At 39.1% G+C, this 272,581-nt stretch overlaps 13 protein-coding genes and 2 long non-coding RNA genes across 21 annotated transcripts; 13 read left to right on the top strand and 2 right to left on the bottom strand.

Moving 5' to 3' along the window:
• Positions 1–7,750: 7,750 nt before the first annotated feature.
• On the bottom strand, positions 7,751–9,335 carry LOC125280394. Its single transcript, XM_048210911.1, has 2 exons — positions 8,103–9,335; positions 7,751–7,825 (listed from the first exon to the last, which is right to left on the bottom strand). The coding sequence occupies exon 1, from the start codon at positions 9,278–9,280 to the stop codon at positions 8,321–8,323; it is 960 nt and encodes a 319-aa protein (XP_048066868.1). The 5' UTR covers positions 9,281–9,335; the 3' UTR covers positions 7,751–7,825; positions 8,103–8,320.
• A 1,884-nt stretch (positions 9,336–11,219) lies between these two features.
• On the bottom strand, positions 11,220–14,820 carry LOC125274030. Its single transcript, XM_048200097.1, has 2 exons — positions 14,760–14,820; positions 11,220–14,482 (listed from the first exon to the last, which is right to left on the bottom strand). Exon 2 carries the CDS (start codon positions 14,364–14,366, stop codon positions 11,220–11,222), a length of 3,147 nt encoding a protein of 1,048 aa, XP_048056054.1. The 5' UTR covers positions 14,367–14,482; positions 14,760–14,820.
• A 33,411-nt stretch (positions 14,821–48,231) lies between these two features.
• Positions 48,232–57,619, top strand: LOC125280184 (oocyte zinc finger protein XlCOF6-like). 3 transcript variants are annotated; one of them, XM_048210532.1, is made up of 3 exons: positions 48,232–48,344; positions 54,153–54,361; positions 55,171–57,619. In XM_048210532.1, the coding sequence occupies exons 1-3, from the start codon at positions 48,316–48,318 to the stop codon at positions 57,090–57,092; spliced, it is 2,160 nt and encodes a 719-aa protein (XP_048066489.1). In that variant the 5' UTR covers positions 48,232–48,315; the 3' UTR covers positions 57,093–57,619. The 3 variants fall into 3 exon arrangements, with proteins under 3 accessions (XP_048066489.1, XP_048066500.1, XP_048066493.1); XM_048210543.1 differs by having other exon boundaries at positions 48,237–48,344; positions 54,158–54,361; XM_048210536.1 differs by having other exon boundaries at positions 48,302–48,363.
• Positions 57,620–73,118: 15,499 nt separating this feature from the next.
• On the top strand, positions 73,119–111,557 carry LOC125273983. Its single transcript, XM_048199973.1, has 13 exons — positions 73,119–73,176; positions 82,487–84,422; positions 89,955–90,081; positions 90,820–91,101; positions 91,250–91,369; positions 92,146–92,330; positions 92,389–92,514; positions 92,614–92,830; positions 93,549–93,621; positions 93,692–93,796; positions 96,445–96,554; positions 99,727–99,769; positions 108,607–111,557. Exons 1-13 carry the CDS (start codon positions 73,119–73,121, stop codon positions 110,166–110,168), a joined length of 4,944 nt encoding a protein of 1,647 aa, XP_048055930.1. The 3' UTR covers positions 110,169–111,557.
• On the top strand, positions 86,765–99,707 carry LOC125280251 (proline-rich protein 36-like). Of its 3 annotated transcripts, none has more exons than XM_048210665.1 (3): positions 86,765–96,554; positions 96,788–96,859; positions 99,564–99,707. In XM_048210665.1, exon 1 carries the CDS (start codon positions 88,421–88,423, stop codon positions 90,083–90,085), a length of 1,665 nt encoding a protein of 554 aa, XP_048066622.1. In that variant the 5' UTR covers positions 86,765–88,420; the 3' UTR covers positions 90,086–96,554; positions 96,788–96,859; positions 99,564–99,707. The 3 variants fall into 3 exon arrangements, with proteins under 3 accessions (XP_048066622.1, XP_048066606.1, XP_048066614.1); XM_048210649.1 differs by having other exon boundaries at positions 99,559–99,707; XM_048210657.1 differs by having other exon boundaries at positions 86,765–96,573; positions 99,559–99,707.
• A 3,151-nt stretch (positions 111,558–114,708) lies between the features above and the next one.
• Positions 114,709–121,787, top strand: LOC125280515. The gene is made up of 3 exons (XR_007187635.1): positions 114,709–115,239; positions 115,486–115,558; positions 121,649–121,787. It is a non-coding gene; the product is annotated as an uncharacterized LOC125280515 (long non-coding RNA).
• Positions 121,788–121,804: 17 nt separating this feature from the next.
• On the top strand, positions 121,805–140,106 carry LOC125280238 (gastrula zinc finger protein XlCGF26.1-like). Of its 2 annotated transcripts, XM_048210636.1 has the most exons (3): positions 121,827–121,885; positions 122,528–122,663; positions 137,786–140,106. In XM_048210636.1, exon 3 carries the CDS (start codon positions 137,791–137,793, stop codon positions 139,441–139,443), a length of 1,653 nt encoding a protein of 550 aa, XP_048066593.1. In that variant the 5' UTR covers positions 121,827–121,885; positions 122,528–122,663; positions 137,786–137,790; the 3' UTR covers positions 139,444–140,106. The 2 variants fall into 2 exon arrangements, with proteins under 2 accessions (XP_048066587.1, XP_048066593.1); XM_048210630.1 differs by lacking the exon at positions 122,528–122,663 and having other exon boundaries at positions 121,805–121,885.
• A 5,115-nt stretch (positions 140,107–145,221) lies between these two features.
• On the top strand, positions 145,222–152,969 carry LOC125280322 (gastrula zinc finger protein XlCGF57.1-like). The gene is made up of 2 exons (XM_048210797.1): positions 145,222–145,670; positions 151,223–152,969. Exon 2 carries the CDS (start codon positions 151,228–151,230, stop codon positions 152,638–152,640), a length of 1,413 nt encoding a protein of 470 aa, XP_048066754.1. The 5' UTR covers positions 145,222–145,670; positions 151,223–151,227; the 3' UTR covers positions 152,641–152,969.
• Positions 152,970–167,429: 14,460 nt separating this feature from the next.
• LOC125273947 (zinc finger protein 850-like) lies at positions 167,430–184,729 on the top strand. Its single transcript, XM_048199834.1, has 3 exons — positions 167,430–168,686; positions 171,651–171,761; positions 182,985–184,729. The coding sequence occupies exons 1-3, from the start codon at positions 167,492–167,494 to the stop codon at positions 183,989–183,991; spliced, it is 2,313 nt and encodes a 770-aa protein (XP_048055791.1). The 5' UTR covers positions 167,430–167,491; the 3' UTR covers positions 183,992–184,729.
• Positions 184,730–194,126: 9,397 nt separating this feature from the next.
• On the top strand, positions 194,127–198,995 carry LOC125280328 (gastrula zinc finger protein XlCGF57.1-like). Its single transcript, XM_048210811.1, has 2 exons — positions 194,127–194,184; positions 197,209–198,995. Exons 1-2 carry the CDS (start codon positions 194,127–194,129, stop codon positions 198,540–198,542), a joined length of 1,392 nt encoding a protein of 463 aa, XP_048066768.1. The 3' UTR covers positions 198,543–198,995.
• Positions 198,996–204,980: 5,985 nt separating this feature from the next.
• Positions 204,981–207,415, top strand: LOC125280351 (uncharacterized protein K02A2.6-like). The gene has a single exon (XM_048210844.1). The coding sequence runs from the start codon at positions 206,168–206,170 to the stop codon at positions 207,299–207,301; it is 1,134 nt and encodes a 377-aa protein (XP_048066801.1). The 5' UTR covers positions 204,981–206,167; the 3' UTR covers positions 207,302–207,415.
• A 5,619-nt stretch (positions 207,416–213,034) lies between these two features.
• On the top strand, positions 213,035–222,316 carry LOC125280288 (gastrula zinc finger protein XlCGF57.1-like). Its single transcript, XM_048210728.1, has 3 exons — positions 213,035–213,886; positions 215,517–215,728; positions 220,135–222,316. The coding sequence occupies exons 2-3, from the start codon at positions 215,680–215,682 to the stop codon at positions 221,610–221,612; spliced, it is 1,527 nt and encodes a 508-aa protein (XP_048066685.1). The 5' UTR covers positions 213,035–213,886; positions 215,517–215,679; the 3' UTR covers positions 221,613–222,316.
• An 8,273-nt stretch (positions 222,317–230,589) lies between these two features.
• On the top strand, positions 230,590–259,499 carry LOC125280196 (gastrula zinc finger protein XlCGF57.1-like). Of its 2 annotated transcripts, none has more exons than XM_048210557.1 (3): positions 230,590–230,718; positions 231,547–231,767; positions 255,487–259,499. In XM_048210557.1, the coding sequence occupies exons 1-3, from the start codon at positions 230,606–230,608 to the stop codon at positions 257,304–257,306; spliced, it is 2,154 nt and encodes a 717-aa protein (XP_048066514.1). In that variant the 5' UTR covers positions 230,590–230,605; the 3' UTR covers positions 257,307–259,499. The 2 variants fall into 2 exon arrangements, with proteins under 2 accessions (XP_048066514.1, XP_048066522.1); XM_048210565.1 differs by having other exon boundaries at positions 230,641–230,699.
• Positions 250,526–251,276, top strand: LOC125280529. Its single transcript, XR_007187641.1, has 2 exons — positions 250,526–250,707; positions 251,044–251,276. It is a non-coding gene; the product is annotated as an uncharacterized LOC125280529 (long non-coding RNA).
• A 9,961-nt stretch (positions 259,500–269,460) lies between the features above and the next one.
• On the top strand, positions 269,461–271,929 carry LOC125280270 (gastrula zinc finger protein XlCGF57.1-like). The gene has a single exon (XM_048210676.1). The coding sequence runs from the start codon at positions 269,943–269,945 to the stop codon at positions 271,593–271,595; it is 1,653 nt and encodes a 550-aa protein (XP_048066633.1). The 5' UTR covers positions 269,461–269,942; the 3' UTR covers positions 271,596–271,929.
• The last annotated feature ends 652 nt before the right edge of the window (positions 271,930–272,581 follow it).

The following is a 272,581-nucleotide window of genomic DNA, read 5'->3' as shown; positions in this document are numbered from 1 at the left end:
CAATGATTCATTATAAAATGTCATCTGGTTTTCCTTGAATTAAGGATATGAGATTGAAAGTTGCATAGATGCCATGCCCTTTAAATAAAGGCACACAAAGCATGGCTACTGACATTGTTATGGATAAATCTGTTCTTCTCAAGATAGATTTATTAGAGTGTACACCATGCCTTCGATAGGACCATAGAATACACAAAAGTATTGCTAAAGACCTGGGTGTTCATCAATCCACAGAAAGATAAGTTTGTCATTTAATTTAATGTATAAAATAAAATAATAAACAGTGAATTAACCATTCCTTGACAACAGTAGTGACTTGAATAAAGAAAAAAAGGTCCAACTTTATATTAAGTGGCCTTAACTACTATGTACTTACATCAAAAAATAAGTACAATGTACTTATTGGGTTCATATTGAATTGCAAAACACTTTTGCAGCTATTGAGGTGGATACAGGTAAGGTTAGGGACAGGTTTGGTGGTATGGGTAGGTTTAAGGGTAGGGTTAAGGGATGGGTCAACAGTGTAATTATAAATGTAATTACAGAAATTAATTACAGATGTAATTAAAGCTGCAAGCAGCGATGAAAGGGCCCTCGCACCCGGGCTCACCGCCACCCATTGGCCTTAGGAAAACAGTGAACAGTGGGCGACATGCATGTAAGCGAGTGAATACAGGAGAATTATGCCAAAGTCATTTCGAAATGCCACACTTCCTGTGGCCAACAGGTGGCGCTTTGAACGTCACTGAATATTGCCACGTTGATGTCTTCAGGCAAGGACTATCATCGAACGTGAAGTTTGAAACAAATCGGACATTGTATGCCTGAGTTACAACAACTTCCTGTTTCTTTCGTGGCGTTATTTGCAAACATTAGCACTCAGCCAAGTGTTGCATGATTTAACGTGTTTCTAGCATGTTTGGTACTTTGTGGCATAATGAAACGTGAATCTGGTAGTGAATTACAGTGTAAAGCATGCCATTTCCTGTTGCCAGCAGGTGGCGCTATGGCTAACTGAATATTGTCATATAGATGTCTTTAGGCCAGGACTCTTATCACACATGTGAAGTTTGGAGCAGAACTCTAGATCTTCGCAATTTAATGTCTCAAAGGCCTTTAGATTAGACTAACCAAATATGATGTTGATCTTATTAAAGCTCTAGGAGGAGTTCGTTAAAGTACAACGTCTGGAAATGGCAAAAACTGCACAAATTTTGCAAAGAAAATTCAAAATATCTCACTTTTAGTTGGTTTTCAGATTTCACTCCAAGAGACTTTTTTGTAGGTATTGGGCTGTTAGATGTGTGTACCAAATTTCATACCTGTTCGTGAAATGTAGTGTCAGGGGCACTTCGTTGAAATTTTTTAGGTGGCGCTATTGAGCCATTTTGCCACACTTAATTCTGAAACCCATATCAGACGTACATTTTCACCACTTCTGATGCATCTGCAAAGTTTCATGAGTTTTCGAGTATGTTTCGGCCCTCAAAAAAGTGATTCACCTTACATGGCGAAACATCAGACTTTGTTGGTCACCACGGACACGCCCTTCAACGAAAACTCAAGATCTTTGCAATTTAACATCTCAAAGGCCTTAAGATTAGACTGGCCATATATGATGTGCTTCTGGTTTAATCTCTATGAGGAGTTAATCACAGTGTAAAACATGTCATTTCCTGTTGCCCCCAGGTGGCGCTATGACTGTTACTGAACATTGTCATGAAGATGTCTTCAGGCCAGGACTCTAATAAAACATGTGAAGTTTGGGGCAGATCAGACATTGTATGCCCGAGTTACAACAACTTCCTGTTTCATGGCGAAACATCGAACTTTGCCAGGCCGCCACGGACACGTACTTCAGCGAAAACTCTAGATCTTCGCAATTTAACGTCACAAAGGCCTTTAGATTAGACTGACCAAATATGATGTTGATCTGATTAAAGCTCTAGGAGGAGTTTGTTAAAGTACAACATGTGGAAATGGCAAAAACTGCCAAAATTTTGTAGAGAAAATTCAAAATATCTCACTTCCTGTTGGGTTTACAAACTTTGCACCCGGGGCTTTTTTGTAGGTATTGGGCTTTTACATCTGTCTACCGAATTTCATAACTGTACATGAAACGTAGCACGAAGGGCGCTTAATTGAAATTTTGTAGGTGGCGCTATCGAGCCATTTTGCCACACCTAATTCTGAAACCCATACCAGATGTAAATTTTCACCACTTCTGACACGTGTGCAAAGTTTCATGAGTTTTTGAGAACATTTAGCCCCTCAAAAATGCGATTCATTTTGGAGAAGAAGAATAATTGGCTGAGCAATTCCAATAGGGTCCTCACACCATCGGTGCTCGGGCCCTAATTACATGCAGGTGTTTTTAAAATATAAGTACAATGTAAAAACATGTACGTACACAATAAGTGCATTGTATCAAATGATTAATTTAAATGCAAGTAGTAAGGCCACTTAATATAAAGTGGGTCCGAAAAAAAAGTAAATAAATAAAAGAAGTAGAAAGAAAATGCATACAGCATTATGTGAAAATCAAATAATACAACAGGAAATAAGTAAAAGTTCCTTACAGATCAATTGATTTTCAATGCATCCAGATATGTAATGGGTGTCCACCTTTGTATGAAGATGTCCAGTTTCAGTTGCAGTTGGCCAGTCAAATTTTCCATTTTCAAAATAGATTCAAGTTTTTCTATCCACTGGGCAATTTTTGGAGAGTGTGGCTTCATCCAATTGTTATGATTTTTTTGTGCTCTTAATAAGACTACATGCAAAATATCTATTGTTTTACTATACCAATCCCAGGGTATCCCTTCTCCCTTCAAGCAAGAAAATCAGGGGAGTAAAAGGCATGTCTATATGCAGAATGTTCATGATCTCAACTTTTACCCCTTGTCAAAATGTAGATATTTTCAGATAACAAATTAACAATTCATTGTTAACAAATTTTGATATCACCAATGATGTTCTAAAAAATATATATATATTTTTTGTTTTCCAGTCAAGCTTTTTCCAGTTATGACTATTGATACCCTTATGACATTCTGTACATACACCAATCAGACATAACATTATGACCACCTTCCTAATATTGTGTTGGTCCCCCTTTTGCTGCCAGAACAGCCCTGACCCGTCGAGGCATGGACTCCTCTAGACCCCTGAAGGTGTGCTGTGGTATCTGCACCAAGATGTTAGCAGCAGATCCTTTAAGTCCTGTAAGTTGTGAGGTGGATCCTCCATGGATCAGACTTGTTTGTTCAGCACATCCCACAGATGCTCCATTGGATTGAGATCTGAGGAATTTGGAGGCCAAGTCAACACCTCAAACTCGTTGTCGTGCTCCTCAAACCATTCCTGAGCCATTTCTGCTTTGTGGCAGGAGCATTATCCTGCTGAAAGAGGACACAGACACCAGGGAATACCGTTTCCATGAAAGGGTGAACATGGTCTCAACAATTCTTAGGTAGGTGGTACGTGTCAAAGTAACATCCACATGGATGGCAGGACCCAAGGTTTCCCAGCAGAACATTGCCCAAAGCATCACACTGCCTCCGCCGGCTTGCCTTCTTCCCATAGTGCATCCTGATGCCATGTGTTCCCCAGGTAAGAGACTCACACGCACACGGCCATCCACGTGATGTAAAAGAAAACATGATTCATCAGACCAGACCACCTTCTTCCATTGCTCCGTGGTCCAGTTCTGATGCTCACGTGTCCACTGTTGGCTCTTTCGGCGGTGGACAGGGGTCAGCATGGGCACCCTGACTGGTCTGCGGCTATGCAGCTACATACGCAACAAACTGTGATGCACTGTATATTCTGTTGGATCGGATCACACGGGCCAGCCTTTGCTCCCCACATGCATCAATGAGCCTCGGCCACACATGACCCTGTCTCCGGTTCACCACTGTTCCTTCCTTGGAGCACTTTTGACACTGACCACTGCAGACCGGGAACACCCCACAAGAGCTGCAGTTTTGGAGATGCTCTGACCCAGTCGTCTAGACATCACAATTTGGCCCTTGTCAAACTCGTTCAAATCCTTCCGCTTGCCCATTTTTCCTTCTTCTAACACATCAACTTTGAGGACAAAATGTTCACTTGCTGCCTGATATATCCACCCACTAACAAGTGCCGTGATGAAGAGATAATCAGTGTTGTTCACTTCACCTGTCAGTGTTCATAATGTTATGCCTGATCGGCGGATGTTTTCCCAAGTCTCAATAATTTCATTTAGTCAGCTCAAGTCAAGTCACCTTTATTTATATAGCACTTTTTACAATGCAGATTGTGTCAACGAAGCTTTACAGTGATAGAGGGAACATAATTTTGGCTGCAAAACAGCTCTATGAGAAAATGGTGTCATTGTCCAGCTTAAGTAAGATCAGTATTTATTCATTTTGTTGTAAAAATCATTAGTTATTAATTTAGTTAATTTATCTATACAGCGAAAAACAGCGAGAAAACAGTATTGTCATCATCCAGCTCAGTTCAGTTCGCATACAATGGTGTCAATGCAGGCAGATCAAAACATTGTTGAATATCAAGTGTCCTCAACTAAGCAAGACAAAGGCTACAGTGGCAAGGAACCCAAACTCCATCAGTTGACAAAAATGGAGGAAAAGTAGTTTTCCTCTGGCCAACAACAAACAGTGCATGATTGATTCAGGCAGGTCAAAATATTTAATCCAGTTCCATCTAGATGAGGATCGTATTCATCACACCAGTATGGATGGTTGTTGAGGAACTGTGTCACTGGTTGTTGTATCGATGAGGCCTTCACAATGGATGATCTAGTCGACTCGATCTCTGCTGATACTTCAGGGCTGCGTTGTGGTCGTGCCATGGCACCGGTCCTTGGTCTCAGCTGGATACGGCCCGGATCCGGTTGACTACGGTAAACCTCGGGATAAACAGAAAGACTAATCCCAGCCAGCAATGACATGTGGGGCCCAGATGAGGGCTTCATGGGCGGCAAATGTGGGCCCCATTATGGGCTTGCACCCGGGATCCACATTGGGGCAAGCCGTGGAAGCCCAGACGTACTAAAAGTGGGACCTGTAAGGGTACTGCATGGGTCTTAATTGGGCAATTCATGTCAGACCCATTTGGGCCCCACCTGCCCAAAGGGGTCCAAAGTGGGCTTTGCAACATGGCTACACAGATGGGCTTTAAATGGGATCTGTAAGGGTCTTATGTGGGTCCTAACTGGGCAATTCATGCCAAACCCATTTGGGCCCCACCTGCCCAAAGGGGTTTAAAGTGGGTTTGCAACCGGGATCCACATGGGGGCCAGCTGTGGATGCCCAGATGGGTTTTAAGTGGGATCTGTAACAGTCTTATGTGGGTCCTAACTGGGCAATTCATGTCAGACCCATTTGGGTCCCACCAGTCTGAAGGGGTTTAAAGTGGGTTTGCACCCGGGATCCACATGGGGGCCAGCCATGGATGCCCAGGTGGGTTTTAAGTGGGATCTGTAAGGGTCTTATGTGGGTCTTAACCGGGCAATTCATGACACACCCATTTGGGCCCCACCTGCCTAAAGGGGTTTAAAGTGGGCTTGCACCAGGATTCAACTGTGAATGCCCATATGGGCTTAAAGTGGGCTCTGTAAGGATCTTATGTTGGTCCTAACTGGGCAATTCATGCAAGGTAAGCCCAACCATTCATTTAAGGAAACAATCTAAGAGAAATTAAAAACGAAGAATGAATGTAAGTACAAGATAAATACAAGACACTTGATGCTTTGAACTGCAAGAAATATATTAAATTGAACAACAAAAATTATCTTTAAAAAACAATGTCACAACATACAGTAAACTAAAAAATATATTTTAAAAAAATCTCTGAAAAAAAACCCCTCCAAAAATACAATACAAAATACACTCATTATATAATACATTGAACAACAAACATAATCTTTAACAATTTAAATTAAAGCCTTATCCCAGGAACATCACGGTTGATGCTCATGATGCCAAACCACTCAGATGTTCCTGGGAGTCATAAGGCTGATATTAATTCAGCTCCATCAAATTGGCTGTGCTTGTTTTACTTTCATATACTTAAAATGTAGGTAATTATATTATTATTATACAATTATCATTTATTTAGCTCCTTTGTCAGAATATTTTAAGAGTTTTAATAATTCTTATATTTTTATAATAAGATATCTGCAGCTATATTTGCTCTTTGGGTTATGCAAGCAAACAAAATTCAACCTTAGTCAATATTTATCCTTCATTTTGTATTAGCTGCTAGTGCAGTTGTAACTGCAACACTACAACTAACGATAGAAGCCAGCAAGATGCACAGGGAGACCGGGGAGACCGACATTATGATGTTTACAAGCCCAAAACATTTGAGACTGTTTGCTTACACATTTAGTTTGATTTGATTTGTTCCAATTTATTCTTAGAGCAAAAGGTGGGGACAGTGCAATATGTTGAAGTATGTGTTATGCAACATGTGCAATATGTTTTTATGTTTAAAGCATGAGGAAGGGTTCGGGAAGGAACCAAACTTTGAATCTGATATTGACTCAGATGAATTTGAAGTGAAATAATGATGAATATATTTTATATCATATCACCGTTATTGAATAAAAGTATATTGTGATATATTGATACTGAATTATTGTCCAGCCCTATAGCTAAACCAAACCCGCTGTTTTTCCTTTTGGTTAGATTCTACATCAGATTAAACAGCACAAACCAAAAATACAGACTACTGTACAATCTGCAGTGTTATTTTTATGGCAACATAATATTTCAACTTACCTTAATTTTATGGAAATTCGGCGTTGGTCGGAAGAAATATGCATTTCACCTCCAAGTCACAGCCAGCTTGCTTTCCGATTCCGAATGGACTGTTAACGTTTTGAATGCGAAACACGGCCTTTGCATACAGGCCCCAGAGATGTCCGAACTGCCTGACCAAATAACAATTTAATACAGTAAAATTCGTAATATATTCATAATAAGGATATGTGAGAGAATTAACAAACGACTTAACTGCTTCGCTGGCTTCATTATGAATGAGCCTAATTAGGTGTTATTGTGCATAACAGGCAGTGGTGGAGAGTACTGAAAATCTGTAGTCAAGTACAATTAAGTGCATTGCTAAAATATTACTCAATTACGAGTAAAAGTACCGGTGTTAGAGAAATACTCAAGTAAAAGTACAGTTTGTAAAAAAACAAACAAACAAACAAACAAAAAAAAATTTAAAAGAAAATATTCAGAGTATTAGTTACTTTTAACCACTGATGTCACCGTCACTTCTCCAGACTAGGGCTGGAAATTGTGTGTTTTCCTTTACCAGAAGTTAACATCCCAACAATCTATTAATCATTAAAGGTCCCATTCTTCGTGATCCCATGTTTCCAACTTTAGTTAGTGTGTAATGTTGTTGTTAGAGTATAAATAAAATCTGTAAAATTTTAAAGCTCAAAGTTCAATGCCAAGCGAGATATTTTATTTAACAGAAATAGCCTACAACGAACGGCCTGTTTGGACTACATCCCTCTACTTCCTTCTTTAATGACGTCACTTAAACTGTGTTTTGACTAACCTCCGCCCACAGGAATACACAAAAAAGGGGGCGTGGTCTTGTTGCGCTCCCACGGAGAAGAGCAAAAGTTGCGTTTGTAGAGTGTTGAAAAGAACTATAACCAATAATATAGGTAGGTGAATGCTCATCCACTACGGGGCTCCGGTAAGAAGCGTGACAGGAGACATGGAACAGTTCAACTCTTTATATTTGTTTGCATATTTGGCATCATTCAGTTATGTGCAAGGTATTAAATGTGGTCTTTCTGAAATGAACAAAATAAAAATATACATCAGTGTATGTCCAATAACATTAAGTTACATAAACAAACAGTAACACACTACTGACAAGTTATACATGTACCAATGTCACAGAGAGGGGATTAACAGCAGTGAACATATGCACGTGAATCACTGTATATAGCTCTCATATTATAACATAGTGCACAATGTAAAATTCGGTTGCACAAACTGAATATTTAAACACAACAACATAATAAACATGTATCACTTATAATTTGTATAATTAAATAATAAACTTACATTCAATCACGCACATTAACACCTGAAGAAATGGCGGAGCAAACGGCTGGCAAAAGTGAAAGTAAAAACACAATAGCGGAATAGCGGAAACTAGCGCCGCCCAGTGGAAATACACTATAAGATGTTTCATGACAAAAGTCCTTCCCGTATACTCTTACAGGGAATTTAGAACAGCCGCCCCCAGATTAGCATAGCTAATATGTGTGAGAATAAATTCCCTAGTCCTTGGGGTCAGCGTCACCTCCATCCGGAAGTGCTGGAAGTCTGACGAGTTTGGCCACAGGTCGTATGTATAAGCGATCACTGACCTTGATTTGAGCTGACCTAATGTGTCCATCAGCACTGGGTATCAACTTGACTACCTGACCAGTTGGCCAATGGGCTCTGGGAAGCTGCGGATCCATAATCATCACTACCATATTCTCAGTTAAATCTTGGGTTTCTCGCTGCCACTTCTGGCGAGTCTGAAGGCTTGGGAGGTAATGCCGGGTGTAGTATGACCAGAAGTGATCCACAATGGTTTGAGAGTGACGCCAGCGACGCTTGGATAGCGGTTCAGGAGTGTAGATTACCTGGGGGAGTGAGGCGTCTCGCCGCCCCATGAGCAGCATGTTAGGGGTAACCGGGTCTATGTCTGCCACATCGGATGAGACATATCCCAATGGCTTGCTGTTAAGGATGCCCTCGACTTCGATCAGTACTGTGCGTAGTACTTCCTCTGGAACCGACTGGCTACCAACAACTACCTGCAGGGCAGACTTTACTGATCTGATCTCCCTTTCCCATGCACCTCCGAAGTGTGGTGCGGCGGGAGGATTCATCCTAAAGTTGATCTGATAGTTAGCCAACAACTCTTGCAGTTTGGGTTCCATTACTTTGAAGGCTTCCCGTAATTCAGTTGCAGCTCCTCGGAAATTGGTCCCCTGATCCGAGAAAATTTCGGATGGGGTTCCTCTGCGAGCTATAAACCGTCTAAGTGCCAACAAAAATGCATCGGTATCAATGCTATTGAGGAGGTCAAGGTGAATGCATCTGGTCGTCAAGCACTTGAAGATGACTCCCCATCGTTTTTCAGTGCGACGGCCAATCTTCACAATGAAGGGCCCAAAGCAGTCAACTCCAGTTGAGAAAAAAGGCGGTTGGTATAGTCGCAGACGAGCTAAAGGTAAGTCAGCCATGATAGGCACAGTCGGCTTGGCTCTCCACTTTTGGCATTCTACACACTCTCTCTGATGTTGCCTTACCGCCTTGTCTGCCTCTCAGGATCCAGTAGTGGCGACGGAGTTCGGCGAAAACCCTGTCAGGTCCTGGGTGGAGAAGGCGTTCATCAAAGTGCTTTATAAGAAGTTTAGTTACTTTATGGTGCGGGTCTAAAACCACTGGGTGGATCTCGAATTTGACTTAAGTCATCCAGTTTCCGCAGTCTTCCTCCCACACGGATCAATCTCAGTGTGGAATCCAACTCTGGTGCAAGTGTGTTCAGACGACTGGAAACAGGCACAGGTTTCGCTGACTTCAGGGCTCTAAGCTCCTCTGGGAAGGTCTCCTCCTGACATTGACTCAATATGAGTACTTCCGCACTCTGGTAGTCAGGGTGTTGTGTGCTCATGGTTTGGGTAGCTGCCCCGTGAAGAAACTGGTAAGTAGCATTTACCAAGTCTCTCCAGGAAGTATACTGGGATGCATCAGGAATCCCAGAACTTTGATCCCCATTCCCAACCAGACCACAGAAGACAGCTTTCCTTTTCTCTGATATGTCATCTTGGGCCTCTAACAAGGGCGTGACTGGCCAGTGATCTGGTGGTTCACAAAGGAATTTTGGACCCTGACTCCATCTACCTGGGTTTGCCAGCTCTGTAAGTTTCCTCCCTCTGGTGATATCATCCGCCGGGTTATTGGAGGAATCTACATACCTCCATGAGTGAAGCTCGGTCAACTCTTGGATTTCCGCCACTCTTGTCCCAACAAAAACTTTATATTTACAAGACTCTGACTGTATCCATGTCAGGACAGTAGTAGAGTCAGTCCATAATGTCACCTTCTCTATGGCGATGGTCAGTTCCTGACTGAGGAAATTGGCAAGCTGGGCACTGGTCAGAGCCGCGCAAAGTTCGAGACGTGGCATTGACAGCTGCCGTTTGGGGGCTACCCTAGAGCGGGCCATAACAAAGGAGGTGTGGATCTTCCCATGCTGCTCAATAAGGAGGTAAGCCACCGATCCATAGGCCACTTCCGATGCATCACCGAACACATGCAAATTAAATTTTGATGTCTCCACATCAAAGTTGGAAGGGATGTAGCATCTGGGAAGCTTGATCTTGCTGAGGTCGGGCAACTCCTCCTCCCACCTATTCCATTTCTCTAGCAAGTCTGTGGGAAGGTTTGGATCATCCCAATTCCTTGGTTTGGCCCAGAGCTTCTGGACAAGAATCTTGGCCCGTGTGGTAAAGGGGATGATAAACCCCAGGGGGTCATATTGTGATGCCAAGACCTTATAAATGTGTCTCATTGTTGGGGGGTGATTTATCATTTCACGATTCCGGAAGCCCACATGGTCTTCTAGACAGTGCCACACCAAGCCCAGAAGCTGGTTCCAGGGGATCCAAATTATACTGCTGCAACCACAGTTCAATGCTCTCTGAGCGAGCTGTGGAAGGTAAGTGCTGAATGACTGAAGGTACATTAGAAGCCCACTGTCTTATTTCAAAGCCCCCTGAGGCTAGTAGAGGTCTCATCTTGTCGATCAGTTGCTTAGCTTCCATAGCAGTGGCGAAACTCTGCAGACAATTGTCTACATAAAAACTCCGCTCTATGGACTGCAGCACTTCTTCATTTCCGGGCTGTTGGCTGCGCACATGTCTCTGTAGAGCAAAGGTGGCGCAGCAGGGACTGCAGGTCGTCCCAAAGGGCAAGACTTGCCACTCGTAAATGTCAGGTGGATCCTCCCTACGCATGTTCCTCCAAATAAACCTCAACAGGGGTTTGTCTTCGGGTAGGAGTCTCACCTGGTGAAACATACCACGTATGTCACCACTGATGGCAACCGCATACTGCCGAAACCGAAGGAGAACTCCCAACAATGAGGCACTGAGGCTGGGACCAGGAAGCAGCTGCTGATTAAGAGGAAACACCTAGATGCACAAAGGAGCAATTAAAAACCAGCCGATCCTTGCCATTGTGGTGTACGAGGTGATGTGGTATGAACCATGACTCCTCAATGGGCTGAAGATTCTCCAGGGGTATCTTGACAACATACCCTGAATCAAGGAGTTTCTGTATCTCAGCTTCATACATCTTTGCCTTTTCTGTGTCTTTGCTGAGACGCCTCTCAGTGTTTCTGAGGCTGGACAAAACTGACTCTTTGATTCCTCTCAAAGGTGGGGCATCCCGTGCACGAAGGAGTGGAGTAGCGTAACGCAAGATGCCATTAACTTCCACACGTCGTGTTCTGGTCTCCAGCATATTCACAGCTGCTTGATCCTGTTTTGATCGTGTTACCAGCTTTTCACTGCGGTATGGGAGGACATCCAGTTGCCACAGTCGCTCAACATGTTGGTAAACAGGATCGCGAATTGGAGTAAGGGAAGTGAATAAGCACTGTGGTGAAGGTACCTGATGTGGCAGAAGTCCATCTGGTCCCTGGAGAACCCAACCGAGCTGCGTACGAACAGCTGCCGGTCCACCAGCTGGCCCTAGTCTGATGGGCTCCTTGGCTGTGATCAGGTTTGGGTAGTCAGACCCAATTAGGAGAAGGGGCTGCACCTTATCAAAGGTTGGAAGAGGAATCCCTCTGAGATGGTAATAGCATCGCTGGAGTCTCTGGATGGGATACGTTTGGTCAGTTAACGTAAGGAGAGGAGCAGTAAATACATTTGTGAGGCTGTACTTCTCCTTTGGACTTGACTGTGTGGAAAGTAGCAGATCGATTGACTGTCCCTTTAACTCAGTGACATCATGTCGGATGGTGCGAAGGGCCATATGCTCTTCCCTACCCACAAGTCCTAGCTGCTGAACTGCTGCTGGAAGAACAATACTCCGCTGGGCCCCGTCATCCAGGATAGCATATGTTGGTACAGATCTTTTGCCTTTCCACAGCAGCACTGGGACGACTTTCAGGTAAACACGTCCTGTTGAGCTAGGGGAAGTCAGATATGCTCGATCTCCAGACGTCGTAAGTAGCACAAGGTTGGGACCATCTTTGGCAATGGAATGCAGCACACTGAGGTGTATATTACCACATTCTCTGCAAGGTTTCTTTAGCGTGCATTCCTCACATTTATGACTTGTACGTCCACATTTCCAACATCTCTTACTGTCCTTTATCCACTTGAAAATCTGTTCCGGTGAGCGCTCAGTGATTTCACTACACTGCGACAAATAGTGCTCTTGACTTTTACAGAACAGACATAGACGTTTCAGCTTCTTAACTGATTGCTGGGCATGAGCAGGCTCTGTATGGGCATAATTTACTGTACTGACCTCTTTGGGTTGGTTGCTGCCATGATACACTGCAGTGAGTCGAGTTTGGGGCTTCGGAATGGGTTGACGTTCTCTACGTGGGACTTGAACTCTCTCAGTCTGGTAGCGCTGTACCATTTTAGATGACAGACGCTGAGCCTCTGCTTTCACTTTCAACCAGTCAGCAAGATCATGAAGGTTATACGGGTTGAGGCTGTCAGTGCTCAGTCTGCCTCGTAACTGGAGGTGCTCAATAAAACTATCTCTGTAATGCTTGGGTAGCTTACTGAGTAGTCTGTCAACATGCCCCGTGCAAGTGAGTTCTCGTCCCTGTGGCCCCTCAAGTGACATCAGCATGCCTACTAACAAGTCAACATTGAGCGCAAAACTCTGGAAAGCCTTTGCATCCCCAGCTCTAATATCAGGCGAATTTAACAAAGATGCAATTTCACTTTGAGCCAGCTGATGAGGTTGGCCATACTGACGTTGTAATGCTGTCATAGCTGCTGCATAGGGTGCAGGATGATGCCGGCATGCTTGGACGATAAGCCTTGCTTCCTCCAGGACTAACTGTTCCATTAACACCCTATATTTATAATGTTCAGTGAGCTCAGTGTGAGGATTGAGGAGATTATCCAAAGCCATCTTCAGATCTGTAAACTCTCTCTCACTATCATTCACAAGTTTAGGTAATGTTGGGATTGGAACTGGCTGGAGTGGAAGCGCTGCAGGTATTGGCTGGTAAACAGGGGTTGGAGGTAGTGGCGGGTACATTGCTGGAGAGCCATACCAGGTCTGTCCTGGAATGTGAATAGACGGCTGAGTGACATAATACCCTGGGACTGATGGTGGAGGTCGATATGGGTCTGGCATGGTGAATGACTGCCATTGTGGTTGGCATGGAACAGTAGTCTGTAACTGATAGACAGGTGGCACACAAGTGGTGTGGGCTGTTGTAACTAAAGGCAGCTTCACTGATGTAACAGTACGTGGCAATGATGAGGTAAGTTGGCATGAAGGACGAAAATCTAGTGTACTGGATGAAGTTTGCTGATGCAGCATTGCATGTGGAGCGGATGAAGGTGAGACACCAAGATATGGCGCAGTCGTACCATATGCGGCATTAGGCATCGTTTGTGTCATATGCCATGGAGCTGACTGTTGAGAAATGTCTCGGGTGACTACAGCAGCATGGAATGGCTGAAGTGGGATAGATGGTGTCGCAGTAGCTTTTGGTCTGACCACAGGTGGTGAGATGGCTCTAGCCTGTTCTTCATCACGGAGTGAAGGTGAAACAGCACCACTGCTAAGAGACTCACGTTCGGATAGACTGTGATATTCTCGCTGAACTACAGGTGATCTAGAATGACTATAGGATCTGTCATCATCTAGCTGTCTTGCAAAAACACCAGATCCATTATCAACGCTGCCCAAATGACCTGTAGCTTGACCTACTCCATACTGCACCAGAGATAACTCACTCATAGGAAGCTGCTCCACAGTCGAGACTGGCTCGGCCTGTCCACTGAGGTTTAGCTGTGATGCTGGGTGATTCATCCTTGGCTGGTGGTATGAACTGTCGTACAGCGCAGGGTCTGGTATGAGAGATTTAGGCAATGTTATGTCATAAGCTTGCAGACGTGTTGAGAGCTGACGTGCTCTGGCCTGTGGTCGAACAGGATGTGTGGTATCAGGAGAGTAATATTGGCTCCATTGCTCCATATCACCGTAATGAGTGTAGCATCCGGCTCGAAGGACCAAAATGAAAAGAACTATAACCAATAATATAGGTAGGTGAATGCTCATCCACTACGGGGCTCCGGTAAGAAGCGTGACAGGAGACATGGAACAGTTCAACTCTTTATATTTGTTTGCATATTTGGCATCATTCAGTTATGTGCAAGGTATTAAATGTGGTCTTTCTGAAATGAACAAAATAAAAATATACATCAGTGTATGTCCAATAACATTAAGTTACATAAACAAACAGTAACACACTACTGACAAGTTATACATGTACCAATGTCACAGAGAGGGGATTAACAGCAGTGAACATATGCACGTGAATCACTGTATATAGCTCTCATATTATAACATAGTGCACAATGTAAAATTCGGTTGCACAAACTGAATATTTAAACACAACAACATAATAAACATGTATCACTTATAATTTGTATAATTAAATAATAAACTTACATTCAATCACGCACATTAACACCTGAAGAAATGGCGGAGCAAACGGCTGGCAAAAGTGAAAGTAAAAACACAATAGCGGAATAGCGGAAACTAGCGCCGCCCAGTGGAAATACACTATAAGATGTTTCATGACAAAAGTCCTTCCCGTATACTCTTACAGGGAATTTAGAACAAGTGTGTTTGTCGCCATGTCGTCGAAACGCTGTTATTTTCATCCCGCAGTCCAATCACCTTTGTTTGGTCTTCCCAGGGACGCTGTACTTAGAAATCAGTGGTTACAATTCATGTTTAACTCGGTTCCCGAAAATTATAATCCACATGTTAAACTATGTGCAGCACATTTTACTGAGGACAGCTTCCTCAATCTCAGTCAGTTTAATGCCGGATTCGCACAAAGATTATTTTGGAAAGATGGAGCAGTTCCCTCTTTGTCTGGAGAAGGCGTTGTTTGTGGACCACAACAGGTAAGTGTATTTTATTATTTACGTTGGTGCGTTTAACAGTTTCTGTAACTTATCACACAAAGGGCAGCGCTGTTTAGCTTTGTTAACTAGATGGCAACTGAAACTTATCCGACCAAAACTTTTAAAAAGTGTAGTAATTCAACCGTACACCATCGATTGTTGGTGTTTGTTATGATCAGTTTAAATTATTTGTTGATTATATCTGTTGTTTACTGTTTAACCACATGCTGGTTTAGCTGCAGCCACACAAATCATTGTTCTATGTTTAGGCCTATGTAACGTTACCTACTGTAAATAAACAGCTTACCATTGTGACACATCCTGTAAAAGACGTGTTTGCACAGGTTCTACTCGATCCTCTTCATCTATGTTCTCCGGGTCTGATTCCGGCTCAAATTGATAGGGTAAAATTAAAGACATGTTTACGATAACACTGAGCGCATGCATCTCCACGTTATGGTAAGAGGCGTGATCTTTCCGGGCACGGTTTGCTCAGAACTGTCGAATCACAACACAGGAACCGCTGGCACAATCAGAACTCGTTACGTATTTCTGAAGGAGGGACTTCATAGAACAAGGAAGTCATCAGCCCGTTTTTATGACAGTGGAAACAGCGGTATACAGATAAGTAAATTATGTGAAAAATACTGTGTTTTTTTACACACGAAACATGAACACATGTTATATTGCACACTATAAACACAATCAAAGCTTCAAAAAACCACGAAGAACGGGACCTTTAATAATTGATAAGATGCAAAACAAGTGTTTTTCCCTCATTTTTTTCTCATTTAAGTTTTTATTTCCTTATTAAGCAAATGTCTCTGGCAGACAAAAAACTAAATTACATGAGGAGCCACGACTATTGATTAAATATCCATGAATACATTTTTAACTGGTTAAATTCTTCATTCAGAATCAATGAAAGATCAATCATTAACGTCCTTTTTTTGTTTTGTTTTGTTTTCCGTCCTCATGACCCGGTTTTCATCGGCTTGTTTGCTATCAAATCACCTTACTGGCTACAGAAATGCAGATAAAAGGTTTGGATATGAATTAAAATTGTACTCAGTACTCAACTATGATTTTAAAAGTAACTTAGTAGATTACATGTATTAATGAATATTACAAGTAAAAGTACAGGCTTGAAAATCTACTCATAAAAGTACAAGTACCCCAAAAAACTACTTAATTACAGTAATCTGAGTATTTGTAATTAATGACTTCCACCTCTGATACCAGAAACCACTCCCCAAGTGGGTCTTGAATCTGGGTATCCGGCGTGGTAGATGGATGTGCAAACTGACCAAAAGCCAATTGGGTAGCAAAATGGGTCCTGTGAGGCATCAGGGAGGGATTTACCCAACATTCTACAGGCAACTATATGTTATAAGCAACTTATGTTAAGTTAGCAAAATATTCATACAATATAAATATTGTAAATATTCAAATGCCAGCAGTAGCAATGCTGTCTCCTTTACACTTATCCCCATAAATCTGTCCCAATCTGGGTCACTGCACCAATGAAAGTGTTTATGTGAATGCTCCATGCACTGTCGGAAGGCTTTCTGCAGCTTTATTCTTTTACTTAAATTGAAAGGGCCTCTGTCCTTACAGGCCTACTTCTTTAACTACCTCAGCCCCTCCCTTTACCGTCTTAAACCATAAACCATGTATATGTCAATGCATCCTAAAGATCTTCAGATAGCCTAACCAAACAGATCTACTGTACCTTTTACAGCCAACACATCAGTCATTGTTGGTGTATGAGCTACACCTTGATAGAAACACATGCTACTCCTTGGTCCAAGGACATCTAACAACACAGAAGTGGCAGACAGATTGATGATGAGGCCTCCTGCAAGTCCTTTTTTTTCTTTTTTCCTCTTGTTCTGTCCAGCATCGAAGCAAGCAGAATGATGCTCTGTCTGCCATGTTGTGACGAGCAGATTTTGCTTTGCCAAGAGGAGCTTGAATGATAAGGCTCCCCTTGATATGGGCCAAAAATAAAATAAAATAAAATAAAATAAGCTTAACTTATTAAGCTTATTTTATTTTATTTTATTTTATTTTTGATGCTTGTTTGTAGATGAGCATTACATAATATTGCTGGACCTGAACCAATCACCCAAACCCATGCCCACTTGGCCCATAAATATGCCATTCAAGACCCATATATGTGTTCCCAGTTCAAACCCATGCCCACTTGGCCCATAAATATGCCATGCAAGACCCATATATGTGTTCCCAGTTCAAACCCATGCCCACTTGGCCCATAAATATGCCATTCAAGACCCATATATGTGTTCCCAGATCAAACCCATGCCCACTTGGCCCATAAAAATTCTATGCAGGACCCATATGTGCATTCCCAGTTCAAACCCATGCCCACTTGGCCCATAAATATGCCATGCAAGACCCATATATGTGTTCCCAGATCAAATCCATGCCCACTTGGCCCATAAATATGTCATGCAAGACCCATATATGTGTTCCCAGATCAAACCCATGCCCACTTGGCCCATAAATATGCCATTCAAGACCCATATATGTGTTCCCAGGTCAAACCCATGCCCACTTGGCCCATAAATATGTCATGCAAGACCCATATATGTGTTCCCAGATCAAACCCATGCCCACTTGGCCCATGCCTGTCCCTTATGGGGCCCATGTAATCAGCTCATATGGGCTTCCTATGTGGGACTCGTACTACAAAACCTACATGGGACCCGCTGATTTCACCCAGCCAAAGCCCATGCCCACACAGTACCCATGGAACCCGTAGTTAACCCATCTGGGCCCCACGTGTCATTGCTGGCTGGGATAATAGCATAGATGCCATTCTTTTTCAGATGTAACGAGTACATCTGGTGTTATAGGAAGCGTTCCCGGTTCCGGCTGACCTAATTTATGCAGTGTCAGATAAAATAATTTGAAGATCAAATATTTAGAGAAAATGTTTTAGGTTGAGCAATTCGGCACAGAAAAGCAGGTACCTGGATGCCAAAAAATGAGAGAGACACAGAGTCCAGTTCAATCATTTGGCACACACTTTATTGTCCAGAGTTGCATTATATAATTAGAATATAAGAAGTGAAACTAGCAGTTCAGTGACTGAAGTACATAAAAGGAATATAAGGTCACTCATTACTGTGACGTGAGGCCTGCATCTCTTTAAGGTGTACAGAGAAAGATCACATGATGAAAAGAAATAGGGCACAATATGTTTCTAGAATCTCACAATGGCCACTTTAAGACAGAATGTCTTACCATTAAAACATCATTGTGCACACAAAACTTGATTATTGTAGACATAGACACACATATCCTTTTTTTTTGGTGTTAGTTCGAGTATATATCAAACTAATTAAAAATCTGATTGGTTACTTAAAAGTTAATTAGATAATCTTTAAGTATTAAATTCTATCTTTTTATTAAAGATTATAACTCATAAACAATCACTTTTGATTAAAGATTATAACTCATAAACAATCACTTCTGATTAGAAATTGTAACTCATAAACAATCACTTCTGATTAAAGATTGTAACTCATAAACAATCACTTCTGATTAAAGATTGTAACTCATAAACAATCACTTTTGATTAAAAAATTATAACTCATAAACACGGGCATAATCACAGTCACTGGCATCAGTATCATCATCGAACTCACGTTCGTTTGGCTGAACAACAGTTGGACGAGAAGATGTCTGGGTATGTTGAATATTTAGCATCACTTGGTATGTATCTCTTGATGTAATAGCTGTAACCCAGCCAGCAATGACACGTGGGGCCCAGATGGGTTAACTACGGGTTCCATGGGTACTGTGTGGGCATGGGCTTTGGCTGGGTGAAATCAGCGGGTCCCATGTAGGTTTTGTAATACAAGTCCCACATAGGAAGCCCATATGAGCTGATTACATAGGCCCCATAAGGGACAGGCATGGGCCAAGTGGGCTTGGGTTTGATCTGGGAATACATATATGGGTCTTGAATGGCATATTTATGGGTCAAGTGGGCATGGGTTTGAACTGGGAATGCACATATGGGCCCTGCATAGAATTTTTATGGGCCAAGTGGGCATGGGTTTGAACTGGGAACACATATATGGGTCTTGCATGACATATTTATGGGCCAAGTGGGCATGGATTTGATCTGGGAACACATATATGGGTCTTCAATGGCATATTTATGGGCCAAGTGGACATGGGTTTGAACTGGGAATGCACATATGGGTCCTGCATAGAAATTTTATGGGCCAAGTGGGCATGGGTTTGAACTGGGAACACATATATGGGTCTTGCATGACATATTTATGGGCCAAGTGGGCATGGGTTTGAACTGGGAATACATATATGGGTCTTGAATGGCATATTTATGGGTCAAGTGGGCATGGGTTTGAACTGGGAATGCACATATGGGCCCTGCATAGAATTTTTATGGGCCAAGTGGGCATGGGTTTGAACTGGGAACACATATATGGGTCTTGCATGACATATTTATGGGCCAAGTGGGCATGGGTTTGATCTGGGAACACATATATGGGTCTTCAATGGCATATTTATGGGCCAAGTGGACATGGGTTTGAACTGGGAATGCACATATGGGTCCTGCATAGAAATTTTATGGGCCAAGTGGGCATGGGTTTGAACTGGGAACACATATATGGGTCTTGCATGACATATTTATGGGCCAAGTGGGCATGGGTTTGATCTGGGAACACATATATGGGTCTTGCATGACATATTTATGGGCCAAGTGGGCATGGGTTTGATCTGGGAACACATATATGGGTCTTGAATGGCATATTTGTGGGCCAAGTGGGCATGGGTTTGATCTGGGAACACATATATGGGTCTTGCATGACATATTTATGGGCCAAGTGGGCATGGGTTTGATCTGGGAACACATATATGGGTCTTGCATGACATATTTATGGGTCAAGTGGGCATGGGTTTGATCTGGGAACACATATATGGGTCTTGCATGACATATTTATGGGTCAAGTGGGCATGGGTTTGAACTGGGAACACATATATGGGTCTTGCATGACATATTTATGGGCCAAGTGGGCATGGGTTTGATCTGGGAACACATATATGGGTCTTGAATGGCATATTTATGGGCCAAGTGGGCATGGGTTTGAACTGGGAATGCACATATGGGTCCTGCATAGAATTTTTATGGGCCAAGTTGGCATGGGTTTGAACTGGGAACACATATATGGGTCTTATATATATTTATACAACAGTTCTGTCTGGTTCTCGAATCTGATTGGCTGATAGCCATGCGATATTTCAGCGATAACAGCACTCCTCCTACCTTTTCACCGTTTGTATCACTCCGCTTGAAGTGACCGTCATGGCGGCCGACCAAATCAACTGTAATTTTTACAAATACTACTTGTTGTACCACAAACTGTAGTTTTAATAGTTTTTTTAGGCGAGAATGTTGTTGTTTAGACCTGAAATATGTGACTCATATTTAATAACAGCGCCTATTTTACAACTTGTTTTGACGTTTTCGGAGATGTGAGCTCCAGGGCGTCAGCGGCCGTTCAGTGCTTCTGTAACCGCCGAGAACAGCTTAATCTCGGCCAGTGCTTCGTGGATTTGCCGCTGGCTCTTATAGTGGTTAAACATGAGACATTATTCAATTCGAGTACACAGAACAGGCAGTCTTTGGTCGTTATTAATCTATTATTTGTTCCAGAGCAAGTCGAATTGTGCTATGTTAAATTTGATAATAATAAACGACGTTATGTAACATCATTATGTATAGCATATTGGCTTCAACTAGACGGGACATATCAGACGAAGACTCTTCTCCGCTTTTCAAATACGTAAAACATTGAACTTTATAAACATAGGGTTTTTTGAGTAAAGAAAACGCTTTACAATTTTTTTTTCAAACATCAGATCTTTATTTACCTTGGCATTGCATAGAGGAGATGTCCAAACTGCGTGCGCACTTCATTCACGAGGGGAGGCGGATTAATGTAATGAGGTTTGATTGACAGTTTGAGGATCCAATGGAGTTGAGAGGTTTTGTCACAAGCTCTTTAAAATCCTTTTCATTCGTTAAATATTTGTAAAACCCACATACAAGCGTAAATGTTTTTTTTTTGTTTTTGTTTTTTGTAAATAACTAGTGCTTTGTTTGACTGAACTGTACAATTGTGCTTATTTGTTGTTCAATAAATATTATTTTATATAAATATGTCCATTAGTAAGTAATATGGATTGAGTGAAAGTTACCCCAGGTAAAAAAGTAGTATACTTTAGTGTATTTGAAATATGAATGAAGTACATGAATTATAAAACAAGTATACTTCTACTTGTTGTACTTTATTTAAAGAGTATTTGATTTGTACTTTTTAAAAGTATACTTCAAAAAAGATGTAATTAAGTTCAACTTAATAGTCCAAACAGTAAGTATACTAATTTATCAGTAATCAAATTATTTTTTAAATGTACTTTTTGAAAGTGTACTTTGTTGTTAATGTATTTTAAATTGTATTGAAGTTTATTTTTTTTTAAGTGTATTAAATTTGACACACTTAGAGTGGCAATTCAGTGTACTTATGGGAAGTATATTTTTTGGAAATTAATTGTTAGTATACTTTTTAAGTGTACTATGTTCTCACTTCATTAGAAGTGTGACTTCTGTACACTTTATACAGTACACTCTAAAATAAGTGTATTTTTAGTGGCATATCAGAGTACTCTCATAAAATATGTTAAAATACAAAAATGTATAGTGGTAATTTAGTGTACTTTTAGTAAGTATGCTTATTTGTAATACAAAGTATAATTTACACTGATTTCACTTCATCTGTAGTGTAATCTTAGAGTCAGTCTGTTGTTCGTTATCTGGCTCGGCTCGGTGTTCATCTTCAGTTCTCTCTTCACAGCAGTTCAGTCAGTGTACTGTTTGAGTACATGAATTACTCGGGGATATTGGTTTGTTTGAACTCAGAGGGAGTGTCAGCCACATTAAAAAAGTTAACAGCTTAAGCCATTTGTGGATTAATGCGTATTGGAGACGCGAACCGTTTAAAACGATTCAGTTCGATTTGGTGAACTGGTTCAAAAAGATCCGGTTACATCGAATGATTCGTTCGCGAACCGGATATCACAAACTGCTTTGTTTTGAACTCTCTCTCACAACAGACACGGAAAAGAAGACAATGGTGAATAAAGTCGTAGTTTTTGCTATTTTTGGACCAAAATGTATTTTCGATGCTTCAAAAAATTCTAACTGACCTTCTGATGTCACATGGACTACTTTGATGATGTTTTTCTTACCTTTAGAGCTCTCGGACTAAATCTAAAATATCTTAAACTTTGTTCCTAAGATAAACGGAGGTCTACGGGTTTGGAACAACATGAGGGTAAGTTATTAATGACATAATTTTGCTATTTGGGTGAACTAACCCTTTAATTTGAAGAACATGCATGTTCACGTTATGTCTTGGAATACAGACCTGACTTCCCAGTTTACAAATTTGAAAATCCACTTAACTCTGCCATTTTTGCCGTCATTGACTAACGTTACTGTTAATACTTCTTGTTTGAATTTCACTGATTAAGCAATAGCCTATGGTAAAAGTGACAGTGGGTTGGTACGGATTAGGGCTGGGATAAACGATCATTTTTTTTAATGATTAATTTAGCGATTATTTTTCGGTGCATCGATTAATCTAACGACTCTTTTTTGATTTTGTTTTTTTCAGTCCGATTCTATTTCGGTTTGATTCGATTATCGATAATCTCCCCATTAACTGACTAATACCAATTTATAAAAAGTCCAAAATAAAAGACTATACAAGTGCAAAGTAATGCATTCTTAGTCAGAGGTAGCGTTCGATAAAACTTTGAAGCCTTAAACACATAGCTTACTAAAAAAAAAGTGCATCTTGTAATTCTTCTTTCAGATGAAAATAACAACAAATTGATGTCTAGCATTCAATAAAAAAAAGGTCACCCAAAATACTTGTTTAGAGCAATTGAAAGAATACAGTAACCAATGTAAACTTGAGGGCTTTAAGCTAACACAGAGAGTGCTTTTCCAACAAAAAATCAATAAAAATTAACAGCGACAGTGGGAGCCAGCAGCCTGTCATGGTGTCCTTCCTGAACCAACAGAATTTAACATTTGTTGAAAACACATAGCTTACTGAAAAAAGTGCATCTTTTAATTCTTCATTCACATAAAAATAACAACAATGTATAGTAGTAATACACTCTGCCACTCACCTTTTTCTTAAAAAAAAAATACTAATGTAGGTAACTAGAATTTAATAAATGGAACATTATGGTAAAGTGTACCGATTTGTTATACACCGATTCAGACGTCTCATGAGTTCAGTGTTGGACAGATCAGTTGTTTTAACCATTCATTTAAGTGAATCAGTTCAAATGAGTCATTAGTTTGCGAATCGGACATGTCATTATTGGACGTGTAGCCTACGGCAAGCGTTGTGTGATTATCCCGGCAGTTTATTTTTTAGCACAACTTACACTCCGCAGTAATTCAGCAAAAAAAATATCTCAGAATGCTCCACGTGAAACTTTGTTCATCCCAGCCCTGGTACGGATATAACTACAAGGCCTCTGGCAAATTGGCGCAGGTACCAATACTGTGACCACAAGTGACATATTGCGTTTATAGGCAACCCTCACAGGGAAAGCTTGAGCCAGAAAAAAACAACGCAATTTTAGGTACAGTAATATCATAGTTATGAATCCAAATCCATTGTCATGATTGATTGACAAATCCATTATAATCAATGATTGTATTTCAATGTTATACATTGTCTATCCTGTTTTAATTCATCCCCATGTCTCTTTCCTGTTTTCACAGATGCAGTGAGGGAGCGATTCCCCAACACCGAGGTGGCAGAGATCCGGGCCCTTCTACGGAGGAAGTGCAACAATGGGAGCTACAAGGCCTCTAGTAACTCAAGTCAGAGCTAGTCATATAATTAGAATATTGTGAAAAAGTTCATTTTTTTATTGTAAATTATTTTTAAAAATGAAACTTTCATATATTCTAGATTCCCTACATGTAAAGTAAAACATTTCAAAAGTTTTTTTTTTTTTTTTTTTTAAATTTTGATGATTAGAGCGTACAGCTCATGAAAGTCCAAAATCCAGTATCTCAAAATATTAGAATATTTTCTAAGATCAATCAAAAAAAGGATTTTCAAAACAGAAAAGTTCAAGTTCTTTAAAGTATGTTCATTTGTGCACTCAATACTTGGTCGGCAGCACATATTACAGCAAATGACTTGCTCCTAGCACAAATTACAGCATCAGTGAAGTGTGGCATGGAAGTGATCAGCCTGTGGCACTGCTGAGGCACTATTGAGCCTTCAGATCATCTGTATATTGTTGGATCGCCTGTTTCTCATCTTTCTCTTGAAAATATCCCATAGATTCAGGTCAGGCATGTTGGCTGGCCAATAAAACACAGTAATATCATGGTCAGCAAACCACTTGGAAGTGTTTTTTGCACTGTAGGCAGGTGCTAAAGTCCTGCTGGAAAAGGAAATCAGCATCTCCATAAAGCTTGTCAGCAGATGGAAGCATAAAGTGCTCCAAAATCTCCTGGAAGATGGCTGTATTGACTTTGCACTTGATAAAACACAATGGACCAACACCAGCAGACGTCATGGCCCCCCAAATCATTACTAACTTCAGAAACTTCCCACTAGACTTCAAGCAGCTTGGATTCTGTGCCTCTCCAGTCTTCCTTCAGACTCTGGGACCATGATTTCAACATGAAATGCAAAATTTACTTTTATCTGAAAAGAGGACTTTCAACCACTGTTCACTGTCCAGTTCTTTTTCTCCTTAGCCCAGGTAAGATGCTTCTGACATTGTTTCTGTTTCAGAAGTGGCTTGGTAGTCCTTTTCCTGAAGATGTCTGAGTGTGGTGACTCTTGATGCGCTGACTCCGGCTTCATTCTCCTCATTGTGAAGCTCTCCCAAGTGTTTGAATCGGCTTTACTTGACAGTATTCTCAAGCTTGTGGTCATCCCTGTTGCTTGTGTACCTTTGCCTACCCAATTTCTTCCTTCTAGTCAACTTTGCATTTAATATGCTTTGATACATCACTCTGTAAACAGCCACCACATTCAGTAATGACCTTCTGTGACGTACTCTCTTTGTGGAGGGTGTCAATGATTGTCTCCTGGACCACTGCCATGTCAGCAGTCTTCCCCATTAGTGTGGTTTCAAAGAACAAGAGATACCCGGAATTTATACTGTAGGGATGGTCATTTAATGAAACTCAAATGCAAATATTCTAATATTTTGAGATACTGGATTTTGGACTTTCATGAGCTGTACGCTCTAATCAACAAATTTAAAAAAAAACAAAAACTTTTGAAATGTTTTACTTTACATGTAGGGAATCTAGTATAAATGAAAGTTTCATTTTTTAAAATAATTTACAATGAAAAAATGAACTTTTTCACGATATTCTAATTATATGACCAGCACCTGTAGATATGCATGTGTAGTAAGTTGTTTGCCATTGTTCTGTTCCCGGCATTTCAGAGAAAGTCGACTGTTCAAGGTTCCTCCTTTTGCCAATATCTGCTTTTGTTTGTGACTTTTGTGTTAATAATAAAGATCCTTTTCTGAAATGCAATTTGTAATCTGTTGATTTAATGTACTTGAACTGAATTGTAATGTAATACACTTGTAGTGTAATAACAACATTCATGCTTAAGTATAACAAAATGGGGATAAAATTACAAATGAAATGTACTTTCAATTTGTTTCTACCTTACACTATAATAACATTGCACTGAAAGTATGTGTCTATGATGTTTAGGTTGTAATTGAACTTCACTTCAAAAACATTACTATTGTCATAGTGGGACACTTTAAAAGCACTAAATATAGTTAGGAAGTGCATTTGTAGATCACTTGAAATGTTACAGAGGCATACTAAATTAACTGTTCATAGTAATTATAAGTATGATAGAAGTATGCACAAAATGTACTTAAACACAACTATAATTTGCACTGCAATGCCTTTTTAAGTGTATTTCCATTAGAATGGCAATACAATGCAATTGTACTGTAAGTGTGCTTAATTGCTCATGAATCTTGATTTTCATTAGTGTATTTTAGTGCACTTGAAGTTTAAAAAAAGTTGTTCCATTTTAGTATACTATTTACACTAGAAGTGTAGTTAAATAGATGTTAAGTTGAAGTTAATACAAAATTGAATACACTTAACTATACTTGGATTTGACGAAAATAGTACAAAATGTAGAAAATATACTTAGTACACTTTATTAAAGTATATTTTTAATAGAATTCTTTTTCACCTGGGACATTAATACGCCATTAGATGGGGGCAACACTTTACAGGAGAATGAGTCAGTGAAGCACAAGAGACTTTTAAATTGAAAGGAACTTTTGCAAAGGAAGTTGTTTTTAGCGCTGTGGTGTTATACAAAGATCGCTTTCCTCAGAAGACATTCAAACGGACTTTTATAATGGATATAATATTATGGACATCGACTTGAAGAATGAATGTAATGCAATATATCAGACACAGGTAATAGCCTACTCTCTCTCTCTCTCTAATACTGTATAAAATTCAATGTGTTTCAATGAAGCGACTCGACGTTCCTTCGTTACTAGTTCTAAAGTGACGTTTTAGAGTTAGTAACGGAGGCTTTGTCCAACTGACAACTTGAGATTTGGATCCGTGGCGGAAGGAAGTAGTGCTGCACAAAAGAGGGTTTTAAAGACACTCCGTTGTTGTTCTTATTTATTTACACACTCCTGCCGTCGAACTGTTGTATAAACGCAATATCACACTCGTAGCCGTGCGATATGGCTGTATATCAGCACGCTGTGATTACCTACAGCACTTGGCCTGCGGCCATATCGCACGGCTACGAGTGTGATATTGCTCATATATCTATGGGTAAAAAAAGAACATCGACAACATAAACGCTATGACTGTTTTTGATGTATTTTTTGGAGAGATGTTTTGTTTTCTTTTTTTCAGACATTTTTAAAAATATATATATATATTTTATTTATTTACCGGTACGTTGTAAAATTTAAATTGTTAAAGATTATGTTTGTTGTTCAATGTATTATATAATGAGTGTATTTTGTATTGTATTTTTGGAGGGTTTTTTTCAGAGATTTTTTTAAAATATATTTTTTAGTTTACCGTATGTTGTGACATTGTTTTTTAAAGATAATTTTTGTTGTTCAATTTAATATATTTCTTGCAGTTCAAAGCATCAAGTGTCTTGTATTTATCTTGTACTTACATTCATTCTTCATTTTTAATTTTTCTTAGATTGTTTCATTAAATAAATGGTTGGGCTTACCTTGCATGAATTGCCCAGTTAGGACCAACATAAGATCCTTACAGAGCCCACTTTAAGCCCATATGGGCATTCACGGTTGAATCCTGGTGCAAGCCCACTTTAAACCCCTTTGGGCAGGTGGGGCCCAAATGGGTCTGTCATGAATTGCCCAGTTAAGACCCACATAAGACCCTTACAGATCCCACTTAAAACACACCTGGGCATCCACGGCTGGCCCCCATGTGGATCCCGGGTGCAAGCCCACTTTAAACCCCTTCAGACTGGTGGGCCCCAAATGGGTTTGGCATGAATTGCCCAGTTAGGACCCACATAAGACCCTTACAGATCCCACTTAAAACACATCTGGGCATCCACGGCTGGCCCCCATGTGGATCCCGGTTGCAAACCCACTTTAAACCCCTTTGGGCAGGTGGGGCCCAAATGGGTTTGGCATAAATTGCCCAGTTAGGACCCACATAAGACTCTTACAGATCCCATTTAAAGCCCATCTGTGTAGCCATGTTGCAAAGCCAACTTTGGACCCCTTTGGGCAGGTGGGGCCCAAATGGGTCTGACATGAATTGCCCAATTAAGACCCATGCAGTACCCTTACAGGTCCCACTTTTAGTACGTCTGGGCTTCCACGGCTTGCCCCAATGTGGATCCCGGGTGCAAGCCCATAATGGGGCCCACATTTGCCGCCCATGAAGCCCTCATCTGGGCCCCACATGTCATTGCTGGCTGGGATGGCTTCCTCTTTCGTTGACCTTTCCATGCCCTACAATCACGCCGTAGATGGCCCTCTCGCCCACAATAATAACAAACTATTACTGAATTTCTTTGTTGGGCTGAGGGTTGTCTTACTTCTGCTTTTTGGTCATGAACTTTCACTTGAGGCTTCTGCTCTGCAAACATTGCGGTCTCAGTTTTAACTGTGAAACCTCCAGACGAGTCTAGTTCCCTAATTCGCTGTCCCAATGCATCTATTTCCATATTGAACAGATTAGTTGTTGTAATTCTGATCAGTTGGGCTTGTTTGCTTTGCATATTGTTCAAGAAAGTATTTGTGAACAAAGCCTTCATTTCATTATTTATTGGAAGTTTAGATTCTTCCACCCATGCCTTCTTAAACCGCATGTAAAAGTCTGAAGCAGACTCTCTCGGCTTCTGCTTAGTATTAGCAGCAAAGGATAAATCTTGCCTTGCACCTATGCGCTTGTCTAAGAAAGCTCTTAGCTCTTTGAAAAAGATATCGTGATTTTCAGGCTCTTCCCAGAAATAAACATGGGGTGAGGCAGCTGTGCCCGAGCCGGTTGGTTTATCATTGTCACGTTTTAGAGTTGGACATTCATCCATTAACAATGCCTCAGTGACATCTTCTTGCAATGTTCTCAACAAAACTGCTCTGTAATCTGCCCCTGTAAGGTGAGCATATTTTGTATGTGTTTGCAGAACAGTCACAAATTTACTAGGATTCTGAGGAGAAGGCAGGCTTTTGCATATTGACTCCATATCAGACATTTTTAATGGTTTCATAGATATTGCATTTCCAGCTCTAAGCCACACCATTGCATTCTGACTGGGCGCCTCAGTTTCGCTTCCCCCCCTTTTTACAACTTTCGAATCATTCTGCAACTTTTTTGGTTTTATCACAGAAGGTGCAGATGGTTCAATACCCATACAATAGGGTGGGGGATTTTCTGCTACGAGTGCTTTTTTCTGGGCTACATAAGCAGCTATCTGTTTCTTTTCTGGCCCCTCATCCCAAATTTTCTTTATTTCTTTCCAGACATTAAAACTTTTTGTCATATAATCATAATCCCATTGCGGGTCACCCCATCCCTCCTTCACTTAACGTTTAGCCAATTGCATATTTTCTTCTGTAAACGAACCCTCTCGGGGGTATGATACTTCAATTTGTGGTTTCATTTGTTCTGACCACCCTGCCATATTACTGATATATGGTTCAGTGTAAAATCCCTGATTGTTTCTAAACATGAATTCAACTGGCGTTTCATTAAGTAGTGGTCTAGAGACTGAACCCCCCATCTTCCACTTCAATGTATTAATAATTGATTTCAGCGTTAGTAAGCGTGTGCAAATTTCTGTACTCAATTGCCCAACCTTCAACCGCTTTACATGTATCGTATCTGTGACATGGGTGATGGTCCTATGTTAGGCTCGCACAAGACTTTTCGTCCTGATTGCCTCTATATTCACCTTCTTTTGTTTGGGTGTTTTAATCTAATTTTGGGCTCTCGCCAAACTGAATTCGGGTCGCCCCTAAAAACACCTTCTTCTTATGTCACGATATATCAACATGCAATAGCGACTGAAATTATTTTCATGCTCAATTTCTGAACCTCAATTGCTTTACATGTATCGTATTTGTGACGTGGGTGATGGTCCTAGGTTAGGCTCACACAAGACTTTTCGTCCTGATTGCCTCTATATTCACCTTCTTTTGTTTGGGTGTTTTAATCTAATTTTGGGCTCTCGCCAAATTAGTCCGGCTCTCGCCAAACTGAATTCGGGTTGCCCCTAAAAACACCTTCTTATGTCACAATATATCAACATGCAATAGCAATTGAAATTATTTCATCAATATGAAATATTAAAAGTTTTTTTTTTTTTTTTCACGAACTAGTATACGCTGCCGTGATCCGAAGTACAGTTTGATCAGTACTGCACTTCCAACCACCCTAAGTTAATAGCTTAATCAAAGCTACTGTTGCCAGCCGTAGTGTCACAACAATGGAACTATCAGTCCACTAACATCTGGTGATTAAAACCCAATCCTCACGTTAATAGTTTATTAAAACTACTGTTGCCAGCCGAAGTGTAACAACAATGGAAAATAAATTCCACTAACAATTGGTGATTCAACCCAATCACTCTTACGCTAATAGTTAATTAAAACTACTGTTGCCAGCCGTAGTGTAACAACAATGGATATATTCCACTAGCTACTAGTGATTACAAAAAAACCTCTTGTATTTCCACGAGATGTTATAATAGGATCCTACAGGGGTAAGTGCATACTTCATTTAAGAAATATCCAAAAAAACACTTACCCCCTTTTCCGTAGGTCCTCCAATCCCCGGCGCGCTTTTCTCTTTTCCCAGTTCTTCAGGGAGAATCCCCCCGTTTCGCGGACGAGCCCTCAAACTGTCAGATAAAATAATTTGAAAATCAAATATTTAGAGAAAATGTTTTAGGTTGAGCAATTCGGCACAGAAAAGCAGGTACCTGGATGCCAAAAAATGAGACAGACACAGAGTCCAGTTCAATCATTTGGCACACACTTTATTGTCCAGAGTTGCATTATATAATTAGAATATAAGAAGTGAAACTAGCAGTTCAGTGACTGAAGTACATAAAAGGAATATAAGGTCACTCATTACTGTGACGTGAGGCCTGCATCTCTTTAAGGTGTACAGAGAAAGATCACATGATGAAAAGAAATAGGGCACAATATGTTTCTAGAATCTCACAAGCAGCCTAATAATCCTTTAACGGATTTGAAAATATAAATTGATAATGTGTTATGTGTATGCCAGGTTAAAGAGATGCGTTTTTAGTCTAGATTTAAACTGACAGAGTGTGTCTGCTTCCTGAACAATGCTAGGAAGATTGTTCCAGAGTTTAGGTGCCAAATAGGAGAAGGATCTACCGCCTGTGGTTGATTTTGATATTCTAGGTATTATCAGCTGGCCTGAATTCTGAGATCGCAATAGACATGAAGGACTATAAAGCTTAAAGAGCTCGTTCAGGTACTGGGGAGCTAAACCATTTAGTGCTTTGTAAGTAATTAGCAAGATTTTAAAATCTATATGATGTGTAACAGGAACCCAATGCAGTGATGACAGAGCCGGTCTAAAATGGTTCTAGTAACAACTCTAGCTGCTGCATTTTGGACCAGCTGTAGTTGTCTAGTGCATGAGTGCAATTTACTTACCTTAAATAACTGATCAATTATAAGACCCTTCTCAATCAATCTTTTAAAAGTATCATCCCACCTAGGGTAGAAACTCAGGGCTATCTGCTATAGACATGGCTCTTGATAAGTTTGCCACTCCTCTCAGTTTTTTTTAGGGGTTTAAGTGCTGAAACTCCATTGAAACTGCTCAGATTTTTATTATTTTTCTTCTTTCCTAAAACTGATCGGGCAGCCCAAACCATAAGGCAGAGAGACTTGAAATTTCAGATGGTTGTAGTCTTGCTCGCTACTCAGATACCCAGATTCGTCCAAATCGGCTAATAGGTGGCGCTACGGCGATCAAAAGCATGAAATGGCTCATAACTCCTAAACCAGACTCAAGTGTCTAATATTATTGGAAAGTTGAGCCCAGGACAAACAAACAAAATGTATATCTCCGATTTAATTTCTGCCTAGAAGACTTTTGTCAAAAACCTACTTTTGTGAACTAGTCCTAGGTTTTTCACCCGATCAGAACCAAACCAGAGCAGAAATGTTCTCTGGAGTCTGAATATCAATAATTATCAAAAAGTTACAAGTTTGATTTACGGACGCTAAGAGTGCCAAAAAGAAAGATCTAGGAGGAGCCACTTTTAGTAAAATAACTCAAGAACTAAATCAGATATTTGCACCAAACTTGGTACACGTATGTAGGGGCTCAATCTTTGGTAACAATAAAAATGGCATCAATTGGACTCTAGGTGGCACTATAACTTGGAAAAAAACATGAAAACAGCTATAACTATGCAACCGTTAGTCCGATTGACTTGAAATTTGGCATGCAGTGTCTTGGTCCAAGGGGGCATGATAGTCTATGTGGACTTTGGCGTATCTTTTGAAAGAAATTGGCCACTAGTTGGCGCTAACTAGTTTTATGCATCTGTAATGGTGTTTCACAGATCCACAAAATATGCATATCATTTGATAGATCTCCTCATGCTAAAAAATTTACTTTTACGAACTAGTCCTAGGTTTTTCGCCCGAACGGAACCAAACCAGTGCTGGACAATCCTCTGGACTCTCTAGATCAATAATTATCAAAGAAAAGTTGAACTTTTCCCCTTGGCTCGCTATACCAGGGTCATTTACATAATGATCATGGCCAAATATACTCAAAAGCCTATAAATTGTAGGAACTGTGGACGAACCAGACAATCATTCAGATGATTCTTTTAAACTAAAGATCTAATTCAGAATCAAGTTCCGACTCCAGCTCGTCTGCAGAGTAAACCCAGGAGGATTAATTTTATGACACCCCATGCTTCCTGATAGCAGGAGAAGTGACAAACCAAATGGTCACCAGGAAGATTAAGAGCCTTTGATCACCAAATCAAAGAAACAGAGAAAACAATGCAGGCCCCATTTGTTCTCTAAAGGACCTAACTTCACAGAAAACTCAACAGAGACTGTTATACAACTAAAACTGCATCAAAATTGTTCCAAACAATTTTAAATGGACTTATCAAACATCTTTTAACTACATACATTTTACATTATGTGTTCACAAATAGTTATGCTTCAAAACACTCAACAATTCATGTAAATGTGTTAATTCTCGACTGAATGAATGAAAGTATGCTTTATTTTGTCTCTTTCCCCCTTTCCTATATCCTGACTTGAATGAAATCTGTTTAAAATGTATTGTATTCCATTTAATAGAAATTATGTTAAATTGACACTCTCTGCCGAAGCAGACCAGGATGTAACACCCATGTTTTATTGGGGGCAGAGAAAGCCCTTTTGAAACAGGACAATATCTGATTGGCCAAGACTCTGCTGAGGTGTGAAAACAACTAAGTTAAATAGTCAAACTGCAAGAGAAGTTGGAGTTTTTTTTGTTTTTAGTTTAGTCATAGTTTTGTTGTTGTCGTAAGCAGAACCATGGAGTAACAAGAAGAACAGACAAGCCGCTCATTCAAGCCATTCAAGTTTCACTCACTTTTCTTTTCTTTGCTTTTACTTAATTTTCTTTTCCGTTGAAAGTCTCTTGTTTTAAGTATTACCGCAAAGTTCAACAAACGACTTTTGCCGCGTCAACTCCAACGACAAAGAGACTTCCTTCCACACAGACCGAACCTGGACTGCCCCGATGTTTTCTGAGCTGGCATCAACTGAGAGTGTCACTGGTTTCTGTACATCAAAGAACTTTAATGTCTGAGCATTTGTGAGCAAATTCTTCATTTTTGTGAAGCTTTTTTGTTGCTCTTCCTCGCAGTGCCACTGAACATCATCTTCTAGCAACTTTCGAAGAGGAGCACTGACGTCAGATAAGTTTGGAATGAATTTGGATAGGTATTGCAGCATACCCATGAATCTCATAAGTGCTTGTTTATTTTCAGGTGGTGGCATTTGCACAATGGCTCTCACCTTTTCATCATCTGGCTTAAGACCTTCCTCTGAAATCATGTGTCCAAGATATCTTATTTTTTATGTTATTATCTGTCACTTGCTCTTGTTTAGTTTTAGATTCCATTCTCTTACTTTTTCCAGCAGCTTGATGATCAGCAGCTCCCCATACTATGTCATCTATGATATTGACCACACCCTCAAGACCTTCTAGCATAGTGTTTCTCAATGGGGGCATTCAGAGAACAACGGGGAGTGTTGGAAGTAAGATTTTTGAAAGGGGGGTGTTCAGGTGTTCTTGGGGGGTGTTCACGAGTTTACACTAAAGATCCAGGCAAGACCAGATTAAATTTGTAATTACTTGCAAAAGAAAAAAGTTTAAGAAACTTAGAAGGTTAAAAGTTTATGAAACGTAAAATCTGCTTGTGGCAGCTACAGTGTCAGTGATACAATTTACAAAATCATATTAATGCATAAATTCAATCTTATCCTCCATGTGAAGAATATAATATATTTCTATTGATTAAATAACAGTTCAAAACAAGACATGGTTTGTAGTATTGACATCCATTCATCCGTCTTCCGTGCCGCTGCATGTTATCAGTATGTTTTGGTAAAGTTTTCTGCTCAGATCAGAGTTCAGATCAACTTCAACCTTGAAGAAGCTGTGAATCATGTGTATCTGGGTATGTGCGCTAAGTGTTCTGTGCAGGTCCTTTGTACTGGTGGACAATTGGTATTCTGCTTGAGACCATCAGACGCCATGTCATGACCCCAAAAGGACATCCAGTACCTAAATCCAGAGTCAGAATCATTCAACCGGAAGTAATTACATAGTTAAATTTGAAAGAAATGTCTTTTAATTTTATAGTATATATTTATATCTAGTTTATTTGATGTATGACGCAAACATTCATGAAAAACAAGTTATTAAAGTAATGTTTAAAGTCAAGCCTGATGCCTTGCACAAAGGAATGATCCTTGGAATGATCAAAAGAAGAACATTTTACATCAAGTAATTTTAGATGTAACCACATGGAGCACATTATTTAGGTTACCATTTTTGTAGTGTGCCAATCAACGTTATATGGTGTTTATGTGTGTGTGAATACTGAAAAAAATTGTGTGTTGCAATTTCATTGGATAAAAACATTGTGTGTATATATATATATATATATATATATATATAGATAGATAGATAGATAGATAGATATACAAACCCAATTCCAAAAAAGTTGGGACACTGTACAAGTTGTGAATAAAAAGGAATGCAATAATTTACAAATCTCATAAACTTATATTTTATTCACAATAGAATATAGATAACATATCAAATGTTGAAAGTGAGACATTTTGAAATGTCATGCCAAATATTGGCTCATTTTGGATTTCATGAGAGCTACACATTCCAAAAAAGTTGGGACAGGTAGCAATAAGAGGCCGGAAAAGTTAAATGTACACGTAAGGAACAGCTGGAGGACCAATTTGCAACTTATTAGGTCAATTGGCAACATGATTGGGTATAAAAAGAGCCTCTCAGAGTGGCAGTGTCTTTCAGAAGTCAAAATGGGCCGAGGATCACCAATTCCCCCAATGCTGTGGCGAAAAATAGTGGAGCAATATCAGAAAGGAGTTTCTCAGAGAAAAATTGCAAAAAGTTTGAAGTTATCATCATCTACAGTGCATAATATCATCCAAAGATTCAGAGAATCTGGAACAATCTCTGTGCGTAAGGGTCAAGGCCGGAAAACCATACTGGATGCCCGTGATCTTCGGGCCCTTAGACGGCACTGCATCACATACAGGAATGCTACTGTAATGGAAATCCCAACATGGGCTCAGGAATACTTCCAGAAAACATTGTCAGTGAACACAATCCACCGTGCCATTCGCCGTTGCCGGCTAAATCTCTATAGGTCAAAAAAGAAGCCATATCTAAACATGATCCAGAAGCACAGGCGTTTTCTCTGGGCCAAGGCTAATTTAAAATGGACTGTGGCAAAGTGGAAAACTGTTCTGTGGTCAGACGAATCCAAATTTGAAGTTCTTTTTGGAAAACTGGGACACCATGTCATCCGGACTAAAGAGGACAAGGACAACCCAAGCTGTTATCAGCGCTCAGTTCAGAAGCCTGCATCTGATGGTATGGGGTTGCATGAGTGCGTGTGGCATGGGCAGCTTACACATCTGGAAAGGCACCATCAATGCTGAAAGGTATATCCAAGTTCTAGAACAACATATGCTCCCATCCAGATGTCGTCTCTTTCAGGGAAGACCTTACATTTTCCAACATGACGATGCCAGACCACATACTGCATCAATTACAACATCATGGCTGCATAAAAGGATCCGGGTACTGAAATGGCCAGCCTGCAGTCCAGATCTTTCACCCATAGAAAACATTTGGCGCATCATAAAGAGGAAGATGCGACAAAGAAGACCTAAGTCAGTTGAGCAACTAGAAGCCTGTATTAGACAAGAAAGGGACAACATTCCTATTCCTAAACTTGAGCAACTTGTCTCCTCAGTCCCCAGACGTTTGCAGACTGTTATAAAAAGAAGAGGGGATGCCACACAGTGGTAAACACAGCCTTGTCCCAACTTTTTTAAGATGTAATGTTGCCATGGAATTTAAAATCAACTTATTTTTCCCTTAAAATGATACATTTTCTCAGTTTAAACATTTGATGTGTCATCTATGTTGTATTCTGAATAAAACATTGAAATTTGAAACTTCCACATCATTGCATTCTGTTTTTATTCACAATTTGTACAGTGTCCCAACTTTTTTGGAATCGGGGCTTTAAAGGGCTGGAGCTGAACTCTGCAGGAAGGTAGATCTCCAGGAACAGGGTTGGGCACCCCTGGCTAGAATAGCCAGGGAGACTTGTAAAAGTGCTGTAGACTTGTAAAGCTGTAGAGCTGTAGACTTGTAAAATTGAGTTGAAGTAGGGGTGCCTAGTTCAAGTTCATTGCTTTGAACTTGATGCGAGCAGCAAGTGGTAGCCAGTGCAGAGAGATGAAGAGAGGCGTGACCTGGGCCCTTTTGGGATCGTTAAAGACGAGACATGCTGCAGCGTTCTGAATCATTTGTAGAGGCTTGATTGTGCATGATGGCAGCCCAGCCAGAAGAACATGACCAGGGCCTGGACAAGAAGTTGTGTTGCATGTTCTGATAGAAAAGGCTGGATTTTCCTGATGTTGTGTAGTGCAAATCTGCATGACCAGATGCTTTCTCCGGCAAGGTAAGCAGGATAATGAACAAAGAAACTTGACACCAGGACACCAGGTAGGAGAGCGATGAGTGTCGCATCCTCTCGGCATGATGGAATGCGATCCTTCCACCTAAGATTTAATGTCGAGTAGAGTTTGGAACAGAGGAACAGGAACAGATGGCACGCCATATACATCAGCGCCATCTTTGATGTTGGTGTCTACTTGATTAGTTGTCTATTTACTACTGGTAGTTCTTTACTATCAGTTGTCTACTTAGGCCATTACATCAGGGCTCACTTTTAAGGCATTTTCAATTCAAGTTTCTCTCTTTGAATTATTTTGATGTTCTGTAAATAAATTAATTATTTTTTTATTGATTTCAGACCTGATAAAAAAGAGCGAGGAGAGCAAAGTGGCGGAGAAACGTCATGTCAAACCTGGAGAAAAACCTTTGAGTTGCTCAAAGACTAAAAGACATTTTTAAAGAAAAGAAGAGCCAAGAAATCTACAACCTGCACTCAGTGTGGAAAGAGTTTGACAACCAAACAGGGTCTTGAGATTCACACAAGGATCCACATTGGAGAGAAGCCGTTCACATGTGATCAGTGCAGGAAGAGTTTCTCAGAGAAACAAAGTCTTTACACTCACTTGAGACTTCATGGAGAGAAGCTGTTCACATGTGATCAGTGTGGGAAGAGTTTCAGACAAAAAATACACCTTAAGGTTCACATGATGATCCACACTGGAGAGAAGCCACATGCATGTGATAAATGTGGGTAGAGTTTCATAGATTCAACACGCCTTAAAAGACACATGAGAATCTACACCGGAGAAAAGCCGTTCATGTGTGATCAGTGTGAAAAGAGTTTCACATACAAAGATAGTCTTGAGCGTCACCTGAGAGTTCATACTGAAGAGAGACCGTTCACATGTGATCAGTGCGGGAAGAGTTTCAGGGATTCTTCAAAACATAAAAGACACATGAAAATCCACACTGGAGAGAAGCCATACGGATGTGATAAATGTGGGATGAGTTTCACGGATTCAGGATACCTTAAGAGTGTGATGGAATTTTTGAACTAATTAATAATGAACTAACATTTCTTTTCTTCAGAGTTCGAGGCAGGCAGCAATACAGTACAAGGTCGATACACAGGCACAGATCAGGGTAGGCAGCAGAGGTTCGAGAGAGGTAAACAGTCCAGGTCGTAACAAGAATTCAGTCCACAGAATAAACGCTCAGAAATTATCACTAACAGCAAATCAAGACTTCGCGGTGTGTGTGTGTATGCGTCTTAAATAGTGTGAGGTGATATGGTGCAGGTATCAGTCCCAGGAATGCGGGCCTATGGGAAATGGAGTCCAGATGGATATGAGTCAATATTCCGGTGAGGGCTCCCTCCGGTGGTCCGGTTTTAACCTATTGAGTAATCTGAACTATTAACCCTGAGACATTTTTTGATAATCTTGTGATTCAGTTGTTCTAATCTAAATTTATGCAGGACAGAGGAACTGAGATGTTTTTCTTAAATCTGAACCAATCGTATTAAGACTGATGATAATGAGTAATAGATCATGCCATACTGACTGTAAAGTGTACCTGAAATCCTATAAAACCTGTTGTATTCCTTTGTTCGGAGAGAGATTCTCTGGAATGATGAGAACTCTCCCGGCCGTGATTAAAGCATATTCTGAGGCATAGACTGGAGTCTGTCTGGTTTTTAGGCTGCAGCAAACCTAAGCACTAGAGATCTTACTTCTATACTATAGTGATAGTGTTTAGTGGAGGTGAGGAGCACTAAAGAGCTTAGTATCAGGTGATAGTGCCCCAAACAGGCCGAGACGTCGGCCGACTCGAACAGGTATCGAAGTACGCTTAGTAGAGTATAAATTTATATGTTCCGCATGGGTGTCTGGGACACCCGGATTAACTTAAGTCAGGTGCGTAGGGAAAAATCTACTACAAGAGACACATGAAAATCCACACTGGAGAGAAGCCGTTCATATGCGATAAATGTGGGAAGAGTTTCAGGGATTCAGGATGCCTGAAGAGTCACATGAGAATCCACACTGGAGAAAAGCCTTTCATGTGTGAACAGTGTGAAAAGAGATTTGCAAACAAACAAAATCTTAAGCTTCACATGAGAATCCACACTGGAGAAAAGCCTTTCATGTGTGAACAGTGTGAAAATAGATTCACAAACAAACAAAATCTTAAGCTTCACATGAGGATCCACACTGGAGAGAGACCGTTCACATGTGATCAATGTGGGAAGAGCTTCAAAAATAAACCAAGTCTTGAGCTTCACATGAGAGTTCACACCGGAGAGAAGCCATACATGTGTGTTCAGTGTGAAAAGAGATTCACTCACAGACAAAATCTTAATGCTCACATAAGGATCCACACTGGAGAGAAGCCATTCACATGTGACCACTGCGGCAAAACATTTATTAGGTCATCAAACCTGAAGAAACACCTGACAGTTCATACGAAGGAGAAGCCACATTCATGTTCTGTGTGTGGAAAGTGTTTTTCGCTGCTGCAAAGTTTACAGGAACATCAGAATATGCATACTGGTGTAAAAGCTTATATGTGCTTTGTGTGTGAGAAGACTTTTACTCATGCAAGTGCTTTAAGGCAGCATAAGAGGATCCACACTGGAGAAAAACCTTACAAGTGTTCACACTGTGACAAGAGATTCAGTTGTTCATCACATCTGAAAACACATGAGAAGATCCACAGCAGAGAGAAGCCACACACGTGTGATCAGTGCAGAAAGAGTTTCTCTTATAAAAGTCACCTGAAAATACACATGAAGATCCATACAGTGGAGAAACCACTTTGTGGCAAAACCAATTAGTTTCCTAACAGCCATGATGAGTGACAGGACATTTTGTTGGTGGATTGTAGGGGTGGATGATCTAATCTTGACCAATATTTTATATTGTGATCAATCTTGAAAACGTCAACTATTTTTCAGGAGAATCATGGAGATTGTGATCTTATATGTATTACAAATTGTTTCATCCCTATGGGTGTGCCCGTGTTTTCTCTCTCACTCGCTTTGTCATTTTCTTAGGCTCCACTAATTTAATCTGTTGTTAGTTTGATAACATGTCAATCTCTGTCAACGGCATGACATTGTCTCCTCCGCTGCCAATCAAGGTTCCCACCAGCATTTAAAAGGATGCCAAAATGAACATCTTCAGATCAGATCCTTAAGCTCTGCTGATCAGTATCTCTTATATGTCCTTTGATCACATTTAAAAAACCAAGGGCAACAAAGCTTTTTCAGTTGCTGCCCCTCACTTATGGAATCAGTTGCCACTGGATATTCACCTTGCACCTTCTATTACCATTTTGAGAAAATGTCTCTTTTCTCCCAGGCATTTTAATATCATTTTAGCATTGTGTTATTGTAGTATATTCATCTATGTTGTTTTATTTTGATTTTATTTTATTTATTTTTTCTATACTCTGTTCAGCACTTTGGTCAGCTTTGCTGTGTTTAAATGTGCTATATAAATAAAATTTACTTACTTACAAATATGTTAAACTGTATTTGCAGCCGCGTTTAAAATGCATTGATATGCTTGCATCAGGGAACCCCTGGTATTACAACTTGTATGGCTTAATATAATGTAAATGATGTCTGCTGCAAGAAAAAGTATGTGAACTGCTTGCAGAATCTGTGAAAATGTGAGTAATTTAAACTAAATAAAGGAGATAATACAAAATGCATGTTGTTTTTTTAGTTAGTAGTCAAGTCAAGTCACCTTTATTTATATAGCGCTTTTTACAATGCAGATTGTGTCAAAGCAGCTTTACATTGATAACTGGTATATCATTTTGGCTGCACAGCAGCTCTTAAAGAATAGTGTCAATGCAGGCAGATCAAAAGCACTATTGAATAAATGTCAAGAATACTGTCGAATATCGAATATCAAGTCAAATGTCAAGTGTCCCCAACTAAGCAAGCCAAAGGCGACAGCGGCAAGGAACCCAAACTCCAACAGGTGACATCAGGTTGCAAATAGGTGTTAAAATGGAGAAAAAAAATCTTGGGAGAAACCAGGCTAGTACTCTCCTGAGTAAGATATTTTACGTAAAAGATGTTTACATATAATCCACAAGACAAAATAATAGCTGAATTTATTAAAATAGCCCCATTCATAAGCATGTGAACCACTGATTCTTAATACTGTGTGTGGTTACCTGGATGATCTACAGCTGTTTTTTTGTTCTGTGATGAAAACTTTTGAACAGGATGAAGATGTCCAAATTTTTTTTATTTTGTTTAAATATAATTTTTTTTTTCATTTAGTAGTACCCTTCAGAAGCAACAGAAGATACTTGCATGTTTCCTGGAAGACAAATCAAATACAATTTACCTTGATCTTCAAATTCCAAACTAACATGGTGCATATGGCTCAACGCAATCATTATAAAGGTGTTTAAAGAGCAAAACACATCCACTTGCACATATTTGACAATCAGAATATCAGATATTTTGTGTGATTTATCTGTCAATCATCTGTCAATATGCGATAGAGCTGTAGTTCTGGATGAATCTTCTGTATTAATCTCTGGAGTTCTTTGATGGTAGATGGAGTAGGCCAGGTCTTCATGGCTTCAACCTTCCCCTCGTCTATTTGGATGCCGCTGCTTATGTTGTATCCAAGGAACTGCACTGAGGGTTTATGGAAGGAGCATTTTTCAGCCTTGAGGAATAGCTGGAACTCTCTCAGGTGTTTCAGGACCTCTGCAACGTGGTGGCAATGTTTGCCCATGCTCCGAGAGTAAAGCAGTATTTCATTGATGTAGACCAGGAGTACCTCATGGATGAAGTCCTGAAATACAGAGGGGGCATTGACCAGGCCATATGGCATAATGCAGTACTCATAGTGTCCAGTAGGGGTCACAAAAGCTGTCTTCCACTCGTCCCCCTCATGTATTCAGATGAGATTGTTGACGATGTGGAGATCTAACTTGGTGAAGACAGTGGCACCACAGAGATGTTCCAGAGCCGCTGGGATGAGGGGAAGAGGATAGCAGAACTTTACAGTTATTTTGTTTAAAACAAAGCAACACATGAGAGGTAGACGAGGGAAACAGTTCAGGAAACACTTCAGGATTTTGCCGGTGGTCCAAGAGATGATGGGATTGTGCTGCTCCAAATGAACCCATTTTCGTCTGACTGCTTTGCCAGTTATTGAGTGGATCTGGTAGATGGACGGCAACATTCTGGTCTTCAGCTTGAGCTGGCAGCAGAGGGCACCAGAGATGAAGTTACAGGCTGACCCGAAGTTGAGGAGAGCATTGACTGGAATGGAAACATCGACAGCTGTAAGCATTACAATAGTAGTGAGTGGCTTCATTTTCTTAATGGAAGGAATAATGGCACTCACCATGGGACGAGAATGACGAATGAGACATGCTGAGATGACATGCCCTGTGGTTCCACAGTACAAACACAACCCCCGGGTCAGCTGCCTCTGCCACTTAACAAGTGTCAATCTGTTGTTCTCCAGATGCATGGGTTCATGAACTGGTTCTGGAGGGCTGATGGATTCTGGCTGGTGGAGAGATGGTGTGCATAGCTACTGGCCTGGTGTTCTTCTAGACACAACTGCATACGAGTGGCGAATCGAATGGAGAGTGGATGAATCGTTCGAGCCAGATGTAATCCTCATATACAGGTCCTTCTCAAAAAATTAGCATATTGTGATAAAGTTCATTATTTTCCATAATGTAATGATAAAAATTAAACTTTCATATATTTTAGATTCATTGCACACCAACTGAAATATTTCAGGTCTTTTATTGTTTTAATACTGATGATTTTGGCATACAGCTCATGAAAACCCAAAATTCCTATCTCAAAAAATTAGCATATTTCATCCGACCAATAAAAGAAAAGTGTTTTTAATACAAAGAAAGTCAACCTTCAAATAATTATGTTCAGTTATGCACTCAATACTTGGTCGGGAATCCTTTTGCAGAAATGACTGCTTCAATGCGGCGTGGCATGGAGGCAATCAGCCTGTGGCACTGCTGAGGTGTTATGGAGGCCCAGGATGCTTCGATAGCGGCCTTAAGCTCATCCAGAGTGTTGGGTCTTGCGTCTCTCAACTTTCTCTTCACAATATCCCACAGATTCTCTATGGGGTTCAGGTCAGGAGAGTTGGCAGGCCAATTGAGCACAGTAATACCATGGTCAGTAAACCATTTACCAGTGGTTTTGGCACTGTGAGCAGGTGCCAGGTCGTGCTGAAAAAACGAAATCTTCATCTCCATAAAGCTTTTCAGCAGATGGAAGCATGAAGTGCTCCAAAATCTCCTGATAGCTAGCTGCATTGACCCTGCCCTTGATAAAACACAGTGGACCAACACCAGCAGCTGACATGGCACCCCAGACCATCACTGACTGTGGGTACTTGACACTGGACTTCAGGCATTTTGGCATTTCCTTCTCCCCAGTCTTCCTCCAGACTCTGGCACCTTGATTTCCGAATGACATGCAAAATTTGCTTTCATCCGAAAAAAGTACTTTGGACCACTGAGCAACAGTCCAGTGCTGCTTCTCTGTAGCCCAGGTCAGGCACTTCTGCCGCTGTTTCTGGTTCAAAAGTGGCTTGACCTGGGGAATGCGGCACCTGTCCACCTGTCTGACTCAGTCCACTGCTTCCGCAGGTCCCCCAAGGTCTGGAATCGGTCCTTCTCCACAATCTTCCTCAGGGTCCAGTCACCTCTTCTCGTTGTGCAGCGTTTTTTGCCACACTTTTTCCTTCCCACAGACTTCCCACTGCGGTGCCTTGATACAGCACTCTGGGAACAGCCTATTCGTTCAGAAATTTCTTTCTGTGTCTTACCCTCTCGCTTGAGGGTGTCAATGATGGCCTTCTGGACAGCAGTCAGGTCGGCAGTCTTACCCATGATTGCGGTTTTGAGTAATGAACCAGGCTGGGAGTTTTTAAAAGCCTCAGGAATCTTTTGCAGGTGTTTAGAGTTAATTAGTTGATTCAGATGATTAGGTTAATAGCTCGTTTAGAGAACCTTTTCATGATATGCTAATTTTTTGAGATAGGAATTTTGGGTTTTCATGAGCTGTATGCCAAAATCATCAGTATTAAAACAATAAAAGACCTGAAATATTTCAGTTGGTGTGCAATGAATCTAAAATATATGAAAGTTTAATTTTTATCATTACATTATGGAAAATAATGAATTTTATCACAATATGCTAATTTTTTGAGAAGGACCTGTAGAGCGAGATGCAACTGCACCTGGGGATCCAGACCCTGATGATAGGTAGTGAGCAACGACTGTTTATTCCATCCACTGGCAGCCGCAATAGTCCTGAATTTAAGGGCATATTCATTAACAGACATGGAAATTTGTTTCAAATGGTAAAGTTGTTCACCAGCAGATGAATCACCGGCAGGTCTACCGAAAACTTCCTTGAAATGGGTAATGAAGTTGGTGAGAGACTGAGTAACAGGTCCATCTTGCGACCCAACAGTTTCCGCCCATTGGAGTGCTCTACCATTCAACTGGGAGATAATAAAAGCTACCTTGGAGTGGTTGTTAGGGTACAGGTGCGGTTGCATCTCCAGGACCAGCGAACACTGCAGGAGAAAGTCATTGCAATGCTCCGGCGAGCCAGAGAAGGGCGCTGGTTTGGCCATGGGACTGGCATAAGCTGGTGGTGAAGGAGTGACAGCGGTGTTGATGGAGGTGATCGCTGGTGGAGATGCAGGTGGATTGGTGGTGAGTATTTGGCGCAGACCATCCACTAGGTCCTGGGAGGGATCCGGTGAACTCATGCTGTCGCCTATTGTGTTGGTCCGGTCTTCTGTTACAAACAGAAGGGTCGGAGACAACAGGAATACAAGGAGGTGGTATTTATTCGACAGACAGCAGTTACAAGCAGTGAAGCAGGTAAGTGTATAGCAGATATAGTCTGTGACAGGATAATGTATCAGAGATAGGATATTAAGAAGAGGAGAAATCAGAACAAAAATTCTGCTGAAGCTTTAGATGCATGTATTAAAGACGGCTCTAGGGGGAGTTAAACATTTATCTCCTGGAAGAGATGATATATGTTATGTAATGATTCAACATTCATCAGATAGATCTTTTAAGTATTTTAAATCTTTTCAACAAGTTATGGAATGCAGGAAAGATTCCTTCTTCATGGAAGCATGGAATAATAGTATCAGTTGGCAAACAAATCTAATCCAATTATAGGCCAATTGCTTTAACTTCTAATTTATGTAAACTGATGAAAAAAAATTATCATATGTAGACTAAATTATATATTGGAAATAAAAGGTCTTCCATATCAGAAATCAGGGCATGTCAGATACAAGGGATGCTGTTTTAAGCTTAGAAGCCAATATCAGGAAAGCCGGTAGAAAAGCAGTTGAGCCCAGAATTTGAACGCAACATGTTTAAATTCACAAGCATTTTCCTCATATAGAAAACTGTTATAAAGAAAATGTTTAACGTCGCTTAATGTTAATATTAAAAGATCAAATTCGGCACAAACCAATTTTTCTGTATATTATGCTTTAATATATTGTTTACTAAGTTTGGTCTTTTAATGGCACTGTCTTTTTTATGGGAGGAAACACTTAATTAAATGTGTCGTTAATAACACTGCAGGGGAATTTAAAATAATGCTCTAAAATAATGATCACCTTAATATAGTATATAATATTATACAGAATTATGAATATATATACACTAATATATATTAGTGTAGTAGAATTTAGATAAATTAATTTAATAATAATATAATTAATTTAATAATAATAATTTACTTATATTATACTTATTTAAAATGTTCCTGTCAGATGTTAAATAAACATTTATTAAGAGAATTTATGATGTAGCCTATATGGTTTATAATTCATGTAAATCCACTTTGAAGATGAACATGTGCTTACTGAAGCTCTCCTGTTAGCTGTACATAATAAAACATGTTTTTACAGCAAAATCACAAAGTACTATACTTTCTAGCGTCTTTACACCTTTAACAGTTACTCTACAGTAGTTCAACAAATGCGATTTTACGAGAACGTGTTTCTTGTTTTCAGTACTCACATTTAAAAACTTTTGAGCACAACTGTATGTGTGTGTGATACAGCAGGCTAACATCAGTGAGATATCAAGGGGTCTATCATCCTCTACCATGTCCTTTCTCGTCCTGTGGAAACTGCCACTGGTGTTTCAAAAGGTTCTCGTCACCCACCACAGTCCTTCAGATGACTGGTTGGAGCTGGGAATGGAGGATCCTGTGACCAAACAAATAAATAAAAAAATATTTTTTAATACATTACAGTTATCATTGGTTAAAATGATGCAACATGTTATGTCATACGCGACAGGTCATTATTTTTAACCTTGTCAAAGAATTATTTCACCTGTCACCAAATACGTTCCTCTCCAATGTATTTCTTATTTAATATGACCTGTTGTGCTCTGTCTCATGCCTGTATCCACCTTTGTGTCCTTAAACATTCGATTCATTTTTGGGGGGTCGACAGCTTATAAAAACTTAGTTCTGGGGTTTTTAGCTTGTTTGCTGTACACCATGTCAAATAGCAGCTTTAGACATCGTTCTGTTTTTTGTTATAAGTCAGCAATTATAAGGAGGCAGCCTCACGGACACCACAAAGCCCGACTGCAAAAGATGTTACAAAATAAGGCAAGCGAAGGGAGTCAAAAGCATCTTGCCGACAAACATCCCGATTTGTACAAAGAATTTAAAATACGACGGGTTAGTGAATGTGATACCAGCATTATGATTATGCTCTCAAACATTAAATGAGTGTTATTTATTTATTTTACTCGTGCAAGCAGAACTCCGCAAAGAGGTGTATTTTGAGTTTAATAAGTGATATCTGGTTGCAAAAATAAAATTAATTTAAAAATACATAAATTTGAAGGGTATATACAGTTATTTTAAACCAATTTATGCTTTATAACATTGCTCTAATTATTTACAGTAATATAATTTTTACAATAATCTTACTGTCAAAAACACCTAAATTTATAAAAAAAAAAACATAACAGCAAATAATTTACAATTTTATTGAGCATGAAAATAATAAACATTAAAAATTATATTAAATCTAGCTCAAATCCAGATTTATCAGCCTGCACACTGAAAGAAGTTCTGTCATATGTTATTTACTTTTTCTGCTGTTTTAGGCCATAGTATCGTTTAAGTATCGGTATCGTGATATTTAAGTTGGGTATCGTATCGAAGTCAAAATTTTGGTATCGTCACAATACTAGTTCATTGTTTATTTCTTTTATGCAACTTGCAATTTTTCATGAAAAATTATACATATATAATATTTTTCTCATCATGTAAATTAAATGTTTTTACATTAAATACATAGTTCTAAAGCTACATTACATAAAGTACCTTTTACAACTATATAGGCTACAACAGAACTTAGATTTACTTTTTAAATTATCAGTATATAAAACAGAACAAAACATATTTGTGTACACTTTCATTCGACTGAGAAGGGAGACGCTGATGGAGCGCATTATATAATTATATAAAAATGGAATCAGAAATATTTGAACATACAAAACAAATCTATGGTATATTCAAATTTTGTCTTGGTCATCATTGCTTTAAAATTCATGCCTGTTACAAGCCGTCATGCTCAGCAGGTATATTTTAAGATGTCAGTGTGCAAGTTTCTTTTAGTTAAAACAACTTACACAGTTAACGTTTCATTTAACATAAAAACAAACAAGGTTAACTAATTGCTAACGATATAAAACTAACATTACATAGTTTAACCATACATATTTTGGTCTAGTGTCCTGTCGTCGTCGGCAGTGAACGTGTCAAAACCCAATAGTCATACAACTTTAAAATGCAACACAAATGTAAACTGTGAGCCGTCTGTCACACAGCCGCTAGCCATGTAACGACGCTCGGCTCATTGTTGCCACGTCTGGGATTGGGATACTTTTACACTGTGCTGTGACTGCGCTACTTTTTGTTGCGCAGACCTGGCAACCCTCCACTCCAAAACCCCACCCCTTTAATGCTCTTCGAAGTGCGTGGCCCCTGTGGGCGTGGCCTAAATTTGCTCTGTCTCTGTGAGAACCCAAAACATTTTTTTAAAACTTGGACACGCCCATTACTCCGAGCTGCAGCCAGTTCATGTTCCGTTCAGTTAAAAGTCTTCTGAGGTGAGGAGAGCATTTTACGGTATTTTTCATGTCTACACATCTTTCAAACATACATAGGCCTACAGTTTGTTTAAGCGATATTTTACAGCCTCATTTCTGTGTTGTTTTCATCGAGCACAGGGCTACTTGTGCGTCTTTTCTGGCGTCTTCCTACTGAAACAAACATTTAGTGCAGCAGCAGGGAACATGTGAGGAAAATATTGAATTAATTCAGACCAGAGCGATTTTGTGTTCGTGTGTGTGATTGTTTTGATGTTTGGAATGAGATTTTTTACTGAATGTAAAGTCAAAGTTTGAGATCTGTTGGGAATATTGACCGATATAAAGTTGGTTTGACGTTGGACGTTTGACTCGCCAGAGATTCAGCTTCAAATCACTTCAGTAGACCAATAACGTTTCAGCATAAGAACAAAAAGCAAGTTGTGCTCGAATTGTTTTAAAATGTGGAAGATGTAGTTTGTGTTTTAATCTGCTTCGCTGTATTAGAAACCCATACCTTTTTTAATGTAAAATAGCAGATAGGGACCGTCTATAAAGTACAAAACGAAGAGGGAAACGCTTAATTTTTCCATCCTTATGTTTTACTCTTGGAAAAAAAGGCAATTGAATTGTGCACACAAAACTTTGAAACACACACACACTCATCTGGTAAAAACACCGTAAATGTTAATGTGATTTTATGGACTAAACTTACCTAAAAACAGTGGAAACAACAGCGAGACGGAGTTTCCATGGCAACTCGGATCGGTATCAGCCGATACTGAATCAGTGTTGCCAACTATTTTCAAAGTAGCTAAAGCCTGCCCCAAAAGTCGCTAAATGTCGCTAGATGACGTAATGCGGCAACTAGCATATTCGTGACGTCATCACATCGGTAGCGTTCTGCCTTCCTAGTGTGTTTTCTCTCCTAATCTGTGCTCACATACTGTATTTTAATACAATATAACATAATATAGCCGAATATCAAATAAAGCTGCTCTCATTTCACATATTTATTTATTTATTTGTTTATTTTAAATATATTTTTTTTATTTTTTTTTTGTCAGGCAACAGAACGAGTATGATATAGTGAATGACTACATTTTTATATATATTTGTAAATTACATGAATTCAGAGAGTTCGGAAACTGCATGAACTAAAGCTCTGTGATAGTGAGTAATATAAGTGATAAGCACACGAGAAAAATGGAAATCAAAACGGTAAAATTAAATTCTTTAAATATAAAACAAAAGAGAATCAGAAACAGTGTTTGGTCCGTGACAACACTGTGTGCTCGTGTGTAGCTCGCTCATTCACGTCTGTCAGATGTCGTGCACTCAATGGTGCTGCTGCTTCTCTCAGCCACTCACTGAACAGAGTAGACGCTGAGAGAGGAGTGACAGCAGCGGGAAAGCAAGACCTCGCGCTCACAGGACAGTGCTGGTGACATTTGGAAAGTTTCTGAGGTTTGTCCAAAAAGTTGCTAGATTTGTCGCTAGGCGCTTTTTTGAAAAATAGTCGCTAAAGGGGTCTGAAAAGTCGCTAAATCTAGCGACAAAGTCGCTAAGTTGGCAACACTGTACTGAATACCAGGGAGCATCCCTAGTTTATTTGTTGGTTAATTTAATGCTTTTTAAATGTTAAATAACATTTGTGTGTGTATGAAAAATTGTGTGGTCAACACCATACCATAGGCGATTTAATTTATTTTTAAAAAACAAAAAATGTTTTCTGCTATTCTGACATAAATATATAGAAATGTAGGTCCACCTAACAAGACACACCCTTTAAATTTGAGATGGAAAATATGAATTTTGAATGCAAATGCATTTAAATTTTGAATTTCAAACTAAGTCAAAACAACTGCAACATGTTCCTCCAGGGGGCAGTAATACCGCAGTCTTTTTTTATTGTAGAAAGAAACACGTACAATATGAATAAGAATCTTAAGAAAATCCAATAGAGCACAGCACAACAAAATATAAAAGATGAGAGAGAAAAATAAGCAAAAAAACTTTAGGGTCTTCTAGTTTAAATTTCCTTAACTCTTTCGCACGTAAGTTTCAAATATTTTGTCTGACCCCCCAGCGTGAGTTTTTTTTAAGGCGACCGTTATTTAGAACGTATCACTTTATGGTTTCCATGGTGACACGTCATTGCTTGTTATGTGACACACAGCAGCACTGTATGAATGATGATCTGCTTTCATTTAATTTTTCCTTTTTTATTCAAAATATTCACAAATTTGTTAACTATAGCATGAAATATCTAATATTCCGATTGCCAAATATGTGCAAGTGGATGTGTTTTGCTGTTTAAACACCTTTATAACGATCGCGTTAGTTGAGCCATATGAGCGATGGGCGCCGCCATGTTAGTTTGCACCGCGCAGAGAATCGGATCTGTTGGATTTACAAGCCGTGAATTTATCCACTTCTCCTGAAATACATGAAAGTAAGTGTGCCGGTGAACTGGGGAAGAATAGAGTAAGCTTTTAAGTTACTTTCACAATGTATATCTGATATGAATTAAACGTGTTGTCAAGTTATAATGGAAAGGGTTGTTATTTCCGCTTCTATAGACATCATTGTGTATTTTACAAACTCTAAATATATTGTTTTGTTAGTACTCATGTGCATTTAAATGTCTGAAACCTGAAATGAACATTATTTGGTTGAAAACACTGCATATATGTGATATGAAAAGCGCTGCGCGCGTCCGTCTCTGGTTTAGCGCCAGTTAAAGCGCGCACGCACATTTGAATTTGGCAGTTGATCACGTAATGCGCTGAACGTTCTAATCACACCGGTGTGATCGTACGCTCCTGGGGCCAGCCAAGACTGATCACACCGGTGTGATCGTACGTGTTAAAGGGTTAATAAGCTAAGTAGTCTTCTTCATGTAATGCATTTTTACAGTACACCCAAAATTCTTTTTGAAAGATAGAAAATAATGGTTTTGTCTTAAGGCACTTACATTTGTGAATGAAAATTTTTCCCAAAATAAGAAAAGTATTCAGCAAAAATTGAATTTGTATTTAATTTTTAGAAAATTGAGAATTCACCTTAAAAGGAACTTTAAGCCACTTATACATATCAGACCAAAAAGCTCTACTATACAGTCAACGAAAAGATGTACAGTAATTTCAATGTCAAAACAACAGAAAGTACAATTACTGTGGTCAATATTAAATGTATGTCTAAGAAATTCTGACGACGGATAGATATCATTATAAATTTTAAAGTGTACTTCCTTGGCTTTGGGAGGTATGGGAAAAGAGAGATATAAAGTTCTTAATTTATGAATGGAGCTCGATACCGCACAGACTTTAGAGATTTATAACAATTGTTGCACTTCAATAACATATAGCAATAGCATCACTTCTTACAGTAAAAACAACATCAAAACATCTTTTTTTTTTTTTTCATTGCCACTGTGACATTGGGCTTGCTTGGCTGGAGTTTAAAAGATTCTTATATTTAGCTTAGTAATATCATTAAAGGTGCATAATAGCTTACTCAAAATTTCTTTCATAATTGATTAACTCTGCTACATCAATCCTGATATTGAACTGAATTAACATTGAACTAACTTGAGTTGAATAATGACACTATTCCCACTAAGCAAAATCATGTCCAGAAGACGTCTTTGTCACAAAAGTCATATGTTGAAAAGACGACCGCTGAGGAGCCAGAATGAACTTTTTTTTTTTGACGTCTTCTGAATGTCCAATATAGACATTCGTGGAACCTCCGTACAAGGTTAAAATAAAAACCCAGCCTCTGCTCCATCCACAGGCAGTAAAACACACGTTCACACATTTAGTCCACTTAGCATCTGTAATTCACACATCATTGGATTGTGAGGGAAACCAGATCTGAACAAAGACTTTCTGGCTCAGCTGAGACTCGAACCAGAAACCTTCTTGTTGTGAGGAGACAGCGTTTCCCACTGAGACACTTGTTCTGGTTTCTCTCACAATCCAATGATGTGTGAATTACATATGGTGTGAATGTGTGTTTTACTGCCTATGGATGGATCCATGGATCCAGCATATACTTTGTAGACGGTCCCTATCTGGCCTAAGCGCTAGCGTGTCACTGCTAGAGATAAAATACCTTGCTACACATTGAGAAGGATTAAAACTGTGATGTGTGTTTAGTTCTACATTATAACTCTTTTCAAATACGCCACTTTTACATTTATAATTATTCACAAAGAATCTATTGAACATTTTCGTGGCTGAATATCTAACATATCCAACATCTAACGTCAAACCAACTTTATATCAGTAATTTATGGGAATCGATCTCAAGTGTTGCTGCTGCCATTTTATTTCTACTCTTCTGACATCTTTGGCAGATCAAACTTGTTTCTTTATTGTAATTTATTAATTTAGCGACATAAGTGAGGAATACAATAAGCGAGTAATTGTAAAGAGGCAAATAGACACAAGAAGTGCTCACAATACAAGTTAAGACTTTCTGTCATATTGTGATAAATTACAGTATTATCTTTTAATATAGAGCATTTTTATATGCTTTTAGCATCCTGACTCAATCAGTTTCTAACAGCAAACAATAAGAATAAAATGAGATGATCTGCTGATAATCCTGAATGATTTCATGTCAATAGTTCCTGTTTTCACCTCATTTATTATGCTGATGTCTTCAGATCTGCTGTAAATTGACACTTAAGGCTATTTCATTGCTGTAAACAGACTGATGGGATTTGTTGGTGCTTTCAATTGTTTTTCTTTCCAATATTTATTTTAGCCCGAATTGACATTTATTTATATTCTGTTGTCTATTAGTATAAAAATAATTGTATGCTTAGGGCTATGTTGACTTTGTTCTTTCTGTTTTAAATTCTCTTAACAGATTATATATTATAAATTCTTCAACAAGTTAGTTCAAATGTACCACAGTAAATACAAGAGTATGTGATAAATTCTTGTAAAGGTGGTCATGATCATTTTTTCTCCTCTTTTCATCAGTCTTTTTAGTGGCTGTTTTCATTTTCTTAGGCTATTGAGAGAATAAAACACAGAAATTACTTAATTTCCCTAAAAAAAACAAAAAACAATTTGAACTGGAACATTTAGGAAAAATGATTTATTTATTGAATTTATATTTGAAATAACACAAGAACATTTAATAAAACCAAAAGGTAGAATAACAATCAAAAATCGAATGTCTATGATGATTAAATTCTGGAATCTGAGTATAATAACATGGAAGAAGAACATCAGAAGTGGTGCCACGAGAGACAGCAAGATGCAAGTCAAGATAAGTGTAAGGGTTGAAAAAACAAGCCAGTTATGTACCTTAAGCATTAGGAAAAACTTACATCAGACCCTTCCAGGTCTGTTTGGATAGATGAGAGAGGTCAGCTTGAACCTTTCCATTGTTTTGGATAATTTAAAGGATTTATGACATTTTATGGTTTCCTGCTATCAAGCCAGTCATTTGGATAATTTTATGGTCCCGTGACTGTTGATATTACTAGATAGAGTAAAAAAATAGCACCCAAAGTGTGGGTTAACACCACAGAATAGCAACGTTAACACATTTCAAATGTCATGTATCATTTGAATACAAAATATTATTACAGGAAAAGGTACATGGAACAGGAACATCGATTCTGAGAATATCTTCGCTTTGGCAGAATATGGCAAGCGTCCAACATCAACCACAAGTGTCACCATAACCATAAGTCATAAATGATAATTAATGATTAATATAGGATATGAATAAAATGCATAATATGAATATTGACCATTTTGTATTCACCAAAAACCGTTAAATTATACATTTTTGTTTTGTCAGATCAGCTCTGCCCACAATCACATCATCAGTGAAGCTCCTCTCACATAAATTCTCCAATAAATACTGGAATATTCCCATCAGACGAGCATCAAAGCATCAGGAAATGCTGAAATCTGCAAAGACTGAGTTTATTAAAGAGGACAGTGAGAACATGAGTGATCCAGAACCCTGCAGAATGAAACACAATGAAGATACTGAAGAACAAAGAGGTTGGTGTTTATTCTTCATTCATTCATGATGCTGAACAACATTCATGATAGAAAGATTCAAAAACACTTTAGCACATTTAGATAAACAGTTGAACGGAAATGGGTACAAAATGTCCTTGTTTGTTTTTAACAAATGTTCAGTAAAGGGAAGTTTAGAGAAACTTTAATTTGTGACTGTCAACGTCAGTTCAAACTAAATATTAGTTTTGCTGTTATCAAGTAGATGAACTTTCCAAAATGGCCGACAGGGTTGTAAGCATACTTTAAGTAAAACCTGGAGCTGTAAGTATAAAGCAGCTCAGAGTAAAATTTTAGTTTTAATTCTCTGGGGTCTGAGGATTTTGACCATGTTCTATTTCAAATCTGAAGATAACTCTGAAGATAAATGTTTTTCAAGACCATGTCATGTGATTTTATTTTGAGGAGATTAAATCCCTAATTTCTTTCAAACTACTCACTTGAGCTTCCTTGAAAGCGTATCAAATGCACTTCATGAAAAAAAAAAATAATAATTTCAGTGAGCTTTACACTTCAAAATTATTTGTAACAATAACAGCTAGGGGGCAGGTGCATCTAGGACTAGCATTTCAGCTTAGTGTGCCATCAATATAATGTAGCCCTAAAAGGCCTTTCATGAGAGAAACAGTGTATAAAAATCATAAAAACAAAACAATTAATGATTACAATATCACTTTATTAAATTATTGATCATGGGCAAGAAAAACATTTTCATTTTCAGTCTTCACTTTAAAATATATATATTATTTCTATAAAATTCTGAAAATTAATTGTTTTTTCTTCCATTTTAGATATGTTTAAAGAGGAGGAGGACAGTAAAGAACTGAGTGAAGTGGAAGAGAAACATCATGTCAAACCTGGAGAAAAACCTTTGAGTCGCTCAAAGACTAAAAAGACATTTTTAAAGAAAAGAACAGCAAATAAATCTTTCACCTGCACTCAGTGTGGAAAGAGTGTGACAACCAAACAAAGTCTTGAGCATCACATGAGGATCCACAACGGAGAGAAGCCGTTCACATGTAATCAGTGTGGAAAGAGTTTCTCAGAGAAACGAAATCTTGAGGTTCATGTAAGAGTTCATACTGGAGAAAAGCCATTCAAATGTGATCAGTGTGAAAAGAGATTCTCAAGAAAAGATAATCTAGAGATTCACATGAGGATCCACACTGGAGAGAAACCATTCACATGTGATCAGTGTGGGAAGAGTTTCACACAAAAACCAAATCTTAGGAAACACATGAAGAGCCACACTGGAGTGAAGCCATTCACATGTGATCAATGTGGGACAAGCTTCGCATCAAAAGTATGTCTTCGGGAACACATGAGGATCCACACTGGAGAGAAGCCGTTCACATGTGATCGATGTGGGAAGAGTTTCCCGTACAAACGAAGTCTTAACACGCACTTGAGACTTCATACTGGAGAGAAGGTGTTCACATGTGATCAGTGTGGGAAGAGTTTCACACAAAAAATACACCTTAAGGTTCACATGATGATCCACACTGGAGAGAAGCCGCATGTATGTGATAAATGTGGGAAGAGTTTCATAGGTTCAGCACGCCTTAAAAGTCACATGAGAATCCACACAGGAGAGAAGCCGTTCATGTGTGTTCTGTGTGAAAAGAGTTTCACATGCAAAGAAAGTCTTGATCATCACCTGAAAGTTCATACTGGAGAGAGACCGTTCACATGTGATCAATGTGGGAAGAGTTTCATGGATTCTTCAAAACATAAAAGACACATGAAAATCCACACTGGAGAGAAGCCGTACGCATGTGATAAATGTGGGATGAGTTTCACAGAATCAGGAAACCTTAAGAGTCACATGAGAGTCCACACCGGAGAGAAGCCGTTGGCATGTGATAAATGTGGGAAGAGCTTCGGGGATTCAGGACACCTTAAGAGACACATGAGAATCCACACTGGAGAAAAGCCTTTCATGTGTGAACAGTGTGAAAAGAGATTCTCAAACAAATATAATCTTAAGCTTCACATGAGAATCCACACTGGAGAGAAACCGTTCACATGTGATCAGTGCGGGACAAGCTTCAAAGATAAACCAAGTCTTGAGCTTCACATGAGAGTTCACACCGGAGAGAAGCCATACATGTGTGTTCATTGTGAAAAGAGATTCACTCACAGACAAAATCTTAATGCTCACTTGAGGATCCACACCGGAGAGAAGCCATTCACATGTGATCACTGCGGCAAAACATTTATTGTGTCATCAAACCTGAAGAAACACCTGACAGTTCATACGAAGCAGAAGCCACATTCATGTTCTGTGTGTGGAAAGAGTTTTTCACTGCTGCAAAGTTTACAAACACATGAGAAAATACATACTGGTGTAAAACCTTATATGTGCTTTGAGTGTGAGAAGCCTTTTACTCATGCAAGTGCTCTAAGGCAGCATAAGAAGATTCACACTGGAGAAAGACCTCACAAGTGTTCATACTGTGAAAAGAGATTCAATAAGTCAGCAGATCTGAAAACACATGAGAGGATTCACACTGGAGAAAGACCTTACAAGTGTTCACACTGTGACAAGAGATTCATTCGGTCAGCAGATCTGAAAACACATGAGAGGATTCACAGCAGAGAGAAGCCGCACACGTGTGATCAATGTGGAAATAGTTTCTCTTATAAAAGTCACCTGAAGCTTCACATGAAGATCCATGCAGTGAAGAAACCACTTAATGGAGAAACCAATTAGTTTCCTAACAGCCATGATGAGTGATGGGACATTTTGTTGGTTGATTTTAGGGGTGGGCAATCTGATTGTGATCAATCTTGAAAATGTCTACGAACTACTTTTCAAGAGAATCATGGAGATTGTGAACTTATATATATTACAAATTGTTAGAACCCTATGGGTGTGCCTGTGTTTTCTCTCTCACTCGCTTTGTCATTTTTTTTAGGCTCCACCAATTTAATCTGCTGTTAGTTTGGTAACATGTCAATCTCTATCAATGGCATGACGTAATCTCCTCCGCTGCCTCTCCTGCCACTCTGCCTTGTTTTGTTGTTTAGTATCTTTAATAGTGAAGCACACGTGACACTCGCTGTGTTTTCAGCCTCTACCGTCTGTCTATTTGAGGACATTAATGCACAAACTTTAATGAAATGTGTATCTCAGTCAGTATGTCCGTCACCACATTGGTGTGGATACTGTACTTATACGTCTTGGAAGGATGTATAATTGGGGTACAAGGGTAAATAAAGTACTGGTTGTTTCAATAAGTACTGTACAGTGTTCCCTTTACTCTTTAGTTTAAAAACTATGTCTATAAAAGGTAATATTTTATATATTTGAGGTCTGAGATGTGGGAACCGAAAGGGCATACAGTTTGCAGTTCAGCTCAGTATTGCTGTCTAATCAGCCAATATTCTCTTAAAAAGCCTGCATAGCACCATATCATGGTTTAAAGTGTTAGTTCACCAAAAAATAAAAATGTTGTCATTTATTACTTAACCTCATGCCGTTCCACACCCGCAAGACCTTCATTAATCTTCGGAACACAAATTAAGATATTTTTGTTCAAATCCGATGGCTCAGTGAGGCCTTCATAGGGAACAATGACATTTCCTCTCTCAAGATCCATCATCATCAGTTGGCTGCAAATATTTGTGGTTTGCAGGCATCAACAATCTTTTTCCATTCCGTTCTCTTTCTTGCTGCTGTTCTCATTTCTTCAACTGATGGTAGTATCTCACTGTTGATCAATTTGCCTATGTACTGCGGGTAGAGAAGATTTGGTTTACCATGCTTTCTTCACCTGTGTCTTTCGATTGGTTGGTAGAGAACGTACTTGTTGATCAGCTCGAACTCTGACAATGACCGATATATCTAAGTTGCCTCCGTTGTATCTGGAGGTCAAACGTTTGGTATATCACTGCGTTTGTGACTTTGTCCAAGTGCTTGATGTTGAGCATTACTCTGTAGCAGTTGGTGGCAAAACTGTTGAGGCTTTGTTTGAGCTTCTCTGTTATAATCCAGCTTTCGCAACTGAACAGAAGTATTGATAGGCATGCTGCTTGGAAAATGTTTATTTTGAGACGGATAGGAAGGTTCTTTGAGCGAAATATGTCCTTCATTTTCCAGAAGGCTGCCCACGCTACGGCCTTTCTTGTGCTGATGTCCATTTCGCTCGACTTGACCATTGATCCCAGGTACTTATAATCTCAAGAGCCATAAAGCTACTAAAAACACATCTAAATCCGTTCATGTGAGTACAGTGGTTCAATATTAATAAAGTGACGAGAATATTTTTGGTGTGCCAAAATAACGACTTATATAGTGATGGCCGATTTCAAAACACTGCTTCAAGGAAGATTCGGAGCGTAATGAATCAGTGTATCGAATCATGATTCGGAGCGCCAAAGTCTAAATAAGTCTTTGTTTTGTTTTTTTGGTGCACCAAAAATATTCTCATCACTTTATAATATAAATATTGAACCACTGTACTCACTCACATGAACTGATTTTGATGTGTTTTTAGTACATTAATGGATCTTGAGAGAGTAAATGTCATTGCTCCCTATGCAGGCCTCACAGAGCCATCGGATTTCAACTAAAATATATTCATTTGTGTTCTAAAGATTAACGAAGGTCTTACGTGTGTGGAACGATATGGGGGTAAGTAATAAATGACAGAATTTTCATTTTTGGGTGAACTATCCCTTTAAGTCATTTAATATCACCCCAATGGAAGGCATGGGGTGATGGGGGTGATGTACAGTGGGTATGGAAAGTATTCAGACCCCCTTACATTTTTCACTCTTTGTTATATTGCAGCTACTTGCTAAAATCATTTGTTCATTTTTTTCCTCATCAATGTACACACAGCACCCAATATTGACAGAAAAACACAGAATTGTTGGCATTTTTGCAGATTTATTAAAAAAGAAAAACTGAAATATCACATGGTCCTAATTATTCAGACCCTTTGCTGTGACACTCATATATTTAACTCAGGTGCTGTCCATTTCTTCTGATCATCCTTGAGATGGTTCTACTTGAGTCCAGCTGTGTTTGTTTATACTGATTGGACTTGATTAGGAAAGCCACACACCTGTCTATAATAAGACCTTACTGCTCACAGTGCATGTCAGAGTAAATGAGAATCATGAGGTCAAAGTAACTGCCTGAAGAGCTCAGAAACAGAATTGTGGCAAGGCACAGATCTGGCCAAGGTTACAAAAAAAAATTCTGCTGCACTTAAGGTTCCTAAGAGCACAGTGGCCTCCATAATTCTTAAATGGAAGACGTTTGCGATGACCAGAACCCTTCCTAGAGCTGGCCGTCCGGCCAAACTGAGCTATCGGGGGAGAAGAGCCTTGGTGAGAGAGGTAAAGAAGAACCTAAAGATCACTGTGGCTGAGCTCCAGAGATGCAGTCGGGAGATGAGAGAAAGTTGTAGAAAGTCAACCATCACTGCAGCCCTCCACCAGTCGGGGCTCTATGGCCGAGTGGCCCGACGGAAGCCTCTCCTCAGTGCAAGACAGGGGCGCCGTTGGCACGGGGGACAGGGGGGTCAGGACCAGGGATGGAAATTAGCACCCGCCACCAGCCAAATGCGGGTGATTTTGTGTTGTGGCGGGTAAACTCGCTTCACCTACCAGCCACCGTGGCGGGTAAATAAAAAGAGCATACTGTTTCACCTGGACGGCGGACACTTTTAGAGGAGGCACACCTTCAAAAAAAAATGTGGCGTTACATCGCACGCGTTGTGTTCACACCGCCGGCCGCGAGAGCGTCAAAGTGACAGGAAGTCATTCATTTTCAATGTGAGCTGGCGGCGAGCTCCGGCGAGAGCGGCGCGTCCTGGACGTTGAGAGCGTCGAGGAGAGTTGAAGTCAGGTCAACTTTATGGTAATGAGCTATGACGCGGTTCGGCGGCAACCAATCGGAATGTACAGGTCCTCGCTTGAGAGGCTTCCGATTGGTTGCCGCAACTTGTCATTCACTTTGACCCTCCCGCCGGTGGCGGTTTGAATGAACAGTACTGAAATGTATATCAGTTCATGGTTTGTGTGTGTATAAGAGAGAAAGAGAAAATGTCAGTATTTCATTGAGACTTGAGATTAAATAAACTGCTTAAGTATTGTAGATCTTGTAGTATTAATTTTCACATGCAGTTACACATTGTTGGTTAAAAACAAGAAAGTGGCTGGTAAAAACATTGAGTGGCTGGTAGATTTTGAAATCCACCAGCCATAGTGGCCGGTGGACAAAAAAGTTAATTTCCATCCCTGGTCAGGACCCCCGCAGTTTTGAAAAGATAGAAGTCGACCCCCACACTTTTGATAAGGGCTGCTTCAATTAGTCACACTATATAATCTTTTAGCTTAGGATATTTTCTTTCAAATGAGACCATTTTCACGTTTCTGTGAGCTTCCGTTCGTAAATAATCAGCTGTTTTGTCACGGATGTGAACAGGAAATGCGCTCTCGAATGGAGAAACACGCGATCTCCAAACCATCGATCAAAGCGTGCTACGTTTTAGGACAGGTCGATGGTATATAAATCAGGCCCGAACGTTAGCGTTTGTCAATCAAGCCAAACCGTCCATTCAGAAACCGAGAAATTTTACACTTTAAGGTAAGGAGGCTGATCTCTCAGGTTGACGCGCAAACTGGCTTGACTGAAGTTTTCGTGAGGATTTATAGTTTATGGACTGTTTTGATTTCGGTAATTACATCTTGAAAGGCAAAAGCATTGATGGCATCTATAAAAGAGATATCTGAAATAGAAACGAAAGTGATATTGCCTCATCCAGTGGAGGACGCACGAGAGGAGATCTGTACGTTTACTTGGTATGTGTATACTGTAATACTTAATTACAATTTAGAGCAGTTAAGACCTGGGTATACTTCATTTCCCACGTTCCGTTCAGTCTCGCGCGAGCCTTTCTGAGAAACTTCTTTGCATATGTGCACCGCCCGTTGTCATAAGCACACAGCTAAAATAACAAAGGAGTGGCTTCACAACAACTCCGTGAATGTTCTTGAATGGCCCAGCCAGAGCCCTGACTTAAACACAATTGAGCATCTCTGGAGAGACCTAAAAATGGCTGTCCACCAATGTTTACCATCCAACTTGACAGAACTGGAGAGGATCCGCAAGGAGGAATGGTAGAGGTTTCCCAAATCCAGGTGTGAAAAACTTGTTGCATCTTTCCCAGAAAGACTCATGGCTGTATTAGATCAAAAGGGTGCTTCTACTAAATACTGAGCAAGGGGTTGAATACTTAGGACAGTGGTCTCAAACTCAATTCCTGGAGGGCCACAGCTCTGCACAGTTTAGCTCCAACCGGCTCCAACTCACACCTGCTTGGAAGTTAGTAATCCTGAAGATCTTGATTAGCTGGATCAGGTGTGTTTGATTAGGGTTGGATCAAAACTGTGCAGAGCTGTGGCCCTCCAGGAATTGAGTTTGAGACCACTGACTTAGGACCATGTGATATTTCAGTTTTTATTTTTTAATAAATCTGCAAAAATGTCAACAATTCTGTGTTTTTCTGTCAATATGGGGTGCTGTGTGTACATTAATGAGGAAAAAAATGAACTTAAATGATTTTAGCAAAAGGCTGCAATACAACAAAGACTGAAAAATTTAAGGGGGTCTGAATACTTTCCGTACCCACTGTATATAGGGTTACCATTTTTATTCTGCACATGGCTGAAAAACATTGACCCGTCGGGATTTCTAAAATGTCTTGGCACACATCATAGGCGCCGATCCCGTGGATGCTTGGGGACTGGAGCACCCACGGAAATGGTCGTGCACCCATGGAAAAATACAAGATATTCTCCATTGATTTTAAAGAACTCGATTGGAGCTTTCAGACACTATCTTAACCCTTTTTTAATAGTTTATTTAAGGACGTTTCTATGGCGATATTTTCATGGCAAATGGCAAGAGCACATCCAAGTGATTATTGGTTGCGCGAGCACAAATGGTTTTGCTCTCCATCAGATACATGCGCACGCTCAAACTCTACTTGCATCAGATAACAGCGAGAGCATGACTCGCGACAACACTCGTGAAAAGTATGTGTTTTTGGGTCAAAATTGTCATCTTGCTGTACGGATATAATGCAAATAAAACCTCCAGGAAAAAAAAAACTATTACGTTTATTGTCTGATAAAAAGAAAAGAGAAAAAATAGCATTTTATTTAAAATGAAAATAACCAAGACCCTTGATCACACCACAATTTATTCATACAAGTCTATGCAGTGCTCTAAATTGTAGTGAACATAAGCCAGTTTCACCCTAAAATAACCTCTGAATAGTTTTTTGAACTGGTTCACTGTCACTGAACCAGTGAACCAGTTTTTTTTTTTTTTTTTTTTCAAAAAAAAAAAAAAAAAAATTTCAGTAAATATCGGACTTCCAATTACTATTATTAGCAAGCAAGAGGCAAATTTAAGATCTGTTTATGGCTATTCCCCTTTATTCCAACCTCTCGATTCTTTTTGGAATCGATTCCCAGCCCTAGTCCCAACAAGAACTAGAAGGTCCTTTCACCATTGAGAAACCAAAAAAAGAAGAAAAAAAAAACTTGGACACGCCCATTACTCCGAGCTGCAGCGCCCCGTTTGCGTTCAGTTTCAGTCAGCGTCGAGTCTTCTAAGGTGAGGAGAGCAGCTCACGGTATTTCTCATATTTACACAACCATCAAACACACTTTATACAGTTTGGTTTGGCGACATTTTACAGTCTCGTTTCTGTATTATTTTAATCGAGCACAGCGCCTCTTGTGCGTCTTTTCTGGTGTCTTTCTACTGAAACAAACATTTAGAGGAGCAGCAGGGAACATGTGAGGAAATATGTTTAATTCATTCAGACCTCAGCGATTTTGTGTGCTTTTGTGTGTGTATGTGTGTGTGTTTTAAATTGTGATAAGTTTTACTAAATGTCAGGTAAAAAGTCAAAGTTTGAGATCTGATGGGAATTTATGGGAATTGATCTCCTAGTGTTGCCGCCATTTAATTTCTACTCTTCTGACATCTTTGGCAGATCGAACTTACATTAATGTCAAATTGTGGTAAATTATTACAGTATTAACTTTTAATAGAGCACTTTTAGATTTTAGCATCCTGATCAGTTTTTAACAGCAAAAGGGGCGGGCTAAAGCCCTATATAAGTGAGCATTTCGCCATAGGCCATCAGTCCTTTCTCCTTCAGCGATGACAACGCATCTCTCCGCTGATCCCCGCTGAAGCCTGCTTGCTGCCTGGAAAGAAGCACAAATGTTGCGTCCTCACACACCGCCGTTTTCACGGCGACCAATTTTTTACTTAATCCAAAAAAGAGCAAATTTCCTCTTCCACTCAACTCGGTGTATGGCTCCCTTCCCGGCGGCCCGTCATCCGACATCATTCTACCCCTTGCCACTCGGGCCGAGGCTTGGCAGGCCATCCCCGGGGTGTCAAGTTGGATTCTAGGGACCATAAGTCAGGGCTACTTGCTCCAGTTTGCCCGAAGGCCCCCACGCTTCTGCGGGGTGCTTCAAACCTCTGTAAATTTGGACGACGCTCACGTCCTCTGAGCCGAGGTCATGACTTTGTTGGGGAAAGGGGCTATAGAAATAGTTCCCTTCTCGGAGAGTGAGTCAGGCTTTTACAGCCGCTACTTCCTGGTCCTCAAGAAAGATGGCGGTCTCAGACCCATCCTGGACCTCAGGCTCTTGAACTGTTCCCTCATGAAACGGAAGTTTAAGATGCTAACGCTGAAGAAGATCCTTGCGCAGATATGTCACGAGGACTGGTTTTGCTCACTGGATCTGAAAGACGCATACTTTCACATCCAGATAGCCCCCCCATCACAGGCGATTCTTGAGATTCGCATTCGAGAGTGTGGCGTACCAATATACGGTCCTTCCCTTCGGGCTGTCTCTGGCTCCTCGCACTTTTACCAAGTGCATGAACGTGGCGCTTTCCTCTCTGAGACAGATGGGAATCCAGGTTCTGAATTATCTCAACGACTGGCTCATTCTGGTCAGTTCACGAGCAGAGCTGGAACACCACAGGTCCGTGCTCCTCAGCCACCTAGAGTGCCTAGGTCTCAGGGTCAACCTAGCCAAGAGCTCACTGCTTCCCACTCAACGTATCTCGCCAGAGCTCGTTCTGGCCATTCAGCAGCTCGCGGCTTCCATCAGGAACAAAGCCTATCTCCCTCTGAAGCTTTTCCAGAGGTTGCTAGGGCTGATAGCTTCTGCCTCCCCAGTTCTTCAGCTCGGCCTTCTTCGCATGCGACCTCTGTAGTACTGGCTGAAGTTTCGGGTCCCTCCTTACGCTTGGCGGCGCGGCCGCCTGCGTCTCAAGGTCAATCAGGCTTGCCTTTCAGCCCTGAAACCTTGGACGAACCCTGCTTGGTTCAGTCTTGGGGTATCCCTACAGGTGGTTTCGGGAGGACGGTGCTTTCGACAGATGCGTCCAACTCGGATTGGGGCGCTCTGTGCGAGGGCAGACCGGCCTTCGGCTCGTGGTCCCACGAGGAAAGCCATCTACACATCAACTGCCTCGAGATGCTGGCAGTGATGCGAGCCCTTCACTTCTTTCAGGCTCATCTGACGGGATGCCACGTCTTAGTCCAATCAGACAGTATGACAGTGGTGTCATACATAAATCGCCAGGGAGGTCTTTCGTCCAGCCGCTTATGCACACTGGCGAAGCATCTCCTGGAATGGCCATTACCAAGGGTTCAGTCGCTCAGGGCGACGCATATACCTGAGAAGAACAATCTGGGAGCAGATATGCTATCTCGGAGCAATGTCCCCTCAGACGGGTGGATGCTCTACCCCCAGACAGTTCTCACGATATGGGAGTCCTTCGGGAAGGTGGAGGTAGACCTCTTTGCCTCAGAAGACAACTCTCATTGCCCAACTTTTTTTTCGAAGGAGGACGATGCGTTGGCCCACGTTTGGCCCAACACCCTCCTTTACGCTTTTCACCCAATCGCTCTGATCCCGCAGGTCATCAGACGAATCTGGGAAGACAGACTCAGAGTCCTCATAGTGGCCCTGCTCTGGAGGAGCCAAGTTTGGACCTCAGAGCTGTTCAGGCTTTCCACGAAAGCTCCATGGCCCATTCCCCTGAGACAGGACCTCTTGTCTCAGGCAAACAGGACAATCTGGCACTCGCAGCCAGAGCTTTGGGCTCTGCACCTGTGGTCCCTCAATGGGAGCCAGTTGCTAGATACCATTTCTCAAGCAAGAGCTCCGTCCACGAGACGCCTCTATGCTCAGAAGTGGTCGGTCTTTGTTGACTGGTGTTCTACACTTAACATAGACCCAGTGGAGTGTGACGTGTCTCCGATACTGCCATCGCAGGGTTTCATTCTCCTATCACGTGCCAGTCAGTGGGACGAAACAGCCTTATAGTGCGTTTTCTGAGGGGTTCTAGGCGATTGAATCCACCTCGTCCCCTCACCGTTCCCGCCTGGGACCTTTCACTGGTCCTCAGAGCCACTGCGCTTAGCGGATCTCAGGCCCCTGATGCTCAAAACCGCTCTGCTACTTGCGTTAGCATTGGTCAAGCGTGTTGGTGACTTGCAGGCCCTCTCTGTGAGCCCTGCTTGCCTTGAGTTTTGGCCCGGTGACTCTAAGGTCGTTTTGAAACCTAGGCTTGGCTACATTCCCAAGGTGCTCTCGACTCCGTTCAGAGCACAGTAGGCATGTGACCATTGTGACGGTATCAAATTTTCATGTTGCGATTAATTGATTAAGCTTTTATCACGGTATACGGTATTATCATGATATTAAAATAAGTTGCAAAACCATTTTTTGTCATAGTTTAACAGGTTTAAGAACTCTTTTTGTAATAAAACAACTCTGACTGAAATTTCCAAACAGATTAAAATGCAAAAGAATTAGGCTATAAAGAACAACAGATAACACTTTACTCTATTTAAGCATTGACTAAGATTAAGCAATAGCTACATTTGTTACAGAAAGTGTTGTTTTTTGTTAATGTTAGTTTAGAAACACAACTGATCATTGTTAGTTTTATCTCAGGTCCATTAAATAAGTTATTTTGATTTTAGTAATGTTATTAAATAGTAACTAAGAAATTAACATTAATTAATAATAATTAATACTTTATAAGTATTTTTATTGTCAGTTTAGTGATAATGAATTAACATGTTAACTAATGAAGCTGTATGTTTTAAAAGTTTACTGAACAATAACAAATAATCAGAACATTTCTAATCATTAGGGCATGTTGTAGTCCAGATTAAAATATAAAAATGTTTAGATTTGAAAATAAATATCCTTTTAAGTCTTTTTAAAGTATTCAGTATTTGGTGCTGTGATGAACAACACTGAGATTACAAAAAAATGAATAGCTGTTTGAAGCATTTTAAAAACTTAATCAGTGCAGTTACTTTGTTTGCACGGTTTCTGTGGTAACCGCTGCATTCTGCTGTTCCATCAGCGCCCTCTGCTGTCAGAGAGTGAACGCGCACTTTCATTCAGCTCGTCTCCTTAACTCGTTCTGCCATGTGCCACATGCACGTTGGGATTGTTTACATCTGAGCGTGTGTCCTTTTGATGCAGAATACAGCGGTGTTGTGCATTTTATACGATTGATGGGTAAAGTATTCTTAATTGCCTTATAAAAAATTAATAATTGGTAATAAATTATTATTTACGGTATTCTGAAGTGCCGACGATTACAATATCGTGCATATTCATTATCGCGATTTATCGCATTACAGAATATCGGCACAAGTCTAGAGCACAGGTCATTTCGCTCTCTGCGCTCCCTCCTTCATCGAATGAGCAAGAGCTGGAGTTGCTATGCCCCGTCAGGGCATTGCGGACCTATGTTGAGCGATCGCAGCCTTTCCAGCAGTCATATCAGCTCTTTGTTTGTTTTGGCAGCCGCACCAAAGGGTCTTCGTCTAAAAACAGCGTCTCTCGCGTTGGATAGTCGACGCCATTGCTCTCTGCTACTCCTCTGTGGGCATGGATTGCCCCATTGGAGTTAGATCCCACTCCACTAGAGGAATGGCTTCATCTTGGGCCTGGTCCAGTGGGGTTTCGATTAAAGATATCTGTGAGGCAGCCGGCTGGTCCTCGCCGTCGACTTTTGTCAGGTTTTATCAGTTGGACGTTCCGACCTTCCAAGCTCGGGTCCTTTCGGTGTGACTACCTCCATAGAGCTCCGCTTCTTGCACAATCAGGAGTTTTCTCCACTTGTAGTGTAACAGGGTTCAGCGGCTCCGGCCTTCTTACTTGTCCTCTGGGCCCCTTATGGCGCCCGGACAAGTCCAGTTGTTCCCAGCCGTGGCACAGCGCGGTTGAATTCGTTCCCCATACGCAGTACGAGTGAAGTATAGAAAGGGAACGTACTCGGTTACTAACATAACCTTGGTTCCCTGAGATACGGAATGAGTACTGCGTTACTTGCCGTGCCACGAGGCTGCGGCTTCAGTGTCGTCGCTTCAGTCGATATGGCCTGATGGCCTATGGCGAAATTCTCACTTATATAAGGCTTTACCCCGCCCCTTTCGGCGGGAAAGTTTGCGCGCTTTGTCGCCATAGGCGGCGCAGCTATGCCACGCCGTCATTGGTTCAACAACTTGTCTATGATTGAACCAATGACGGTGCAGTTACACTGCGTTATTGAAAAGGCTTCAGTAGCGGGGAAAAAGGAAGGCTTTTCCCATAAGCAGTACTTGTTCCGTATCTCAGGGAACCGAGGTTACGTTAGTAACCGAGTACGATCATCAATATTAACGGAGCTGCTGAAAAACTTCTTTATTGTTTTCACCTCATTTATTATGCTGATGTATTCAGATATGTATTGTTGCTGCTTTCAGTTTTTTTTCTTTTATTTATTTTTGCAAGAGTTTAAAATATATATATATATATATATATATATATATATATATATGTATATGTATATGTATGTATATATATATATATATATATATATATATATATATATATATATATATATATATATATATGCTCTTCTCTGTACCTCCTACAGGATGTGACAATTGTGTCGTGGTCACTTCTTCTACTAACCCGGGTAAAATAAAAAAAGTAAATGTCTATAATGTACTTAAATTGCTCTATTTTCGTGCACTAATTTTGTATTTAATATATTAAAAATTGTTCTATAGTACTTCTTAAGATCATCTTAAGAACTTCTTAAGAACTTCTAAACTGTACTCAACTGTGCTATTTTGAGACAGCATTAAATATGAACTAAAATGTGCTTTTAATATACTATGTCTGTATTTAAAAAAATATATTTAAATACCACTTATAGTACATTTGAACCCATAATGTAAAACAAGTGGTAGCTAAATATATATTTTTTTTAAAAAACAGAGATAGTATATTTAATGCACATTTAAGTTCATATTTCATGCTGTCTCAAAATAGCACAGCTGAGTACACTTAGATGTTCTTAAGATTATCTAAAGAAGAATTTTTAGTATATTAAGTAACTAAGTACATTATAGAAATGTACTTTTTTTCACCTGGGAATGCTAAGGTGACAGTTTCACTTCCTATATTATCCATACCTCTAGACAATAAAATGTACCTTGATTGAACTACAATCCCTGGACCTGTTTACACCTGGTCACTGGATATAAATCCGATCACTCAAACCACTTCAGGAGGTGGTCTAGGATGCATTCCAGTCAAAAAAGAACAGGTCTAAATGCATCTGGTTGTTGAAACCATGTGTAAATTTAACTCCTCACAAAAATACTAAAAAACATGTTATAGTCAGATATGACAGCGCTACTGCAGCACGCAACGCCGCATATGAGCAGCTGAATATCTATTCAGCAAGACTGCGCAAACTGCCACAAATCAAACTGAAAGTAAGTCGCAGGCTCTGAAAACATAATCATCTTCATTAAAAGTAATGAGACTAAATTATCTTACCAGTGTTGTGGCCATGCTTTCTCCTATTGCGGTCTTTGATTTTTAAATTAGCTGATGATCAATAAATTAGAGCTCATATTTGTTACTTTCAGTGATGTGCCAGAGTATAAAAAAAGGTTTTAGGACAGATTTAAAAGTAGGAAGTGTTTGAGCATGTTTAATGTAGAAAGGCAAACTATTAAAAAGCTTCAGGGCCACTGCTACAACAGGCCATACAACAGGGAACCGGCTTTACTGACGAAATGCGCGTGACAATCGCATGCGATATATCAGTCAGCCCGAGTTCAAATGTACTATAAGATATTTAAATATATTTTTTTAAATGGCATCTTGATGATGCCAAGTTTAAGTGGAATATTGGGACGTGGTCTCCATCTCAACAGACGGTGCAAAAGAATAGGGATAGAAATTGGGAAGAAATCATGTTCATGGATGTGATTAAGTGGGATGTTTTAAGTACTCAAGTGAACAAAATATATTACACTGGACTAGTGGTTTTTGGATATTTTACTGCAAAATTGTTACATATTGCACCTTTAAAGAACATCTAGGTTACTATTGAGAAGTTATGTCGGTACTGACGTAATGGGGTCTCGCTTGGGAGCCCAATCACCTCCAATGGTACAAAACAAGCCAATGGGAATTGGCTAGTGAGATTTACATGCTGGGCCACACCCTGGCGTCTGGATATAAATAGGACCGGCATACTCACGAGCCAGTCATCGAGGTAGTTGAGTATGCGAACGCCCACTTCCCTGAGCGGAGCAAGGGTCCCCTCTGTGACTTTGGTAAAGACGCGAGGTGACAGGGACAGCCCAAAGGGTAGGACCTTGTACTGATATGCTGGACCCTCGAATGCAAAGCGTAGAAACGATCCGTGTCGAGGGAGGATCGAAAAATGAAAGTACGCGACATATAGCAATACGATGATGCATATTTTAATAAGGTTTGAATAAAATAAACCTCTTTGAATGGGCATGATGCTTCTGTGTACGGATCTAGGGGTGTTCGATTCCAGGTTTTTTTGGAGTGGACTCCGACTCCCACTGTAGAAGTTGATGGAATCGACTCCTCGACTACATTTTTTTTTTTTACATCAAAACGGTCATAAATAAGACAAGATGGCAGTCCTTACACAATTAATTAATTTTTCCCGGCACTAAAAGCACATGATCATTGTCTTAAAAGTGCTTGGACAGGACAGTTAAAGATACTAAAATTAAAACAATGCATACAAAAATGCATAAAATAATGTACACTTATGAATGTGTTTTTTGTTGCTGAAGTGAGTTTTTATTTTAATGTTTATTGTTAGTTTAACGATTATGAACATGGTTAACCATGGAAAATCAAATCGATATTTAGTGCATTAATTTAGGCCTAAGCTACCATCATTACTAAAGCTGACACAGAGGTATATAGGCTATAATTACAAACTATGACAGTTATCTATCTCTAAAGTAAGCTACATATAGAATAAATGTATGTGACAAAGTTTCTGCGACAGCTCTGTGACACAAATTCATCTCCTCATTTCGTTCACTCCTTGCTTCGAGTGCACTTAACTGCCATGCACTATAGGCTATGGATTTGAGAATCAGTAAACAAGTGAGCGATTTCGGACACAGCAACAGAGTCGACACCAAGAGATGACCCCACCTATGGGACTATTCATAGTCGAGGAATTGAGTCTTTTTGAGTCGACTCCCCATCACTAATCTACAATGCATGGCGTGAGATGGGTCTCTCACTAGCTGCGTTTACCTAATTGATGGCTTATGATTAATCAGTAGGCTATCTAAGAGCAGTATCTATGACAAATTAGATTAGATTATTGCAACTCATTATATTTGGGCCTTCCTCAGTCATCCCTTGCTCGCCTCCAGATGGTTCAAAATGCAGCTGCAAGGATGTTAACCAGAGCAAAGAAATTTGACCACATCACCCCAATCTTAGCATCGCTCCCTTGGCTTCCAGTCCATTTAAGGATCCAGTTTAAAATTTTGATCAATGCTATTATGATGATGAAGATCACCTGTAAATTGACACTTAAAGTTCATTTCATTTGGTGTTAACAGACAGAGTATATTATATTAAATTGTAAGATTCTAGAACATCCTGTGCTCTTCTCTGTACCTCCTAAAGGATGTGACCAGTTCATCATGGTCATAAGACATGTTGTCTCTCTTCCTCTACTAATGTTGAGCTGACAGTTTCACTTCCTAGGCTATATTATTTTTAAAATTATGTTTTATTTAATATTTTTTTGTTTTGTTTTGGTTGCCAGTTTTTTTTTTTTTACTTATTTTTAATTTATTTGTTGTTTATTTGTTCTATAAGAGGCCAAACTGGCTTTAAACAAAAATATGTGTAGCCATTTGGTATACAGGCACCACTGCATTTTAACTTGAGCAGTTGTTTTTGATTGTATAATTTCAAGATTTACAGAAAAAAAAAAAAAAACAGCAGGACTGACTTTATAGCTTTGTGAAATAATGCTACATAAAACACCTGCACAAAACAAAAATAGCAGATGGACTGAATGAAAACAGCAGTGATATAGCGTTTTCTCGGTTACCGCTGTACACAAAGCAGCAAAACATTTCTGAAGACGGTTCCCTTCTAAGTTACATTCATATAAAATTCAATATTTATATTTTTCTCCCTATATTTCACAAAGAGTGAGCTTGGCCTGGTACGGTATTTGCTCTGCTGGCGCATCTGTGTTCTTTGTGTCCGTATTCAGCGTGTGGCTGTGTTAACGTCCTGTTTACAGACTTTGTAATATTTCCACACAAATGAGAGTTTGGGAAATGATTGCAAAGCAGTTTGCAAGTCCAGAATAGATATTGGCCAAAATAAAACTAATAACTGTTCGGATTTATGGGCGGTGGACCATACATAACTGTTTTTTATTATTGTTCAAATCATCCCCCGGGCCGGATTGGACACCTTTTTGGGCCGTATTCGGCCTGTGGGCCTTGTGTTTGACACCTGTGATCTAGACCAGTGTTTCTCAACTCCAGTCCTCGGGACCCACTGCTCTGCACATTTTGTATGTATCCCTTATTTAACACACCTGATTTAGATCATCAGCTCATTAGGAGAGTCTGCATGAACTGAATTGAGTGTGTCAGATAAGAGAGACATACAAAATGTGCAGAGCAGTGGGTCCCGAGGACTGGAGTTGAGAAACACTGATCTAGACAACAAACCTGTGTACCATGATTGAACTGCACTCTCTGTGTCTGTTACCCCAACAAGATGAACAGAAACTTGTGACCGCCATTTTTGAAATAGCAGCTAATTAAGCTAATAGCAGCTCGATTGTAATCTCCGTATATACAAAAAACAGCGAGCTGCACAAACATGTTGGATTCGCCGTGTTTGGATGCTGATGTAGGTTCGCAAAGCCATGAGCATCAATAGTAATGCAGTGTCCACCATTGTTGATGGAAGGCTTGTTCGAGATGCATCGAGAACATATGACTTTATACAAGCTTGATAAAAATGCTCATTTTAGAAGAAATTTCAGATGGCACTTAAAGGCTTTTTTATCTGAAGTCTTCATATATAAATATATATATATAATTAAAAACTGATAAATGATACATTTTTGATTTGTCAGAGCAGCTCCTCCCAGGACATGTTTCATCAGTGAAGCTCCTCCCACATCACTCACATCATCAGTGAAGCTCCTCCCACAGCAGTTCATCAATAAATGCTGGAATATTCCCATCAGAGGAGCATCAGAGCATCAGAGCATCAGGAGGAGCTGAAATCTGCAAAGACTGAGTTTATTAAAGAGGACAGTGAGAACATGAGTGATCCAGAACCCTGCAGAATGAAACACACTGAAGATACTGAAGAACAAAGAGGTTGGTGTTTATTCTTCATTCATTCATGATGCTGAACAACATTCATGCTAGAAAGATTTAAGCACTTCTGCACATTTAGATAAACAGTCAAACTATAAAATAGGTACTGAATTTTCAGCAAATGTTCAGTAAAGGGAGGTTTGAGAAACTTTCATCTTGACTGTCAACACCAGTTCAAACGAAATATTATTTTAGCCGTTTCATTTTACATTTTATATCTGCTTCACAATTTTTTGCAACAGTGTTACTAGAATTTTGGACATTTTTCAATATAATTTACAACATTGTGATTTTTTTTTAAGCGATAAACATTGAACACCGAACTGTATCAATTGAATTGGTCGACTACTTTAGTAAAGCCTGGGGCTGCATGTGTTAGATTCTACAACATCCTGTGCTCTCTCTCAGTTCCTCCTAAAGGATATAACCGTTGCATTATGGTCAAGAGGGCATGTTGCTTTTCTTAGAATAGCGTATAGTCCCCTCTTCGTCTTTAAATCTGAGCTGTTTCACTTCCTATATTTTCCATGTATATTGCACCTCTAGACAATAAACTTGTGTGCCATAGTAAATTTTCTTTTAATGTTCGTTGGTTGAAGGGTGAGTAGAATAATGTCATCTCATTGTACCCAGTTTAAAACTAAACATATTATTGCGTTCATAGAGCGAGTCTTTCACTGACTGTTTACATCTTAACGGAAGTTACACCCATAACTCGCGCAAAGCATCATGGGGCGCTGGAATAAGGTGGATAAAGCACAATTAAAACAACATAATGTTGACCAATGTGCTGCACAATCACACAATAAAATAAAATGACAAAATTAACTTTCAAACAAACAGTGACATACAAACATCTGTTAAGAGCCTCTTGACTAAATCCAGCAAATGTAATTTCAGGTTTAATTTAAAATAACTTAGAGAAGGAGCCAGTCTAAGATGTAGAGGTAGATTATTATAGTGCTTTGGAGCTGCTACTGCAAATGGCTTGTCACCACTCAGTTTTACTCTGAATGTCTAGGATCATCTTATTTGCTGATCTGACAGACCTAGATGGTTTATGAATATGAAGGAGTTGTACTAAATATGGTGGGGCGAAGTTATGCAATGCTTTATATACAATAATCAAATATTTACAATCAATTCTGTACTGGACAGGCACCCAATAGAGTGAGGCTAAAACCAATGTTACAAGCTGATTTTTGCAAGTGCCGAAGACACACGATACACCCATATACAGTATAATCTAGTTTTAAGAAATGAAAGCATGAATAATCCTTTCAAAATCACTGGAGGACAAAAATGGTTTAACCTTTGCTATGGATCTTAAATAGAAGAAACAAGATTTGGCCACTGAATTGATCTGTTTATCAAATTTCAAAGAACTATCAAATTGGACACCAAGGTTTGTAACTACAGATTTACAGAAAGGAGCTAACTTGCCCAGATCAAATAAGCTTTGAGTGTCAGGGGCTCCGAACCAGATTATTTCAGTTTTGCTTTCATTCAAATTCAGAAACTTGTGTGACATCCAAGATTTAACTTCATGAAAACATCTGAATAGTGACTCAAAAGAACTTCTGTCATGTTTCTGTAAAGGTAGGTACACCTGACTGATATCTGTGAAACAATGAAAAGATTCTCCATGCTTATGAAATGTAGAACCTAAGGGTAACATATATAATGGAAAAAAAAATGGGGCCAAGAATGTATCATTGTGGGTCCATAATCAGAGTATCTTCCATTCATTCATGTTTTGATTTGATATTGAAATCAGAAAAATGAGAAAACCACACTTTTTTCGTTTTTCATTTTTAAAATGAAAACGAAAAAACAAAAAACTGGCCTGGAAACAAATAAGAAGTTTGAAAATTCGATCTCTACATGTGGGCGGGAATGAAACGCCTCTTTCCGCTGATTGGTCAACGAGACGTCAAACCATGTCGTCATCAGTTGTCCATCGGTTCTGCTCAACAGAATAAAAGTCTTTTTATTTAGTGTTTTTTGTTTTTGTTTTCATAGAGAAGTGTAGGACGTCAAATGTCAAATATTCAGTTATCCTATTCTGTATCATATATGTATATAATAGGGAACATGCTATTTTTTTCCTTTTCTTAAAGTTATAACTTTTGTTTAAGGCAATATTTTGAGTTTATTTCATTAATATTGAGTATTAATGAATGTCACACAAACCGTTGTTTTAATTTCTCTGCCGACTAAACTTCCAATGCATATCAGAACCGTTGTGTGACTGACTCCTAGCGCAGAGAGCAGTGTTTCATTCCTGAATGAATCAGAGTCTTTGAACAAATCAGTTGACTGAGTGATTCAGTGGCCCAAAAGATTATAGAGATCCAATTGATATTATTCTTGAATGAATCAGCGTTTTGAACGAATCGCTTAAAATGACTCAATGACTTAAATGACTCAATCATTAACACAAAGACTTGCTGACACCTACTGGCAACATTAATTTCATAATCCAATTATCGTTTCATTTTGTCATTTAAAATTTTCTGTATTCAAAATGATGTGTAAAACATTAGTATCATTACATTATGCAATTGTAATTCCTACACATATACTGCCCTCTCTGAGCAATCTAACAACTCATAAATCTCAAAGCAACTTCAGGTGGTGCTTCTTTGACACCTCTGCAAGCCTTTGTTTGATACTGATTTAATTGGTAACAACCTATAGCATCATATTATTCTAATTTAATTGACTAAATTTAAGAACTTAACATTAAATAAAGCATACATATTTAATAAGATTAGGAAAAAATCCCAAAATCCCCTGAAAATCAATTAATCAATTAAATCAATTACAGTTAATTTCTGACACAGACAGATGGCAACAAATAGGCTATAAAAATACTCTTTATCTCATTATTGTTAGTGTTATTTCAGGGTTTTGATATATAGCCTAATATTGATAAAGTATAATTGATATCTTAAGAGAGCACTATAATGGTTATTTTTTAACACTGTTTTAACTTTTTCCCCTTTATTTATTTATTTTACTTTTTTTAAATGTGTGATAGCCTATTTCAAATTGGCATAAACGAGTTCACCTCCGTCATCAAATCATCGAATTCACATTTTAAGTCCATCTCTCTATAGCACTGCTTTGATGAACTAATAACATGTAATATATTTTCATATATTTCAAATTCATCCCATGTCCAAAACTCAGGGTGTCAAAAAAACAGAGGTGTAAAGTACTTGAGTAATTTTACTTGATTACTGTACTTAAGTATTATTTTTGTATTATATTATTTATTACTTTACTTGAGTACATTTAAAAATCAATACTTTTACTTGATTACATTTTTTGAGAAAAGAGAGTACTTTTTACTCCTTACAATTTCATTTACAGTCAAAAAGTACTTATTTTTTGGAGATCACTTCATTCTATTTTCCTTTGCTATTACCAAACCAATTGAATTGCGCGGATGTCCAGTTTAATTTAAAGGTTATTTATTCAAGGAGATTCATTTTCACATTCCATGAAATTGGTCAGACATGTTCATTGGTCCTTTGGAAGTGAGGTCATGTCACATCAATTACCACAATGCACAGCACCTTGACCTCAAAGTATATACACTAACAAGAAGCGACACTCAACAGAATGTTCCATTGCAACACCTGCGCCAGCAGCGGCCTTGCATTTCCGCCATTTTGGGGTGAAGGCGACTAGTTTTTATGGCAATATCAGCTGCTTTGTTAAAAAAAAAAAAAAAAAAAACTTTTCACAAAACCTTTTTGCTCTCAGTCAGTTTGGGTTAAACCTCTTTAAAAGATCTAGTATTCGTATTAGACTTATAAACACTGAATTAATTACCGACATATGAAATTAAATTATGACATGCATCAGAAAAATTGGTAATGTTGGACAATAAATATATGAATATAACAGCTTGATTTTGCAGTGTTGTCTAATGTCCGTTAAAGCAAAAGTGTCCAAAAGTGGGAATAATGCGATAACGGACACATCAATGCATCATGCATTATAAGATCATTATGTTTGTAGCGTGATCCATTAAAATGTACAATATATATATATATATATTTCAATTCAGACCTAGATATTATTACTATTACTCCACTAGGTCTGAAATATACTGCTCACTGTAAATAAGAGATCTTAAATGTATTAATTATTAATTTACTATTAATAAATGTGTAAAGTTTCATAAAATGGAAATACTCAATAAAGTAGGCTAACTACGTTACCTCAGATGGATGAATGGTTGGATTCCACAACTGGTAAAATAAAACATATATAAGATGATACAACATTTACTGTAGGATCATACAATTTACTGGTGACTTAATTTAAAAAACTGTTCTACTGTGCTTCTGATTTGGCAGTGAAATTCGCCGATTTTGGGTGTGTAAGATGTGAAGGATTCAATGCTCCAGTTAGTATCTTCACCCCATAATGGCGGCCGCGCTACCGGAGCGCCATCTAGTGACTGTTGCCTAAAAAGTATCAGAGTGTCGCCTCTTTGGTTCTATACTCTTTGTTGACCTGGAAATTATGGTGCGTTCACGCAGCCTTGTAATTCCTGTAGTTAAGAGATTCTAGCTTGTAAAAAGCATTCACGTCCTCGTAGAGATCGTAATTACAGCTTGTAAGCTGGGAGTTTTCTGAAAGCTCACAAATGTACCACGTGGCCGCTGTACCACCTGACCGCTGTAGATTCATTTAGGCGTTGATAGTGGTGCCATGGAAACGCAGTCCAAGGACCAAAAGGACGTGAACAGCTCCGAATATAATGTCACGTGTTGTCATTTCAAGATACCGGTAAATACAAGGTGACGTGAACGCAGCATTATAACAGTCAGTGGAAGAAAATGCAGGAAGTCAAAAACTAGTCTGCTGTGTTCACACTGCACGATGGATCGGCGATAGAAGGTTTCACACTGTTTGACTTTACAATAGGAACAATCGCCGACAACTCTGTCTGGCACGCAAACAATGTTTCACAACCAAACACATGCGAGATGTGACAAGGAAACAACGCGATATCACTCAAAGACGTGTTCTGTGTGAATGGCCCCTAACTCCTCCCCGAACTCCCCGCTGCTCTGTATCTCACTCTCTCATTGGCTGTCGGTCACCGCCGATGTAGTTTTCAGTCAGAACACTTTTACTTTCATATTTAGCATGCCAAATATCTCACAGGCGTCGGTGACTCGTCAGCGTTTCTCTCAGATCGCGTCTTTGCTCATTCACACTGCGTGATTGTCACTCGCGTGAACGAGCACCAATTTGCCTGTGATTTCGGGCATTTGTCGGCAATTTCTCAAAACCTGTCGGCGAGCCAAAATCGGGGCTAAAATCGTGCAGTCTGAACTCGGCTTAAGTTAAATCCGAGGTTTTGCAACTTTGAGTAGCATGTTGCATATTGGCATTAGGTAGTAGTCTTATAGTTTGATAATTAAATACAATTAAACACAAACAGTTCTAAAGGAGGATAAAACTTTGTATGTGGTTCATTCACTTCATGTTTTTCATGTTTTTAGAGATTAAAAGCTTAAACAAGAATCTCTAGTTTTCATTCTTGCTGTTACTTTTACTTTTTTAATACTCAAGTACAATTTTAATGTAGTACTTTTTTACTTTTACTCAAGTATGATTCTGGCCAGATACTTTTACTTTTAATTGAGTAAAATTTTCACTCAGTACTTGTACTTTCACTTGAGTAACATTTTTGAGTACTTTTTACACCTCTGTCTAAAACAAAAGTTATGACTGCTGCATATTTACATTGATAGGCTACAGATTTGCACTTTTTAATTCAATACATTCACTGCCCAGTGCGTCGAGCAGCTTCGCTAGATTTTTATAGTTGGTCACTTCAATAAAACAGTCATTGTGCTAACGTTGTAGAATGGGAGTAATTGTGTGCAGCTGCAAAGTACATTAATATTTGATGAGAGAGAGATAAAATGTAGAATAAAAGTGTTAAGAACCCATACAGCTGTAGAGCGAAGGACTTTTATTTTGTTGAGCAGAACCGATGAACAACTGATGACGACATGGTTTGACATCTGGTTGACCAATCAGCGGAAAGAGGCATTTCATTCCCGCCCACATGTAGAGATCGAATATACAAACTAGTTATTTGTTTCCAACCCTAGAACGAAAAAAGAAAAATCAAGCCAATTTTTTGTTTTTTTGTTTTCATTTTAAAAATGAAAAATGAAAAAAAGTGTGGTTTTCTCATTTTTCTGATTTCAATATTAAATCAAAACATGAATGAATGGAAGATACCCTGATTGTTGTCCATGTATCTTTTGGTCATTCGTTTTAATTTAATATTGAAATCGGAAAATGAAAAAAAGTTTTTTTTCAAACAAAATGAAAATCAAGAATTCGGCTTGATTTTTTGTTTTTCGTTCAGGGGTGAAAATGAATAAACAACTTGGATATTTGATATCAACACGTGGGTGGGAATGAAACACCCCTTTCCGCTGATTGGTCAACCAAACATTAAACAGTGCCGTCGTCAGTTCTTCCGCAGTTCAGCGCTGCAGAATAATAGTCCTTCACTGCGATAGATTTAACGCGTTTATTGCAACTACACATAATCTCTTTTAAATGTACATTTAATCTTAATCTCAATCTCTTTCTCATCAAACAGCCAGACTAACGAATGACTTGACACATACCATATTGAGGCAGAGGCTATAGAGGCTTTCTTCTGTGTGTCCATAAATTTGGCAACTTATGCGTGTTCATTATACTAGTTTATCTCAGAAATAACAATTTACTTAGCACCTGCACTCACAACTACCTAATAACCAACACCTTTGGCACACTGCCTGTTTTATTATTGCTGACCACCTATCAAAAACTGTGGCAACGCTTCGCAACTCACGCGACAGCACAGAGATAGTGAAGCCCAGACCTGTGTCAATTTAAGTCATACACAGATGTCATAACTTTTTGTTTTAGGCAATACACTGAGATTATTCAATTAATATTAAGTATTGTCCGGCTAACTGATGGCAGACAGAATGGTTATTTTCTCTGCCAACTAAACTTCCAAAGCAAATAAAGTCACAGAACCGTTGAGCAACTGACTCGCAGTAGGCACACAGAGTTGATTCATTCCTGAATGAATAAGAGTCTTTGAACAACCCATTAATATAGACGATGATTCAGTGACCAATTAATATAGACAGCCACTTGATTTTATTCCTGAATGAATCAGCGCTTTGAACAAATCGACAAATGAATAAATGACTCCTTCTTTAATACAATGACTTACCGCCACCTAGTGGTGATATTACTTTCATAATCCAAGTATCATGCCTGGAGCCCTGGAGACCTACAGGCAGGTGTGGGGGTTGCAGACGGGTGCGGAGGTCTCCAGGACTGTTCTAGGACCTCGGGCCGTGGACAGCCATGGCGGGTCAGGGGCCATGGGCCACCATGGTGGGTCAGGTGACTTGGACGGTCCTGGCGGGTTTCGAGCCCCACCCATGGGTACATATTTTTGGGAGACTTAGGGGAGGCTGGATGGGCTCGTGGCATGGTGTGGGTTTGTGGGCTGAAGTGGACTTGTGGGCTGATTGGGTGGGCTCATAGGTTGCTGGGGTGAGCTCGTGTGTTGCTTAGGTGAGCTCATGGGCTGTTGGAGCTGGCTGGTTGACTGCTGGAGCTGGCTCAACGGCTGCTGGAGCTGGCTCGTCGACTGCTGGAGTTGACTTGGGAACACTTGGAACAGAATCGTGGACAGCGGGAGTGGACTCGTGGGCAGCCGAGGCAGACTAGTTGGCAGCTGGGGTGGGAGCGTGGTTGGCGAGGGCTGGAGCGGGCTCGGCGAAGGCTGGGGCGGGCTCAGCAAAGGCTGGTGAGGGGTCTGGAGACGGAGTCCATGACATGCCCTCATATTTAATTATAAGCTCCACTGGTACTGAAGCGGGCTCATGGAAGATGGAGCGGGCTCGTTGGAGACCGGAGCAAGATCGAAGAGGCTGGGAGCAGGTTCAGCCCAAAAGTCTATTAACCAGTCCTCTTTATCAATGACTGGCATTTTGGGCTCTTTGTCGGCAGAAAACTCAGGAGACTGGGACTGCACGGAGGCAGAAAACTCAGGACACTGGGATTGCTTGGTGGCCTTTTTCTTTTTTCTCCTTGGCCATCTGAGCTCAACGGAGGATCTATCTTTGGCCCTCACAGGGTTTGGGTCCGGCAGGACACCAGGGGAATACCCACTGGAGGGGCAGGCGGAGGAAAGCGGCGATTGGCGAACTGGCCAGGCCGCCTGTGTTTCTGTGGGGACTGGACAAGGATTACACGATCTATCAAGAACCTCCTCAATGACAAAATCAGAACAATTTAAAAAACAAAATCAGATTAATTGCTTCGACTAGGGAAAAATAACAGGCAGGTTCTTTGAAACGGATCGTGTCCTTGTCCAGCCCCACCAAAAAACAGGCATTCAACGGGGCATCTGGCCAATTCTGTAGAAAATCCTTATTATATTAGGAGGCCAATAAATAATCGTCCTCCATCTGAAGCACGGGAATACCCCATCCGTGTGCAGCCCAAATTTCGAGACCGTGCAAACGGTGTGCATGCAACAGCACATGTGCAAGCAGGACAGAGGAGTCTACTAGGTGGCAATATGCAGAATACTGAGCAAAATGTGCAGTTGTCGAAGAAGAGTGTATAAATAGCGATTCAAAAACAAGACGAGTAAACTCAGAAGCATGCTTTCTCTATCGTTTTTGATTCCTGTTTTGATTCTTCTCTGCTCCTGCACAGTGAATGTCTAGTTGATGACACGATGTCTGGTAAAAGTATAGAAAAAAATGCACTGCGCACGTGTCGGACTCGGTCATCCGCGCGCATCCGTGGTTTAGTATACTTTGAAAGATGAGCGGACACAACTGCGCACGAGACGCATCCGGGCATGGAAAGTGCAGTATATCCGGGGGTTGAGACGCAAGGGCAGACCAGGAATTTACTATCAAGGCCTGAGACAGATGTAATCAGTTGACATGGCATCTCCATAGAATGAATTGTGATGAAATAGTCTTTCTCCTTAATTTGATCTAATAACGGAGAATATGCTGTGACCGTCTGGGTTGATAGACTTGCCTTCAGCTTTACTAAAAAGACACCTCAGTTTCCACTTCTTCTACTACGCTTTCTCTGGCAAAGTAAGCAGGATAATAAAAAAAAAAAAAAAAAAACTTCGGGAATGGCTCACTTTTATGTCTTTACTTCAAATTCCTCTTTAAATTATTTTGATGTACTGAAAATGAAATTATTTTTTCATTGATTTCAGACCCGATGGAAGAGAGTAGTGAGGAGAGTGAAGAACTGAGTGAAGTGGAGGAGGAACATCATGACAAACCTGAAGAAAAATCTTTGAGTCGCTCGAAGACTAAAAAGACATTTTTAAAGAAAAGAAGAGCAAAGAAATCTTTCACCTGCACTCAGTGTGGAAAGAGTTTGACAACCAAACAAAGTCTTGAGGATCACATGAGAATCCACACTGGAGAGAGGCCGCATGCATGTGATCAGTGTGGGAAGAGCTTCACACAAAAACCAAATCTTAGGAAACACATGAGGATCCACACTGGAGAGAAGCCGTTCACATGTGATCAATGTGGGACTAGCTTTGCACTAAAAGTATGTCATAAGGAACACATGAGGATCCACACTGGAGAGAAGCCGTTCACATGCAATCAGTGCGGGAAGAGTTTCCCATACAAACGAAGTCTTAACATTCACTTGAGAGTTCATGGAGAGAAGCCGTTCACGTGTGATCAGTGCAGGAAGAGTTTCACACAAAAAATTCACCTTAAGATTCACATAAGGAGCCACACTGGAGAGAAGCCATACCCATGTGATAAATGTGGGAAGAGTTTCACGTGTTCAGCACACCTTAAAAGTCACATGATGATCCACACAGGAGAAAAGCCATTCATGTGTGAACAGTGTGAAAAGAGTTTCTCAATCAAAACAAATCTTGAGCGTCACATGAGAATCCACACTGGAGAGAAGCCGTTCACATGTGATCAATGCGGGAAGAGCTTCATGGATTCTTCACAACATAAAAAACACATGAAAATCCACACCGGAGAGAAGCCGTACGCATGTGATAAATGTGGGTATAGTTTCACAGACTCAGTTACACTTAAGAGACACATGATGATCCACACTGGAGAGAAGCCATTCACATGCGATCAATGTGGGAAGAGTTTCAGGGATTCAGGATACCTTAAGAGACACATGAGAAACCACACTGGAGAAAAGCCTTTCATGTGTGAACAGTGTGAAAAGAGATTCTCAAACAAACAAAATCTTAAGCTTCACATGAGAATCCACACTGGAGAGAGACCGTTCACATGTGATCAGTGTGGGAAGAGTTTCAAAGATAAATCAAGTCTTGAGCTTCACATGAGAGTTCACACTGGAGAGAAGCCATACATATGTGTTCAGTGTGAAAAGAGATTCACTCACAGACAAAATCTTAATGCTCACATGAGGATCCACACTAGAGAGAAGCCGTTCACATGTGATCACTGCGGCAAAACATTTATTGGGTCATCAACCCTGAAGAAACACCTGACAGTTCATACGAAGGAGAAGCCACATTCATGTTCTGTGTGTGGAAAGAGTTTTTCACTGCTGCAAAGTTTACAGGAACATCAGAATATACACACTGGTGTAAAAGCTTATATGTGCTTTGAATGTGAGAAGACTTTTACTCATGCAAGTGCTTTAAGGCAGCATAAGAAGATTCACACTGGAGAAAAACCTTACAAGTGTTCACACTGTGACAAGAGATTCGGTTGTTCAGGAAATCTAAAAGCACATGAGAGGATCCACACTGGAGAAAAACCTTACAAGTGTTCACACAGTGACAAGAGTTTTAAATGTTCATCTACTCTGAAAACACATGAGATGATCCACACTGGAGAAGTCCACAATAGAGAGAAGCCGCACACATGTGATCAGTGCGGAATGAGTTTCTTTAAGAAAGGTCACCTGAAGCAACACATGAGGATCCACACTGGAGAAAAACCTTACAAGTGTTCACACTGTGACAAGAGATTCAGTCGGTCATCACATCTGAAAACACATGAGATGATCCACAGCAGAGAGAAGCCGCACACGTGTGATCAGTGTGGAAAGAGTTTCTCTTGTAAAAGTCAATTGAAGCTTCACATGAAGATCCATGCAGTGGAGAAACCACTTAGTGCAGAAACCAATTAGTTTCCTAACAGCCATGATGAGTGATGGGATATTTTGTTGATTGATTGTAGGGGTGGGCAATCTCATGAGTTTATATTGTGATCTTGAAGATGTCCACAAACTACTTTTCAAGAGAATCATGGAGATTGTGATCTTATATGTATTCGTAATTGTTACATTTCTTTGGGTGTGGCCGTGTTTTCTCTCTCGCTCGCTTCGTTATTTTCTTAGGCTCCACCTCTTTAATCTACTGTTGGTTTGGGAACTGCCAATCAAGGTTCCCGCCAGCATTTAAAAGGATGCCAAAATGAACATCTCCTGCCACTCTGCCTTGTTTTGTTGTTTAGTATCTTTAATAGTGTTCTGTGACAGTCTTAACCATATCACTTTTAGTTTGCCATCTAGTTTTGGATATTATTTTGCTACTTTTCCCCTTTAGTTTTCTTTCTTTTGATGCCATTGTTCTCTGCCCATGAGTAAGGTGAACAAGTTAAATGTCACCTGACTTACAGTGGTGTGAAAAAGTGCTTGCCCCCCCCCCCCCTCGATTTTTTTTTTTTTTTGCATGTTTGTCACACTTCAGTGTTTCAGATCATCAATCAAATTTAAATATGAATCAAAGATAACACAAGTAAACACAACATTCAATTTTTAAATGAAGGTTTTTATTATGAAGGGAAAACAAAATACAAACACACATGGCCCTGTGTGAAAAAGTGCTTGCCCCCTAAACCTAATAACTGGTTAGGTCACTCTCAGGAGCAACAACTGCAATCAAGCGTTTGCAATAAGTTGCCATGAGTCTGTTACAGCCCTGTGAAGGAATTTTGGCCCACTCATCTTTGCAGAATTGTTGTAAGTCAGCCACATTGGAGGCTTTTCGAGCATGAACCGCCTTTTTAAGGTCAATAGGATTGAGGTCAGGACTTTGACTAGGCCACTCCAAAGTCTTCATTTTGTTTTTCTTCAGCCATTCAGAGGAGGACTTGCTGGTGTGTTTTGGATCATTGTCTTGCTACAGAACCCAAGTTCGCTTCAGCTTGAGGTCATGAGCAGACAGAGCCGGCCCAAGGCATAAGCGGACTAAGCGGCTGCTTAGGGCCCCCGTAGCCACCAGGGGGCCCCCAAGAGCATATGAAATGACAGCTTGATCAGTTTCAGTTCTAGTGCCTCCGTCCCAATAATACTGTACAACTCGACGTACATTCATATCACATTAGGGCTGCACAATGCATCGTTTTAGCATCAATATTGCGATGTGCGTATCCACGATAGTCATATCAAAGGAATTGCAATGATTAACCAAAGTTACACGTGTTTAGGTCCTGTCACACGGATCCGCGCAGACGCACATGAACACCGAATTGCGTTCAGACCAGTTCCGCATATTTGTGTTTGAACGGACATATACACGCAAAATTATGTCAAAATGTCCTTGTAAACACAGTTTCTTATGGCTTAGGTAATGCAAACAAAGAAAACGGATGTGTCTTAAAGTCACAGCAGGCTTGCTGCTTTCTGTTTCATGAATGTTAACAAACAAAATACAAAGAGAAAATTTGCTTTAACAGATTAATTATATTCAATTCATACAGTGAAGACTATGCAGTGTTATTTTACATTTGATTATTCATTTTCTGGACCTGAATACTTACCTGAAAAATATAAAACACTCATTTATTTCATTTAAATCACCCCAATCGTTCTAGAATTATTCTTTCCAAATAGAGCTATTCAAGTAATCTGTTAAATTTATTTCATATCGCAACATATATTGCAGAAAAACAAAAATCACAATGTCAGTTTTTTCCAATACTGTGCAGCCCTACATCACATGTTAACGCAGCAATACAGTTACACTCACGGGACACTGCACTTATTCACAATCACAAAAGTTCATTATTTGCATATGCTTTAAAGCCTTGCCGGTTAAACATTTCATTCATATGCTGTTCTGACATGCGCTTTTTCCGATTATGTCTGATTGCGCTAATATTGTCAAATACTCACTATGTTTACATAAACACAGTTGGTTATGTCTAAAGTAATCATTTCAGAAAAAAATGTGTCTTTTTGTTACATGCGTGCAGGTCTTAAAGTGACAGCAGCTTAATATTAAACATGCTGCCGCTTGTCCTTAAAGGGATAGTTCACCCAAAAAATGAAAAATTATTATTTACTCTTTCTCATGTTGTTCCAAACCTGTATTAACTTCTTTCTTCTGCTGAACATTTTGAAGAATGTGGGTAACCAAACAGTTGTTGGTCCCCATTGACTTAATAGAAAAAATACACTATAGAAGTCAATGAGGACCAGCAACTGTTTAGTTACCCACATTCTTCAAAATAACTTTTATGTTCAACAGAAGAAAGAAACTCATTCAGGTTAAAAACAACCTGAGAGTGAGGAAATGACAGAATTTTCATTTTTGGGTGAACTATTCCTTTAATGTTAATACATTTATTATTGTTATCTTGTTACAGATCCACCTGATCTGTTCATTTTATGTCTTTATTTAAGTATGTGATTTAATATTGTGCGTTTTGTAAATTAACATTTATTTTTTATATAATAAGATACTGTTTATCTTAAGTTATTCTAACGAGGGGCCCCCAAATAAAATTCTGCTTAGGGCCCAATAAAGTGTTGGGCCAGCCCTGCGAGCAGATGGCCGGACATTGTCCTTCAGGATTTTTTGGTAGACAGCAGAATTAAGCAGATGCACTTTTTCAAACAGGGCCATGTGGGTTTGGATTTTGTTTTCCCTTCAGATTACAGATACAGATTACATGTCAAGCCTACGCCATATTGAGTTTCATGATTAAACTAGTGATTAAAAACACACTTCATGACATTAAAATAGATCATAATCGTGACACAGCAGTTGTCGACCACATTTGATGGGATTAAAAAGACTACTGAAATCATCAGTGATCTTGACTTTGGGCTTCACTTTCAGTTTCACACAAAGGATATTAATATTACAGCAGAAAAGACACAGCGGTGTGTTTAAGTGCATGAAGTCCTTTACTACAGATGATGAACTGAAAGAGCACCAGCAGAAGAAGAGGCCATAACCCTTTTAAGAGAGACATGAATCTGATATTATTTTTTACTCTTTTTTTTCATTATCTTTCATTAGAACATCTAGTTTCCCTTCCACTTCTACTCTTCCATGCAAATGCAATGTATCTTTGAAACTGGGGACTTTGCTTCTCTTGAGATGCTTTGACTCTCTTATATAAATCTGTCCTATTCAGTTTCATTTTTACTTCATTTTTGTATTTGCTTTAAGTAATGATTGATTAAACTCTAATCATTTTATTTTTTGTCTGTTTTCATTTTCTACTGATTCTGCTTGCATCAGGAATAATTTAATAATTTTAGTTCTGAAAGTCATTTACCTTTGGGGCTTTCCATGTTTTAAATTTGGAAAAGGTTATAGGTGTCACGATCACCATCTGTTCCTGTCACGTTCCTGTTCACTCCGGACTCCATTTCCCATAATCCTCCCTGTCAATCACATGCACTCACTCCACCAATCACCTGTTGCCACATACAGCCATGCACACTCCACACTAATCACCACACCCAGCTGATACTCATTACCAGGACTATAAAGGACTCACACACACACCACCTCACCGCGAAGTCTTGATTACCCTGGTATCACTTCTGAGCGTTTATATTCCTGTCTGCCTGTCTGTTGCCGTTACTGTCTGTTCCCTGTTATTGACCCGTTGCTGCCTGTCCTGACCCTTGCCTTGTCTACCGTCCTGTGAATGATATCTGCCTGTCCTCGATCTACTGCCTGTACTCTGACCACGACTCTGCCTGTTCCTTGCTGTTCCTGTCTTATCCTGATTGACCCTGCCTGTACGACTACTCTTACTTCTAATAAACGCTGCATTTGGATCTTACTCTGAGTCCCGCCTTCGTTACAGAAGACTTCGCCACTACCAAGATCCAGCAGCTACCGTGAGTGTTCAGATATGACAGATCCATTGAGAACTATGTCATGGACTTTATTGAACTGGCACCGTTAACCTGTTTTAATGAGGAGTGCCTAATGATATTTTTTCGTGGTGGACTATCTGATCCGCTCAGTGCTGTCATGCCGCTACACGATCCAAACGGGACGTTGGAACAGTATATTGAACAGGCTTTACTACTGAGCGGATCTCCCTTTACTGTGGGTGTCGCAGAAGAACGCGACACTATGCTTAATAACATAATGGCCGCCGCATCAAAGAACACTCACAAAATGGCGGCCACCATCACAACAACACCAGTCTATGTCCCAGCTGATCTCCATGAGCAACGTCACGCCTTCGCTGATCGCCCAGAGCAACGTCACGCCTTCGCTGATCGCCCAGAGCAACGTCACACCTTCGCTGATCGCCCAGAGCAACGTCACGTCGCCGCTGATCGCCCAGAGTCACGTCACGTCTCTAGATCAGTCCGGGAGCGGAGAGGGTTGCGTTCCAGTGTGACTGATCTACCGCTGATTTCAGCACGAGCGGCTGGCATTCCTAAGCCTCCGCCGGCCGCTTCGCTCTCAAGCCCGGCGGCCGCTTCGCACTCAAGCCCGGCGGCCGCTTCGCACTCAAGCCAGCCTGTATCTGACCCGCTCAGTGCTGTCATGCCGCTACACGATCCAAACGGGACGTTGGAACAGTATATTGAACAGGCTTTACTACTGAGCGGATCTCCCTTTACTGTGGGTGTCGCAGAAGAACGCGACACTATGCTTAATCACGTAATGGCCGCCGCATCAAAGAACACTCACAAAATGGCGGCCACCATCACAACAACACCAGTCTATGTCCCAGCTGATCTCCATGAGCAACGTCACGCCTTCGCTGATCGCCCAGAGCAACGTCACGCCTTCGCTGATCGCCCAGAGCAACGTCACGCCTTCGCTGATCGCCCAGAGCAACGTCACGTCGCCGCTGATCGCCCAGAGTCACGTCACGTCTCTAGATCAGTCCGGGAGCGGAGAGGGTTGCGTTCCAGTGTGACTGATCCACCGCTGATTTCAGCACGAGCGGCTGACATTCCTAAGCCTCCGCCGGCCGCTTCGCACTCAAGCCCGGCGACCGCTTCGCACTCAAGCCCGGCGGCCGCTTCGCACTCAAGCCCGGCGGCCGCTTCGCACTCAAGCCCGGCGGCCGCTTCGCACTCAAGCCCGGCGGCCGCTTCGCACTCAAGCCAGCCTGTTGCAACGCTTTCAAGCCAGCCGGTTGCAACGCTCTCAAGCCAGCCTGTTGCAACGCTCTCAAGTTCGCCGGTTGCAACGCTCTCAAGTTCCCTGGATGCGATGGATGAGATGGCTGCTTTGCCAGTGCCCACGGGCAAGATGGCCGCCCCCTCGGAGCTTAAGGATATAGGGGGCGTTCCAGCCATTGAGTCCGCTCCAGAACCCGCTCCAACCGGCGAACCCTCGCCTCAGCCTCGGAAGAGGAGGAGGAAGAAGGCTCCTTCTGTTCTTCCTCCTCTTACACCTGCGCTTCTTGCCCTGCCGGCGCTACCTGAATTCCTTGCCCTGCCAGCACCACCCAAGCTCCTGGCCCTGCCGGCGCCACCCGAGCTCCTAGCCCTGCCAGCGCCATCCAAGCTCCTAGCCCTCCTAACCCCGGCTTCCTCCAAATACGCACGAAACAAACAGCCATCTCTGACGTGAGTGTGCACGTATTGAGCAGACGATTTTCATGAACACATCCACAAACTCTTTCATGTTCAGCATTTTCACACATAGAGCTTGTTAGTGTATAATACAGTTATAATTAAGGAAGTCAGGAAAAGCATCCTCCCCCTTGTACTTAACAATGAATCCGTTTGAACTGCCGACCATCGCCTGTGCTCCGTCAGTGTTGACTGACACCAGTTTAGACATTGGCAGCTGTGTTTTGTTGACAAAGATTATGTGAAACTGTCTAATTCTATTCAGTGTAAGTCATTAGAATAAGGCAAATGCCCTGGGTAATGTAATCTGTTGTGCTGTAAGTATTATTTTGAGTTTAGTGCTAAAATTTGAAAATTGTTGAATATCAAACAATGAACATTTATTTTTATTTTCCTAAATTCCATGTAGAGATTCATGCAGTACTAGCAACAAGCATTTGAAATTAAGCTGTTTTTTTTTTGGTTGGTAGATCTCATTTAGTTGATCATTTTAAAAGTAGATCATCAGGCAAAAAAGTGTAGGCACCCCTGAGTTAGTTTGTCTAAATGATGGTAGAAACACAAGAATAGATTTGGTACATGGTATTGAGTCAGCTATAGTTTTAACATTGGTTTCTGAAGGTATAGCTAGTAAATGTGTATGGGACATTTGGGAAGATAATAATATGGGTAGTGATCACTATATAATTTTGTGTAAGGTTGGTTTGAGTGTAATAGAACATGTGATTTTAGCTGATGGTCGTCCTCTTCCATGAGGGGCAGGTCTGTTGGGATGGGCAGAGTGGAAGGTTTCCAGCAGGTTTGGATCGAGTATGTTGTTGCGTGGTACCCATGAGCGTTCCTCAGGTCCATAGCCTTCCCAGTGTACCAGGTACTCGAGCTGACGACCACGGCTCCCGGAGTCCAGAATTTCTCGCACCTCGTAGGCAGCTCCATCATCCAGTAGGAGTGGGAGGGGGGGTTTGGCTGCGTCAACGCCAGGCTCTGTGGAAAGAGGAACAGAGGGATGGTGAGGTTTGAGAAGTGACACATGGAATGTGGGGTGAATGCGATACTCAGGTGGAAGTTGGAGTTTGTAGGTGACAGGGTTGATCTGCTCCAGGATGGTGAATGGGTCAATGAACCTGGGACTCAGCTTGGTGTAGATGGATGTCCCTTGTAGACAGCCAGACCTTCTGTCCAGTTTGATAAGCGGGTGCCTCGGAGCGACGAAGGTGGGCTGTCAGTCTACATCGACGTAGAGCACGTTGCAGTTGGTGATGTGCTGGTGATGTGCCTGCACGTACCTTCTGACATCAGATGCCATGCTGGGCCACCAGAAGCAATCTTTTAGCAGCGAGAGGGTTTCATTGATCCCCGGGTGACCAGTGCCAAGTGATGTATGGGCGGAGTGGATGAGTGGGGTGCGTCGTGCTCTGGTAATGTATTGCAAGCCTGGTGGGCAACCTGGCAGAGTGTTGGTGGAGGCATTGGTAGAGGGAAGGATCTCCTCTGACCAGGTGATGGGGCTGACAATGACCTTCTCAGGCAGGATGGTTTCAGGTTCATCTGTGCTCTCTTCAGGAGTGTAAAGTCGAGATAGGGCATCAGCCTTAATGTTACTGGATCCAGGTCTGTAGGAAATGGTTAAATTGAAGCGGGTGAAGAAAAGAGCCCAGGGGGCCTGTCGTGGGTTGAGTCTTTTGGCAGCTCAAAGATATTCCAGGTTTTTGTGATCTGTGAGTACCAGAAATGGATGTCTAGCTCCCTCCAGCCAATGCCTCCACTCCTTGAGGGCCAACTTAACAGCTTGCAGTTCTTGGTTGCCGATGTCGTAGTTCACCTCTGCCGGGTTGAGCTTGCGGGAGAAGAAGCACATGGATGGAGGCGGCTTGGATTCCCCTGCTGCTGCAACAGGACCGCTCCTACTCCTGTTGTGGAGGCATCCACTTCCACTATGAAGGGCTTGTCTGGATCGGGATGGACCAGGAGAGGAGCGGTCGTGAAGGCTTCTTTTAAGGTGTTGAATGCTTCTTCGGCAGATGTTGTCCAGGACAGATACTTGGGCTTGTTTCTCAGGAGACTGGTGAGAGGATTGGAGATGGAGCTGTAGTTTTGGATGAACCGTCTTCAGAAGTTTGCGAAGCCGAGGAAACGTTGAAGTTCCTTCAGAGTGGTGGGAGTTGGCCAGTTCTTGATGGCGGCCATCTTCCCCTCGTCCATCCAGATGCCACTGCTGTTGATGTTATAGCCAAGGAACTGCAGTGAGGGTTGATGGAAGGAGCATTTTTCGGCTTTGAAGAACAACTGGAACTCTCTCAGGCTCTCCCTCCGCAACGTGGTGGCGATGTTCGGCCATGCTCCAGGAATAAATAAGGATATCATCGATGTAAAACAGGTGTCGCCCCACTTCAGGACTTTGCCGGTCTTCCAGGAGAGGATGGGATTGTGCTGCTTCAACCACGGACGCCCTAAAATGACGTTAGCGGTGGATTCCTCCAGAACCAGCAATGAGATATTTTCCACATGAAGTACACCGATTTGTAGTAATGGGCCGACACTCCGACAAACTTGTCGTCTGCTTACTGGCTTTCCAGTTACCGAGTGGATCTGGTATGTAGCAGGCATAGCCGTGGTCTTGAGGTTGAGCTTACGGCAGAGGGCACCGGAGATGAAATTGCCTGCTGACCAGGAGCACCACAGTACAGACACCGATTCATGGGCTGGTTCTGGAGGGCTGACGGATTCTGGCCAGCAGAGGAAGGTGTTGTACTGAGACTGGCCCTGGTGCTCTTCGAGACACGACTGCATACGAGTGGCGAAGCGGATGGAGAGTTGAATAAACCGTTCAAGCCCGATGGAATCCTCGTATGCAGCGAGATGCAACCGCACTTGTGGATCCAATCCTTGACGATATGTAGTAAGCAGCGCTTGTTCATTCCATCCACTCTTGGCAATGTTCTGAATTGAAGAGCATATTCGTTAACAGACATTTTTCCTTGTTTGTTATTTTTCCAAGTTTCTCACCAATAGAAGAAACCCAGGAGGGTTTTCCAAACACTTATTTGAAATGATCGACAAAACTGGAGTAGGACTGGATAGCTGGATGATTTTGAGACCAGATGGAATCGGCCCATTGAAGTGCTTTGCCGCTCAGTTGTGTGATCAGGAACGCCACTTTAGACTGTTCGGTGGGGAACATGTGCGGTTGCATCTTCAGGACCAGTGAGCATTGCAGGAGGAAACCATTGCAATCTTCCGCCAAACCAGAGTAGGGCGCCAGTTTGGCCATGGGACTGGCGTACAACAGTGTTGAAGAAGTGATGGCAGTGTTTACGGAAGTGATGGCAGGTGGAGCTGGCGTGGGTGCTGGGTGCTGGGTGCATGGTGAGTGTTCGACGTAGAGCATCGATCAGGTCTTGGAATGGGTCGGAATGGCTCATGCTTGCGTCTAACGGTGTTGGTCCGGTCTTCTGTTACAGTACAAATGGCTCGGAGACAGAAGATCACAGTTCAGGTATTTATTGACACAAGCAGAGGGATTGTCGAACACAGGTGAGTAATAGTGCAGTAATTCAGAGTGATAGATGAATGGGTAATGATACTGTCCTTTTGTGAATTGCAGGGTGGATATCGGTGAAGATTGCTGGAGCAGTTGAGAAGCTGGAGACAGGTGACACTCACACACATGAAGGAGACACACGAGGTAACTTGGGATCGCTGGAGACAGGTAAGTAACAATGGAAGCCCTTAAGGTAAGCATTCAGGAATAGTCCTTGCTGTGAACGAGACCGGATGGTGAGTGACTGTGTGAGTCTTTTATGTGAGGGTTGATTGATGAGGTGATTGCATGCGGGTGTGAGTGATCAGTACTCAGGAGAGGGAGTGCTCTGTGATTGGTTGGTGTTGGAGCCTGGCGTGTCTGTGACACTCACGTCACCGCCGACATTGTGATTTTTAGATCACACGTCTCTTTAAGGGGTGGTTATGAGTACATCATATGACTACTTCCACCAGGGTTGCCAGGTTTTCACAACAAACTCTCAACTTCCCAAAACTAGCCCAATCGCATTTATGTATTGATCCCATTATATAATCGCTTTCCAGGGGTAATATTTGCATTTTTGGCGGGGCTCCCCTGGTAAAATTTGCATTGCAGGGGCTAAATATCACATTATCTTGGGTCGATTCAAACTGCAGACATAAAAAACAACCTGCAGCAACAGTAGCCCAATTCCACAGGAAAGCCACAGACTTGGCAACACTGACTTCCACCCTTTACCTAGTTTAGGGCACCAGTCTCAGGACAACTCTCTCAACAGGGGCTTTTCATTCATTAGAATTGATGTAATGTACCCAGAGCCTCTTCTGTATTATCAGCACAAGGAAGAGACAAGTGTAATACAATAAACAAAAGATAAACAAGAATAACTAACACAACCACTAAATGAATAGCATTGATGGTTTAGGAATAAAGTGTGTAAGATACATCAAATACAAGTAATTAAATTTGGTGTGGCTATGGAAGAGTTGCATTATCTTATGGAAAGATAAATTGCTTTATTGAAAATAAGGTGGAACCTTATTATGCACCAAACAAATAAACGAAAATGTATTTGTTACATCAGCAATATTGCATCCATTGTGAATTAGGAAATTATATACTGATAATGTACAACAATGCCAAGGTCTCTGGAAAGAGGTTTGGTTAGGTGATATTTACGTTCTTCGTGGCTTATTCTGATGATGGATACGACTTCCACTGGTTGTGCAGGGAGAGGAACCAGAATCTATTTAAACATCCTTGAACACGAAGCTCTGTGGGATGCTGATCTCCTGGAGCACCAAAGGGTCCTAAAATTTGAAACTCAGATGAAGGTCACCTAGAGAGAGGGCTTGGGATTTATTTCTGGCTCTCTTCCTGGGCCTGAACAAACACCATATATGTTTTTCAATTATATAGGTAGTGTATAAGAGGGGATGACTGTCACATGACAGGCTTCTCTTCTTTTCTTGTGATGCTTTCGCTCTTACATCTCATAAAAGAGATTTGTCATATTCAGTTATACTTTTACTTCATTTTTGTATTCACTTCAAGTAATGATTGATTAAACTCATTAATAATTTTATTTAAAAAGTGTTATTGTCTGTTTTCACTTTCTGCTGATTCTGCTCACATCAGGAATAATTTCATAATTTTAGTTTTGAAAGCCATTTACTTTCCATGTTTTAAAAAGCCTCAGTTTTTTAAATGCCTAATAAATTATATTTCACCCACACAAGACTGACATTGAATGAGATGCTGTTTGTCTACATTATTAACAGTTTCACTCTTGATATCCAGTATCATATATATACATTTCAATGAGTTTGTTCTAGTCAGTTTGATGTTCATTCACACCATGAGGCTTCATGAAGTCAGAACAATTACTATGAACATTAAACACAGTTTTTACAAAATAAAATGATTACTGTCTCCATTTCACTACAGCTTTACACAACAAGCATTGGTGGCAAATAAGTATCACCGCATAAGAGACAAACAATTGTCTTTCAAAAGTTTATTCCTTACAAGAAAGGTCAGACAGTCTTACAGAGACAAAAGTTGCTGCGGAGTGTGTGACAAGGAAGGGAAGGCTTCCTATCATATATCATATATATATATATAACAGCTGCAGCTTTTCACACATGGCCACAGTCAAAAACACATTTCCATACCATATCTTGTTCTTTAGGCTCCAAACCATATTTTGTTTTTCCACTACTTCAAAATAGATCTACGTAAAGCAAACATTACACAATGTCCCATAGAATATGAGTAAAAGCATGAAAAATTAACAAAAAATGAGTTTTTCTTTCACAATGTCACTACTAGTGCCTTCACTTCCATAGATATTATTTTGCGCTGTGTACTTTGATCTTAACACCTTTAGCCTTATTATTTATTATTCTCACGTTAGGTAAAATAAGTTGAGTCTGGCCTAAATTATACGCATTAATTTGACCTCCAGTAAACTCAACCAATTGTCTGCATGATTTCCTTTTAAGTTTCTAAGAGTAAACAACAGTAGGATTCACTGTTGTTTCATCTCTTTAACAGGAAGTCCCCACACCCACTGAAGCGTTAAATGCGTTATATGAATCAATATGAATTATATATATGAAGCGTTATATATGAATCAGTAGTGCTCATAAACGGCTGTTGATAGTATTCTCAAGCAAAACTAAGGCTTTTTGCCCGGAAACAGCATTCCTTATAATGTTTTTATTAATAATGTTATTATTAAGTGTTTTGGACAGCTCCATGTTATCTCTGCAGCTGCACTGTTATTTTTTCAGACACGTGACATCGCTAACAGATTCCGATTGGCCAACAAGAAGCTCCTTTCACCAATGAGAAACCTGAAACAAACCTTGGACACGCCCATTACTCCGAGCTGCAGCGCCCCGTTTATGTGTTCAGTTTCGGTCAGAGTCGATCTTCTGAGGTGAGGAGAGCAGCTCACGGTATTTCATCAAACATCAAACACACTTTATACAGTTTGATTGAGCGATTTTGTATGTTCGTTTAAGTTGTTTCTTTGTTTGGGGTGAGAACTTTTACTGAATGTCAAAAGTCAAAGTTTGAGATCTGTGAGGGGAATTGATGCGAATAGTGTTGCTGTTGCCATTTCATTTCTATCTTTTGATTTCTGAATTTATCTTTCTATCTCTTTGGCAGATCAACTTAATTACTTTACATTATTAAACTGGAACAGAGACTGCTAAATACATCGAACCTGTAATGAGTCAGGTGAGACATTTTAAAACTATATAAATGTTCATATAGTTTGACTCTGGAAACATTAAATGTTGCTTTGTGGTGCTCTTTTTTTCTCTCTTTCTAAAGTTTTTATGATCATCATCAGTTTCTGTACAAAACTAATAAGTTAATGATCGCATTACCTTATTTAGATTATATAATCTAAAACTATATTCTGATTAATAGTGTTGTAGAGTAGTTATTTATCTATCTTGTTAGTGTAGTGTTTCTGTATTATTGTTGTTTTAAAGTCATATTGTGATAAATTACAGTATTTTTTTTAGTAACTGTTAAATAATTTCTTATTTCTTGGGCTTCACTTTTTGACTCTCTCTCTGTCTTGGGATTTTTCCATTGTGCACATCATGTATCTTCCTAGACAAAACAAGAAGTAGTAGTCCTTGGACACACTAACACTCTCACGCGTAACCAGAAGTTGAAGACGCACACACATTTGTGACCAGTCACGGAAAGTAGGGACACAAGTCGGTTCTGGGGCATTTTGAGTTATTCACAGATTCTGAAAGTGTAGTCTCCAAGCTTTCCAACGATGTGTAACACATGGAAATCTGATAATATTTGGAGAAGTTGTGGCCATTTGAAGATGACCTAAAGATGTTGCAGTTCTCACCTGTTCTCACCTGCTGGGAGTGACAATAGGGCTCATTTACATCTCATTTAGATAAGCCATGCCCCCTGTAAAGCTGCATGGTTGCATAGCAACAACAGACGCAACAGGAAAAATCGGACCGCATACTATTAATAATAAAGCATAATGTGCATTGTAAATGTCAGTAATTTATCTTTTTTGACATTAGAACTTTTTTAACAGGATTCTGTGATAACCGTGATCATTTTGGTCACTATAGTCCTGGTTTAGACCTCAGTTAGTGGTTAGACCTGGTTTGAGTCAAAGGATTAAAAAATCATTTGCATTAAACTCTTCAATACTTTTGACTTATAACGCACATTTTACGGCTACGGATACTTTATACTTTTACTTACGTAGGAATTTAATCTGATACATTTACTATTACATTAGTAAATCCTTGTTAAGTAGTAGTAACTGGCTAAAATTATTAGCGTCACATTCAATTCAAGAATAGTAAGGTTTACATGAGCTAAGTCATTCACACCAGTCAATTCAAGCAGTTGAAGCGTTATTCAAATTAACATGCTAACATTACCATCTAAAAGCCCATTATAGTAATGGGGGTTTTTGGCAAGTGATACAATGCTAACGATTACAATTAAAACTAAACTCCTGAGCTAGCTAATAGCAAAAGACACATGAGATAACGTGTAGCCTACGTGTTCTTAGAATGAACACAAAACAACAAACTTTGATGTTTATGGAAACTCACCCCATAAGAAACAGAGAAGATCTTGTTGCCTCCAATGAATTAAGTTTTTCGGGCACACTTTCTCTTTGTCGGGGTCTTCTTTGTGGATGTCCGAAAATGTTTGAAGTACAACATACGGCTGGATTCTTTAGCTGCGGAAAAAGAGTGGCAGGACATGCAAATTATTGGACATTTAGAGGCAAACAGACACATAGTGCAAACTTCGGAGATGGTTACGGTGTAACGGCCACGGTTCAGCTCGTCTGCGATATTCTTTGCGGCATCCATCTTCATTAAATTTTGATATCAGCTAGAGCCGGCCAGAGCGCTGCATACTAAGTAGCCACGCTTCCCTTGGAGGGCGGCGGCAATAACAAAAGAAACAAAAGCCGGCGTATCCGATTCCAGTATGGAAATATAAACAGACAATGACACGCCCCTACTGTGAGATAGAATCTCTGAAAAACAAGCCGATTTCAACCTCAGAATGTACGCTTTTAAATAAATCAATACTGCTATATAAAACACTTAGATGCTTCTTCATGATCTCAACTAACAGATTCTGCAAAAAAACGAAAATCACCAATTTTGAAAAAAAAAGCTTCTTTCTCAGTTTGCTCAATAGTTGTGCTGCCGACTTGTGTCCCTGGTTTCCGTGACGGGTCACATTTACTCACATACATTAATTATTTGTTATTATATTTCTTGAAATGCCAAAAAATGATAAGGTTTGATTCTTAAGTCGTATGATTGGATGCTCAAGCCATTCTGGAGATTGTTGTTTGACCTATGTCTATAAATATGACCCTTCTTCCTGAATAAATCTGAGAATGCTTTGTACCACACTTGATCTGTGTCTGCTTGGTCATTCTCCTGAGATCTCGCACTGCTGCTGCCACACATCACAGGGGTTGAGGCACCTGTTTCTTAACTGATGACTGAGACTACAAATATTCTACCTAAGATTGAGATTTTGATCTAACAGTAACTCATCTGTATAGTTGTGGCCATCATTCGGACGGTACAACAGTCTTGTAGTAATATAGTGGATAAAAACAATATAAACACATAAAAAGGTATTATATTTTATTCAGCAAGCCTGTAAACACTTCGATCATAGATGGAAAAGACTATTTACAGATAATAGAGGCAATTTAATAAGGAATAGTAAATAGTCTTTTCCATCTTTGATCTAATTAGTGTTTACATGTTTGCTGAATAAAATATAATACCTTTTTATGTGCTTAAAGGCCTTAAATGCTCGAACCCCAATAAATGCTGCTTGCAGCTTTTATTATTATCATTATTAAAAAAACTTAGCAACTGATATATTTTTGATTTTATTAGAGCAGGTCTTCCCACATCAGTTCATCATCAGTGAAGCTCCTCCCACAGCAGTTCATCAATAAATGCTGGAATATTCCCATCAGACGAGCATCAGAGCTTCAGGAAGAGCTGAAATCTGCAAAGACTGAGTTTATTAAAGAGGACAGTGAGAACATGAGTGATCCAGAACCCTGCAGAATGAAACACACTGAAGATACTGAAGAACAAAGAGGTTGGTGTTTATTCTTCATTCATTCATGATGCTGAACAACATTCATGTTAGAAAGATTCAAACACTTCTGCACATTTAGATAAACAGTCAAACTATAAAATAGGTACTGATTTTTCAACAAATGTTCACTAAAGGGAGGTTTGAGAAACTTTCATCTGTCAAAATCAGTTCAAACTAAACATTATTTTAGATGTTTAATTTTGCACATTTTATATCTGCTTCACAGTTTTTTGCAACAATGTTGGACATTTCTCAATATAGTTTACAACATTGTTTTGTTTGTTGTTGTTTTTTTAGCAATAAACACTCCTACATTACTGTCGGTACTAGAGAAATTAAGAAAATACACATGCTGTTTATTATTGCTATATAGACGTTATCTTACCAGCCGTTTCTATATGCAATAATTAAAAAAATTAAACCATTTGTCTGTGATGCATTTTTGCTATTCGCAGTCAAGAAGAGAGAGAGATCTCTTATACTGAGCCATCTCTTACGACATCACCCTCATGTCGTTCCACACCCTGTAAGGCATTCATTTTTCTTCAGAACACAAATTAAGATATTTTTGATAAAATCTGATGGCTCAGTGAGGCCTGCATCGCCAGCAATAATATTAATAAATATTATAAAGCGACAATAATGCTTTTTATTAGGTATTAGGGGTGCAACGGTTCAGATTACTCATGGTTTCGGTACGGTTCGGTATGTCAAATAAAAATGTAGAAAATAAGAACATAATCAAACAGCACAAATAAATAAAGTAAAGCAAAGATACAAATAAATAAAGCTTTTCAGGTTTTTCATGTATCCAGGTTTAAGGTACAGAAATTTAATAAAGAAGCTAATAAAATGTAAAACAACATTGCATGCAATCTTCACTGTATAAATTAAATAAAGATCAATCATTATTAATTGATAAGTTACTATTCAGCCATGAGCAATGAGTGATTTCCTTGTCTTTTGTTGTTTGACTAACATTAAAAACACCTTCAGATTGCAGGAATGCAAGGGCTGCTGTCTCTTTATGACATAACACGGATCAGTAGTACACTGATACTGAACACATGCCTTCTTTCTCAAGTGTATAAGTTCACTTAACCCTTGTGCGGTCTTCGTTTAAGGGACTACACTCGTGGTGAAATTTCTCACTCTGGAGAAATAAATATTTTTTTTTTTTTTTTTTGTTTTTTAAATAGGTTTTTATGCAAAAGCAGCTTTTTATGTAAAATTCACTTTATAAAAGGCCCAGATTTCTAACTTTCATTCATGTGGATAACATGGATAATTTGACATGGTTTAGTGTAAGATTTTTGCCCATCTTTTGGAAAATGCAGTTATAAAACTAACATTTTTACCAGTAGATGGCTGCAGAGCTCCGCTATTTGCTATGTGCTATTTGAATGACTGAAAGACATCTTTTCACAAGTTTTTTTCAGTTGGATTCATATCTAAATGTTATGAAATCACAATTATAACAATAAAAATTACTTTTTGTCAAAAGATAGCATTTTTTTGTACTGAAAAAAATCAGTTTTTCTGATAAGCCACGCAATATCACGTTCATATCGCAGATGAATCGCCTTCGATAATGAACCCGATATTTGCGTGGCTTATCAGTGAACTACAGCTCTGTCTGTTAAATGACGCTCCATTTGAAAGCAGGTGATGGCGATTTAGCGGTAATCAGGGAACCGGCTTTACTGACGAAATGCGCGTGAGAATCGCATGCGATATATCGCCCAGCCCTAAGACTGATTCGATTTCGCCCGGCAACTCAGTCTGGAAACCCTTGCATTCATTTCTACTGCTTCTGTTACACTTTTGCGGGAACCAATCACAGACTGGCTTATCCACATTGGCGGGTAACATGATGACGATAGAGAAGCGACGGCAAGCAGCTTTTTGTTTACACTGAACATGGCGGCCACCGAAGTGCAGCAACCAGTTGATGCCACTGTCGATGCTGTTTTAAAAGATTTCAAAGGCAAGTTTACTTTGAAAATGGAACAGAGACTTGCCCTGGAACAATTCATAAAAAAGAAGGATGTGTGTGCCTTACTACCGACCGGCTTTGGTAAAAGCCTAATTTACCAGCTAGTTCCGCTGCAAAGTACGTCACCCGGATCATTGATCTGATTGGTTGAAGGACTATCCAATTGCGTGAATAATGCTCGTTGATCACACCTCTTGTGCAGTAGAAAATACATAGCAGGCTCCCCAGACCAATGTTCAATTTTAAATTGAGCTTGGTCTGGTGATAGCCACACAACTTTTTGTGACATTTGGTTGCACAGTTTTCATTCAGGAGAAAAAACTCATAATACACTCATAATGTACATATACTACATATATGCATACATTTACCGCACGGACACATTATACAGATGCACACACCAAATGCGAAATGCGAGTCTCACTTAGGCTCCTCCCAAGTCTTATCAAAAATCATCACAATCGACTGTGTACTCCTTCATAATGTTTAGAGCAGCGTTAGACACAGATAATACCTTTTGATCATTTAGATACACAACAATGTCATCTGAAACACAACTTTTAAAATCCTCTAACAGTTTTCGTAATTGTTCAAATGTTGTAACTCTACTAGCGGTACACCATTTGTCAAACAACACAATTTTTTTCACGAGCAAACTTACTAAATGTTTGTCTGGCAATTTTCTGATGATTTCTGAATTTCTGGCGATAAGCTTCAGGTACCAATTCGTACGCTCTCCACACAGCAGCTTTAACCGTATCATAGTTTAGACTTTGCTCAATAGGCAAGGCTGTACACACTTCCTGGGCTTTACCCACTAGTTTACATTGCAATAGCAACGGCCACAACTCTTTTGGCCAGCGTAATGCAGCCGCAATACGCTCGAAAGCGACGAAATAAGAGTCTGTCTCTGTCTCTCTAAAAGGAGGAACAAGTGTAACGTATTTACTCACATCAAAGCTGGTCACAGACTCACCAACAGATGGAGAGGTAGTGGGTGGCAGACTTTGGCTCGGTACAGGTGAAACGGGCACATTCACTGGTGAACGAGGAGATGGAGGTCTAGAGCTAGGCACAGGCACATTAGATTGTGATTTGGCTTGTAGTTCCAAACTACGTAACTTAAGTTTATGATCAGCCTCTAACTCCAGAGTTCGATAATGAAGAAGCTGCGCATCGTAATCCTGCTTCTTTAACTGCTGATCCAACTCCTTCAATTTAATAGCTAGCAGAATATCAAAACAGGGATGACTAGGATCTATACTAAGAAAAAGAAAAAGTATCCTCACCTACCGCAGTTCCAACACTCTTCCCTGCTAACCCTTCCGCAGACTCATCCGGCAAAATTCCAGCCTCCACCAATTTGCTGTATAACTTTTCTTTAACAACCTGTTTTGGCCCCTCGCTAGGAACAGGAATATTAAAGAAATCTGCAATTTGCAATAAATCAGCTTTACCACACCTATTAAATTCCTCCGTCGTAGGAGACAACGTAAATGACGTCAAATCAAACTCCATATTTGTCCATAAACTCGTCCCACACCAAAGGAAAATTACCAGACAAACAAACGCGTGTTTAACGATACCAATTACCTTCATTGATACGGAACGGACGAGCCCCCAATTTATGTTATGATCCCTGGTCTAGGTCAAGGTCGCAACATAAATGACACAACAATGATTACTTCATGATTTCCTTTCGAAAGGGAACTTCTACTCTGCGCTGACTGCGCTAGGGGAACGTCCTCCGTGACCCGTGCTCGAAATGGCAAAAATCCTTTTGTCTTTTCGCGACTGCTTTTGCTCGTGCCTTTTTCACTCTGCCAAAAGAAAATATGTCTGCTAAATCGTTCAGGAAGTGTGCTGATCCTTGTCCCAGGTTTTCTGACACCGGAGGACACACACAACTTGTGCATTTTCTGTCTGGGCGAGGAGCACGCACGGTCAGTACTCGAGGGTGCTGCCTGTGCTAACTGTGAGCGTTTTTCTATGAAAACGCTCCGTTCTCGTTTGGCCCTCTTCTTGAGGGGAGAAGTGCCACCACCGCTGCCTGGTGGTTCCGGCCCCGCTCGTGCTGAGGCTCAGCGGCGATTGAAATCATGGGGCTCGCAGGTGGAACTCGCTGAAGAATTTGAGAGGGATGTCTGTCTTTCTCAGGCTGAAGCGACTGACGAGGACGCGCTTCTGGCGGATGACGACAATGTTTTATCTTTAACATCCTCGGACCCAGGAGCGAGTGCTCTCTTGGTCCAAGCCCCGGAGACCAGAAGATGGCCGAGGTGGGAGACGCGGGCGAGCCCGCGGCTCCCGCTCGGCCTCCCTGCGCGGCGTTTTTCGGAGTGACTGGAGGTTATGGAACACGCCTCGAGCAGACTGCAGCTGCCCTGGGAGCGCGTGAGGAGGGAACCCGCTCGCAGCAGGTTAGACGATCGTTTTTTCTCTACCCATGGCCCGGCAACTCCGGCGAGGGCCCTGCCATCCAGAGCGTTGAAGGTGACGTCACGTTTGAATGGCAGGGCTTACGCCGCTGCAGGTCAGGCTGGTGCGGCGTTGCGCACTATGACGGTGCTTCTGGCGTACCAGGCTGATCTGCTTACGGATCTTGATCAGGGAGGCGAAGACGTGCTAGATCTTGCATACCGCTCAGATCCAGCTCTGGGCCCAGACAGCCAGGAGATCCCGGGCTGTCTCGAGCCGAGGCTCAGAGGCAGGCCCAGAGGGAAAGTGTCGCCGCTCGTGCGCCTCCTCCTCCTTGGAGTAAGTCGCAGAGACGGCGAGACGCTAGAAGGAAGAAGCAACACCTGAGGGAGGTGATCGAGGAGCGGCGCCAGCAGCGCCGGTAATCGATCCCCTCTCTTGCGAGGGCTTTTCTCGCCCTCGCTCTTCCTTCGCCTCCCGGTAGCATTTGTAACATCTATATGCTGCGGGCTTTATAGTCGGGCTGATGTTGCGAGCCTATGATGAATATATTCCTGACGGCCCGCCGTCTGGCTTGATAGTGAAAGTGCTTTTGGGCTTATGGGACTTTGGATTTTCCCCTCCGTGTGACGAATCGGGGAGGAATCTGCGTTCTACGAGCCGCAGGAGGTAAGCCAGGTCCATTTTTCATTCTCAATATAGACCTTGCTTTTCCTGTATAGCTTCCCGTGCATATAGTTGTCATCTGTTCATGTTTTAAGGGGTTATTTGGGCAAATAACTGTATGTTAGGCTGACTGTTACAGGCAGGCTCTTTATGGCCGCTTTGTTGTTTAGCGTTGGTGTAGTTTCTCGGCCGATACTGTGTATAGCTAGAACTAGTTTTCGCTATTGTCAGTTATGTGTTGGCCGGTTTTTCGGCCACCTAATGCTGTCGCTCGCGCTGCTTTCTCCGTGTGTTTGGGAATTTGTAGCCCGAGTGTAGCTTGGTCTACATACAGTCCTTAGCTAGCGGCTAGGCTAGAACTAGGTTAGGTGTGTGTTTGTTTACATCCCCCTGTTATGACTATCCCCCTGCGGTTGTATAGTTCTTAATTCTGGCCTCCTTCTGAGGAAGTTGCTGGCCGTTTTTTGCCCATATTTCCCCTTCATATGTTTATGCAGGCGTGTTATGTGAGCGTGCTTGTGCTGCCACAGGTTACACCTGTTTTTTTATGATAGCAGGCTTTATCTGGCCTCTATATATGAATACGGTGTTGTTGTTGTACTCCCCGGTTAGGGTTTGTGTTTCACTGAGTGCATCACCTGTTGGATCGCACACTCAGGATGAGTGTAGGGAATTTTGTTTACCCGACCTCTCCCGGTCGTTTGCACCACAGCATCTGGGGTTCATTGCTGTTTGATTGTTGGCTATTTGTTTTTAGCCTCTCTGTATGCAGCTTGTTTGGATACAGCGCTGTTGGTCTACGATGCTGGTTACGCTCACGCTGTTTAGCATGATTTACATTGCCTGCTGGAATGTGTATGCCTAGGCTCAGGTTGTGTAGCTAGTTCCCTTAAATTTGTCATTTTATGTTATACTGGCCCTTCCTTGTAGTTAGGGCCCTTTCATGACGACGGGCCGGTGCCACATGGTTCTTTAAGCAGCAGGCCTCTCCAGGCTTCTCTTATAGCTTCCTGTTGGCCCAGCTACGCTGGTCGTGTACGGGCATCATTCCATGATTGAATAAATGCACTAGCGCGCTTTTAAGGTTACAGGCCGCTTTCAGGCCTTCCTTTGCTAGCATGTCGGAGTTTAGCTTGATACTCCTCTCGCTGAGAGTAAAAGATGTTTTTACTGAGTATTTTGTGCGTTTATTCCCTTTAGCTCTAGTCGAGCTAAAATATTTTCCCTGTCTAATTAACGGGTTCTATTTTTGCTCCTAGAACTTTAGTGGCCGCTGGCTGATGTCGCGTGTGACGGGTAGGCCGTAAAGGCCTCCTGTGGAGCATGCGGACCTTCGACAGCAAAAGGGATGGTTTCGCCGGCTGGCCGGGTCTCGGGTTGACTATGACCTCCTGTGTAGTCGGTCTGTTCAGCCTGAACCCTGATAACACTGCCACGAGCTGATGCCACGTGCCTGCTGGGATTATAGGCCCATGGGGCCTTTCCTTAGCGCATGATGGCGTATGTTGTACTCCTCTTGCTTAAAGAGTAGAAAGGTACTTCACCGAGTGCACTGCTCGTTGGTTTGTGTTGGACGGGCTGTCTCGTGGGCACTTGCAGCTGTTATGTCTTGGTGTTTGCTCCACCTTGATATGCAATAGGGTGTGGCCCTACAGGCCATCCTGGGCTACCGCCGTCTGCATTCAGTTCTCTGGTGAACTCTGGTTATGTTGCAGGCCCTTTTTCCCGGCCTCCATGACTATGTGCCCGCTACGGTCTGTCTGTTAGGTTGAGCTTTGTACTTCCCTTCGGGGTTAACTGCGTAATTGTGCTTAGCTCCCTAAGCTGGTTTGGTTGTAGACTTCTATGAAGTCTCCCGTTAGACCGGCCCCCAGGCTGGTTTGTGCTCCCCTGGGTCAGGGGTCTTTAGCGCACAGCCTCCTCAGCACCTTGTTAACGGCTGAGTAGATCCTTGGATGAGTGGTTGTACTCCCCTCATACGAGGGTCCATAGCGTTTAGCTGAGTTCCGCTCTCCAGGATGCCCATCTCTGCGTGTGGGTTTGAGTTGCTTACTGCCTTTCGCAGTCGCTCTTTCCTGCTCTCCTCTTTGGAGTTTGGGCTTGGAGATTCTGTATATCAGACAAGGTTGGCCAGGCCAGATTTAGCTTCGCTGGATCTGGCTAGGCCTCCTTGGTGGCAGCGGGATGGATTTTCCCCCGAGTGACTGACCGAGGTTCCTTTTGGTTCCTTGGCCACATTCCCTTAAAGGGACCACCCCCTCTCGGGGTGTTGGTTCCAGATGCTCGAGCAGCCTTGGTAGGCTTTTTGCGGAAGGCCTCTTTTAGGCTCAGCTTGGGCTGTTGGCCGTAGGGAATGCTGGCACTGACAGCCTTGGAGTTCTGCCCCCGGTTTTTCCCTGGAACTGCCGGATATGTGTCCAGACATTTGGACTGGCATTCTCCTCTAGCATGGCGGCATGGGTATATCGTTCCCCTAGCGCAGTCAGCGCAGAGTAGAAGTTCCCTTTCGAAAGGGAACGTCTCAGGTTACGTATGTAACCATGGTTCCCTGAGAACAGGGAACGAGACTCTGCGCTTTCATGCCATGCTGCGGGATGCCTGCTACAGTCGCTCAAAGACAAGAAGATGTCGGCTGTTTCCCCAGGCGCTCCCTTTATACGTCACGGTTCGCGCCGTTTGACGTGATAGGCTGTCGCCGGCCAATAGGATTGGAGTGTGGTGATTTTTGGCATTTCGGGCACGGGTCGCGGAGGACGTTCCCCTAGCGCAGTCAGCGCAGAGTCTCGTTCCCTGTTCTCAGGGAACCATGGTTACATACGTAACCTGAGACGTTACTCCTCTTTATTTAAGTGTTCTCTTCATTTCTTTTCTTTTTTTGTGTTTTTTTTTTTTTTTTCAATGCGGGATTGTTGCAAGTAAATACAAAAACCATTTCATAACAGAGAAAGAAACACAAAGATTCTGAGGCAAATAAACAGGGGTGAGCTATTGCCAAAACAACAAACAAACAGAACTAACTTCCCAAAAAAAAAAAAGAAACTAGCTTCCCTGTAACCCGAAATAAAGAAACAAAATATACAAAAACATAACCTAACTCCTTAACTGCCCCAAAACAGGAGAAAAGCTGGTGGCCTGTTGGCCAATAAAAGAAACAAGGCACTCACCCCCTTCGGCTTCTCAAATTGATTAAGACGTTACAAGCATGGTCAATAGGGCACTGAGGATATTTTACAAACAAATTACAAACAATACAACAAATACTATAGAGATACAAATTAAATAATCTTGTTTTTCAGATACAGTAGGTTTATTTACCATGTTTACATTAATTTAACATATTTTGTTGTTTTATTAACATTAATGACAAATATAAGCCATGGTCCCTTTAAGACCAAATCTATGAATTCTTTTTACTTTTTTGAGCACTTTTTACTGTTTTAGCCTTTTTTTCACTTGGCAAAAAGAACAATGCACACAGACATTCATGTCGCGGTTTCCCGGCCGTCACAGAGAATGCTTTAAAGTGGGCATAAGGCCGTGATATAAACTACCCTATGAAAGCCACATTTCAGCAAATGGATTGTTAATCATGCACATCATTACTCTGTTTTTCTTTATAATTTTGAGCAAGATCTTTATTAATTCATTCACATCCATATATCAGGGCTCAGTTTTATGTCTTTCCACTTCATATTTCTCTCTTTAAATTATTTTGATGCACTGAAAACGAAATAATTATTTTTTACTTTTATTTCAGACCTGATAGAAGAGAGCGAGGAGAGTGAAGAAGTGAGTGAAGTGGAGGAGAAACATCATGTCAAACCTGGAGAAAAACCTTTGAGTCGCTCAAAGACTAAAAAGACATTTTTAAAGAAAAGAAGAGCCAAGAAATCTACAACCTGCACTCAGTGTGGAAAGAGTTTCTCAACCAAACAAAGTCTTGAGGTTCACATGAGGATCCACACCGGAGAGAAGCCGTTCACATGTGATCAATGTGGGAAGAGCTTCAGTCAATCATCAACCCTTAAAGATCACATGAGGATCCACAATGGAGAGAAGCCGTTCACATGTGATCAGTGTGAGAAGAGTTTCACAAGATCAGATTATCTTAAATTACACATGACGATCCACACCGGAGAGAAGCCATTCACATGTGATCAATGCGGATGGAAATTCTTAACCAAACAAAAGTTTGAGGTTCATGTCAGAGTTCATACTGGAGAGAGACCGTTCACATGTGATCAATGCGGGAAGGGCTTTATGGATTTGTCAAAACATAAAAGACACATGAAAATCCACACTGGAGAGAAGCCGTACGCATGTGATAAATGTGGGTTTAGTTTCATAGAATCAGGTAAACTTAAGAGACACATGAGGATCCACACTGGAGAGAAGCCGCATACATGCAGTACATGTGGGAAGAATTTCAGGGATTCAGGAACCCTTAAGATTCACATGAGAATTCACACTGGAGAAAAGTCTTTCATGTGTGAACAGTGTGAAAAGAGATTCTCAACCAAACATAGTCTTGAGCTTCACATGAGAATTCATACTGGAGAGAAGCCGTTCACATGTGATCAGTGCAGGAAGAGATTCAGAGATAAACCAAGTCTTGATCTTCACATGAGAGTTCACACTGGAGGGAAGCCATACATGTGTGTTGAGTGTGAAAAGAGATTCACTCACAGAAAAAATCTTATTGCTCACATGAGGATTCATACTGGAGAGAAGACACACACATGTGATCACTGTGGCAAAATATTCATTGGGTCATCAGCCCTGAAGAAACACCTGACAGTTCATACAAAGGAGAAGCCACATTCATGTTCTGTGTGTGGAAAGAGTTTTTCACTGCTGCAAAGTTTACAGATACATCAGAAAATACACACTGGTGTGAGAGAGTACATGTGCTTTGAGTGTGAGAAGACTTTTATTACAGCCGGTGATTTAAAACTGCACCAGAGAATTCACACTGGAGAAAAACCTTACAAGTGTTCACACTGTGGCAAGAGATTCAGGCAGTCACCACATCTGAAAATACATGAGAGGATCCACACTGGAGAAAAACCTTACAAGTGTTCACACTGTGACAAGAGATTCAGTGTGTCATCATCTCTGAAAATACACGAGAGGATCCACACTGGAGAGAAACCTTACAAGTGTTCACACTGTAACAAGAGATTCAGTGTGTCATCACATTTGAAAACACATGAGAGGATCCACAGCAGAGAGAAGCTGCACACTTGTGATCAGTGTGGAAAGAGTTTCACTATTAAAAGTCACCTGAAGATACACATGAAGATCCACTTAGTTTCCTAACAGCCATGATGAGTGACAAGGACATTTTGTTGTTAGATTGTAGCGGTGGGCGATCTGACGAGTTTATATCATGTTTTATCTTGAAGACAATTTGAAGATAATCATAGATATTGTGATCTTTTATATCTTCGTAATAATGTTAAAACTACACCAATGAATGCCCATTAGATGGTTGTGCTGACTGGCCAAATTATATCACTCCATCATGTGTCTTTCATTCATTGTGACGTATTTGAATAACAATTCAATGCAAGCTAGCAATAGAGCTGTGAGAGGAACTGATTTGAGGAATTTAGTTTGAATTTCGATTATAAAAACTTGATTTAAAAAAAATTGGAAGATGCAGACGTAATCGCAGAATCCGGTCATAAAAATGAAATGTACTCTATAACTGTATAATCTGTCAAATAAGGCTACGTCCACAAGAAGCTGGATCTTACCCTAAACCGATCTTTTTTTTATTCCTCATCTCAAAAAATATCTGCATCCACACGAAACCACTGAAATGACTCAAAATGTAGTATATATGCCAGACCATTATGTGGCGCTGTAATTCTGTCACAGAAATGCACTTAAAGCAGCGAAGAAGACTTGGAGCATGCGCATAAACCTTGCGCTCTGAATACAAACTATAGCAAATCTTAGAAATAACGCTTCATTTCGGCTCAGTAGCTTCTGAAGCATGAACGCAAGCATCTAGAGTCTACTATTACTGTTGTTGGTGCTGTTTTGTGGTGTTAGCGCGTCTGACTAGGGTCGACACGACACGATGACCTCATCGTTTCAGAAAATACACGGATTGCCCCGTCCATACGCAAATACAGCGTTTTCAAATTTATCCACTCTGGGACAAGGTTTCAAAAAATAGCGGTTTCACCTTTCGAAAACGCCGGATCTGTGTGGATGAAACGCCTATCTGATAAAAAAATTGTGCGGATTCACAGAAATGCGTCTCCATGTGGACGGGGCCTAAATCAAAAGCAGGTCAGTAGACTTAAATCAGATCATGATATGGACTAGTGTCTGTGAATATTAAACCCCAAAAGACTGTCAAGGGTCTCACCTCAGTCATGGTATTGAGGGTGAAAGAGAGCACTGTTTCTGTTACAACTGCTGCCAGTACCAGGACTCAAACCCCATAACCTTTGGGTTACAATTCTGACTCTCTAAACACTATAGGCACAACTACACATCATGTGGTAGAAAATGTGTATGATTCAGAGAGACAGCAATGTGGCCGTTTGACTTGCTATCACACTTCGTTGCTGAAGCATTAAGAGTTCCTTTCACTGGAACTAAGGGTTCAAGCCCAACCCCTGAAAAACAACCCCACACCATAATCCCCCTCCACCAAACTTTACACTTGGCACAGTGCAGTCAGGCAAGTACCGTTCTCCTGGCAACCACCCAACCCAGACTCGTCCATCAGATTGCCAGACAGAGAAGTGTGATTGGTCACTCCAGAGAATATGTCTCCACTGCTCTAGAGTCCAGTGGCAGCGTGCTTTACACCACTGCATCCGACACTTGGTGATGTAAGGCTTAGATGCAGCTGCTCGGCCATGGAAACCCATTCCATGAAGCTCTCTACACACTGTTCTTGAGATAATCTGAAGTCCACACAAAGTTTGGAGGTCTGTAGCTATTGACATTGCAGAAATTTGGAGACTTCTGTGCACTGTGAGCCTCAGCATGCGCTGACCCCACTCTGTGATTTTACGTGGCCTACCACTTTGTGGCTGAGTTGCTTTTGTTCCCAATTGCTTCCACTCTGTTATGACACCACTAACAGTTGACTGTAGAATATTTAGCAGTGAGGAAATTTCACGAATGGACTTATTGCACAGGTGGCAACCTATCACGGTGCCACACTTGAATTCACTGAGCTCCTGAGAGCGACCCATTCTTTCACAAATGTTTGTAGAAGCAGTCTACATGCCTAGGTGCTTGATTTTATACACCTGTGGCCATAGAAGTGATTGGAACACCTGAATTCAATGATTTGGAGGGACGTCCCAATACTTTTGGGAATATAGTGTATCATTTCATTATTTTGTCATATCGTACAATGTTTTAAACATTTAAATGTAAGTTGCCTTGTGTGCTTACGTTATAATTAGTATATAGTCCACTGTGACAAGCAGGGCGGGTGAGAGCCGTGAGGGAACGGTGAAAGGCCGGTGACGCAAGTGATAATGAGCATCAGCTGCGAGTCGCACCGACCTCGAGTCTCTCACCGAGGAGCTCCGGAAGCATAAAAGGAGGAGCGATGACAGAAGGATGAGAGAGGACCAGGCCTGGACTTTATTTTATGTTTGTGTGGCCGGCAGTTCCTCACAGACAACCATTTTACGTTCGTTTTGTATTTGTTTACTTTATATTAAAGTTTGTTTGAACGTTCGCCGGTTCCCGCCTCCTCCTTCCCGTATCAACAACCTGTGTTAAATCCACAGTCTCTCAACTAAATTTTCCAACCCTCTAACTAACGTGATTCTTTTGTTTATATGCATCAGTATGTTTGATTCTTAGAGAAGTTGAGATGGCAGCTCTTGCGAGTGGGTGTGGTTTCAGCACCGACAGCGTTTGAGAGCAGAGAATGCTGCTTATTTTTTCATGATTTTGGTAACTCATTTCATTTACTTAGTGATATTTTTTAATCATTCAAATTTGGCTGGGTGTTTAATTACACGTTTTTCTGTGGTGTAACAAACTCCAGAACACATACTTTAATATGGCTGTACATGGACTTTAATCAGTAATCGATATAAACCTTTTATGCATTAAATGATTTTAAGTAAATGCAATCTTAGAAATGATTGTTTGGTTGTTGAAATGTTCTTTACTGGTATTCTCTATAATGTCTGTGTTTGATGGATGAACTATAGACTTGTTGATTGGTTTTAAGAGTCCATGAATATGTGTTCAGACATATATCTGTTTTCCTAGCTGACCAAGACCGGTAGGGTCACAAAGGACACTACAGCTCTTGGGATACGTGACACAAGTTTTACCTTGCTCTGTATTTTTCTGAAGAATAAAGATGAATATTGTCTGTATTTCTCACAAAGACAAGAACATGTTATCAGTATGTTTTGGGAATATTTCCTGTTTATAGTTAAAGCTCAGAGAAACTCCAACCTTGAAGAAACTGTGAATCTTGTGTATGTGTGCAGGTCCTGTATTGATGAAGGACTGTCAGTCTACTTGGGACCTGCTGGCGCCTTTTCCTGACCTAAAAGGTCACAATGTGCCTAAATCCAGGTTGCTTCTGTCTATCAGTCCATGTGTTGAAAATTATTATGTTTGTCTGTTTTTCTTAACCAATCAGAGTCAATTAATCTGAAAGTATTAACGTAGCTAGACTTTGAAAAGTGTATAATTGAAAATGAAACTATTCTTCAGTAAAGTTTTCTTCAGTTGATTACACTTCTGACTCTGGGTCTTCATTCATCATACCTGGTCTTTAACTGTAATTTCCCCTACAGTATGATGTAGTGTTTTATTTGATAGCAGCCTACTTTTGATTTCTGAGAGATGCAAAAGTATTTCAATTTACTAAATATTTAATTTACAAACATGCTGTGCTAATTTCATTCATAGAAGCAATTTACAAACTCACTGTTAACAGTTTCACCCTTGATATCAAGTATCAAATATACATTTTACAGTTTGTTCTAGTCAGTTTGATGTTCATTCACACCATGAGGCTTCATGAAGTCAGAACAATTACTATGAACTTTAAACACAGTTTTTACAAAATAAAATGATTACTGTCTCCATCTCACCACAGCTTTACACAACCAGCAGAAAGAGAGCAGCTGGAATAACGAGAGGAGGCGTGTAATCCTTGTTGTTTTTTTGTGTGATTATGTTGATTTTTATAGGTTTTATAGTTTTGTTGTTGTGAACAGAATTTGCCGTGTTTTTGTTAATTTACCATTGACGTAGTGGCAAATAAGTATCAACGCATAAGAGACAAACACGTCCAATTGTCTTTCAAAAGTTTTATTTCTTGCAAGAAATGTCAGTCATACAGAGACAAAAGTTGCTGCAGAGTGTGTGACCAGGAAGCCATGACCATACCATATCTTGTTCTTTAGGCTCCAAACCATATTTTGTTTTTCCACTACTTCAAAGCAGATCTACGTAAAGCAAACATTACACAGTGTCCCATAGAATATGAGTAAAAGCATGAAAAATTAACAAAATTTGTTTTTTCTTTCACAAACGTCATTACTAGTGCCTTCACTTCCATAGATATTATTTTGCGCTGTGTACTTTGATCTTAACAGCTTTAACCTTATTATATTATTCTCACGTTAGGTAAAATAAGTTGAGTCTGGCCTAAATTATATGCATTAATTTGACCTCCAGTAAACTCAACCAAGTTGTCTGCATGATTTCCTTTTAAGTTTCTAAGAGTAAACCACAGTAGGATTCACTGTTGTTTCATCTGTTTAACAGGAAGTCCCCACATCCACTGAAGCGTTAAATGCGTTATATGAATCAATATGAATTATATACAGGATATGAAGCGTTATATATGAATCAGTAGTGCTCATAAACAGCTTTTTACCCGGAAACATCATTCCTTATACAGCAACACTTAACAAGAAGATTGGCTTACAGTTTAATAGGAAGTGACAAATCCAACATACAAGTACTTTGCTACCCTAATATCTAAATGTTGATCATGATTACAATTATTAAATTTAAAAGTAGCTATCTTTGGGACAACAGATAAAAACTGAACATTAAAGACAAATCTAAAAAGAAATCTATGCATTGGCAATGTTTCCTTTTACTATCATTTTACCATGTTGTCTCCAATAAATGTGACTTCTTAAATTTCTGTTCTCATAAAATGTTAAAGCAGGATTTCAGTTGAAATGTAATATTTGATGATCGCTAACATATTTTCTCCTTACACAGAATCCGATTGACCAACGCAGTTGCCAACAAGAAGCTGCTTTCACCAATGAGAAACCTGAAACAAACCTTGGACACGCCCATTACTCCGAGCTGCAGCGCTCCGTTTGCGTTCAGTTTCAGTCAGCGTCGATCTTCTGAGGTGAGGAGAGCAGTTCACGGTATTTCTCATATTTCACAACCATCAAACACACTTTATACTGTTTGATTGAGCGATTTTGTATGTTCGTTTACGTTGTTGTTTCTTTGTTTGGGGTGAGAACTTTTACTGAATGTCAAAAGTCAAAGTTTGAGGTCTGTGAGGGGAATTGATGTGAATAGTGTTGCTGTTGCCATTTAATTTCTATCTTTTGATTTCTGAATTTCTATCTTTCTATCTCTTTGGCAGATCAACTTAATTACTTTACATTATTAAACTGGAACAGAGACTGCTTAAATACATCGAGCCTGTAATGAGTCAGGTGAGACATTTTAAAACTATAAATGTTCATATAGTTTGACTCTGGAAACATTAAATGTTACTTTGTGGTGCTCTTTTTTTCTCTCTTTCTAAGGTTTTTATGATCGTCGTCAGTTTCTGTACAAAACTAACAAGTTAATGAACGCATTACCTTATTTAGATTATATAGACACCTGCACAAAAAAAAAAAGCAGATGGACTGAATGAAAATGCAAATTCACTCTCTAACAGTTTATTATTGTTCAAATCGTCCCCTGGGCCGGATTGGAGACCTTTGTGGGCCGTATTCGGCCTGTGGGCCTTGTGTTTGACACCTGTGATCTAGACAACAAACCTGTGTACCATGATTGAACTGCACTCTCTGTGTCTGTTACCCCAACAAGATGAACAGAAACTTGTGACCGCCATTTTTGAAATAGCAGCTAATTAAGCTAATAGCAGCTCGATTGTAATCTCTGTATATACAAATAACAGTGAGCTGCACAAACATGTTGGATTCGCCGTGTTTGGATGCTGATGTAGGTTCGTAAAGCCATGAGCATCAATAGTAATGCAGTGTCCGCCATTGTTGATGGAAGGCTTGTTCGAGATGCATCGAGAACATATGACTTCTTGTGCTTTTGGATTGCTGTTGCTGCACCTTGATGTCATGCGCCAAACGGTCTGCGAGAAGCAAATGCATCACGAACAAGCTTGGTGTGTTTGTGTTTTTGGTGCTGCCATGCTAGCGCTGCTGGGAAGGATGAGACATATAAAAAAATGTAATCGCAATTAATCGCACACTTAACGTGAAATTAAGCATATTAACACGTCCATTTTGCCATCATTGCCTATCCTATATCAAGTAAACCATCAGATTGAAGTGTGATTCTCACAAAACTTATTTTTCAGCTTCTTTCAAGGTACATATATGTCTACATTAAAACATTCTTGTTCATACTGCATTAATATATGCTAATTTTAAACTTTCATGCAAAAAAGGGGATATCACAACTAAGTCAAAGTTAACATAACGTATTTATTAAACAGTGAGTGGCACAAACATAAAATTGTCAACAGAAAGTGCATGTTTTGTGCAAAATTGTCAGAGACAACATTTCAAAACAAGACATTAGGGCACGCTTGTGCATGCTGTAACTCACATGGCATTTCAAAACACAAAATTAAAGTGCACTTCTTGTACATAATGCCACTACAATAATTTAAAACAAATAAAAAAGTGCCCTTTTGTGCATGTTGTCATTAAGATGACATTTCAAAACAACACTAAATTTAAGTGCACCTGTTGTGCATAATGCCACTAGGATATTTAAAACAAATATATATAATGCGCTTTTGTGCAGGATGTCACAGGTAATTTCAAAATCAGTAAAATAAAAAATAGCTGCATAATAGGAAATCAAATGTTGGAAAAGAAAGTGTATTTATAAAAATGACCCTCCTTTTTGTTTTTTAATAAACAATCCTATGGTTTCAAACACAATACCTAAACATAAAACAATTCACAAAAGGTGAATCTGGTCCATTATGGAAAAGTTTGCAGCTTTAGTTTTGGTTTCTTCTGCATGAAATATATGGCACAAATAAAAAGTAAAAAAATATGTAGTTGTATTTCGTGCATACTATGTTGTCCCTTTGTAACAACAACCAGGGAATACCAGGTTGTTTAGAGGTTTTGTGCCAAAAACACAAGCCTATCAACGGCGTCTGGTTTGAGAGATGCTCGATGGCATGTAACTATATTACCACTGGTACTAAATACCCTTTCCGATGGGGAACTGGTGGCGGGCACACACAGATATTTTTTTGCCACATTTTTCAGGTTTGGGAACATTTCCTCATGGTCGTTCCACCACTGCAATGGATTTGCTTCACTGTCAACATTAACAGACTGCAAGTAGGCAGACAACTCTTTTTCAATAAGCTCTCTCTGCGACAGTGTGGCGGAAGATGTTGCAGCAGTTTTAAAGAAGCTGCCCAGGGATTTCTTCCTTAGTGGCTCTTCTGGCTGTGATACCGTTGTTGCATCTTGAGGCAGTGAAGCAGCCAACTCAGCTGTGCCCTGATCAGTCTCATAGAGCATTGCCTCCATCTCGGTTATGGCTCTGCTCTTGATGGCATCCACCTTTTTTTCTGTGCAGTATGTTATCTTGAACCTGGGATCCACTAAGCCTGCCATGTCCAGCAGGTCGTTAGTGGAAGGATCAGAATACTTCTCCCTCAGGTAATCCAGGATGGAGGCTTTGATAGACTGGGTCAGTGGGGTGTCATTCTCCTGACGTGCCAAGAGGCTGGACTGGAAGAGATGGAGAACAGGCTTGACATAGGACACTGTGACATAGTCAAATTCAAGTCAAATTTATTTATATAGCGCTTTTACAATTGGTAATTGTTTCAAAGCAGCTTTACATATTAGAAGCACAGAAAAAAGAGAAGTGGTTAAAAATAAGTTGTACAAGCAAGCGTGGTAATATGTAACATATACAAGATGGTGCTACATTAAGCCAATGTCGGCTGACTCCCAGGGGTGGAAAAAACCCCCTAGGAGAAAAACCCAGCGTGCTACACTGGGAAAAAAGTCCTAGGAGGGAAAAAACCCCTTGGAAGATATATATAATATATGTAAATGGATATGGAGATCAAAATAAATCTGAATTATACATTTTTATTATAGAGATTAAAAATAGATTATATATAAATATATGTAAGCGGATACGGAGATCCAGAACTGGATCTGTAGGCCCATTGTCTCCTGGGCTACATTGTAGTCAGGTCCAGACACAGGTTCTCCATCTGATCTGCATACGGCCTGGATCCAGCACCCGGCAAACCTCAGGATAGCTCTCACCGGATAGAGCGTCGGTGAATTCCAGGAGAGGTTTGAGAGCCTTGTAGAGGTACTGTGCATCCTGAATGTGTGTGAAAACAACGTGGATGTACTCAAATGTGTCTGTGCATAAATACAATGTGATCAATGCGTTGAAAGCACTCACACATGATGTGTTTGCGCATCAATATAATGGATTCTGTAGCCTATGTCACTGCAATTGTCTTTACTTTGATTGCAATCCTCATCCATCAAAACTTTACTAGCGATACGCTGGTTTGCTTTATCCAGCCGAGAAACATAGTTTGCATATCATCTGCAGTGTTGGGCACGTTACTTTAAAAAAGTAATTAGTTATAGTTACTAGTTACTTCTCACAAATAGTAACGGAGTTAGTAACTGAGTTACATCATTATAAAAGTAACTAATTACCAGGGAAAGTAACTATTGCGTTACTTTAAAAAAAATAAAAAATAAAAATATGCCAAATAAATTGAATGCCCCTGTAACGAAGCGGGACTGAGGCAGAGATCCAAATGCAGCATTTTATTAAAGTAGAGTGGTCGTACAGGCAGGGTCAAAACAGGAACAAACAGGAACAGTAAGGAGCAGGCAGAATCGTAGTCAGGGTACAGGCAGTAGATCGAGGCAGGCGGATATCATACACAGAACGGTATACCAGGCAAGGGTCAGGACAGGCAGCAACGGGTCAAGAAACAGGAACAGGCAGCAACGGTAACAGACAGGCAGACAGGAATATAAACGCTCGGAGATGATACACTGGGTAATCAAGACTTCGCGGTGAGGTGGTGTGTGTGTGAGTCCTTTATAGTCCAGGTAATGTGTGGCAGCTGGGTGTGGTGATTAGTGTGGAGTGATTGTGAAGTGAGTGCAGGTGATGAGCAATGGAGGATCATGGGAAATGTAGTCCGGGATGTGACAGGAACAGACGTGATCGTGACAGCCCGCAATTACATATAAGTCTAAGAATAAATTATTCTTGATGCGGCGACTCCTGACTCATGATCCGCTCTTGCTCACGACATGAAATTTCTCTGTAGCCTACTGTGTTGGTAGCCATTAAAGAAAACGTAGTTTCATATTTATGTTTAAATAGTCCTATGTTATGTTTTAAATCCATTTATTCGATTATGAAAAGTGAACAGCATGAGTAAGATGCATCATAAGATGCGCAAATATATCGGGAGACATGGAGTGGGTCAGACATGATTTTGACCATTTCATTAAGTTTTGCTTTGTAGAAAGCCTTTCTTTAAAGTGAATTTCGTTTTGTAAAAAATGTATCTTAATTTTAATCAATGTTTCATCAACCAATTGCTTGGATTTAATATATAACAAGCAAATATAGCAGACAATAAAATCATGACGTGGAGGCGCGGGCGCGATCACTGGCGCATGAACTGGAGCGCGTCTTATAGGCTAAATGAACCGAAACTCAGAGGCTGCTTGCCTCGCAGACATGAGAAATATATCTATAGAATGCTTGAAATATCTACTTTAACGAAAATGAAGTAATTAAAAACGAAAAGAAAGAGGCTACTCTGATTATGTAGCCTAATCCGAGTGAAATGTGCGTTATCTCTCTAGGCGCGTCCATATGAGCAGATGATCAGCAATGTCAACTTCATCTTTGCAGCCGAGCCGACACTGATTCAGAAAACATTACTTTATTAATAAACAATTAAAATGTCTCCTTGCTGTTTTTGTCACACTCATAATCATTACTTTTGCCGGTTCTTTATGGCAATTAGCTATGCGTGCCCTTGAGTGCTATATAGCCTATATTATGTAAATGCTCCTTATTATGGTTTATTCTCTCCAGTATTTAAGAAATTAAATGAATATAAATGTGATTAGTCAACTAATAGCTTAAATGAACAACTAGTCGACTAGAAAAAAACTCATTTCACATATTTTCGATCAAGCATCAAAAAGGGTATTCTGGTTTGAGCTCGCGCTTCGCGCGCATGCTCTGACAGACACACACACACAGCGCATCATACATTATTATCAGTTTAAAATTATATTTGTGTATGACTAACCGCAGCACACACCAGAGAAAAAAACTTTGCAGGTCCTATGGCTGAGAGAGAGCCTACTCGGATGAAAACCGCTTCAGTGAGCACAATTATAGTAACGCGGCATTTTTTTGTCAGTAACGTTAACGGCGTTGTAACGGGAGAAAAAGTAATTCGTTTGATTACTCGTTACTGAAAAAAGTAACGGCGTTAGTAACGCGCGTTATTTATAATGCCGTTATTCCCATCACTGATCATCTGGCCATACAGCGGTGGGATGTTTCAGTGTTCTCCTCAGACAGGAACAGCGCGAGGCGGGAGGAATCACGCTCTTCAGATACAATCACAGAGAGTTTGTGTTTTAAAGTGAAAGAGACACTGGAATTAATAATTCTCTCTGCTATCTCTGATATAATCAGCATTGACTTTTAAGGTCATCTAACTGCATGGTGTACATTACGTTAATGAGGCAGCTTCACGTGCTTCAGTATTTTTTTTGCGTTAAATAAGTAAAATTATTTTTACGCATTAAGGATTTTGAATTAATTGCTTGCGTTAATGCTTTAAGGTTGACAGCCCTTATATATGTATGTATATTGTAAAGTAGTTCGTAAATATGGGAAGAAGGCGGGAACCGGCAAACATTCAACATAACTTTAATATAAAATAAACAAAGAACAAAACAAAAGTAATGCCGGCACAAACACAAACATAATAAAACATACAATAAAGTCCAGGCCTGGTCCTCTCTTGTCCTTCACTCTCATCGCTCCTCCTTTTATGCTCCCAGAGCTCCTCCGTGAGAGACTCGAGGCCGTTGCGCCTCCCAGGTGAAGCTCATTAAATCTCGCGCCACCGGCCCTCGCACCATTCCCTCACGGCTTCATATATATATGAAGACTTAAGATGCAAAAGCCTCTAAGTGCCATCTGAAATTTTCTTCTAAAATGAGCGTTTTTATCAAGCTTGTATGTTTATGTTCAATTATTTAACTTTAATGGCAATAAAAAGGACCTATTAATTGTCATTAAAGTGAAATAGCTAAACTTAAACATACAAGCTTGATAAAAATGCTCATTTTAGAAGAAAATTTCAGATGGCACTTAGAGGCTTTTGCATCTGAAGTCTTCATATATATATATATATATATATATATATATATATATATATATATATATATATATTAAAAACTGATAAATGATACATTTTTGATTTGTCAGAGCAGCTCCTCCCAGGACATGTTTCATCAGTGAAGCTCCTCCCACATCACTCACATCGTCAGTGAAGCTCCTCCCACAGCAGTTCTCCAATAAATGCTGGAATATTCCCATCAGACGAGCATCAGAGCATCAGGAAGAGCTGAAATCGTCAAAGACTGAGTTTATTAAAGAGGACAGTGAGAACATGAGTGATCCAGAACCCTGCAGAATGAAACACACTGAAGATACTAAAGAACAAAGAGGTTGGTGTTTATTCTTCATTCATTCATGATGATGAACAACATTCATATTAGAAAGATTCAAAAACACTTCTGCACATTTAGATAAACAGTCAAACTATAAAATAGGTAGCCTACTGAATTTTCAGCAAATGTTCAGTAAAGGGAGGTTTGAGAAACTTTCATCTTGACTGTCAACACCAGTTCAAACGAAATATTATTTTAGCCGTTTCATTTTACATTTTATATCTGCTTCACAATTTTTTGCAACAGTGTTACTAGAATTTTGGACATTTTTCAATATCGTTTACAACATTGTGATTTTTTTTTTTTTTAAGCGATAAACATTGAACACCGAACTGTATCAAGTGAATTGGTCGACTACTTTAGTAAAGCCTGGGGCTGCATGTGTTAGATTCTACAACATCCTGTGCTCTCTCTCAGTTCCTCCTAAAGGATATAACCGTTGCACCATGGTCAAGAGGGCATGTTGCTTTTCTTAGAATAGCGTATAGTCCCCTCTTCGTCTTTAAATCTGAGCTGTCAGTTTCACTTCCTATATTTTCCATGTTCACCTCTAGACAATAAACTTGTGTGCCATAGTTGAACTGCACTCTGTGTCTGTCTTCTTTGGTGCACTGGTTTTTACCTGCTTTTCTGTGCTAGATCGCTGTGATGCATTTTTGCTATTCGCAATCAAGAAGAGAGAGAGACCTATCATGCGGAGCCACAGCACACACAACAGGAAAGCCCCTGCTTAATGAGTGACGATAAAGGAGGGAAATAAACATTAAAACATCTGGTCTGTTAGGCCTATGATATTAATCTTTTTATTTTTGATTTCAATTTTGGCTTCCAAGGATTATAAAAGGAAGATATTTGAGGAAGAAACTATCAAAAACTAGCCATCTATCGCAACTTCCTTTATTTTATCAAAACAATTGTAATATTTCATTAGTTTATTTATGTATCCACCTTATTCCTGACTAGCCTACTGCGTTTCAAATTATGGGTTACACTTCTGGTTTGGGGAACTTAAAAAGAATGAAACGAATCGTTTCAAATCATAAGGTTGCTCTACAAATAAAGCTTATCCGTCAGTTTGACTGAATGAGCTGTCAATTTTTCTTTCATGTTTTATTTTCAGACATCATGAGAATAACGTAACACTTGGTATTTTAACGAAACAAGTTATAACAAGCTCTTTTCAGCCGCTGCTTTCTATCCTCGTGATTATTTTCTTTTGTCCCTTTTGCATACCATTTTAATAGTATGAAAAAGTACAACTTATACTGCACATTTGTTTGTGGTCTGTTCTCCCAATATAATTTACGATATATCCCATTAATAATTAACTGGAACGCACGAATAATCTCTCGTTTTTCTCCTCAAAGCCTCACGTCTCTTTCCAGGTTTGTTTTCACAGGTAGATACAATTTATTATCTGTAAAAATGACGGAATTCACTTTGAAATAGTACAACGAAATGCTGAAGTTCATGAACATTTTTTATTAAGGCAACGTATGTTACATAATACAGATATATATCACATATAGTTGTATTTAACCCATCCGTTATTTCTGTGGAAAGAATCACATTTTTTCATGGCCTGTAGAAAGTACCTTGTTGATGCTTTTACACTTTTAAATGTCCTTTTAATGTTCGTTGGTTGAAGGGTGAGTAGAATAATGTCATCTCATTGTACCCAGTTTAAAACTAAACATATTATTGCGTTCATAGAGCGAGTCTTTCATTGACTGTTTACAGCTTAACGGAAGTTACTCCCATAACTCGCGCAAAGCATCATGGGGCATTGGAATAAGGTGGATAAAGCACAATTAAAACAACATAATGTTGACCAATGTGCTGCACAATCACACAATAAAATAAAATGACAAAATTAACTTTCAAACAAACAGTGACATACAAACATCTGTTAAGAGCCTCTTGACTAAATCCAGCAAATGTAATTTCAGGTTTAATTTAAAATAATTTAGAGAAGGAGCCAGTCTAAGATGTAGAGGTAGATTATTATAGTGCTTTGGAGCTGCTACTGCAAATGGCTTGTCACCACTCAGTTTTACTCTGAATGTCTAGGATCATCTTATTTGCTGATCTGACAGACCTAGATGGTTTATGAATATGAAGGAGTTGTACTAAATATGGTGGGGCGAAGTTATGCAATGCTTTATATACAATAATCAAACATTTACAATCAATTCTGTACTGGACAGGCACCCAATAGAGTGAGGCTAAAACCAATGTTACAAGCTGATTTTTGCAAGTGCCGAAGACACACGATACACCCATATACAGTATAATCTAGTCTTAAGAAATGAAAGCATGAATAATCCTTTCAAAATCACTGGAGGACAAAAATGGTTTAACATTTGCTATGGATCTTAAATCGAAGAAACAAGATTTGGCCACTGAATTGATCTGTTTATCAAATTTCAAAGAACTATCAAATTGGACACCAAGGTTTGTAACTACAGATTTACAGAAAGATTTACAGTGTCAGGGGCTCCGAACCAGATTATTTCAGTTTTGCTTTCATTCAAATTCAGAAAATTGTGTGACATCCAAGATTTAACTTCATGAAAACATCTGAATAGTGACTCAAAAGAACTTCTGTCATGTTTCTGTAAAGGTAGGTACACCTGACTGATATCTGTGAAACAATGAAAAGATTCTCCATGCTTATGAAATGTAGAACCTAAGGGTAACATATATAATGAAAAAAAAATGGGGCCAAGAATGGATCATTGTGGGTCCGTGTATCTTTTGGTCATTCATTTTTTAATTTAATATTGAAATCAGAAAATGAAAAAAACGCTTTTTTCAAACAAAACGAAAAACAAGAATTCGGCTTGATTTTTCGTTCAGTGGTAGAAAATAAATAAACAACTTGGATATTTGATATCAACATGTGGGCGGGAATGAAACACCCCTTTCCGCTGATTGGTCAACCAAACATTAAACAGTGCCGTCGTCAGTTCTTCCGCAGTTCAGCGCTGCAGAATAATAGTCCTTCACTGCGATAGATTTAACGAGTTTATTGCAACTACACATAATCTCTTTTAAATGTACATTTAATCTTAATCTCAATCTCTTTCTCATCAAACAGCCAGACTAACGAATGACTTGACACATACCATATTGAGGCAGAGGCTATAGAGGCTTTCTTCTGTGTGTCCATAAATTTGGCAACTTACATGTGTTCATTATACTAGTTTATCTCAGAAATAACAATTTACTTAGCACCTGCACTCACAACTACCTAATAACCAACACCTTTGGCACCCTGCCTGTTTTATTATTGCTGACCACCTATCAAAAACTGTGGCAACGCTTCGCAACTCACGCGACAGCACAGAGATAGTGAAGCCCAGACCAATGTCAATTTAAGTCATACACAGATGTCATAACTTTTTGTTTTAGGCAATACACTGAGATTATTCAATTAATATTAAGTATTGTCCGGCTAACTGATGGCAGACAGAATGGTTATTTTCTCTGCCAACTAAACTTCCAAAGCAAATAAAGTCACAGAACCATTGAGCGACTGACTCGTAGTAGGCACATAGAGTTGATTCATTCCTGAATGAATAAGAGTCTTTGAACAACCCATTAATATAGACGATGATTCAGTGACCAATTAATATAGACAGCCACTTGATTTTATTCCTGAATGAATCAGCGCTTTGAACAAATCGACAAATGAATAAATGACTCCTTCTTTAACCCTCAGGGGTCTGAGGATTTTTGGGGCCCTGGAGAAGTTTTGACATGCCCTGACATTTGTGCTTTTTTCAGTTGTTCATAAACATATTAATGACAAATGTGTCATTACACTGTATTCAGCACAAACTAGGCTACAATAATATGTGAGGAACATGTATGTACATGTTTGTGTTTTTGAAGGAATAACGTTTATGCGTGGTTATTGAAAAAACAAAAAACTTAAGTCACTGAAATAAGGCCAAAAAAAAAAAAATTAAAACTGTGTTCATAAGACTTCTGGGTATTGGAGGTTGTAGACTAGAGTTTTTGCTTCAGAATGAAGTAAAAAATGATCCTTCCTACTCCTTCATATAAAACAATAGAGAGATTTAAATTTTCTAAGACACTTTTGGTCAAGAAACACAGTATGCATGGAGGCGTGAATCCTCATGTATAATGGGTGATTCTCACCTGAAAAGACAAAAGAATTGAATAATAATGACCTGAAATGACTTGCATATTAATGAGGCCTTTCAGTCAGGTAGGCTGTGAAAAAACCCTCTGTGATCATGCTGATAACAGGATTAAAGTCCACTCAGGACAAAAAAAAAACATGATTTTTGTGATCTTATGCATGCACGTATTATTGCACATGATACGAAGAAAATTTTGTATAGGCCTATGTTAAATTACACTACCAGTCAAAAGATTGAACACATTGCCATTATAATGTTTTTAAAAGAAGTCTCAAGTCTCTAACCAAATAATGGTTTTCTATTTTAATATACTTTAAAATATAATGTATTTCTGTGATGCAACGCGTCTGAACATTCCTACCTCTAGGGCATTTCATATAGGCTACTACATTTGTTATATTATAGAGCCTAAATGTTGATGTGCAGTTGACAAACTATACATCATTAAAAAGATCTAAGACTCAAGCTTCACATTTTGACTCTTACAATCTTATATTGACCATAATTTCTTAATATGCTTAAAAGCATACACATTTGGAGAAATATTGATGGATTCTCATATGTTTATATCAATTTTCTATACAGAGGAGTAATATGTATTATTCTATATTTATTGTCATCATTATGAGCGCTGGATGCTGTGTTTTTAATTCATACTTGAGCCAGAGGGCGCTCTGCCCCTTTAGTCCACAAATGCCTCAGTAAAAGAAGAGGCATATCATGTGACAAGGAACTAACAGAGGCAAGAGATCGCTAAATATGGCTATTCAAAACACTTTTCAAGACAATAAATACACGATTGAGATGACGAATGCATGTATTGACTGAATTTGCGTTTGAATAGCGCTCGCTCCGTGGGCGTGGTCGCATTAGCGGATAATGAGCTGAATCACTGACTTCTGACATGGCTCTCATTTCATACAGATTACATAAACACAGAAGGTTTGTTTTCGATTTGACTTATATGTTTTAAAACCTGACATCTTAACGTTTTTTTAGACATAAGTGTAATTTTTTTGTCATTAGTATTCACTAAGTTACAGTTCATTTTCTAAGAACTATCAGATTGGAGTTCGTTCAGAGGGAGACGAGAGATCACGCATCATGTTAGTTTTCTTTATTTTACAAAAAGCACAACATTTTGTTTTTACTCTGAGTGTACACAAATGAAAGAAGATATTCCACAGATTAAAATGGTGTATAACTCTTAATTGTATGTGCAACATTGACGGAGTATTTTGAGTCTCTTTCACACTGATAAGAAAAAAACCACGGTGGTATTGCCCTCAGACCTCAGAGTGTTAATACAATGACTTACCGCCACCTAGTGGTGATATTACTTTCATAATCCAAGTATCATGCCTGGAGCCCTGGAGACCTACAGGCAGGTGTGGGGGTTGCAGACAGGTGCGGAGGTCTCCAGGACTGTTCTAGGACCTCGGGCCGTGGACAGCCATGGTGGGTCAGGTGACTTGGACGGTCCTAGCGAGTTTCAAGCCCCACCCACATGTGTCCCCCACATGTTTCCCACCCACGGGTACATATTTTTGGGAGACTTAGGGGAGGCTGGATGTGCTCGTGGCATGGTGTGGGTTTGTGGGCTGAAGTGGACTTGTGGGCTGATTGGGTGGGCTCGTAGGTTGCTGGGGTGAGCTCGTGTGTTGCTTGGGTGAGCTCATGGGCTGTTGGAGCTGGCTGGTTGACTGCTGGAGCTGGCTCAACGGCTGCTGGAGCTGGCTCGTCAACTGCTGGAGTTGACTCATGGGCAGCCGAGGCAGACTAGTTGGCAGCTGGGGCGGGAGCGTGGTTGGCGAGGGCTGGAGCGGGCTTGGTGAAGGCTGGGGCGGGCTCAGCAAAGGCTGGTGAGGGGTCTGGAGACGGAGTGCATGACATGCCCTCATATTCAATTATAAGCTCCACTGGTACTGAAGCGGGCTCATGGAAGATGCAGCGGGCTCGTTGGAGACCGGAGCAAGATCGAAGAGGCTGGGAGCAGGTTCAGCCCAAAAGTCTATTAACCAGTCCTCTTAATCATTGACTGGCGTTTTGGGCTCTTTGGTGGCAGAAAACTCAGGAGACTGGGACTGCACGGAGGCAGAAAACCCAGGACACTGGGATTGCTTGGCGGCCTTTTTCTTTTTTCTCCTTGGCCATCTGAGCTCGACGGAGGATCTATCTTTGGCCCTCACAGGGTTTGGGTCCGGCAGGACACCAGGGGAATGCCCACTGGAGGGGCAGGCAGAGGAAAGCGGCGATTGCCGAACTGGCCAGGCCGCCTGTGTTTCTGTGGGGACTGGATGAGGATTACACGATCTATTAAGAACCTCCTCAATGACAAAATCAGAACAATTTAAAAAACAAAATCAGATTAATTGCTTAATTGCTTTGAAACGGATCGTGTCCTCGTCCAGCCCCACCAAAAAACAGGCATTCAACGGGGCATCTGGCCAATTCTGTATAAAATCCTTATTATATTAGGAGGCCAAAAAATAATCGTCCTCCATCTGAAGCATGGGAATACCCCGTCCATGTGCAGCCCGAATTTCAAACAAGACGAGTAAACTCAGAAGCATGCTTTCTCCATCGTTTTTGATTCCTGTTCTCTTGGTGTACCTTCTGAACTATGTTGCAATGGTGGATGCACTATTTTTCTTCTCTGATCCTGCACAGTGAATGTCCGGTTGATGACACGATGTCTGGTAAAAGTATAGAAAAAAATGCACTGCGCACATGTCTGACTCGGTCATCCACGCGCATCCGTGGTTTAGTATACTTTGAAGGATGAGCGGACACAACTGCGCGCGAGATCCATCCGGGCACGGAAAGTGAAGTATACCCAGGGGTTGAGACGCAAGGGCAGACCAGGAATTTACTATCAATGCCTGAGACAGATGTAATCCATTGACATGGCGTCTCCATAGAACGAACTGTGATGAAATAGTCTTTTTAATTTGATCTAATAACGGAGAATATGGTGTGACCGTCTGGTTTGATAGACTTGCCTTCAGCTTTACTAAAAAGACACCTCAGTTTCCACTTCTTCTATGTGTTATTGTGATGCATGTTTGCTATTCACAATCAAGAAGAGAGAGATCTCTTACACGGAGCCACAGTGCACACAACACGAAAGCCACTACTTAAAGGGTCAGTTCACCCAACAATGAAAATTATATAAATTATTGCTCACCCTCATATAATTCTACACCTGTAAGACCTTCGTTCATCTTCAGAACAAAAAGTACGATATTTTTGATAAAATCAGATGGCTCAGTGTGGTCTGCATCGCCAGCAATAATACTCCCTTTTTCAACGCCCAAAAAGCTACTAAAAGTATATTTAAAACAGTTCATGTGACTACAGTGTTTCAATCTTAATATTATAAAGCAACAAAAATACTTTTTGTATGCCAAAAATAACAAAATAACGACTCTATTCCACAATATCTAATGAAGGGCGATTTCAAAGGCAAGGCAAGGCAAGGCAATTTTATTTGTATAGCACATTTCATACACAATGGTAATTCAAAGTGCTTTACATAAAGAAGAATAATAAAGATAAAACATAAGGAATAACAGTAAAACAGATAATTTTGCTATCTGGATGGAAGAGCTAGGAAGTCTTAGGGAGTTTTGTGTTGTTGTTGCCGTCAGAGTGGATCTAAACCTCACACGACAGGACCGCTCTCTAGCGACCTGTTAAGGCACTTCAAACTGGTAAACAAAGTTTCAATTGAGTGAACCCTGGGTATTTCTAAGTGACATGATCCTGATGATCTGAGTGATCTGTTAGGTTTATATTCTGTGAGCATATCCGTAATGTATTGGGGTCCTAGGCCATTGAGTGATTTATAAACAAGTAACAGTACTTTAAAATCAATTCTAAATGCAACTGGAAGCCAGTGCAAGGCCCTGAGGACTGGTGTGATGTGTTCATGTTTTCTGGTTCTGCTCAGAATCCTGGCAGCAGCGTTTTGTACGAGCTGCAGCTGTCTTATGGTCTTTTTGGGAAGACCAGTGAGGAGCCCATTACAGTAATCCACCCTGCTGGTGATGAAAGCATGAACAAGTTTCTCTAAGTCTTGACTGGAGACAAAGCATCTAATTCTTGCAATATTTTTGAGATGATAATATGCTGATTTAGTTATTGTCTTTACATGGCTACTAAAACTCATATCTGACTCCAAAATCACACCAAGATTCCTGACTTGATTTTTAGTTGCTTGACCCCTAGCATGAAGATATGTGTTCACTTTGAGAACTTCATCTTTGTTTCCAAACGCAATGACTTCAGTTTTGTCTTTGTTTAACTGAAGGAAGTTTTGGCACATCCAATTTTTAATTTCATCAATGCATTGGTACAGGGAGTCAATGGGGCTGTAGTCGTTAGGTGATAACGCAAGGTAAATCTGGGTGTCATCTGCATAGCTGTGATATGCAATTTGGTTCTTTCTCATTATTTGGCTCAGTGGTAGCATATATAGGTTGAACAGGAGGGGTGCAAGTATTGAACCTTGAGGGACTCCGCATGTCATGGATGTCCACTCAGACTTATGGTCACCGATACTCACATAATAACCTCTCCCTTCTAAGTATGACCTGAATCATTTAAGAACCATCCCAGAAAGCCCAACCCAGTTTTCCAGCCTGTCAAGAAGAATGTTGTGATCGACAGTGTCAAACGCAGCACTGAGGTCGAGTAGAACCAGCACTGATAATTTACCTGCATCTGTGTTTAGGCGAATATCATTTATTATCTTTATGAGTGCTGTCTCTGTGCTGTGATGCGGTCGGAAACCAGATTGAAAGTTGTCAAAGTACCCATTCAAACTTAAGAATTTGTTCAGCTGATTGAAAACAACTTTTTCAATGATCTTGCCTATGAAAGGAAGATTTGAGATTGGCCTGTAGTTGCTCAATATGGTGTTATCCAGATTGCTCTTTTTCAGGAGGGGCTTAACAACTGCAGTTTTCAGGGATTTTGGAAAAGTCCCAGAGAGAAGTGAGGCATTTACCACTTCTAGGAGATCTGCTTCTAAACAGTTAAACACACTTTTGAAAAAAGATGTGGGAAGGGTGTCAAGGGCACAGGTTGATGTTTTAAGGTGCTGTACTATTTCTTCCAAAATTTTACCATCAATTGCTTCAAAAACAGACATAATGGCTACTTTCTGAGGTTGTGATCTGCTCTGTTTTTCCCCAGTGCAGCTCAAGGATGTGCTGATCGCCTTTCTGATATTATTAATTTTCTCAGAGAAGAAGGAAGCAAACTCACAACATTTGCTGTCTGAGAGCATTTCACTGGGAATCTGACTTGGGGGGTTTGTTAGTCTCTCTACAGTAGCAAAAAGAGTGCGGGTGTTGTTTAAGTTTCTGTTTATAATATTTGAGAAGAAGGTCTGTCTAGCTTTCCCTAGTTCCACATTGAAAGCATGAAGGTTATCTTTATAGATGTTATAGTGGATTTCAAGTTTTGTCTTTCGCCACATCCGCTTAGCTTTTCTGCATTCTCTTTTCATATTTTGCACTGTTGTTGAGTTTCTCCACGGTGCTTTTTGCCTGCCACTCTTCTTCCTGACTTTCACAGGAGCAATGTTATCAATAACATTCTGTACTTTTGAGTTAAAAGAATCAAGGAGAAAATCAACAGAGTCTGCAGATATGCTTGGTGTTAAAGATATAGCCTTCATAAACAGAGCACTAGTATTCTCATTTAAGCATCGCTTTTTGACCGAGATAGATCTAGCTTCAACAGTCGGAGAGATCAATAGATCAAAGAAAATACAGAAATGATCAGATAGTGCTACATCCTTAATGACAATGGATGAAATGTTTAGACCCTTACTAATAATTAAATCTAGTGTATGTCCACGATTGTGTGTGGGTCCATGTACATGCTGAGTCAGATCAAAAGTATGCAAAACTGTTAGAATTTCTTTTGCCATATTGGATTCTGCATTTTCTATGTGGATGTTAAAGTCCCCATTAATAGCAAAACAGTCAAACTCTGAGGAAATTGCTGATAACAGTTCTGTAAAGTCCTCCACAAAGGCTGGAGAATATTTTGGAGGCCTGTAAATGACTATAAGTAGAATGCGAGGAGCACCTTTTAACACAATACCCAAGTATTCAAAAGACAAGTAATCACCAAATGACACTTGCTTGCACTGATAGACATCTTTAAATATAGCGGCTACACCTCCACCTCTCCTAAAAGCTCTGCAGACACTCATAAAAGTAAAGTTAGGAGGGGCTGTTTCATTCAGGATTGTTGAACTGCAACTGTCTTCAAGCCTGCAACTGTCTTCAAGCCTTCAAAACACTGCTTCATGAAGCTTTTAATCTTTACAGATCATTTGTTCCGAATCAGTGGTTCAGAAAACAAAAATCACATGATTTCAGTAAACGAGGCTTCATTACAAGTGTTTTAAAACTTAAATAGTTCACGTGACTTTGGCAGTTTGATATGCACTCCGAACCACTGATTCGAAACGTCTTGGTTACGTATGTAACCCTCGTTCCCTGAAGGAGGGAATGGAGACGTATGTCAGTAGTGACTGACGAAATGGGATATCGCTAGAGAGCCCTGTCAGCTTCGTGTAAACTAAAACAAGCCAATGGTTTTGCCTTGCGATATTTGCATAATGCACACTGCCTCCGCCAGGTGGTATAAATAGGGAAGCAGACGCAATCACACTCTGTTTGGTTGCTGAGGAGACAACATTGAGTCTGCACTACAGTGAGAGCACAGGAAATGTGATGACGGGATGTACGTCGAACGTGACCAACTGAAAGGGAACGTCTCGGTTACGTATGTAACCCTCGTTCCCTGAAGAAGGGAACGGAGACGAATAGTAACAGACGAATTGGGATCCCAAATAAAACACCACAGTTACAGACCCCTTCCAGCGCCCAGTGCAAGCTCTAGCCACCTGGGGCACCAGTGGGGCGTAGAAGGGGGCGAGCTTACACCAAGAGTCTACTGCTGTTCCGCAAGACCCACTACAGGAGACTTAGACAACACTTAGACAAGACCTGCTCCTCGTCCTCCCTGACTCTACAGGGCATCCATGCCGAGCATGCTGTTGGTCAGGGAATAGAACAACTGGCAGTGGGCAGTGTCCGGGGAGGCAAACAGATCTATCTTAGCGGCCCCAAAGCGCTTCCAAATCAGCTGGACCGCCTGGGGATGGAGTCTTCGTTCGCCCGAAGGCTGCCGTGAGAGCTCGTCAGCTGCATGGTTGAGCACGTCTGGGACATGAATAGCATGAAGCGACCCCAGATCCTTCTGACTCCATAGCAAGAAATGGTGGGCAAGTTGCGACATGCGGCGGGAGCGTAGACCACCCTGATGGTTGATGTACGCAACGGCCGCAGTGCTTGTCTGTCAACAGCTCCTTGAAGTGGCTCAGTGCAAGGTGTACTGCTAGCAACTCGAGGCAATTGATATGCCAATGCAATTGAGGTCCCGTCCACAGACCTGATACTGCATGCCCATTGTACGTGGCACCCCACCCTGTGGCGGACACATCTGTGTGGACCACAGCATGCCTGGACACTTGCTCGAGGGGAACTAAAGGCTCGCTGTCCGGTGCTTGAGCGTACTCGGGCAGTTCTTTGTACTGATATGCCCAACCCTCGAACGCAAACCATAGAAAGGATCTGTGTCGAGGCAGAATCAAGACATGAAAGTATGCATCCTTCAGGTCAATCGCTGCAAACCAGTCCTGTGGATGGATGCATTTGAAAATGTGCTTCTGCATAAGCATTACTGCTCTTTTTACTGCTCAAACTGCTCTTTTTGTGCAAAAGTGGGTACCGCTGGACTCCGCAGATGGGCTCCCTCGGCGACAAGCAGGCTGAGGCTGTGCGGCCGGCGTTGGGGTGGAGGCAGCAGTGGACTGCTGGGCAGGACGTGTTTGATGGCCTCAGCCTGCTTCTGTGAGGCTGAAAACTGCATCGCCAAATAGGCCGACCTGAGACAGGGGGGAGTCCAGGAACCGATATTTATCGATCTCCCTCATGTCAGCCAGGGTCAGCCAGAGGTGGCGCTGCTGCACTACAAGTGTAGCCATCGCCTGACCAACAGAACACGCTGTCACTTTGGTCGCGCAGAGGGCGAGGTCAGTGGCGGTGCGCAGCTCCCCCAGCAGCTGTTGGTCTAGACCACCCTGGGGCATACCCATAAGCATTTTTGCTGGGGGAATCTGCATGTAACCCCTAGCAGCTCCGTCATCCAGGGTGGTGAAGGCGGAGGAGGGACCAGGTCTGGCACGAACGTTATGCGGCATTCTTCAAGACTTGGTTACCTCCTCATGCACCTCTGGGAAGAAAGGCATTGAAGTGGGGTGTTGAGGACCAGTGCGGCCGCCCCGAGATACCAATCATCGAGCCGGTGGAGAGTTCCAGACGAGCCCGACCTTCTTGGCAGCCCGGGAAAGCATAGCCGTCAACTCGGGATCAGTCTCAGGCAACGCCACCGTCTCAGTGGGAGGCAACGCAGCCAAGTCTTCATCTCCCGGGGTCTCATGCTCACCTTCCGATGCCGCAATCGACATCTGATCATCAGAAGGAAACGACTGGACGCTCCATAGAGGGACCAGCAGAACCCAACGGCAGCACCACAGGCTGCAGTGTTGTAGAGGGTTCAGGGGCCCGTGGAGCGGCACTCAGTGGGGAAGCTCTGACCATGATCCGCAAATCACCCTGCCTACACACAGATGTGCCGTCACTCCGGTCGGAGCCAGAGAAAATGGCTGCACGGGGCATAGGGGAGGGGATCCCCACTCCCTGAGAACCAAGGAACAAGAGTCTTGATCTTAACACTGAGGTAGTCATGTTCTTGCAGTGAAATTATACACCTCTGAATAATCTTTTTCTGGCTTGAAGAGTTTCACTCTCAGTCAACAGCTACAGGAACACTATGGATGGCTCCAAAGCATCTGCTTCCCTATTTATACCACCTGGCGGGGGCGGTGCCCATTATGCAAATATCGCATGCCAATTCCATCGAAGCTGACAGGGCTCTCTAGCGACTACTGACATACGTCAAACGTGACCGACTGAAAGGGAACAAATGATTGGTAAAGATGTGAATGAGCCGATGAGCCATTGGATTTGGTCAAAAATATCTTAATTTGTGTTCTGAAGATGAACGAAGGTCTTATGGGTGTAGAACTACATGAGGTTGAGTAATAAATGATGTAATTTTCATTTTTTGGTGAACTAATCCTTTAATGAGTGATTGTTTAAAGAACTAAACATTCAAACGTCTGGTTACACTTTAGGTCTATGATATTAATCTTTTTATTTTGATTTTGGCTTCCAAGGGTTATAAAGAAAGTTATTTGAGGTGAAACTATTAAAAACTAGCCACATTCTGTCTAGCACAACTTCCTTCCCTTCACTTCAGTGCACTTCATTTCTCCCTAAATCTCAAACTTAAGATCTCAAGCATTCCACTAACCTGCACAGCAATCAACTAGACAAACTCTGGACAATGCCTGTAATATGCTTTAACCATGCTTTCAGATAGAGAAAAAATAGAACAGTTTTTATAGGAGCATGGCAAAGGTACAGAGCCCCTAAAGGGACCTTGGCAAAAATAAAAATATACAGACTTTTGCATGCGTATGAGAAATGTATCAGCGTCACAATTTCTGGTTTGTGTATACTATAACCTATTTCATTTGTGCTTCACTGCCCATGAAGAAAGCGAGAGTATGGATCCGCATGAATTAATAAAGATTAATATAGAGTACATTTGTAAAAGATAAATTAATAAATTAAAAAAAGATAAATTTGGCTTTTTTAGACCAGTTCGTCTAGGATGAATCCAGCTAATTATTTGGGGTTTTTTTTAAACATGTGCCTCTCTTTATATCTGAAGTCCTTTGTGTCTATGGCTCTGCTTGCAATAAGCGCTGTTAGAACTGAATAAAGAAAATAAGCATTTCTGTGCCACCTGTAAGGATGCGTAAATCCTACAAAGTGGTTTAATAAAGGGTGTTTGATCTTGTGAAATACTAAATTTTACTAGGCCTACATTTTAAAGTTCCAGTATTTTTTAAGAGACAATATAAATATGACCTACTGTCCTAACGAAATCTAAGTTTTTATCATTTTTACTGTACCAATGTTTTTTTTGAACCATTAAACGTGGCATTATGACAATGCACACTGAGCCAGTTTCCCAACGTGATTTTTTAACCACCACAAAGTTAAATTTGTTAAAATGGACATAAGTGCTTGAAATATGATGCACTGCCCTAATGAAAGCCACATTTTGAGCATGTTTTACTCTATCAGCCTTTTTTTTAACTTGGCAAAAAGAACAATGCACACAGACATTCATGTCGCGGTTTCCCGGCCATCACAGAGAATGCTTTAAAGCGGACATAAGGCCGTGATATAAACTGCCCTATGAAAGCCACATTTCAGCAAATAGATCGTTAATCATGCACATCCATACTCTCATTTTCTTTTGAGCAAGATCTTTATTAATTCATCCGTGTCCATGCTCTCCTTTTCTTAATAATTTTGAGCAAATAGATCTTTATTTCAAATAGATCAAATAGAGGACTGAGTTTGCCCACACCTATTTTAGAGGTTCCATACAAAGGTCACATGATTCATTACATAATTTTTCTCCAATATGATTGGTTCTTCAAATGTATAATTCAGCAAACCCTTCTGTTAATAGGTATAAGCAATTTGGCCCATGTTTTGGGGATATTTAGATTTCAAAAGCATGTAAATGTTAATCCTGCAAGAAAAAGAAACGTTTGTTGTGATTAGGGGTGTGACAATATACCGGTATTGGCGATAACCACAATATTAAAATGACCACGACGCTTATGATATCACGACATGTAAATATTTCAGAGCCAGTACCTGATTGAGCTCTCTGGTGGCAGTATTGCACCTTAACGCTGACATCTGTCAAACAAGAAGACGACGCAATGCTCAGCTATTCCAAGAAGTCGTCCGAACAGGAAAGTAAGAGGCTCTGTCCATACCCGAAAAAAGTAAAGTAAGCTCGACAGTATGGGAGTTTTTCAGCTCCTTACACAGCCATTTACGGCATTTTACAGAGAGTAAGTTGTGATTATTTTACTAGTCATGGAATTGGAAATGTTATATTAACCTGTTAACAGCGATTTACTGTGTTCATATATTTAAATAAAGGGTGATTCTTTTAATAAGTAGCCTACCGCTTTTTCTTTACTCATCTTATTCAGCGTGATATAGCTATGCATGCAGATATATGCCCTCAAAATTCAAGATACACGGGCATTTTTTGTCATTATATCATATTATAAGATGTAGTTGTATATTACAATATCACACAAGCAAGAGTGCCGTTTTCCCCAAATCAGCACAAATGCAATGTTCCTTCAACTTATTGTTAAATGAATAATGTTACATTTTAGACACAGTATTGTTAATATTGTTTTTTCCCCTTTATTTCGCCAACAAAAATTTCAAAATGATGAACAGCAGAACAGAGCCCCTGTGTAACAGAAATGTTTTTGTTATACTGACTGAATCCACGTTTAGAACGAATGAATTTTGTTGATAATGATTTCAGTTGATTGGTAACAGCAATAATGTATAGGCTACTATGCTACTATTAATTTTTATTTCTTCAGGTCACTTCGTACTTCTCTCTTTAAATTATTTTGATGCACTGAAAAATTTTTTTTTGATATTTTTTACTTTGATTTCAGACCCGATGGAAGAGAGCGAGGAGAGTGAAGAACTGAGTGAAGTGGAGGAGAAACATCATGACAAACCTGGAGAAAAACCTTTGAGTCGCTCAAAGACTAAAAAGACATTTGTAAAGAAAAGAAGAACCAAGAAATCTACAACCTGCACTCAGTGTGGAAAGAGTATATCAACCAGACATCTTGATGTGCACATGAGAATCCACACCGGAGAAAAGCCGTTCACATGTGAACAATGTGGTAAGAGATTCACACAAACACCAAATCTTAAGAAACACATGAGGATCCACACCGGAGAGAAGCCGTTCACATGTGATCAATGTGGGACAAGCTTTGCATCAAAAGTATGTCTTCAAAGACACATGAGGATCCACACTGGAGAGAAGCCGTTCACATGTGATCAGTGTGGGAAGAGTTTCCCATACGAACAAAGTCTTGACACTCACTTTAGACTTCATACTGGAGAGAAGCCGTTCACATGTGATCAGTGCTGGAAGAGTTTTACACAAAAAATACACCTTAAGAGTCACATGATGAGCCACACTGGAAAGAAGCCGCATGTATGTGATCAATGTGGAAGGAGTTTCATAGCTTTAGTACTCCTTAAAAATCACATGAGAATCCACACCAGAGAGAGGCCGTTCATATGTGATCAGTGTGAAAAGAGTTTCACAAACAAACAAAGTCTTGACCGTCACCTGAAAGTTCATACTGGAGAGAGACCGTTCATATGTGATCAGTGCGGGAAGAGTTTCATAGATTCTTCAAAACATAAAAGACACATGAAAATCCACACTGGGGAGAAGCCGTACGCATGTGATAAATGTGGGTTTAGTTTCACAGAATCAGATAAACTTAAGAGACACATGAAAATCCACACTGGAGAGAAGCCGTACGCATGTGATCAATGTGGGAAGAGTTTCAGGGATTCAGGAACCCTTAAGATTCACATGAGAATCCACACTGGAGAGAGACCGTTCACTTGTGATCAGTGCAGGAAGAGCTTCAAAGATAAACCAAGTCTTGAGCATCACAAGAGAGTTCACACCGGAGAGAAGCCGTTCACATGTGATCAGTGTGGGAAGAGCTTTAAAGATAAATCAAGTCTTGAGCTTCACAAGAGAGTTCACACCGGAGAGAAGCCATACATGTGTGTTCAGTGTGAAAAGAGATTCTCTCTCAGAAAATATCTTGATGTTCACATGAGAGTTCACACTGGAGAGAAGCCGTTCACATGTGATCAGTGTGGCAAAACATTTCTTGTGTCATCAAACCTGAAGAAACACCTGACAGTTCATACGAAGGAGAAGCCACATTCATGTTCTGTGTGTGGAAAGAGTTTTTCACTGCTGCAAAGTTTACAGAAACATCAGAAAATTCACACTGGTGTGAGAGAGTACATGTGCTTTGAGTGTGAGAAGACTTTTATTTCAGCAAGCCATTTAAAACTGCACCAGAGAATTCACACTGGAGAAAAACCTTACAAGTGTTCACACTGTGACAAGAGATTCAGTTGTTCATCAAATCTGAAAGCACATGAGAGGATCCACACTGGAGAAAAACCTTACAAGTGTTCACACTGTGACAAGAGTTTTAAATGTTCATCTACTCTGAAAACACATGAGATGATCCACACTGGAGAAGTCCACAATAGATTGTGATCTTTTATATCTTCATAATAATGTTAAAACTACACCAATGAATGCTCATTAGGTGATTGTGCTGACTGGCCAAATTATATCACTCCGTCAAGTGTCTTTCATTCATGGTGACGTATTTGAATAACAATTCAATGCGAGCTAGCAATAGAGCTAGGGTCAGTAGACTTAAATCAGATCATGATATGGACTAGTGTCTGTGAATATTAAACCCCAAAAGACTGTCAAGGGTCTCACCTCAGTCATGGTATTGAGGGTGAAAGAGAGCACTGTTTTTGTTACGACTGCTGCCAGTACCAGGACTCAAACCCATAACCTTTGGATTACAAGTCTGACTCTAACCACTATAGGCCACAACTGCACATCAAGTGGTAGATAATATGTATGATTCAGAGAGACGGCAACGTGGCCGTTTCATATACACCTTATTGTATAAAAACAAACTGTTTTTGAATTGGAAATTGATGTGTAAAGAGAAAGATTGGAAGTGATAACTTTTGTATAAAAACAAACTGTTGATAAATTGAAAAGTAATATGTGGAAAAAGGAAAAGAAACCCCAACAACAGATGTTTGTATTAAAGGTCCCGTTCTTCATGATCCCATGTTTCAAACTTTAGTTAGTGTGTAATGTTGTTGTTAGAGTATAAATAAAATCTGTAAAATGTTAAAGCTCAAAGTTCAATACCAAGCGAGATATTTTATTTAACAGAAGTCGCCTACATCGAACGGCCAGTTTGGACTACATCCCTCTACTTCCTTCTTTAATGACGTCACTAAAACAGTTTTTTGACTAACCTCCGCCCACAGGAATACACAAGAGTTGCGTTTGTAGAGTGTGTTTGTCGCCATGTCGTCGAAACGCTGTTATTTTCATCCCGCAGTCCAATCACCGGGTCTGATTCCGGCTCAAATTGATAGGGTAAAATTAAAGACATGTTTACAATAACACTGAGCGCGTGCATCTCCACGTTATGGTAAGAGGCGTGACCTTTCCGGGTAAGGAGCGCTAAGCTGGTGTCGAATCACAACACAGGAACCACTGGCACAATCAGAACTCGTTACGTATTTCTGAAGGAGGGACTTCAAAGAACAAGGAAGTCATCAGCCCGTTTTTATGACAGTGGAAACAGCGGTATACAGATAAGTAAATTATGTGAAAAATACTGTGTTTTTTTATACGCGAAACATGAACACATGTTATATTGCACACTATAAACACAATCAAAGCTTCAGAAAACCACAAAAAACGGGACCTTTAAAGAATGACAGACAACTGGTATTGTAACGCCTTTATTAAAGCATATATTAATCACTTATTAAAGAATAAAAAAACAACTGGTAATGCATTTGTTAGTAACATGTTAGTAGGTTAGAAAGGAAATAACATGTATTTGAAAGAAAGGCAATCTTACCATTGAAGGATGTCTTGATCAGAAGCGCAGGACGCAGCAGTGGAGAAGAGTCCAAAACAAAGAAACGAGGCCTCTATATATAGATATATGAGGGGAATTCCCAAGAAGATGACATCAAGAGGTCAGATAGTCTATAAAAGGCTGGATCATGAACCAGAATCATGAATCGAGAACCAGAACCAACTGATGATGCCTCCATTGCTGATATTGCCTTGACTGAAGAACTTTTTAATACTTATACTTTATTTGATTACATGTATAGAATGTTAATAGAATATATGTAATGCTAGTAGTATTAATGTAATAAATAAATGAACTTATAACTTTATAACTACACTCGGCCTCATGTGGCATTAATTTAAGTCGTTGAGCCTGAACAGACCACGGAGAAGTCTTCTGTCTGATTGTAAGTATTTTTAAAATGCTTATAATTTAGGTCAGATTTGACTTTCTTACCTAACCTGAGAATAATAAAAATAAGGTAAAGGTGCTTAGAGACGCATCGCAAAACAGTGCACATGAACTTAATTGACATTCCATTCTTATTCTGTAGGGTTTAATATGGATTTGGCCCCCCCTTTGAAACTATAACAGCTTCAACTCTTCTGGGAAGTCTTTCCCCAAGGTTTAGGAGTGTGTTTATGGGAATTTTTGACCATTCTTCTAGAAGCACATTTGTGAGGTCAGGCAGTGATGTTGGCGAGAAGGCCTGGCTCACAGTCTCTGCTCTAATTCATCCCAAAGGTGTTCTATCGGGATAAGGTCAGGACTCTGTGCAGGCCAGTCAAGTTCCTCCACACCAAACTCGCTCATCCATGTCTTTATGGACCTTGCACTGGTGCGCAGTAATGTTGGAACAGGAAGGGGCCATCCCCAAACTGATTCTACAAAGTTGGGAGCATGAAATTGTCCAAAATGTCTTGGTATGCTGAAGCATTAAGAGTTCCTTTCACTGGAACTAAGGGTCAAGACCAACCCCTGAAAAACAACCCCACACCATAATCCCCCTCCACCAAACTTTACACTTGGCACAATGCAGTCAGGTAAGTACCGTTCTCCTGGCAACCACCAAACCTAGACTCGTCCATTTGATTGACAGACAGAGAAGCGTGATTGGTCACTCCAGAGAACACGTCTCACGTCTCCTAAATTCCCTGAGCTCCTGAGAGCGACCCTTTCTTTCACAAATGTTTGTAGAAGCAGTTTGCATGCCTAGGTGCTTGATTTTATACACCTGTGGCCATGAAAGTGATTGGAACACCTGAATTCAATGATTTGGAGGGGTGTCCCAATACTTTTGGCAATATAGTGTATCATTTCATTCATTTATCATTATAGACCCCTTTGGAGCAGACGTCACAATTACGTCACTTGCAAAAGTCAGAATTTTGAGATATAAACTTGAAATTAACTTTTTTTATTCTTTTAATTCGTGGCTTAAACAAAAACAAAACAAAACAAAAAACAAAGTTGTACGCGTCAAGAGACTTATACACTTATAGCTTCTCCTGAGTATAAACATTTGGGGTGTCAATCAGGTAATTATATATCTCTGGCCACTGGATGCTTGGCCATTTCGTTTCATCATTTATCCACTGACAAGGTGCTATGGCAAACGGATCCGTAAGCTGTATCCCACTCAGTAACGTTAATTTTTTTAAATAACAGTGCTTATCGCTGGGTGATAAGCTGCTGTGATATGCGGACAACATTTAAAAAAAAATAATAATAATTATTATATTCTATAATGTTTCTAAATCTTAACTACTTTGAACCACTTCGTCGTAACTCTCTAGTCGTACTGGTTATCACTCCCGGGTTTTCTGCAACCATGATGCGCGCGCATCCCGAATGTTTACAAACATTAAATAGGCCTATTGTACAATACTTTAAACATTTAAATACACATATCGTATATTAGACAGTCAGCAGTACGTACCCACCAATGGGTGTAAGTTGCCTTGTGTGATTATGTTATAATTAGTAGGTAGTCCACAGTCTCTCTACTAAATTTTTCAACCCTCTAACTAATGTGATTCTTTTGTTTATATGCATCAGTATGTTTGACTCTTGGAGAAGTTGAGACGGCAGCTCTTGCGAGTGGGTGTGGTTTCAGCGCTGACAGCGGACACGCCCACAGCGTTTGAGAGCAGAGAATACTGCTTATTTTTTTCATGAGTTTGGTAACTTATTTAATTTACTTAGCAATATTTTTTAATCATTCAAATTTGACTGGATGTTTAATTACATGTTTTTCTGTGGTGTGACAAACTCCAGAACACATACTTTATAAACCTTTTATGCATTAAATGATTTTAAGTAAATGCAACCATAGAAATGATTGTTTGGTTGTTGAAATGTTCTTTACTGGTATTCTCTATAATGTCTGTGTTTGATGTATGAACTATAGACTTGTTGATTAGTTTTAAGAGGCCATGAATATGTGTTCAGACAAATATATGTTTTTCTAGCTGACCAAGACCGCTAGGGTCACAAAGGACACTGCAGCATTTGGGATACGTGACACAAGTTTTACCTTGCTCTGTATTTTTCCAAAGAATAAAGATGAATATTGTCTGTAATTCTCACAAAGACAAGAACATGTTATCAGTTTGTTTTGGGAATATTTCCTGTTTATAGTTAAAGCTCAGGACAACTCCAACCTTGAAAAAGCTGTGAATCCTGTGTATGTGTGCAGGTCCTGTATTGGTGAAGGACTGTCTGTCAACTTGGGACCTACCGGCGCCTTTTCCTGACCTAAAAGGTCACAATGTGTCTAAATCCAGGTTGCTTCTGTCTATCAGTCCATGTGCTGAAAATTACTATGTTTGTCTGTTTTTCATAGCCAATCAGAGTCAATTAATTTGAAAGTATTAACGTAGCTAGACTTTGAAACGTGTATAATTGAAAATGAAACTTAACTATTCTTCAGTAAAGTTTTCTTCAGTTGATTACACTTCTGACTCTGGGTCTTCATTCATCATATCTGGTCTTTAACTGTAATTCCCCCTACAGTATGATGTAGAGTTTTATTTGATAGCAGCCTACTTTTGATTTCTGAGAGATGCAAAAGTATTTCAATTTACCAAATATTTAATTTACAAACATGCTGTGCTAATTTCATTCATAGCAATTTACAAACTCACTGTTAACAGTTTCACCCTTGATATCAAGTATCAAATATACATTTTACAGTTTGTTCTAGTCAGTTTTATGTTCATTCACACTATGAGGCTTCATGAAGTCAGAACAATTACTATGAACTTTAAACAGTTTTTACAAAATAAAATGATTACTGTCTCCATCTCACCACAGCTTTACACAACCAGCAGAAAGAGTAGCCGGAGGCGTGTAATCCTTGTTGTTATTTTGTATGATTATGTTGATTTTTATAGATTTTGTAGTTTTGTTGTTGTGAACAGAATTTGCAGTGTTTTTGTTAATTTACTATTGACGTGGTGGCAAATAAGTATCACAGCATAAGGTACAAACGCGTCCAATTGTCTTTCAAAAGTTTTATTTCTTGCAAGAAAGGTCAGTCATACAGAGACAAAAGTTGCTGTGGAGTGTGTGACCAGGAAGGGAAGGATTCCTATCACTTTTATATCCACACCTGTCCTTCAGGGTTACAGCTCTTAACAGCTGCATCTTTCTCACACATGGCCACAGTCAAAAACACATTTCCATACCATATCTTGTTCTTTAGGCTCCAAATATTTTGTTTTTCCACTGCTTCACTACAAACATTACACATTGTCCCATAGCATATGAGTAAAAGCATGAAAAATTAACAAAATGAGTTTTTCTTCGATTACAAATGTCACTACTAGTGCCTTCACTTCCATAGATATTATTTTGCGCTGTGAACTTTGATCTTAACACTTTTAACCTTATTCTTTATTATTCTCACGTAAGGTAAAATAAGTTGAGTCTGGCCTAAATTATATGCATTAATTTGACCTCCAGTAAACTCAGCCAAGTTGTCTGCATAATGTCCTTTTAAGTTTCTAGGAATAAACCACAGTAGGATTCACTGTTGTTTCATCTATTTAACAGGAAGTTCCCACATCCACTGAAGCATTAAATGCGTTATATATGAATAGGTATTTATATGAATCGGTATTTATATGAATTATACATATGAAGCGTTATGTATGAATCGGTATTCATATGAATTATATATATGAAGCGTTATATATGAATCAGTAGTGCTCATAAACGGCTGTTGAGATAGTATTCTCAAGCAAAACTAAGTTTTTTTACCCGGAAACAGCATTCCTCATAATGTTTTTATTAAAAATGTTATTATTAAGTGTTTTTGACAGCTCATGTTATCTCTGCAGCTGCACTGTTATTTTTTCAGACACGTGACATCGCTAACAGATTCAGATTGACCAACAAGAAGCTCCTTTCACCAATGAGAAACCTGAAACAAACCTTGGACACGCCCATTACTCCGAGCTGCAGCGCCCCGTTTATGTTCAGTTTCAGTCAGTGTCGATCTTCTGAGGTGAGGAGAGCAGTTCACGGTATTACTTATATTTCACAACCATCAAACACACTTTATACAGTTTGATTGAGCGATGTGTTGTGTGTTCGTTTAAGTTGTTGTTTCTTTGTTTGGGGTGAGAACTTTTACTGAATGTCAAAAGTCAAAGTTTGAGATCTGTGAGGGGAATTGATGTGAAAAGTGTTGCTGTGGCCATTTCATTTCTATCTTTTGATTTCTGAATCTCTTTTTCAGATCAACTTAGTTGTTTTACATTATTAAACTGGAACAGAGACTGCTAAATACATCGAGCCTGTAATGAGTCAGGTGAGACATTTTAAAACTATATAAATGTTCATATAGTTTGACTCTGGAAACATTAAATGTTGCTTTGTGGTGCTCTTTTTTTCTCTCTTTCTAAAGTTTTTATGATCATCGTCAGTTTCTGTACAAAACTAACAAGTTAATGATCGAATAACCTTATTTAGGTTTTATAATCTAAAACTATATTTAGATTAATTTGGATATATGGTGTTGTAGAGTAGTTATTTGTTGTTTAGTGTCATATTGTGATAAATTACAGTAGTATTTTTTCAGTTACTCATCTGTATAGTTTTGGCCATCATTTGGACGGTACTTGTACATCATTCGGCTTGTAGTAATATAGAGGATAAAAACATATAAGCACATAAAAAAATATTATATTTTATTCATTTTTATTTACAACTTGGGTAAAGTTGGTTTTATATTCGCACATTCGGACATCCGTATTCAATAGCCTTGTTAATCACACTACATTGGACATTCAGTGGACATTCACAAGTAAATATGCCATTAAAACAATACTTGCCTATTTTGATCGACTGTGAAAAATGTTGTAAGTTGACTATGGAGTCAAATTAATGCCTTAAAGTTTTGCACAAAAATCAAGTTTTGCAAAACACAAAAAAGAATTGAGCAATAAAAAAATGTTTTGCAAACAAAAATAATAAATTGGAAAATAAAATAAAGTAGTGCAAAAATAAAAATATAATCAATTACAAAAATCAATGACAGCTGTAATCCTATTTTATCTTTGCCACATTTTTCATGTTCAAACCTACTAAATCATTTGCAACGCTCATTTTATTCTGCGTTTCAGTCAAGCGTGCGCTCACGATACCGGTTTTTCTTTGCGCTGCACTTTTCTGTGCGGCTCTCTTTATGGCACTGGTTTGACGTGGGGGTGGAGTCAAGAAACGGGGGCACGCCCCCGCGAAATGCATTGGAGGGGAACGTAATCAGCGACAGGTGAAATAATTCTTTGACTTGGTTAAAAATAATGAATGGTTTGTTTTTGTTGGTTTGTTTAGCATATGTTGTCGCCGATTACGACCCCCTCCAATGCATTTCTTATAGTAATATGACCGTTTCGCGCTCTGTCTCACTGCCTGTATCCACTTTTGTGTCCTGAAAACTTAAGTTTTTTGGGGTCGACAGCTTATAAAAACTTATTTCTGTTTTTTTTTAGCTTGTTAGCTGTGCACCTTGTCACACAGCAGCTTTTAGGCATTGTTCTGTTTTATTGTAATGAGTCAGAAAAGACAAGAAGGCAGCCTCACGCAATACAAAGTCAGTGGAGACGGTTGGATTGTTTTCCCCCCGGTGGGCATGGTTTTCAGATTATAAAAAATGCGCTCTGTCTCTATGCTTGATCTGTTCTGTTCGATCTGCGTCTCCTGCCGATGACGTGTTTCGTGGGGGCGTGTCCCCGTTTCTTGACTCCACCCCCACGTCAAACCAGTGCCATAAAGAGAGCCGCACAGAAAAGTGCAGCGCAAAGGAAAACCGGTATCGTGAGCGCACGCTTGACTGAAACGCAGAATAAAATGAGCGTTGCAAATTATTTAGTAGGTTTGAGCATGAAAAATATGTGGCAAAGATAAAATAGTATTACAGCTGTCATTGATTTTTGTAATTGATTATATTTTTATTTTTGCACTACGTTATTTTATTTTGCAATTTATTTTTGTTTGCAAAACTTATTTTTTTCTGCTCAATACTTTATTTTTCCTTTGCAATTCTTTATTTTTGTTTGCAAAACATTTTTTTTATTGCTCAATTCTTTTTTTTTTTTTATTTTGTTTTGCAAAACTTTATTTTTGTGCAAAACTTTAAGGCATTAATTTGACTCCTTAGTTGACAATCGTTGGTTGTCAATATCATGTCGCTGCTTAAAATTTGCAAACATTAATTTATTGCACATTTATTGGAAAGTCTGAATTGATCAGAAGTCCGAATGTGCGAATATAAAACCAACTTTACCCAAGTCTATTTACAGCTAATAGAGGCAATTTAATAAGGAATAGTAAATAGTCTTTTCCATCTATGATTTAATTAGTGTTTAAATGTTTGCTGAATAAAATATAATAGCTTTTTATGTGCTTAAAGGCCTTAAATGCTCAAACCCCTTTCAGCTTTAATTATTAGCGGTTCAAGCACGTAGTGCTGAAACCCTATTGTAATTTCTCAGATTTTTATTATTTTTCTTCTGCAGTAAAACTGATCGTGCAGCCCAAACCGTAAGGCCTAGAGACTTGAAACTTTGTCAGATGATCTTACAAAAATCGAGGAGAGGATGAGAGAGTATGACCCCAATCGGCCAATAGGTGGCGCTACAGCGACCAAAAGTAGAAAATCGCTAATAACTCCTAGACCGTTTGTCCTAGAATCAAGTGTCTTATATCAGTGGAATCCTTGGCTCACGACGGACAAAACATATATCTCCGATTTTATTTGCACCTGGAAAAATTTACCGCCATTTTGAATTTTCTCAAAAACCTACTTTTGTGAACTAGTCCTAGGTTTTTCGCCCAATCGGAACCAAACCAGTGCAGGAATGTTCTCTGGAGTGTGAATATCAATAATTATCGAACAAAAAGTTTAAATTTTGATTCACGGTCATTAAGGGATGCCAAAATGTACGATGTGGGTGGAGCCACTTTTACTAAAATGGCTATAACTCGAGAACGAAATGAGATATTTGCACCAAACTCGGTACACATGTGTATGGGCTCATTCTTTGGTCACGATAAAAAAATCATTAGTCTGATCATTTTGAAATTTGGCATGCAGAGTCTTGATCCAAGGGGGCATGATGGTCTATGAGGACATTGGCGTATCTCAAAAAACATGGCCGCCATCAGTCAATGATGTTTGAGCACCTATTAGACAAGGTTAACGGAGGCCGATCTGAACAAAACTCTGTGGGCATGTTCGACTCATGGTCCTAGAGGTCTGTAAGAATTTTGAAAGAAATCGGCCACTAGTTGGCGCTAACACCTTTTTTTTTTTTTTTTACACCTTTGTAATCATGTGGTGTTTCATACATACAGACAATATGCATATCATTTGATAGATCTCCTCATGCTGAACAACTTTGCCTCAAGAACCAATGCTGTCAATCAAATCGTTCATTAAATATTCATGATTATGTGAAAAACCTACTTTTGCAAGCTAGTCCTAGGTTTTTCACCTGATCTGAACAAAACCAATGCAGGACAATTCTCTGGACACTCTAGATCAATAATTATCCAAAAAAGTTCAACTTTATTATTTGGGTTGCTATAACAGGGTCATTTAGAAAATGGGTGTGGCAAAATATACTCAAAAGCCTATAAATCCTAAACAAAAACTCAGAACTTCACGAAAATAAGTGAGCATATGCCACATATGTTTCTAAATAAGCATGACAAATTTTGTGGAGATTGGGCAACAGGTATAGAAGTTATAACAGTCACAATGATGAAAAATGACAATATTCCTATGTTTATAAATGAAATCTCAACTAATCCAGACAGCACAGGGCTCATTCGAACCGTCTAGATGAAGTCTGTCCACACTATGAATTTCAGGCATTTTCATTTAATTTTCGCCGAGATATTAGCCAAAAACCAGCAGGCACGATTTAAAATGTCATTTTTGCTCTTAACTCAGGAACCGAAGGTCCCCGCGAGCTCAAACTCAGATGACAAGGTCTCCCTCCGGGCCCTTGAGCGGCCACATCCGTCGCGGGCCTCGGGGACGCCCCCCTGCAGATCGCTAGTTCGCGGGACCCCCGATTTTTAAAGTCCCTGTAAAGTCATTTAAAAGTATGTGTTCTGAGTTTGTCACACCGCAGAAAAATGTGTTATTAACCACCCAGCCAAATTTGAATGATTAAAAAAATCTAAATTAAAGTAAATGAAATAAGTTATCAAAATCTCGAAAAAATAGGCAGCGCTCTCTGCTCTCAAACGCTGGGGGCGTGTCCTCTGTCAGCGCTGAAACCGCGCCCACGTCTCAACTGACTTGAGTATAATGAGTCAAACATACTGATGCATATAAAAAGAATAATTTAGAGGGTTGCAAATTTTAGTACAGTTACTGTGGACTACTACTAATTATAACATAAGCAAACTCTGCAACTTGCACATTGATGGGCATGTACTGCCGACTGTTGCCGAGTCGACAAATGACGGTGCCGCGGGACGGGAGAGACTCTGTCCGGCCCCATATATCATCGGTTATCGGTGGGACGAGGTCTGTTCAGCCCCATTCACCAAAAAAACAGCGGATTATCTGTGATTCCCAGCTGTCTGATGAAAGTTTGTAAAACTATCCGGTGTAGAACGATCACTTTAGAATCCTTCATATCGTCGTATTAGGAAATGTAAATAAGGAGACCGAGCATATTGTATATTATAACAACCATGTAATATGCATTTGCGTGACGAAGGCATTACTAGCTAAAGGTGTGTTCACACTTGTCATGTTTGGTTCAATTAAAACGAACCCTGGTGCGATTTGCTGGTTAGTGTGGTTCATTTGAACATATGTGAACGCTGCCATCTGAACCCTGGTGCGCACCAAACAAGCGGACCGAGACCGCTGAAAAGATGGGTCTCGGTCCGCTTCCAAACAAACTCTGGTGCGGTTCGAATGATATATGAACGCAACACGGACCAAAGACATGTAACCGAACCAAAAACAGGAAGATGAGACCCTAAAATGGACAGAATCCTCACGTATGTCGGTTTTTCTCGTCATAGATGCGAGTTTGCCCATGACAGGCATCAGACGCGCGTCTCCACGCAGCAGATCATTTGTGTGTGACGGATGGATTCTCGCCGCTGTTTTGACTACTTTGCATATTTTATAAACTCTTCAAGAGTTTCCAGCTGGTCAAAATACCATCACATGCAGGCTACGCCCCGCTACACACACACAACGAGCGCATTTACCTCAGAAAACAGCATTGTTTTGGATGTTCGGTAAGATCCGTCTCAAAATAGGCAATACGTCATAAAATCCGACCAATTATGTTGTGAATGTATCCCTATGCCTGAAGGTTCAGTATCTTTTGGTTCGGTGATAAAATTGCCAATCTGAACGCTAATCGGACTAGGACTAAATGTTTTTTTTTTCTTCTTTGGTCCGGACCAAATGAACCAAACGAACCGAACTACAAGTGTGAACGCACCATAAATGTGCAAAGGGCTGTATAACTGTAATGACACTCGAGATTGAGCGAGTGAACCACTGTAGAGGCGGCGCCACACTCGGTGCATCAGTTATATAGTGTTAGGAGAAGGACTATGCTCGGGGGACGATGTGCGTCATCAGACCCCCGTTATAGCTCCGCTCAAAAAATCCTGAGCAGAGACTTGGTGAAAAACTGTTTAACGCTCTAACTTCACAATTAAGCATTACACAATTCACAGACTCTGTAATGTGTTTCAGCAATACATTTATAACATTTATAAAGTATTTAGAAAGAATTCTCAGAATTGACTTTACAGGGACTTTAAATTATTTTGATGCACTAAAAATTAAATAATTATTTTTTACTTTGATTTCAGACCTGATGGAAGAGAGCGAGGAGAGTGAAGAACGGAGTGAAATGGAGCAGAAACATCATGACAAACCTGGAGAAAAACCTTTGAGTCGCTCAAAGACTAAAAAGACATTTTTAAAGAAAAGAAGAGCCAAGAAATCTACAACCTGCACTCAGTGTGGAAAGAGTTTCTCAAACAAACAAAATCTTGAGCGCCACATGATGATCCACACCGGAGAGATGCCATTTACATGTGATCAATGCGGATGGAAATTCTTAACCAAACAACAGTTTGAGGTTCATGTAAGAGTTCATACTGGAGAGAGACCGTTCACATGTGATCAATGCGGGAAGAGCTTTATGGATTCATCAAAACATAAAAGACACATGAAAATCCACACTGGAGAGAAGCCGTACGCATGTGATCAATGTGGGTTTAGTTTCACAGAATCAGATAAACTTAAGAGACACATGAGGATCCACACTGGAGAGAAGCCGTACGCATGTGATCAATGTGGGAAGAGTTTCACAGATTCAGGAAACCTTAAGAGTCACATGAGAATCCACACTGGAGAAAAGCCTTTCATGTGTGAACAGTGTGAAAAGAGATTCTCAACCAAACATAGTCTTGAGCTTCACATGAGAATCCACACTGGAGAGAAACCGTTCACATGTGATCAGTGCGGGAAGAGCTTCAAACATAAATCAAGTCTTGAGCTTCACATGAGAGTTCACACTGGAGAGAAGCCATACATGTGTTTTCAGTGTGAAAAGAGATTTGCTCACAGAAAAAATCTTAATGCTCACATGATGATCCACACCGAAGAGAAACCGTTCACATGTGATCAGTGTGGGAAGAGTTTCAAACATAAATCAAGTCTTGAGCTTCACATGAGAGTTCACACTGGAGAGAAGCCGTTCACATGTGATCAATGCGGCAAAACATTTCTTAGGTCACCAGATCTGAAGATACACCTGACAGTTCATATGAAGGAGAAGCCACATTCATGTTCTGTGTGTGGAAAGAGTTTTTCACTGCTGTCATATTTACATGCACACCAGAAAATACACACTGGTGTGAGAGAGTACATGTGCTTTGAGTGTGAGAAGACTTTTATTTCAGCGAAACATTTAAAACGTCACCAGAGAATTCACACTGGAGAAAAACCTTACAAGTGTTCACACTGTGACAGGAGATTCAGTGTGTCATCATCTCTGAAAACACATGAGAGAATTCACACTGGAGAAAAACCTTACAAGTGTTCACATTGTGACAAGAGATTCAGTCAGTCATCATCTCTGAAAAGACATGAGAGGATCCACAGCAGAGAGAAGCCGCACACATGTGATCAGTGTGGAAAGAGTTTCGCTATTAAACGCTCTCTAAATCTACACATGAAGATCCATGCAGTGGAGAAACCACTTAATGGAGAAACCACTTAGTTTCCTAACAGCCATGATGAGTGACAGGACATTTTGTTGGTTGATTGTAGTGCTGGGCGATCTGATGAGTTTATATCATGTTATATCTTGAAGACGTTTTCAAGAGAATCATAGAGATTGTGATCTTTTATATCTCCATAATAATGTCAAAACTACACCAATGAATGCCCATTAGATGATTGTGCTAACTGGCCAACAACTTAAAGGTTTAATTAAAGCTGCTGTCCGCAGTTTTTCCTCTTTGTCGCCATCTCTGTTTGAAACATGCGATTGCAGTCATATGCGGAACAGTTATCTGTACGTGCGTTGTGCGTCGGCACAGCTCGTCAGCGCGGATGAATCTAATGCTTGCTGTCAATCACTATGACGGTGTGGATACTGAACTTCAGAATCACAGACTCTACGTCTTGAAAGTATGACCAATATAAGAATTTTCACTGGAAAATATCATCTGAACAAGTGAGTAACATTTCTGCCACTTTTGTTTTGACCAACTTAGGAAAAAAAAGTATTAGGCCTACAATAAATCACGCTGCCAATGATGATTAAATCTAACGATCACTTAGCTCTGATCACACCAAACCGTGCAAATTATTATTACTGTTATATTGTTCTCAAATTGTTAATGTTAACAACATCAGCACTGCGTGACTGTGTATTTAGTGTGTATTAGCGTTACCTGTAGATTTCAATTTCGGTATCCACTCCACAGTCCGAAGTCTTTTGCTTTTTGACTACGGTTTAATCTCCAGTTGGCACTGATGATTGTCATTTGGACCTTTCTGGATTACAATCCGCCATCAAAATGATAAGTTTAATTATTTCAGCTGCTGTGAGAAAAGGCTATAAATGTGCCGCTACCGGCAGCGTCCTCACGTGATTAAACCGATTAGCCTGAAATCCTTCCTTTGTTTACGGACGTGACGTAATGACGCACAGAGGAACTGCTGCATGCTTGAATTTCCCACGGAAATCCGCCAGTTCGCTCTTATTATAAAACATTATTACAAGCTAACCGTCATGAATCGAGACAAGATAATTAGATAGTTTTGAACACTGGCTGGTTATGTACTTGTTCAAAAGTTGATTTTGGATAATTTTTAACCAAAAAAAGTTGTGGACTGCAGCTTTAATCTATCTGTAAATATCTTGATATTGATTAAACTTGCTTATTTTCTTGTTAAAGAAACAGCTGCCCAGTAATTGCAGTACAACTAATATACAGTATTTTGGGTTAATTTAAAGTTGTTATTATATATATATATATATATATATTTTTTTTTGTCACAAAAACCTAAATTTGCGTGAATTTGTTGTTAATTACTTCATTTTATATGCAAAAATGTTCATCCACAAGCAAAACTGGCTTAAATCTCCTTTGTTTTCTACTTTTTCTTGTTGAATTAGCTCTAGTTTCAGGCTTATAAATAAAAAAAATAAATACTTTTATGCATTATGATTTATTCAAAATATTTAACCTTGTCATCATGCTTTATGTCTGTGTATATAATCTCAAACTGTGATGTATATAATCTCAAACTGTGATGTATACAAACACGTTTTTTTTTTTACGCTTTTTGTCACGGTATTTTCCCTTGTATGTAATTATAGGTCCTGCTAAAAAATAAAGATGTGAATGACAGGCTCACTAACACCTCACAGCACGAGTAACTCCACAAACCCTATCTAGTGCAGTTTTTCTCAGTGTTAGCAATATCTGAAGCCAAAGAAGATGTCAGACAGCTGCTCGAAGATCTTGCCTTTGGAGAAGAATGATGTAAGACAAAAATGTAAGTAAAAACTACTTAAAATTAAGATTACCACGGTGACCTGAGCCACCGAGCATGGCCCCACCCCTAACGTTATATAAAGCTGCATTCACGTCACCTCGTATTTACCGGAATCTTGAAATGACAACACGTGACGTTATATTCGGAGCTGTTCACGTCCTTTTGGTTCTTTGGACTGGGAATTATGTGTTTCCATGGCACCACTATCAACGCCTAAATGAATCTACAGCGGTCAGGTGGTACAGCGGCCACGTGGTACATGTGGGAGCTTTCAGAAAACTCCCAGCGTACAAGCTGTAATTACGAGCTCTACAAGGACATGAACGCTTTTTACAAGCTAGAATCCCGTAACTACAGGAATTACGAGGCCGCGTGAACGCTAACTGTCCATGATGCACTGGAGCCAACGAGCATGGCCCTTATGGAAAGCCGTTTTAACATTTAAAAGTTAAGTTCGACTATCTGGAATTAACGTTGTAGATATCACCAACGTCTTTTTGACTAGTCGTAATTACATTTTGGATAGTTGGAATTGTCATTCGAGATATCTGTAACGTAATTGTGACTAGTCGAAATGACAGATAAAGATATCTGTAATGCAGTTTTGACTAGGCAAAACTGAATTACAGATATCTGCAATGAGGTCATTGAAAACGACATTCAACTCGTCACACATCTTAAATGACAATTGCAGATATCTGTAATTCAGTTTTGCCTAGGCAGAATGTAGGTTAAAGATATCTCAAACGTCATTATGACTAGTGATGGCATTGTGCCAATCAGTGCTACTTACGAGTTAACAGGTGCGATTTGAATGATTAGAACAACAACACGCTCTGCTCCCGTCTAAAAGTGCCGGCCTAATTTGCATAAAGATATCTGCAACGTCATTTCGCCTAGTCAAAACTCTAATTCAAGATATCGGCAATTACATTTTGACTAGGCAGAATGAAATTTACAGATATCTCAAATTTCAGATATCTCTAATCAAAATGAATTTCAAGATATCTATAACTTGATAATAGATATCTACAATTAAATTATGACTATCCCTAACTCCAGTTTGAGATATCTACAATGCCATTTTGACTAGTCTTAATTCCAGTTACAGATATCTGCAACGTCATTTCGCCTAGTCAAAACTTAATTTGAGATATCTGAAAAGGAACATGTAGATATCTTGAATTGAGTTGAATTAAAGATATCTTGAACAGGAGTTGTGACTAGTCAGAATCAAATTGTAGATATCTCAAACTGGAATTACAGATATCTACAATTCAGATACAGAAATCCGTAATTCAAATTAACATATCATTCACATTCACAATGATAAACCCCATACAAATGAATGGCAAAAGTGATGTCATTTGTCCTAGAATGTCTTTGTGGATATCTGAAATGACAATTATGGATAGGAAGAATGTAGTTGCGGACATCCGAAATGTTCTTTTTGACGAGGCAAAACTGAAATACAGATATCCGCAACACATATCCAGTCTAGCTGTTAAATGTTAAAACGGCTTGCCATATGGCCCCACCCCTAACACTATATAACTGTCGATGATGCACTAGAGCCACCGAGCATGGTGCCGCCCCTAACGCTATATAATTGTCGATGACGCACTAGAGCCACCAAGCATGGCCCTCCCCTAACACTACATAACTGTTGATAACGCACTGGAGCCACCGAGCATGGTGCCGCCCCTAACGCTATATAATTGTCGATGACGCACTAGAGCCACCGAACATGGCCCTCCCCTAACGCTACATAACTGTCGATGACGCACTAGAGCCCCCGAGCATGGCCCCGCCCCTAACACTATATAACTGTCGATGACGCACTAGCGCCACCAAGCATGGCCCCGCCCCTAACACTATACAACTTTCTGACACACTAGAGCCCACCGAGCATGGCCTGCTCCTAACGCTACATAACTGTCGATGACGCACTGGAGCCACCAAGCAGGCCCCGCCCCTAACACTATACAACTTTCTGACACACTAGAGCCCACCGAGCATGGCCTGCTCCTAACACTACATAACTGTTGATGGCGCACTAGAGCCATCAAACATGGCCCCGCCCCTAACGCTATATAACTGTCGATGACGCTCTAGCTCCACTGAGCATGGCCCCGCCCCTAACGCTATATAACTGACACACTAGCGCCACCGAACATGGCCCCGCCCCTAACGCTATATAACTGTCGATGATGCAATAGCACCACCGAGCATGGCCATGCCCCTAACACTATATAACTGTCGATGACGCTCTAGCTCCACTGAGCATGGCCCTGCCCCTAACACTATATAACTGACACACTAGCGCCACCGAGCATGGCCCCGCCCCTAACGCTATATAACTGTCGATGACGCACTAGCACCACCGAGCATGGTCCCGCCCCAACACTATATAACTGTCGATGACGCACTAGCACCACCGAGCATGGCCCCACCCCTAACGCTATATAACTGTCGATGACGCACTAGCACCACCGAGCATGGCCCCGCCCCTAACGCTATATAACTGTCGATGACGCTCTAGCTCCACTGAGCATGGCCCTGCCCCTAACACTATATAACTGACACACTAGCGCCACCGAGCATGGCCCCGCCCCTAACGCTATATAACTGTCGATGACGCACTAGCACCACCGAGCATGGTCCCGCCCCAACACTATATAACTGTCGATGACGCACTAGCACCACCGAGCATGGCCCCACCCCTAACGCTATATAACTGTCGATGACGCACTAGCACCACCGAGCATGGCCCCGCCCCTAACGCTATATAACTGTCGATGACGCTCTAGCTCCACTGAGCATGGCCCTGCCCCTAACACTATATAACTGACACACTAGCGCCACCGAACATGGCCCCGCCCCTAACGCTATATAACTGTCGATGATGCACTAGCACCACCGAGCATGGCCCTGCCCCTAACACTATATAACTGACACACTAGCGCCACCGAGCATGGCCCCGCCCCTAACGCTATATAACTGTCGATGACGCACTAGCACCACCGAGCATGGCCCCACCCCTAACGCTATATAACTGTCGATGACGCTCTAGCTCCACTGAGCATGGCCCTGCCCCTAACACTATATAACTGACACACTAGCGCCACCGAACATGGCCCCGCCCCTAACGCTATATAACTGTCGATGATGCACTAGCACCACCGAGCATGGCCCTGCCCCTAACACTATATAACTGACACACTAGCGCCACCGAGCATGGCCCCGCCCCTAACGCTATATAACTGTCGATGACGCACTAGCACCACCGAGCATGGCCCCACCCCTAACGCTATATAACTGTCGATGACGCACTAGCACCACCGAGCATGGCCCCACCCCTAACGCTATATAACTGTCGATGACGCACTAGCACCACCGAGCATGGCCCCACCCCTAACGCTATATAACTGTCGATGACGCACTAGCACCACCGAGCATGGCCCCACCCCTAACGCTATATAACTGTCGATGACGCTCTAGCTCCACTGAGCATGGCCCTGCCCCTAACACTATATAACTGACACACTAGCGCCACCGAGCATGGCCCCGCCCCTAACGCTATATAACTGTCGATGACGCACTAGCACCACCGAGCATGGTCCCGCCCCTAACACTATATAACTGTCGATGACGCACTAGCACCACCGAGCATGGCCCCACCCCTAACGCTATATAACTGTCGATGACGCACTAGCACCACCGAGCATGGCCCCGCCCCTAACGCTATATAACTGTCGATGACGCTCTAGCTCCACTGAGCATGGCCCTGCCCCTAACACTATATAACTGACACACTAGCGCCACCGAACATGGCCCCGCCCCTAACGCTATATAACTGTCGATGATGCACTAGCACCACCGAGCATGGCCCTGCCCCTAACACTATATAACTGACACACTAGCGCCACCGAGCATGGCCCCGCCCCTAACGCTATATAACTGTCGATGACGCACTAGCACCACCGAGCATGGCCCCACCCCTAACGATATATAACTGTCGATGACGCTCTAGCTCCACTGAGCATGGCCCTGCCCCTAACACTATATAACTGACACACTAGCGCCACCGAGCATGGCCCCGCCCCTAACGCTATATAACTGTCGATGACGCTCTAGCTCCACTGAGCATGGCCCTGCCCCTAACACTATATAACTGACACACTAGCGCCACCGAACATGGCCCCGCACCTAACGCTATATAACTGTCGATGATGCACTAGCACCACCGAGCATGGCCCTGCCCCTAACACTATATAACTGACACACTAGCGCCACCGAGCATGGCCCCGCCCCTAACGCTATATAACTGTCGATGACGCACTAGCACCACCGAGCATGGTCCCGCCCCTAACACTATATAACTGTCGATGACGCACTAGCACCACCGAGCATGGCCCCACCCCTAACGCTATATAACTGTCGATGACGCACTAGCACCACCGAGCATGGCCCCGCCCCTAACGCTATATAACTGTCGATGACGCTCTAGCTCCACTGAGCATGGCCCTGCCCCAACACTATATAACTGACACACTAGCGCCACCGAACATGGCCCCGCACCTAACGCTATATAACTGTCGATGATGCACTAGCACCACCGAGCATGGCCCTGCCCCTAACACTATATAACTGACACACTAGCACCACCGAGCATGGCCCCGCCCCTAACGCTATATAACTGTCAATGACGCACTAGCACCACCGAGCATGGCCCCACCCCTAACGCTATATAACTGTCGATGACGCACTAGCACCACCGAGCATGGCCCCGCCCCTAACGCTATATAACTGTCGATGACGCTCTAGCTCCACTGAGCATGGCCCTGCCCCTAACACTATATAACTGACACACTAGCGCCACCGAGCATGGCCCCGCCCCTAACGCTATATAACTGTCGATGACGCACTAGCACCACCGAGCATGGTCCCGCCCCTAACACTATATAACTGTCGATGACGCATTAGCACCACCGAGCATGGTCCCACCTCTAACGCTATATAACTGTCGATGACGCACTAGCACCACCGAGCATGGCCCCGCCCCTAACGCTATATAACTGTCGATGACGCTCTAGCTCCACTGAGCATGGCCCTGCCCCTAACACTATATAACTGACACACTAGCGCCACCGAACATGGCCCCGCCCCTAACGCTATATAACTGTCGATGATGCACTAGCACCACCGAGCATGGCCCCGCCCCTAACACTATATAACTGACACACTAGCGCCACCGAGCATGGCCCGCCCCTAACGCTATATAACTGTCGATGACGCACTAGCACCACCGAGCATGGCCCCACCCCTAACGCTATATAACTGTCGATGACGCACTAGCTCCACTGAGCATGGCCCTGCCCCTAACACTATATAACTGACACACTAGCGCCACCGAACATGGCCCCGCCCCTAACGCTATATAACTGTCGATGATGCACTAGCACCACCGAGCATGGCCCTGCCCCTAACACTATATAACTGACACACTAGCGCCACCGAGCATGGCCCCGCCCCTAACGCTATATAACTGTCGATGACGCACTAGCACCACCGAGCATGGCCCCACCCCTAACGCTATATAACTGTCGATGACGCACTAGCACCACCGAGCATGGCCCCACCCCTAACGCTATATAACTGTCGATGACGCACTAGCTCCACTGAGCATGGCCCCGCCCCTAACGCTATATAACTGTCGATGACGCACTAGCTCCACTGAGCATGGCCCCGCCCTTAACACTATATAACTGCTGATGACACACTAGCTCCACTGAGCATAGCGCCACCCCTAACGCTAAAGGCTACAGCAGCTCGCCCGTTTAATCTCGAGTGTCATTACCGTAAAATATACAGCCTACATTTTGCTTGCTAACAATGCCTTCGTTACGCAAATGCATTTTATCTGTTTGCAATAATACACAAAACAGCTCAGTCTTCTTATTTAAATTTACTAAAAATGATGATATGAAGAAGGGGTGGATTAATTTTGTCTCTGCTGACTGCAGTGATCATTTTACACCTGATAGTTTTAAAAACTTTCATCAGAAACAACTGGGATTCACTGATAATCCGCTGTTATTGGTGAATGGGGCTTAACCAACTATATCCCGCCTCGGCCTTCATCCTCCCGTCCCACCAACAACCGATGATATGGGGCCAGAAAGAGTCTCTCCTGTCCCGGCCTTCATCCTTCTGTCTCGTGGCGCTGACATCTGTCGACAACAGACAGACAAACTATGATGTGAAAAACAAGAACATGTTATCAGTATGTTTTGGGAATATTTCCTGTTTATAGTTAAAGCTCAGAGCAACTCCAACCTTGAAGAAGCTGTGAATCCTGTGTATGTGTGCAGGTCCTGTATTGATGACAGTCTACTTGGGACCTGTCGGCACCTTTTCCTGACCTAAAAGGTCACAATGTGCCTAAATCCAGGTTGCTTCTGTCTATCAGTCCATGTGTTGAAAATTACTGTGTTTGTCTATTTTTCTTATAATTAATTAATCTGAAAGTATTAATGTAGCTAGACTTTGAAAATTAATTGAGATTGTGATTCGAAACAAAAGATTCAAAGCAGTGTTCTGAAATTGGCCATCACTAGATTGTTGAAAAGTCATTATTATTTATTTTTTTGTCACACAAAAAGTTTTCTTTTTTGCTTTATAATATTAAGATTGAACTATTGAACCTTTTTTAGCTTTCTGGATCTTGAGAAGTTAAGTGGCATTGCCTATAGAGGCCTCACTGAGCCATCAGATTTCATCAAAAATATTTTAATTTGTATTCTGAAGATGTGTTCTTACTCATGTAGAAATAATAGTAATAAATGACATTATTTTTATTTTTGTGTGAACTAACTCTTTTAAGTCGATTAGGCTAAATAAGCCATCAACACACATGGTCAGGTAAACGCAGTAACTTTATTTCTTTTACTGGAGTAAGGTCATAAACAGCTTAAGCATAAACCGGTCGGGACAGGTTGTTTTTTGGCTCTTACACATCCCTCAAAGCACCTGAAGTGAATTACAAGCTTCTTGAAATGTTATTATTTGGACAGCTCGTGTTATCTCTGCAGCTGCACTGTTATTTGCGTTCAGTTTCAGTCAGCGTCGATCTTCTGAGGTGAGGAGAGCAGTTCACGGTATTTCTCATATTTCACAACCATCAAACACACTTCATACAGTTTGATTGAGCGATTTTGTGTGTTCGTTTAAGTTGTTGTTTCTTTGTTTGGGGTGAGAACTTTTACTGAATGTCAAAAGTCAAAGTTTGAGATCTGTGAGGGGAATTGATGTGAATAGTGTTGCTGCTGCCATTTCATTTCTGTCTTTTGATTTCTAAATTTCTATCATTCTATGTCTTTGGCAGATCAACTTAGTTACTTTACATTATTAAACTGGAACAGAGACTGCTAAATACATCGAGCCTGTCATGATTCAGGTGAGACATTTTAAAAATATATAAATGTTCATATAGTTTGACTCTGGAAACATTAAATGTTGCTTTGTGGTGCTCTTTTTTTCTCCCTTTCTAAAGTTTTTATGATCATCGTCAGTTTCTGTACAAAACTAACTAAAGTTAATGATTGAATTACCTTATTTAGATTATATAATCTAAAACTATATTCAGATTAATTTGGATATATGGTGTTGTATAGTAGTTATTTATCTATCTTGTTAATGTAGTGTTTCTTGTTAATTATTGTTGTTTTAATGTCATAATGTGATAAATTACAGTATTATTTTTTCAATAACTCATCTGTATAGTTTTGGCCATCATTCGGACGGTACAACAGTCGCGTAGTAATATGGTGGATAAAAACAATGTAAGCACATAAAAAGGTATTATATTTTATTCAGCAAGCCTGTAAACATTTCGATCATAGATGGAAAAGACTATTTACAGCTAATAGAGGCAAGTCTTTTAGGTCTTTTAAGTCTTAGTCTTTTCCATTTATGATCTAATTAGTGTTTACAGGCTTGCTGAATAAAATATAATACCTTTTTATGTGCTTAAAGGCCTTAAATGCTTGAATCCCGGTAAATGCTGCTTGCAGCTTTTATTATTATTATTATTATTATTATTATTATTAAAAATACTTAGCAACTGATATATTTTTGATTTTGTCAGAGCAGCTCCTCCCACATCAGTTCATCATCACTGAAGCTCCTCCCACATCAGTTCATCATCAGTGAAGCTCCTCCCACATCAGTTCTCCAATAAATACAGGAATATTCCCATCAGACGAGCATCAGAGCATCAGGAAGAGCTGAAATCTGCAAAGACTGAGTTTATTAAAGAGGACAGTGAGAACATGAGTGATCCAGAACCCTGCAGAATGAAACACACTAAAGATACTGAAGAACAAAGAGGTTGGTGTTTATTCTTCATTCATTCATGATGCTGAACAACATTCATGTTAGAAAGATTCAAGCACTTCTGCACATTTAGATATGCAGTTAAACTATGAAATAGGTACTGATTTTTCAACAAATGTTCACTAAAGGGAGGTTTGAGAAACTTTCATCTTGTCAAAATCAGTTCAAATTAAATATTTTATCTGTTTAATTTTGCATATTTTTATATCTGCTTCACAGTTTTTTGCAACAATGTTAGACATTTTTCAATATAGTTTACAACATCGTTTTTTTTGTTTGTTTGTTTTTTGTTTTTTAGCAGTAAACAGCGAAGATTGTTTTTATTAATTTTCTGCGTGATTTTACTTATGCTCACGGCTGCAGATGTGTTTAGGTATGCACAGTCCTTGTATTGCTCAGAGAGTCAGGATGTAGTGAATCCTCCATGAGGGGTAGAAAACACTGGAGGCATAGAAAGATGGTAAACATATTCCTAATATTGTGAAGGATGATAATTGGACAGAGGCTTCAGCCTTGAAGGTTAGAGATATGAAAGTGAGGAGAAGCTTTCATTTCTTGTCTCACACTCTGCAGTGACTTCAGTGCTTCTGTATGGATATGTATAAAGCCGCTCAGAGTAATATTTTAGTCTTAAAGAGGAATTGCTTCTGACCCCTAGGGCTAAATTATGAAAGCTGCAGTATCGATAAACTCCTACATTACTGTCGGTACTAGAGAAATTAAGAAAATACACATGCTGTTTATTATTGCTATATAGACGTTATATTACCAGCCGTTTCTATATGCAGTACAATTAAACCATTTGTCTGTGATGCATTTTTGCTATTCGCAATCAAGAAGAGAGAGAGAGATCTCTTACGCAGAGCCATCTCTTACAACATCATCCTCATGTCGTTCCACACCCTGTAAGACCTTCATTCATCTTCAGAACACAAATTAAGATATTTTTGATAAAATCCGATGGCTCAGTGAGGCTTGCATCACCAGCAATAACACTCCCTTTCTCAATGCCCAAAAAGCTACAGTTCATGTGACTACAGTGTTTCAACCTTAATATTATAAAGCAACAATAATACTTTTTATTAGGTATGCACCGATACCATTTTTTAAGGACAGAGTACGAGTACCAATACTTTTTTCTAGTACTTGCCGATACCGATACCTATACATGTATTAATTTCTCTTCCTCTTCTTTTTTTTCAATATATATAATATTTGCTATTTTTTTTAGTTGCTATTTTTTTTAGTTGCTATATTTAACCCTTTAGAACCTAAAGCAATAAAAATATCCCGTTTTCACATATTATGTTTTTTTTATTAGAAAATTCTCAAACAATGTGCTATCTTCAAGTGCAAGGTGTCTTTTTTTTTTCAGAAAACAACTGGCTTTCAATAAAGTACAGTTATTGTCCATTAATATATAAGGTGAGTTTGTAAATAGAATTTAAATAGACGAAAAAAAAAAAAAAAACAAGAATAAATTTTCTGATTTTTATTTAGAAAAAAAGAGAAAAATGATGAACAAAGAATCTAACACTTTAAACTTGAAACTTCAACTATATTACATCTATACAAGTCGTATGTGACATTTGGTTGCACAGTTTTCATTCAGGAGAAAAAAAATTTCATACAATCATACATATACTACATATTAGGGGTGTGACGAGACGGGTATCTGACGAGACGAGACTCGAGATTGAGTTCACGAGACGAGACAAGATTTTTACACACTATTTTTAAGAAATCCTAAATGGCAAAATACATGACTAAAAAAAAAATATTCTGCAGGTGTATTTGAAATGTTTTAACTAATTATGTTGTAATGAATGTCATTTCAGTTCTACTTTCTGAGTATGAATTATCATATGCAGTAAAAGACATTAATACTCAAGTACTGTAAAAGGTTTTGTAACTAACTCAACTGACTGACTTCTCTATGATTTCAGTCTCTTCAGATTTATGAGCTTCTATAACTTTTGACCTCCTAAATGAACTCCTTTCCACAAACTGATCATAGAAATAAAAACAGTATAAATAAAAATGGTAACACTTTACAATAAGGTCTCATTTATTAACTTTAATGTATTAACTAACATCAACTAACAATGAGCAATACATTTGCTATAGTATTTATTAATCTTTGTTTATGTTAGTTAATAATAATAGTCATTCATTGTTAGTTCATGATAGTTCACAGTGCATTAACTAATGTTAACAAATCTTACTGTGTGTGCTTAATAAGATTAAGAGAAAACTGTTATTCATTTTTATGGTAAAATCTCATCACATATGCACGCATATATGCATGTATACATTTACCGCACGGACACATTATACAGATTCACACACCAAATGCGAAATGCGAGTCTCACTTAGGCTCCTCCCAAGTCTTATCAAAAATCATCACAGTCGACTGTGTACTCCTTCGTAATGTTTTTGTTTGTTTCTTCTATTATTTATGCGATCCAAATCTCACTAAATTGCCACGCTCCATATCTCTCAGTTTAAATCCTGCTTCCACCCGCTCTCCCTGAAAGTGGCTGCCATTTGCTGACGGAAGGCATGGAATTACCATGTATTGCTGAAAAGCCCATATTGTCTACTGTCTGCAGCAATTTGAATTATTACGATACCGCCAACGGTTCAAGAGTTACGGTAACATGAATACAGCTTGGTTGGATGTGTCACCGATGACACATCCGGTTTTAAAGGGTTAAAAGAAATGTACAAACAAATTACAAACAATACAACAAATACTATAGAGATACAAATAAAATAATCTTGTTTTTCAGATACAGTAGGTTTATTTACCATGTTTACATTAATTTACATATTTTGTTCTTTTATTAACATTAATAACAAATATACAGTAGGCTATGGTCCCTTTAAGACCGAATCCATGAATCCTGTTTTCAAATGTTTACGTCCATTAAGCCCTAACCGACTGTATGAGATACTCCACACAATGGAGAGAGAGAGAGCACTTCCAGTCTGTGTATGCTTTCCTGTAGCTCAGTGGTTAGAGCATGGCACTAGCAATGCCAAGGTCGTGGGTTCGATCCCAGGGATTGCACATACTCAGATACAAATGTATAGTATAATGCAATGTAAGTCGCTTTGGTAGTATTTCCACACCTCTTGTCACAGTTCCCTTTGTTCCCAGACTCCATTTCCCAAGATCCTTTGTGTTCCCACACCTGCACTCACTTCCTCGTCATCTCCCAATCACTCATCACCTCCACCTGGACTTGATCATCTGCAGTCTCTTTATAATGGACTCACTCCCTGCACTCCTTGTCTGATCTTAGGCTACGTTTACACGTGGGCGGCTATTTTCATAAACGGACATTTCAACCTCTCCGGTTTCAAAAATAACATCGTGCACACATGTCAGTTTTCAGAAAAGTGTTCATTTACACGTACCCGTGTATATATGACGTCAAGAGTGTAACAAGCAGCTCAAGCCCACGTAAGCCAATCAGAATCCCGAAAAAGAATCCCGAATTCCTCTTGAAGTGATTCGAAGTTGTTGCAAAATTGCTGATCTCCGAGCACTCATTCGTCTCTCCTCCTCGACATAATGGAGCAGCTGAAGAGAAGAGAAGAGTTTGCACCAACATAAATGCGACTGCTACTCTTAACGCTTCCATGATCACATGTAAACATAGGTCGCACTTTTGACATAGGTGCGAGCTCTGGCGCATACTGTGACATTGGCTGCCTAAACACCCGTTTGTCTCAGTTTACATGCAAACGTGCAAATAAAGATTTTCAAAATCTCCACTCTGGCCGGAGTTTTTAGAAAGACTCATTTTCAGAGGCAAATTCTCCGTTTGCGTGTAAACGAAGGGCACAAACGAAGGGAAATGTCTCCGTTTTTAAAAATAACCATGTACGTGTAAACGGGGCCTTAATGTTAGTTTACTGTGTATGTGTTGTGTCTCAGCTCTTTTGTGGAATAAATACCTTTAATTGTGGATCTCCGTATATGCCTCATCTGTAGCGCCACCAACACGTAACACCTCTGAGGCTGACATTGTTTCTGCTCCTGCCTCCGGTGTTTCTGTGCATGGAAAATTCTGTTAAAATGGACATTTGTCCTTGAAATATGATGCACTGCCATAACGAAGCCACATTTTGAGCACTTTTTACTGTTTTAGCCTTTTTTTAACTTGGCAAAAAGAACAATGCACACAGCCATTCATGTTACGGTTTCCCGGCCATTACAGAGGAAGCGGACATAAGGCCGTGATATAAACTGCCCTATGAAAGCCACATTTCAGCAAATGGATTGTTAATCATGCACATCATTACTCTCTTTTTATTTATAATTTTGAGCAAGATCTTTATTAATTCGTTCACATCCATACATCAGGGCTCACTTTTATGTCTTTTTCTACTTCATATTTCTCTCTTTAAATTGTTTTGATGCACTGAAAATGAAATAATTCTTTTTTACTTTTATTTCAGGCCTGATAGAAGAGAGCGAGGAGAGTGAAGAAGTGAGTGAAGTGGAGGAGAAACATCATGACAAACCTGGAAAAAAACACTTGAGTCACTCAAAGACTAAAAAGACATTTTTAAAGAAAAGAAGAGCCAAGAAATCTACAACCTGCACTCAGTGTGGAAAGAGTTTCTCAACCAAACAAAGTCTTGAGGTTCACATGAGGATCCACACCGGAGAGAAGCCGTTCAAATGTGATCGGTGTGGAAAGAGCTTCAGTCAATCATCAAACCTTAAAGATCACATGAGGATCCATAATGGAGAGAAGCCGTTCACATGTGATCAGTGTGGGAAGAGTTTCACAAGATCAGAATGCCTTAAGTTACACATGATGATCCACACCGGAGAGAAGCCATTCACATGTGATCAATGCGGATGGAAATTCTTAACCAAACAAAAGTTTGAGGTTCATGTCAGAGTTCATACTGGAGAAAGACCGTTCATATGTGATCAATGCGGGAAGAGCTTTATGGATTTGTCAAAACATAAAAGACACATGAAAATCCACACTGGAGAGAAGCCGTACGCATGTGATAAATGTGGGTTTAGTTTCATAGAATCAGGTAAACTTAAGAGACACATGATGATCCACACTGGAGAGAAGCCGTATACATGCATTACATGTGGGAAGAGTTTCAGGGATTCAGGACCCCTTAAGATTCACATGAGAATTCACACTGGAGAAAAGTCTTTCATGTGTGAACAGTGTGAAAAGAGATTCTCAACCAAACATAGTCTTGAGCTTCACATGAGAATTCATACTGGAGAGAAGCCGTTCACATGTGATCAGTGCAGGAAGAGATTCAGAGATAAACCAAGTCTTGAGATTCACATGAGAATTCACACCGGCGAGCCATACATGTGTGTTGAGTGTGAAAAGAGATTCGCTTACAGAAAAAGTCTTATTGCTCACATGAGGATTCATACTGGAGAGAAGACGCACACATGTGATCACTGTGGCAAAATATTTATTGGGTCATCAGCCCTGAAGAAACACCTGACAGTTCATACGAAGGAGAAGCCACATTCATGTTCTGTGTGTGGAAAGAGTTTTTCACTGCTGCAAATTTTACAGATACATCAGAAAATACACACTGGTGTGAAAGAGTACATGTGCTTTGAGTGTGAGAAGACTTTTATTACAGCCGGTGAATTAAAACTGCATCAGAGAATTCACACTGGAGAAAAACCTTACAAGTGTTCACACTGTGGCAAGAGATTCAGTCGGTCAACACATCTGAAAACACATGAGATGATCCACAGCAGAGAGAAGCCGCACACGTGTGATCAGTGTGGAAAGAGTTTCTCTTGTAAAAGTCACCTGAAGCGACACATGAAGATCCACTTAGTTTCCTAACAGCCATGATGAGTGATGGGACATTTTGTTGTTAGATTGTATGGGTGGGTGATCTGACGAGTTTATATCATGTTTTATCTTGAAGACGTTTTCAAGAGAATCATAGAGATTGTGATCTTTTATATCTTCATAATAATGTTAAAACTACACCAATGAATGCCCATTAGATGGTTGTGCTGACTGGCCAAATTATATCACTCCATCAAGTGTATTTCATTCATGGTGACGTATTTGAATAACAATTCAATGCAAGCTAGCAATAGAGCTGTGAGAGGAATTGATTTGAGGAATTTAGTTTCAATTTCGATTATGAAAACGTGATTTTAAAAAAAAATGGAAGACGCAGACGTAATCGCAGAATCCGGTCATAAAAATGAAATCTACTCTATAACTGTATAATATGTCAAATAAGGCTACGTCCACATGAAGCTGGATCTTACCCTAAACAGATCTTTTTTTTCCTTGTATCAAAAAATATCTGCGTCCACATGAAACCACTGAAACGACTTAAAATGATGTAGTATACATGCCCGATGTGGCGCTGTAATTCTGCCGCAGAAATGCACTTAAAGCAGCGAAGAAGACTTGGAGCATGCGCATAAACCTTGCGCTCTGAATACAAACTATAGCAAAACTTAGAAATAACGCTTCATTTTGGCTCAGTAGCTTCTGAAGCATGAACGCAAGCATCTAGAGTCTACTATTACTGTTGTTGGTGCTGTTTTGTAGTGTTAGCGCGTCTGACTAGGGTCGACATGTGGGATGATGACATCATCGTTTCAGAAAATATACGGATTGCCCCGTCCATACGAAAACCCAAAGACGGCGTTTTCAAATTTATCCACTCTGGCAAAAAATAGCGGTTTCACCTTTCGAAAACGCCGGATCCGTGTGGACGATAAAAATCTGATAAAAAATTGTGCGTATTCACAGAAACGCGTCTCCGTGTGGACGGGGCCTAAATCAAAAGCAGGTCAAGTAGACTTAAATCAGATCATGATATGGATTAGTGTCTGTGAATATTAAACCCCAAAAGACTGTCAAGGGTCTCACCTCAGTCATGGTATTGAGGGTGAAAGAGAGCACTGTTTCTGTTACAACTGCTGCCAGTACCAGGACTCAAACCCCATAACCTTTGGGTTACAATTCTGACTCTCTAACCACTATAGGCACAACTACACATCAAGTGGTAGAAAATGTGCATGATTCAGAGAGACAGCAACGTGGCCATTTGACTTGCTATCACGATTCATTGCTGAAGCATTAAGAGTTCCTTTCACTGGAACTAAGGGTTCAAGCCCAACCCCTGAAAAACAACCCCACACCATAATCCCCCTCCACCAAACTTTACACTTGGCACAGTGCAGTCAGGCAAGTACCGTTCTCCTGGCAACCACCCAACCCAGACTCGTCCATCAGATTGCCAGACAGAGAAGTGTGTTTGGTCACTCCAGAGAACACATCTCCACTGCTCTGGAGTCCAGTGGCAGCGTGCTTTACACCACTGCATTAGACACTAGGTGATTACGTGGCCTACCACTTCGTGGCTGAGTTGCTTTTGTTCCCAATTGCTTCCACTTTGTTATGACACCACTAACAGTTAACCGTGGAATATTTAGCAGTGAGGAAAATTCACGAATGGACTTATTGCACAGGTGGCAACCTATCACGGTGCCACACTTGAATTCACTGAGCTCCTGAGAGCGACCCATTCTTTCACAAATGTTTGTAGAAGCAGTCTGCATGCCTAGGTGCTTGATTTTATAAACCTGTGGCCATTCAATGATTTGGAGGGACGTCCCAATACTTTTGGCAATATAGTGTATCATTTCATTAATTTGTCATATCATACAATGTTTTAAACATTTAAATGTAAGTTGCCTTGTGTGCTTACGTTATAATTAGTATATAGTCCACTGTGACAAGCAGGGCGGGCGAGAGCCGTGAGGGAACGGTGAAAGGCCGGTGACGCAAGTGATAATGAGCATCAGCTGCGAGTCGCACCGGTCTTGAGTTTCTCACGGAGGAGCTCCGGAAGCATAAAAGGAGGAGCGACGACAGAAGGATGAGAGAGGACCAGGCCTGGACTTTATTTTATGTTTGTGTGGCCGGCAGTTCCTCACAGACAACTGCCATTTTTCCTTCGTTTTTTATTTGTTTATTTTATATTAAAGTTTGTTTGAACGTTTGCCGGTTCCCACCTCCTCCTTCCCGTATCAACAAACTGTGTTAAATCCACAGTCTCTCAACTAAATTTTCCAACCCTCTAACTAACGTGATTCTTTTGTTTATATGCATCAGTATGTTTGACTCTTAGAGAAGTTGAGACGGCAGCTCTTGCGAGTGGGTGTGGTTTCAGCACCGACAGCGTTTGAGAGCAGAGAATACTGATTATTTTTTCACGATGTTGGTAACTTATTTCATTTACTTAGACATATTTTTTTAATCATTCAAATTTGGCTGGGTGTTTAATTACACCTTTTTCTGTGGTGTAACAAACTCCAGAACACATACTTTAATATGGCTGTACATGGACTTTAATCAGTAATCGATATAAACCTTTTATGCATTAAATGATTTTAAGTAAATGCAACCATTGAAATGATTGTTTGGTTGTTGAAATGTTCTTTACTGGTATTCTCTATAATGTCTGTGTTTGATGTATGAACTATAGACTTGTTGATTAGTTTTAAGAGGCCATGAATATGTGTTCAGACAAATATATGTTCTTCTAGCTGACCAAGACCGCTAGGGTCACAAAGGACACTGCAGCTCTTGGGATACGTGACACAAGTTTTACCTTGCTCTGTATTTTTCCAAAGAATGAAGATGAATATTGTCTGTAATTCTCACAAAGACAAGAACATGTTATCAGTATGTTTTGGGAATATTTCCTGTTTATAGTTAAAGCTCAGGGCAACTCCAACCTTGAAGAAGCTGTGAATCCTGTGTATGTGTGCAGGTCCTGTATTGGTGAAGGACTGTCAGTCTACTTGGGACCTGCCAGCGCCTTTTCCTGACCTAAAAGGTCACAATGTGCCTAAATCCAGGTTGCTTCTGTCTATCGGTCCATGTCAGAGTCAATTAATCTGAAAGTAATAACGTAGCAAGACTTTGAAACGTGTATAATTGTGGTGTGAAAATTAATTGTAAGCAGAGCGGCCTATGAACTCTTTGAGAGGCTTTAAGCTGGCTTCTGTTCTGTTGATGAAAATGAAACTATTTTTCAGTAAAGTTTTCTTCAGTTGATTACACTTCTGTCTCTGGGTCTTCATTCATCATATCTGGTCTTTAACTGTAATTTCCCCTACAGTAGTGTTTCTCAACGTGGGCGGTACCGCCCCCCAGGGGGCGTTGAGAGAACAACGGGGGGCGTTGGAAGCAAGATTTTTAAAAGGGGGGCGTTCAGGTGTTCTTGGGGGGCGTTCACGAGTTTACACCAAAGATCCAGGAAAGACAAGATTAAACTTGTAATTACTTGCAAAAGAATTGCCTACAACATTCTAAAATCTGCCAGTTTAACGCAACATGTAAGCTAGGCTATGTATCGTTTCTTTTGCAACAATTATTTTTCCAGTCATAGACCAGCGCTCAAGCGCTGACATGAATTCACGTGCACAAAAATGTGTTGTGCGCTGACAACAATCCGGTGGTGGCTTGAATCCAGCGCTGAACCACGCAGCGGAGGAATGGAAAGTTGACAAGCCATTAAAAAAGTACTGACTTAAGAACCACTTATATTTTCAAATATTTTCAATAAATCATGTTCCCATTCACTCCGGTGACGAATTTTAAAATGAATGAAACTAAATTCTATTTGTTAGGTAAAACTTTTAAATTTTTAATGCCTAATGCCAAAATGTTTTCTTTGTTCACAAAGTAATTTACTGGGCATTATTGTTAACTCGCAAGACTGTAAGGAGAAAAAGACAATTTGATGGATAATTAATATAAATATATTCTGTAATCACATTTAGGTAATTTCGCCGTCACACCTGAGCGCAAAACTTTGCTTGGATAATTTCAAGATAGGCTAGTTAAAAATAATTAAAAATACATTAATAATTTAATAATTGTTCATATGTGTTTATTCTTGTTAAAAGATTTTTTTTTTTAATTTTTAATTTTTTTATTTTACTTATTATGGACACAAATTAATCATGACACACCAAATAAATTTGAATTGAATTAATTATGCCATTGATGATAACATTAAGCTGATACCAAGGTATTTAAGCCTATAATTATAACATATTTTTTATGAAAAATCATGATTGCATTTTTTTTTTTCCAAAGTAAGATTAATGTAAGCAGCTATGAGAGCAATACTCTCCTAAATGCGTAATAAATCCTCAGTGCACAATAAGTGCAATAATAAGTGCACACATTAGCGCTGGGATGACCGTATAGCAGCCTATGGTCGTTTTTACTGTCCAGAATTATCAAAGAAATTCAATAGGCAGACGCAGATTATCTTGAGTTTTGCGTTAGTTCCAATGCGCGTTAAGGTGATGGAAACCATTTATTGGCATAGGCCTACTCATGGTGTGTAGTGACCATTTGTGCGTAAAACACCATGGCATTATGTATTAGGCCCAACAAAGTCTGACAAACAGCCCTCGACATAGAAATCAGATGTTTAAACTCGTAGTTATTTTGTGCGCGAGCGCGTTCATGTGGAAACTGCCAGTGTATGGGCATATACTTGTTTAACCAGTATTTCATCAGTTCTTCTGCGTCTCCTCACAGCATTTCAATAAAACGATATCCAACAACACAAATAGCTCTCTCTGTAGTTCCCTTCATAATGCAAAGCATGCGACTTGCACGCTTAAGTTTCACCGATATTTGTGAGTTATCAGGTTACTGGTGTGTATGTAAACATGCTTATTAATGGTCACATTTTATTATGAAGAAGCTCTTTCTTCTAATTATACTTGTTAAACATTGTATTCTTTAATTGATTACAGGAGAGAATTACACTGATGTGATGCTCTGAATGAAAAAACAGCTTGATCAAAGGAAGTTTTCCTACATGGAAGCCGCTCTAGTTTCAACTTTAGTTGCTCTGTTTTCAATAGATTTAAAATGAATAAAATCAGTCAGAGGAGGAAGAGCTAAACCATACATAGTTTTATTAATTAAATGCTGTTTGAAATTGAATGACTGAAAGAACTGGACATATTTTATAATCCCCGAACCAACACTGAAAATTTGGAGAACATTCAGATCTGTTCAATGTGTATAGGTGTCAAAGAGACAATCAACTCTTCAGTCTTTTATACTACTGTTGTTTCCCATCGTTCTTCTGGAATGAAGTAAGCTGTAACTTTCCCAGACTTTCCAATATCCTTCTCAAGGTCTCACAGGGGCAAGATCTGCCTTTTCATGCCCTCAAACCAAGTTGTCTGATTTCCAAGTTTCTAGGAGTAAACCTCAGTTTAATCACAGTTGTGTGTCCTTGAACACACACACTTCTGCTCCTCCTTCTCATGGGTAGCACACACACACATACATGACTAACAATTACTGTACATCTCTACCAATACAGTATAAGACATTTATAAGAAACAAAAATCGATAATGGCATTATATTCAATACATTGGCTAAATATGTATAACAAGAAAGCATCTCCAATAAACAAGATGATGCTATAATAAGCCTACCAGTTTATATTTTAATCAATCTTGAAGACGTCTACAAACTACTTTCCAAGAGAATCATGGAGATTGTGATCTTATATGTATTCTTTCCTGTGGGTGTGGCGTGTTTTCTCTCTCAATCGCTCCCTTGTCATTTTTTTAGCCTCCAGCTCTTTAATCTGCTGTTGGTTCCATTAACGTCATGTTGACACACGGTTTTCTTCAGACATAAGAATATAACCTTTAAATACAAGTATGCAATAGGAAAAACATGAGCAATCCGTGAATTTGCTTTTCCTTCAGACCAACACATATTTGTAGTGATTTACCTATTTGATACGTCAGCAATATTGCATCTATAGTGAATTAGGAAATTATACACTGATAATATACAGCAATGCCAAGGTCTCTGGAAAGAGGTTTGGTTAAAAAGTGATATTATCACATGACAGGCTTCTCTTCTTCTCTTGTGATGCTTTCGCTCTTACAACTCATAAAAGAGATTTGTCATATTCAGTTATACTTTTACTTAATTTTTATATTCACTTCAAGTAATGATTGATTAAACTCATTAATAATTTTATTTAAAAAATGTTATTGTCTGTTTTCATTTTCTGCTGATTCTGCTCACATCAGGAATAATTTCATAATTTTAGTTTTGCAAGCCATTTACTTTTGGGGCTTTCCATGTTTTAAAATGCCTCTGTTTTTTAAATGCCTAATAAATTATATTTCACCCACACAAGACTGACATCGAATGAGATGCTGTTTGTCTACATTATTAACAGTTTCACTCTTGATATCCAGTATCATATATACATTTCAATGAGTTTGTTCTAGTCAGTTTGATGTTCATTCACACCATGAGGCTTCATGAAGTCAGAACAATTACTATGAACTTTAAACACAGTTTTTACAAAATAAAATGATTACTGTCTCCATCTCACCACAGATTTACACAACCAGCATTGGTGGCAAATAAGTATCACTGCATAAGAGACAAACAATTGTCTTTCAAAAGATTTATTCCTTACAAGAAAGGACAGACAGTCTTACAGAGACAAAAGTTGCTGCAGAGTGTGTGACAAGGAAGGGAAGGATTCCTATCAAACCTAATCCAACACTAGTACTTTGTAACCCTAATCTCTAAATGTTGCTCATTATTACAAATATTAAATTTAAAAGTAGCTATCTTTGGGACAACAGACAAAAACTGAACATTAAAGACAAATCTAAACGGAAATGTATGCATATAACATCTGTTTCCTGCATCAACATTTTACTGTCATTTTACAGTTGTAATTCCTTCGATTTATAAATAATTTTTATGGTTTATAAATCGAGGAAACAAGTAAATCGTGTGCACATTTATCCTACTATTTTATCTACAGCAGGTTATGTCCGGGGCTCCGTGACACACATCCCTCAAAGCACCTGAAAGTCCCTGTGCTTACAAGCTTTTTGAAACAGTTTATAATGTTTTGGACAGCTCGTGTCATTTTTTTTTTCAGACACGTGACATCGTTAACGTATTTTCTCCTTGCACAGATTCAGATTGACCAACAAGAAGCTCCTTTCACCAATGAGAAACCTGAAACAAACCTTGGACACGCCCATTACTCCGAGCTGCAGCGCCCCGTTTATGTTCAGTTTCAGTCAGCGTCGATCTTCTGAGGTGAGGAGAGCAGCTCACGGTATTTCTTATATTTCACAACCATCAAACACACTTTATACAGTTTGATTGAGCGATTTTGTGTGTTCGTTTACGTTGTTGTTTCTTTGTTTTCGGGGTGAGAACTTTTACTGAATGTCAAAAGTCAAAGTTTGAGGTCTGTGAGGGGAATTGATGCGAATAGTGTTGCTGTTTCCATTTAATTTATACTCTTTTGATTTCTGAATTTATCTTTCTATCTCTTTGGCAGATCAACTTAGTTATTTTGCATTATTAAACTAGACCAGAGACTGCTAAATACATCGAGCCTGTAATGAGTCAGGATAACTACATTATCCTACTATTTTATTTCCAGCAGGTTATGTCCGGGGCTCCGTAAATACCAGACACATCCCTCAAAGCACCTGAAATGAGTGAATCCCTGTGCTTACAAGCTTCTTGAAACTTGTGTCTTCAGGTGAGACATTTTAAAACTATACAGTTTGACTCTGGAAACATTAAATGTTGCTTTGTGGTGCTCTTTTTTTCTCTCTTTCTAAAGTTTTTATGATCATCGTCAGTTTCTGTACAAACTAACATGTTAATGATCGAATTACCTTATTTAGATTATATAATCTAAAACTATATTCAGATTAATTTGGATATATGGTGTTGTAGAGTAGTTATTTACACTTCGGTAAAGTTGGTTTTATATTCGCACATTCGGACATCCGTATTCAATAGCCTTGTTAATCACACTACATTGGACATTCAGTGGACATTCACAAGTAAATATGCCATTAAAACAATACTTGCCTATTTTGATCGACTGTGAAAAATGTTGTAAGTTGACAATCGTTGGTTGTCAATATCATGTCGCTGCTTAAAATTCGCAAACATTAATTTATTGCACATTTATTGGAAAGTCTGAATTTATCAGAAGTCCGAATGTGCGAATATAAAACCAACTTTACAAAAGTGTTATTTACAGGGTTGGGAAGGTTACTTTTAGAATGTATTTCACTACAGATTACAAAATACATGCTTTAAAAAGTAATCTGTAACGTATTTCGTTACATTACTCAAGTTTAGTAACTTAATCTAAATACTTTGGAATACTTTGAAATACTTCACACAAAGGACCATATTAACTTGATGTTCTGTTTTAAGTTTATAACCTGTAAATAAAAATAACCTCTACCCACCAGGATTTGGTTTTCCACTAAATTCTATTTTTAATCTGTTACAAAATATTTATCTGCAATTTATTAGACATAACCTATGTGTTGGTAAAGAATTTCAATATCTTGATAAACACATTAAGAAAATATTTTTCTTTTAACATCACATCTATATAATTATTATTGATATATCATTCCTAAATTATATTTTTATATTTGTAAAGATGTGCATCAGAGGGATAACAAAATATTAAATAACAACATATTGTTATAATATTGTTAATAATATAGGTTGTTTTATAGGTGTATAGAGTCGAATTGACACAGTGGTTTTATTAACAAAGTTTGTTTGTAACATTTAGAATGTTTATAAAGAAAATGAAATGAAATGATCTACCCAATAATCTCGAGAGAAGGCCTATATTCAAAGCTGACACACTTCTCAACAGTTTTTTGCATCTCTCCACCACCACATTTTACAGGTTTGGAAAAAAATATGATAATTTTGTGTAAACTATCCCTAGTATAAATATATTTATACTAATATTTAACCTCAGTGCCCTGATAGCTGCAATAATATTAACAATATAAACAACAAACAGCGGGATTGTTTTTATTTTTTATTATTATTATTTTAAATAATCCTTTATTTATGTATTTTTTTAATTATTATTAGTGATGCATCTATTTTGATTTTTCATGGCCAATAGAAGCAAATTGGCTGATTCTGATACTGGATGCAGATTTTTTTAAAGCAAATTTATTTGTTGTTTATTTGTTCAAAAAATATAAATAGCATGATCAGTTGTTTTTCATTTAAATTATTGTATAATTTCAAGATTAACAGCAAAAACAGTATGGTCTGACTTTAGCTTTGTGAAATTATGCTAACATAAGACACCTGCACAAAACAAAATCAGCAGACGGATTGAATTAAATGTAAATTCACTCTCTGACAGCAGGTGGCGCTTATGGAACAGCAGTGATATAGCGTTTCCATGGTTACCACTATATACAAAGCGGCGCTGCTGGAGATGAGAGGAAAAGCCATCAAAACCTTTCTGAAGACAGTTGATGTCACAATGATGTCTATAGAAGCGGAAATAACAACCCTTTCCATTATAATTAGACAACACGTTTTATTCATATCAGATACACATTGTGAAAGTAACTTTAAAGCTTACTTTATTCTTCCCCAGTTCACCGACTCACTTACTTTCATGTATTTCGGGAGAAGTGGATGAATTCACGGGTTGTAAATCCAACAGATCCGATTCTCTGCGGCGCAAACTAACATGGCGGCGCCCATCGCGCATATGGCTCAACTAACATGATCGTTATAAAAGTGTTTAAACAGCAAAACACATCCATTTGCGCATATTTGGCAATCGGAATATTACATATTTCATGCTATAGGTAACAAATTTGTGAATATTTTGAACAAAAAAGGAAAAATAGAGCACTAGAGAGTGCGCACGGACTTTGAAAGGTTCGCGCGCTGAACTGTGCACGAGATGGAGCGGGACACGTAAAATGAAGTAGGCCTGGCTATAGTCTACCCGCGGCTTAAGACAATTTTTATTTTCTTTCACACACAGCACAGAGAAACATCTTTCTATAAACCGACCAAACTGCCTGTCAAGTGATAGACGAAACTGACAATGATTTTATATTTTTTAAACAAATGAAAGGCAATGCGGATAAACATTCACAGCCACGATGTACAGAACACTCTCAAAGATATAGAAGAAAATGAATAAAAACATTTTGGATCAATAAACTTTATATATATATATATATATATATATATATATATATATATATATATATATATATTAATAACTGCAGAAAGGCCACACTGCAGATAGATATACATTTCATATGTCGGCAAATCAAATTACATCGGCTAAATTGTCTGTGCAAGCAAGCTTTAACTAATCGACAGCGCAACATTGATGCACCAAAAACCATAATAACCAAATATATATATATATATATATTTTTTTTTTTATCAAACATTAATGTACAGAATTGAATTAGAACAGAATATACCGTTCTAATAAATGAAAATAGTCTAATTAAAAAAATGCAAAATGTCTGAAGTGCAGGGGAACATATATTCAAAACACAAGCCAGAAATAGTTAAATTAAATAACCCTGAGTGATCAATAAATAAATTAAAATTAAAGAAATTATTAAAATAACAAAATTATAGCTAGAATTGTCAACTTGTCGTTTTAACTGCAGAGACAATAAACGCTAAACTGGAGTGGCAGTCTTTTTAGCTAAACATTAACAGCATCCAAAAATCAAATTACAAGCGGCTGTAATAGTTTGAAATCACTTGTAGCTACCCTACCTGATTGAGAGAGAAAAATCCAGTCTTTCACGCGATCTGCCTGTGTCCGTTTGAGTCTTTTCAAATAGCGCGCTATAGTCAGCTCGTTGGCCGGCAGAAGCGCACTGCCTTGTTTGTCGTTGAGTTGTATAGGACATGAGCTGTTGGCACAACTTGCATCATACGTTTTTTGATCATATTTTACCATTTCAAAGTGCATCCAATTGTACACTTTATCCCAGACATTGTTGAAGATTTAATCCCTGCCGTAAAGATGCTCATCTGCCGGTCACGGATCATGGAAGTGAAACTTAAATCGGTCACAGGTTGTATTTATTCACGCACATTAAAAATATTTATTAAAAGCTTCTTTCTTTTCACATTTTTATTTATAGTATTAACATAATAGGCTGTATATTAACCTATTGGGAAAGAACCGGTAGGTCTATGTAAAATCAGATATTGAGCGCCCCCATATCTCGTCTCATAACACCTCTGCGACGATTCGACTGTGAGATTGGTAGTCGAATCAGGCTCCTCCTATCGAAGATTTGAATCGTCGACTTTCAGGGTCACCCCTACTGGGGGGTCAGCCAGAATATTTTAAACTTACGTGCAAAAGGGTTAATATTATAAAGCGACAAGAATACTTTTTGTGTGCCAAAAATACAAAATAATGACTTTATTCAACAATATCTAGTGATGGGCGATTTCAAAACACTGCTTCATGAAGCTTCAAAGCTTTACGAATCTTTTGTTTTGAATCAGTGGTTCAGAACGCCAGATTCACATGATTTCAGTAAACGAGGCTTTGTTACATCATAAGTGTTTTGAAAATTAAATAGTTCACGTGATTTTGGCAGTTTAATACGTAAAGATGTATTTGCTCAAAATTTTGCTTTTTTTAGACCAGTTTGTCTAGGATGAATTCAGCTAATTATTTGTTTGTTTAAACATGTGTCTCCCTTTATATCTAAAGTTCTTTATGTCATGGCTCCACTTGCAGTAAGCGCTGTTAGAACTGAATAAAGAAAATAAGTATTTCTGTGCCACCTGTAAGGATGCATTAAATCCGACAAAGTGGTTTAATAAAGGGCGTTTGATCTTGTGAAATACGAAATTTTAGTAGGCCTACATTTTAAAGTTCCAGTATTTTTATATGGGACAATATAAGGCAAAGCAAGGCAAGGCAATTTTATTTGTATAGCACATTTCATACACAATGGTAATTCAAAGTGCTTTACATAAAGAATAATAATAAAAATAGAACATAAGGAATAGAAATAATAGTAAAAACAGAGAATTTTGCTATCTGGATGGATGAGCTAGGAAGTCTTAGGGAGGTTTTTTTTTTTTTTTTTGTCCGTCAGAGTGGATCTAAGTGGATCTATCCATCAGAGCAGATCTAAACGGATCTTCCTCACACGACAGGACCGCTACCTGTTAAGGCACTTCAAACTGATAAACAAAGTTTCAATCTCCCCTTTTGCCAAGACACCTCAAACTGCGCCACACAGCCCTAATCCCACTTCCGGAGATATCTTATCTATGCAACGCAGTTCAAATTTCCCCTTTGGAAAGTGTCCTGACTGTAATCCAGAGATATCTTAACCATGCACTACAGCTCAAATTTCCCCATGGTTTGTCCCCTTATCCAAATTTACTAAATTTTAACCTAATCACAAATGCTTTCTTCCTAATTCTCCCAACTCTTTCAACCAGACAGCAATATGTATGCATTATTTATTTATTTATTTATTTATGCATTAAAAGTCAGAAATAACAAGATAATACATAAAATATATAAAATACATTAAAAATGAAATAAAAACAGGAAAAGGAATTAAAAGAATAAAAAGATAATATGTATAAAATAAAATGCAAAGAGCTCAGACATAGCACAGTGCTCAATCAGCAAATGCACAGATAAAAAGATATGTTTTGATATCGTTGAGTTTGGATTTGAATGTGGCTACTGTTGGAGCACACCTGATCTCTTCTGGAAGCTGTTTCCAGCTGCGGCTGGCGTAACAGCTAAAAGCATACTCTCCTTGCTTTGAGTGAATCCTTGGTATTTCTAAGTGACTTGATCCTGATGATCTGAGTGATCTGTTAGGTTTATATTCTATGAGCATATCTGCAATGTATTGAGGTCCAAGGCCATTGAGTGATTTATAAACAAGTAACAGTACTTTAAAATCAATTCTAAATGCAACTGGAAGCCAGTGCAAGGACCTGAGGACTGGTGTGATGTGTTCATGTTTTCGGGTTCTGCTCAGTATCCTGGCAGCAGCGTTCTGCAGCTGTCTTATGGTCTTTTTGGGAAGGCCAGTGAGGAGCCCATTACAATTATCCACCCTGCTGGTGATGAAAGAATGAACAAGTTTCTCTAAGTCTTGACTGGAGACAAAGCATCTGATTCTTGCAATATTTTTGAGATGATAATATGCTGATTTAGTTATTGTCTTTACATGGCTACTGAAACTCAGGTCTGACTCCAAAATCACACCAAGATTCCTGACTTGATTTTTAGTTGTTTGACACCTAGAGTGAAGGTACATGTTCACTTTGAGAACTTCATCTTTGTTTCCAAATGCAATGACTTCAGTTTTGTCTTTGTTTAACTGAAGGAATTTTAGGCATATCCAATTTTTAATTCCATCAGTGCATTGGCACAGGGAGTCAATGGGGCTGTAGTCGTTAGGTGATAGGGCTAGGTAAATCTGGGTGTCTCATAAATCTGGGTGTCTATAAATATGGCCTACTGTCCTAACAAAATCCATATTTTTATAATTTTTACTGTACCAATGTTTTTTTCTTGAACCATTAAATGTGGCGTTATGACAATGCACACTGAGCCAGTTTCCCAACATGATTTCTTAACCGCCACAAAGTTAAATTCGTTTAACTTACTCCCATTTTCTTCATAATTTTGAGCATTTTGGAGATCTTTATTTCAAATAGATCTTTATTCCTGTGCATCCATACTCTTGCTTTCTTCATAGGCAGTGACACACAAATGAAATAGGTTTTAGTATACACAAACATTGGAGCAAAACTCTGCCGGGACAGCGGCCTTCTAGGACTGAGTTTTCCCACCTCTGTTTTAGGGGCTCCATACAAAGGTCACATGATTCATTACATAATGTTTCTCCAATATGATTGGTTCTTCAAATGTATAATTCAGCAAACCCTTCTGTTAATAGGTATAAGCAATTTGGCCCACGTTTTGGGGACATTTAGATTTCAAACGCATGTAAATGTTAATCCTGCAAGAAAAAGAAATGTTAGTTGTGATTAATTAAAAATGTTCACCTCATTCATGGAATGTTTCAGGGACATTATTTGATCAAAATGATCATTGTATTTTATAGAAGTTGTCTACTTTCTGCTATTACATCAGGGCTCACTTCATATTTCTCTCTTTGAATTATTTTATTGTACTGAAAATGAAATATTTTTTTTTTTTTACTTTGATTTCAGACCCGATGGAGGAGAGTGAAGAACTGAGTGAAGTGGAGGAGAATCATCATGTCAAACCTGGAGAAAAACCTTTGAGTCGCTCAAAGACTCAAAAGACATTTTTAAAGAAAAGAAGAGCAGAGAAATCTTTTACCTGTTCTCAGTGTGGAAAGAGTTTGGCAACCAAACAAAGTCTTGAGCTTCACATGAGGATCCACACCAGAGAGAAGCCGTTCACATGTGATCAGTGTGGAAAGAGTTTCTCAGAGAAACAAAATCTTGAGGTTCATGTAAGAGTTCATACTGGAGAGAGACCGTTCACATGTGATCAGTGTGGGAAGAGCTTCAAACATAAATCAAGTCTTGAGCTTCACATGAGAGTTCACACCGGAGAGAAGCCATACATGTGTGTTCAGTGTGAAAAGAGATTCACTCACAGACAAAATCTTGATGCTCACATGATGATCCACACCGGAGAGAAGCCATTCACATGTGATCAGTGTGGGAAAACATTCATTGGGTCATCAAACCTGAAGAGACACCTGACAGTTCATACGAAGGAGAAGCCACATTCATGTTCTGTGTGTGGAAAGAGTTTTTCACAGCTGCAAAATTTACTTACTCACCAGAAAATACACACTGGTGTGAGAGAGTACATGTGCTTTGAGTGTGAGAAGATTTTTATTTCAGCTGGACATTTAAAACTGCACCAGAGAATTCACACTGGAGAAAAACCTTACAAGTGTTCACACTGTGACAGGAGATTCAGTCAGTCATCACATTTGAAAATACATGAGAGGATTCACACTGGAGAAAAACCTTACAAGTGTTCACACTGTGACAAGAGATTCAGTGTGTCATCATCTCTGAAAACACATGAGAGGATCCACAGCAGAGAGAAGCCGCACACGTGTGATCAGTGCGGAAAGAGTTTCTCTTTTAAAAGTCACCTGAAGCTTCACATGAAGATCCATGCAGTGGAGAAACCACTTAGTAGAGAACACTTTCCTAACAGCCATGATGAGTGACGGACATTTTGTTGGTTGATTGTAGGGGTGGGTGATCTGATGAGTTTATATCATGTTTTATCTTGAAGACATCCATGAACCACTTTTCAAGATGATCATAGAGATTGTGATCTTTTATATCTTCGTAATAATGTTAAAACTACACCAATGAATGCCCATTAGATGGTTGTGCTGACTGGCCAAATTATATCACTCATCTCCATCATGAATGGTTACCATTTCATGAATGGTTACGTTTTTGAATAACAATTCAATACAAGCTAGCAATATATTTACATTACATTTATATTTATTCATTTGGCAGATGCTCTTATCCAAAGTGATGAAAGTGAGGAATACAACAAGCGATTCTTCATGATGAGACAAGACACAAGAAGTGCTCACAATATAAGTTATAGGCAGTGCTCAGAATATTATAAACTACAATAGAGATGGATTAGAAGAAGTGAAAGGATAGGAATCTGCATTATTTTGATAATTAATCTATCGATTATTGGAACGATTAATCGACTGATCATAGATTATTATACTGGTTTATCAGTATGCTTTGTTAGATTATTCCACTAGCAATTAGTTAAAATATCGAGTTATACTTTAACTAATCATTAAAACAAGAAAAACTTCAGCTTTTGAAAGTGTATTCTGCAACATGTATAAATGTGTGTGTAGGTGTGTGTGTTTGTGTTAGATATTAGTTTGTGTTAGAATAATTAATAAAGTCTCTGGTGGATTTTTAAATAAGTGTCTTGTGTTATTATGTGTTTACAAATGTAATGTCTTAAACTGTCGATCTAACATTACCCTTGTTAATAAACAGTGTTTTCACAATTCATATCCACTACAAGAGCTTATTACAGCCTGAGTAAATGAACGCTGGATGATTCAGTTGCTCGGTCGTAAGTGACTCTTATAATTCCCTATAAATTAATTAATAATTTCATTTGAACTGATTCGTCTGACACGTGACGCGTTACCTTGCTCTTCTGTATTTTTCCAAAGAATGAAGATGAATATTGTCTGTATTTCTCACAAAGACAAGAACATGTTATCAGTATGTTTTGGGAATATTTCCTGTTTATAGTTAAAGCTCAGGGCAACTCCAACCTTGAAGAAGCTGTGAATCTTGTGTATGTGTGCAGGTCCTGTACTGATGAAGGACTGTCTGTCAACTTGGGACCTGTCGACGCCTTTTCCTGACATAAAAGTTCACAATGTGCCTAAATCCAGGTTGCTTCTGTCTATCGGTCCATGTGTTGAAAATTATTTTGTCTGTTTTTTTTAGCCAATCAGAGTCAATTAATCTAAAAGTATTGCGTAGCTAGACTTTAAAACGTGTATAATTGAAAATGAAACTATTCTTCAGTAACATTTTCTTCAGTTGATTACACTTCTGACTCTGGGTCTTCATTCATCATATCTGGTCTTTAACTGTAATTTCCCCTACAGTATGATGTAGTGTTTTATTTGATAGCAGCCTACTTTTGATTTCTGAGAGATGCAAAAGTATTTCAATTTACCAAATATTTAATTTACAAACATGCTGTGCTAATTTCATTCATAGAAGCAATTTACAAACTCACTGTTAACAGTTTCACTCTTGATATCCAGTGTCATATATACATTTCAATGAGTTTGTTCTAGTCAGTTTGATGTTCATTCACACCATGAGGCTTCATGAAGTCAGAACAATTACTATGAACTTTAAACACAGTTTTTACAAAATAAAATGATTACTGTCTCCATCTCACCACAGCTTTACACAACCAGCAGAAAGAGTAGCCGGAGGCGTGTAATCCTTGTTGTTATTTTGTGTGATTATGTTGATTTTTATAGATTTTATAGTTTTGTTGTTGTGAACAGAATTTACCGTGTTTTTGTTCATTTACCTTTGACGTGGTGGCAAATAAGTATCACCGCACAAGAGACAAACACGTCCATTTGTCTTTCAGAAGTTGTATTTGTTGCAAGAAAGGTCAGACAGTCTTACAGAGACAAAAGTTGCTGTGGAGTGGGACCAGGAAGAAAAGGCTTCCTATCACTTTTATATCCACACCTGTCCTTCAGGGTTACAGCTCTTAACAGCTGCATCTTTTTCACACATGGTCACAGTCAAAAACACATTTCCATACCATATCTTGTTCTTTAGGCTCCAAACCATATTTTGTTTTTCCACTACTTCACTACAAACATTACACAATGTCCCACAGCATATGAGTAAAAGCATGAAAAATTAACAAAATTAGTTTTTCTTTCACAAATGTCACTACTAGTGCCTTCACTTCCATAGATATTATTTTGCGCTGTGTACTTTGATCTTAACACCTTTAACCTTTTTATTTATTATTCTCACGTTAGGTAAAATAAGTTGAGTCTGGCCTAAATTATACGCATTAATTTGACCTCCAGTAAACTCAACCAAGTTGTCTGCATGATTTCCTTTTAAGTTTCTTGGAGTAAACCACAGTAGGATTCACTGTTGTTTCATCTGGTTAACAGGAAGTCCCACATCCACTGAAGCATTAAATGCATTATATATGAATCAGTATTTATATGAAATATATGAAGCGTTATTGTAGGTACGCAGATGGAATTTAGAAGTCTGTTTCTGACGCGTGCTTTACCTTGAATAAATCAAGTCATTGTCCATAATAAAGTCGGATATGCCAATCCCTTTATTGTCCATTTGGCATTGCAAATAACAAAAATAAAATAAAATAAACAAAAACTTCAAACATAACTTCGACTCTTCCTTAATAAACAAAATTCCATTCAAAACAACTGTTAATAGGGACGAGCACTATTCGCTGCACCCTCAACACGGCACGGTCAAAAAGTTTGTTTGACCTTCCATTGCGCACCTGTATCTCATTAGCGCTTGGTTTAAATGTACTCAAAATACTCACATGCCCTCTAGTGTCACAAACACAAATTACAATGAAATGGCTCCAACAGTTATATATGAATCAGTATTTATATGAATTATATATATGAAGCGTTATATATGAATCAGTATTTATATGAATTATATATATGAAGCGTTATATATGAATCAGTATTTATATGAATTATATATATGAAGCGTTAAATATGAATCAGTAGTGCTCATAAACGGCTGTTGAGATAGTATTATCAAGCAAAACTAAGGCTTTTTAACCGGAAACATCATTCCTTATCATTTGTTTTTATTAAAAATGTTATTATTAAGTGTTTTTGACAGCTCGTGTTATCTCTGCAGCTGCACTGTTATTTTTTCAGACACGTGACATCGCTAACAGATTCAGATTGACCAACAAGAAGCTCCTTCCACCAATGAGAAACCTGAAACAAACCTTGGACACGCCCATTACTCCGAGCTGCAGCGCCCCGTTTATGTTCAGTTTCAGTCAGCGTCGATCTTCTGAGGTGAGGAGAGCAGCTCACGGTATTTCTTATATTTCACAACCATCAAACACACTTTATACAGTTTGATTGAGCGATTTTGTGTGTTCGTTTACGCTGTTGTTTCTTTGTTCGGGGTGAGAACTTTTACTGAATGTCAAAAGTCAAAGTTTGAGATCTGTGAGGGGAATTGATGTGAATACTGTTGCTGTTGCCATTTTATTTCTATCTTTTGATTTCAAAATTTTTATCTTTCTATCTCTTTGTCAACTTTTTACATTATTAAACTGGAACACAGACTGCTAAATACATCGAGCCTGTAATGAGTCAGGTGAGACATTTTAAACCTGTTCATACTAGTGTTGTCAAATGTAAAGTTCGGTACCAAGTCGTTATTGAAATTTTGAAAATGTGACGATACCCCCACTTCGGAAGTACCGAGAATCCGGGTATATTCGGTACCCACTGATAGGGCTGTGGCAGTATTTACTTGAATATGACACGAGTGAAGCACAAAGCTTTGTTTACAAAATAAATAATAGGTTCGCAATTAAATGTGACCTCGCAGCCATGGGAATATTTTGGTTTCTTTTGTTCGCTTTTAGGCCTATTATAGGCTATTCACATTCTTTACTGTGGTAAAGTACAAAAACACTGTAGGACAGAAACCCTTTTGCTTGCACATCAATTTCTATTTAACACAGTTTGTGCTTGTTATTAGACTTTATAAGGCGCGTCAAGTTTATTTGTATAGCACGTTTCACACACGCTGGTGATTTTTACTTTCGCTTTATCATAAAATGGACTGAAAATTGCTAGTCGAATTTTATAGGTTGTATTTTTAAACAGAATGAATATTTTGGAAGGGAAATCTGAAAGGTGAATAAAAATTATTGAATTTTTAATAATGAAAATGTGTGTGAAATATTTTTAACTTAAATAGAGTGCCCCACAGCTTAAATAGAGTGCCCCAGGGATGACGCGTTTTTGTAGGCCAACCCGGAAGTTAGCGGCGCACGGGTTCCTTCGGTTGAAAGCGAAGCCTATGCATTTTTCCCATAGACTTCCCATAGAAAATCGCAGAAAATAAGCTCTGTGTTTAACAAAGGGTTATGACACTTACACTTACATGTTTTGTCTATCAAGATAATCTTTACAAGTTAACACAACATTTATAGATTTTGAAGCCTAAATAAAGTTGTCAGTTAAAAAAGGCTAACAGTAGGCTATAAACGGACTACAGCACACCATAGTCGCGGATCAACATCGTCACCACCAAGCTTCCTCAAACTTCATTTAGAAAACAACTTTATTTAAAAACATGCTCGCTGATTATGATCTGTGCTGTTATTAATACTTATTCACTTTTTCATGAGAAATGATGTCCAAATGTCCCGTTTTTAATGATGACGTCTAAAGTCCCCGCCAAAGGAAGTAGTCCCTTTTAGCAATTTGTTAGCAACTGCCGTTTTTGAGACACAGTAAAAGTTTAAAAAAATCACAAGTGGGTTATAACTGGTGTGTTTTATGTCATAGATCAAAACGTGAAAGTATTTGGAGGCTTTGTTAACCACAGACCTTATTTCAGGCGATTTAGCAAAAACCCATTCAAAAAACCCATAGACTTTACGGCGTTGGAACCGGAAGTCCTAAAATGCTAACTCGCTTCCGGATTTTGCCTACAAAAATGTGTCATCAGGCCATTCCACCGAATGGGTGCCATTTGCTTGTTGTAACTCTTCAAAATTAAACATTATTTTTCATCTTTTTTCAACACTGAAGATGGATGCATGTTTTCTCAGTCCTGTTACCAAAACTCACGTGCCATTTAAAAATCATGTTTAAAAGCATGTGAGTTAATTCCTTTGTATTTACCTCAAGAAATGGTTGATTATGTGTTCAAATAACTGATATTTGTGACAAAAAAAAAAAAAAACTTTATATTAAGGCAAGGTGTATTTTAATAAAAAACGCAAAACAATTTTCTCATTTAAAAGAAGACAAAAGCCTCAAGTTTATATTTTTTTAAATAATTTAATTTATTTAACAATTGTGTAAATGATGGATCAGACAAAACTGATAAAAACAGTGGTTTAACTTTATTTTTCTAGAAAAATAAATACATTTAGTAACAGGACTGAGCACGTTGTAACAGGAATGAACGCTGGGTAACAGGACTGAGTGTCCATATGTGTGTGTATGTGTGTGAGAAAAAGAGTGTGTCCATGGCCGTGTGTGCGTGTGTGAGTGAGATTTCTGTGTTGAAGGGATGTTCTATGTGCAAGTAGTACATTACAGTGAAGGAGGTGGAAAGAGAAAGAAGGAGAGCAAGGAAAAGAGAGAGGGGGGAGAGGGAGGGAAGGAAAGACAAAAAAGGGGGAAAAAGATAGGGTTGCTGGTGTGTTTCACTCCTTCCCTTGCAGCATGCCATGGGTGTGTGTTTCTTGCACCTGCAAAGTATAGGTTCTCTCCATCGTCTACAAAACATAAGAAAGAGAAAGACAAAAAGATGAAGTCACGTCATGGTGGACTGGCTCCCTGCAATGTATGGCATTCATATTGTAAAACTAATCCTAAAAATCTAAAATTGAAATAATTTCAACTGTAAAACTCATGATACAGGTGAATAGTATTATATCAGCTAATATTCACATTATTAAATAACAAAACAGAGGACTCTACTCACTCCTGTTACTCTTAACTCAGTCCTGTTATTTTTCATATGAGTAACAGGACTGAAAGTAACAGGATTGAGGTTTTAAGCAAAAATGATAAAATACATGACATATGGACACATGGCGTACATGCTAATATAATGAGGACACTAAGCAAATACTAGTGACTTACCTAAAGTTAATATTTTTAAAATAAACAAATAACATCAAAGAAATAATTTAGGTAACAGGACAGTACGTTGAGATTGACCTTCTCAGTCATAGTTACAATTTCATCAAATATACAGAAATTAAAATGAGAGAACTTACTTTTGGTCTTCTTATGGCCTGCGTAAGATCCAGATGATGCAACTTCCTGTTGAAAATGTGTCTTGTGGAATGTTCCAAGTTTTTCAGAGGGGGAAATGTGTGAGGGTAACAGGACTGAGTGAAAACCTGGGGACATGACTAAAATGTGTATTTTATATAACATTATGGATTTCTTATGAAATTTATTTTTGTTTAGCATAGATGGTATATGGAGTAACACAACAATGCAAAAATAATAAGATTTCTGCAAGATCTTAATGATTATATTTCATGATAAAGTTTAGATTTAGTTAGCGGGGACATGTAACACATGCTATTTTTTAGTATTCTCAGTAGTTTTTAATAATGTTTTAAATTATATATTTTAAATTTGCAGTTAGATTAATGTTTAGGACATTTTGCTTAATAATAAAATATATTTTAGAGTTAATTTTCATGCATATTTATACATAAAATGTCCTGGGGACAGAAATGGCACCGATTCGGTGGAATGGCAATACAATGCATCTTTATGCAAGCACAGCTAATGTAATGCATTTTTTTTTCAATTAGTGCAATTCAACAAGCTTTTTATTTCAAAAACATTTCGCATTAATTTACTTCCATAATTTATTTATTTATTTTTTATATTTCAAAATTTATTTCATTGAGGTAGCATATATATACACACACAAACATACACACATGCTCCAAATCATATTTAATGTTTTTAAAATAGGCTATATAAAATAGTAAATTAGTTCCAACAGATTTTGCCGTGGTACCGAAATTGGTACCAAGAACCGTAAAATTTTCATGGTATCAGTACTGACAACACTAGTTCATACAGTTTGACTCTGGAAGTTTTTATGATCATTTCATTATCAAGATGTTAATGATTGAATTACCTTATTACATTGAATGTAGTTATTAGAAAGTAGAAATATATTCAGATTAATTTGGATATATGGTGTTGTAGGGTAGTTATTTTGTCTATCTTGTTAGTTTAGTGTTTCTGTATTGTTGTTGTTTTAACCCTTTGAGCGGTACGGTCCCACATATGGGATTTTTATTTCAGTGCCCCTGGGCGTACGGTCCCACATATGGGATTTCGAACGTTCAGCGACGTCACATAACTGCCAGATTCAAACTGTGCTTTCGCGCTCTGGCTGCGAGACGGACGCGCGCAGCTCTTGTCATATATCAAACTATGCAGTGTATTCAGCCACATAACATTTCTTTTAAGGTTTCAATACGCATAAGCACTATTAAAACAATATATTAAGAGTTTATAAAATACACACTGATGTCAGACATCAGTGGAAGGAGCAATAACAATCCATTCAAATACAATTTGCCGACATTTATTCATATCAGACACACATAAGTAACTACAAAGTTTACTCTATTATTCTTCCTGTTCACCAGCCACTTACTTGCATATATTTCGGGAGAAACTGATGAATTCACCTGCTGTAAATCCGACTGACAGGACTCTGTGAACTGCAGCGCAAACTAAGATGGCGGCGCCCATCTCGCTTTATAGATCAAGATAAAGATCATTTATAAAGGTTTTTAAACTACAAAACGCACTCACTTACACATATTTGAGGATCGGAATATCAGATAGTTGATGGCATGGTAAGCAAGTTTGTGAATATTTTAAATAAACAAGGAAAAACAAAAAAATAGCGATCCACCTGTCATACAGTGTTATTGTGGCTGCGTTCAAAAAACTCACTCTGTGGGGACAGTTAGAATATTTTAAACTCACGCTCGAAAGGGTTAATGTCATATTGTGATAAATTACAGTATTATCTTTTAATAGAGCACTTTTAAATACTTTTAGCATCCTGACTCAATCAGTTTCTAACAGTTAAACACTCAGAAAAAAGTGAGATGATCCTGAATGTCTTGTTGAATGAGTGTTGATAGTCTGAGGATCATCAATATTAACAGAGCTGCTGAAAACACTCTTTATTTCATGTCAATAGTTCCTGTTTTCACCTCATTTATTATGCTGATGTCTTCAGATCTGCTGTAACAAGCACAACACAGTGAGACTAATGAATGTAAGGCAGCTTCTTTATTATTACTCCAGTGAAAAAAGTAATCATTTTTATGTGCTTGTTACAAACTTAAATTACACATTTTACAATGTCCAATAACCTTCAGAGGGCATAAGCAATCATTTAGGATCACTTTTCAATGTTGTATGTGGCAGGTTCTTTTTTAGGAAGCAGTGTCACTACTATATTATTATTAATGCTTCTTGCCTCTGGCGAAGCATCATTATTGTTCTCTTGCATACTTATTATTCTTCTTCCACACAAAATTTTGGCGCAACTCGTCCCGCACTGTTTGTCATAGACCCATGAATGAGGCGTCAAATCGACTGGCTCATCCCATAGACTTAACATTGGGACGAACTTTGACAAGTCATAGCTTCTAACGAGGATTTTGTGGAAACGTGGGTTACCATGTTTGAAGAGGCTGATAGGCTCTGTCAGACCATACTTCACAATGGGGTGTAAGTTGTACTCCTGGGGCGCAAGAGCTGCCCAAAGTTGCCCCATAGACATACTATGGTGAAGCCGTGCCCATGAACCAGTGCGTTTTTCCTACTATGGGAAATTACATAGGGATTTTGTATTTAACATAACTCTGGATCACAGTGTCATAGAGACAAGGGGCGGGCTCATTTTACTCAGGCAACCAATCAGTCTCTCAGGATCATTGTGAAGCTATCAAGCCATGCCCTAGCAACCATTTAGAGCACCCTAGCAACAAGTTCCATTGACTTCCATTCAAAAAGATCAAAGGGATATCTTTGGATAGAAGTGTCATAGGAACATGAGGGTGGGCTCATTTGACTCAAGAAAAATGCCAATCACGAATCACCTTCAAAACTTCGCAGCCACACCCTAGCAACCATTTATAGCACCCTAGCAACCCAAACCCAAAGAACGATATCTTCAAATCTGAATATCATAGAGTCATGGGGATTGGTTTATACCATTCATATTGGCAAGCAGCCTTTGGAGAATCATCATTGGCAGCTGCCAAGCCATTCTCTAGCAACCAAACAGAGTACCCTAGCAACCGTTTAGCAAAAGACCTATATATCTGCATCAGAACATCGTAGAGACATGGGGGTTGGCTTTTTCGACTCATGCAAGCAAACTGGACTTTCAACATGCTACACATGCTAGCAGTGAATAGCTACATGCTAATAGCAATTAGCTTAGGGTTTAAACATGACAAACAATTCAAAATGTGTTAGCATTATACTAGCAGCATGCTAATCATGTTATCATCATGCTAACAACATGTTAATCATGTTAGCATCTTGTTAAAAACATGTTACAGCATGCTAATGGTGTTAACTTCATGCTAGCAACAGGTTAATCATGCTAGCATTATGCTAGCAACATGCTAATCATGTTAACATCTTGCTGAAAACATGCTAGCAACATGGTAATCATGCTAGCAACATGTTAAAACATGCTAGCATTAATGCTAATCAAGAGTGCCAAGTTTTGCCACTGCAAGCACCATTCACATTTTCTTCAGGAAATGTACATTCTAGTTTTTATTATTATTAAAAAACTTAGCAACTGATATATTTTTGATTTTGTTAGAACAGCTCCTCCCACTACAGTTCATCATCAGTGAAGCTCCTCCCACATCGGTTCATCAATAAATGCTGGAATATTCCCATCAGACGAGCATCAGAGCATCAGGAAGAGCTGAAATCTGCAAAGACTGAGTTTATTAAAGAGGACAGTGAGAACATGAGTGATCCAGAACCCTGCAGAATGAAACACACTGAAGATACTGAAGAACAAAGAGGTTGGTGTTTAATCTTCATTCATTCATGATCTAGTGAAGGGCCATTTTTAAAACACTGCTTCATGAAGCCTAGAATCTTTACAAATTATTTGTTTTGAATCAGTCATTCGGAGCACGTATCAAAACTGCCAAAGTCATGTGAACTATTTAAGTTTTAACACTTTTAAATATGGTTTAGTAGCTGTCTGGGCATTGAAAAAGGGAGTGTTATTGCTGGCAATGCAGGCCTCACCTTTCATCAAAAATATCTTAATTTGTGTTCTGAAGATGAACGAAGGTGGAGGGACGACATGAGGTTGAGTAATAAATTATATAATTTTCATTTTTTGATGAACTAATCCTTTAATGAGTGAATGTTTAAAGAACTAAACATTCAAACGTCTGGTTACACTTTAGGCCTGTGATATTAATCTTTTTATTTTGATTTTGGCTTCCAAGGATTATAAAGGAAGATATTTGAGGTGAAACTATTAAAAACTAGTCACGTTCTGTCTAGCACAACTTCCTTCCCTTCACTTCAGTGCACTTCGTTTCTCCCTAAATCTCAAACTTAAGATCTCATGTGTTCCACTAACCTGCTGCACAGCATCAACTAGACAAACTCTGGACAATGTCTGTGATATGCTTTAACCATGCTTTCAGATAGAGAAAAAATAGAACAGTTTTTATAGGAGCATGACAAAGGTACAGAGCCCCTAAAGGGAACTTGGCAAAAATAAAAATATACAGACTTTTGCATGCGCATGAGAAATGTATCAGTGTCACAATTTCTGGTTTGTGTATACTATAACCTATTTCATTTGTGCTTCACTGCCCGTGAAGAAAGCGAGAGTATGGATCCGCATGAATGAATAAAGATGTATTTGCTCAAAATTTGGCTTTTTTAGACCAGTTCGTCTAGGATGAATCCAGCTAATTATTAATTTTTTTTTTAAACATGTGCCTCCCTTTGTATCTAAAGTCCTTTTTGTCAGTGGCTCTGCTACCTGTAAGGATGCGATAAATCTGACAAAGTGGTTTAATAAAGGGCGTTTGATCTTATGAAATTATTGTATTTTTATATGGGACAATATAAATATGGCTTACTGTCCTAACGAAATCCAAAGTTTTATGATTTTTACTGTACCAATGTTTTTTTCTTGAACCATTAAACGTGGTGTTATGACTAGAGATCGACCGATATGGGTTTTTCTATAGCCGATGCCGATGCCGATTTTTAGAGGTCAGGGTCAGCCGATGGCCGATATGTGCTGCCGATTTTTAGGGCCGATATCTTGAAGTTTTCCCCTTCATTTGCATGCTAAAATGTCACACTAATAATAAGTGGATGCACAACATTTTTAAACTTAACATTATTTATTGAATACTGACTTGAACCATCTCTCGAATCTTAATCTTTTTGTGCACTGCACTGTATTAAAATAAAATATTTATCTAAAGTTAACCAAACACATCAATAAACTGACCAAGTATTAAATATATAAAACAGGTAGGCTAATATAAACAAAATCTGTCAATCATTTACATAATTTTTAGAGCATTTATCAAGCAGAATTTTGTTGGAACATAAATGTAAACTTAAATAAACATTTAAATAAAATAAATACTACTTTATAAATAAAAATCAATTAAAAACGTTTTCATGTTGCACAGCCTTGTATGCTTGAACAGTTCTAAACTCTTACTGATTTCTGACATTCTTGAAGGTTAACGTTAGACAGGTTTAATGAGGATAATTGTGCGGCATATATATAGACATTGGTCGGAACACATCACTTTATTAGGCTGATGTCCATTTTTATTCGCATTACACAGTTGATGGAAACACACGCAGATGCGCATATTCTTAAGCTGTATTTTTATTAATGCAAAGTTGGATGGAAACCCGGCTATTGTCTGCATCAAACCGAACAAATATCATACACTTCTGCGCAGTGGTGTAGCGCAAATCCGCACGGCCCCCCGCGAGCCGAAAGTTTCAACCAAGAAGAGGAGCCAATGGATATCACACTAGAAGCAACGTGCAAACTTTGCGGAAGAGTTATGCGTAAAAGTGACGGAGCTGCCTGACGCTGCAGTAACGGAGCATTTTCCCTCAGAGACGAATTTCAACATAACATGCTGATAACGGTAGCCTATATAACTGTCTTAATTTATTCCATTATTTATCTTGTGGCCCGTACATATAGTGAAACAAATGAGAAGAATAGTATTAAACAGCTTGTTTTAAAATGTTTAAAACATTTTCAAAGAGGAGCTGATAGCCTAATATTTTATTATCCTCACAGCACGTCAGTTATGCGGTGATGCGCTGTGAAAAATAACACAGGGCTGCCCGCGGACGTGCCTGGCTTTAAATCGGCGCTACTAAACACGGATATCGGCCGATGCCGATATATTAAAAAAAGACAAATATCGGCCCGATATATCGGTCGACCTCTAGTTATGACAATGCACACTTACTCCCATTTTCTTCATAATTTTGAGCAAACAGATCTTTATTTCAAATAGATCTTTATTCCTGCGCATCCATACTCTTGCTTTCTTCATAAGCAGTGACACACAAATGAAATAAGTTTTAGTACACAAACATTGGAGCAAAACTCTGCCGGGACAGCGGCCTTCTAGGACTGAGTTTTCCCACCTCTGTTTTAGGGGCTCCATACAAAGGTCACATGATTCATTACATAATGTTTCTCCAATATGATTGGTTCTTCAAATGTATAATTCAGCAAACCCTTCTGTTAATAGGTATAAGCAATTTGGCCCACGTTTTGGGGACATTTAGATTTCAAACGCATATAAATGTTAATCCTGCAAGAAAAAGAAATGTTAGTTGTGATTAATTAAATTTTCACCTCATTCATGGAATGTTTCAGGGACATTATTTGATCAAAATGATCGTTGTATTTTATAGAAGTTCTCTACTTTCTGCTATTACATCAGGGCTCACTTCATATTTCTCTCTTTGAATTATTTTGATGTACAGAAAATTAAATTAATTCTTTTTTACTTTGATTTCAGACCTGATGGAAGAGAGTGAGGAGAGTGAAGAACTGAGTGAAGTGGAGGAGAAACATCATGACAAACCTGGAGAAAAACCTTTGAGTCACTCAAAGACTAAAAAGACATTTTTAAAGAAAAGAAGAGCAGAGAAATCTACAACCTGCACTCAGTGTGGAAAGAGTTTGACAACCAAACAAAGTCTTGAGCGTCACATGATGATCCACACTGGAGAGAGACCGTTCACATGTGATCAGTGTGGATGGAGATTCTTAACCAAACAAAATTTTGAGGTTCATGTAAGAGTTCATACTGGAGAGAGGCCGTTCAAATGTGATCAATGCGGGAAGAGCTTCATGGATTCTTCAAAACATAAAAGACACATGAAAATCCACACTGAAGAGAAGCTGTACGCATGTAATAAATGTGGGTTTAGTTTCACAGAATCAGATAAACTTAAGAGACACATGAGGATCCACACTGGAGAGAAGCTGCATAGATGCAATAAATGTGGCAAGAGTTTCACAGATTCAGGAAACCTTAAGATTCACATGAGGATCCACACTGGAGAAAAGCCTTTCATGTGTGAACAGTGTGAAAAGAGATTCTCAACCAAACATAGTCTTGAGCTTCACTTGAGAATCCACACTGGAGAGAGACCGTTCACATGTGATCAGTGCGGGAAGAGCTTCAAACGAAAGTCAAGTCTTGAGCTTCACATGAGAGTTCACACCGGAGAGAAGCCATACATGTGTGTTGAGTGTGAAAAGAGATTCACTCACAGAAAAAATCTTGATGATCACATGATGATCCACACAGGAGAGAAGCCGTTCACATGTGATCAATGCGGCAAAACATTTCTTTGGGCATCAAACCTGAAGAGACACCTGAGAGTTCATACGAAGGAGAAGCCACATTCATGTTCTGTGTGTGGAAAGAGTTTTTCAGTGCTACAAACTTTACATACACATCAGAAAATACACACTGGTGTGAGAGAGTACATGTGCTTTGAGTGTGAGAAGACTTTTATTACAGCAAAACATTTAAAACGTCACCAGAGAATTCACACTGGAGAAAAACCTTACAAGTGTTCACACTGTGACAAGAGATTCACTGTGTCATCAAATCTGAAATCACATGAGAGGATCCACACTGGAGAAAAACCTTACAAGTGTTCACACTGTGACAAGACATTCAGTCAGTCATCATGTCTGAAAAGACATGAGAGGATCCACAGCAGAGAGAAGCCGCACACATGTGATCAGTGTGGAAAGAGTTTCACTATTAAACGCTCTCTTAATCTACACATGAAGATCCATACAGTGGAGAAAGCACTTAGTGGAGAAACCAATTAGTTTCCTAACAGCCATGATGAGTGATGGGACATTTTGTTGGTTGATTGTAGGGCTGGGTGATCTGACGATTTTATATCGTGTTTTATCTTGAAGACATTGTCAAGAGAATCATAGAGATTGTGATCTTTTATATCTTCGTAATAATGTTAAAACTACACCAATGAATGCCCATTAGATGGTTGTGCTGACTGGCCAAATTATATCACTCCATCAAGTGTCTTTCATGCATGGTGACGTATTTAAATATCAATTCAATGCAAGCAAGCAATAGAGCTGTGAAAGGAACTGATTTGAGGAGTTTAGTTTCAATTTCAATTATGAAAATGTGATTTAAAAAAATGGAAAACGCAGATGTAATCGCAGAATCCAGTCATAAAAATTTACTCTGTAAGTGTATAATCTGTCAAATTTTTGATGAATAAATCAAAAGCAGGTCAGTAGACTTAAATCAGATCATGATATGGACTAGTGTCTGTGAATATTAAACCCCAAAAGACTGTCAAGGGTCTCACCTCAGTCATGGTATTGAGTGTGAAAGAGAGTACTGTTTCTGTTACAACTGCTGCCAGTACCAGGACTCAAACCCATAACCTTTGGGTTACAATTCTGACTTTCTAAACACTAGGCCACAACGTCACATCAAGTGGTAGATAATGTGTATGATTCAGAGAGATGGCAACATGACTGTTTTACTTGCTATTGTGCTTCATTTTATTCATATACATTTTAGTTTTTGGATGCTTGCTTTTACATGCACATAAACCTTAATGACATCCCATTCTTAATCCGTAGGGTTTAATATGGAGTTGGCCCACCCTTTGAAACTATAACAGTTTCAACTCTTCTGGGAAGGCTTTCCACAAGGTTTAGGAGTGTGTTTATGGGAATTTTTGACCATTCTTTTACAAACCCGATTCCAAAAAAGTTGGGACACTGTACAAATTGTTAATAAAAAAAGGAATGCAATAATTTACAAATCTCATAAACTTATATTTTATATTATCAGATGTGGAAAGTGAGACATTTTGAAATGTCATGCCAAATATTGGCTCATTTTGGATTTCATGAGAGCTACACATTGCAAAAAAGTTGGGACAGGTAGCAATAAGAGGCCGGAAAAGTTAAATTTACATATAAGGAACAGCTGGAGGACCAATTTGCAACTTATTAGGTCAATTGGCAACATGATTGGGTATAAAAAGAGCCTCTCAGAGTGGAAGTGTCTCTCAGAAGTCAAGATGGGCAGAGGATCACCAATTCCCCCAATGCTGTGGCGAAAAATAGTGCAGCAATATCAGAAAGGAGTTTCTCAGAGAAAAATTGCAAAGAATTTGAAGTTATCATCATCTACAGCAGTGGTTCTCAACTCCAGTCCTCGGGACCCACTGCTGTGCACATTTTGTATGTCTCTCTTATCTGACATGCTCAGTTCAGTTCACAGAGTCTCTCCTAATGAGCTGATGATCTGAATCAGGTGCGTTAAACAAGGGATACATACAAAATGTGCAGAGCAGTGGGTCCCGAGGACTGGAGTTGAGAAACACTGATCTACAGTGCATAATATAATCCAAAGATTCAGAGAATCTGGAACAATCTCTGTGCGTAAGGGTCAAGGCCGGAAAACCATACTGGATGCCCGTGATCTTCAGGCCCTTAGACGGCACTGCATCACATACAGGAATGCTACTGTAATGGAAATCACAACATGGGCTCAGGAATACTTCCAGAAAACATTGTTGGTGAACACAATCCACCGTGCCATTCGCCGTTGCCGGCTAAAACTCTATAGGTCAAAAAAGAAGCCATATCTAAACATGATCCAGAAGCGCAGACGTTTTCTCTGGGCCAAGGCTCATTTAAAATGGACTGTGGCAAAGTGGAAAACTGTTCTGTGGTCAGACGAATCAAAATTTGAAGTTCTTTTTGCAAAACTGGGACGCCATGTCATCTGGACCAAAGAGGACAAGGACAACCCAAGTTGTTATCAGCGCTCAGTTCAGAAGCCTGCATCTCTGGTGGTATGGGGCTGCATGAGTGCGTGTGGCATGGGCAGCTTACACATCTGGAAAGGCACCATCAATGCTGAAAGGTATATCCAAGTTCTAGCACAACATATGCTCCCATCTAGACGTCGTCTCTTTCAGGGAGGACCTTGCATTTTTCAACATGACAATGCCAGACCACATACTGCATCAATTACAACATCATGGCTGCGTAGAAGAAGGATCCGGGTACTGAAATGGCCAGCCTGCAGTCCAGATCTTTCACCCATAGAAAACATTTGGCGCATCATAAAGAGGAAGATGCGACAAAGAAGACCTAAGACAGTTGAGCAACTAGAAGCCTGTATTAGACAAGAATGGGACAACATTCCTATTCCTAAACTTGAGCAACTTGTCTCCTCAGTCCCCAGACGTTTGCAGACTGTTATAAAAAGAAGAGGGGATGCCACACAGTGGTAAACAGGGCCTTGTCCCAACTTTTTTGAGATGTGTTGATGCCATGAAATTTAAAATCAACTTATTTTTCCCTTGAAATTATACATTTTCTCAGTTTAAACGTTTGATATGTCATCTATGTTGTATTCTGAAAAAAATATTGAAATTTGAAACTTCCACATCATTGCATTCTGTTTTTATTCACAATTTGTACAGTGTCCCAACTTTTTTGGAATCAGGTTTGTAGAAGCGCATTTGTGAGGTCAGGCAGTGATGTTGGCGAGAAGGTCTGGCTCACAGTCTCCGCACTAATTCATCCCAAACTTGTTCTGTCAGGTTGAGGTCAGGACTCTGTGCAGGTCAGTGAAGTTCCTCCACACCAAACTCACTCATCCATGTCTTTACGGACCTTGCTTTGTGCACTGGTGCGCAGTCATGTTGGAACAGGAAACTGTTCAATCTCTTCCCACAATGTTGGGACCATGAAATTTTTCAATAGGGCTGCAACAAATGATTATTTTGATAATCGATTAATCTACTGATTATTGGAACGATTAATCGACTGATCATTTATTATTATACTGGTTAATGAGTATGCTTTGTTCGATTATTCCACTAGCAATTAGCTAAAATATTGAGTTATACTTTAACTAATAATTAAAACAAGGGAATCACTTCAGCTTTTTAAAGTGTGTTTTTAATTAATTTGTTAAAACTACTGTTAAAATGACATACTGTGTTTTTATTAAGTCTGGGAATTGTAATAACTTTTTAATAAGAGTAAAAATATGAAAATGTAATATTGTGCAAAAATTTCTGAAAAATGCTCCTCTCTAGATTTCTTCTTCTTTTTTTTTTCTTTTTACTATCGAGTTTATGGTCACTGAATGGCTTTCCTGAGGTAAATTTAACATTTTGTGACATATTTGTTTGAAATACACTTTATTGTCCCCAAAGGGAAAATTTGTGTTGGACTCAAGGTGTTTACATTGACAAAATCATTAAAATCATTATAAAAAAAAGAAAAGAAAATTAAATAACATTCATTCATCATTTAACATTTTTGCAAGCTGTTTTATTGCGGTCTTTCTGCGATTAAAACTCTTAATAAGTGATTACATTAGAGCTGGATTCATTTCAGTAAATTGTACTGTATCTTTCATCATACTTTTTAATGTTCATTCATGTTTATTTTGTGCTGTAATAGCAAAAAAGAGGAAGAGATATTAGGTTCACGTGCTGCTTGACCTGAGGCGCTATATTAAAGAGCGCCAAAACCACATGTATTGTTTGAATCCAGTAGTAAAATTGACAGAAATTAAAAGTTAAAGGGATAGTTCACCCAAAAATGAAAATTTGATGTTTATCTGCTTACCCCCAGCGCATCCAAGGTGTAGGTGACTTTGTTTCTTCAGTCGAACACAAATGACGATTTTTAACTCCAACCGCTGTCGTCTGTCAGTCTTATAATAAGAGTGGACGGGAACTCGAACAATAAGAGTCTAAAACACTTCCATAGACAAATCCAAATTAAACCCTGCGGCTCGTGACGACACATTGATGTCCTAAGACATGAAACGATCAGTTTGTGCGAGAAACAGAACAGTATTTATATAATTTTTTACCTCTAAAACACCACTATGTCCAACTGTGTTCAGCACTCGGTTAGTGAGGTCTGATCGCGCTCTGACAACGGCAGTGATGTCTCGCACATATACTTCAATGAGTGCGAGACATCACAAGCCATTTGAAGCTGCACTGAAACTGTAATTTTGACCTTCAACCGTTTGGGCTCCATTGAAGTCCACTATAAGAAGAATAATCCTGGAATGTTTTCATCAAAAATCTTTATTTCTTTTCGACTGAAGAAAGAAGGACATGGGCATCTTGGATGACATGGGGGTGAGTAAATTATCAGGAAAATTTTATTTGAAAGTGAACTAATCCTTTAATGGCAGAACTAGAGGCTCCAACATACTAAAAGCACATTCCGTTCTCTCACAGGACTCTTACACATACACAGTCAGATACATAATTATAAGAGAATAAATGTTACTATATTACACTTAAATCTTTATATTCTGATTAATAAAAATCTTCCACAAAAGTCACCTCAAAACAAAAACAATACCCGATTGGTCAGAACTCCTCAAAGAGGTGGGACAAAACCCTAAGGTTAAATAGACAGATCACTAAGACAATAGAGAGACTCCATTCATTGGCCAGCACATCAATCCGGACCCGAAAGGACCTGCAACAAACCAACTAACTCACAAGACAAGGATGCTGACAAGGGAATCGGCATTCAAAGACAAAAGACAAGCAAGTGCCTCCAGATCCTAAAGCTGAACTGGTGCATTAATTTAAAGGTGATAGAGAGGATTTTTTCGTCGACTGAGAATCCAAAGACTGTTACTGAGTTTTTGAAATGAGCGCATGTGTAAGAACAGCCCCCCTCCTTCACAGCTCATTTCAAAGGAACGCCTCCCAAAACTCGTGCACGAGTATTTGGAACACGAGTGTTTACCACCGGCATTCGCTGTGTCGTGTTTTTTGGATTCATTATGTCGGACTCACCGCAGGTAACTCATAATCTGCAGTTGTTATTCCTGTCTCCTGACAAAAACATTGCATGCAGCGCCTGTGGAGTGTGGAAAGTTACTGGAGCGCGCAGCCGCACTCGTCTCTCACAAGGAACGTCACGGCAGTGATTGACAAGCCAGAGGGCCAATCCGCACACGTCTCTCACAAGGAACGTCACGGCAGTGATTGACAAGCCAGAGGCCCAATAGTTTACGCAATGATCGCGTAAACGATTGGCTGATGTTTTTAAGGCCCTACCTCGTGCACAGATGATGTATATTAATATTATTCCTTTCAGTGCACCTAATAAATAGTCTTTTATCAGTTAGTAAAGACAGTTTCAAGTAATATTGCAAAAATGTATAAAACAAAACATCCTCTTTAGCATCTTTAATGATTCATGGTTTGTTTAGGTCAGGCCTTATGAAGTGCATATTTTGCTAGAAATCTGTCACGGGAAATAAAGAGGGATGCAAGTGCAAGTCAAAATATCTCATTTATTTGAGCTTCACGCCAGAAAGTCAGATGACAAACACACAGACAGCAGGAGAGCGGCGACACAGGGACTTTGGTGGGCCGCGGTGAGATGAAGTGAGAAATCAGAAGTGAAGAATCCAACGATGAAACAGTAATCCAGAGTGAAGACACGACGAAACAACTCCAAACGGAAGCACACACGAGGAACCCAGGACACAGAACAGGGAACTCCAACAACGATCTGACAAACACGAGACGAAAGACAAGGGAAAAAATAGGCAGTCCAGATTGAACACAGCTGCCGCTGATCAGCAATCAGCGGCGACGCCCACATGAAACAATTAACATGACAGCACAACATAAACACAGACCACAGAACGAGACTGCGGATCTTCAACCGTGACAAAATCATGCTCATCATTTCACTCTCTCCTAAAACTCTTTCTTTCTCATTTCCTCTTTTTTTCTGCAACGTGTATGAATGTGTGTGTAGGTGTGTGTGTGTTTGTGTTAGATGTCTTGTGTTTGTGTTTACAAATGTAATGTCTTAAATTAATCTATTTTTCTTAGCCAATCAGAGTCAATCAGAATTAATCTGAAAGTATTAACATAGACTTTGAAATTAGTATAATTGTGTGTAAATTAATTGTAAGCAGAGCAGCCTACGAACTCCTTGAGAGACTTGCTGGCTTCTGCTGATGAAAATGCTAACTATTCTTCAGTAAAGTTTTCTTCAGTTGATTACACTTCTGACACTGGGTCTTCATTCATCTCTTCATCTTCATCTTTAACTGTAATTTCCCCTACAGCATGATGTAGTGTTTTAGTTGATAGCAGCCTACTTTTGATTTCTGAGAGACACGAAAGATAATTTAATTGAAGAAAATTTAATTTACAAACGTGTTGTAATAGATGTGCTAATTGACTGGTATGTTAAGCCACACCCATTTGTATGTACGTAAGTTCTCCGTACGTGTTGAGCAATCAGTAAAAAAGCAAGTGTACATGCAAAGCGTGTGTCTGTCGTTCATCTCTCCGATCCAGCCTCAAACCATAATATATTACAGTGGCGACGAGAATTAAGAGTATATTTAGAGACTGATAGTCGCTGAGAAACACTGTTGCACTTGTCGTAAAAGAAACTTAAAAAGGAAGGAACAAGGCACGAGTGAAAAGCTGCTAACAAAGTAGCTAACATGGCAGCGATACAGTTTGGCCGTGTGGATGAGTACAAGGAATCGAAGGAGGATTTCGAATCGTACATTGAGCGTTTTGAACAGTGGCTGTTGGCGAATGACATTGCAAGTGAGAAAAAGGTTAGTGTGTTTCTCTCCGTGATCGGGGCAGAGACATATGGACTGTTAAAGAATCTAGTCCAGCCGACGAAGCCGAGTGCAATGTCATATACCGAACTGAAGCAGCGTTGCTAGCGCATTACAGGCCGCAACCACTAGTGATCGCGGAGCATTTCAAATTTCAGAAATGCAACCAAAAGGAAGGTGAATCCGTGGCGGATTACATCGTGGCTTTGAGACAGCTATCAGTGAGCTGTGAATTTGGACAATATTTGAGTGATGCGCTCAGAGACAGACTTGTAAGTGGACTAAACTCGGAGTCGATGCAACGCAAATTGCTGAGTCAGAAGGATCTGACGTTCAACCAGGCTTGCGAAATTGCATCATCTATGGAGCTGGCCTCTAGAAACACGCTGGAAATTGCAGGTAAGACCAAGGATTTACAGTCAGTGAATGCTGTGAGCGAAGCTAAACTTTTTCAAAAGAAAGGCAAAGGAAAGTTTAAAGGGAGAGATGATTCTGAAAAAGGAAAATACCAGAAGAGCGAACTGAGAAAAGAAGAAAGCAATAAATGCTACAGGTGTGCTGGGAAACACTCAGCTAGAGACTGCAGGTTTAAGAATGAGAAGTGTCATGTGTGTAACAAAATTGGACACATTGCAAGGGCCTGTAGGAATAAGAGAACAGCCAGACAGACGCAGTATGTGGAGGCAGAGTGTTCAAATGAAAGAAAAGAGGATGAATCAGAGTTATTTGGAGTGTATACAGTGTACACAACCTCAAACGGAAAAAAAAGGAATTGTGGTAAATTGTAAATTTGGATGGAAAGTGCATGGACATGCAGCTGGACACGGGGGCAGCAGTGTCGCTGATGTCAGAACTGTCATACAAGGAGTTCCTGTCGCACATACCTTTAAGCAAAACAAGCATGCAGCTAACTACATATTCAGGGGAGAGAATTCCATTGCTGGGATCCATTGATCTGCCAGTGAAGTATGAAAAGCAAAATGTCACACTGCCGTTGGTCATCGTCAAAGGGGACAGACCGGCCCTGCTGGACAGAAACTGGTTAGAGAAAATTCAGTTGGATTGGCCAAATATTCTCATGGTGGAAAAAGCTGAAGTGGCCTCTGACCCAGCATTAAAAGCATTGTTGAGACGACACTCCGAGGTATTTTCTGACAAACCAAGTGCAATTAAAGATTTTAAAGCTACCATCCGTGTTCGTCCTGATGCAACTCCGATCTTTCAGAAAGCGAGACCCGTTCCTTATGCTTTACGAGAAGCGGTGGAAAAGGAACTGGAAAGACTGGAAAAAATGGGCATAATATCCAAGACTGAAAGAAGTGAATGGGCGGCCCCAATAGTAGTCGTGCCAAAAAGTGATAAGTCAATCCGCATCTGTGGTGACTATAAAGTCACTATAAACCAGAACCTAGAGGAAGAAACATATCCACTGCCCAACACAGAAGATTTGTTCGCCAAGTTGGCAGGCGGAACGTTGTTTAGCAAACTGGACTTGGCGCATGCCTATCAGCAATTAAAATTAGACCAGCATTCAGAAAAATACCTCACCATCAATACTCTGTACAAGTACCATCGTCTCAGTTATGGAGTGGCCAGTGCTCCTTCTATTTTCCAGGCTGTCATGGATCAAATCTTGCAAGGGCTAGATCATGTCACCTGTTTCCTTGATGACATCCTTATCACTGCCAGTACAAAAGAGGAGCATGTTAGGAGACTGGATGAAGTGCTTTCCAGACTAGAGAGGTATGGACTTAGAGTAAAACTTTCTAAGTGTCAGTTCATGCAAGGCAGTGTTGAGTATTTAGGCCATCGTATCAACAAAGAGGGTCTACATCCAACTGAGGAAAAGATTGCAGCGATTGTTAATGCCCCAAAACCAAACAATGTCACAGAGCTACGGTCGTTTTTAGGCCTATTGAACTACTATGTCGGTTTTTGAAAAACCTCTCCAGTCGGCTGCAGCCTTTACACAATTTGCTGAAACAGAAGCAACCTTGGAGCTGGACTTCAGCATGTGACACAGCTTTTGAGGAAGCTAAACAGCTGCTGCTCAGTAGTACAGTGCTGGTACATTATGATGGAACCCGACCCCTGAAATTAGCATGCGATGCCTCACCTTATGGGGTGGACGCAGTGATCTCGCACATTATGGACAATGGTGAGGAGCGCCCAATAGCTTTTGCATCCCGTACACTGACTGAAACCGAGAAAAAGTATGCCCAAATAGAACGTGAAGCCTTGTCCATCATCTATGGAGTTAAAAAGTTCCACAAATACATCTATGGACGGAAATTCACACTCATAACTGACCACAAGCCTCTGCTGGCGATACTTGGACCGAAGGCAGCAATACCAACCTTGGCAGCCCTTAGAATGCAGCGCTGGGCTTTAGTGCTCATGGCTTATAATTATGACATTGAGTACCACAAATCAGCTGACCACATGAATGCTGATGCAATGTCCAGACTACCAACTATGGGCAAAGACTGTATCGGGGAAGAAGGAAGTGTGTTCTACTTTTCCCAGGTGGATGAGCTCCCTGTGTCTGCTAAGGACATAGCACAAGCAACACGGAACAATCCAACACTATGCAAAGTGTGGAATTACACTGTGAATGGCTGGCCAAACTATGTGTCAGAGGAGAGTTTTAAACCATACTTCACACGCCGGCATGAATTATCAGAGGACCAAGGGTGTGTGTTGTGGGGTATGCGTGTCATAATTCCACCCAAATACAGATCCAGATTACTAGATGAGCTACACCATGAGCATCCAGGAATTTGCCGTATGAAGGCCCTGGCTCACAGCTACCTGTGGTGGCCAGGATTAGATGGCTGCACTGAAGAAAGAGTGCGGAGCTGTAGCGGTTGCATGTCAATTCAAAAGTCACCTGCAGTGGCACCCCTTCACCCGTGGAGATGGCCTGAGCAGCCATGGCAGAGAATCCACATTGATTTCGCAGAAAAAGACAAGCAGTTTTTTCTAGTAGTGATCGACAGCCATTCAAAATGGCTAGAGGTGGTGCCAATGTCATTAATCACCTCCTCGCTCACCATTGATGCACTCCGAGGTTTGTTTGCGGCTTATGGATTACCAGAGGAGGTGGTCTCTGATAATGGGCCGCAGCTGGTGTCTGCCGAGTTCACAGATTTCCTGAAAGGAAATGGAATTAAACATACACGAGTTCCTGCCTATCATCCGGCCTCAAATGGTGCTGCAGAAAGATCTGTTCAGATACTGAAACAATCACTCCTGAAGAGTGTTGGTGAAAAACGGAGCAAGCAGATGCTTTCACTCAAGCATAAATTGGCCAATTTCTTAATAATGTACCGTAGTACACCTCATACAGTCACAGGGAAAACACCAGCGGAGCTGTTTCTTAAGCGCCACATCCGAACACGTTTTTCGTTGTTGAAGCCTGATCTGGCCAAATTTGTTCAGGAAAAACAGCAGGAACAAAAGAAACAGCATGACTGAGGAAAAAGGGTCCAAAGATTTTTCGTTGAGGAAGAGCCAGTACGAGTCCGAAACTTCAGAGGAGGGCAGGAGAAATGGTTGAGCGCAACTGTGATCGAGCGGAAGGGTCCTGTAAGTTATCTAGTACAGGAGGGTCAAAGAAGGCGCACTGTGCATGTGGACCATATTCTGCCGGGAAATGCTGCAGAAGGATCTCCTTTGCATGGTGTGTTGGAGATCCCAAATCCCATTGTCAATGTTGACGACATTGGAGCCATGAACATTCCTTCTGCCAGTGACCCCCCTATGCCAGTTTTTGAGCCAGAGGTTACTGGAAATGCAGAGAACTGTACTCCAAGAAGTCCAGTGAGCACCTCACCACACCCAAATGTTGTTCGTAGATATCCACAGAGGGTCCGTACTGCTCCAAAAAGATTAGATTTATAAGTATTTTTTTTCTACTACTAGTGGTTTTCAGTGCAATAGTTTTTGACATTGAAGGATGTAATGTGTAATATCGTTACCTGAAAATTTCTGTGCACTGATATATATATATATATATATATATATATATATATATATATATATATATATATATATATATATATATATATATATATATACACATAAAAAGTTTGTTTCTAAACTGTTTTGAAAAAAAAAAAAAGAGATGTTCAAATCTTAAGGGGAAGGAGTGTAATAGATGTGCTAATTGACTGGTATGTTAAGCCACGCCCATTTGTATGTACGTAAGTTCTCCGTACGTGTTGAGCAATCAGTAAAAAAGCAAGTGTACATGCAAAGCGTGTGTCTGTCGTTCATCTCTCCGATCCAGCCTCAAACCATAATATATTACACGTGTTGTGCTAATTTCATTCATAGAAGCAAACACGAGGAGTGACTGATGAATATTTTTTCCTATTCGGTAGAATTCACTGGAGTGCAGCTTTTGCTGCATCACTTGATGTTACACTGTTATACGTTTTCCTTCAATAATTGTTTGCTTCATTGCACTTGTAGTTAAGTTTTCAGTGCTGTTTGCTGTGTTGTAACTAACAGGGTCAGATTTTCACTTGAGATTTGTCTGTTCAGTATGGAGCCCTGCAAATGACATGCAGCAAACACATGCTAAATCAATTCATGTGAGTTCAGTGGTTCTATCATAATATTATAAAGTGACAAGAACTTTTTGTGCGCCAAAAAAAAAATAAAAAATTCAACAATATCTAGTGATGTCACATGAAATCACGTGACTTTGGCGGCACAAATCACTGATTTGAAACAAAAGATTCAAAGCAGTGTTTTGAAATCGGCCATCACTAGATTGTTGAAAAGTCATTAATATATATATATATATATATATATATATATATTTTTTTTTTTTTTGTCACACAAAACGTTTTCTTTTTGCTTTATAATATGAAGATTGAACTATTGATTTTTTTTTTTTTTTAGCTTTCTGGATCTTGAGAAGTTCAGTGGCACTGCCTATAGAGGCCTCACTGAGCCATCAGATTTCATCAAAAAAATCTTAATTTGTGTTCTAAAGATGTTCTTAAGCATGTAGACATAAGAGTGAGTAATAAATTACATTATTTTTATTTTTGTGTGAACTAACCCTTTAAGTCGATTAGGCTAAATAAGTCGACAACACACATGGTCATGTAAACGCGGTAACTGTTTATTTCTTTACTGGAGTAAGGTCATAAACGGATTAAGCATAAAATGGTCAGAACAGGTCGTTTTTTGGCTCTTACACAGATTTTGCGTGGCATGTAAACGCATTTCTGACGGCTGTTTGAAGTGTGCATGTATGATACGAGACAGAAACGCATCCTTAGTACAGATTTAACCGCATCCAAACAGAGTGAGTGTTTTGCAGGAAAGGAAGAAGGAAATATCACAAACGCAGACTCTTTCAAGACCCAGAAAATTGTGAAAATGTGTTCTCATCTCTCGTGCAGCAGAAGTAGAAAGTGGTTCAGTCAAAACACTGTATCTGTAACTGCATGAGAGAATAATATATGAGCCGTAAGTTTCTCACTGACATGTTGCAAGCTTTATTTGACAACTGACATAATATATGGAATATTTTTGACGTCACTACAGGGAAATAACCAGATTTATTAATAAAGACATGTAAACATCGTTTCATTTCATTGTCAATTCACTGGTTTGCATGTAAACGGGGAAAACTGGTTTCATTAAACCGATATTTGTGAGTTATCAGGTTACTGGTGTGTATGTAAACATTCTTATTAATTGACACATTTTGATTATGAAGAAGCTCTTTCTTCTAATTATACTTGTTAAACATTGTATTCTTTAATTGATTATAGGAGATAATCCCACTGATGTGATGCTCTGAATGAAAAAACAGCTTGATCAAAGGAAGTTTTCCTACATGGAAGCCGCTCTGTTTCACCTTTAGTTACTCTGTTTTCAATAGATTTAAAATGAATAAAATCAGTCAGAGAAGGACGAGCTAAACCATACATAATCTTATGAACTAAATGTTGTTTGAAGTTTGAATGTCTGAAAGAACTGGACATTTTTTTATATTCCCCGAACCAACACTGAAAATCTGGAGAACATTCAGATCTGTTCAATGGGTATAGGTGTCAAAGAGACAATCAACTCTTCAGTCTTTTATACTACTGTTGTTTCCCATCGTTCTTCTGGAATGATGTAAGCTGTAACTTTCCCAGACTTTCCAAGATCCTTCTCAAGGCCTCACAGGGGCAAGATATCCGCCATTTCATTCCCTCGAACTCCAGTAAACTCAACCAAGTTGTCTGATTTCCAAGTTTCTAGGAGTAAACCTCAGTTTAATCACAGTTGTGAGTCCTTGAACACACACACTTCTGCTCCTCCTTCTTATGGGTAGCACACACACACACATACATGACTAACAATTACTGTACATCTCTACCAATACAGTATAAAGCATTTAATAGAAACAAAAATAAATAACACTGTATGCAATGAATTATAATCAATACATTGGCTAAATATGTGTAACAAGAAGGCAACAAGATGATGCTATGATAGGCCTACCAGATTATATTGCAATCAATCTTGAAGACGTCTACAAACTACTTTCCAAGAAAATCATGGAGATTGTGATCTTATATGTATTATTTCCTGTGGGTGTGCTGTGTTTTCTCTCTCACTCGCTCCCTTGTCATTTTTTTAGGCTCCAGCTCTTTAATCTGCTGTTGGTTCCATTAACATCATGTTGACACACGGTTTTCTTCACACTTAAGAATATAACCTTTAAAAACAAGTATGCAATAGGAAAAACATCTCAAGTCAGCGTAAACAGCACAGGCATCTGCTACAGTGTCCAGAGCAAACCGTGAATTTGCTTTTCCTTCAGAGCAACACGTATTTGTACTGATTTACCTATTTGATACGTCAGCAATATTGCATCTATAGTGAATTAGGAAATTATACACTGATAATATACAGCAATGCCAAGGTCTCTGGAAAGAGGTTTGGTTAAAAAGTGATATTGTCACATGACAGGCTTCTCTTCTTCTCTTGTGATGCTTTCGCTCTTACCACTCATAAAAGAGATTTGTCATATTCAGTTATACTTTTACTTAATTTTTATATTCACTTCAAGTAATGATTGATTAAACTCATTAATAATTTTATTTAAAAAATGTTATTGTCTGTTTTCATTTTCTGCTGATTCTGCTCGCATCAGGAATAATTTCATAATTTTAGTTTTGAAAGCCATTTACTTTTGGTGCTTTCCATGTTTTAAAATGCCTCTGTTTTTTAAATGCCTAATAAATTATATTTCACCCACACAAGACTGACATTGAATGAGATGTTTGTCTACATTATTAACAGTTTCACTCTTGATATCCAGTATCATATATACATTTCAATGAGTTTGTTCTAGTCAGTTTGATGTTCATTCACACCATGAGGCTTCATGAAGTCAGAACAATTACTATGAACTTTAAACACAGTTTTTACAAATTAAAATGATTAGCTGTCTCCATCTCACCACAGATTTACACAACCAGCATTGGTGGCAAATAAGTATCACTGCATAAGAGACAAACAATTGTCTTTCAAAAGATTTATTCTTTACAAGAAAGGACAGACAGTCTTACAGAGACAAAAGTTGCTGCAGAGTGTGTGACAAGGGAAGAATTCCTATCAAATCTAATCCAACACTAGTACTTTGTAACCCTAATCTCTAAATGTTGATCATTATTACAAATATTAAATTTAAAATGAAGCTATCTTTGGGACAATAGACAAAAACTGAACATTAAAGACAAATCTAAACGGAAATGTATGCATCTGTTTCCTGCATCAACATTTTACTGTCATTTTACAGTTGTAATTCCTTCGATTTATAAATTATTTTTATGGTTTATAAATCGAGGAAACAAGTAAATTGTGTGCACATTTATCCTACTATTTTATTTCCAGCAGGTTATGTCCGGGGCTCCGTGACACACATCCCTCAAAGCACCTGAAATGAGTGAATCCCTGTGCTTACAAGCTTCTTGAAACAGTTTATAATGTTATTATAAGTGTTTTGGACAGCTCGTGTCATTTTTTTCTGACGCGTGACATCGCTAACGTATTTTTTCCTTGCACAGATTCAGATTGACCAACAAGAAGCTGCTTTCACCAATGAGAAACCTGAAACAAACCTTGGACACGCCCATTACTCCGAGCTGCAGCGCCCCGTTTGTGTTCAGTTTCAGTCAGAGTCGATCTTCTGAGGTGAGGAGAGCAGCTCACGGTATTTCTCATATTTCACAACCATCAAACACACTTTATACAGTTTGATTGAGCGATTTTGTGTGTTCGTTTAAGTTGTTGTTTCTTTGTTTGGGGTGAGAACTTTTACTGAATGTCAAAAGTCAAAGTTTGAGATCTGTGAGGGGAATTGATGTGAAAAGTGTTGCTGTTGCCATTTCATTTCTATCTTTTGATTTCTAAATTTCTATCTTTCTATCTCTTTGTCAGCTTAGTTATTTTACATTATTAAACTGGAACAGAGACTGCTAAATACATCGAGCCTGTAATGATCCAGGTGAGACATTTTAAAACTATATAAATGTTCATATAGTTTGACTCTGGAAACAATAAATGTTGCTTTGTGGTGCTCTTTTTTTTTCTCTTTCTAAAGTTTTTATGATCATCGTCAGTTTCTGTACAAAACTAACAAGTTAATGATCGAATTACCTTATTTAGATTATGTAATCTAAAACTATATTCAGATTAATTTGGATATATGGTGTTATAGAGTATAGTTATTTATCTATCTTGTTAGTGTAGAGTTTCTGTATTATTGTTGTTTTAATGTCATATTGTGATAAATTACAGTATTATTTATTAATAGAGCACTTAAATAATTCTCTCAAATAATCAGTAAGAAATTGATGCAAAAACTTGAGAAAATGAGATCCAGGCATTTGATGACGTTGAAAAATTATTTATTCATTGCAATTAAATTTAGCCTCACACGCAAACTAATCGATAATGAAAATATTTTTTTACATTGTTTATTTGTTGCCCCGTCATGCAAAATAGATAGGGAAACTATCTTTTTCACATTATTAATACAAAGACAATTATATTTCAGATTGAATGCATGTATGCTAGTTGAGAAACTTGACCACATGGGAGATTTACGGAAATTTTGGGATTAAATTTTTGTGACAGGGTGGTATGTGATGGGGTGGTAAATTTCATCCCAAAATGTCCCTTAATAAAAATCACATTCGGGAGTAAAACTTTTTTTTGGCAGGGTTCCCTTAGTAAAATGTGCATTCCAAGGGCTAAATATGAGGTTTTTTGAGCTCGCTTAACCCGTGTAAGGGTGCTTTCACATTAGCACTTTTTTGGTGCACTTGGCAACACTGTTTGGTTCATTCATTTACTCATTCATTCACTCACTCACTATATCACTCACACACTTTTTACTCAATTTGAATGTCTCTCCTCCCCCAGTTTTTAAAATTGAAAACAAGCAGATCATATAGAGAAACACTTTGTCCATACCACCCCCTCACATCATTTATCACCCTGTCACATTTACCACCCTGTCACAGGGTCATTTTGTTAAAGGTTTATGGAAAGAAAATGAAATAGTACATAAATTAATGTTGAATTATGTTTTTGTTGTGTGGACTAATCAGATAAATGTAACTTTATTTGTATTTTTAAGTGTATTCATTTTTTTCAGTACAAACAACGAGGCCATTGAAACGTCAAATTAATATTTCAAGATTTAAAATCTAAGAATATAAAAAAAAATTAAACTACAGACTTTCTATTGACAGTTTCCAAAAAAGGAACATTTTACTTTTAGGACAACATTAGATTTTAAAACTCTATTTCTTGTTTTACAACTCCAATGGCATACATATTGTCCGTGACGGGGTGGTACAAGAATGGCTTCCTTGCCTGAATAAAAAGGATAATATTAATAAAGATTTTGTGCCTGAGGTGGGAAAATATGTTTTTTGGAGGATTAACATATCTTTGAAGTTGTATGTTTGTTTAAAAAAAAGTTTGTTCCTAATGAAAATTTTGAAAAATGCAAAGTGGAAATGGCACCCATTTCGTAGAATGACTCTATTATTATTATTATTATTATTATTAATTAATTAATAATAACAAACTTAGCAACTGATATATTTTTGATTTTGTCAGAGCAGCTCCTCCCACTACAGTTCATCATCAATGAAGCTCCTCCCACTACATTTCATCATCAGTGAAGCTCCTCCCACATCAGTTCTCCAATAAATACTGGAATCAGACGAGCTTCAGGAAGAGCTGAAATCTGCAAAGACTGAGTTTATTAAAGAGGACAGTGAGAACATGAGTGATCCAGAACCCTGCAGAATGAAACACACTGAAGAACAAAGAGGTTGGTGTTTATTCTTTATTCATTCATGATGCTGAACAACATTTATGTTAGAAAGAGTCAAAAACATTTCTGCACATTTAGATATGCAGTTAAACTATGAAATAGGTACTGATTTTTCAACAAATGTTCAGTAAAGGGAGGTTTGAGAAACTTTCATCTGTCAAAATCAGTTCAAACTAATTATTATTTTAGCTGTTTAATTTTGCACATATTTTATATCTACTTCACAGTTTTTTGCAACAATGTTGGACATTTCTCAATATAGTTTACAACATTGTTTTATGTTTTTTTGTTTTTTAGCAGTAAACAGCGAATATTGTTTTTATTAATTTTCTGCATGATTTTACTTATGCTCACAGCTGCAGATGTGTTTAGGTATGCACAGTCTTTGTATTGCTCAGAGAGTCAGGATGTAGTGAATCCTCCATGAGGGGTAGAAAACACTGGAGGCATAGAAAGATGGTAAACATATTCCTAATATGGTGAAGGCTGATAATTGGCCAGAGGCTTCAGCCTTGAAGGTTAGAGATATGAAAGTGAGGAGAAGCTTTCATTTCTTGTCTCACTCTCTGCCGTGACTTCAGTGATTCTGTATGAATATGTATAAAGCCGCTCAGAGTAATATTAATAAAATAAAGACTTCATTTAACCAACTATGATAACTTTGTTAGATGGTAAATAAATACAAAACATGGTTTTTGTGAGCACTTTGTAATCTGTATTCACATTAGATTTTAAAGCAACACTATTTATTTGCAAATAAGACAAACCACAGATTCAGATTGCCCTGCAAATTTGTAAAGCAAAGAATGATGGATGCTCTTTGATATAAAAAAAGAATATCCCTGGCTATATATCATTTTCAGCTGATTAACATTATGAAAACTGGCAAAACATTTAGGAACGTCAAAAGATAAAACAGCGAAACTAATATTATTTCCAATAATTCCAAATTATGTTCATTTTCCAGATTAAATTGTCACATAGGTTGCAAAAGTGCATTCTGCAAACAGTATGGTGGAGATCAGTGTTGCATTTGTTGAAATTCAGCGCTGAAGGTTTGATCATGGCAGATTTAGAGCACACAAATAGTACAAGTAGCTTGTGAAGAAACAAAGACTGACTGTGTGACACTTTCATTGAAGCAGAATTTCGCTGTGAAGATCGCTAAACTCAGGCGCACGTTTGTTTTCAGATTATCAGCGCTTCTTCCGCATATAGAGGGAACGCATGCAAAGAGTTGCCAGATTACACAGATTTAAGTAAAATACCGGGAAGAAAGTCTATCCTTTTAAGGGAAAAGCTCTATTTGGGGGATTTAAGCTCTTTGCATCTGGCAACCACAAGCATATCCCACAGAAAAAACATGTTTTCAGGATAAATAATGAGCACGCCAATATTGTGACGATTATTTAAAATCAATTGAGAGAAGCAGATATCATTATCGCGATTAAAATATGATTAATCGTGCAGCCCTACGTAAGACATTCATTCATCTTCAGAACACAAATTAAGATATTTTTGATGAAATCCGATGGCTCAATGCCCAAAAAGCTACAGTTCATGTGACTACAGTGTTTCAACCTTAATATTTATAAAGCGACAATAATACTTTTTATTAGGTATACACCGATACCATTTTTTAAAGGACAGAGTACGAGTACCGATACTTTTTTTTCTACTACTTGCCGATACCGATACCTATACATATATTAATTTCTCTCTCTTTTCTTTTTTTTCAATATATATATATAATTGTTATTTAAAAGAAATGTACAAACAAATTACAAACAATACAACAAATACTACAGCGATACAAATTAAATAATCTTGTTTTTCAGATACAGTAGGTTAATTTACCATGTTTACATTAATTTAACATATTTTGTTGTTTTATTAACATTAATAACAAATATAGGCTACGGTCCGAATCCATGAATACTGACACACATCCTGTTTTCACCCAAATTTTCATGTCCACTTAAGCCATAACCGACTGTATTTACCTGAGATACTCCACACGATGAACATTTTGACAACTGTGTGTGCATTTGACTATTCAGGCGCAAAGAGAACCAATCGCACGCTGTCTGAGAGAACCGGATCGTGTGCAAAAAAGAGAGAGAGCGTGTGCGAGAGAGAGAGCGCTTCTGGTCTGTGTTATTCAGCGCAATTCCACCTATCCCGCCTACACTAATCGATAACGAATTGTGATTAAAAGCATGCAGTTCACAATGCGTGTGTTGTCATCATATATTTTGAAGTATTTCCACACCTCTTGTCACAGTTCCCTTTGTTCCCAGACTCCATTTCCCAAGATCCTTCGTGTTTCCACACCTGCACTCACTTCCTCGTACCTGCACCTGGACTTGATCATCTGCACTCTCTTTATAATGGACTCAACTCCCTGCACTCCTTGTCTGATCTTAATGTTAGTTTACCGTGTATGTGTTGTCTCTCATCTCTTTTGTGGAATAAATACCTTTAATTGTGGATCTCCGTATATGCCTCATCTCTACCGCAACTAACACGTAACAGAAGATCATACCCAACCGCTGGACATCCACAAGTTAATATGGGTATCTTCCTTGTACCTGTGCCCCCAAAGAAAAGTGGACGCAAGCTCTTGGTGGAGGACTGCCTCTGGACTGCCAGACAGGACGGCCACCCGCTGGAGAAGTATGTGGAGAAATTCGCCGAACTTTCTAGTAAGATGAGCTGGCCTGATGCAAATTTGAACACTTGTTTTCTGAGGGGTCTGGACAAGGAGACGATTTGTTATTTTGAACCAGAATGCCTCTTTTTCCTAGTCGAGTCTATTAATCTGATTTCCTTTCTTAATAGTTCCGAGTTTGAAATTCAAGAGGTTCAGAAAGAGTCGTATTCTCCTCCTCCAGCCCTCTTAGAAACACAGGCGGCCTGGCCAGTTCACCAGCTGCCGATTTCCTCCACCTACCACTCCAGTGGGCATTCCCCTATGGCCTTGTCTGACCTTCAGCCCAGACCATTCAAGAAGAGGTCCAACGCGAGTCACAAACGGCATAAGAAGTCGGTCGCTGCCTCACCTGAGCCTTCTTTTAAGCCTGCCAACGAGCAGCCCAAGCCAGCCTTCCACGAGCCGCCAAAGGAGGCGGAATGGCTGATAGACTTTTGGGCTGAACCAGCAGTCCCAGCCTTCCCCGAGCCTACATGTACATGTACCCGTGTGTGGGGAACACATTGGTGGGATTCCAGTCCCGGCATGGCCTGCTAAGGCTCCAGTCCCACCATGGCCAGCCACGGCTCCTGACCCGTCATGGCCTTCCACGGCTCCAGACCCGCCATGGCCTTCCACGGCTCCTGACCCACCATGGCCTACCGAAGCTCCAGACCTGTCATGGCCAGCCAAGGCTCCAGACCCGCCATGGCCTTCCAAGGCTCCTGACCCGCCATGGCCTACCGAGGCTCCAGACCTGTCATGGCCAGCCAAGGCTCCTGACCCGCCATGGCCGCCCACGGCCTCTGACCCGCTTTGGCTGCCTGAACTCCTGGACCCGCCCTGGAGACCTCCGTTGCCGTCTGCTCCTCTCCCTGCACCTGCATGAGGACTCCAGGGCGCCCACTCCCCCTCCTCGGTTTTTCCATCTACGGCGTGAGGCCGCGCCTACCGGGAGGGGGAGGTAATGTCACAGTTTGTTCCCAGACTCCATTTCCCAAGATCCTTTGTGTTTCCACACCTGCACTCATGTCCTCGTCATCTCCCTATCATCACTCATCACCTGCACCTGGACCTGGATCTTAATGTTAGTTTACCGTGTATGTGTTGTGTCTCAGCTCTTTTGCACAGAAAATTCTGTCAGTTACGTCACGTGAGGTATTGGTCTTTGGTATCGGGGGTATTTTTATGAATATGAGTACAAGTACATGAGCCTGGTATCGGGCCCCCTACTTTTTATGTTTTTTATGCTTTTTAATATGTTATGACAATGCACACTGAGCCAGTTTCCCAATGTGATTTCTTAACTGCCACAAAGTTAAATTCATTAAAATGTCCTTGAAATATGATGCACTGCCATAACGAAGCCACATTTTGAGCACTTTTTACTGTATCAGCCTTTTTTTTAACTTGGCAAAAAGAACAATGCACAAAGACATTCATGTCACGGTTTCTCGGCTGTCACATAGAATGCTTTAAAGCGGACATAAGGCTGTGAAATAAACTGCCCTACGAAAGCCACATTTCAGCAAATAGATTGCGAATTATGCACATCCATATTTGATCTAAATGATAGTTGTATTTTATAGAAGTTGTCTACTTTCTGCTATTACATCAGGGCTCACTTTTATGTCTTTCCACTTCGTACTTCTCTCTTTAAATGATTTTGATGTACTGAAAATGAAATAATTTTTTTTTACTTTTATTTCAGACCCGATAGAAGAGAGTGAGGAGAGTGAAGAACTGAGTGAAGTGGAGGAGAAACATCATGACAAACCTGGAGAAAAACCTTTGAGTCGCTCAAAGACTAAAAAGACATTTTTAAAGAAAAGAAGAGCAAAGAAATCTACAACCTGCACTCAGTGTGGAAAGAGTTTCACAACCAAACAAAATCTTGAGATTCACATGAGGATCCACACCGGAGAGAAGCCGTTCACATGTGATCAGTGTGGAAAGAGTTTCACATACAAACAACATCTTGAGATTCATAAGAGAGTTCATACTGGGGAGAAGCCATTCACATGTGACCAGTGTGGGAAGAGTTTCACAAGATCAGAATGCCTTAAATTACACATGACAATCCACACCGGAGAGATGCCATTCACATGTGATCAATGCGGATGGAAATTCTTAACCAAACAAAAGTTTGAGGTTCATGTAAGAGTTCATACTGGAGAGAGGCCGTTCACATGTGATCAATGTGGGAAGAGCTTTATGGATTTGTCAAAACATAAAAGACACATGAAAATCCACACTGGAGAGAAGCCGTACACATGTGATCAATGTGGGTTTAGTTTCATAGAATCAAGTAAACTTAAGAGACACATGAGGATCCACACTGGAGAGAAGCCGCATACATGCATTACATGTGGAAAGAGTTTCACAGATTCAGGAAACCTTAAGATTCACATGAGAATCCACACTGGAGAAAAGTCTTTCATGTATGAACACTGTGAAAAGAGATTTTCAACCAAACATAGTCTTGAGCTTCACATGAGAATTCATACTGGAGAGAAGCCATTCACATGTGATCAGTGCAGGAAGAGATTCAGAGATAAACCAAGTCTTGATCTTCACATGAGAGTTCACACTGGAGAGAAGCCATACATGTGTGTTGAGTGTGAAAAGAGATTCACTCACAGAAAAAATCTTATTGATCACATAAGGATCCACACTGGAGAGAAGATGCACACATGTGATCACTGTGGCAAAATATTCATTGGGTCATCAGCCCTGAAGAAACACCTGACAGTTCATACAAAGGAGAAGCCACATTCATGTTCTTTGTGCGGAAAGAGTTTTTCACTGCTGCAAAGTTTACAGAGACATCAGATAATACATGCTGGTGTGAAAGAGTTCATGTGCTTTGAGTGTGAGAAGACTTTTACTAGAGCAAACTGTTTAAAATTGCACCAGAGAATTCACACTGGAGAAAAACCTTACAAGTGTTCACACTGTGACAGGAGATTCAGGCAGTCATCACATTTGAAAATACATGAGAGGATCCACACTGGAGAAAAACCTTACAAGTGTTCACACTGTGACAAGAGATTCAGTGTGTCATCATCTCTGAAAACACATGAGAGGATCCACAGCAGAGAGAAGCTGCACACGTGTGATCAGTGTGGAAAGTGTTTCTCTTGTAAAAGTCACCTGAAGATACACATGAAGATCCACTTAGTTTCCTAACAGCCATGTTGAGTGACAAGGACATTTTGTTGTTAGATTGTAGCGGTGGGCGATCTGATGAGTTTATATCATGTTTTATGTTGAAGATGTCTTCAAGAGAATCATAGAGATTGTGATCTTTTATATCTTCGTAATATTGTTAAAACTACACCAATGAATGCCCATTAGATGATTGTGCTGACTGGCCAAATTATATCACTCCATCAAGTGTCTTTCATGCATGGTGATGTATTTGAATAATAATTCAATGCAAGATAGCAATATAGCTGTGAGAGGAATTGATTTGAGGAATTTCATTTTAATTTTGATTATAAAAACTGGATTTAAAAAAAATGGAAGATGCAGATGTAATCACAGAATCCAGTCATAAAAATGAAATTTATTCTATACCTGTATAATCTGTCAAATTTATGATGAATAAATCAAAAGCAGGTCAGTAGAATCAGATTGTGATATGGAGTAGTGGACTCGAACCCATAACATTTAGGTTACAAGTCTGACTCTAACCACTAGGCCACAACTACACATCAAGTGGTAGATAATGTGCATGATTCAGAGAGACAGCAACGTGGCCGTTTGACTTGCTATCACGCTTCGTTGCTGAAGCATTAAGAGTTCCTTTCACTGGAACTAAGGGTTCAAGCCCAACCCCTGAAAAACAACTCCACACCATAATCCCTCCTTCACCAAACTTTACACTTGGCACAATGCAGTCAGGCAAGTACCTTTCTCCTGGCAACCACCAAACCCAGACTCGTCCATTTGATTGCCAGACAGAGAAGCGTGATTGGTCACTCCAGAGAACACGTCTCCACTGCTCTAGAGTCCAGTGGCAGCGTGCTTTACACCACTGCATCTGACGCTTTGCATTGCACTTGGTGATGTAAGGCTTAGATGCAGCTGCTCGGCCATGGAAACCCATTCCATGAAGCTCTCTACACACTTTTCTTGAGTTAATCTGAAAGCCACATGAAGTTTGGAGGTCTGTAGCTATTGTCTCTGCAGAAAGTTGCTGACGTCTGCGCACTGTGAGCCTCAGCATGCGCTGACCCCGCTCTATGATTTTACATGGCCTACCACTTTGTGGCTGAGTTGTTTCCAATTGCTTCCACTCTGTTATAATAACACTAACAGTTGACCGTGGAATATTTAGTAGTGATGAAATTTCATGAATGGACTTATTGCACAGGTGGCAACCTATCACAGCACCACGCTTGAATTCACTGAGCTCCTGAGAGTGACCCATTCTTTCACAAATGTTTGTAGAAGCAGTCTGCATGCCTAGGTGCTTGATTTTATACACCTGTGGCCATGGAAGTGATTGGAACACCTGAATTCAATGATTTGGAGGGGTGTCCCAATACTTTTGGCAATATACATTTACGTTTTACATTTATTCATTTGGCAGATGCTTTTATCCAAAGTGTCTTACAAGTGAGGAATACAACAAGCAAGTCGTGATGACGAGGCACATGGACACAAGAAGTGCTCACAATACAAGTTTTAGGCAGTGCTCAGAGTATCATAAACTACAATAGAGAGGGATTAGAGGAAGTGAAAGGATAGGAATAAGAAGTTTTTTTTTTTTTTAGGATGAGGTTAAGTGCTGAAAGAGATGAGTTTTCAGCTGTCTTTTGAAAATTGCCAGGGATTCTGCATTCTGGATGAAGGCAGGAAGATCGTTCCACCAGCAAGGAACAGTGAACGAGAATGTCCTGGAGAGTGATTTTGTGCCTCTCTGTGATGGTACCACAAGCCTTCGCTCCTTTAGTGATCACAGGCTTCTGGTAGGAGTGTAAACTTGTAAGAGTGAGTGGAAGTAGGAGGGTGCTGAGCCTGTGGTGGATCTGTAAGCAAGCATCGACGCCTTGAATTTGATGCGAGCAGCAAGTGGTAGCCCGTGCAGAGAGATGGAGAGAGGCACGACGTGGGCTCTTTTGGGCTTGTTAAAGATGAGACATGCTGCAGCATTCTGAATCATTTGTAGATGCTTAATTGTGCATGATGGCAGTCCAGCCAGAAGAGCATTGCAGTAATCAAGCCTAGAAATGACCAGGGCCTGGGCCAGAAGTTGTGTTGCATGTTCTGTTAGGAAGGGCCTGATTTTTCTGATATTGCATAGTGCAAATCTGCATGACCGAGCTGTCTTCGCAATGTGGTATTTGAAGGTCAGTTTGTCATCATGGATTACTGCAAGATTTCTGGCCGAATTTGATGGGGTAATTGAGGATGTGCCAAGCTGGATGCTGAAATCGTGATTTAGAGTCGGATTGGCAGGGAAGATGAGAAGCTCAGTCTTTGCCAGGTTGAGCTGTAGATGATGTTCTTTCATCCATGCCGAGATGTCCGCCAGACAGCTTGAGATTTGTGCATCTACTGTGGGATCATCTGGTTGGAATGAAAGGAAGAGTTGTGTGTCATCAGCATAGCAATGGTAGGAGAAACCATGTGCCTGAATGATGGGACCAAGTGATGTAGTGTAAATGGAGAAGAGGAGGGGTCCAAGAACTGAACCCTGAGGAACCCCTGTGGTCAGTTGATACGTTTTGGATACCCTCCCTCTCCAGGCAACCCTGAAAGACCTTCCTGTGAGATGGGATTCGAACCAGAGAAGTCCAGTTGCCCAGTGATGAGAGGATGGACTGAAGGATCTGATGATTCACAAAAGAATCATGTTAGTTAGAGGGTTAGAGTCTCTCACGGAGGATCTCCAGAAGCATAAAAGGAGGAGCGACGACAGTGAAGGACGAGAGAGGACCAGGCCTGGACTTTATTTTATGTTTGTGTGGTCAGCAGTTGTCTGTGAGGAACTGCCGGCATTTTACTTTCGTTTTGTATTTGTTTTTTTTTATATTAAAGTTCGCCGATTCCCGCCTCCTTCTTCCCGTATCAACAAACCGTGTTAAATCCACAGTCACTCTACTAAATTTTCCAACCCTGTAAGTGATTCTTTTGTTTATATGCATCAGTATGTTTGACTCTTAGAGAAGTTGAGACGGCAGCTCTTGTGAGTGGGTGTGGTTTCAGCGCTGACAGTGGACACGCCCCCTGCGTTTGAGAGCAGAGAATACTGCTTATTTTTTCACGATTTTGGTAACTTCATTTAGTTAGCGATATTTTTTTAATCATTCAAATTTGGCTGGGTGTTTAATTACACCTTTTTCTGTGGTGTAACAAACTCCAGAACACATACTTTAATATGGCTGTACATGGACTTTAATCACGATATAAACCTTTTATGTATTAAATGATTTTAATGATTTCTTTCAAGTAAATGCAACCATAGAAATGATTGTTTGGTTGTTGAAATGTTCTTTACTGGTATTCTCTATAATGTCTGTGTTTGATGGATGAACAATAGACTTGTTTAAGAGGCCATGAATATGTGTTCAGACAAATATATGTTTTCCTAGCTGACCAAGACCACTAGGGTCACAAAGGACACTACAGCTCTTGGGATACGTGACAAGAGTTTTACCTTGCTCTGTATTTTCCCAAAGAATAATGACGAATATTATCTGTATTTCTCACAAAGACAAGAACATGTCATCAGTATGTTTTTGGAATATTTCCTGTTTATAGTTAAAGCTCAGAGCAACTCCAACCTTGAAGAAGCTGTGAATCCTGTGTATGTGTGCAGGTCCTGTATTGGTGAAGGACTGTCAGTCTACTTGGGACCTGCCGGCGCCTTTTCCTGACCTAAAAGGTCACAATGTGCCTAAATCCAGGTTGCTTCTGTCTATCAGTCCATGTGTTGAAAATTACTATGTTTGTCTGTTTTTCTTAGCCAATCAGAGTCAATTAATCTGAAAGTATTAACGTAGCTAGACTTTGAAACGTGTATAATTGAAAATGAAACTATTCTTCAGTAAAGTTTTCTTCAGTTGATTACACTTCTGACTCTCTGTCTTCATTCATCATATCACGTGACTCTGGTGGCATGATTCGAAACAAAAGATTCACAGCAGTGTTCTGAAATTGGCCATCACTAGATGTCATTGAAAAGTCATTATTATTTATTTCTTGTATTTTGTCACACAAAAAGTTTTCTTTTCACTTTATAATGTTAAGATTGAACTACTGAACATTTTTTAGCTTTCTGCATCTTGAGAAGTTCAGTGGTATTGCCTATAGAGGCCTCACTGAGCCATCAGATTTCATCAAAAATATCTTAATTTGTGGTTTGAAGATGTGTTCTTACGCATGTAGACATAAGGGTGAGTAATAAATAACATTATTTTTATTTTTGTGTGAACTAACCCTTTAAGTCGATTAGGCTAAATAAGCCGACAACACACATGGTCATGTAAACGCGGTAACTGTTTATTTCTTTTACTGGTCATAAACAGCTTAAGCATAAACTGGTCAGAACAGGTCGTTTTTTGGCTCTTACACAGATTTTGCGTGGCATGTAAACTCATTTCTGACGGCTTATTGAAGTGTGCATGTATGATACGAGACAGAAACGCATCCTTAGTACAGATTTAAACGCATCCAGACAGAGTGAGCGTTTTGCAGGAAAGGAATAAGGAAATATCACAAACGCAGACTCTTTCAAGACCCAGAAAATTGTAAAAATGTGTTCTCATCTCTCGTGCAGCAGAAGTAGAAAGTGGTTCAGTCAAAACACTGTATCTGTAACTGCATGAGAGAATAATATATGAGCTGTAAGTTTCTCACTGACATGTTGCAAGCTTTATTTGACAACTGACATATGGAATATTTTTGACATCACTAAAGGGAAATAATCAGATTTATTTATAAAGTCATGTAAACACGGTTTAATTGCTTTGTCAGTTCACTGGTTTGCATGTAAACGGGGAAAACTGGTTTCATTAAACCGATATTTGTGAGTTATCAGGTTACTGGTGTGTATGTAAACATGCTTATTAATCGTCACATTTTGATTATGAAGAAGCTCTTTCTTATAATTATACTTAAATGAGTTAAACATTGATTGTATTCTTTACAGTACAGAATACCATTGATGTGATGTTCTGAATGAAAAAAACAAAACAAAAAATCAGCTTGATCAAAGGAAGTTTTCCTAAATGGAAGCTGCTCTAGTTTCACCTTTAGTTACTCTGTTTTCAATAGATTAAAATGAATAAATTCAGCCAGAGGAGGAAGAGCTAAACCATACATAATGTTATGAACTGAATGCTGTTTGTGGAGTTGATAAAACCTCCTCTGCTGAGATCTTCAGAGATTTAATGTCTTTTATCTTTAGTTCATCTAACGCTGGGGCTGAAGAAAGCTGTAGTTTGTGTTCTTATTTCTCTTTTTTCAGTGCTTGTTCACAACAAGAGTTTGAAAGAATGAAAGAATGTTTCAGAAACATCATACTAACCTTTAAATAACATTCTACTAATGTTGAGGAAACTGGATTTTTTATGTTCTTGGAATGTTACAAAGCAACGTTCCAAGAATGCTGAATTTTAAATCAAAAGTTGAAAGAACGTTTGAGTATCATCATTCCTTTTAAAACACGTTCCTCTAATGTCAAGAAAACTGGACATTTTTTTATATTCCCCAAACCAACACTGAAAATTTGGAGAACATTCAGATGTGTTCAGTGGGTATAGGTGTCAAAGAGGCAATCAACTCTTCAGTCTTTTATCCTCCTGGACTAAATTGTTTAAAAAATAACATGGCATGAAATTGCATGTATAGGGGATTTTTTTTTTTAAATCACCAATTAATTTTTAGGCTTCAGGACTGTTTTTAATTAAACTTTGTACAAAGATGATTCTCAACTTGAAAAATATAATGGAATGAATTGATATACCATTTTACTTTATGCAATATGTGGGTAAAATATTCATACATGGGTTTTCCCATTCAATACAATGCATCAATATCTAATTTGCATATTAATGTGTTCTTGGAGCAATATGTAATGAAAAAAGATGTGTAATAATGGGAATAATAATTGGCAACATTTTCATAATAATACCTAATAATCAATAGGAATATTGATATATAATTTATTTCCCTATTCACTTGTTGTATCTCCTACAATGCCTGATAAACATGATTTAAGTCCTGGTGTCCTCTACAGAGGTCATGTATGAAATCAATGTCCTGTTTCATAACAGAAAGTCATATTTTGATTTGAAACCCCACAACATTTTCCTGACATGTTGATTTATAACAAACAATTGAAAATGAATCCGATTTAAATGGTAATTACAAAATATCATATTTCCATAAGAGTGCTAATTTTCATTTCATAGACATAAGGGTGAGTAATAAATGACATTATTTTTATTTTTGTGTGAACTAACCCTTTAAGTCGATTAGGCTAAATAAGCCGACAACACACATGGTCATGTAAACGCAGTAAGTCATTTATTTCTTTACTGGAGCAAGGTCATAAATGGCTTAAAAGCATAAACTGGTCGGAACAGGTCATTTTTTTGGCTCTTACACAGATTTCGCGCGGCATGTAAACGCATTTCTGACGGCTTATTGAAGTGTGCATGCCTGATACGTGACAGAAACGCATCCTTAGTACAGATTTAAACGCATCCAGACAGAGCGAGCATTTTGCAGGAAAGGAAGAAGGATATACAGGGCCGTTTCTAGCCTTTTTGGCACCCTAGGCAAGATTCCTATTACACCCCCCCACACACCCACACACATGAAGAACTTACTCCCTCATCTGTAAACAAAGCAAAACAATTGTCATCTATTTTTTTGTGAGTTAATTCTACTAGCTCTCTGCATGTTATATATTTACAAAAATATTTATAAGAACCCATGCATGAAAAAAAGATGATAAAAAAAAAAGTTTAAACATATATTTCAGAGCAAACTGAAACTCTTAAGCTAGTTAAAATAGTATTCTACTCACAAAAATTATAGTTAATAAAATAAACTACATGAAACTGTTATTAGTTTAACTTATAACTAGTTTAATACAATCTAATGAAGATAGTATATTGGTGTTCATGTAGCCTACAGAAATAAAATATTTTTAAGAATGTTTTTTTTTCTCCAAAGTTAAAAAATGTGTTGAATAGCAATACACCACTTATTTATGTTCTATAATTTTTTAAAACTTCTCTTCCTACAGTAGCATCAGTCATATTTAAAGACCAAGAAGTTGTTGTCATGGCGAAACCTCTAAAAATTTGGTATCTCTGCAAAGCCCTGAATATGCTCTTTACAGGACATTAAAACTGTGACACGTATGATGTCAGAAAAAATCGCTAAAATATAATGTCCACTACAGAGGACAGAAGTCTATTCCCGGGTTCCAGGAGGATATACTACTATTGTTTCCCATTGTTCTTCTTGAATGATGTAAGCTGTAACTTTCCCGGACTTTCCAAGATCCTTCTCAAGGCCTCACAGGGGCAAGATATCCGCCATTTCATGCCCTCGAACACCAATAAATTCAACCAAGTTGTCTGATTTCCAAGTTTCTAAGAGTAAACCTCAGTTTAATCACAGTTGTGTGGCCTTGAACACACACACTTCTGCTCCTCCTTCTCATGGGTAGCACACACACACATACATGACTAACAATTACTGTACATCTCTACCAATACAGTATAAAGCATTTATTAGAAACAAAAATAAATAACACTGCATGCATTATATTCAATACATTGGCTAAATATGTGTAACAAGAAGGCATCTACAAACAAGATGATGCTATAATAGGCCTACCAAAAAATGATAATCCTAACCAAAATCCCAGATGGCCAGACAGCGATTCATCTTCTATAAATCATTAAAATATTTGTGTCTGGGACACCATGAGCACAGAAACTGTAGTGTACATTGCAAGTTTTTAAATGCTGTAATGGAAAATCTTAACATAAGTTGTGCAAGTTGTTGTTGTTTAATAAACGCCGTGAAACTAGACGGATGAAACGCATGTTAGACCCTCTGGTTGTCTTGCTATTTAGGGCTCAGATTGAACAAACGTAAGTTGTCACAGCTGCCGGTAACTAAACGCGTGAAGTGACCAGGAGTAAACAAGCCCTAAGGAGTTGTTTTGCTTGAGAATTGTAGTTCACTTATAGTGCAACGCAACTCGATTTAAAATAAAACCGAGATCGTTTAGTGTTAAACTTTGTTTAATTTAACATTTATTGTTTTTCACATTTTTATTGTTTGGTATCACTGCAGGTGCTGTATATGAAACACAAGTGCCCAAAACTTGTATCTATTTCACATATTTTTTGTTTTAAAGGTGGACAATTGACATGCTTGTACTGCAGAACATGGATGTTTGCCTCCAGGGCTTCGCGACAGTCACGTGACTGAAAACTATAGCCTATATATTTCATCTGAATTAATATTTTAATCCAAATTATTGCCCTGCCTTTGTGTTCCCAGGTGAAAAAATACTATAGTAAATAGTATAGTGTTTTTTTTAACCATATAGTAAATTGTAGTATACTGTATATATTATAGTATTTACAACACTTTGTTAATGAATGCTACAGCATACTGTAGTACTAACTATAGTGAACTGATAAACTGTAATAAATACTGTAGTATACTTTAGTTTTTACTACAGTAAACTGTAGTGTATATTGTAGTATAATATACCATATAGTTGTAGAAAACTTAGTACAGCATTGGGTAAGGTAATTTGTTTATATTACTATAGTTGTTATATTATCACAGCAACTATAGAATTACCACAACAAATTAATTCAAGTACTTTACTATAGTATGGTTCAAAAACACTATAGTATTTACTATAAATTACTATAATATATATATATATTTTTTTTTTTACCTGGGTTTATTCGCTTGGAAAAAGTGGATTGTCAAGTGGATTCAACACCAGACACATCCCTCAAAGCACCTGAATGTAGTGAATCCCTGTGTTTACAAGCTTCTTGAAACAGTTTATAATGTTATTATAAGTGTTTTGGACAGCTCGTGTCATTTTTTCTGACACGTGACATCGCTAACGTATTTTCTCCTTGCACAGATTCAGATTGACCAACAAGAAGCTGCTTTCACCAATGAGAAACCTGAAACAAACCTTGGACACGCCCATTACTCCGAGCTGCAGCGCCCCCGTTTGCGTTCAGTTTCAGTCAGAGTCGATCTTCAGAGGTGAGGAGAGCAGTTCACGGTATTTCTCATTTGCATATTTTTCAAACACACTTTATTGTTTGTTTGAACGGCATTTTACAGGCTAATTTCTGTATTGTTTTTAACGGGCACAGCGACAAACACATATGTGTCTTTTCTGGCGTTTTCCTACTGAATTAAAATGCAGCGAGCATGTGAGGAAAAATTAATTCAGACCTGAGAGATTTGTGATTGTTTTAACGTTTTCGCGTATGAACGTTTACTTAATGTCAAGTCAAATGTCAAAGTTTGAGATCTGTGAGGAGATCTACCATTTTTTATAGGGTAGTTAGTACTGTTAATAGTGTTTTTTTGTATTATTGTTTTAAAGTCATAATGTGATAATTATTAACAGTATTATCTTTTAATAGAGCATTTTACATGCGTTTAGCATCCTGACTTAAATAATGTGTTTCTAACAGCAAATAAAGTAAGATGATCTGTGAATGATCTGAATGTCTTGTTGAATGAGTGTTGATAGTCTGAGGATCATCAATATTAACAGAGAAACTGCTAAAAAAATACTCTTTTATTTCATGTCAATATTTCCTGTTTTCACCTCATTTATTATGCTGATGTCTTCAGATCTGCTGTAAATTGACAACAGACTTGAGGGTATTTGTTTTCTTATATATATATATATATATATATATATATATATATATATATATATATATATATATATATATAATATTATTAATCTTATATATATATATATATATATATATATATATATATATATATATATATATATATATACATACAGATAAGATTATTCTGTTCTCCATTAATATAAAACGCACTCTGTAACAGATATATTTTTATTTAGTCAGATCAGCTCCTCCCACTGCGTTTCATCATCAGTGAAGCTCCTCCCACAACAATCACACACTAAAATTCCCCTAATAAATGCTGGGATATTCCCATCAGAGGAGCATCAGGAAGAGCTGAAATCTGCAAAGACTGAGTTTATTAAAGAGGACAGTGAGAACATGAGTGATCCAGAACCCTGCAGAATGAAACATACTGAAGATACTGAAAAACAAAGAGGTTGGTGTTTATTCTTCATTCATTCATTCATGTTGATGAACAACATTCATGTTAGAAAGATTCAAGCACTTCATCACATTTAGATAAACAGTCAGAATATGAAATAGATATTGAATTTTAAACAAATGTTCAGTAAAGGGAGGCAGTGGCGGAGCCAGGATTTTTTCATAGGGGTGGCCAGGCAGGGGCCAGCAACCTGTCTGGGGTGGCACAGAAATCTTAATTATTTCAACATAAAAATTAGGGTGATTATAATGTACTGGACTGTGCCTACAACACAACTGAATACAGTTAGTTTTTAGCCTACTTATAGTAATTGAAATCATGGAATGCTGAGTGAATTTGACCCTTTTTTTTTCTTCTTTTTTTTTTAATCATTCCTCACTTGCAGGAATATTAATAAAGGGGTTCACACTATAGCTAAATTTAAACTTGTTCAGTCACTTCTGGTTCTCAGAACCCCCAATAACTTGTTCTTCATTGTTGCATCTCCATGGATGAGACAGATTACTACATACTGTACTTCAAAGATTATTCAACCTTCATTGAATTTTATGTATAATCAATGAACTCTTCAACAATTCTGAGTTTGTCTGTTTCAAAAAGTAACCAAAAAAGTAAACACTAAATGTTTAACGTTCTGTATTGTCAAAATAAATAATTGCAACAGTTCTATCATACTTAAAATTAAACTTAGTAGGCCTACAAAGAAAAAAAATGTGTTCTCTTTTGAATTCCCATTTGCTGATACATTTAAATGTGATACATTTTTATTTGTACTTTATAAATTAACGCAAAATTAGCATCTTCTAGTACAAATGCACAGTTCTCGCATTTATTTAAAAAAATTACATATAAGCTTGTGCCTTATATTGTGATCTCACATAGCAGAATATTTTAGTCCACAGACATGTGACGCATATATAGGCCTACATGCATGCAGTTTTAACGCAGCTTTAATCGCCTTTTTTGTTATTTCATGACTTAATAGACGACAAAACTACGACGTTGCATTTATAGTGAGTACAGCGCACCATATTTGCGCGTGACTGAAAAGTGCGCGGTCTTGCAACCCACCAGCTGAGAAACAGCTGTAAGCTGTTCTACGTAAGCTATAGCTATATATAATGTTCACCGTTCACTGTTGTTCTGCTGAAGCTCATTCGGCACCTGTATCATTTCCGCGCATGTTTGACTTGCTCCTGGCGCTGAGGCGAAGTTGGAGTGCGCGTCTGAAAAGTCTCCCATTTTTCGTGGTCTTAAAGAGGCGGCTCTGCATTTAAATAAACGCAATTCTTGTCAACAAAAAAAGTAGACAGAAACAGCAATTGTGAGCGGGGTGGCCAAAGGGGTGGCCAAGCTTAGGCCAAGGGTGGCCACGGCCACCCCTGGCCACCCCCTGGCTCCGCCCCTGAAGGGAGGTTGACTGTCAACATCAGTTCAAACGAACGTCTGCTTCACAACACAAAAGCACTGATGAAGGAGAGAAATAAACATGATGACATGATTCATTACATAATTTTTATCCAATATGATTGGTTCTTTATATGTATGATTCAACAAACCCATCTGTTACTAGGTTAGCAAAACTGGATTTCTTGATTACTTCAGCTTGTTACTGACATTAGATTATATATTTAGTCATCTGTCTAGTTTCATTTCCACTTTTGTCATATTCAAGCATGATTCAGATTAGAGATGGGACTTGCCTGTGTCACAATAAACCATGATAACTTGTCCTGATGGTTATTATTATCGTTTAAAATTTTATTATCGTTAAATGTTTAGTTCACCCAAAAAATTAAATTTCTGTTATTAATTACTTATCCTCATGTTGTCCCAAACCCGTAAGACCTTCATTTTGAGTTCCGTTTTGAAACTGAAAGAGTGCACTCCCGCTCTTGAGCGCTCTTTCGGTGACAAAACAGCAGACGGCATGCAAACCTTTACTACATAGTTTTTGTTATGATCACCGTCTGTCCTGTCACTTCCCGGACTACATTCCCCATAATCCTCTCTGCCAATCACCTCCACTCACTCCACCAATCACTTCACTAGTAATCACCACACCCAGCTGCAGCACATTAACAGGACTATAAAGGACTTTCACTCACACACCACCTCACAGCGAAGTCTTGTTTTCACTCGTGTTACATTTCTGAGCGTTTCCTTGTATCCTGTTTGCCTGTCTGTGATTGATCTTGCCTGATTCCTGTTTTACGACCCTGCCTGCCTCGATCCTTGCCTGTACCCTGACTGCGACTCTGCCTGTTCCTTATTGCTCCTGTTTGTTCCTGTTTGACCCTGCCTGTACGACCACGCTCACTTCTAATAAAACGCTGCATTTGGATCTTACTCGGAGTCCCGCCTTCGTTACAGTTTTTCATTGTTACAAACCTGACACCAACCCGAAAATGGAGATTTGTTAGGCTTTCTTTTTAGATGGTTGTAGCTCATTTTAAATGCACACATTGGCGTTAAATAACACATAGTATGCGTGGACATATCATGGGATGGGGTTCTTCCGTTTTATTTGTTTATTCCCTTCCTTGTGTTTCTATACTCTGTCCTTTGCATGTCTATTCTTTTTGTGTACATATGTATGTGTGTGTGTCCTATGTCAGAGACACAGATGAGAGATAATTTTAGCCATGCTGGAATGTGTGTGTAATGTAACCTTTCTCTCACTAATGCATGTTTTCCGAGTGTATGTTGACTGAAGTGCCATATTCTTTATATGGAATTATGTGACGGTATCAAATTTTCATGTTGTGATTAATTGCTGAAGCTTTTATCATGGTATACAGTATGTTTTATGGTGGGTAACTTTTACCTTAACACCTTTAACCTTATTATTTATTATTCTCAGGTTAGGTTGAGTAAGTCAAATCTGCCCTAAATCATAAGCATTCAAACAATACTTACAATATGTTCAGAAGACTTCTCTGTGGTCTGTTCGTGCTCAAGGGTTTAGTAATAAGAATATCGGTAGACAATTATTTGCAATTAATGTAGTAATAGTTTTAATTACAATTTAACAAAAGTAAAGGCAAACAAAGGTTATTAACAAAGTTATCAAAACAAAGCAAAGTTTCAATCAAAGGTGTAAAAAGCTGGGTTTCTCGCGTCGAGACGAGAGACACTGCTCAATCAGTATCTGTCTGGCCAGTCTTCTCATCAGTCTTTTATACTCAAACAGTTCACTGCCGATGTTAAATTCTCTTCTGCTGTCATCAGTTGGAGAGCTGCCAAGTCTTCCACCATCCTTTTAAGGTGTTTCTGACGTAGCCTGCTTTTCCTCCTGTTAGCTCTCCTCTTGGCTCTTCTCCTCTGTGTCCGTCTCGTTTTTGTCTGTAAAACATGCCTTATCTACAACATTACAATTCTCTTGTATCTAATACATAAATGTTTTCTACTCTATGTTACTTTAATATACTATACACCACAGTTTAATAGTTAACATATACTGTAAGTAAAGTAGTCATATACAAATTACTTTAACATGGTTAAGTATACATGCATACATAATAGCAATTAATATCATTAGTTTGCTTTTCTACATTACTGTCACGGACACGTCAGGCTCCACCTCCCTGCAATACCCACGCACTCAATCACCGGAGTTCTAATCACCGCCACCTGCACGTCATCATCCACTCAAGCACAAGCACTATATAGCCCACACTCACACACACAATAGTTGTCCTGTCTTGTTTGTTATACAGACTCATGTATACTTACCTCAAGGACTCCAACCTGCTACTTACCTGCTACCAGCGATCCCAGTCTCTTCAGTGTCTCCAGTCTTCCTCCTGTGTTCCTCCTTCCGTGTGTGTGAGTGTTCCTCGTCAGCCATTCTCCATCTCTCCAACAACGACTTCCATCTACAAGCAACAAAGGACAGTATCAATCCCCTATCATCACATTGAACTTTCTATCCACCACTTACTCACCTGCTCATTGCTGAATCTCAATAAACAACCTTACTTGCTTTTACTTCTGCCTCCGTGCCGTCTGTACCGTAACAATTACATCATTTTAATACATTTTAATGCATCATCACTAATTGGGTTACATAAAACTACTACAAAGCCAAAACAACTTTAAACAAAATAGAGTAATTGCATAATCATCATATTCATCAACACCCACTCCTTGCAATTATTCTATTTCTCTAGGTTTGCAGTTTCAAACTCAGATACGGCACAACAAGGTCTTTGAATTTATTGTATTTGGCAAGCAGCATGTACACTGTTCCATCATTTATTAGCAAATTCGTGTGAAATACATCCATGTAGTGTTCCACCCAAATGCGGGTGTTTCTTGGTTTCAAATTCACCTTATGAATTATTGTACCTTTAACAGTATCACCTGGGGGCCAAATCTTTGTCCTCTGCTTTAGGATAGTCAAATACTGGCCAAATTTTGATCTCAATAGCTTTCCATTTGTAATTTCATGTACACACATTCCAAGCAAGCGCCCTTTAGGATCCTCACACAGGAACGTTCGGCTCCTCCCCTGGCTCAGACAAGGTTTGCAGTAGCCAAGCAAGGGAATCTGGTCTTCCAGGCAAAGTACCTTGGAGACTTGTGCCGTTTGCCTGTTCTTCGTATCCTTGGGGCGTAAAGATGACTTGTTTGTTGTCTGATCTTCCGTCTCCAGAAAATCCACAAACTTCTCTGTCTACAACAAAAAACACCCCATCAAATTTAACCAATCTTACAACTTCTGTAGTATATTTACTGTGCAAGCAGTGCACAAAAACCTGGTCCCCCGACTGCCATGCCTTGTGTGCATCCAAATCATTGTACCAGTCTTTGAATCCGGGTTCAAAATTTTTTAAATTGTTCTTCCTTTCTTCTAGAATGTCTGTATTTAATCCAGTAATAAATTCAAAAGATCTCACACTATACTCAATGGTTTCATCATCATTGTACCAAAGAACATATGCCATACTTTTATAACAATCTTACATAATTACAAGGTTTACTCTTGGGTCCATCAGTGTCTGGCAGCATCTCATACATTTTCCATCATCAGTAACCACCCAGTAATTAAATTGTCTTGTCAAAAGTTCTCCCCCGGGAGCTCTTCTGAGTTCCTAGGAACATTAAATAAGTTATATCCAAAATGTGTTCCTTTTCCATTCAGTAACATATTCAACATATTCGTTAAATATGAAAACAAAACTAACAAAAAATGAAAATATGAAAAACATTCCCCTTACTAATACATAGTCTTTTCCCATATTTTTATGGTTATTAGCAGTTACTTAAAACCCAATAAAGTATTTAATTCATTTCAGTCCTAAACACAACATGTTTATATAGTATAATTCAACAACATATTTGTATTTATATTTATTAATCAGTATAATAGTAAAATAATATTTACCAAAATCTCCCAAAGAGCCTCACTGATCTCAGCTGAGGTCTCAGCACTGGTAGATGCACGGTTGTCGTTACTTGCCATTTTGGTCTAGCTCGTGTACTTCTCAGTTGCAATACGTCTTAATGACTAAATCAATATGTATGCAAACTATATAGAACTTATTCTAGTTCTGCCCCTCCTTTCTGAGGGGTTCTAGATCTAGTCAAGGCCTTGCAGTGCTTCTGACTTACAACGAGAGCCTGTTTGTCCTCCTTATCTGCTCTCTTGTTTTTCCCAGACACCTGCATGATAAACTTAAGGAGTCCACAACAAAAGCCCTTTACCCCTAATAAAGCTCTCGTTACCCCTCCAAGGCCGGTAATTTCTAATAGAATCAAAATACCTATAATAGCTCCCACTATCAATATAACATACCAGTGATCAATTATCCACTGTATTGCATTATATGTCGTAGTAACCACTCCTTTTCCTACATTAACTATTGTTTCGATTGTTTCTTTAACATTTTTGCCCACTATTTTCCATCCTTGAAATATTTTACTTCCTATATGTTTCCAGTCTTGGGTAGTCCATTGTCTGTATCCTGAATTTTTTTCAGCATATTGTAGTCTAGCCACTGCCCAATAGAAAGGGTAAGGAGGCATGCATCTCCCTTTATCCTCTTCATCATAAACAATTTTGTTATCCATATATATAGGTTTATAAGAAGTAACTTCATATGCCAACATCCTATTAATTCCCTGATTAATATCCACTCTCCTAAGGTTACTGTCTATAGTTGTATTTAGATTTAGTTGTATTTAGATATATTGTATTCAGCATACACAAATGTCTTTTTACCTTCAAAGTAATAAACAGTCCATAAACTCCTGTCAACTGACATTTCTTCCTGGTCATCCAAAATGCCACTGACATTGACTGACATTCTGTATTTTGGTGTTGGCACATTCTCTCTATTATGGTATTCAGGAATTTCTTTAGGGATAGCCCATATTATTCTGCTATTGTTTGCATATCTCATCCTCACTATAGGTAAGGGAAAATATCCTCCTAACCATGTATTCTTGTATTGTATTCTCATACCATTATGGGTTTCTTTAATTGTTTGATCTAATTAATTTAGCTTTCATGCTTTTCACGGTAATGCTCTCCAAAATATTAGTTCCAATATCTCCCAATAGATCCCATAGTCTGAATTGTATTATCATCTGATCAGCCTCAGTCCCATTGTCCGTAATCACCTTTTTCCACAATTCATTATTTCTCTCCATTATGGCTATTCGTAAACCTTGCCATGTTTGACCTCTTGGGTTTCTCCAAAAAGCTAACCAGTGTTTAGTTTTGTCCTCTTCTTTCCAAGTGATTCCAGCTCTAGCCATATAATCTTTCCCACAATTCCATTTTCTAGTCTTGTGGTCGCATGGGCATATACTTGTAGTATATTCTTTCCCTCTTTCTACACAGTTTTGGTTCTCAATCATTTTCCTATAGGCATCCAGTGCCTTTAATCTCCAAATTGTATGTAAATCCCAATTATACTGAGTTCCATCACATTTACTTAAATTCTTTTCTGGACAGTCTTCCCAGAATTTACGTGTTACAATACTAATTTGGTATAGGGTTCGTAATCTCCTAGAGTATCGGCTAATGCCTTCAGTAGTTTCTCCTATTCTGGTGGATTCATTATACCACTTTATCCATGAAAATGGATCACACATCTTTTTTGGTGTTTCATACATAGTATACTTATTTCTAGTATAGTATTTTGCACAATTTCTCTGAAAATTTCTTTTAGGATTATACAACCCCCACTTTTCTATTTGTGGCCCGCCATTAGCTGGTGTGAGTGGGGTCGGGACAATTTGGGGTTCCCTAGTCTCCATAATAATTTCCTTTTGATGTTCCTGATAACATCCATGCTTCTCTCCAGGTCCAATATATTCTATTCCTTGCATCTTGTGCCAAATCCAATTTTTCTTTCTTTGTGTAATATTAAAGATGTTTGTTCTTGTTCTACATTTCACTAGTATATTTTTTCCCACTGTATAGTTTTTTACTATTTCTTCACATCTGCTACACTCCTCCAAAGTTCTCTGTTCACACGAACCAAAAATGAATCTTGTTTCTATAGTACAGTTTGCTACTTCTCTTATAGTAATTTCATCCACGACCATCAGTTGTGTGGTGAAATCAATTAAAGGCCAAATTCCTGTTAGGATTACAATTCCTATTGCTAGCATTACCACCAGACAAGGCCTAGGCAAACACGGTTTCCTCCATTGTTGCAGTTTTCTTGCCCATTCTTCTCGTTCATCTCCGTCTTGAAGTTGCTGAAAAATATTTAATAAAATATTTCTTTCCTGAAAAATATAATAAAAAATATAGCTGCAAGCAGCAATTCGGGGCCAAGCCCCAGTAGGGGCAGTAGCGCAATACGGAGCAGGAAGAGCAAAAACAGCAGAAATTGAATGTACATGCAAAACATCTGGTTCAGAAGGACAGGTGGAAATGAAATGAAAATCAATAGAAGTTCAGAGAACGAACACGGAATGAACTAAAATACTTGTATCTCATTGAAGAGGAATAAAGATTAGCACAATCCTTATTTGGATAAAAAAGGTATCAAAATGACTCATTACACACAATTGTATAAAGGAACCCCACACGAGATTCGAATCCACGACCTCCGGGTCCAAGGTCCATTTCTCATCTCATTGCACCACTGTGCAAGTGAATGTTTCCACACCTGCCGAAGTTTATTAGTTCATGTGAAAATGAACTCAAAATGAAGAATTCTTATAAAGCTGCACTTTAGATCATTCTGCAGCTCATCATGCTGTAGTGCAATACAGAGCAGGAAGAGGAAAAACAGCAGAAAATGAACAAACATGAAACAGCTGGTTCAGAATTACGGGCAAGAATGAACTCAGAATGTACATAAGCTTAGATGAAAATGAACACAGCATGAAACAAAAAGCATTTATTTCTAATCCTAGAGGCAGTAAAGGAATCAAAACACACTATTTTATAAAACCGCTCCACCTGGGATTCGAACCCACTAACTTCGGATACAGGGCTCTTCAGATAACTGGCTTTACACATTGAGCTACTTGAGGATGCACATTCAACAGACTGTGGAAGAAACCTTTTAGTCTAACAAAGAATTCACAAAAAAAGCATTACTTAGCATGCTAACCATATTAGCATGCTAAGCTAACTTAATGCTAATGAAGCTCATGGTTAACTTGATAACTGAAGAGCCACATTAAAGAGAATGACAACTGGTTAGCATGCTAAGCAATTAGCATGCTAAGCTAACTAACATAAGACAACAAACACAAGCAAGGTCACATTCAGAGATGAATATCTTGGGAATGGTAGCGAATATCAAAAATCCATTCAGTCATTTCTGTGCGGCTCGGTCCAAAGATCACCTGAGCTGATTTTGGACAAAATTGGATAAAAATTGTAGGAGGAGTAGCGAAAAAACTGTTTTCCATTTATTTCAATATGGCGGACAGGTACATTTAAGGAAAATGACAAATGACACATCGTCGGAATCGGCATAAGCCAGGGAATAAAATGACATAAAGCATACACATTTTGGAAAGTGTTTTCAAAAGTTATAAGTGGTTTTGCAATAATCATTACATCTGTGGAACAGTAGGTGGCGCTGTGTTGAAACTTCTCAGGTACCTTCAGGACCTTCTAAAGGTCATACATACCAATTTGTGTGAAGATATGTCAAATTGTTTAAAAGTTATTGCAATTTATGACAAAATTCAAAATGGCGGACACGTGGTTCATCCGATGTTGACGAATTCGATATCCTCGGATTCGGCATGGCACAGGGAATCCATAGACACCAAGATCTTGATTTTCTAATAAAGTGTTCAAAAGTTATTGGCCAAAATAGCCATTTTTCAGATCTCATGACCTGTAGGTGGCGCTGTTCCCAAATTTGGCATGGAACCTCAGATCATGGTCTTGATCAAGTGTACCAATTTTAGTTTTGATTGCTCAAAGTTTGGCCGAGATACAGCCTCTATAGCAATTTTGGGTCAACCTCGTTAACTTCGTGACATCATAACTTTTGAACAAAGATGAATAAAAAAAATCTGTTCAGTCATTTCTGTGCGGCTCAGACCAAAGATCACCTGATCAAAGTTTGGACAAAATTGGACAAATTTTGAAGGAGGAGTAGCGAAAAAACGGAATACTGTACTTTTCAAAATGGCCGCTACTGTAATGGGCGGAGACTTAATGTAAGAATTTGAATAGAATCAGCATGAAGAGACGAATCAGATGTACTAAATTGTATTTTTCTAGAGCAAATGGTTCAAAAGTTATAAACTTTAGAATGTTGAATTTTTGAACTGGTGGTGGCGCTATAGAGTTGGTCCTAGAGACTCCAAAATTGGTCAGATTTCTAGACATGACCATCACTACAAGTGTGCCAAATTTCATCATTTTCTCATGTTCCGTTGATAGGGCTGCCATAGACTCCCATTCGGGAGGAAGAATAATAATAATAAAAGGGAAAACGTACAATTACAATAGGGGCTACAGCCCCTTTGGGGCTTGGCCCCTAATTTTAGATCACCCCCCCACCCCAGAACCTCCTGTCAATCTCACTTGATTATCAATCTTGTGCCAATTCAAGTTCAACAGCACATGCAAGAATTTGAGGTTCTCAGGCAGTGGTCATATTTATTATTACTTTAAACACCAGTGTATGCCTGTGTACTGGCAAAACTGAGGTTTCACCTTCCATTATTGGCCTCTTGCCAGGAGATAAAGCACCTGGCTGCATGCTTCCTTGTCTCCAGAAGCCAATTGGAACACACATAACTCTGCTCTCTTTTAAAAAGATTTTATTTGAGCATCTTTCTTCATCCAGTTGTCCAAACTGACAACGCATATCACCATTCACCTCATCACACTCTCCCCTTCTTGGGTAATCAATTCGTGGTGATGAAATTTGTGTTCCTCCATGACTTTCTAATAATATTTTGGCAATAGTAGCTATTGACCAAATAATTCCAATTCCTTTTTCAGGCCGAAACATTCTGCCTTTTTCGTCAAAGCAAGTTTTTAGGCTCTCTAACTCTTTCCCTAGGTCTCTAGGGTCAAGTAGCAGCCATTTACTTTGAACATCCTCCGTATTTTTCTTCATACGGTAGGACCATAAATAATCGACGCTAGAATTACCCAGCTGTTTCTGATAATTTGTATTATCCACGTACACCTTTGCACCTTCAAGTCTGCCTTTACTAGATAAATCACCAAAAGTCTTATTCCAAGACCACACTCTATGTCTACCATACACCAGCAATTTCCGTTGTTTAATGTCTTCAAGACATTCATCACATTTAATCCATTTCATTCCTATCCATAAACATTCACAGGCATCTTTTCTCTCTCTTTGTCTTTGAATCTTTGAGTCATTATCACTTCAAGTTTAGGGAAAATAATCCTGCATTCCTGGCAGATAACACATAATGCTGCTTTTATGCCTCCAGGGCATTTGAAATATTGGTCTCTTGGTACTTTGGAACTTTGGACATTGTTTGTGGTTTGCTGTCTTTTAACACTCTGAGGTCTGAAAACGCGCTGGCACGTTTTGCAGTTTTTTTTTTACATTGCAGCAAAACAGACTTAAAATACTCCGTCATTTTTTGTCATAGAGACATAAGTAATATATCAATTGAAACTATAGAATATCTTCTTTTATTTGTATACACTCAGAGTAAAAACACAATGTTGTGCTTTTTGTAAAATAAAGAAAACTAACATGATGCGTGATTTCTCCTCTCCCTCTGAACGAAGTCCAATCTGATAGTTCTCAGAAAATGAACTGTAACTTAGTGAATACTAATCACAGAAAAATTAAACTTATGTCTAAAAAAACGTTAAGATGTCAGGTTTTAAATCATGTAAGTCAAATCGAAAACAAACCTTCTGTGTTTATGTAATCTGTATGAAAAGAGAGCCATGTCAGAAGTCCGTGATTCAGCTCATTATCCGCTAATGCGGCCACGCCCACGGAGGGAGCGCTATTCAGACGCAAATTCAGAGGCAATACATGCATTCATCGTCTCAATCGTGTATTTATTGTCTTGAAAAGTGTTTATCTGGATGCAAAAGTCATGGTTAGGGAGCTCTAGAAGATATGCAGTTAGTTCCTGTTTTCTTTTCTTCTATAGATTAATTTTAGATGAGTTTTTGTTTCTTTAGCGCCCTCCGGCTGCAGTATGAATTGGAAACTCCATTCATGGAATAGCCTCTTCTTCTTTTAGATGAATTTGTGGACTAAAAATGCACAGAGAGCGCCCTCCGACTTCAAGGATGAATTGAAAACACCAGCGCTCATAGTAATGACAATGAATATTAAAAAAATATAACTACTCTGTATAGAAAATTGACATAAGCATATGAGAATCCAATATTTCTCCAAATGTGCATGCTTTTAAACTAAAAGCCTATATTCAGACTCTTTGCATCACAGAAATACATTATATTTTAAAGTATAATATAAAACCATTACTTTATATTGTAATAATATTTTTCTGTATGTTTCATATATCATGATGAGCTTGAGACATCACAGAAGGTTTTTTTCACAGCCTACCTGACTGAAATGCCTCATTAATATGCAAGTCATTTCAGCTCATTACTATCCAATTCTTTTGTCTTCTCAGGTGAGAATGGCCCATTTTCAGTGGTGATTCACGCCTCCATGCATACTGTGTTTCTTGGCAAAAAGTGTCTTACAAAAACTAAATCAATATATTGTTTTATATGAAGGAGTAGGCAGCATAATTTTTACATAATTTTGAAGCAAAAACTCTAGTTTACAACCTCCAATACCCAGAAGTCTTGTGAACACAGATTTACTATACTTTTTTTGGCCTTATTTCAGTGACTTAAGTTTTTTGTTTTTTCAATAACCACGCATAAACATTATTCCTTCAAAAACACAAACATGTACATACATGTTCCTCATATATTATTGTAGCCTAGTTTGTGCTGAATACAGTGTAATGACACTTTTGTCATTTATATGTTTATGAACAACTGAAAAAAGCACAAATGTCAGGGTATGTCAAAACTTCTCCAGGCCCCAAATCAGCCTCAGACTCCAGAGGGTTAATTCCTTTCTGGATTTTGGTTTACTTTTAGCTGGCCCATCCCACCAAATATATTCTCCAAAGCTACCACAAATGACACACATTCCTCCAAAAAATGCTTTATCACATTTTATTTTCACAGGTTTAGCTAACCTGCCTGTTTGTCTAGCTCTTTCATGTTCAACATTTGTTACTATATAATTAGCTTCACATTTTGTCATTAAATTGGTTTCAATTCTAATAACACCTCTTTGATTATGTATTTCTACTAACTTAAGCAGCTCTTCTTTATCTTGTTGATAGTTCTCTTGTTTAATTTCTTTCTTTGCCTCCTTATTCCTTAACAAGGACCAGATTTCTTTTATTCCAGAGGCCATTTTCAGCTAATTCTACTGTATGTTTATCAACTAGCTTGATTATTATATCTTTTTTAGTAATTAAATCTTTAAATGGTTTATTTGTATTTTTATTGTCCAACCTGATCCAGACGTAATCTCCTACTCGGCAACAGTCTTCTGGCTGCTTTTCCTTTATGGTAGTCTTTCGTTTAACCTCTGTAAGATTAATAAAAAACAGCAGTTCTTCAATGTGTTGATCCCACTTGGCATGGTTACAGTTGGCCCTAATCCAACTTTTGATAGTGCCTACAGCCCTTTCTGCAAGGCCATTGCTCTCTGGAGCATATCGCAAAGACTTAGTTAAGATGATATGTTTTTCAGTTAGAAAATCTTCAAACTGTCTGCCAACAAAATATGTTCCATTTTCCACACATACACTTTCAGGACGGCCCCATGCAATCATTAACTCTTCAATGGCCTTAATTATTGCATTAGCTTTTGTTTCTTTTAAAGGCTTTGCCCAAATTCGTCCTGTAAATCCATCCACTGCCACCAATAAATATTTATTACCTGCTTTAGATCGAGGGTTCAAGGGCCCTGCAATATCTAAAGGCCATTCTTGGTTTACTCTTTCTGGTGTTATGCTTCCATAATCATTTCGTATTGTTCTATTATACCCTTTCCGCATACAGTTTTCACAGTTTAATCGTATAGTCCTATATTTCTGTCTCCAATTGGAAACATGTATCTTATTATCTGTCAAAACTTTACCCATTAAATTTACACTTGGGTGTCTGAGTTGATCATGAATTTTTTGTATAACATTTTGGCCATTAAAGTGTCTTCTGTAGAGTGGCTTGGTTGGTGTATAACGGTCAATTCCATACCTCCCATTAATTCCTGAATTTCCTGCCATAATTCTGCATGTTCAATTGGTTTACCTTTTGATTTGGTATAACCGTTTTCTTTCCAAATTGGTAAATGATCATTAATTCCTTCTACCACATAATTACTATCTGCAACTATTATGGCTTGTGAGATTTCAAAGTTTCTCAGTGCTTTGAGTGCTTTCGCTACTCCCATTAATTCTGCGTACTGTGCTGTACCATCTGTAACTCCCTTTTCAGAGACCATGACCTTGCCGCCTCGCTTCACAATGAAAGCCCATTGAGCTTCCTTATCTTTACTCATCTTAGAACCATCCGTGAAAACAACTGTACTTTTATACATATCCAGTGTCTTTTTCTGACATTTTCTTAATTCTTTATGCCTAATTATTAAGTCTGGATCCAAGAGCATATTTTCCCATCTCTGCCATCGAATATTTTGTGCACGAACGTCTTTAACTTTATTTTTAGAAAGATGAGCCAATCCTGCTGTATTCGTGTTAATAATTATCTTCTGCCCCCGTGCCAGACCTTTCAACTCGCAATACTTTTTACTAAGTGCAGCAAGTTGTTTTTCCACCGGAGTGAATTTATTTTCTGGATTTTCCCAACTACCTGACATAATCCTAACAGGTATGTTACTTTTTTCATTCCTCACTATTAATTGATACCCTATAGTATCAATTTCCAAATCAGCTTCTAAATTCTTTCCATCATTTCTTCCTTCCAAATTTCCTGAACTTAAAATAGCTTCTTTAAGTTCTTGCAAAGCTTTTTCTGCTTTTTCAGTCCAATTTAGGCATCCACCCTTTATGGCTATATAAATTGGTTTTGCTATCTGGCTAAAACGAGGAATTAAGTCTCTAACATACCCCATCAATCCCATTGTTTGTTGGACCTCTCGAATGGTTTTCTGGGTCCCAATTTGGCTGACTCTGTCTTTCATAGTCTGAGTAACCCCTCGATTACCTGCTGAAATCCAAAAACCTAAAAATTCTACCATGTCTGTCATCAATTGTGTCTTTTTTATATTTAATTTAAACCCTGCCTCCGCAAGACGGCTTAGCACCTGTTTAACAGTTTTTACATGTTCTTCTTCATCGTTAGATACAATCAACACATCGTCTATATAAATTTCAACCTCCAAATCCTTTAAAATTTCTAGCATTATTGCTTGAAACACTACTGGTGAATTTAAATAACCTTGTGGTAACCTTTGATAAACATAATGTTTATTATCTACAGTCAGTGTTGGTCACATTGCTTTAAAAAAGTAATTAGTTATAGTTACTAGTTACTTCTCACAAATAGTAACGGAGTTAGTAACTGAGTTACATCATTATAAAAGTAACTAATTACCAGGGAAAGTAACTATTGCGTTACTTTAAAAAAATAAAATAAAAATAAAAATATGCCAAATAAATTGAATGCCCCCAATATTACATATAAGTCTAAGAATAAATTATTCTTGATGCGACTCCTGACTGATGATCCGCTCTTGCTCACGACATGAAATTTCTCTGTACTGTGTTGGTAGCCATTAAAGAAAACGTAGTTTCATATTTATGTTTAAATAGTCCTATGTTATGTTTTAAATCCATTTATTCGATTATGAAAAGTTAGTGAACAGCATGAGTAAGATGCATCATAAGATATATCGGGAGACATGGAGTGGGTCAGATAAGATTTTTACCACTTCATTAAGTTTTGCTTTGTAGAAAGCCTTTCTTTAAAGTGAATTTCGTTTTGTAAAAATTGTATCTTAATTTTAATCAATGTTTCATCTACAAATTGCTTTGATTTAATATATAACAAGCAAATATAGCAGACAATAAAATCATGACATGGAGGCGCGGGCGCGATCACTGGCGCGTGAACTGGAGCGCGTCTTAAATGAACCGAAACTCAGAGGCTGCTTGCCTCGCAGACATGAGAAATATATCTATAGAATGCTTGAAATATCTACTTTAACGAAAATGAAGTTATTAAAAACGAAAAGAAAGAGGCTACTCTGATTATGTAGCCTAATCCGAATGAAATGTGCATTATCTCTCTAGGCGCGTCCATATGAGCAGATGATCAGCAATGAGAATCAGCAATGTCAACTTCATCTTTGCAGCCGACACTGATTCAGAAAACATTACTTTATTAATAAACAATTAAAATGTCTCCTTACTGTTTTTGTCACACTCATAATCATTACTTTTGCCGGTTCTTTATGGCAATTATGCGTGCCATTGAGTGCTATATAGCCTTTATTATGTAAACGCTCCTTATTATGGTTTATTCTCTCCAGTATTTAAGAAATTAAATTAATATAAATGTGATTAGTCAACTAATAGCTTAAATGAACAACTACTAGTCGACTAGAAAAAAAACTCATTTCACATATTTTCGATCAAGCATCAAAAAGGGTATTCTGGTTTGAGCTCGCGCTTCGCGCGCATGCTCTGACAGACACATGTAACAGGTATACAAAGTATACTAGTAAATATTGTTATAATTCACACAAAATTGTTCTATTGTACGTTTTATGATACCTGATCTAAAGGTGCGCTTCTCCTTTAAGTGTTGCATGGTCACAGTATGACCTAATTTCCTGTCCTGTCTCCTCCTCTTCCCTTTTGAACTGTGATTCAGTGGAAGAGAGTGTTATAAGGGCCACTCAATCTGAGGCTGCTTATTTTGTCTCTATTATTCAGTAAAAAGATCCAGTGAATCGGCTGCCTGCTGTCCCGTGTCTGTTTCTACATCCACACAACGTAACACAACGCAGACCAAGTTTTAATACCCGGTGTCGCTAGCCGCACATCACGCTGGGCATAAGCGAGCCGCACGGGTTACACACACACACAGCGCATCGTACATTATTATCAGTTTAAAATTATATTTGTGTATGACTTACCACAGCACACACCAGAGAAAAAAACTTTGCAGGTCCTATGGCTGAGAGAGAGCTTACTCTGATGAAAACCGCTTCAGTGAGCTCAATTATAGTAACGCGGCATTTTTTTTGTCAGTAACGGTAACGGCGTTGTAACGGGAGAAAAAGTAATTCGTTTGATTACTCGTTACTGAAAAAAGTAACGGCGTTAGTAACGCCGTTTATTTATAACGCCGTTATTCCCATCACTGTCTACAGTAAAGGCTGTTTTTTCCTGGCTTTCTTCAGCTAAAGGTACAGACCAAAATCCATTTGCAAGGTCTAATTTTGAGAAATATTTTCCATCTCGCAATCGTTCAATCGTGTCTCGAGAATTAATAAGGTAACGTCTATCCGGCTTTGTTACCCTGTTCAAGGCTTTAAAATTAGTCACTAATCTAAATGTATTATCGGGTTTAGGTATTAACTGTATTGGACTATTAGTAATAGCTCCTTTCATTTCTTTTATAACCCCTTGCTCCTCTAATTCTTGTATTGTTTGTTTCAATTCAGGTATTCCTTTTTTATTAATCGGGTATTGTCGTTGAGGTTTATGTATTTCTCCCTCAATAACGTGCAAATTTATCACTCACTTTTCCGCAATCATTTTTACTCTGTCCAAAGGGCGTTGTCCTTAATGCTGACATTAACTGATTCTTTGCCCACTCTGAACCCTTAATTCCCTTTTCTATTCTTTGTAATTCATAATTGACCTCTTTCAATCTTAAAATCTTCTTTAGGTCTTTTGCTGCTAATAAATTTTCTGAGCCTTCAATCATAGTAATTCCATATTTTTCCCCTGTTTTTTCTATTCTTATTTGCCCATCATATGTTTGTACATGAATTATACCATTTTTATCTAAAGGCTCAGCTGAAATACTCACTTCGGCCCCTGTGTCAATCAAAAAAATTGTCCCTTGTTATTTCAATATATAAATTACAATCTTCCTCTTTCACTCTGGGGTCACAAAGTCTGTTTTTCAGCTGGCCGGCCGTATTTCATGCCAGGTCAGAGCCGTTTCTCTCTTTCTTACTCGTTTTATCTGTTTTTTCTTTCTGAAGCTGCGTTTGCTGCTCTGCCTGATTGACTACTTTATTCCTTCTAACTTTTTTTGAGTTATTTGTTTTGTTCTTACGGTCTTCAATCACTTTACTTCTCTCTACGGGGGTCATTTCTTCCCACTAAAGCTTGTATTCAGCGGGGTCCTTATGCTCTTTTTCCCCCCTGATATATTAGGCACTGGTTTCTTTGTTGTGTTAAAGGTCTGTCTATTTCCAGCAAACTTGTTTATTTTTCTCTGTTCACTCTGAAACCGTGTATCATACCATTTTAAACCCTTCCTGCTTATTAACTTGAAACCTATTATTTTTAAATTTCTTTTTGTTCTGTTGCCCCTGTTTTGGTATATTTTGAGGTGCCATTTTCTTTATTGCTTTCACATGCCTGGAACCCAGGTCGTATTCGGCCAATTTCTCTTCAATTTTGTCCCTAGTCGCATTGTTTAACAACGTAACCAGTCCCTGTCCTCCAGGGATTTTCCGTCCAACTTGTCGTAATAGTGGCACCTTTTCTGTAGCAGGAATCTCCTGTTCTATGGATAACCAAATTCCTAATAACGGAACCTGCTCCTTTTGGGCATTAATTAGGGTTTTTTCCCATTCAATAAATCTTCAGTGCCTGTTAAATTTCTCATTCTTCCTAAAGCTTCTGCAGAGATTGGATGCCCAGTACAGGTCTGTACCAGCCTTGTAGCGGCATCCCGACTCAGCTGTGCATTCTCTGCTGCTTTCATAATACGATCTGCATATGCACTGGGGTCTTCATGCATCTTTTTGCCCCCAACTTGCTTTCTTACTGCTTCAGTAAGCTGTAATTCCAGCAGTTTTGCATGTACGCTATTCTGATCTGTCCTGGTTTCCTGAGGAGCGTCGAATTCCAACTGTCTAATTGGGGTTTTAAATCCAGAGGGTTGCTGATCTAATTCTGACCCTCTTCCTTGGTTCTGAATTATTCACTCTCCCAGTCCTCCGGCTCCGTTAATATAGTATTCTTCTGTTATTGCTTTCTGACATTGTAACTTTTCTATTTCTCTTTTCAGACTTTTAATATCTGATTTCAGTGACTTAATCACTTTTTCCAATTCTTTAACTACTTTCCTAGTATATTCATATCCTTCTTGAAACAGTATTTGCTTCCCTGTTTTAGACCATCCTTCTGTACTAGCAACTCTCCGTGCCGATGGGGAGCGACTGGCTGACCTCATTTGTCCGTAAGTCATATTGTTATCCTGAATAATTCTCTGGTCCCACTTTTTTGTTAACGTTCTAACCTCGTTTTTCACTAGTAGGATTTTTATATTTAGTACCTTTTATAACAACTTCAGGCCAGTCATTTTCTATTTGGTGTGTTACTCGTTTTAATTCAAGCTTACTTCCTCTTTTATTTTGGAGTCTAGCTTCTCTATCAATATTGTCTGCTTTACTACTGTCACTATTCGTACACGATGACAAAGAATCTGACGTGTCAGAATCACAACCAAGCTCTGACATTTCAGATCCAAATTCCGACTCCGTCTCACCCTGTTGTAAATCTCCTTCCACTCTAGGGCCATCCCATTGAGGAGCAGATGGATGAGAGGATCCTGGCTGTTTTTGTTCATTTCTCCGTTTAAGAATTTTTTCCAATTCTTCTCGATTTGCATTAGACATTAATAAATTTATTGTTACCTGACCTTCCTGAGACATATCTGTGATACCTGATATTATTCCTTCTATTACTGATGTTACAGGATGTTTAAATTGCCCAGTTCCCATTAAAGTCATATGTATCTGACTTTCATTTCTGCTTAGTGTTTCTCTTATCACGGCTGCTGTTATTGTCCTGGCTTCCAGCCTACACAGCTCTTCTCGGCAGTCCGTCATTACAGTATGTGCCACAAAATTCCACTGAGGGAGCCCAGATGTCATTCTGACCGTTGCTGCATTTTGGGGTCCAAGCTGAGCCCTCATTTTCTCTATTTCCTGTAATGCTGGAGTACCTAATCTACTGAAAATTGCTTCAGCCATTCCAGAGCCAGTTATCATTTGTTTGTTTCCATTTAATATTACAATGCCTCCTTCTGTTTTCTCATTTAAGCTGTCACGAACTAAAAGTCTTATTTCACCTATGTTTAACTCGTACAATTCTGGGGTAGGTGTATATGGATGGGCCATTGTAATAACACTTTCTCTATCCTCCTCTTCATTTACTGGTAGAGTTAATCTAATCTCTGCTGCTTGTTCAAAGTCATTAATGCCAAGCTGATATTTCTTGACTTTTTCCATATCCGGTATATCTCCTCTTACTTTGTTTAGTGCTTTACCGGTCATACCAAAAATTTCTATTTTGCCTTGATCCCTTTTACTAATAGTAGCTATTATATTTTCTGCTTCTGGCATTTTACACTGTAACTGTATAGTACAAGCACGATTCCTCCCTAATTCCTGCATCCATTGTATGACTGCCAGACCTACTTCACTTTCCTTAAATTTCCCTGCTTTTAGTCCTTCTGTTGAGGGGAGCCACAGAAGTATTTCTCCTGGTTCCGTTTCCTGGACCGACGTCTCTGCTTGTAAGGAATTTCCTGCCATCCTAATACACGAGAATCTCCCCATGTATAAACTTGTATAAACATATTGCTGGATTTGTCTTGGGCTTTCACTGCCATAGTAAAATCTCTTCTTAAAGAGACTTCTTAGTCCTTTCCTTAACTCTTAAATCAATGTATTATGTGCACATTCAACCCTTTCTGGGTTACTTTTAAACAATCTCTCAGATTATTTCTTTCCGACTTGGTTTCTCTAGTCGTCGTTTACTTGGTGATTTATCTTCTAGTTGTTTCAAACTACAACTTTATCCTTAAGCAAAACAATTTACACGCTAAAAGCGAACACTTAATTGTTAAATTCTGGCCAGTAATTGAACAATTAAAGCACGTTGGGCGCCATGTTTTATGGTGGGTAACTTTTACCTTAACACCTTTAACCTTATTATTTATTATTCTCAGGTTAGGTTGAGTAAGTCAAATCTGACCTAAATCATAAGCATTCAAACAATACATACAATATGTTCAGAAGACTTCTCTGTGGTCTGTTCATGCTCAAGGGTTTAGTAATAAGAATATCGGTAGACAATTATTTGCAATTAATGTAGTAATAGTTTTAATTACAATTTAAAAAAAGTAAAGGCAAACAAAGGTTATTAACAAAGTTACCAAAACAAAGCAAAGTTTCAATCAAAGGTGTAAAAAGCTGGGTTTCTCGCGTCGAGAGACACTGCTCAATCAGTATCTGTCTGGCCAGTCTTCTCGTCAGTCTTTTATACTCAAACAGTTCACTGCCAATGTTAAATTCTCTTCTGCTGTCATCAGTTGGAGAGCTGCCAAGTCTTCCACCATCCTTTTAAGGTGTTTCTGACGTAGCCTGCTTTTCCTCCTGTTAGCTCTCCTCTTGGCTCTTCTCCTCTGTGTCCGTCTCGTTTTTGTCTGTAAAACATGCCTTATCTACAACATTACAATTCTCTTGTATCTAATACATAAATGTTTTCTACTCTATGTTACTTTAATATACTATACACCACAGTTTAATAGTTAACATATACTGTAAGTAAAGTAGTCATATACAAATTACTTTAACATGGTTAAGTATACATGCATACATAATAGCAATTAATATCATTAGTTTGCTTTTCTACATTACATCATTTTAATACATTTTAATGCATCATCACTAATTGGGTTACATAAAACTACTACAAAGCCAAAACAACTTTAAACAAAATAGAGTAATTGCATAATCATCATATTCATCAACAAGTATTATCACAATATTAAAATACGTTGCAAAAAAAGTGTTGTCATAGTATAACAGGTTTAAGAACTCTTTGCAATAACAAAAAAGAACTCTGAATGATACAATACACAAAAAACAAAGTAAAACTTTCAAACAGATCAAAGTGCGAAAGAATTAGGCTATAAAGAACAACAGGTAACACTTTACAATAAGGTCTCATTATTTAATACATTAACTAAGATTGAGCAATAGCTACATTTGTTACAGAGTATTTTTTGGTAATAGTTAAAACTAACAATGCTCAATTGTATTTCTTATCTCAGGTCCATTTAAATAAGTTCTTTTGATTTTAGAAATATTATTACACAATAACTACGTAATTAACATTAACTAAGAATAATGAATGCTTTATAAGTATTTTTCATTGTCAGTTTGGTAATAATGAATTAACATTACTAATGAAGCCATATGTCTCAAAGTTTTACTGAACAATAACAAATAATCAGAAAATTTCTAATCATTAGGGAATGTTGTAGTCCAGATTAAAATATAAAAAAGTTTAAGTTTTAAAATAAATAGCCTATTAAGTATTTGGTGCTGTGATGAACAACGTTGAGATTACAAAAAATAAGAAAGAAAAAAGAATGGCTGTTTGACACATTTTAAAATCTTCACTTGTGCAGTTGCTTTGTTTGCAGGGTTTCCGGGGTAACCGCTGCATTCCGCTGTTACATCAGCGCCCTCTGCTGTCAGAGAGTAAATGTGCACTTTCATTCAGCACTTTCATTTAATCTCATGCACGTTGGGGCTTGTTTACATCTGAGCGCGTGAATACAGCGGTGTTGTCCATTTTATACGGTTGATGGGGAAAGTATTCTTAAAAATGCATTATAAAACTTTTAATAATTGGTAATAAATTATTATTTATGGTATTTTGAAGTGCCCACAATAACAATATTGTGCATATTCATTATCGTAATATATAGCATTACCGAATATCGGCACAAGTCCATATGGAAGTGGACTATGCCCCATGTAAGCAATGCGATATATTCTATTAATAACCAACATGTTTCTACCTTGTAAGAAATTGTAAGTTCTTCAGTCTTCATAATGCCTAAATTTAATGTACTTTTTCAGAGAAACACAGACAGATGGCATAAAGACATTTTCCAGTTTCTCTCCTATGACTGATACATAAAAATAATAAATCAGATGTATCTTGGCAAAATGACTGGTGTAGCGGGAAAAAAGTGTAATTTTCATGTCTATACTGCACTCGGGAGATTCAAACTCCAAAAATCCCCCGTCATGGCTGCAGCTTCTCAGTAACGTCCCATGTTGTACGTAGTATTCTGTGTTATTGTTAAAGGAACACTCCCCTTTTTTGAAAACAGGCTTATTTTCCAACTCCCCTAGAGTTAAACAGTTGAGTTTTACCGTTTTTGCATCCATTCAGTCGATCTCCGGGTCTAGTGGTACCATTTTAGCATAGCTTAGCATAGTTCATTGAATCTGATTAGACTGTTAGCATCTCGCTCAAAAATGACCAAAGAGTTTCAATATTTTTCCTATTTACCACTTGACTCTTCTGTAGTTACATCGTGTACTAAGACCGACAGAAAATGAAAAGTTGCACCCATGGTACGGCAGCAAAGTTCCTTGATTATTACGCTGGAATCTAATCAGATTCAATGGACTATGCTAAGCTATGCTAATATTGGTACGGCCAGACCTGGAGATCGGCTGAATTGATTAAAAAAAAAAACTGTAAAACTCAACTGTTTAACTCTAGGGGAGTTTTTTATTCAAAAAAGGGGAGTGTTTAAGCTCCACCACAGGCATGAAAAACATTGTAAAGCACCATAACGTTTGTGCACTATAATCCAAGACTTCTGAAGCTATTCGATAGCTAAATGTGAGGTACAAATGAATATTTAAGTTAATGGAAATTCATCATTCTCCATTCAGCATCCAAACACAATGAAAGTGTACTCACTCCAAAATCAGTGTTCCCATTATTATACTTTATTTCTAGATAAAGATATCTGGTTTTGCATAACAAAGACATTCATTTTCAATACAGTCAAAAAGACACAAGATGGCTAGTTGCATTTAAGAGAGCACGTCCGTGGTTTATAATGCTTTGACTTTTGACGATGATCATATAATTTATTTGTTTTATGCTTAAAAAATATGCTAATTTTCTTTGATTTCAGACATGATGGAAGAGAGCGAAGAGAGTGAAGAACTGAGTGAAGTGGAGGAGGAGCATCATGTCAAACCTGGAGAAAAACCTTTGAGTCGCTCAAAGACTAAAAAGAAATTTGTAAAGAAAAGAAGAGACAAGAAATCCACAACCTGCACTCAGTGTGGAAAGAGCATATCAACCAAACATCTTGATGTGCACACAAGAATCCACACCGGAGAAAAGCCGTTCACATGTGAACAATGCGGGAAGAGCTTCACACAAACATCAAATCTTAAGAAACACATGATGTTCCACACAGGAGAGAAACCATTCACATGTGATCAATGTGGGACAAGCTTTGCACTAAAAATACATCTTAAGGAACACATGAGGATCCACACTGGAGAGAAACCGTTCACATGTGATCAATGTGGGAAGAGTTTCCCATACAAACGAAGTCTTGACATTCATTTGAGAGTTCATGGAGAGAAGCCGTTCACATGTGATCAGTGTGGGAAGAGTTTCACACAAAAAATACACCTTAAGGTTCACATGATGATCCACACTGGAAAGAAGCCGCATGTATGCAATAAATGTGGGAAGAGTTTCATAGATTCAACACGCCTTAAAAGTCACATGAGAATCCACACCGGAGAGAAGCCGTTCATGTGTGATCAGTGTGAAAAGAGTTTCACATGCAAACAAAGTCTTGATCATCACCTGAAAGTTCATACTGGAGAGAGGCCGTTCACATGTGATCAATGCGGGAAGAGTTTCATGGATTCTTCAAAACATAAAAGACACATGAAAATCCACACTGAAGAGAAACCGTACACATGTGATCAATGTGGGTTTAGTTTCAAAGAAAAAACAAACCTCACGATACACATGAGGATTCACACCGGAGAGAAGCCATTTGCATGCGATATATGTGGAAAGAGTTTCAAGGATTCAGGATATCTTAAGAGTCACATGAGAATCCACACTGGAGAAAAGCCTTTCATGTGTGAACAGTGTGAAAAGAGATTCTCAAACAAACAAAATCTTAAGCTTCACATGAGGATCCACACTGGAGAGAAGCCGTTCACATGTGATCAGTGCGGGAAGAGCTTCAAACATAAATCAAGTCTTGAGCTTCACATGAGAGTTCACACCGGAGAGAAGCCATACATGTGTGTTCAATGTGAAAAGAGATTCACTCACAGACAAAATCTTAATGCTCACATGAGGATCCACACAAAAGAGAAGCCGTTCACATGTGATCACTGTGGCAAAACATTTATTGGGTCATCAAACCTGAAGAAACATCTGACAGTTCATACGAAGGAGAAGCCACATTCATGTTCTGTGTGTGGAAAGAGTTTTTCACTGCTGCAAAGTTTACAGGAACATCAGAAAATACACACTGGTGTAAAAGCTTATATGTGCTTTGAGTGTGAGAAGACTTTCATTTCAGTTGGACATTTAAAACTGCACCAGAGGATTCACACTGGAGAAAAACCTTACAAGTGTTCACACTGTGACAAGAGATTCAGTGCTTCGGCACATCTGAAAAGACATGAGAGGATTCACACTGGAGAAAAACCTCACAAGTGTTTACACTGTGACAAGAGATTCAGTTGTTCATCATCTCTGAAAGCACATGAGAGGATCCACACTGGAGAAAAACCTTACAAGTGTTCACACTGTGACAAGAGATTCAGTCGGTCAACACATCTAAAAACACATGAGAGGATCCACAGTAAAGAGAAGCCACACATGTGTGATCAGTGCCGAAAGAGTTTCTCTTGTAAAAGTCACCTGAAGATACACATGAAGATCCATGCAGTGGAGAAACCACTTAGTTGAGAGACCAATTAGTTTCCTAACAGCCATGATGAGTGACGGGGCATTTTGTTGGTTGATTGTGTGGGTTGATTTTATTGAAGACATCTACGACCTACTTTTCAAGATAATCATAGAGATTGTTATTTTTTACATCTTTGTAATAATTTAATAATAAAACTACAGCAATTAGTGGCCACTAGATGGTAGTGTTGACTGGCCTCCAGTTATCTCCATCGTGTGTCTTTCATGCTTGGTGGTGTATTTGAATAATAATTCAATGTGAGCTAGCAATAGATCTGTGAGAGAAGTTTCGATTCCGTTTTTTATCATGTTTTCATAATTGGAAAATGCAGACGTAATTAGAGGTTGACTGATTGATCAGCTGGCTGATATATCGGCCCAGTTTTTAAAAAAAAAAATAGGTAGGCGCAATTGTCTTTCCATCGCCATAAAGGCCCGTTTATACTTTATTTTCCGCATTCTGCTGCCTTTCAAAATACACTCCTTTGGGTGGAAAAACGGCACCAAACGAAGAAACGAATTTAACACCTGTTCACTATCAAGTTGACTGCTGTTTTCAAGCGCTCAAGTCACTCACACATGCCCTGTTGTACATGAGGATCGTCCTGCATGTGGTCTGCGAGCCTTCCTGTCATTTCACCTGTTGGAGTTTGGGTTCCTTGCTGCTGTCGCCTTTGGCTTGCTTAGTTAGGGACACTTGACATTTGAGATTCAACAGTGCTTTGATCTGCCTGCATTGACACCATTTTCTTTAAGAGCTGCCATGCAGCCAAAATTATATACCAGTTATCACTGTAAAGCCGCTTTGACACAATCTGCATTGTAAAAAGCGCTATATAAATAAAGGTGACTTGACTTGACTTCAACCAGCTGTAGTTTAGGCTACAGTTGGTAACAAAACCTGGTAATGAGCCCAGCGGCCGGCCATGCATATCATTAGTGCAACAATTCATTTGCATGTGAAAGTAGAAACACATTTCAGACAAATCCTGGCTAAAACGTGGATGTTAACATTAAATGTGTCCGTGTCCGACATAGCCTCCATGACGTCATCGCTCGTGTCCAGCACATTCTTACACAGATATGAGCAGCAGGCTTTGTAATATGGGCGAACTCTTTTATTATTGTTATAACTTTTTAATTATGGCCATTTTACTTACAATACGTATCTGTGAACAAACATAAACCAAAAGCATGCTTCAGAATAGTTTTTAGAAGGTTCTCAAAATTTTGAGCCATGTATTATTACTATGAATTAGGCTACTACTAAGTTTATTTGACAGTCTAGATATTTGATTACCTGTTTTGTGTGTATAATTTAACATATACATTATTTTTAGTGCACTGATTGGAGAGGCTTGTGTTATTAATTAAATGTTTAATTTAAGCAGTTTTCTGCATCAATTTCATATAACTTAACTATTAGATTTTATGAGGGGGAAAAAGAAAATTGGACAAACATATCAGCCATTGGCTGCTCTGATTTCTAAATTTCAGCATCAGCCAGAGAAAAACCCATATCGATCGACCTCTACTCAAGAGTCTCACCTCAGTCATGGTATTGAGGGTGGAAGAAAGAACCTTTGGGTTACAAGTCCGACTCTCTAACCACTAGGCCACGACTGCACATCAAGTGGTAGAAAATGTGTATGATTCAGAGAGACGCACAGAGACAGCAACGTGGCCACTTGACTTGCTATCGCTTTTCATTTAATTCATATATCATTTCATTCATTTATCATATCGTACAATGTTATAAACATTTAAATCAAGTAGTAGAAAATGTGCATTGAAGGGGGTGGATTCTGTAATCCAGTGCTGCTTCAATATATATCCTTTTTTAGTAAGTGGACATGAGTGACTATGATAAAGGTATTAATCAATATTCAACCTTTTATGTCTTAAACGATTTTAATGATTTATTTCAAGTATATGCAACCATAGAAATGATTTGAAATGTTTGTTGAAATGTTCTTTCCAGGTATTCTCTAATGTCTGTGTTTGATGTCTGAAATATATAGACTTGGTTTCAAGAGACCTTCAACGTGTTCAGACATAAATCTGTTTGTTCTAGCTGACCAAGACTGCTAGGGTCACAAAGGTCACCACAGCTCATGGTATACGTGGCACAATTTCATCTTGCTCTTCTGTATTTTTCTAAAGAATAAAGAGGAATATTGTCTGTATAGCCTACATAGTTTTTCTTAGTTACAAACCCGACCCGAACCTAAGGATATTCATGAAACATTAACCCAAACCCACAAGTTCTTCGGGAGCCGTCGGGTAGCAGACCTCTATTTACCACACACATAGTGAAGCATGCATAACGCTTGCAGTTTTCAGCCTCTGCCATCTCATGTTTACCTTTTAATGGCTATTTTGACAACTGATTCTTTAACACAGTACTATATTGCAAATAGAAACATTCATAGGCTTATTCCAGTCTGGGAATTCTCCATAACACTTCTCAAAATTAGGAAAATTGCAATTCAGATTTTGAAATATGTTTTTGTGTCATAATATCTTGATATGATTTTGAGACACCATGAATATGAACAAATATTGGGGGGGGGTTAAATGTTAATAATAATAATAATTAAATTCTAAATAATAGAGGAAGCAGCATGATTGGTCACATTGTTAATTATGAAGAAGCCATTTCTTAAAATTATACTTTAATGAGTTACACAATGTACATTCTCTAATTGATTATAGTACAGAATTCCACTGATCTTATGAACTATGAAGCTGTTTGTGGAGTTGATAAATCCTCCTCTGCTGAGATCTTCAGAGATTTAATGTCTTTTATCTTCAGTTGATTTCATCTAAGGCTGTGACTGAAGAAAGTTGTAGTTTGTGTTTTTATTACTCTTTCTTTCATTGTTTGTTCACAACAGGAGTTTGAATGATTATAAGAATGTTTCAGGAACATCATACTAACCTTTAAATAACATTCTATTAACATTAAGGAAACTGGACTTTTTATGTTCTTGGAATGTTACAAATCAACGTTCCAAGAATGTTGAATTTCAAATCAAAAGTTGAAAGAACGTTTGAGTAACATCATACCTTTTAAAACACGTTCCTCTAATGTCAAGAAAACTGGACATTTTTACATTCCCAGAACCAACACTGAAGATTTGGAGAACGTTCTTATAACAGAATTCAGTTAGCTGGTTAGATGTCTGGGGTTTAATGACATCATTATCCAAAGAGGCAATCAGCTCTTCAGTCTTGTTGTTTCCTACAGAATTTAGGTTCTTATCTTCATAATTGATATAAGTTGTAACTTTCCCAGACCTTCCAAGATCCTTTTAAGTTTCTCACAGGGGCAAGCTGTCTGTCTTTTCATGTCCTTGAACTCCAGTAAACTCAACCAAGCTGTCTGCATGATTTCCTTTTAAGTTTCTAGGAGTAAACCACAGTCGAATCACAGTCCTGTGTCCTTTGAAAACACAGAAATGCACACACTTCTGCTCCTTCTCATGGGTAGCACACACACATACATGACTAACAATTACTGTACGTATCTGCCAATACAGTTTAATGCAATTTTTAGAATCAAAACAAATAACATTGTAAGCAATGTATTATATTCAATACATTGGCTAAATACAATACGAATTCTGGAAAAGTTGGGACATTTTTTAAATTTGAATAAAATGAAAACTAAAAGATTGAGATTAAAGTCTGAGATTTCCAACAAGAATGTCAAATTTAGACTCGTCTGACCCAAGAACACTTTTCCACTTTGAAACAGTCCATTTTAAATTAGGCTTAAATGAGGACATGACAGCACTTTTGGACCATGTACACACGTGGCTTCCTTTTTGCTTTAGTTGGCATCTGCAGATGGCACGGCGGATTGTGTTTACTGACAGTGGTTTCTGGAAGTATTCCTGGGCCCATTTAGTAATGTCATTGTCACAATCATGCCGATGAGTGATGCAGTGTCGTCTGAGGGCCTGAAGACCAGGAGCATCCAATAAAGGTCTTCGGCCTTGTCCCTTACCCACAGAGATTTCTCCAGCTTCTCTGAATCTTTTGATGATGTTATGCACTGTAGATGAGATTTGCAAATCCTTTGCAATTAGATGTGGAGTTTTTAAAGTATTCCACAATCTTTTTACGCACTCTTTCACAAATTGGAGAGCCTCTGCCCATCTTTACTTCTGAGAGACTCTGCCTCTCAAAAACATCCCCTTTTTTATAGCTAATCATGTTATAGGCATGATATAAATTAACTTAATTAGTTGCTAGATGTTCTCCCAGCTGAACCTTTTCAAAATCTCTTGCTTTTTCAGCCATTTGTTGCCCGTGCCAACTTTTTGAGACCTGTAGCAGGAATCAAATTTGAAATGAGCTTATTTAGTGGATAAGTGTAAAATTTCCATTTAAACATTTGTTATGTTATCTAAGTTCTAATGTGAATACAATTTTGGCTCATTTGATTTGAAAGTCTTTTAGTTTTCATTTTATTCTAATTTAAAAAAAACATCCCAACTTTTCTGGAATTAGGGTTGCATTTACAATAAACAAGGAGGCTGGATAATTTCTAAATATACATATGTTTTATTAGCGGCTGTTTCTATGGGCCACTATACGCATGTTATGGACAGATACTCAAGGAACACAGGATTAAGCGATGAATGGTGTTTATTGAAAAACAGCAGGTATGAATAGTAATGCAGGTAAGTGAGCCACGTCCTGATATTGCTGAGTTAGATGCGTTCAACATATTTTGTTGTTCCCGGAACAACATTCTAGTCTGAAAATTTAGTCTTAACCCTATTCCTACCCCTAAACCTAACCCTACCCATAAGTTATCCCAAAAATCAGAGGGAAATGATAGATGAATAACACTGATGTAGAAGCACAAATTTATGATTTTAAGCCTAAACTTGACATAATCTGTAAAATCTGGTTGATTTGAATGTTGTTCCAGGATCAACAAAAATGTTGACCCAGGAACATGCTGAACTCAGCAATATCAGGTTATGCGTAAGGGAGCATGATATGTAGGCTTGTTGGATGATAAATTGACAGTGAAAGCAGTCTTGATCTCAATCCGTCCACGAGGATGATCTCGTGGACGGATTGATGACGGATGACAGAGGTAAGTAGTCACACACAGACGCTGGAGCACGAGGACAGGGAGCACACGCTGGAGTAAGGTGACAGGAAACACTTGAGACAATTCTGTGAGAAGTCCATTACATGCTTATATAGTCTGGTAATGAATGTGCTGATTGAAGGCATGTGCACGTGATTGGTTGAGTGTGAGCAAGAGGGCTGAAGGAGGGATGATGGGAAGTGTAGTTCAGTGAAGCCAAGACAAACAATGACTGTGACAACGTAAGCTTTTCAACATATTTAAATGATGAAATCTGGTCCATGAACACTTGAGAGCACGTTGACTTTGCATCTACATCCATAGTCATTATTAACTTTATAAGCTGTCATGTAGACCCAAACATTATAATTGCTAAGTCAATTGCCCAGTGTTCTCCAATAATAAAGAGCACTTAAGACAAAATCTAATACATAAATAAATAAAACATATGCATACTGACAATACTCTTGAAAAATATTCATGCATCAACATTTTACCATTGTAGTCAAGAGATGTGAGTTCTTAAATTTCTGTTCTCATAAAATGTTAAACTTGTATTACAAGCAGTATTTCAATTGAATTGTCATATTTGATGTTCTACAATAGCCTAAATATTTCATATGAATTAATATTTAAATCCAAATTATCCAAGTTAATACCAGACACATCCCTCTAAGCACCTGAAATGAGTGAATCACTGTGCTTACAAGCTTCTTGAAACTTTTTATAATATTATTTTAAGTGTTTTGGACAGCTCGTGTTATCTCTGCAGCTGCACTGTCATTTTTCCAGACACGTGACATCGCTAACGTATTTTCTCCTTGCACAGATTCAGATTGACCAACAAGAAGCTCCTTTCACCAATGAGAAACCTGAAACAAACATTTGACACGCCCATTACTCCGAGCTGCAGCGACCCGTACTTGCGTTCCGTTATAAGTCAGCGTCGACCGACAAGTCTTCTGAGGTGAGGTGAGCAGTTTACGGTTTTTCGCATATTTACACAAATATCAAACACACTTTATACAGTTTGTTTAAGCGACATTTCACAGTCTCATTTCTGTGTTGTTTTCATCGAGCACAGCGCCTCTTGAGCGTCTTTTCTGGCGTCTTCCTACTGAAACAAACATTTAGTGCAGCAGTGAACATGTGAGGAAATACGCATTCAGACCTGCGCGATTTTGTCTGCTTTTGTGTGATTTTTTTTTTTTTTTTTCGATGTTTGGGTGAGAACTTTTCCTGAAAGTCAAGTCAAAAGTAAAAAAAAAAAAAAAAAAATAGATCTGTGAGGGGAATTGATGGGAATCGGTCTAATGTTGCTGCTGCCATTTCATTTATGCTCCTCTGACAGATTAAACGTCTTAGTTACTTTACATTGGTCAAATGTACTGGAACAGATACTGCTAAACACTTTACATTGAGCTTATAATGAGCCAGGTGAGACATTTATTTAAATCTATAGATCAATACATAGTTTGACACTGGAAACATTATTGCTTTGTGGTGGTGTTTTATTTTTAAAGTTGTATGATCATTGTAGGTTTCTGTACAAAACTAACATGTTAATGATCTAATTACCTTATTACATTGAATGTAGTTATTAGTAAGAACTATATTTACATTAATTAGGATATATGGTTATGTAGGGAAGTTATTTATCTGAGTGTTATTAGTGTTTTTGTGTTATTGTTGCTTTAAAGTCATAATGTGAGAAATTACAGTATTATCTTTTAATAGAGCACTTTTATAGGCTTTTAGTATCCTGATTAATAATCAGTTTCTAACAGCAAACACTCAAAATAAAGTGAGATGATCTGAATGTCTTGTTGAATGAGTGTTGATAGTCTGAGGATCATCAATATTAAAGGATTAGTTCACTTTCAAATAAAATTTCCTGATCATTTATTCACCCCCCATCCCCTTATACTTGGGCAAAGTTGGTTTTATATTCGCACATTTGGACATCCGTATTCAAAAGCCTTGTTAATCACACTACATTTGACATTCAGTGGACATTCACAAGTAAATATACCATTAAAACAATACTTGCCTATTTTCATCGACTGTGAAAAATGTTGTAAGTTGACAATCGTTGGTTGTCAATATCATGTCGCTGCTTAAAATTCGCAAACATTAATTTATTGCACATTTATTGGAAAGTCTGAATTTATCAGAAGTCCGAACCAATTTTACCCAAGTTCCCCTTATCTAGCGAAACGAATGAAAAAAATGTAAATGTATATGCTTTATATAAACAAATGATCGCCTTACAAGTGGTTCTGCCAAAACCGCACTTTCATATTCTTCAAATAGCTTACGCTGTATGTCCTACGCCTTCCCTATTCTACTTACGGAAAAAATGGAACTGGCGCTGCGTTTGTTCCACAAGTTGAATAGGGAAGGCGTAGGACATACAGCGTAAGATTTTGGAAGAATACGGAAGACAGAAGCAATTGCAAGGCAATCATTTGTGTTTAAAAAGCATATACGTTTACATTTTTTTTACATCGCTGCGTTATACTGTACATTCCATTTTTATGATTGGATTCCAGGATTCCCTCTCCATCACGCACATCATACGACTTAAGTTGTATTAAATGGAACATACTTGCATCTGCACAGATGGTGTTCTCGAACATAGGTGAACATGTTCGATGCATTTCCTTCTTTTGCAGGTACTTTGCATCCACATTAGTGAAGTGGAAAGTTGTCTATGGTGAGATTCTGCGTTTTATTATTTTTTTGCAATACCGTAAATAACCAAATGTACACGATATGATGTACATGTTCATACCGTGATATACCGTCATACCGGTATATCGTTACAACCCTGTTACGCACGCAATGCGAGAGTGGATGTCTGTTTATCACAGCTGATGTGCAACAAAATAATTTGCGAAAAATAAAGCGCAGATGATGAACGAATGACAAAAAATGTATGTACAGTACACTAGAGTAAATACAAATAAGAGTTTGTTGTTAGTCGCCAACAGCACATCAGCTCCAGACAATTATGACACTCAAACCCAGTGTTTCTGAAGAGTAATCAAAGCAGGTCCTGCTTAGCTCTCTCCAGCGCTGGAAAGCTTTTCTAATATTTAAGGTGCCCTAGAACCCTATTTCACAAGATGTAATATAAGTCTAAGGTGTCCCCAGAATGTGTCTGTGAAGTTTCAGCTCTACATACCCCATAGATTTTTTATTATACAATTTTTTTAACTGCCTATTTTGGAGCATAATTAAAAATGTGCCGTTTCTGTGCGTGTCCCCTTTAAATGCTTGCGCTCCCTGCCCCCAAGCTCGCAACTCTATAATACATTGCATAAACAAAGTTCACACAGCTAATATAACCCTTAAAATGGATCTTTACAAAGTGTTTGTGATGCTGCATGTAAGTATGGTATTTATTTTGCGGATGTTTACATTTGATTCTGAATGAGTTTGATAGTAGCCTATGTGTGGCTAACGGGGTTAAAGCTAACATTACACACTGTTGGAGAGATTTATAAAGAATGAAGGTGCATTTATACAGACTGCAAGCGTTTAAAAATTAAAATGACGACATGGCTCTCGTCTCCGTGAATACAGTAAGAAACAATGGTAACTTTAACCACATTTAACAGTACATTAGCAACATGTTAACGAAACATTTAGAAAGACAATTTACAAATATCACTAAAAATATCATGATATCATGGATCATGTCAGTCATTATTGCTCCATCTGCCATTTTTCACTATTGTCCTTGCCTGCTTACCTAGTCTGATGATTCAGCTGTGCTGCTCCAGATGTTAATACCGGCTTGTCTAATGCCTTGAACATGGGCTGGCATATGCAAATATTGGGGGCGTACATAGTAATGATCCCAACTGTTGCGTCACAGTCGGTGTTATGTTGAGATTCACCTGTTTTTCAGAGGTCTTTTGCACAAATCAAATTTACATAAGAAGGAGGAAACAATGGTGTTTGAGACTCACTGTATGTCATTTCCATGTACAGAACTCTAATTATTTAACTATGCCGAGGTAAATTCAATTTTAAATTCTAGGGCACCTTTAATGCGGGTCCCAAAGATCTTGCCCAGTCATAAATCTTCATTCCAGTGATATTGGTTTGAGCTCTTTTGTATTGTCTTATAATTTCTCCTTCTGGAGTTTTTTCTTTCAAATCTCCCTCTTACTCATTCTCTCTCCTCAACATTATAGCTACACCCCTTAATGCTGATTGGCTACATGTTTGTTGTTGGTTTCGGCCCGACTAACTTCCAAATAGAGTTTTTCAAAATCTACTTAAGTTTATTTCATTAGTGTCAACAGACTGAGGTATTTGTTGGTGCTTTGATCTGTTTTTTGTTTTGTTTTGTTTTTTACCATTATTGACATTCCATTATTTATATTCTGTTCTTCATTAGTATAAAAACACAGTAACTGATATATTTTTTTATTTTGTCAGATCAGCTCCTCCCACTGCATTTCATCTTTAGTGAAGCTCCTCCCACTGTATGCACATCATCAGTAACGTTCCTTACACATCAATCACATCGTCAGTGAAGCTCCTCCCACTGTAATTTACCAATAAATGCTGGAATGTCCCCATCAGACGAGCATCAGGAAGAGCTGAAATCTGCAAAGACTGAGTTTATTAAAGAGGACAGTGAGAACATAAGTGATCCAGAACCCTGCAGAATGAAACACACTGAAGATACTGAAGAACAAAGAGGTTGGTGTTTATTCTTCATTCATTCATGATGATGAACAACATTCATGTTAGAAAGATTCAAGCACTTCTTCACATTTAGATATGCAGTTAAACTATAAAATGGTACAAATTAATGTTCTTGTTCGTTTTCAATAAATGGTCAGTAAATGGAGGTTTGAGAAAAATTATTCTTATCTGTCAACCAGTTCAAACTAAATAATAGATAATAACTTAACAGCTTTACCTATTTACACATGCTTAACATATATTCTTCTTATAAGAGTTATCCAACATAATGACTGGAAATATGAATATGTTTAAAGCAAAATTTTTCTTCAGGCACTAACTTGGAGACTCTTATAAGCTATGCACTTGCTGTTTAGGCATGTGAAGGCAAAACAGATCCAAAAGAAATTTCAAAACGGAGAATTAAAAATTAACCAAAAGGAAAGAAATGTAATGTGTGGGAGTTTTTTTTACTGAAATAATTAACCAGGACCAATTGCTTGCCGGGCAACAGCTGTGTAACTCTGTGAAGCGCTGTGTGTATAAGACAGTAAACTAATAAAGCCTATATATCCAGCCTTAGCTTGGGTTCAACATATTTATTGTCTTGTGTGTATGTTCGTGAAGTTGCAGTGATGGAAACACTGGCAATTTAAGATTGTGTTTCAACTATTAAGGAAATGTAATTTTGCCAAAGAAGAACTTTTGCTTTAAATGTTCATTCTAAGAATTTGAATAATTGTAATGTGACGATTGGGTGCGCATAAGTTCAGAGAAAATAATAGGGTTGGGTGGGTGATTGATTTTTAACATTAGATTACGATGATGTTAGAGCAGATCTGCACATCTCTAGTGTTTCTTCTTCTGATGTTTGGGAAAGACAGTTTGTCCTGCCACCCCCCATAAAAGTGTGTCGCTTTCACTTTCACTTTTTTTTTTCTGCATGCACAGTGGAGAACATTGCGAAAATCAATGACACGTGTGTGTGCATGAAAACGTTAAGAGGCGCATGGATTCACACCCGTATTTCAGTTCTACTAAGCCAAAAAAAAGGCCAGGATGGAAATTCATAGAAATTTTAGTTCAATTAGGACCAAGTGCATATTTATGTTTTTGTTTTTGATTGATATTTCAACTTTTTCAACTTTTCCAATTTTCTACATCATAAATTGTATTTTTATTTATTTTGGCTAGTTGAGTACTTTTCGGGCTACCAAAATCTAAGTTCCAGTTCCTGCCTAAAGGGCTACCAGGGATTTTGAAATTTTGCGAGCCCTGAATGGGTACCGAAACCCGGTATTAAATGGGCCCCAGAGCTAAATTATGAATTACCAACATTACCGGTTCTGCTGTCTGTACTACAGAAATAAAAAATAAAAAAATACACATACTGTTTATTATTGCTATATAGGCATTATCTTTCCAGCTGTTTATGCAGTAAGGAATAATTGACGACAGGCCATTGAATTCTTAGCAAATAATGCACTCCCGAGGTGGTAATGCAGGGGGGTTACACCTCGGATGTGCAGAATTCAATGGCCTGGAGTCAATTATTCCGCTTATACTACGGTTACCACACCTCAAGACACTGTTCCGATGTTGTATTTCAAGACATTTGTCAGGTTTTTGTCCTTAAAACACTCTTGTGTGTGTGTTCTTACACAGCTTATCCCAAGCCACTGTTGCTAATTCCAAAACGTCATTTTAAAACTATTAACGAAGGCTTGACTCTTGATAACAGAATAATACCATTGATACAGTTATTAACGCAGTTGAGAGAGAGAGAGAGAATAAGCATATGAGAATTAGCCTACCTGAGAATATGCATCTCTAATGGCAGTAATGTTGTCAAAAGTACCGACTTCGGTACCTATCGGTACTGAAATTTTAAAAACGTGACGCTTTGAGCGCTGTTGAGCGGATTCATAAACATCTCTGATTGGCCATTGTGTTGACGCGCTCATCGGATATGCCTGTGATTGGCTACAATGATCAACGCGTGGGAGCATTTGAAAGCACACGGAAGTGTTTGAATTTGAAAGCGTTTTGAAAGTGGGAGCGCGAGCGATTGAAAGCAGGCGTCTAACAGTGGACCGATCCGCGATAGACGCCTGCTTTCAAACGCTCCCATGTGTATCTGTGTAAGTGCTTAGTGAAGAGATTAATTGATGACTATTTACAACGTTTTTACAGCGTTGATAATTGAAGCCTATCACAGACATATCCGATGAGCTGTGAAAACAACGGCCAATCAGAGATGTTTACGAATCCACTCAACAGCGCTCAAAGCGTCACGTTTTTAAAATTTCAGTACCGACTAGGTACCGAAGTCGGTACTTTTGACAACACTAAATGGCAGCAGTGTCTTTACTAATAGCGAAAATATAAGTTTATCTACTTCAAGAACCACACCGTTATTACCCGTACTATATATAAAATTCAACCATTTGTCTGTGATGCATTTTGCTATCACAATCGAAAAGAGAGTGATCTCTCATATCTCATGTCATGTTCAGACATGATTCAGACACACTTTGGCCCAAGTGTTGGGGATATTTAGTTTTCAAAAGCATGTGAATGTTAATCCTGGAAGAAAAAGAAATGTTAGTTGTGATTAATTAAAAAAATTCTGGAACAAGATCAATGTACCTCATTTATGGAATGTTTCAGGGACATACTAATTTTATCAAAATTATAATGTTGTATTTTATAGAAGTTGCCTACTTTCTGCTATTACATCAGGGCTCACTTCATATTTCTCTCTTTGAATTATTTTGATGTACTGAAAATGAAATTATTTTCCTTCATTTCCAGACCTGATGGAGGAGAGTGAAGAACTGAGTGAAGTGGAGGAGAAACATCATGACAAACCTGGAGAAAAACATTTGAGTCGCTCAAAGACTAAAAAGAAAGTTTTAAAGAAAAGAAGAGCAAAGAAATCCACAACCTGCACTCAGTGTGGAAAGAGTATATCAACCAAACATCTTGATGAGCACATGAGAGTTCATACTGGAGAGAAGCCATTCACATGTGATCAGTGTGGAAAGTGTTTCACACAAAAATCAAATCTTAATCAACACATGAGGTTTCACACAGGAGAGAAACCGTTCACATGTGATCAATGTGGGACAAGCTTTGCACTAAAAATACATCTTAAGAAACACATGAAGATCCACACAGGAGAGAAGCCGTTCACATGTGATCAATGTGGGAAGAGTTTCCCATACAAACAAAGTCTTAAGACTCACTTGACAGTTCATACTGGAGAGAAGCTGTTCACATGTGATCAGTGTGGGAAGAGTTTCACACAAAAAATTCACCTTAAGATTCACAGGAGGATCCACACTGGAGAGAAGCCGCATGTATGTGATCAATGTGGGAGGAGTTTCACGTGTTCAACACACCTTAAAAATCACATGAGAATCCACACCGGAGAGAAGCCGTTCATGTGTGATCAGTGTGAAAAGAGATTCACATACAAAGAAAGTCTTGATCGTCACCTGAAAGTTCATACAGGAGAGAGACCGTTCACATGTGATCAATGCGGGAAGAGTTTCATGGATTCTTCAAAACATAAAAGACACGTGAAAATCCACACTGGAGAGAAGCCGTACGTATGTGATAAATGTGGGATGAGTTTCACGGATTCAGGATACCTTAAGAGTCACATGAGAATCCACACTGGAGAGAAGCCGTATGCATGCGATATATGTGGAAAGAGTTTCAAGGATTCAGGATGCCTGAAGAGTCACATGAGAATCCACACTGGAGAAAAGCCTTTCATGTGTGAACAGTGTGAAAAGAGATTCGCAAACAAACAAAATCTTAAGCTTCACATGAGGATCCACACTGGAGAGAAGCCGTTCACATGTGATCAGTGCGGGAAGAGCTTTAAAGATAAATCAAGTCTTGAGCTTCACATGAGAGTTCACACCGGAGAGAAGCCATACATGTGTGTTCAATGTGAAAAGAGATTCACTCACAGACAAAATCTTAATGCTCACATGAGGATCCACACTGGAGAGAAGACGCACACATGTGATCACTGTGGCAAAACATTTATTGGGTCATCAAACCTGAAGAAACATCTGACAGTTCATACGAAGGAGAAGCCACATTCATGTTCTGTGTGTGGAAAGAGTTTTTCACTGCTGCAAAGTTTACAGAGACATCAGAAAATACACACTGGTGTGAGAGAGTACATGTGCTTTGAGTGTGAGAAGACCTTTATTTCAGCGAAACATTTAAAATTACACCAGAGAATTCACACTGGAGAAAAACCTTATAAGTGTTCACACTGTGACAAGAGATTCAGTTGTTCATCACATCTGAAAACACATGAAAGGATCCACAGCAGAGAGAAGCTGCACACGTGTGATCAGTGTGGAAAGAGTTTCTCTTATAAAAGTAAATTGAAGCTTCACATGAAGATCCATGCAGTGGAGAAACCACTTAGTCGAGAAACCACTTAGTTTCCTAACAGCCATGATGAGTGACGGGACATTTTGTTGGTTGATTGTAGGGGTGGGTGATCTGATGAGTTTATATCATGTTTTATCTTGAAGACGTCCATGAACCACTTTTCAAGACAATCGTAGAGATTGTGATCACGTAGTTACAGTAATTACGATATGGCGTAAATGCACCTTTACATAGTGCCGAAAACACCTAGGTAACTCTGTGTACAGTGGTGTGAAAAAGTGCTTACCCCCTTCCTGATTTTATTATTTTTTTGCATGTTTGTCAAACTTTAATGTTTCAGATCATCAAACAAATTTAAATATTAATCAAATATAACACAAGTAAACACAACATGCAGTTTTTATTATGAAGGGAAAACAAAATCCAAATCCACATGGCCCTGTGTGAAAACGTGCTTGCCCCCCGCTGTTAAAACATAACTTAAAGGTGCAATATGTAGTATTTTTGCTGTAAAATATCCAAAAACCACTAGGCCAGTATTATATATTTTGTTCACTTGAGTACTTAAAATATCCCAAATGTTTCCAATTATTTGTAAATCATGAGAAAATTGCAGTTTTATCCAAGACTCCGGGACGTGTGAGGAGTCACCTGTCAATTACGTCATACCCGCGTTACCCTCGGTTTACGGTTTTATTTTGTAGAAACATGGAAACACCAAAGATGCTTTAATATTTACATGTTTTAATAGACAAGGGAACAACTGTTTTGATATATTTATAGACAGACAACTAATTATTGTTATATAGCTCAATACGTTTAGTCTTATTGTTTAAATCTAATTTTCTTGATTTTTTGCGAGTACCATGCTTTACCATGCCTCAGAGAAAAACACTATTTTGTGAAGTAGCTAACATAGCATAATCAGATGCAGCTTTATTTTTAACACGCTCAAATGTACCTAATAATAAACAGAGCTGCGTTACCTCATACCAAAGAGGTATCATATCTTTGCTCGTACTCATGACCGGAAAAG

Source organism: Megalobrama amblycephala, linkage group LG1 (genome assembly GCF_018812025.1).
Source record: "Megalobrama amblycephala isolate DHTTF-2021 linkage group LG1, ASM1881202v1, whole genome shotgun sequence".
In the NCBI taxonomy this organism is placed as follows: domain Eukaryota; kingdom Metazoa; phylum Chordata; class Actinopteri; order Cypriniformes; family Xenocyprididae; genus Megalobrama; species Megalobrama amblycephala.
The sequence above is the reverse complement of the archived record's forward strand: the minus strand, read 5'-3'. Positions and strand labels throughout refer to the sequence as shown.

Excerpts from the sequence above, each read along its gene's own strand:
- LOC125280238 (XM_048210630.1), top strand. The coding sequence starts at position 121,828 with ATGAGTGATCCAGAACCCTGCAGAATGAAACACACTGAAGATACTAAA. Across the intron at positions 121,886-137,785 it reads AGATACTAAAGAACAAAGAG|ACCCGATGGAAGAGAGCGAG; the intron begins GTTGGTGTTTAT and ends CTTTGATTTCAG.
- LOC125273983 (XM_048199973.1), top strand. The coding sequence starts at position 73,119 with ATGAGTGATCCAGAACCCTGCAGAATGAAACACACTGAAGATACTGAA. Across the intron at positions 73,177-82,486 it reads AGATACTGAAGAACAAAGAG|ACCCGATGGAAGAGAGTAGT; the intron begins GTTGGTGTTTAT and ends CATTGATTTCAG. Across the intron at positions 91,370-92,145 it reads TGCTGGTGATGTGCCTGCAC|GAGACTGGTGAGAGGATTGG; the intron begins GTACCTTCTGAC and ends CTTGTTTCTCAG.
- LOC125280288 (XM_048210728.1), top strand. The coding sequence starts at position 215,680 with ATGAGTGATCCAGAACCCTGCAGAATGAAACACACTGAAGAACAAAGA. Across the intron at positions 215,729-220,134 it reads ACACACTGAAGAACAAAGAG|ACCCGATAGAAGAGAGTGAG; the intron begins GTTGGTGTTTAT and ends CTTTTATTTCAG.
- LOC125280351 (XM_048210844.1), top strand. The coding sequence starts at position 206,168 with ATGGACATGCAGCTGGACACGGGGGCAGCAGTGTCGCTGATGTCAGAA.
- LOC125280394 (XM_048210911.1), bottom strand. The coding sequence starts at position 9,280 with ATGGCTGACTTACCTTTAGCTCGTCTGCGACTATACCAACCGCCTTTT.
- LOC125280184 (XM_048210532.1), top strand. The coding sequence starts at position 48,316 with ATGTTCCGTTCAGTTAAAAGTCTTCTGAG. Across the intron at positions 48,345-54,152 it reads TCAGTTAAAAGTCTTCTGAG|ATCAGCTCTGCCCACAATCA; the intron begins GTGAGGAGAGCA and ends TTGTTTTGTCAG. Across the intron at positions 54,362-55,170 it reads AGATACTGAAGAACAAAGAG|ATATGTTTAAAGAGGAGGAG; the intron begins GTTGGTGTTTAT and ends CTTCCATTTTAG.
- LOC125280270 (XM_048210676.1), top strand. The coding sequence starts at position 269,943 with ATGGAGGAGAGTGAAGAACTGAGTGAAGTGGAGGAGAAACATCATGAC.
- LOC125280196 (XM_048210557.1), top strand. The coding sequence starts at position 230,606 with ATGAGAAACCTGAAACAAACCTTGGACACGCCCATTACTCCGAGCTGC. Across the intron at positions 230,719-231,546 it reads GGTGAGGAGAGCAGTTCACG|TCAGATCAGCTCCTCCCACT; the intron begins GTATTTCTCATT and ends ATTTTTATTTAG. Across the intron at positions 231,768-255,486 it reads AGATACTGAAAAACAAAGAG|ACATGATGGAAGAGAGCGAA; the intron begins GTTGGTGTTTAT and ends CTTTGATTTCAG.
- LOC125280328 (XM_048210811.1), top strand. The coding sequence starts at position 194,127 with ATGAGTGATCCAGAACCCTGCAGAATGAAACACACTGAAGATACTGAA. Across the intron at positions 194,185-197,208 it reads AGATACTGAAGAACAAAGAG|ACCTGATGGAAGAGAGTGAG; the intron begins GTTGGTGTTTAA and ends CTTTGATTTCAG.
- LOC125280322 (XM_048210797.1), top strand. The coding sequence starts at position 151,228 with ATGGAAGAGAGCGAGGAGAGTGAAGAACGGAGTGAAATGGAGCAGAAA.
- LOC125274030 (XM_048200097.1), bottom strand. The coding sequence starts at position 14,366 with ATGAGCATTCACCTACCTATATTATTGGTTATAGTTCTTTTCATTTTG.
- LOC125273947 (XM_048199834.1), top strand. The coding sequence starts at position 167,492 with ATGAGGATCCACACCGGAGAGAAGCCGTTCAAATGTGATCGGTGTGGA. Across the intron at positions 168,687-171,650 it reads GAAGATCCACTTAGTTTCCT|GTCCTGTATTGGTGAAGGAC; the intron begins AACAGCCATGAT and ends GTATGTGTGCAG. Across the intron at positions 171,762-182,984 it reads GCTTCTGTCTATCGGTCCAT|ACCCGATGGAGGAGAGTGAA; the intron begins GTCAGAGTCAAT and ends CTTTGATTTCAG.
- LOC125280251 (XM_048210665.1), top strand. The coding sequence starts at position 88,421 with ATGGACTTTATTGAACTGGCACCGTTAACCTGTTTTAATGAGGAGTGC.